Genomic DNA, 280,632 nt, shown 5'->3' on the forward strand with positions numbered 1-280,632 from the left:
AACCAGTGGGGCACTGGAGGCCCCTCCCTCATGGGCCCAGGGACCTTGCCTCCCCCCCACCCCCATTCAGTTATAGCTATGCTTATACACCCCTGCTAACTGAGCAAAGAGGCGCCTTTTAAAAGTGGTGGTTCTCTTTATTTAGCAGCGGGAGAGCAACTGGCCCTATCCAAGCCCAGCACAGCATCCCTCCAGTGACTGTTGCTGGTGTCTGTCTTATGTTGCTTAGACTGTGAGCCCTTTGGGGACAGGCTGCCATTTAAATCTATATATTTAATTCTCCTGGGTACACCTTGGAATGTGCGTCCCGGCACCTGATTGGCTGAGGCGCACCCAGGAGGATTGGTTGCCACAGAAGCAGCAGGCCCGGCCACAGAGGCCAGAGGCGGTGGCATGCCAGGCCTAGGAGGGGGGAAAGAAAGTGGGGGGGGGCAGAAGTGACAGTGGGGAGGAGAGGCAGATGGGCCCAGCACGGGTTGGCCGTGGTCAGGAAGCGGAGACTGGGGCAGAAGGGGGGGGGGAGAGATAACTGCCAGCCCCAAAGTGTGCACAGTTGCTCTGTGTGGGGTTGGCTAGTAATTAATTAATTTCTGTATGTGGAAATTTGGAACTTTGGCTGAAAAGCGGTATATTAATACTCGTCATATTCGTGTGCCCCTGCCCCAGAGACCAAAAAGGGGACAAGATGGGGGCAGTGATTTACCAGAGACAAAGAACAGAAATGTTCAGACTGGGCAGGTTTGGGTGGAATATATAGTCCTATCTCTTGGCTTCATCTGAGTCTGCCCTACGGCCAGCAGAGGGCTGCATACAATCTGCTGAGGTGTGTGGTGGTTGCTCCTCCTTGTGTGCCTTACTTTGGAGGGATGATGCGAGTATCCCAGAACTTACTTTGTCAGCTGCATCCGGCAGCATCCCCTCTCCCACCATTGAGAAGCAACTGGATGCGGGAAGGACCTGCCGCGCTGGTTTGTTTGCAGTTTGAGGTTGTGAAAAAGTGGGGAAGTCATTCAACTTGCCTTCCCCCCACTGATCTTAAAAATGGCAAGGCTATAAGAAAAATGATTTCTGTAATAATTGACAGAAATAATTGTTATTTCTGCACAGAAATAAAACTAGCACTTTTTAAAAGGCAGCAGCAATAATTTAAAACGACAACAAAACCTGTCCAGGTTAATCTGCATGAAAACAAAGGGAAACAATATAGAACAAGCGACTTCACTACAGTGATAAACACACTGCTGGCTGTAGGCCAGGTCTGTTGATAAAGAGCAGGGAGAAATCGCAGCCAGCTGCTGCAGATGCTGATGCAATTCTTGCAAGTCTCTGAGATAAGATTCCTGGCTCACAGAAACACTAGATCACTCTTGTTTGCATTCACTGTGAAAGGCAGAGGCAACGATTTAAACAAGAAAATAAAATAAAAAGAATTATGTGTGGAGATACCTAAGAAAGTTCCTTAAATTCACATCATTTTCTTGGACTTTCAGGTGCCACAAGACAGGCAGAGCACACAAGGGAGAAGAAATGCAATCAGAGCATCTGAGGAAAAGTGAGGCGTCATTACTAGTAAGTATCCAGAGTGAGGATTTACTTAGATAAGTATTCAGAGCCCTCTTTGAGCAAAAACTGGATGTATTTTGCAGTTGCACAAGTGGTGGGACTTGAAATTATCTGTAGAATTCAGCAACTAAATTATATATTTTTTCCCTTAACAACAAAACAAAACATGATGTTAGCATATGGGATGGCTTTAGTTGTTCTGGGGCTTCCAGGTAAGAGACTGTCAGTGGGCTCCCCATGTTCCTACAAGGGTAAAGGTGAGAAGGGCACTCAAATTGAATTCAGAATTGTGAGAGAATCTCTGTTTCCTTCCTTCCTTCAACATTCTCAAGGTTGCAAATATAGTCCTGAACGTGTGTGGCTGTGCCTGGTGAAATACTAGAAGAGAGAGCAGCTTAGGACTTCCTGTTCCCAAGGTTTTCACTCCTTTGAAACAATTCAAGATTCTAGCCCAGAAGGATACATATGTGGCAAGTGAAATGCCAGAAGCTGGAAGCAGGACGGAAGTTTTCCCTTAATAAGGGACTGCGCCTTCAATGCTCCTCCTTGTGTCGAGTAGGAGCAGAATAAATTACAGAAAATGATTATGTTAAACAGGGACAGAATGGTTTATGCAAATGTACTCTATTTGCCTAATTTAAGTAGATCTCAGAATGTATCTTTTCTCAGTGCAGAACACACAGACACAGAAATATACTATAAGGGCCAAAGTAAGAATGTTTTTGGAGCTGACATGCTTATTTTTCACTCTCTAAATAGGAGCCACAGGTAGGGTGACCCAATATGGATCAGGACTGTGGTGCGAGCAAAGGATTAAAGCCACCTTTCCCTACTTTGTGGTCTGTGGCTGACATCCGAATGGTACACTTGCATAAGAATGTTGTGCTTGTGCAAGGAAGTTGCACAGGCGAGTTCTCCCATGTTGGGAGCTTGTGTTCCAGACTAGCACTGGGCTAGCACAAACATGTTTGGACTTGTGCAACAGGTGGTCAAGATGTGGCATGCCTCATATGATTTAAAGGGAACTTTGCTTTCGCACACTAGAGCAATTCTGCTATTCCCATGATGTAACATATGTATTATTTCCACAATCTGCATGATGTAGCACAGCGGCATCTGATGGGCCGCTGTGTGAAACAGGATGCTGGACTAGATGGGCCTTGGGCCTGATCCAGCAGGGCTGTTCTTATGCTCTTTTAATGTGGTCTTCTTGTTCTACCACAACCTTGTTCATTGTGCAAGGGCACCATTGATCAGGATCTCGGCCTGTATTTTCCTCCCCACCCTGCTGTTGATATTTAGAGAATTATAAACAAGCATATCATCTCCAAGAACATGCTTAAAGTCATGTGTCTTGGCTCTAACCCAGCCCTTGTTTTGTCCCTATCACGGAAGAGGAAGACAGAAGCTGAAAGAAAAACTATCATCCAGGAGTGGAAGGAGTTGCGAAGGTTTCTTGAAGAGCAAGAAAAACTCATGCTGAGGAGACTGGAAGAGCTGGATAGAGACATTGTTGCAAGGGAAGATGAGAGGGCTTCAGCAGACTCCCAGAAAACTTTGCCACCCAATAAGGGCAGAAAAGGAGACCGAAGTCGACCTGTGATGGTGAATAATTCCTGTTATTCAGATAATTGGTTTGATGTGTCTGAAGCATGTGTCTGAACACCTTCTGAAGCATGGGTGCTCTTGTGCTAGAGTGCAAGTACTTTTCAGAGCTCACATGCACTCTGGAAGTACTCAGAGTGGAAACACATCACTGAGGATCGACTGATGTGTTCCTGCCCTAATGGAGGGCTTCTGGAGCACAGACTGAGGCAAGTTCTGAAAAGTGTTTGTGCTTTTCCACAAGAGTGCCAGTGCTTTGGAAAGCATGGAGACCAGTGAGAAAGGCTAGTGCTTCATGGACACTGAAGCTAGGAGTGCCCATGTTGTGTTGCTCTGGATGTTAGTCATAGTGCCTGGGAGATCTTTACATTTTCAAGTGTAAACTCTGTAGATATAGAGTGGAAAATGTACTTTCACGAATCCACTTGTTAGAAGGGAGAGATTCTCCCTGTCGCTTGTCTCTTGGTTAGGTAATTTTCACTGGACACCAGTATCAAAGTTTCAAACAAATCTTTATTTCATGCTAGCAAAAGCTTCTGGGTGCCATATTTGAACTGATCAGGTTTATTTGAACTCCAAGAGTAATTAAAATTAGAATCAAATTTATAAATAAAGTAATAAAATATAGTTTACTACCTATTCCTAACCTACAGTCATACCCACCCTTCTCCCACATAATCCCCAAATCACATCCCCAAACTCATCCCTAAATTACACAACTGCCCCCCCTGACCAATCCCAGAGGTCATTTCCCTAAAACATTACACCCTCCAAGCATCCCCCGCTCTGCCTGCTTTTACTTCAACATGCCCTGCTCAAAGTTTTCTACAGTACAGAAAAGGGCAGCTGGAATGTTACAGGAATCTTGAGTTTATGTCTGATAGCCTTTTTCTATCTTTTCTCTTCCAGAGCATTAGAAGGACTGAGAACAGGTATGTTCTGCCCATGTGTCATACTACTGAGTTTGTTTTGGGAACTGACCTAGACTGGCATTCACTGGAGACAGTAGTGGGCCTAGGGTTTACAAAAGTGTTTACATTTAAAGCTGGTGGTATTTGGTAGAGGGTCACTGCAAAATGTTAATTGATTAGCATAATTGGCTAGAATTGTCCATGTGATCAGTGTAGGAAACATGGCTCACACTTTAAATAGACTTTATTTGCCCCTAGAGATGTCAGCACACCGCCAAATGTAATTGACTACATAGAATCACAACATCATCACTCCCTTATGATCCCTAATTGCCTGGGAGCACTCAAGAAGTAGTAAATCAGAGAGAAAAAATTGTGCCAAAGCAGTAGCTGAGAGCTGCAAACAGCATGAATAAAGTAGGATTAAGAATTTTAGGGGGATGTATATTCACCATCCTAATGTGGGGAATTCTCTCTGGTAAGAGATACCCTTCTAATATAGCAGAGTGCACAGAAGCATAACACAGCGGAGTCTGCCCAGGGATGCGTGTATGTTGAGAGCAAAATAACTTGGAGCCAGTTCATAGTTTCAAATCAATATAAGGAGTATTTATTAGTGAACTCCATTCTAGATAGTAAAGTGGAGATATAGGACCTCTAATTTAGCTAGCTAGCGGGATGCACATGGATGCATCTCTGCACACATGGTGCAGGGAGAGAGGAGTTTGTATGTTGCAAGGGAGAAGGAAGAGAAGGAGAAGGAGGAGGAAGAGTAAGTGGCAGGCAAGAAGGAAGGAAGGAAGTTAGTTCCTAAGAGTAGCAATCTACATACCAAAGGGATAGTGTTAGAGCAGTAGAGAAGGGATGACCAATGTCTTGACCTCTCTAGCCCTCTGACTCACTAGTCTGTCCCCCTCTGTCATTGAGACATGAGACAGCACAAAGTCCTTAACTTCCAACACCTAAAACAGAAACTTATGAAAAGCAAAGCAAGCTGAACAGACTTTTGGCTCAGCCCTAACTGGGACCCCTTTTTAGCTTCTTCCTTTCTTCATCAGGAAGCATGGGATATTTCCTATTTCTGAAAGAGGTTTTGTGGAGCTTCAGGAGAGGATAAACCATTTCTCTGAGAAGAGGATTACCCTGCAGGAGGTGCTGCTGGCATTTAAAGGTGTGTTCCGCCTCCAAGAGACTTAATCACTGTTTAAAGTCCATACAGGGTATTCACTGGAGGTAGGAACAATGAAATCACAAGGAAGACTTCTTTGAGATCCATGTTTCCAGCCCATAACCCTGATTGCTTGTTTGTCTTGTTTGCTGTGCCACATTTTTAATATAAACAATTGCATCATGGAAGTGCAGGCCCTGAATGTGAACATGTATTTTGTTTGCACCTGCAATAGATCGGGTTTTGTAGTCTTACAACTGGGTAAACAGATGTTCATAATCTTGTCCCCAAGAGGGACAAAACAGGAATCATGGGACAGATACTAGAAACTAAGTAAGGACTGACTGTCCATGGTATATAGAAACAGCGGGAGCATATATGTATATAGAATGCGTGGGGCCTGGATTCTTATCTTTCCTGCTCTTTTCTTCCAAAGAAATATTGCAGCTGGAGCTGGGGAATGATGCAGGCCCAACTTTCTTATTTGGTAAGACAATGTGAATATTTCTTATTGGTCTAAGCCATGATGATGTAGATGGGTCATGAATGTTAAGTAAGCTCTGTTGTTGTTAATCCCTTAACCTCTGTGGTGAACATGATCCTTAGAGCTAATGAACACTGGTTGAAATCCATTCAGCAAGCGCTGTGTCCTTGCAGCCAGAGGCTTCCTCATCAGTGAAGTGTGCACACAGGGGGAAAGGGGAGCATGTTTTGCTGATTTCTCCTGCCTTCAGGTGCTCTTTGCCTTCCAGAAATATGCTCCTGAGGGCCACGCATACCCTAGCCTACTTGCCAGCTCTTGTATTCCAAGAATCACCAACCCTTTCCCCCAGTTGCCACAAAAGTAATGAAAAAGGGCAGGAACAGGCCAGCAGGTGGTGCTGTGAAAATTGTGCTAAGTTCTTGTTTTTATTTATTTATAATATTTATACCCCCGCCCATCCAGTACACTACTGCTTGGGGAGGCTGTTAGGCATGTGTAAGAAGGTAACACTATTCTAGGAATCAGCATGGAAATCTGCAGCAGTGTGTGTATAGGGAATAAGATTGTGTTTGGAATGTGTGCAAAATCTTTGACTATTGCTGTATGGCAGTGGCCTAAGTTGCCTGGAAAGCCCATTCAAAAATTTTCTCTAGTATCCCTAATTCAATGTTATGTTTTTCTTCTAAAAAAATGTGTGGAGGTGGTATTTTAAATAAAAGAATACACATGTGCAACGAATGCCTGAAGAATCTCCTCTCTTTCCCAGGCAGTCTAGGAGGGACATCATTCTACTCTGGACTTCTCCATTCTTGCAAAAGGCGTGGAGGCAAAATGGCTATGTTCGAGCTAGTTCAGGTAAAGGGATCTGCAAGTGATGGTTGGGGAGGAAGAAGGGATGGTGGTCATGGAATACTGGAGCTGTAGATCTTCCAGGTTAGTTAATCCCAATTGGATGGGCATATCCTCACCTTCCTTATATAGGTGTGTGTATGTGTGTGTTTTGCTCCATGGTGCCAGACCCCAAAGGGCCCTGCATCCACTCAGACCTCCACTTTTTCTTCTTCTTGTTTAATATGTCTCTCAAGTCTGAGATCTGACCCTAGGCCCATTCACATATTATGTTCACCCTCGTACAATGAGTGTACAGTGCACTCAGATACAGATCTGTACACAGGTACAGTCATTCACATGTTATGGCGAACACAGGTACAGAAGAACCCTTCCTGTTTGTACCATGCATTTGAAGGGCCTGTATCCAGGTTCGCTTTTAAAATGAACACAGGTACAATCTTTCACACGTGTATGAGTCTAGAGACATCTGTACACTCATAAAGCATAATTTCTGAATTGGGCTACTGACAATAGCCCTATTCACACATATTGTTTTCTTGTACAATACTTGTACAGTGCACACATACAATGTGTGTACAGTGCACACAGGTACAGCTCTGTACACAGGTACAGTTATTCATATATTATTTTGAACACAAGTACAGCAGTATACTTCCTATCTGTATCCTTTATTTCAGGGGGGCCTGCATCCAGGTTTACTTTTAAAATGAAACATGGGTACAGTCATTCACACACCGACAATGTATGAGTGTACAGACATCTGTTCAGAATGGGGGTTCTTACTGTTTCAGGAGCCTGTGTCCTTTGAGGAGGTGGCTGTATATTTCACTGAGGGGGAGTGGGCTCTCCTGGACCCCCCTCAGAAAGCATTATACAGAGAAGTTATGCAGGAGAATTATGAAAATATGACTTCATTGGGTAAGAGTTAATTTACCTTGTATTTTTACAGTGGAGTGTCTCTCTCTCTTTGTACCTAATTGGCTCCCATCTGGCAATTTAGGCTTCAAATGAATTGCTGTTCTTGGAAAGCCAATGTGGTGTGTAGTGGTTATAATACTGAATTCAGAAAGTGGAGACCCTGATTCAAATCAGCCATGAAGCTTACTTGTTAGAGTCCAGTCATTATCTCCCAGCCAAGCCTATCTTCCAGAGTTGTGGTTCAAAAATGAGGGAGAACCATTATTACCATTCTGAGCTCCTTGGAGGAAGAATTTGCTGAACACATAAAAATACATGTATTCATAGTGCTGTGCCAAATATTTCCCCATAGAAATGTGTAGGGTAAGTGGGGAGCAGAGTTTGGTAGAGATCTTCCCTAATTCTTACCCTTTTCATTAAGCTATTTGCCCGTGTTCACAGCTGCCTTCCCCACTTATCTGTAGCTTCAGCATTACAGGTGAAACTCAGAAAATTAGAATATCGGGCAAAAGTCCATTAATTTCAGTAATGCAAATTAAAAGGTGAAACTGATATATGAGACAGACGCATTACATGCAATGCGAGATAAGTCAAGCCTTAATTTGTTATAATTGTGATGATCATGGCGTACAGCTCATGAAAACCCCAAATCCACAATCCCAGAAAATTAGAATATTACATGGAACCAAGAAGACAAGGATTGTAGAATAGAACAATATCGGACCTCTGAAAAGTATACAGTGTACTGTGCTTGATTGGCCAGCAAACTCGCCTGACCTGACCCTATAGAGAATCTATGGGGCATTGCCAAGAGAAGGATGAGAGACATGAGACCAAACAATGCAGAAGAGCTGAAGGCTGCTAATGAAGCATCCTGGTCTTCCATAATACCTCATCAATGCCACAGGCTGATAGCATCCATGCCACGCCGCATTGAGGCAGTAATTGCTGCAAAAGGGGCCCAAACCAAGTACTGAATACATATGCATGCTTATACTTTTCAGAGGTCCGATATTGTTCTATTCTGATTTGGCTTATGCCAGCATCACATCCTCAATAGTGATTACTTATGTGGTGCTGTAAAAAAGTCTATTTGATCAGATTTGACTTCATGATATTATGATATCACACAAAACTGGGCAGCAAGAGCGCCCAGCTGAGAGAGGATTCCTTAATGCATTGTGCTCCTGGCGCGGTGCATTGAGGGATGCTGGAAGACTTCCTCCAATGGCTTCCTGTTCTGCCACTCACTACAGCACAGCTCATGTGTTGCACAAGTGGCAGAGCTTGTAAACAAAAATAGATCCCATGCGGAGAGGCAGACAGGAGCCTGCCTCCCCGCCAAACCTCTGCCCTGCCAGCATTTTTGGTTGTGTGAATGACCTTAATAGATGCCAGTTCTTTTTTGAGCAAGTTCCATGTTCATGATCTATAGATATATGACACCCAAGAGTATACAAAGCATTTCCAGTGCTGGTGAGGATGTCTGGCGCATGAGTACCATACGTTATGTGTACCAGCTGTGGCCCCCTCGCCCTACTCAGTGCAGCACCTTTTCGAACACATAGGTCCATTTCCAGAAGGACGATCTTGCATGGAAGCCTTGCCAAATCAAGCCACTCCCTCTTATTATTATTTTTTAAAGTGGGAAATTCATTGACATATGAACCTGCCTTACACTGAGCTAGTCCACTGACCCACTTAGGTCAGTAGTGCCTGCACCGACTGGTATCAGATTTTCAGAGTTTCAAGTGGGTCTTTCTCGGAACTCCCTGGGGATGTTGGGGATTGAACCTGGGGTTTTCTGTCTGTCTGTCACTGAGCTGCAGTCCCTCCCCTTAGAAGGTGAGTTTACCCAAACTCAATCTTAACAGCTCATATTGTTATAAAAACCTTCTCCACTCTGATTCCATATTTGCACCAGTTCTTTCCCTCACCAAGTCGGATGGATTCTCCCGGGTAGAGGAACGGGAAGAGACAATCTTCCAGGCTCTACAGTCTCAAGAATCTGAGGAAAGGAACAATTGTGAAGTGACCAGTAAAGGTGAGAGGGAAAGGCATATGAACCAGCACGATCTAATGTGATGTGTCTCTGGGCCTTTCCTAGGGTCCCTCCTGACGCCAGAAAGCTGTGCAACGTGAGGAACGGGCAGGCAAGTTCGAGGAGGGAAGGTTGCCAAGCTGCAAGGCTTGTCAGGAGTGTGAGGAGAGGCTCTCCTTGCAAGGTCTGTGTCGGGGAGTCACCGACGAGCAATGGGCTGCCCCAGGAGGCCAGAAAAACACCCGAGAACAAACCTCCCCGGCGCGGGTGGCAGCCAGCCGTCCCTACACTGTGGGGGAAGACATTGATTATTCCCCCGTCTGTGGAGCGCCCGGCTGGTCCTGGCAGGGAACAAGGGAGATGCCTCCAGACTGCAGTGTGATCTCACAAGGCTGAGGACAGCTCTCGCAAGATTTCAGGAGAAGATGTCGTGAGACCTGCCCCGAATGTCAGGGGCTACATAAAGCAGGACTGGCTGATGTTGAGAGGCCAGTCCAGGAGGAGGGCTCAGGAGGGATAGAGCCCTATGACTCCCCAGGAGACCTGGAGGCAGCAACTCAGGAATAAGGCTGGTGAAGGCCACAAGCCTTAACTCGAATGAGTAATGCTCTCTGGGGGTCAGAAGCTCTGAGGCTGCCCTGGCCCTGCAGCCGACTGAGGAGGGCAGAGCGTGACAGTTTCCAAGGGTCAGGTTGGTCCCAAAGAGCTGCTCCGATGGCAGTGGTGGGGACCATTTTGCTGGCCTGCTCGCAGTAGCGGGGCCAGACCAGCGATGGCCTGTGTCCAGCCACCTTGGCAGCCCCTCTCACCCCACCCCCTTCGTCTGACATTAGATGTGGGGGTTAGCCATGCCCCCACATCTGATGTCAGACACGGGGTGTGTGGTCTGGCTCCCGAATGGGGCCATACGGCCCCATTCGGGAATTAGATTCAGGCCAGTGCTGTGTTCAGTGTGGCCAGGAGCGGCTCTTCTCTGCCTTAAAGGCAGGGAGAGCCTCTCATGGCCACGCTGCGAACACAGTGCTGGCTGTCTAACTCCCAAACGGGGCTAGATCGAGGCCAGAAGCGGCTCTCCCTGCCTTTCAGGTGGGGAAGATCCACTCCTGACCACACTGTAAATGCAGCGATGGCCATTTAGCTCCCGAATGTGGCCCTGCAGCCCCGCTTGGGAGCTAAACCAGCCCCCTCGCATCTGACGTCCGATGTAGGGTGTGTGTCGGGGCTGTGAGGTGTGGCCCCTGAGGGGTGGTGGCCTGGGTTCTTTGAACCTGGTCGCCCAATATTGGCTACGCCCCTGCCTGCTCATGCTTCATCCATCCGCTGCCTGAGATTACTGCCTCACCTTGGGTCATGAAAGGGCTGCCCGAGTGTGGGTTCTCTGATATGGACTACTTTAGGGGAATAAGGCTCAGGGTTGCATACTCTGGATGGTCTTGTTCCTGGGACTCTTGGCTCTTGTGTCCAGGTTTTGACACAACAACAAGCTCCTATAAAAGGGAGTCAGAACCAACGTTCACACTTATTCACAGTGGGTTTTTCCTTCCACCCCTTATTCCCCCAGAGCATGATGGGCACGAGAAGACAAATGAAGAGGATTTACTGCCAGAAAATTCTGAACAAGGTAGACTTCAAGAGATCTCTTTTAGAAGAAGTGAAGCAAAAGAGCTCCAGGATTTTGATAGGGGAGACACTTCTCAGCATCCACGCAGGTCAGAAAGGTTTTTCCTTCCATCCCTTATTCCCCCAGAGCATGATGGGCACAAGAAGACAAATGAAGAGGATTTACTGCCAGAAAATTCTGAACAAGGTAGACTTCAAGAGATCTCTTTTAGAAGAAGTGAAGCAAAAGAGCTCCAGGATTGTGATAGGGGAGACACTTCTCAGCATCCCCGCAGGTCAGAAAGGCAGCAGAAAATTGAACAAAGGACCAGACTGGAGAAACCAGTCCCTTTTCAGGGTGGCTGTCAGGAGATTGGCAAAACCACAGTTCCAAAGAGGATCTGCCAAGGCAGGAAGCAATTGCTGTGCACCAGATGTGGGAAAATATTTAATCAAAGTGTCCTTCTTCTGAAGCATAAGAGAACCCATACAAGAATGAAGCCGTGTCAGTGCTCAGACTGTGGGAAAATCTTCAGCCAGAGGTCCCACCTTAATAAACACAGCAGAACCCACAGGAAAGAGAAACGGTTTGAATGTTTGGACTGTGGGAAAACTTTCCATCGGAGTTCCCACCTTGCTTCCCATCGAGGAATCCACGTGGGACTCAAACCATACAAGTGTACAGATTGTGGGAAGAGCTTCCGTCGGAGACCTGACTTTAGGAGACACCAGAAAATCCACACAGGAGAGAAGCTGCATCAGTGCTTGGATTGTGGAAAAAGTTTTCTTCTGAACTCAAGCCTTATTAAACATGAGAGAATCCATACGGGAGAGAAGCCATATAAATGTTCTGACTGCAGTAAAAGTTTCAGTCAGAGGTCTCATCTTATTGTGCACAAGAGAACCCACACAAAAGACAGGCCATACAAATGTTTGTTCTGTGGACACGGCTTTAGTCAGAAAGTACATCTTACTTCACATCAGAGAAGATGCAAGAAAAACACAGAACATATGGGAAAGAAATCCTATACATGCTCTGACTGTGGCAAAAGCTTTAAACTCAGCTCTGCATGTATGAAACACGAGAAGAGCCACGAAAAACATTTGGATGCTTGGACTGCGGGGAAACGTCCTCTACGAGCTCGCACTTTGCATCACACTGAAAAATCTATGCAGGAGCCAAGCCGTAGCAATGCACAGAGAGTGAGAAAAGCTGCAGTGTGAGGAGGTTTTTTTTTTAGGAAAACATAAGGAAAAACCTCTTGAGATAAAAAGGGCCAAAACAGACATGATGTGGGACAGCTGTCATTGGCTCTCAATATATTTTTACTTGAAAGCATCTACACGGGGTGGAGAAGGCTCAAGACTTGTTAGATCAGTAAAATTATGTGTGTGTGTGTGCGGGGAAGGGTTAAACTCCCCAAGCACTATTACTGGGATCTAGTTTGAGGCGTCCTCTGGTGATTTTAGGTTAAAACAAGTATGGGCCTGCAACAAAATGTTGGAGTTTATCCCTGCTGTGCATCTGTGAGCCAGTGTGGTGTAGTGGTTAGAGTGCTGGACTAGGACTGGGGAGACCTGAGTTTAAATCCCCATTCAGCCGTGAAACTAGCTGGGTGACTCTGGGCCAGTCACTTCTCTCTCAGCCTAACCTACTTCACAGGGTTGTTGTGAGGAGAAACTCAAGTATGTAGTACACCACTCTGGGCTCCTTGGAGGAAGAGCGGGATATAAATGTCAAAATAACAATAATAATAATAATCTGTTAACTGAGTCTGTGCCTGAGCATGGTAAAAGTTTTAGGCACCTTTCCCCCTCAGAAACAGAAGAGGTTGTGACTGTCTTGAGGGAGTACTCTTCAAGCTGAGAAATTTCCTGCTTCCTCCCCCCCGGACCCCTCCTCCCCACCGCCACTGAGTTCCATTAGTTCTGCCCCTGTTAACTGCCCATTGAGTCCACAGACATTCTGGTGGCTGCTGTGTAAGGGCAAATGGGCACAGCCTTCCCTAAAGCTCTCCACCTGCAGCTGCAATGTTACCCACCTAACTATGAGGTTATCCACACACGCAACAGAAACCAGGCTAAGGGAGCCCAACCCGGTTTCTGCTGCACCTGTGACTACAAGGTGGCAAACCCGCCTATGTCGCCTCCCTGTTAAACCAGGTTAGGAGAGAGAGCTCCTAACCTCATTTTTCTGGTCGTGTGTTTGCTCGCAGCCATGGTGTGTACACTCAGGGGTGGAGGGAGGCTCCCAGTAACGCACCACACACTCACGCAGTGCATTATTGGGGCTCCAGGGGGCAGGGTGCCTCATGGCGGTGCTTCCCTGCGCCCCACCTCCAGAGCGCCTGAGTGACGCGCAGACGGCCTACAGAAGAGCCGCCGCTCATCTGGGTGGGCAATCCGCCAGCCCATGGACGGAACACCGATCGTCTGCGGGGAAGGGAAGGTAAACCCTCCTTCCCCACAGTTAGCCCCAAAGCTCTTCTTACTGATCGCGAGAAGAGCTTCAACAAGTTGGCAGGCATCCTATTGAATTCAGTAACTTATGCATCCTCTCTGTCTCTCAAGACTCTACTACTCCAAGACCTGCAGTTTTTGTGGCTATGGTGGGCTCCAGGTTCTGCCCCCTTGATGGACAACATTAGCATAAGAATTCCCTCCCCAATTTTAATATTAAAAAGCCTCCTAGCCAATAACCAGCTTTTTGTTTGTCGTTAAAAGGTGAGCTAGTCCTCCGGGAGCCTCAGCCAATAAGGAAAGAGTCAGCTATGATTGATTTACCTGATCACTAATCAGGAGCAGCTGGAGGCAGGCACAGTTTTTGAATGGGACTAGAAGGAAGCAGGAAGTCCCATTTTTAAGAGAGAGCACATTGCGTTGGTGTTCCCTCTTTTGTGAAACGTGGTTGTGATTTGTGCAAAATGAGGGCACTCAGTCTGCAAGCAAATGGAGTTCAGACGAGGTAGGAGCGCAACCAAGCCCTCAGAAGGCATTGGATTTCTCCTGCATATGCTGGGAGCTTTTCTTTTTTCCTTTCCTTTTTTCCCCCGTTTTAAAATTGCATTAGCACATCTTAGTAACTTTCAGAGATCTAGAAAATGGGTTGGAAAAGTGATGGGATATGATGAACTGACACTCTGGGGACTTCTTTTCATAACAACAAACAACCACTTCCTTCCATCTCTGTGCAGAATGAGTCTTGTTCTGGGCAGCAGACCTATCAAGGCAGTTTGTGCCCACATGCATTCAGAATGCGGCCTTCCTTATTCAACCTGAGTGGGATCTAAAATGAACTGAGCGGACATCCAAAAACTTGTGAGCATGTGCACGTGTGCCTTAGAGGGAACAGTGCTCCCGTCCCTTCTGCCCCCCCAGCCCACAGGCAGCAGCTGTTTTTGAGTTACACTGGGGCAGTTTTGGGGTGGCTGGGTTTTGTTTGTTTGTTTGTTTGTTTGTTTTGGCTTCTTTTCCTCCCCCCCCCTTCAGTTTTTTTGTAAAACTGATGTATCTGTGGGTCAACTTGAATTTGCCGGTACCTCCCTCTCGCTTACAGGGTATGTGTCTGTAAGGACCATAACATTTCCAGTTCTTTCAGAAATAGCTATAAGATTAAAATATTAAGAGTAGGAGCAGCCAATAGGCTAACTCTTGTATAATGTCGTTTGCATACCCTTGCGTGCATGAGTCAATAATAATTTTTTAAAATGTGGGGAGGGTTCAGGTTACTTCCTCACTCACTCATTGCATCAGTGGCGGCTCCCCGGACATAAAGGTTAAGACAGGGCTGCACAACTTCGGCCCTCCTGCAGACGTTGGCTAATACTCCCCTAATCCCTGACTATTGGCCACTGGCTGAGGATAATGGGAACTGTAGTCCAAAAACAGCTGGAAGGCCAAAGTTGTGGAGCCCTGGGTCAAGAGAATGAACTGTGATTCCATTTGCACAAGAATTGGTGCAGGCTGCGTGCACGCTGGACTGACGTATCCTTACACAGTATGTCAACCAAAATAATTTTATCCCACTGTTCCATTTTACAGTGTGAAAGGTGACACACAACATCTAACAGTAAAACAGGAAGCAACCTGTGGCTTCAGGCATTTTATTTCAATCCAGTTCCTTTCTGGTATCAGAGTTGGCCTGGGGGAAAAGGAGTTCAGGCAGCAGACCACAAGGAGGTAAGGTGAGATGGGGAGAAGGTTCTGTGTCCCATGGCCTTGACCTTGCCTTCATATTAATGAACAGGGCTGCCACATGAACAACAAACATGGCTGCTAACTTACCCTGCTGAGGAAAGAGGCACCTTTTAAAGTGATTATCTCCTTAAATTTAGCTGGAGGAGAGCAACTGGCCCTGTCCATCCCCAGCACAGCATCTCTCCAGCGGCTGTTGCTCGACTGTACCTTGTGTTTCTTTTTTAGCTTGTGAGCCCTTTGAGGGACAGGGATTCTCCTCCTCCTTCTCTCCTCCTTCTATGTAAATAGCTTTGAGAATTTTTGTTGTTGTTGAAAAACAGTATATAAATAATAGTAGGAAGGCAGGCTGCCTTACGATGTTACATTTGGCCCTCAGCCTCCACATCTGCAAGACAGGGACGATGATAATGCCAGTCTACTGGATAATGTTAGAGGGTGGTGGTTGTCAAGGTGACTGAGTGAATGTATGTATATAAAAGTGTGACTTTTATGCCCTCATGGCATTTTGTTGCCAGCTGAAAACGTTTGTTTCAAGAGGCCTTTGTCTATGATTTGATTATCCTTGGCTCTCCTTTTAGACTTTATTTGGTAAAAAATTTTCTGCTAGTCTGAAATAATTATTATTCTATTATGTTGGCTAATTTACATAGTTTAATTCTGATTCGAAGAGGCAGGGTACAAGTTTTCTTAATAAACAAAAATATTTGGTTAAGGAAATTGTTACGTCTTCTCTTAAAAACCTATACTTTTTCCAAATGCAGTTTTAATCTATTGGTTCTATCCTTGCCATCAGTGAACTTTTAAGGTCACTGAGTGGCACATGACTTTCCTTGGTCGTTTGGGCATATTTTAAGAATGTAAACCTGTTTGAATAATTCCTAGGTTTTTAATAACATAATCGGAAGAATTTACTGCCTATGTTTTGTGTGTTATTGTGGCCACCCTCCCGCCAAACTCTCCAAAGACTAATCTATACCATTTATTTTGCCAAAGAGCTAGAGTCTGTGGCAGGGGGTGGGGGTGGGAGTCATGGATGTGACATTCAAGAACAACAGTGCCAGTGGACCAGGTGCAAAGGTGGTCCAGAGCCAGAAAAATGCCCATTTACCAAATCGGCTCTGCCTTTTTTTAAAGAAAAGATGACATTTTCTCCAAGTCCTGCAGTTCTGCCAGAGTTGAAGTTTGGTTTCAGCCAGCATCAAGAATACTCATCCAAACAGCACAAATCGGCTTCAATTATTTATTCGACATGTTTCTATACTATTTTTAAAACCAATTTTACACAAAGTGGTTTATAATATCAAAAACGTAGAACACGAAATCCATACAAAAGCAAAATGATAATGGCTAGAATTTTCCTCAGCGCTACGAAAACTGAAGTACCCCTTGTTGGAGATGTAGCTCCTTATGGCATCAACTCTTTGCACTGGCAACCCTATTGACCAATAGTGGCATTAGGGATAGAGACAACCAGTCAGGGCATTCCCTCTCTGACCGTGCTTTCTCTACTCAGATTCCCACTTTGTTAGACTGATAGTCTCAGGTTTAATTCTCTCACCAGAGAGACAGACTTCCTCCTCCTTCCTCCCCCCACTTTCTGTATGTAGCTAGCAATGTGGCAACTCGGTCTTACCTATGTCCCTGATGGATTTCCTAAATAAAGTACTTTATTTGGAACTTTAACTCCATGTCTCCAGACCAGGGGCGTAGCTAGCCCGCCGGCAGCCCGTGTATGGCCGTGGCGGGCGCCCCAATAGCCCCGCCCCCTGCATCTGACATCAGACGCAGGGGATAGCCATGCCCCCCGTGTCTGATGTCAGACTTGGGGGCGTGGTCTGGCTCCCGAACTGAGCCTTGAGGCTCCATTTAGGAGAAGCAGCTTAACTGCCGAAGGGGCCGCGCAGCCCCTTCGGCAGTTAGACAAAGGCTGGTGCTGCATTCGCAGCGCAGCCCAGGAGCGGCTCTTCCCTGCATGGAAGAGCCGCTTCTGGGCTGCATTGCGAATGCAGCACCAGTCTTAGCTCCTGAAGGGGCAGTGTGGCCCGCGAATAGCGGCTCCTGATTGGGCACAGCTTGGGTTCTTTGAACCCGTTCGCCCAATTATAGCTACGCCCCTGCTCCAGACAATATTAATTAGCAGTGCTCCCTTTCCTGTGCACTTCCGCTGTAGCTGGGGCAGCTAAACAAATCTCCTCTCTTGAGCTCCCAAACAGCCCTCTGGAGATGCAAAAAGACTTGAGCCTTATTAGTCTTTCCCTGCACCCCCAGCGGGCACAATTTCCACTGCTCTGCCCGGCCACCAGTTGGGAGTTTCTGACTCCAGGAATCTGTGGGTCACACAGCCCTCGGAGATCTTTGAGTTAAAAACTCCATCAGGGTGCTTTCCAGCAAAATGCCTCCGTTCAGGCAAGTCACATTCGAAACATAAATAGCAGGGGGAGCTGTCTTATGGAAACAAACAACCCCCCCACAACAGCAAATTTTTTACACTGGATATATGACATCCTAGCTCTATATCACCGCGATTAAATTCGAGACAAGGCACTGGAAACGTGAATGGCACCCTCCTGTCCGCGTGGGGATTGCGGTGTCACAACACAGGAAGTGTGGAAGCACACTTCTGAGATCCGATGTGACCCTGTTGCAGGGTCTAATCTGGAAAGTGCCCTGGAGGCAGAAGGGAGCAGCAAATATTGCACCCTTTCTCCCTCCGTGCCCACTCGGGCTGTGGAGAAAAACCTTAGAGCAGTTAAGCTCGAATATTTTTTGCATCTCTGCAGGGCAACTTCCATTTTTGTAGCACTGTGGAGAATTTCAGGCAATAAAGAAGACATCATAAGCAGCAGAATAGAAGTCCACAATACCACACCAGTTATTAAATCAGCCTAAATGTTAAATTAAAAGCTAGACAGAATAAAAACATCTTTTGGCTATTCCAACAGCCCTTAACCATACTTATGCTTCACTCTGTGGCAATGTTTCCCAAGCAGGATTTCTCCAGATACTGCTGAACTGCAACTCCCAGCACCTCCAGCCTGTGGCTGGGGATGCTGGGAGTTGTAGTTCAGCCACATCTGGAGGAACCCTGGTTGGGAAACACTGCTCTAAAGTGCCTATAGCAGGGGTGGGGAACCTTGGCACTCCAGCTGTTTTTGAACTACAACTCCCACCATCCCCAGCCACAATAATTGTGGCTAGGGATGATGGGAGTTGTAGTTCAACAGCTGGAGTGCCAAGGTTCCCCACCCCTGGCCTATAGGGTGCTACGCATTATACAGTCCACTTTTGGTTAGTCTGTTCCTCCAAAGTAGTCCTATATTGGACCATCTTGCCAAACCTGCATTTGATGGCCCACCCAAGATGTGGCAGCTGAAAAGTCTAGCCAGTTAGTTGCCCACTGTTCTTGTCCCTGCCCACAAGTTACTCCACTCAGTTTATTTGCATCAGTCCGTAATAGGGGCTCCTCCTCAGCTTGGGGTGAATCTCCTCCTCTATCACCTTTCTGCCTTCCAGAACCACAGTCTTGCCAGCGGCCTCCACCATCTGCATCTGATGAGGGAACACCACCAGCATTGTATAGTTGTGGTGGCTCATTGCCTACCTCTGGATCTACAGGAGGAAATAGCAAACAATGTTATTACAGGGGAAACTACAGGGGAAATAAAAAGAACAAGCATTATACTAGTTCTAGTAGGTTCCTCCTCTGATCAGACAGACAGACCCTTTCTTCCATTATCAGACGGACAGACCCCAAGGCTTGAAACATGGACCACTTCCCAGGACTGAAATTGACTACTAAATCCATAGCAGATTATGGGTTTTTCATGGACAGAAAATGCAGATCTAATGTAGGTTATTTATAGCATACTCACTCAAAAGTCCACTTGCAGGATGTGCTGGATATATCAGTAATTGAATACATCGCAATATGACATGAATAATGAATTTCTGGCTAGTTATTAACTATCTAGCTGGCATTTTGGAGAAGCACCATGCCTTGTAGAGATGAACTGGGCAGAAATTCTTCAGAGGCACCTCTAGCAACTGATTGGGGTAGCTGCACCTGTTGAATTTCTGCCTGGAGGCATCCTGCCCCAGTTCAAACTCCAGTTGAAATACTAAAACAAATGTGGCTGCATGAAGCCATTTTAAAAAGCCAGTATAACATATAATACTGTAACGTCTTTACAGCTTATATGATATGAAGGTAAGATCGGCACCTTAACTTGCAATTTCCATATTTTCTGGAGCACGAATTTATTTATTTATTTATTTATAAAATCTATATACCACTCAAAATGCAAGTCTCTAGGCGGTTTACAAAAAAAATTAAAAACAGATAAAAAGGTTAAAACATTACAACAATTAAAATTTAAAACGTTAAAACTATTAAAAACACAATTAAAACAATATCTAATTTAAAAACTGGGTAAACAAATGCATCTTGACTGCCTTTTAAAAAGTTGTAAGAGATGGGGAGGCTCTTATTTCAGCAGGAAGTATGTTCCAAAGCCTCGGGGCAGCAACAGAGAAGGCCCGTCCCCGAGTAGCCACCAGACAAGCCGGTGGCAACTGCAGACGGACCTCTCCAGATGATCTCAATGGGCGGTGTGGTTTGTAACGAAGAAGGCGTCCTCTTAAATAAATCTAAAGCATCTTTCATCTTCTACTACTGGACTAACAGTCCCTTCACAAAACATTTATATTGTTTTTTCACTGTATGGCTTGTTTGCTGAAAAGTACAGTTTGAATCCTGAGCAATGCTCTTTCCCTGCTCCAAACATGTATATCTGCTCTCACCTGTGTGAATTCTTTCATGTTGCATAAGATTTGAGCTCTGACTAAAACTCTTTCCACACTCCAAACATTTAAATGGTTTCTCTCCTCTGTGAATTCTTAGATGTACACGAAGGTGTATTCTCTGGCTGAAGCTCTTTCCACACTCCAAACATATATATGGTTTCTCTCCTGTGTGCGTTTTTTGATGTCTCGTAAGAGCTGAGTTCTGACTGAAGCTCTTTCCACACTCCAAACATTTAAATGGCTTTTCTCCTGTGTGAGTTCTTAGATGTACACTAAGGGCCGTTCTCTGGCTGAAGCTCTTTCCACACTCCAAACATTTGAATGGCTTCCATCCAATGTGAATTTTTTGATGTCGTGTAAGATCTAAATTCCGATTAAATCTCAGTCCACACTCCAGACATTTATATAGTTTCTCTCCTGAATGAATTTCTTGATGTTTTCTAAGAACTGAGCTCCGACTAAAGCTCTTTCCACACTCCAAACATTTAAACAGCTTTTCTCCTGTATGGATTCTTTGATGGACAGCAAGGACTGAGCTCCGACTAAAGCTTTTTCCACACTCCAAACATTTAAACGGCTTCTCGCCTGTGTGAATTCTTTGATGGATAGCAAGGACTGAGCTCCTACTAAAGCTCTTTCCACACTCCAAGCATTTAAATGGTTTCTCTCCTGTGTGAATTCTTTGATGATGTATAAGATCTGACCTCTGACTGAAGCTCTTTCCACACTCCAAACATTTATATGGTTTCTCTACTGTGTGCATTCTTTGATGGATAGTAAGGACTGAGCTCCGATTGAAGCTCTTTCCACACTCCAAGCATTTAAATGGCCTCTCTCCTGTGTGAATTATTTGATGTTGTATAAGAACTGAGCTCCGACTAAAGTTCTTTTCACACTCCATACATTTATATGGTTTATCTCCTGTGTGATGTGCTTGATGTTTTTGAAGAGATGATTTCTCACTGAAGCTTTTTCCACACTCCAAGCACTTAAATGGCTTCTCCCCAGTCTTGATTCTCCAATTATGTTTAACACGCAATTTACAACTGAAACTGTTTCCATAGGAGAGGTACTTTCTCTTTTCATTTCCCCGCTTTATTTCTTCTTGAATTGGAGTTTCTTGGCAGACACCAGCATCAAGAGCATAAGATGCTTGTTTTATTTCATTTTCCTTTCTCTCTTGTCCTCCCTGTTTACATCTCAGTCTTTCCATTAATGCTCTGCCTGGTTCTTCCTTATTCTTCCACCAATCACCTGCTGGAATACAGAGAGAAAGAGAATAAAAGAAGCTTAGTATAAATTGCAGAGAGAAACGGAGTCTGAAATCAGGCAATAAACCCAATTAATTGCTATTGCAAGTGACAATATGGATTTCTGAACAAGAGGTAGATCCTGATGCATATTAATGGTGCCCAATGATTGGCATTAAACAAAAGCTGGAATGGTGTAGAGTACTGGACTATAGAAACCTAGTTTTCTCAAATGAGTGGCTTTTCCTGTCATTGTTTCCCAACCAAATCTACTGCACAGTCTTTGTTTCCAAGATAAATGGAATAATTCAATTGTTGCTGCTCAGAACTATTTGTACAAAGGGCAGGATATGAGAGAGATAAGCCAACAAAGCAGACAAAGTAGGGAGAGTCCATAGCAGAGAGAGAGCATGCAGGGGGTCCCAGGCTTAATCCTCAAGGGAACCACGATTTGGAAGTCTTGTGCATTAAGCCAAAGAGAGATACTGCCAGCCTACGAAGATTCAACAGGATCAACAGCAGCTTCAGGTTTTTGCATGGTAAGTAAGTCCTAATACAGAACTGATTTTCCTCAGAATTTGGAAACGTCTCCCCTGCCCCCCTGCAAATTGTCTATCTGTTCCCCATTATGGTTAATCTTTCACAGTGTATGAATTAGCTTATCAAAAGGATGTCAATCAGATCCACTTAACAGCCACAACCACAACCATCCCAGCCTATTTTCAATACCAAAGATCATTCTACTGGGCATAGTTCTTGTCCTCCCACTCATGCAGGGTTAATAAAACCTGATGGTTTAAAAAAATAATAAAATTTAAAAATCAGATTTTTAAAATTTAAATAATTTTTTTAAAATTTAAATCAGATTTTTTAAATTTAGATTGATTTTTAAAAATTGTAAAGAACCTAGGTCAAAGATATCATCATGAATATTAATCATAACTTCTAATTATATTCTATGAACGAGTTAACAGCACAATATGGGGTTGAGAGAAGACAGACTTGATCAGTCCTATTCTACAGGTACTGTACACGCAGCACACACAGTCAAGTCCTCCCCCTGAAAAAAAGGCAAAGATAAAGGAGGTCAATGAATGAATAGTGTTTGGGGGGGATGGAGTAGATCTGAGCAAGGAGGAGAGTCTGGATATAAATGCCCAGTGCATGGAGAGGGGAGGAGGGGAGGGGAAGGGAATAGGAAGTGAAACCAAAAGTGAACAGAACACATTAATGCAGTCCTGAGGAAACATTTTTTGAGTATATCCTCCGTTGTAGAATGGAAACACCTATTGCGGCAGCAGATCATAAAAGAGACCCCATTTGGGAATATTTTTAATGAAGTTCCTGTATCTGTGGGTAAGAAAGGCAAGCATGCAAAATGCAAACAGTGCAACAATGAAATGCAAGGCCTGGTTGCCCAAACGAAACAACATTATGAGAAGTATGTACCTATCTTTTAAAAATGAAACCTACATCTATCTCCAAATATGTATTTTTATTTATTTAAAAGATTTAGTCCCCACCCCTCCAGTACACTACTGCTCAGGGTGGCTCACAACAATAAATATTTTAATATTTTATGTACTAAGGTTATATTAAACAACAAGAATGTACTTTTATAGAAAATGATGGTTTTCTATGAATCAGTCAGGAGTCTTCCCAACTAGCAATTTAAATTGTGATTTAAATAATTAAAATTAAATTATTTTGTGAAGTGACTTAAATCATGATTTAAATCAATTTTATTTAAATCAAATCAACCCTGCGCTCATCTTCATCCAATTAGTTGCAAAGCACTCTTCTGAAATAATGCTGGAAGCTGTCAGATTGTCCCCTGATGATTCCCACACAGCTAGTGGGAGATGGCATACCACTTAACCAGGAATAATCAGTCTGGTGCCAGAAATGCACTGGATGATGCATTTCCCAGCATGGCTTGAAATGAGATTGGGAATGTCAGTCTTGGAGAAGAATCTAGCAGGGCTCAGGCATAGGAAAGAGAAGCACTTTCACAGCACATTTCATATTATTTAAAAGCAAAAAGCAATCCCTGGTATCCAAGTCTAATACCATCACACGCCATTCTGACAAAGGGCCACAGGTTCCCTCACCCAGTGGGGAGACTCCACAATCTTGCCAGGAGGAGAATTAACGAAAAGAAAGCATTGCTGGGTATTGATCCAAAAAGAAGCAGCAGCAGCAAGTTCTGGATAAAGAGGGAACCTTACCGAGAGAGGTCACATTCCAGCTTATCTCTTCCATGATTTCTCTGTGCAGGACTCTTTGGTCTGGATCCAGCAAAGCCCACTCCTCCTCTGTGAAATGCACAGCCACTTCTTCAAAGGAGATGGGACTCTGAAAGAAGAAATCATTTGACTCATAACAAAACATTTCTTCCCCTTGTAAACAAATCTCAGAGGATAAATTAAGGTGAAGCAGCTAAGGCTTGCTCTGAGGGATTAGCATCTTCAAAGTTTCCCAGTAGGCAGCTTTGGAAGAAGCAAAGTGGGAAGAGAGAGATAATTTCAGACTCTGAAAAAGACACCCAAGGTGTTCTCTGTCCAGCTCCCCAATGACCCTCCTCCCCTACCTGATCTGGTTGTATGGAAGCCATTTCTCCACCACCACCACACAGGGGAGGCAACTCTGTCCACATTGGCAAGGTTACTCCACCGCCTACGAGGGAGACAAAGGGGGTCAGAAGATGATTTGCTCTTTACATACATTTTTCAATATCAGTTCCTTGTTGGGAGAAGAAAAAGATCACCTCTCTCCAAAGACTCCTGGACAGAACACCAAGTATTGCTTTCGACATACACACTTGTTAACTTGTTTAATTTAACAGATATAAACATATAAATGTGTTATGTTTTATACAATTGTTTCATATACATGTATATGCTTTATATAAATTTGTTATGTATAAACAGATTTAAACATATAAATGTGTTATGCTTTATACTATTTTTTAATATACATTTATATATGTTTTATATAAATTTGTTACATTTAAACAGATTTAAACATATAAATGTGTTAACTTGTTTAATTTAAAAGATCTTCAAGTTTGTGTGAAACAGACTGGCGAGAAGAGGCTCCCACAGTCAGGGAGTTCCCTCATAGAGGAACACAGAAGCAGCCCACACGTTAGGCATACTGGGAAACCAAGTAGACGTAGGATCCATTAATCCTTACCCAGCGAGGTGGACACTCCGCCACCCTCCTGAGAGATCCTTCTGAATAGCAAACTCTCTCTGGCATCTGATAGAGCCTTCTCTGCCTCAAAGAAAACGGTAGTCACTTCAGCCAACTCACTCTGCATCGGAAACACCAACAAAAATCCCAGGTAGGGAATAAGGAGGAGGGGGTTAGAAAAAGAATGGAACCTGCAAAGGTGGGTTGGGATATATCCGCCTATAAGAGATCCACCTTTGAGAGGAATCTGGGCAATTGTGCAGAATTTATCTTTAGTCACATTATTCCCTATTTCAGTAAATAAGAGAGCCAGTGTGGTGTAGTGGTTAGAGTGCTGGACTAGGACTGGGGAGACCCAGGTTCAAATCCCCATTCAGCCACAATACTTGCTGGGTGACAATGGGCCAGTCACTTCTCTCTCAGCCTAACCTACTTCACAGGGTTGTTGTGAGGAGAAACTTAAGTATGTAGTACACCGCTCTGGGCTCCTTGGAGGAAGAGCGGGATATAAAATGTAAATAATAATAATAATAATAATAATAATAATAATAATTAGCCAACTATTAAATAGCTGTACTTCTTTGCTGTATTCGTTTGTTCTTAATAATTGTCCTGTGATGTTGAGCATTTGCAGAAAGGTAGGATATGCATTTTTAATATTAATAAATAAATAAAACTCATTTAATCTTTTACCAGCATAAAACTCTCTCACCTGCTGTTCTTCCTGCTTCCTGTCCTCTGCCTGGCTTAAGAGGAAAGCTTCTGCCAGGGCCACTGCCTGGGAACTAGTCTCTGGCCCACAATCTCTGACCCAGTTCTTCATCTCCAGGGGTAGGACAGTCAGGAATTGTTCCAGGATCACCAGGTCCAGCACTTGTTTTTTTGTGTGGTGTTCTGGTTTGAGCCACTGATGGCAAAGATTGTGGAGTCGGTTGCAGACCTCTCGGGGCCCCTTGGCCTCCTGGTAGCGGAACTGCCTGAAATGCTGGCGCTGTACATCTGAACTGAGCATGTTCTCATCCGGGATCTTCTGCACAGGTCTTTCCCAGCATTCCTCACTGCTACCCATCATGATGGTATCTGGGTCAGCCAAGCCTTGCATTCTGTCTCTAATTCTGCGCTGCAAAGACAGCAGGGTGAAGTTATTCTTCCACTGGATTCTTTCTCACAAAAGAAATGGCTATAATTGGTTGGGCCATTGAGTTCTGCAAAGCCATCACTTTGTCCTGCAAGTCAAGTCAAATCCAGTCAAGTCAGGGAGGTATTTTACAAAGAAAAAGTGACTGTTTCATTGCTGACAGAGGCTTTTCCCCTTAGGAAAGGTGACAATCATTCAAGAAGAACTAGAGATTGGAGAGGGGTTCCTTTGCCTGCAAGCCACAGAAACAAAGCCTTCCATCTCGTTGAGGGTCACACAATGCAGCACCCCTGAAAGCTTTTCCTCGAGCCCCTCCTCTCCCTCAACAAATTTCCTCATGCAAAGTTCCTGGCCAGATATGCTGCTCCACTCACTTTGCCCCTCTTTATGGACCACCACTGTCTTTTTCCTTAGGGCACTTCAAAGCTATATATGGAAAGAAGCTGTTTTCCAGACAGGGAGGTTTACTGTGTGAGGAAGTGTGATAAATGTCCCACCGCCTCTTTGTTCTGTCAAACAATGTAGGGGAGATTTTAATTGTGGGATATATTATGCTCTATAACCAGACTCTTCAATAAGAATTTTTCATTACTTTTTACCTACCTTCTATATCATGATTCTCTAACTGTTTTTGTCTTGTTTTATGATGCTTTTATTTCAAGTTGGGCTTTTAACCTTCATTTTATACTGTGAGAGCCAGCGTAGTGTAGTGGTTAGAGTGCTTGACTAGGACTGGGGAGACCCGAGTTCAAATCCCCATTTAGCCATGATACTTGCTGGGTGACTCTGGGCCAGTCACTTCTCTCTCAGCCTAACCTACTTCACAGGGTTGTTGTGAGGAGAAACCTAAGTATGTAGTACACTGCTCTGGGCTCCTTGGAGGAAGAGCGGGATATAAAATGTAAGAACAACAACAACAACAACAACAATAAATCTTGTGTTTCAAATTTTGTAAATTTAGTTTTCATTTTTCAATGTGATGACTTCAGTTTTAAGCAATAAAGAACTTGAACACTGTTCTGGACATACAGGGGGCTTTCTTGCTGCAAAAGTGCAAGTTTAATTTCCTTGCTTTCCTCTCCCTGTGCCCACTGCTGTACATCTTCTCTGGAATCACCCATCCATTTCGCTTCCCATTGTCTACATATCTCCTCTTTATTCCCACCTGTTGTGCACATGTATGGTACCTGGAGATCACACAGAAATATGAACTTGATGCCTTTGGGGTTTTTTAAATTTGTGGTGTTTTGGAGTATTTTCAGCAAATGGAGTGTTGCTAAACAGTAGAGAATAAACAACATGTTTTGATATATGGGACAAAGTCCTTTGGGGTTTTTGACTGTGCTTCAGCTTTGGGCAGGTGGTAGCCAAGGTACTTTGCTGGATTTCTGCTCTGCTCTCACATGTATTTAATTTTAAAAAATTAGGAGTATTTGTGCACATCCACCCTTCTGCCTTCCCAGGAAAGCCATTCTTGGAAGGGCGGTATAGAAATTGAATGAATGAATGAATGAAAGAATGAAAGCATACCGCAGAAGTAATATCTCAGCTTTGTGGGGTTTGACTATGCTGGCTTTCTGCTTCATACTTGCTTGGTGGTTTTTTTAAAATTAATTGTGTGGTGGAGCTGTTTCTGCACATGTACCCTCTTGCCTGATTGGGAAAGCATATCCAGCAGTAAAATCTTAGTTTGCAAGTTTAAGAACATTTGGCTTACAAACAAACTTTTGGAATACAACCCATTTGTAAGTTGGGGATTTCCTGTACTCGTAAAAAAATTTTTTTTAAGCAAGTGCAGAGAGAAAACCCAGCAGAGAGGAAATCCAGTAACTTGGCTAATACCTACCTGCCCAAAGATGAAGCACAGTCAAAACCCTTGACCTGCACCCCAAGAAAACAATCAAGAGATGGTATGGCCTACAGAAGGAATACCTAGTGTGTTTGCTGGCTTGTGCAAATGTGTGCTTGCACAAATACTCTCTATAATATATCTATTTAAAAATAGAGGGGAGGAACACAAGGCACATGGGCCCAGGCAAGAATCCAGAGGTAAAGCCCCCCCAATCCACCCCCGCCCGCCCCCCCCCCAATCCAAACACCCACACCACAGCAGTTATGGCTAGTGGGTCTACATGCTACAGGTGTAACTTTTTTTTTTTAATGAAAAAAGTAAACTTAAGGGAAAACACCAGCAAGCTAGCTAGTGATTGGAAGTGGACTGTGGGCAACAGGAAAGAAGACTGCAAAGGTGCTACCAAGTGTAAGATAGAGGGAGCCTGCTGGGCAGAGCTGACACTTCCAAAGGTAACCCCAAGGCAGGTAGCTTTACCTCCAACACAGGCCTAGTTTTTCACATAACTGCTCCTAACTTCTACAATATTCCATGCTGCCATTTTCAGGTACTATCTTTTAAGACTGTTATTTCACATATTGAACGACCAATAGTCAGGAAGAAATATGGGATGGGGCAGCTTACTGTCTTAGAGAGCCAGCGTGGTGTAGTGGTTAGAGTGCTGGACTAGGACCGGGGAGACCTGAGTTCAAATCCCCATTCAGCCATGATACTAGCTGGGTGCCTCTGGGCCAGTCACTTCTCTCTCAGCCTAACCTACCTCACAGGGTTGTTGTGAAAGAGAAACTCAAGTACATAGTACACCGCTCTGGGCTCCTTGGAGGAAGAGCGGGATATAAATGTAAAATAATAATAATAATATTAATAATTAACACCCCAAAACTGTAGCCATAATGGAGGAGGCCTGGAAAACTTCGCTTGAAACTGGTTTCAATCTCCCCAAATTCAAGGGGCCTCCATATTTTCCCAGAGAGGAGGAATTAAGTCTGTTTGGGCTTTGGAGGAGCCCCAGCTGCACAAGCCACCTCCCCATGGGCTAAAATGACAGATGAGTCTCCCCCCCCCCAGCCTGGTTCCTTCTCACCCCCCATTCAAATCCCCTGCTGGGCTGAGCCACTCGGTTCCTCCCACCCACTCCTCACTTGCCTCCTTTGCGTCAGCCACCCTCGACTGAGAGACTCCCCTCCAAGGGGACTCAGACCAGATCCCAGAGGCCACTTTCCCAGGGAAAGGGGCAGGGCAGGAAGAAACCCTCGCCAATCACAATCCCCGTTCCCTATGTTTTTGCCTCTCTAGGCTTCACGTCTCACTTGTTTTAACCCTGAGATTCCATCTCAGTCAGATGCCTGCTGTGCCCGCTGCCGTGTGGGGGGGGGGGGCGGCCTGCTCCGCTCCGCTCCGTCCCCCCCTGGTGGTGAAGAGGGGGAAATAGTGGCAGCGCGTTGCAGGGGATGGGATTGGGAAGGACAGCAGCAGCGGGGGGCATCAGGGCTCTGGGGAGGCCTCCCAGGAGACCACAGACCACCCCGCCCCATGGCTCGTGCCGAAACGTGACTCTGCAAACCAGGTTTAGCAAAGTGAAAAAATTAACAACAGTCTTCAGGTTATATCTTAAAATCCTGCTTTCTAAACGTACAGTGTCTATATGTACCTGTGTGTCTGTCTGAATGAGAGAGAGAGAGAGAGAGAGAGAGAGAGTGAGAGAGAGAGAGAGAGAGATGATTCATATATGGTCTAGAACAGGGATCCTCAAGGTTGGGTCCCCAGATGTTATTGGACTTCAACTCCCATAATCCCCAGCCCCAGTGGCCTTTGGTAGGGGATTATGGGAGTTGAAGTCCAATAACATCTGGGGACCCAACGCTGAGAATCCCTGGTCTAGAATCCTTGTCCACACTCCAGCCACATATAACCTGCTGCTGCGGACGTTTTCTTTTTGCCTCAAGTAGCAAGGGAAGAAATAAAACTGCAAACTCTAGTAATAGCAAGGGGCCTTTTGCCACACAGTTCTTCTTCCTAGTGGATTGTGCAGGGGGACAGTGGTGTTGGCCCTTTAAGAAGTGTGAGGTGGGTCACTTCAGGTGTAGGCATGAACAGGGGTGCAGGAGATGACGGGTGCCAGGCCCTGTCACCATATGTGCAACACCATAGGCCTTAAGGAGAGGAGAGCTGGTCTTGTGGTAGCAAGCATGACTTGTCCCCTTAGCTAAGCAGGGTCTGCCCTGGTTGCATAGGAAAGGGAGACTAGAAGTGTGAGCACTATAATACATTCCCCTCAGGGGATGGAGCTGCTCTGGGAAGAGCAGAAGGTTCCAAGTTCCCTCCCTGGCTTCTCCAAGACAGGGCTGAGAGAGATGCTTGACTGCAACTTTGGAGAAGCCGCTGCCAGTCTGTGTAGACAATACTGAGCTAGATAGACCAATGGTCTGACTCAATATATGGCAGCTTCCGATGTTCCTATGCCTCCTCTCCACCTGCTGTCACCACCCTCTCTCACTTCACTGGGACATGTTGTTGATTTCCCCCTCCTCATCCTCTTTCCCTCTTCATGTCTGAACTTTTCTCATCTGCTTAGTTCTTCCTAAATCGTTCACCCCCTGCCCACCCCCATTATCTGACAGCTGAAGCAAATTCCCAGACAAGCAGTATTATTAAACACTTTAAAAAGAGAGGAGGGGTTCCTTCCACGCCTGGAGTTAAAGTCATTTTGATTTCTTGCATAAACCCCAGACCTATGGATGGTGAGATGTTCCCTGAACAATATTTATTCAATAGGGGGAGGCTCACAAATTATTTTTGCCCTGGGCCCTGCACAAGCTAGGGACAGCCCTATCAGGTAGAAGGGGGTTTACCTTTGGTCTAGGTGGTTGGGGGTGATGGGAGTTGTAGTCTAACAATGTTTGGGAACCCAAGGTTGGAGCAGTCATGTAAACATACCTGCCAACATATCCCTATTTTCCCAGAATGCGAAATAAGGAGAAGTTGGCAGGTATGCATGTAAGCCCATCCACCTGCTAGCTGAAACAGTGCAGTCCAGACAAAAAAATGACTACCTGATCTGCTGTTTGTGATAATTAGGCCTCTTTTCCACACAAGCTAGAAAAATTGAACTTGGCATCTTTATAGCTCAGTTAGAGGGAATAAGTCATAGCTTAGAAGGGGGAGAGGGTTCAACTTCAGAAAACAGTAAATAAAAATCTGGAAAAATATTTTGAATTATCCAAAAAAGATAAGGACTCTTAATTATCAAGGGCCTCATGGAGACAGCAGACACAGCCGAGGGAGCTGCCATCACCCAGCTAACCAGGTTCCAGCTGAAGTGGACCTTTCCTCCTCTAACTGCCACCACAGGTTTACTAAGGACCATCTTATGCTGAGGGGAGAAGATAAAGGACAGACAATGGACCGGGTCTCACGATCTGTGAGACACGGTTTTGGGAAGTGAGCAGGAAGAGCAGGCTAAGTCCGCTCTCCCCGCTCATGAGCGGGGATGGAGCCCTAGGCAGCCAGATCGGCCGCCCACACGATGGACGGCCCCGAGACGGAGCAGGCAGGGGCTGGGGAGCTCAGGGGCTGTGCAGCCCCCAGAAGCCCCACTATGCCCTGCGCAAGTGCGCAGGGCATACTGGGGAGACCCCCGTGCCGGGAGGCTGCTTTTAAGCCTCCCGGCCGGGGGTCTACTCACAAGTAACCGCGGTGTGGAGCTGCGCCGCGGCTACTCACGAGCAGGTAGCCTGGGTTTGTGGAGCGCACGCTCCACAAACCCGGGCTAAGGGGTGGGCTACAGGAGTGGGTTAGCCGCTCCAGAACCACCGGGCTCGGCTGCAAGCTCGGTGGTTCTTACGATCACAAAAACCGGGCTAGGATTTTCCTAGCCCGATTTTTGTGACCGTAAGAATAGCCTCACAGTCTATCTGCTGACATGATCCAAGACGGTAGGATGGAAAGGGCTAGCTCTTTAAAAGTCTTTTGATTGTTCTTCCTTGTAGCTTTGTCCTATAGCTTTGCTTTTGCGTAAACCACTATAGGAGGTTTGCTTAGAAAGCACTATGTATAAATAAATGTTGTGGTAGGTGCAAGCTAAAAATAAACCCAACAAGCCAGGCATGAGCATTAGGCAGCAGTTTTGGGCAAACCCTAGTACCTGGCAGGTCCTAGGCTACTGCCACAATGCCAACACTCCCTGCCCACCCCTTTTATTTATTTATCTATCATATTTATCTTATTTATATACAGCCTTATAATCTATCTATCTATCTATCTATCTATCTATCTATCTATCTATCTAGTGCTTTCCAGACTAGCTGCTCATAAGCAGCAAAATGCCTCCATTCAGGCAAGTCGCCTTTGAAATGTAAACAGCAGGAGGAGCAGTCTCGGGGAAACTAACAACCCGAAAAAACAGCAGCTTTTTCACGCCAGATATACAATGTCCTAGCTCTATATTGCAGCATTTAAATTACAGACAAGGCATTGGAAATGTGGATGGTACCCTGCTGTCCAGGTAGGGACTGCAGTGTCACGACACAGGAAGTGTGGAAGCACACTTCCAAGATATGTCCTGGCCCTGTTGTAGGGTCTAGTCTGGAAAGTGCCCACGTGTAAAGCATCCAAGTTACAATATTAAAACAAAACACTTTGGCAGAATAAAAGCAATTAAAAACAATTCACAGCATAAAACAATTAAAACAATTTCACAGAGCAAAACAATTAAACAGTTTAAAATTAGTTTTAATTAAAAGCCTGAGAAAACAGGTATGTCTTAAGGGTCTTTTAAAAAAGCAATCAGAGATGGAGAAGTTCTTATTTTGATAGAGAGTGCATTCCAAAGCCCAGGCTGAGCGCGCAGCAACTGTAACTGGACCTCCCCAGGGCCTTTCACCAGCAGCAGGCTTTACCGCAGGATTAAGAGGGGCGAATTACTGCAGGTTACAGGGCATATTGGATATTTCGCATTTGCCCCCTAAAATGACGCAAAAAGTGGATTTGTTTACCCTGTACATAAATTGGGCAAAACTCTAATGCACAATGAAAAATCTAAATCTTGTATGGAGTGCTCCCCAATAGCTCGCAGGGACTTCGACGTAAATCTAGATGATATGTGAATGCACACCTGCCCTTCCCATAGTGAAGGGAAGTAGAATTGCCATCTGGGAACTGGCATTGTAGGAAGCTTCCCCACTACTGCACCTGCATGCACAGTGGGGGGTAGAGTGAATGTTGACAATTTGCACTGCTTCCAGAAGTTGTCTGTGTAACCTGAAAATATGTCCCTAAGGGCTGCACAGCCCTCAGGGACATATTTCTGAGAGGCACGTGCAGCATTCAAACACCAGTGCTTTCTTAGTTAGATGTTGACTTAGGCCTGTACAAAGCTTCGGCCAAAGCCAAATACTCCACACAGCCCCTCTAGCACCGAGTGGAAGCAACTGTCCCACTTCTCAGTGTCATTTGCACAGTGCCAGTGAGGTTCCTGTAAGGGAAACAAGGCCCTCTTGATCCCCAGCACCATCTTGGAAGGCGTATACAGAGCACTGGGAAGTGTAGTCCTTCCCAGCACTTTCCACATAGAGTTATACGAGGAAAATGCTGGAAAGAACTACACTTCTCAGGGCTCCGTACATGACTTTACTTGGACTTCAGGGCTCTGTTTCTCTTGAAGTGCACACACCCAAACCCTGGGGAAAACGCAATGCTTCGCAGAGGTCAGTGCTGTGTGACATGGCTCTAACTTTGACCGGTTTTTGCCACTATTGAAAAACAGTGAACATCACTGGCTTACAACCTACAAACAAGACACAAAAGGGATAGGGAAGGAAAGAGAACAAATGAAACTTGTTTTTGAAAATGCCACCTCCATTTGGTGCTACCAAAGCTGGGAAGGACTTTGAAAATATATTTTCCACCACAGTTTTCTTTGCACATTTTCCATACCTCCAAATATGAACTTTCAAGATCCCCCTTAAAAAATAAACCCACATTTTTAAAGGTTCCAATGAAAAGAAGCACGATTGGTAGTACAATTAAAAATATGAAAAACTGTGTTGACTGATGTCAATGGGAATTTAAAAAACAAACAAACTCTTTGAGTCAGTTTGGTTTAATGTGTAATTTTATGCTGGTCTCTGACCGTAATAAAGGCTTATGATATGATATGATATGAGTCAGTTTGGTGCACTGGAAAGTAGCTTTTTGAAAACTGAGCTGTTTCCTGATCCCCAGTAATAAATGACCTTACACTGATGTTTCTTACAGGCAGAATTTTAACATGTCTCTGCTTTCATTTGCTCAGTGCAGAGAAAAGGTAGAGAGTTCTGCGCCAAGACTGATATTCTCCTCACTTTCCAAACTTTTATGGGACTTTCCTCCTGTTGTGTGGATTGGTTTAGGGTGAAGAAAACCAGAAAGCCAACGGTAGCTTTCCCCACAGTCTGAATTTTTTAGTGATTCTTTTCTCTCCTGTATGATAGGTCCTCTGATGCGACATAAGGCTTGACTTGAGATTATATTTTTCTTTGCAGTCTGAACTTTTTCTCCTGTGTGGATTCGTACATGTGATAGAAGGCTTGAGCTGTGATAAAAACTTTTCCCACAGTCCGAGCATTTATATGGCTTCTCTCCTGTGTGGATTCTCTCATGTGCCACCAGATACCATTTCCGGCTGAAACTTTTCCCACAGCCTGAACACTTAAATGGTTTCTCTCCTGTGTGGACTCTCTCATGGACTAAGAGGCTTGAACTCTGACTAAACCTCTTCCCACAATGAGAGCACTTGAATGGCTTCTCACCCGAATGGATTCGTTCATGCGCCAGGAGATTTGAAGTGCGACTAAAACTTTTCCCACACTCCAGGCACTTGTACGGTTTCTCTCCTGTGTGGATTTTCTTGTGCCCTGTAAGGTTTGACCTGTGACGGAAACTTTTTCCGCAGTCTGCACATTTATACGGTTTCTCTCCCATGAGGATTATTTGAGACTGAAGAATATCTGAACCCTTTCTGACAATTCCTCCAATGCCCACACTTTTGCTTTGTTGTTCACCATGCAAGATTCTTTGCTGAGCTTTGGTTGCATCTCTTTCAACATCATCTTCCAGACAACAAAGTGCTCTAGCCACATTCTTTGCTGGGTTGTTCTCCAGTTCTCTCCCTGGTCCCTGATGATTCTCGTATGTTAGTCTCTCCTTATAATACTGGAGAAATTTGCCTCTCCTCAGAGATATTTGTTCTGGCAGCACTTGCTCAGGTCCTTCCTGATGAAAACAACTCCCCTCCTTGCAGACCGGCTTATCATCTGCAAGAAGAAATAGAGAGACAGGACATGAATCATATCTTGCTTTGGATAATCTCTCAATTTCTAAAACAAAAACCACCACCCACAGTGGATTGTGTGAAGGGGGTCAGTCACAATAAGTCTGCTATGCTTGAGATCAGGGTCATTTTCAGGTGACAATAAACTGTGTGATGTGAGAAGTGCATGCAAGTTCTAAGTGAGATCTTGCTCACTCTCCACACACTACTGCGGGCTTCTGTCCTCTTTCCCAGCAGGATCTCACACTATGTTCAGATGGAGAGCAAGGGAGGCATGTGATTTTTGCATTGCCAGTTGTTGGTCAGCTTTTGCTTTCTGGGAATACATGGCAACTGGAGCACACTACCCAGAGTACGGGAAACACCGATATCGGGCAGCAATGATATAGGAAGATGCTGAAAGGCATCATCTCATACTGTGCGGGAGATGGCAATGGTAAACCCCTCCTGAATTCTACCAAAGAAAGCCACAGGGCTCTGTGGTCGCCACAAGTCGACACTGACTCAACAGCACAACTTTACCTTACTCTGATCCTTCAGTCACATTTGCTCGTGTGTGTGTGTGTGTGTGTGTGTGTGTATTCATGCATGCATGCTGGGGAGAAAATGTGGCTAAAGGATCAGTGTAGTGTGCTCCAACATATATACTGGCTGACATGATATGTATGATTTATATATATGGCCTTCTTGTACCTGGTGTTCAGGAGTGTGCGACAGGATGTGAGCATCAGCTTCCACACCTTGTCGCACAACACAAGTCTGGTACACAAGCTTCAGTCTTAACAGAGCTAACCAATGCAACATCCTTGTACTAGCACAACTTGTTTGCATCCTCATAGCATTAGCTTGGATGTCAGGTAATTTTAAAACACACACACACATATATAGGCTGACATGATACACAAGTCCTACAGAGATGGTAGGATTGTGTAGTGCTACCAGTGTTGCCGCAGTTCCTACACCTGCCCCCATTTGTGACAATGGGAGGAAATACGGTAACACCTATAGCAGTACAGTGGCACTCTTGCTTCTGGGTCTGCAGCAGCAGTTCCACAAGTCCTGCCATCTCCATAGGGCTTGCATATCATGCCCACCACCATGTTTTTATGGTACGTTGCTTTGAGCAAGCCTTGGTTTAGAAAAGCAGGATAAACAGGACACAAGTTAATAAGTAAAAGTATCTGAGATTCAGTACTGTGAAGAAAGGAATAAGGAAATGCCATCCAGAATTAGGGAGCATAACATTTTACTTCTGGAGAATCAAACTGTTACGTCGCCGTCGTCATTGTGTCATCAATGTACATGTTGATTTTTAGAGTAAAAAGACAGATAAGTGAAATTGCCTCAGCAAGAATCCAGTACTGTAGGCACAATGGACACTTACCTTGAGAGCTCACAAATTCACCCCTCTGCTGCTTGGTTTCCCTTCCAAGCTGTCTGTTCCAAACATCCAACAGATCCTTGTCTTCTGTGGAAGAATTTGCAGTCTCCTCCGCAGGTGGATCCTGCTCCTGAAACAGCAGGAAGAAAACCATTTGGTGGGGAAGCAATATTATTAAGCAAGCTGAAGTGCATAAGCAATGCCTGGCAAAATCTTGGGGGGCAGGCAGGCAGGCAGGCAGGGGCAGCTAATCAACTAGGATAGGTGATCTGTGATTTGATCACTGTTGGTCCATCCTGGCTGAATGCCAGTCAGTCACAGTGTAGAACTGTGATTGGGAGGTTTTTTGCATTGCACACAGCGTGCTCCACAGGAGTGCACATGGCTTAGGGATCTGGGATTTACTTTGGTTTATTTTGATTGTGTGAACTGGCCCAATGGCACTTCCATGAAGTAATCTAGTCAGAATGTCAGTCAGTATATTTGAGCCCCCACCAGTGTTCCCTCTAACAGGAATTCCCAGATGTTGTTGACTACAACTCCCAGAATCCCCAGCTGCAATGGCGTTTGCTTAGGGATTCTGGGAGTTGTAGTCAACAACATCTGGGAATCCCTGTTAGAGGGAATTCTGCCCCCGACTACTATTGGTGAGGGAAAAGGAGAATGCCATCAAGCCACCTCCTGTGAAGAAGTTCCCCTCCATTCTATAACCAAACTTAACTATAACTAACTATAGTTAACTATAACTAACTATCCTTATCTATAAAACGCTTGGTGTCCGTCCGTGGACGGACACCAAGCGTTTGTCCGTGCCTCCCTGGCCTCTTCTGGGCATGCGCGAAGCACATGGCCAGAACAGAGCCAGGGAGCCAGGACCGCCAGCACCCGGCGGCCATCTTGGGCGGCCAGAAGCGGCCGCCCCGAAGAAGCCGGGTAAGCGGCGGCGGGGGACACTGGCCGAGGCGGCGGCAAAGCCGCCGCCTCGGCCAGAGGAGACGGCGCGGCCAAGGAGGCGGCAGAGCCATGGCCGAGGCCTGGCTGTGCTGCCGCTTACCTGGCTTCTTCGGGGCGGCCGCTTCTGGCCGCCCAGGATGGCCGCCGGACGAGGCGGCGGAGAAGAATGCGGCGGTGGGCCCGGGCAGCGGTGGACCAGGCCGGAGCCGCGGGCGGCGGTGGGTGGAGGGCCCGGCCAGAGCCGCGGGCGGGAGGGGTAATGGCGGCGGTGGTCTGGAGCGCAGAGCTCCCCTAGCGCCCGTTATCCAACGGGCTACAAAGCCACTAGTAACTATATAATATATATAGTTAACTATATATAATAACTATAGTTAACTATAACTATAACTAACTTTTGTACATATCCACAAAATGACTGTGTATTTCCCTCCAATTTATCCTTGCTTTCAGTTTTACTTTCTGCCTCTGTCGTTTTCTTTGTGTCATTTTTAGACTGTAAGCCTACTGGGGCAAAGGCCGGTCTTCTCAGTACTTGTAAAGTGTCATGTACATGAATGTCACAATAATAAATTGCTCAAGTTGCACAATGTATGTAGGCAGCTGAATTTGGATGATAGCCAGTATGGTCTAGTGGTTGCAGTGTGTTGGACTAGGACCGGGGCATCCTGGGTTCAAATCTCCACTCAGTCATGAAACTCACTGGGTGACTCTGGGCCAGTCATTTATCTCTCAGTCTAACCCACATCATTGTTGTGAGGATGAACATAGCCATGTGCACTGCTCTGGGCTCCTTGGCGGAGGAGCAGGATATAAATGTATACACATTAAAAAAAATAGATAGATATCAGATTCTCTCACCTGCTTTTCACATCTGGCGGACTCTTGCTGCCTCAACAGAAATTCCTCTGCCAGGGACACCGCCTGGGCACACGACTCAGGGCCATGTTCCCTGACCCAGCTCTGCATTTTGGGGGGCAGGACAATCAGGAACTGCTCCAGGATCAGCACCTCCAGGATCTGCTCCTTGGTGTGTTTCTCCACTTTCAGCCACTGACGGCAAAGTCCTTGGAGTTGACTCCAAACCCCTCTGGGCCCTTCGGCTTCATGGTAGGTGAAATGCCGGAAGTGCTGGCGCTGTCTCTCCCTCATGAGGGCCTGCCCTTGCAAGATGGCGGCCTTCACCTTCCCGTAGTCTCCCCTGTCTCTGGCCCCCAGACTGCTGAAGGCCTGCTTGGCTTCTCCACTGAGGGCAGGCAGGAGGAGGACCACCCACTTGTCTCTGGGCAACCGACACACTGAGACGACTTGCTCGAAAGAGGTAAGAAATGTATTTGCATCATCCCATGGCATGGGATCCTCGGACATCTGAGGGTTCCCCCATCCTGAGTCAGGGGACTGTGCTGTTGTCAGAAACTCTTGGCATTGAGTTTCCCAGTGATGGGGCAACCCCTCCTCTGGTTCCTGTTTAACACACTTGGGTTGAAAGCCTTTTCCGGTCAGAAACTGCCTGGTACTCTCAGAGCTTTTCATCATATGCAGGCCTTTATTGGCTGCTTCTTCCAGCCTCTTCCACATTCTGGAGCCTTGATGGACTTCACACATTGGCCTCCAAACTGTAAATAACTATTGACAGCTCCTATAGCGAGGGGAGCGGGGGTTGCCTGTCCCCAATTAGCAAGAAGAGCCTAATTGGGGGGAATAAATATAACCAAGAGTCATGCAGAGAAGTTAACCTTTTGCAGAAATTAACAACCAAATAGCAAGTATACAGGTATATGCATAAAGGGCTGACTTCCAGTCTAACACTGTGCTCGTGAACCAGTGATGGACCCACGCAAGAAGGTCACATAGCGGAGTAGTTGCTCAGCATTGCTCAGTCTCTTGCACTCTTGGCCTGCTTGTGCAACAAAGACCGTGGAGAGTTTTGCATCATTCCCTGCAACGTAGGTGAACTAACGAAGAGGTTTCATAGGACAAGGTGCACCACAGCTTCTGCAAGTGCACCCTGATGCACCAGTGCAACATCCTTCGCTCGTGCAACAAGCATTACTTTGGATGTCAGCCATTAATTATAATTTATTTAATATTTCTTTAGTATATTTATATACCGCCCCATACAAAAAGGTCCCTGGGCGGTCCGCACAATATAAAACCAATTAAAACATTAACATAATTAAAACAATTTAACATACAATAAAAACTCTAAAACTGAAGCTTTAAAATGATAAACTAAAAGCCTGACTAAGCAGGTATGTTTTTAGGTCCTTCTTAAAAACACTCAGAGAAGGAGAAACTCTAATTTCGTTAGGAAGCACATTCCAGTATCTCATGGCAACTCTAGCAAAGACCCAGTTTCAAGTTGCCACCAACTGAGCCAGTGGCAACCGCAACGTCGCAGGCTTGCGACGATCTCTAAACTGTGCAGGCGCGCCTCACAGTTGGTTAAAGATGCTGGCCCTAACGGATGAACCGAGCATCGCTCCTGGGGCTCCCCCCACCAGCGGCCACCCCGCGTCCGCGGTAAGAGTTTTAAAAAACCAAACAGTGCAGGTTGGGCAGGGTGGGCCCCCCAAAGGAGATTTCGGGGGGCCTTGCACGCGGAGAGGGGGCCCTTGTGCGTGGGGGGGGTGGCCCGTGGCTGGGTGGTCCGGGCACCCAAATTACCTTGGTGTGCCCCTGCACTCACACAACACTCCTCTGGAACACAGGCTCCCAACTGAGCAGAACTAGATAGTGTAACATGTTTTGCAAGCACAGCTTTCGTCTGGATGTCAGCCATTTTAAAATCCTATGGCTGAACTTCAAGTTCTCACAAGAGAACGTTCAGGTCAAAATTAGCATAAGGGGGACCAAAGGAAAAAGTTGTCTGCCCATCACACAACAGTTGATGGCTTTACCTTCTGGGGGCGGGGGGATGGCAATTTTATTTGAATGCACCACTGAGAGACCTTAAAGCTTAAAGGCCAAGTTGAAGACAGCTCATCCTGGAGAGACTCTAGTTATGTGGTCTCTAAGAGTCCATACCAACTTGACAGCACTTAATCAATCAATCAATCAGCAATTACATGTTGCATAGTTGAATCATGAGGAGAGCTGGTCTTGTGGTAGCAAGCATGACTTGTCCCCTTATTTAAGCAGGGTCCACCCTGCTTGCACAAGAATGGGAGACTTGATGTGTGAGTGTTGTAAGATACTCCCCTCAGGAGACAGAGCCGCTCTGGGAAGAGCATCTAGGTTCAAGGTTCCCTCCCTGGCATCTAGGGCTGAGAGAGACTCCTGCCTGCAACCTTGGAGAAGCCGCTGCCAGTCTGTGAAGACAATACTGAGCTAGATGGACCAATGGTCTGACTCAGTATATGGCAGCTTCCTATGTTCCTATGATGAGTGGAGCTGAGGGCAGGGGTACTGATGTACAGTATAGAATAGAGGAGGGTCAGATAGGAGGGTCAAATGAAAATGATCGAGGTTTATAGCAATGACTGAAACGAACACTGCAGGAAAAGGTCCTCTCTTTTTGTATCCGCTTCTCCCTACCCCACTAAGTGGCAGGAAATTCTACTTACATTAGGATTTGGGCTTGCTTGTATTGAGAAGGAAGCCGACTTCTTTGTCTCCTCTAATCTGATATTCCTGGCTCAGTGGCTCTGTTTAACAAACGGGGCTTTCCTGCGTCTTCTGGCACTGTTCTCTCCTTTGTCAGCAACCTCAGAATGATTCCCCTCTAAACATCTTTTGAACTTCCTTCCTCCCATAGACTTAACATTAAAATCCTAGATATCTATGCGGGTGCAGTGCAGCCCGCTTCTCCCAAGGAAAGGGCAGGGAGGAGGCAGGAAGTGGCTTCATGTGTTTCCGTTGCTCTTCTGCTCCTGCTGGGGCACTCTAGCAAGCAGAGGGACGCTAAGTCCATTTAACTCTTGCAAGAACCTGTTTTTTCAGGGCTTTTGACTGATAGGCAGGGCTGTGCCTGAAATTTCGCACTAGGGCTGTCCCCCTCTCCGCCTTAGCCATGTGCCTTTAAGAGCTGCATAGCAGGCAGAGTTTCAGCAAGTAATGCATGTCCTCATAATGGATTTTCCTTCCATGCAAGGAAATTTTGCATACACTGGGGACCTAGCACAGCAGCTGTTAACACCACTAAAACTCAGCCAGATAAAAACAAGGCAATGCTGCTGGCTTTCCACACCATTATCAGCATTTATATCCCTGTTAGTTTGAAACGTGCCGAGTTGTAAATACCACCCATTACTGGCTGATATCCAAATGAATTCTGCTCTAGCGCAACAAACAAAGTTGCAGATATGCAAGAAGGTCACGTGACTGCATGGCTGCTCATAGTTGCACAACCATTCCCGCTCTTGGTACTCTTGTGTAAGTGGTGTGTTTGTGTAAAAGAATAGTGGGATAGAGGTTGACTTCCAGACTAGTTTGGTGCTAGTGCAATGAGAGACGTGCACACCTAACAGGTTTGCAGAGCTGCGCAACACTGTAGTGCTCTGTGATGTTGCGCAAGCACTAGTGGAAGACCTTATCCAGTACACATACAAGGGGCATATCCACTGACTATGCGGCAGCTATTTTGGTGGTGGTGGGGAATAGAAGACGTAACGTTGGCAGGTCAGTGGGCTGTTACAGGGGAAGGGAAATCAGAAATCTAATAGCTGTTTCCCCTTCCAGCTGCCCTGCCAGCTTGTTGACTTTGGAGAGCAGTGCCAACCATCCACAGAGCCTCACACTGCTCCTTTGTAATGCCAGGTCAGTCCAGAATAAATCAGAACTATGCATGATTTGATTCTGGATGAAGGGGCCGACCTGGTATGTATAACTGAAACTTGGTTGGGGGAGGCTGCTGGCCCAGTCTGGCCCCAGCTTCACCCTCCAGGGTATTCTGTTGAGGAGCAGGTGAGAGGACGTGGGTGGAGTGGTGGAGTGGCTGTGGTCTATAGGAGTAACATCTCCTTTACCAGGATCCCTGTTGAAATGTCAGACAATATCGAATGTGTGTACTTGAGTTTGGGGTCCAGAGATAGACTGGGACTTCTGTTGGTGTACCAACAGAAGACCTGCTGCCAACAGAGTCCCTAACTGTGCTGATGGACTTTGTCTCTGACTTGGCGTTGGTGGTGGGGAACTTCAATGTTCACTTTGGGGCCAATTTATCCAGAGCCCCCTCAGGAGTTCATAGCAGCCATGCCGACTATGGGCCTATCCCAAGTGGTCTCGGGACCTACGTACATTGCTAGTCATACGCTTGATCTGGTCTTTCACTCTGATCACGGAGGAGTTCTGTGGGTGGGGACTCCTGCGATTTCCCCTTTGTCATGGACGGATCACAATCTGTTTAAAGTTGGACTCACAATCACGTCCCACCTCTGCAGGGATGAGGGGCCTATTAGGATGGTCCACCTAGGATGGTTATTGGATCCAGTGGGATTCCAAGAAGCCTTGGAGGGATTTAGTGTTGGCTTTGCCGGTGATCCTGTTGATGCCCTGGTGAAGAACTGGAACAGCAAACTCACCAGGGTGATGGGCATGATTGCTCCTAAGCGTCCTTTCCGACCTGCTTTGAAATTGGCATACAGTTCTTCATGGTATATGGAAGAACTACAGGGTCTGAAGAGGCAAGGTGGATGGCTGGCATGCAAGTGGAGAAAGACTCCACTTTGGAAGACTGCCCAAAGGCTTTGGAATGCACTCCCTGTTGAAATAAAAGCCTCCCCGTCTCTGACAACTTTTAAAAGGTCAGTCAAGACACATCTGTTCACCCAGGCTTTTAATTAGATTTACAGTTTTGATTGTTAACACTTTTAACATGTTTTAATTGGTAAATTGTTTTAATGTTTTGATTTTGTTTTAATGGTATTTTTTATTGTAAACTGCCCAGAGATGTGAGTTTTGGGCAGTATAGAAATTTGTTAAATAAATAAATACATAAAATAAGGTTGCACTACAAGGTTGTATAATCAGTTGTGCAATATGTTGTGCAATGCATTGTGCAACTTCTCAACATCTTCTGTTATCACAAGGACTAGTCTGACAGACATTCCTGTTTCGGTGCAATGGCTCTGCACTATGACCTTGCAACACTAGTCTGGAACACATATAGTTCCCAGGGGCGTAGCAAGGTTGGAGTGGGCCCAGAGACAAGATTTTAAAATGGGCCCCCCCCACTCAAAGTCCAGGGCCTCCGCACACCCCAGGCCCCCAAGGATTTAAGTCTGATATTCCAAAATAAGTATGCTGCCTGCAAATACATTTCACTGAATACACACACGCACACGTCACAATATATAGTGATATACATTGAGTACTATACATTTGTTTTACTTTTAATGCCTAGAACACACTAGAAAGATTAATGATTAAAATGGGCCCCTCGCTGCAGATTAGCCAAGGCGACTTTCAACCATGCAGGGTGAGCCTATGTTTGTTTTCTCAGAATTCTGAACAAATTCAGTCAAGTTTGATTCCAGGAGGTTTTTCACAGGAGGCTTTTAAAGCCCTTTAACACACATCTCCTCTGGAATAGAGGTGCTGCATTCACATGTTGGCCAGATTTACCCTGAAGTCCCTGCAGGTTATTGGGGAGCAGTTCACACACAAGAAAAATAAAATAAAATAAAAGCAGAAGACATGCTTCACAGTTCTCACTCAGACCTTCTGGGTTGCAAAACAACTTGAACATAAGTGCATTTATAAATGAATGAATAAAATAAATATAATACTGTTTCTTCCAGAAGTTTTTGTAATTTTCTGCCATGAAACAAGCCACTTATAGGACTTTTTAGATAGTTTTTTTAAAGCCAGCAAATTTTCCAAGCTGTTTAAAAATAAATATTCAGAGACTTCTCAGTCCTTCCCCCCCATATCAAAGCCCTATGGCAAGCAGATCCCTATATATCCGGGTGGGGGGGTGGGTGGGGAAGGTAACCATAAAAAGGAGTTCACACTCTACCTGGCAGCAGGGGGTCTTCTGCTGCAGAGAACAGTGGAGGCCTCTCTGGCTGCCTCCTCCTTCCTGGCTGGCTTGGGCCCTACTGGAGTTCAGGCTTCACAGAGGCCTACACCAGACCTCCCCGCCCACCCGCCGATCAGCTGAGAGGCGGGAGAAAAGGAGCTCTTTGCAGCTTGTCTGCTGCCTGGATTGCCGGCCAGGAGAACAAGCTGGAGAGACGGCGAACAGGGCAAGTGGCTGAGGGGCCTTGGGGCTGGGCAGGGGGCAATGGGGAGTCACGTGAGGTGCCTCTGGGGGGCCCCTCCAGGCAGTGGGGCCCCCAGACAACTGTCTCCCCTTGCCCGATCGTTGTTACGCGCCTGATAGTTCCAGACTATGATGCATATTTTGGCAAAAAACAAATCCAACTTCACATATACACTGATGGGGTCTGAGCTGTTGGTGACTGGCAAGGAGAGAGAACTTGGGGTCGTGGTGGACAGCTCCTTGAAAGTGTTGGCTCAGTGCACAACAGCTGCGAAAAGGCAAATTCCATGCTAGGGATCATTAGGAAGGTGGATTGAAAATAAAATGCTAACAAATTATGCATGGAGTAGAGAGAGTGAACAAGAAAGAGTAAACATAAGTACATAAGAAGAGCCCTGCTGGATTAGGCTGAAGGCATATCTAGTTCAGCTTCCTGTTTCACACAGTGGCCCACCAGATGCCTCTGAGAAGCCCACAGGCAAGAGGTGAGGGCATACTCTCTCTCTTGTTGTTGATCTCCTGCAACTATTTAGAGGCATCTTGCCTCTGAGGCAAGATCTTGCCTCTGAGGCTGGAGGTGGCCTATAGCCACCAACTAGTAGCCATTGAAGACCTGTCTTCCAAGAATTAGTCCACGCCCCTTTTAAAGCCATCCAAGCTAGTTGTCATCACCACATCCTGTGGCAGAGAATTCCATAGATTAATTATACACTGTATGAAAAAGTACTTCCTTTTGTCGGTTCTAAATTTCCTGGTCTTCAGTTTCATGGGATCTATCTTAAATTTCCTGATCTTCAGTTACTAGTGTTTTGAGAGAAGGAGAAATATTTATCTCTGTCAACTCTCTCTGATTGATTGATTGATGAAGCGCCATCAAGTCGGCGTCGACTCTTAATGACCACATAGATAGATGCTCTCCAGGATGATCTGTCTTCAATTTGTCCTTTAAGGTCTTTAAGGTCACTCTCTCTATTCCATGCATAATTTTATACACCTCTATCATGTCTTCCCGTAGTCGCCCCCTGTCATTTAAGATCTTGGTTGCCCCCTTCTGCACTTTTTCCAGTTCTAAAATGTCCTTCTTAAGATACAGTGACCAGAACTGTACACATTTCAGTACTGTACGCAGTACTCCAAATGTGGCTGCACCATAGATTTGTATAAGGGCATTATAATATTAGCATTTTTATTTTCAGTCCCCTTCCTAATGATCCCTGTCACGGAATTTGCCTTTTTCACAGCTGCCAACCACTGAGTCAACACTTTCAATGAGCTGACCATCATGACCCCAAGATCTGGTGAGTCACTGACAGCTCAGACCTCATCAGTGTATATGCAAGGTTGGGTTTTTTGCCCCAATATACATCACTTTACACTTGCTTACATTGAACGCATTTGCCATTTTGTCACTCACTCAACCAGTTTGAAGACATCTTTTTGGAGCTCCTCACAATCTGTTCTGGATTTCACTACCTCTTTGTTGCTTACCTCAACTTCTGGATCATTTAAGAACAAGTTAAAGAGCTCTGGTCCCAGTACAGCTCCCCGTCCATTTATTCCCACTCTGTTTCCTGTCCTTCAACCAGTTATCGATCCACAAATGAACCTGTCCCCTTATCCCACGACTGCTAAGTTTATTCAAGAGCCTTGGGTGGGGAACTTTGAACTGAGCTTCTCAGGCTTGGAGACTGAAGAACTGGGCCTGAGGCAATGAGAGAGAATGTTCTAAACTGTCTTGAAGAACTAAAAATTAACAAACCCCCAGGGTCAGATGGCATCCATCGAAGAGTTCTGAAGGAACTCAAATGTGAAATTGCTGATCTCCTAGCAAAAATAGGTAACTTGTCCCTACAATCAGGCTCTGTACATGAAAACAAATGTGTCTTTAGATTCTTCCTAAAAGCAATCAGAGATGGAGATGCTTTTATTTTGACAAGGAGCATATTTCAAATATGCCACAGAGAAGGCCTGGTCCCAAGTCACCACCAAACGAGCCGGTAGCAACTGCAACTGGACCTCTCCACAGTGTTTTATGAACTGTGAGCTTTAGTGCAGGAGGTAGTGGTGTCAGATCTCACAATTTTGTATGATCATATTCAAAGTGTAAATAAGGAAACAGACTGGTTATTGCATAATTCGGAGTAAAGCTGAGAACGTTCATATTTCCATTCCTTATGCAGTTTGGCAATGGGTTCTTACATCTTTTCCAAGCAGCGACTGTTCATACAGCATCCTCTTCCTGCCCTCCTCCTGCTCCACTTTCGCCAGTGGAGTTGCAGTGGATCACCTTTAGTCACATAGCAAAGGCTGATGTGCACCAGCTTTTAACCTAACCGTAAAAACATTTTTTCTTGGTGAATTTGCACAAGATCGCCAGCAGGGGGAGAAGTGCACTGTGATTCTTGCATTAGCTTTACCATTCTAGTGACAAACGATGGCTTTTATTAACCAGAAGTAGAATTAACCTGAAGAATCTCCCCGTGGAGACTCAAAACTTCTAAGGGGAATAGATCATGTAAAGTTGTTCATCGGCTGTCAGCTTTGCACAAGAACACGGGGCGGGGGGGGGATCTTTTTTTCAAAGGCTGGTTAAAAAGCAAAGATAAAAGAAAATTAACTAAAATCAAACAGGAATTAACATGAATGGTGGAAGAAACTGAGGAAAGCAGATTATAAAGCAATAACAAATGATATGAAAGGAGTTACCCCTAGTAGCTTTGCTCAAGAACACCGAGAAAAAAAAATTTTTTTAAGGGCTGATTACAAAGGTTGAGAGGAAGAGATTAAAGAAAAATTGAAAGAAGAATGGAAGTCCAAAACACAGCACAACAGACTCATGCAACTAACAGGAATACTTTGTTGTATCAGTAGGGTAGCTCCTTCACATGGCACGTGGAAAAAACAGAGCAACCCAGCAAACTGTTCTCAACACAAGGAAAATCAGCACAGACACCACTGTAAACCTGAAATGTTAAGATAAAATCCAAATACAGGCTGTGGCAGTGCAAATGGTACCTTGCTGTTTCTGTATGCAAGCTAGTGTCAAAACCCTGCTCCAACGAAAACACACAAAGCTTATACATAGTAAAGCAAATGTAAGTTGCTATCCGGAAAGGCCAGATGATCTTAATAGGCGACAGGGCTCTTGACAAAATGGTTATAAATGGTTAAATGGTCAAATTTATAAATGGTTAAAAATGCAAAGTATACTTTGCAAAGCAGCCCCCAGAGCCAACTGTCCAGCTCCTGAAGCTGCCCCCAGCCTCCAAGCTCCTTGCCGCTTCACAGCACCCCCGAGCCAACTGTCAAACTGCTTTCCAGCCGCCTTGCAAAACTCCCTGCTGCTCCGGAACTCTCTCCCCCCGTCAGCCAATCACCTCCTCCCCCTCTGTCAGCCAATCACCTCCTTTCTGCCACGTCCCCATGCATGGCCCGTCTTGGAGAATTAATAATATAGATATAGATGTTCAGGCAGGAATTCCTCTCTTTGATACAACTTTTCCTGAGGGGTGGGGGGAGAAGAGAGATATATTGTTGTCCGATAATATGCCCCCCTCTCCGGTGAAGCGGCAGCAAAGACAGTGTTTCCTCCTCCAAATAATTACAGCAATGTGTGCATATGCCTGAAATAAAAGAGCAATAAACTGTTTCCCACACCACAGATCTATCACCAGGAAGTGGAGCTGATAGCCAAAAATGGGTTGGGTGATTTCCCAAGGACTTCTCTGATAGCTTTAAGGATCAGCTACTCAGTGGCTTCTCTGCCCCTCATCCACTTTGCATGCCTATTCTGATATCAAGAGACTTTCTGTTTAAGAGCAGAGTTAAAATGCTTACAATTGATAACTGAAACCCATAGCCAAAAACGGGATGGATGACTGTGTGAAAATGGGCCACCATGTGAAACAGGATGCAGGACTAGATAGGCATCCTTGGGCCTGATCCAGCAGGGCTGTTCTTATGTTCCTATGTTCTTATGGATTTCTCAAGGACTTCCCTAGCATTTGAATCCCATCTCTGACAATTTTTAGAAAGCATTTGAAAACCCACCTCTTTTTGTATATATGTGTGTGTGTGTGTGTATATATATAGTGTGTGTGTGTGTGTGTAGAGATAGATAGATAGATAGATAGATAGATAGATAGATAGATAGATAGATAGATATAGATATATAGTTTTTGTATATATTTTAACTTCTTTTATGCTATTGTTAACCGTCCAGAGATGAAAGTTTGGGGCAGTGTAAAAATGTGATAGATAAATAAATAAATAAATCCAGGTCCCGTTGCACCAAAAGCGTCTCCCAAAGAATGTGTGATCTCCTCCCTCTGTGAAAGCACAGACTCCCACCATCTTTCCACAGACACCTGGAACCAAAAGGAGATGCATCTTCTTTGAGATTCAAAACCAGGACCTTCAGCTCATGAAACTGCTGCGCTGCCCACTGTGCTAAGAAGGCCATTGCTTAAAAAGAAATTGGCACATTTCCCATGGCAATCCTTCTGAAGCCCCTGTGAAAGACCTTTGGCTCCCTCAAGGGGGAAAGAGAACGTGGGGTGTGTGGGGTGGGTGAGGAGGAGTTGTACTGGCTGGGCAGAAGACAGGCTGAGGAGGTGAAAGTATCAAACACTCATTACTAGTTGACCAGAGACAAGGACAACAACAACACATTCAGAAGAGGACTGGACCAGGCAACAAGACTGCACTCCCATTTCTGGGGGGGGCTGGGGGGGCTGGGGTTACAACTGAGGTTGGGCTAGAGCAGGCCTGCTCAACTTAGGACCCCCAGCTGGTTTTGGCCTACAACTCCCATAATCCCCAGCCACAGTGGCCAATAGCCAGGGATTATGGGAGTTGTAGGCCAACATCTGCAGGAGGGCCGAAGTTAAGTAGGCCTAGGCCAGAGGGATAGAGAGGCAGCCACGTGCTTGAAAGACTGTTTCTAGCAATAGTGCAGGAGGAGCAGGCCAAGCAGGACCCAGTTTCTGTAGTGTAGTGGTTATCATGTTTGCCTCACACATGAAAATTTCACGAATCAAACCTGGGCAGAATCATTCCTTTTCCCAAGTCTAGATTTGCCTCATCTGCTCCCAGGTGTGTGGGTGAATAGTGTCTGTTCAGCTGCATGCTGGAAAGTGCACTCTTGGCCGGAGGGCAGAATGAATAAGCTGAGGCCAGGCCCGGTTTCTGTAGTGTAGTGGTTATCACATTTGCCTCACACGCGAAAGGTCCCCAGTTCGACACCGGGCAGAAACATTCCTTTTGTGGACTCTGGCTTTTCCTGTTCCCAGCTGTAGTGTGTGTGAATGGAGTGTGCTCAATCAGTCTGAGCAGCCAAAGTAGCTTAGCTGGGAAAGTGTTAGACTGAAGATCTAAAGGTCCCTGGTTTGATCCTGGGCTTTGGCTTGTTTGGAGAATCACCTTTTGCCAAGCTGACTACCTCGTGGGAGCTCAAAAGAGAAGGGGCGGCTAGCAGCTCCTTGCAGAACCCTTGGGGGGGAAAGGGCGGCTCCTTCATGCTGGAGTTGAACCCGGCAGCCTAAAGAATGATGCCTTGCAACATGCTCTATAGTCCTCCCCTCTGCCAGCTGTGATATTGAAGGGCAAACTGGGCACTACTGCAACACACACACACACATACACACACGCCCGTGCTGTGTGAGGGTACCACGGCAGAGGGCTGGAAATGAGCTGGCTTGGGCAGCCCTCTGGGAACAGTAGGAGTTTCTGTAGAGTGGTCGCTACAACATTTGCCTTCACACACAAAAGGACCCTGATAGAAATGGGGCAGAAACATGTCCTTTTCTCAGCCCCCAGGACCCAGAGGGAATCTGACCCAAAGAGGGAGCTACTGAGACAAAAAGGCTGCCCTGAAGAAAGAGGAAAAGGGCCACCCACAGGCCGCCTCCCCACTCCAGCAGAAATCAAATAGGTGACCTGAGGTCTTGCGAGGACCAGACAAGGGGGCAAATGCCACTGTGCAAAACCAGTTCGAATTGAATTGGGTTCTATTCAAACTGGCTCGGTTTGACCAGTTCGAGCCTGAAACAGAGCGGCCCTCCAAAGGAGGGGGTGGTCTGAGCACATACCAAACTGGGCCCGGTTCAGATCGAATCAGTTCAGCCAGGTTCAACGGTTCTATATGCTTGTAAAGGGGAATCTGGTAAGGACTCAAACCGAACCACCCGGATAGGTTCCACGCACACCCCTACACTGAGGTACCTTGCAGAATTTCATCCAGAAGCTTCAGCTGGTACAGAATAGGGCAGCAAAGCTAACTGGACTGCCTGTTGAGAATGCATTATACCAGTGCTGCTATACCAATGCCACTGGCTGCCAATTATTTTGGGGGTCAATTCAAAGTGTTGGTGGTGACCTTTAAAGCCCTAAACAGGGCCAGTTTAACTGAAGAGTGCCTTCTCTGAGATGATGCTCCCAGTTTCTTAAGGTCATCTTCCAAGATTCTCCTGTGGGTGCCTACAATGTGTGTGGGGGCAAGGCAAGAAAACTGAAAGCTTAAAGATACAACCTCCCTTGCCCTGAAACCACATGAACTGAACAAACAACCTGAGGACTTTAAAAGAGCAAACAAGACAGTGAGAGGCACCAACATGCCAGCCCTCAAGAGATGTTTCTAGGGTGGCTATGACTGCGTCAATGCTTCCTTGGGCCTCTTGCGGGGATAGAAAGGCAGCTGTGTGCTGAGCAGACTGAGACCAGGCTTGGTTTCTGTAGTGTAGTGGTTATCACGTTTGCCTCACACGTGAAAGGTCCCCAGTTCGAAACTGGGCAGAAACATTCCTTTTGTGGATTCTGGCTTTCTCCCATTTGCTTCCACTTGTGTGTGTGAATGGAGTGTCCTCAGTCAGCTTGGGCAGCCAAAGTAGCTCAGCTGGGAGAGCGTTAGACTGAAGATCTAAAGGTCCCTGGTTCAATCCCGGGCTTTGGCAGAGCATGGTGGAGGTTGTTTGGGGAAGCACTTTTTGCCAGCTTGGCTGCCTTTTGTGGGGCTCAGAAGATTAGAGGTGAATCCTTGCAGCAGCCTTGTGGGGGAAAGGGGGCAATACCTTCAAGCCAGAGCTCCTTTGCTCTGTCTGCTGAGCTATCAAAGGGCCTTACTGTGAGCCCTTAAGAGCTTCATGAGGTCACCACAGCAGCCCATGGCACTGGAAAGGAGCCCTGGGCAGACAGCTGGAGTTTCTGTAGTGTAGTGGCTATCATGTTTGCCTAACACGCAAAAGGTCCTTGGATCGAAACCGGGCAGAAACATTGCTTTTTCTCAGCCCTGGGTGGCCTACCAAAAAGGGTGCCTGCTCTTAAACAAAAAGCCTGCCCTTAAGACAGAAAAAAGACATTCAACAAAGGATGTTAGTTTTCATTATTTATTTATTTATTTGATTTATATACCGCCCTTCTGAAATGGCTCAGGGCGGTTTACAATTAAAACAAGCCTCTAAAACAATAAAAAGCTAAAACAAATTACTGCTCCAAAAGCAAATATTGCAAATACTTACAAAACCCCAAAAGAAGATGGAACCCAGCCTAGAGCTTCTGTTACCTCAGCCTGGACGGACACTAGCGGGCAAAACACTTCCCTGGCTGGGAATCGAATCCAGGTTGCAAAGGTGAGCGAGCCAAATCCTGGCCACTTGGTCACCAGGGTCAAAGCTGGTACAGAAGCCTCTGTAGCCCCAGCCATGGTGAATCACCGGGAAGCTGCAGAGGGCAGCACAGGCAGGGCTGGTACCCACACCTCTGCTCTGGCAAAAAGGATTCTCTGAATGGGAATCAAATCTAGGCTGACCCAGTGAAACTGCCTAATTCTTGCCACTAGGCTACATGGGAAGGGAATCCTAGAACTTTTAGAATTGGAAAGGACTTTGGAGTAGGGATGTGTGCTGGCTGGTTCAATCGCAAACCGGATCGCTGCAAACCAGGGCGGTTTGAGTGGTTAAATTGTGAATCACTTCCAAGCGCTTTGAGCTGGTTCATTAAACTGACCGGCCCAACTGATGAGTAGTGATGTGCACGGACCGGTCCAGAGGCCATTCTGAAGGCCTCCGGACCAGTCCGGACATGGGGGGCGGTTCGGTAGTTCGATGCCGGGATGGCGGGCTCTTTAAGGGCAGCGGGAGGGTGTACTTACCCCTCCTGCCGCTCCCCCCCCCGCAGGTGCATGTATTTTGGTAAGCCTTTGGGGCTTGGTATTTTGGTAAACTTTTGGGGTGCATGTGACGTGCGCCCGCGATGTGCACATGTGCAAAAGGCTTTCTGAAGCCTTTTGCTGACGACCGGGGAAAGGGGCGGCAGGGAGGTACCTGCCACCTCAAAGGCTTACCAAAATATGCGTGCTGGTGGGGGGAAGTGGCGGGAGGGTTAAGTATATCCTCTCCCTGCCCTTAAAGAGCCCCGCACCCCAGTGCCAGACCGCAGCTCCGCGTTTCCGTGCACATCCCTATTGATCAGTTGGACTGAACTGGTTCAAATACTCATGGTTCAGTCCAAATTTGGTTTGAATTCACAACAAACCAGGCCAACCGGTCCATGCACACCCCTATTTGTTGTTGTTGCTGCTGCTGCAATTTCCTAAATGAAGGAAAATGCCAAGAGAGCAAAGGCAAGAGAGCAAAGGGGATTCTGAACAAAATAATGTGACCTCATCGTTTAGTATGGAAGCTGGATCTCCAGCCTGAAAACCACTCCTCCCTTTTTAAGATTTCATCACTCTCAGGAGAAAAAGCAAATTGCTTGAAGCCACAGACAGAGCCCAGGACAGGCCTGGTCGACACCTGAGCCTCCCCTCTGGTAAAAGGATTCCCTGGCTGGGAATCGAACCCGGGCCGCGGCGGTGAGAGCGCCAAATCCTGACCACTAGACCACCAGGGATGGAGGTGATGAAGAAGCCTCTGCCACCTGTTTTTTTGTTGAATTACTTGAAGCCGCAGAGCATGGACAAGCAGGGCCCTGCACTTCCCCGCGGGAGCAAAAGGTTTCCCTGACTGGGAATTGAATGTGGGTTGTGGATGTGACTCTCTGAAGCTGAAGAATTGACTGCGTCTAATCTTTATACTTGAAGGAACTAATTCGAAACACAAAGTTAAGATCTGACAAATGTCAGAAGTGACCAAGTCACCCGAAAGAAGCACTACCAGGCAAGGACACATGAGACCTCTGAGGCATCACAGCCACGTCTGTGGCCATCCTTACACTGTGTGGTGGGACAAAAACTTCCCCCCTAAAGGTACAGCTGCCTTGTGGATTCTCAGAGATGTCAATCCTCTTCCTCCCACACCAGAAGTGAGCCAAATGCTTCCAGATAAACAAATCTCTCCCAAGGAAAGGGCTTCTTCTGCCCTCTGACAAAGGCTTTCCTCACCCTGCTGCTGGAGCCTGTGAGTAAAAGGGGGTGTAGCCCTCTCCAAGGCTCAGGCTGACGGAGGCCATACACACAACCTACCAGGTGGGCAGGCGGAAGGCTTTCCCAACCCTGCCTTCCCCCCATCCCCTGACAATAATCGGTTATGCAGTGGGAGCACGGAGAGAGCGCTCCCACACAATCAGCCCTGCTCCATGCAGTGTGGAGCAGGGCGGATAGATCTGAGGCCGGGACTCGTTGTCCTGGCTTCCGTGAGTCCCACAATGCATTGCGCAACATGCACAATGCATTGGGGCAGGATTTCTTAACCTTGGGCACTCAGATGTTGTTGGACTACAACTCCCATCATCCTCAGCCATGAAGGCCATGTCTGGGGGTGATGGGAGTTGTAGTCCAACAACATCTGGGGGCCCAAGGGTAAGAAACCCTTGCATTGGGGGATTCCCCCAGGAGACGGGTGCTCTAGGTGCCCGTCTCTGTGTCCACGGGGGTGAAATATAGCCCCAGGGAGCACACGAGCAGTTAGGAACATCGGAAGCTGCCATATACTGAGTCAGAGCATTGGTCTATCTTGCTCAGTATTGTCTTCACAGACTGGCAGCGGCTTTTCCAAGGTTGCAGGCAGGAATCTCTCTCAGCCCTATCTTGGAGAAGCCAGGGAGGGAACTTGGAACCTTCTGATGCTCTTCCCAGAGCGGCTTCATCCCCTGAGGGGAAGATCTCACAGTGCTCACACTTCTAGTCTCCCAATCATATGCAACCAGGGTAGACCCTGCATAGCTAAGGGGACAAGTCATGCTTGCTACCACAAGACCAGCTCTCCTCTCCTTTAGTTAGCTTGGGGTAAGGACATGCTCACTCCCTTAACCTCGGCTAACAGCCTGGTTCGAAAGAGGGGCTAAGCACTGCTGTCCTACTGGGATTGGGCCTGAGCCCGGCTGTTCTCACATGCAGCCTAACCTGGGCTGGGCATCCCTAGCCTGGATTAGGCTGCACGTGAGAACATCCTCATTGTGGGACTGATGTGCTGCCTACTGCACTAAGAAGGCTGGTGCCGACATGGGGCTGGTGCCTTCCCACTGTGATCCTCCTTGTGTCCCAACAGAGTTTGAAACACTTTCTGCCCCTAATTGCTATCAAAGCTAAGGAAGTTCTTGCCTGGGTTCCATCTTCGAACAGGGCATCAGGAGGATTGTTATGGGAAAGGCACCACACTCTTTTTTATGCTTGTATTTCATTTTATTTTTACATCAGATTTGTCTTTATATTTTTTAGCTCAATATTTTAATGTGAATTTTTTATAATCTTGTTTTTAAATTTTATTGTGAGCCGCCTTGGGATCTTCTTAATGAAAGGCGGGGTATAAATTTAACAATCAATCAATCAATCAATCAATAAAATCTTCCTTGGTGCCAGTGTGGTAAGCAGTGCATCAGGCACAGAATCTGAAGGTCCTGAGTTCAAACCTCAGAGAAGGCAGTATTCCCCCTTGGCCAGGCTTCAGTGGCAGTGCAAGGCAAGGCTGTGTTTTTGCCGAAGGCAGAGGTGAGGCTTCCCCTGGGGCAGGCTAGGGGCAGGATTCTTCTTACTTTGGGTGTGAAAGGATCTGGGTTCAAAGCCCAGAGAAACCCTTATGAGAAAAGGCTGTATATTTAGTGGGGGGGGGATATCTTGCCCCCACTGCTGCAGTGTGAGGTCTACTGGAAATGTGATATGTCAGGCTTGTGTATGCCCTTCCTTGGTGGTCTAGTGGTCAGGCTTTGGAGCTTTTACCACCGTGGCTCAGGTTCGATTCTCGATCTGGAAATCCTTTTTTGCACAAGAGGAGATGCAGCTTTCCTACACTCTTGCACCTTCAAGCGGTTTGCCAAGAAGCCCGGCAGCAGTGACACATTTGCCAGCTTTGTTGCTGGCGGTCTGGTGGTTGGGATTGGTGGTGCTCTCCTTGCTGTGGCCTGGGTTCAGTTCCCAGGCACTGAAGCTTTTTGCCCCCAGTCCCTTCCTACACCGAGGAAGCAGAAGCTCTCAACTGGGCTCTGTCTTTTGTTTGGGGTAGGAAAGGTAGCTGTGGCTTTCTTGGCACCAGCCTTCTTATAGACAGCACATCTGTTTCTTAATCTGACGCTCTGGAGTCTGAATCTCAGAGAGGGCAGCACACACACCCCACACACCCACACCTGCTTTGGCCACAGACTTCACTGGGAAGATGAGGGGGGAAACCCATGCTTTGTTACAGGGTGCCAGTGGAGCTTTTTCTGGCACATGTTTGTTGACCTGGGGCATTAACAGGTTCAAATAATGGACAAGCCCCTTGGAGAAGGTAGTTGCACCTTTTGTGGGGGAAAGTTTTTGATCAGCCCAAGCTGATTGAACACACTTCATTCACACACACACAAGTGGGAGCAAATGGGACAAAGCCAGAATCCACAAAAGGAATATTTCTGCCCAGTTTCGAACTGGAGACCTTTCACATGTGAGGCGAACATGATAACCACTACACTACAGAAACCAGGCCTGGCCCCAGCCTGTTTGTTCTGCCATCCGGCCAAGAGTGCACTTTCCAGCATGCAGCTGTCTTTCTAGTCCTCCAAGAGGCCTGAGGAAGCCTTGTCCTAGTCATGGCTGCCCTGTCAACATCTGGTGAGGACTGGCTTTTACTGTCTTGTCTGATCCTCTCAGATCCTCAGGTTGCTTGTTAAATTCATGCGGTGGGGGCAGGGGCAAGGAAGTCTGTATCTTTAAGATTTATGTTTTTTGAAACCTGTGCTTGTTAGAGAGAGGAAGGAAACCTTCCTTGGGTTGCAGATTAGGTCAGGCTTTCCCAACCAGTGTGCCACATGGCAGGCTGGCCCAGTGCAGTGCAGTGAGAAGTCTGCTCTATGGGGAGTTCAAACAAAGCCATTTTGGCTCAGCAGAGCAAGGTTAGCTCTAAAAGAATGGGAAGTTCGAACTCCTCACTCATGCAGCAGATATCACTCTGCTGTGTACCCAGCTCAGATATTCAGCTCCATGCACAGGGGTTTAATTCCCTGTGTTTTCAGCTGAATTGCTCCTTTGTGCACTGGGGAGGGGGCTTGGTCCATAAAGGAATGTCTTAGTGCCAAATGTGGTTGGGTTTAAAAAACAACAACCCACCTTTGGAGCGAAGGCAAAGGTCTGAGACAATTGCAGATAGATAGATTGGTTAGATATCGTGCAGAAGCATTACTGCCTCACACAGAAAAGTGTTCCCCAGTTGGTGGTGGTAGTGGTCTAGGCATTCCTCAGTCACAAAATGTTTGGGGAAACACTGGTGAAGGAGCATGATTTTTCAGTTTGGGTGCAAGACAACCAGGGTTGAAATCCCTGACAATCCTTTGCTAGAAGGGCTTCAGGGGAAAGTAATATTCCCACTACAGCATGAAGACTATTGGAAAAATGGCTGTGACAGCCCAGACACCTGCATGCATCTTTCCCTGGTGGACTAGTGGTCAGGATTTGGCGCTTTCACTGCCACGGCTCGGGTTCGATTCCCAGTCAGGGAATCCTTTTGTCAGAGGGGAGTTACTGGTATACAGGCCTCACCTGTACTGTGCTCTGCAGCTTCGAGCACCTTGCCAAGATGCTGGATGGCAGGGGCCCCCATGTCAGCTTCATCCCTGGTGGTTAGGATTTGGCACTTTCACTGCTGTTCCACAGGTCCAGTTCCCAGCCAGGGAAGAATTTGTCCGCTAGTCCTTTGCCACCCAGAAGCAGGGGAAGCTCCTGTCTGGCCTCCATCTTCTGTTGGGGTGTTGTGAGGATTGCGACCGGGAAGTCACGAATATTTTTCTTTTGAGCAGCAATACATTGTAAGGAAATAAATTGTAAAGAAAGCACAAACAAACAAACAAACAAACAAACTCTTCTTAGGAGAATTAGAAATGTCTTTCTGTCTTTTTTGAGGGCAACATTTTTGTCTGTCAGTAGGCTCCGTTTTGGGTCAGCCACACTCTGGGTCCCAGGACCAGGAAAAAAGGCCATGTTTCTGCCCGGTTTTGATCCAGGGACCTTTTGCGTGTTAGGCAAATGTGATAACCACTACACTACAGAAACTTGCTGTCTGTAGAGGATTGCCCAAGCCAACTCATCTGCAGCACTGTGGGCCACTCTTGTGCCCTCATGCAGCTCAGAGGGGGTCGCAGAAGGGAATGGTGTGCCCTTTAATCGCTCGTTTGGCAGAGGGGTGGATGGTAGCATGCACTGGAAGGTGTCCTTAGGCCGCTGGTTCACCAACAGCTCAGAGTTCCCCCTTCCCCCCCCCAAGACCTTTGTAAGGAACTGCAAGGGACCGTTAGATCTTCCGTCTAACACTCTCCCAGCTGGGCTACTTTGGCTGCCCAAGCTGATTGAGCACACTCCATCCAGTCACACCACTGGGAGCAAATGGGACAAAGCCAGAGTCCACAAAAGAAGTGTTTCTGCCCAGTTTCAAACCAGGGACCTTTTGCATGTGAAGTGTGTTGGAAGTGAAGGACTTTGCGCTGTCTCTTGTCTCAAAGACAGTGGAGGACAGACTAGTGAGTCAGAGGGCTAGAGGGTCAAGACATTGGTCATCCCTTCTCTACTGCTCTGATACTATCCCTTTGGAATGTAGATTGCTACTCTTAGGGACACTTCCTTCCTTCCTGCCTTGTCACTTCCTCTTCCCTCTCCCTTCTCTTCCTGTTCCTCCTACCTTGCAACATGCAAGCTCCTCTCCCCTGCACCATGTGTGCAGAGATGAAGAATCCATCTGCATCCAGCTAGCTAGCTAGATTAGAGATCCTAACTCCTCACTTTCCTATCTAGAATGGACTTCCCTAATAAATGCCTTATATATTGATTTGAAACTATGATCTGCCTCCAAGTTACTTTACTCTCAGCATGCACGCATGCCTAACTAAATTATGCTGTGTTGTGCCTCTGTGCACTCTGCTATAATGAAAAATGGTTTCTCCTACCAGAGAGAATTCCCTACAAGGTGAACATGATAACCACTACACTACCGAAACTACACTACACTACAGGCCTGGCCACAACCTTTTCATTTTGCCCTCCAGCCAAGCGTGCACTTTCTGACACAAGGCTACCTCCCTATCTCTCGGGGGGGGGGGGGCAATTCCCATCCCTTCAAAGTTCTCGTGAGGTCAAGTGTCTTGGCGGTTCTCACAGTCTTGTTTAGTCATTTTGAGTCTTCTGTTGCTGGTTTGAGTCCTGGAAGAGGGGAGAGACCTTTTAAGAGGTCTGTTTTCTTGCCTAGTGGAGGCAGGGTGGTCTTTTCTCTCAGCTTTCTGGGGGCTTTTCACACAGCAGGCTTTATTGCGAAGCTCAATAAAGGTTTAGGCATGACAGATACTCTGAAGCAAAAAAGAGGATTTTTTTTTTTTTTTTAGCCTGGACGTAAGTTGGGCTAGGTTCCAATATGGAGAGAAAACCCTGAATCGTTTGTGTAGTGCTTTCTGAAATAGCGCATGGACTTTGGGGTAAATTGTTGATGAACTTCCAGTGCATCAACCTTTTGCACCAACTGTCCTAATGACCACGAGGGGCATTGGGAGTAGAGGCAGTGAGTCAGGGTCTCCCTATCTGTCCCTACTCTATGACCCCTGAACTGACTCTGCAGCACTTCCTGTGCTGAGTCACAATCCTTCCTTTCCTCCTAGAGAGCAGATGGAAACATCTCTCTCTCTCTCTCTCTCTCTCTCTCTCTCCTTACCTATCCACTGTGTAGTCCTTTAGATTAGAGATAGGTCTTTCCTGTCTAAATGTATTTAACCAATAAATATTTAGTGTTTAGTCATACAAGGATCTCCATGTCTTTTCTCTAAATAGCTGCAATATCCAAACCATCCTCTGCTACTTACTCTGTAACTGGAGTGTGTGCTCCTTCCTTAGTGCTCTGCTGTTTTACCTATTGTGGGTAAAAATCAACCACCTCTAACATAAATCTAGCCAATATGTGAATATACACTCGTCCTCCCATAGTAAAGCCTTGCTATAGTCGCTGTCTGAAAAAGCTACCGTACTTGTTTGCATTTCCTTTGTCTCTTAAGAAGACTAAATGGAAAGCCTGTTTGGTTGAACATAAGAAGCCACTTCTTAACAGTAAGAGCAGATCCACAACATTACCAAATAAAGGAAGAAGGATGTGGGGAGAAAGTGGCTGTAACTTTTTGGGGCGGGTTAGTCCCCTCAACACACTGTGAGGACTGTCAGAAAAGGGGTTGAGATGCACACAAAAGAAAGGAAAGAGTGCAGCGTAGAACTACATGGCAGAGCATCAGCTTCAGAATCTGAGTGTTCTGAGCCTCAAAGAAGGCAGCAGCTTGTTTGGTGACTGGCTTGAGTGGCAAGATGAGGAAAGCAATTCACAGAGAAACCAGGTGGCAGAGGCTCCCTCAATGGCCTTGTCCCTGCTGGTCTAGTGGTTTGGGTGCAGTGCTCTCACTGCTGCAGCCTGGGTTCAGTTCCTGACCAGGGATGTATTTTGCCCACTAGCACCCCGCCGCCCCCACACACTCAGGGAGCAGAAGTGCTCGCCTGGGACTTTTACATAAAGCAGACTTTACCATGAGTTTACTGGGAGGCTTTACTGTGAACTTAGAGCTGTCCCCCCCAAATTGATGCAAAACATGGATTTTGTAACCCCAGATATAAATCGGGCTACACTCTAATATGCAGTAAAAAGCCCGAATTGTGTGTGAACTGCTCCCCGATAACTCACAGGAACTTTGGGGTGATCTGGCCGAAATGTGAACATACCCCCTCCATTCCTGAGGAGATGCGAGTTTAAGGGCTTTAAAAATCCCGTGTGAAAAACCTCCTGGGTTCAGTCTTCTATCAGAACATCAGGAGGATTGCCATGGGAAGGGTCCCTGCACCTTTCTTTGCACCAACCTTCTTAGTGCAGTAGGCAACGCAACAGTCTCATAATCTGAAGGTCCTGAGTTCACGCCTCAGAGAAGGCATCAACCTCTTTTGGCCTGGGCTTCAGTAGCAGGGATAGGAAATCTGACACCCTTCCTATGTCAGAGGAAGGAGGTGAGGCTTTTTCCCCTGGGAGAGGATTGTTAGAAGCATCATTCTCGCTGTAGGTATGAGAGTTCAAATTGCAGACAAGCCTTTCCAGGGCTGTATCAGTTTTGGGGTAAACAAATTTTTTCCCCTTGATCACTATCTGAGGACTGCTGGAAATGCAGATTCAACACCGCAGGGGCCTGTGTGCACCCTTCCCTCTTAGCCCAGTGGTCAGGATTCAGAGATCTCACCACTGCGGTTCAGGTTTAGTTCCTAGTCAGGGAATCCTTTTGCCAGAGGGAAGATGTAGGGGGAAGGTGCAGGGGGCAGCCCCCCCCCCCGGCACTGCACTCTGTTGGTTCAAGCAATTCTCCAAGAAGTCAGGGAGCAGAGGTTCCTTCATCAGCTTTGTCCCTGGTGGACTAATGGTCAGGGTTTGATGCTTTGACAGCCACGGCCAAGGTTCAGTTCCTGACCAGGGAAGCTTTCTGCCCACTCGTCAAATATATGTTGCTTAAAATGAAGCTGTTCTCATGACCAGCCAAGACCAGGCTAGGGCAGCTAAGCCTGGACTTGGTTGCCTGTGAGAACTGCGGGAAGCTGTGTGGCTTTCGGTGGTGCCTTGGGTGGCAAACCCACCTAGGGATCCTGCTGGTTAACCAAGGTAACCCGGACTAACTGCTTGTGTGTCAGTGCTGGCTGCACCCAGCTGGTGCTGACACAGGAGTGGGCTTCAGGCGTGTGCACTGTGGGTTTTCCAGGGACCGGCACAACATGTCCCAGTCTCCAAGCCTCTGTGCTGCCAGGGACAGCAGTGGCTTGCCTGGGCACACAATGGGCATGCCCAGTAACTCCTGTAGATTGTCTGCGGGGAAGGTAAGCTGCTGCAGCCTGCCCCAACGCCTGTCCTCAAGCCCACTCAATCTCCTCAATGCACTCATTGTGTGCATGTGCTGACAACCCACACAGAACGAAGAAAATTAAGGGGAAGCCTGCCTCTAAAGGTTTGCTCCATATATTAAAATCATCCAGGAGTCTAAGGGTTGAGAAAAAGCCATGTTTCTGTTCAGTTTTGATCTGGGGATCTTTTGCATGTTAGGCAGATGTGATAGCCACTACACTACAGAAACTCCAGCTGTCTGCCCAGGGCTCATTTCCAGTGCCATGGGCTGCTGTGGTGACCTCATGAAGCTCTTAAGGGCTCACAGTAAGGCCCTTTGATAGCTCAGCAGACAGAGCAAAGGAGCTCTGGCTTGAAGGTATTGCCCCCTTTCCCCCACAAGGCTGCTGCAAGGATTCACCTCTAATCTTCTGAGCCCCACAAAAGGCAGCCAAGCTGGCAAAAAGTGCTTCCCCAAACAACCTCCACCATGCTCTGCCAAAGCCCGGGATTGAACCAGGGACCTTTAGATCTTCAGTCTAACGCTCTCCCAGCTGAGCTACTTTGGCTGCCCAAGTTGATTGAGCACACTCCATTCACATACACACAAGTGGAAGCAAACAGGACAAAGCCTGTTTCCACAAAAGGAATGTTTCTGCCCGGTTTCGAACCGGGGACCTTTCGCGTGTGAGGCGAACGTGATAACCACTACACTACAGAAACCAGGCCTGGCCCCAACTTGTTCATTCTGCCATCCGGCCAAGAGTGCACTTTCCAGCATGCAGTTGCCTTTCTAGTCCTCCAAGAGGCCCGAGGAAGCCTTGTCACTGTCAATATCTGATGAGGGCTGGCTTTTACAGTCTTGTCTGTTTTCTGAAACCTGCGCTTGTTAGAGGGAGGAGGGAAAACTTTCTTTGGATTGCAGATCAGGTCAGGCTTTCCCAACCTGTGTGCTACATGGCAGGCGGTGAGAATTCCGCTCCAAGTATGGGGAGTTCAAACAAAGCCATTTGGGGGCAGGAGAGCAAAGTTAGCTCTACAAGAATGGGAGCTTTAAACTCTTCACTCATGCAGCAGACTTCAGCTCAGATATTCAGCTCCAAGCACAGGTGTTTCATTCCCTATGTTTGCAGCCAAATTTCTCCTTTATGCACTGCGGAGGGGGCTTCTATTTCTTGGACCAGAACAGAGTGAGTGAGAGCCAAATGCGGTTTGTTTTTGAAAAACCCACCTTTGGCGCTAAGGCAAAGGACTGAGTCGGCTGCAAATTGGTAAATAGATGAGTTCAATCTAGTGCAGGGGCTCTTTTGCCACACACACAAAAGGATCCCTCAAATGGTGGGGTGTGTGGGGGGGTCTAGGCATGCCTCAGGCACAAAATGTTTGGGAAAACACTGGTGAACGAGCATGATTTTCACTTTGGGTACAAGACAACGAGAGTTGAAATCTCTGACAATCCACTGCGAGAAGGGCTGTACCTTCAGGGGAAAGTAATGTCCCCATTACAGCAAGAAGTGACAGCCCAGAAACCTGCATGCATCTTTCCCTGGTGGTCTAGTGGTCAGGATTTGGCGCTTTCACCGCCACAGCCCGGGTTCGATTCCCGGTCAGGGAAGATTTTGTCCAGTAGTCCCTTGCCATCCAGAGGCAGGAGGAGCTCTTGCCTGGCTTGTCGGAGTGTTGTGAGGATTGCCAAGGGAAAGTCACTAATATTTTTCTTTGGAGCAGCAATACAATTATAAAGAAAAAAACTGTCAAGAAAGCACACAAACACACGCACACAAAACCCCCAAAATGAACTTTTCTTAGGAGAATCAGAAATATCTTTCTGTCTTTTTTGAGGGCAACATTTTTCTTTCTCAGTCGGCTCCCTTTTGAGTCAGCCACACTCTAGGTCCCAGGACCAGGAAAAAAGGCCATGTTTCTGCCCGGTTTTGATCCAGGGACCTTTTGCGTGTTAGGCAAACGTGATAACCACTACACTACAGAAACTTGCTGTCTGTAGAGGATTGCCCAAGCCAACTCATCTGCAGCACTGTGGGCCACTCTTGTGCCCTCATGCAGCTCAGAGGGGGTCGCAGAAGGGAATGGTGTGCCCTTTAATCGCTCGTTTGGCAGAGGGGTGGGTGGTAGCATGCACTGGAAGGTGTCCTTAGGCCGCTGGTTCACCAACAGCTCAGAGTTCCTCCTTTCCCCCAAGACCTCTGTAAGGAACTGCCAGGGACCGTTAGATCTTCCGTCTAACACTCTCCCAGCTGGGCTGTTTTGGCTTCCCAAGCTGACTGAGCACACTCCATCCAGTCACACCACTGGGAACAAATGGGACAAAGCCAGAGTCCACAAAGGAAGTGTTTCTGCCCGGAAAGTGCAGATAACACTTTCAACAAGCTGTCCACCACAACTCCAAAATAGATCTGCCCAGTTTCAAACCGGGGACCTTTCACATGTGAGGCAAACGTGATAACCACTACACTACAGAAACCAGGTCTGGCCCCAACCTATTCATTCTGCCCTCCTGCCAAGAGTGCACTTTCTGACACAAGGCTACCTCCCTATCTGGGGGGCGGGGGTGGAATTCCCATCCCTTCAAAGTTCTCATGAGGGCAAGCGCCTTGGTGGTTCTCACAATCTTGTTTAGTGCTTTTGAGTGTTCTGGTTGCTGGTTTGAGTCCTACCTGAGGGGAGAAGGAGGCTGTCCCTTTAAGAGGTCTGTTTTCATGCTTGGTGGAGGCAAGGAGTACAGACAGCAGGCTTTACCGAGAAACTTTACTGCATGTTTGGGGCATAATAAATGCTCCGACGCAAAAAGAGGATATTTTAACACTGGACATAAATCGGGCTAGGTTCCAATACGGAGGGAAAACCACAAATCGTGTGTGAAGTGCTCTCTGAAATATCACACAGACTTCCGGTTAAATCTGGTCAATATGTGAATGCACAGTCATCCTCCCCAAGTAAAATCTTGGTATAGGTTGAACATAAGAAGCTGCTTCTTAAAAGTAAGAGCAGATCCACAATATAATCAAATAAAGGAAGGGGGTGGGGAGGGGAGAAAGTGGCTGCACCTTTCAGAGGGAAGATTTAGTCCCGCCCCGCCCCCGCGAAAAGGGGTTGTGATGCCCACAAAAGAAAGGAAAAAGTGCAGCATAAAACTACATGGCAGAGCATCAGCTTCAGAATCTGTCTTGAGCCTAAGCCTCAAAGAAGGCAGCAGCTTGTATTGTCACTGGCTTCAGTGGTAAGATGAGGGCTTCAGTGGTAAGATGAGGAAAGCAATTCACAGAGAAACCAGGTGGAAGAGGCTCCCTCAATGGCCTTGTCCCTGGTGGTCTAGTGGTTTGGGTGCAGTGCTCTCACTGCTGCAGCCTGGGTTCGATTCCTGGCCAGGGATGTATTTTGCCCATTAGTCCCTTCCCACACTCAAGGAGCAGAAGTGCTCGCCAGGGTTCCTTCTTCAATTCCAGAGGAGATGCAAATTTAAGGGCTTTAATAGCCCCATGTGAAAAACCTCCTGGGTTCAGTCTTCTATCAGAACATCAGGAGGATTGCCATGGGAAGGGTCTTTGCACCAGCCTTCTTAGCGCAGTAGGCAGCGCGTCAGTCTCATAATCTGAAGGTCCTGAGTTCGAGCCTCAGAGAAGGCAGCAACCTCTTTTGGCCTGGGCTTCAGTAACAGGAATGGGAAACGCTGTGCTATGACAGAGGAAGGAGGTGAAGCTTTCTCTGTAAGAGGCTTCTTAGGGGCATGAGTCTCACTTTAGGTACAAGAGTTCAAATTGCAGGCTCAAGTTCAAATTGTGGACAAGCCCTTCCGAGAAGGGGGCTGTACCTTCTGGGGTAAGGTCCAGATTCAGTTCCTGGCCAGGGAGGCTTTCTGCCCACTTGTCAAATATATTTTGGTTTCAATGAGGCGGTTCTCACAAGCAGCCAAGACCAGGCTAGGGCAGCTAAGCCTAGGTTTGGCTGCCTGCAAGAACCGCTGGGAGCTGTGTGGCTCCCGGCAGTGCTTTGGCAGCAAACCCGCCTAGGGAGCCCGCCGGATCGCCAAGGTTAAGGGTGCGAGCCCACCCTTAACATGAGCTAACTGCTCATGTGTCAGCACCAGCTGCTCCCAGTGCATTGTGGGATTTCCGGGGTCTGGGATGACACATCCCAGCCTCTGAACCTACATGTTGCCTGGGGCGACTCTTGTAGACCATTTGCGGGGAAGGCAAGCTGCTGCAGCCTTCTTCACTGCCCACCCTCAAGCCCACTCATGGGATTGTGAGAAAGGGTTCATTGGATGCATGTGTGTACAACCCAAGAGCCAGCGTGGTGTAGTGGCTAGAATGCTGGACTAGGACCAGGGAGACCCGAGTTCAAATCCCCATTCAGCCACGATACTAGCTGGGTGACTCTGGGCCAGTCACTTCTCTCTCAGCCTCACCTACTTCACAGGGTTGTTGTGAGGAGAAACCTAAGTATGTAGTACACCGCTCTGGGCTCCTTGGAGGAAGAGCGGGTTACAAAATGTATAAATAAATAAATAAACCCACACAAAATAAAGAAAATTAAGGGGAAGCCTGCCCTCTTAAGGTTTGCTTTACATTTAAAAATCAAGATTAATCATGAGTACACACACCTAACTTGGAGCAAACATGGTGTCTAAGACATCACACTATAGACTCTTGGCAAAGGAAAAACAAATTGAAGACTCCAAACTATAAATGGGGGGGGGGGAATTAAACCCTCACAGAAACCACAAATATTTAAATATTTCAAATATAAACCAGATGTGGCACTGTGAAATTAAAAACCATAGAGAGAACAAACAAGGAAGACCAGTTTTACTTTAAAAGTTGGCTGCAGCCATGGAACTTTGTAGCCCAGAGGAATACCTTCCCATTTAGCATCATCTGTCTATCTACCTGTTTTTAATATATAATGAAAATTAGAATTCATATTTGTCTTATAATATATTTAATTGCAATATTTATAGGCTGCTTTCCCACAATAAACCCTCCAAACCAGAGCACCATTTGTATTAAGATGACCCTCCAACCCAACGAGGAATGTGGCAAAGCCATACCATGCTCTCTAGGCAGGTTACTTCCCCCCGGCGCCATTTGGTGGCCATTAGAGTGTAGCCTAATTTCTATCTGGGGGGGTTAAAAAACCACTTTTTGCATCAGTTTTTTGGGGGGGCAACTTCAAGCTTGCTGTCTGAAAACCCTCCTAGCAGAGCTGAGGACTGTAGAATATACTGAAGCTCTTCTCACGATACGTGAGAACAGCTTCTGTCAGGCTTGCGGGGAGAGTGGGCTTAGCCCGTTCTCCCCGCAGATGAGCAGCCACTCGTAGCTGTGCGGCTGGATCGGCCGCCCACATGGCTGCTGGCTCGGACATGGACCCGGCGTGGGCAGCAGGGATCGAGGGCCGCATGGTCCCTGGGCATCCTGGAAAGACCCCCGAGCCTGGGAGTCTCCCCTTGTGTTGCTGCGGCATGGAGCAGCACCGCAGCAGCACATGAGCAACCAAATGAGGTTAGCGGAGTGCTATTTCCACTAACCTCGTTTAAGGGGAGGGCTACTTTAGGTGGTTTGCTGCCAGGAGCCACACGGCTCTTGTGGCAGCAGACAACTAGGATAAATCAAGCTAGGCTCCCTTAGCCCGATTTCTCCTGGTTGTGTGAATAGCTTCACTGCAAGTCCTTAGTCCGCTGGTTCAACTCTAGCTTGAAGGAGCTGCCCCCTTTGCCCAAGATCTCCACAAGGAGTCACCTTTATCTTTTGAGTCCCCAATAGGCAGCCAGGTGGCAAAAGGTGCTCCCCCAAACAATCCCCCTCTGTCAAAGCCCAGGATCAAACCAGAGACCTTTAGATGTCCAATCTAATGCTTTCCCAAGAGGCTTTACAGACAGGGCTTCTGCTCCGAATCTCCTTCGGGAGAGAGTGTGTGCGTTCACACTCCAGCCAAACTTACCCCGAAGTCCCATCGAGATTCTTGGAACCACTCCACATACAAGTCAGACTTTGTCTTGCAAATTCTAGCTTATCTCGATGTATTTCCGGGTTTTTAAAATATTGGTTTTAAGCTACTTTTTCTGAAAACGCTGGAGCAAACAGGGAGAGGCGCTATCGTAGAATCATTAGCATGATAAGAGGGATGCTCTCTTCAGAAATGCAGATCTATCTCTGTAGGGAGCTCTCTCTCTCTCTCTCTCCCCACCTTCCCATTGGCTAGAAGGAAAACACTGACGCCTGAATGTGGTGGCCTTGTTTCAAATGAAAACCAAAAGCAGAGCGGAGGGGCTGCTTCCCTCAATGAGTGTAGTTCGAGGTGGCTTCGCTCAACATTTACCCCAAAGCCTGAAGCCAAGTGCAAACAACTCCCAGCTGAACTACTTTGGCTGCTTGGGCTGGATGGGTCCATCCATCTGCCCCACCTAGAGTTGCCATGTCCCCCGAAATTCCAAGTTTCACCCAGATTTTAAGCATCTTACCCAGCTTGCTTAGCCCACCCAGATTTCCCCAGATTTCAGCTTTCATTAAAACAACAACCACAACCACCAAGCTCTAGCCCTTGTAGAAGCGGAGTTATGGAGCAGAACATGCAATCACTATTCTGCTCAGAAATTATTTCCCAGCCAATTTACATAATCTGCAAAGTAGGCACCCGGATTTGGAGAGACAGAATGTGGCAACCATAGCCCCACCCTCCATCTGCACAATAGGGAGCAAAGCCAGCCTTTGCAAAAGGAATGTTTCTGCCCAGTTTTGAACTGGGGGCCTTTCACATCGGAGGCAAATTTGATAACCGCAATACTACAGAAACTCCAAATGTCCATAGAGCCCTGCCCAAGCTAGCTTCTTTCCAGAGCTGTGAGCTACCATGGTGCCCTTATGCAGCTACTGCTTAGCTATGACCCTTCCCCAAAAGATAAAGATCTATTTTCTTCCTGATTTAGAGACCAGCTATGAAGATTTAGAAGTGTGGCTATTTGGTCCTAATTTGTCATATTCTTTCAGTGAATTACAGTAACTTCTTTTAGTCTGCTCTGTGTTCCTTAGAGCTAATTAAACATAATCATATCATTTCATTTCAATATGAGCCTCAATTTTACCTCAAATATGTTGGAAACCAGTGACCTTGGCTATCCACGCTAGCATACACTGGTCATCAAGGCAACTGTTTATTTTTAGGCTTGCTGATTCTCCATGGAACCAAATGTAAGCCATTGACCTTTCTCTCCAGAGCCTTCCTTTTATATTGCGGGGTAGGGCATGTTTCAGTGTGGGAAAGAATGTCTCAAATGATTTATTTAGGCCAGGGCCTCGAACCACATTTTAATCCCTGTGTTTGAAGCCAGCCTGCAACTGCTTAGGAAAAGTACAGAAAGGTGGCCAACTTACCATGTGAGAAATATGAGGAAGTTTTCCAGCTTCTTAAGTGCTGCTGAAGGGCAACAAGGACAAAGCAGTGAAGTAGAATCAGGAATATTAATAGTTTAATGGAACAGATATTATGTATAGAGAGGCAAGTGCAGACTGCTTTCCAGTGCTCTTGCTGCTGGCTGTTTGTTAGCCTTGCCTCTATTCCAGGACTGGAATATAAGTAACTAAAGCCCCATTCAAAAGCTGGCCTGGATCAAGGAATGAATAAACCAAACACCCCACAGTGGCCATGGCTGGTTTTTTTTAACTACTCCATGTTTTAATTGGTCTGCTCTTCTTCCATGCCTGGGTACCATGATAAAATACTTTTGTTGCTATAGTGAGGCAGAACTCAGGTTTGCACTGGTCAAGAAATGGTTAATAGGGTCTGTAAGCTGCTGTTGCTAATTGCAAGTTGTAGTCATAAATTCCACTGGTCTGGCTGGGCTGCCAGTGAGAGGCTTCTCTCTGATATCTCCAGCTAGCCAAGCGTGTAAACTAACACTTTCAAGGACACAGCATCTGGCTAAGGAAAGGAGTAAATTAGCTGGAGCAAGATAAAGGGAGGGATGGAATGCCCAATTATATGTAGAAGAAGAAAGGCTTAATTGTAATATGAGCATGATTATAATAATTGTAATATGACGGATAATTGATGCTAACCAATGAAGATTGTGTTTACTGAATGTAATTGAGATGGATATAAAAGCTGGAACCACGATGTAATCTTTATCTCGGGCTTTGGGAATCTATTTCCACCGAGATCTAATTGCCTAGCAATAAATCTGCTTTTTCTCAACTGGTGTCAATCCTTCACTTTAAGCTCGGGCAGAGGGAATTCTGCTACAATAGAGAGCAACAAAACCTATCCCATCATGCACTGCTGCAGTGCTGTGTCAGTGCTTCCGTGCTTCCTGTGTAGAGTGTGTGTTATGGAAGTAGATAGTTCATTCTGTTCTTTCAGACTTCAACGTCTTCTCATACCAACTACAATATTGTTTGTGTAGGTGTCTGAACGTTATAGGCAGTGTTCATAAAAAGCATGTTCCTTGATTCAAATATATTTTGCTTTTCAATATATTTTTGCTTTTTGACTCACATATATCTTGCTTTTGTTTCTGCAAACTATATCTGAGCCAAGGAAACCCCACCCCTCACAAGCTTCACTTTACACTTTAAGATTAGCCATAGGTGCACACCTCACTCAAAGCACCTATCATGATCACATTGGTGACAAACCAATGCAACTTCAAAGACATCACAACACAGTTTCTTGGTGAAAGGGGAAAAAAATAAAGATACCAAAATATCAATTAAACATTTTTAAACCCTCACAGAAATGCAAATATTCAACTATTTCTCAGATAAACCAAATATAGAGAAGACAGGCCTGTCTTAGTTTCAAAGATGACTCTAGCCAGAGAATGATGTGCACCCTTCCCTGGTGGTCTAGTGGTCAGGATTTGGCGCTTTCACCACCACAGCCCGGGTTCGATTCCCGGCCAGGGAAGCTTTTTGCTCACTAGTTACTGTCCCCTGAGGGAAAGAAGCTCCCATCATGGCTCCATCTTCTGTCAAGGCTTTGGGAGGATCGCCACAAGAAAGTAGAGATGTGCACAAAAGCGGAAAACCTGGTTCAGTTAGAGTAGAATTGGACTCGAACTGAGCAAGGTCCAGTCTGGTTCTGTGCACACTAGAGCCGGGCCTGGTCCAGCTTGAGTCTGAACCGGTTTGGGCCTGGCTTGGGGAGAGGAAAAAGGGTTATTTTAACAACAATAGCTGACTTACTGCCATTGCGGGGCTTGGGGGGTTGCTGCCATGGGGGGGTCTGTTGATGTTCCCCTCCCCTCCCCAGAGTCCCCCAGTGGTTTTCAGCGCGTTTAGGGCCGTTTTCAGTCCGTTCCAAGCTTATTTGTGCTGCTGGTGGACGTTTTGGAGACTGTGATGCATGCACACTGGCCATCTACATGGCAGGGTGACTTAGACACACAGATAGCCAGTGTGCATGTGTGATGGCCTCCAAAATGGCCACTGGCAGAGGAAAGAGGCCTGGGTTCAAATCCCAGAGAAGCCATTCTACCTGGTGAGAAGAAGGGGTGTGGTATAATGCATATTTTGGAAAAACCTTTTTTGTAGCCCCATTATTTTCTATTGGGGTGTTGTGCGGATTGCTATGGAAAAACACTAATATTTTCCTTTGGAGCAGCAATACAATTATAATGGAAACAAAAATGTAATCAGACTCTTCGTTGGTTGACATATATGTTCTCTTTTGTTTGAGGACAGCCTTATTGTGTTTCAGTAGTTCTCCTTTTGGGTTGGCTACTCTCAAAGCAGTTCCTAAAGGGTGAGAAAATTCTGTAAAAACGGCAAATTCCATGCTAGGGATCATTAGGAAGGGGATTGAAAATAAAAATGCTAATATTATAATACCCTTATACAAATCTATGGTACAGCCACATTTGGAGTACTGCGTGCAGTTCTGCTCACCATATCTTAAGAAGAACATTGCAAAACTGGAAATGATGCAGAAGAGAACAACCAAGATGACCAAGGGCCTGGAGCACCTTCCTTATGAGGCAAGGCTACAGCATCTGGTTTAGTGTGGAAAAGAGGCGATTATGGGGAGACATGATAGAGGTGTATAAAATTATGCATGGAGTAGAGAGAGTGGACAGATAAATTTTTCTTCCTCTCTCACAACACTAGAACTATTAAACTGATGGCTAGGAAATTTAGATAGATAGATAGATAGATAGATAGATAGATAGATAGATAGATAGATAGATCTTTATTGTCATTGTCCTGTGCAGAACAACAAGATTGAAAAGAATCTACAACCACTACTACAGGACCAAACAAGAATAATCTAAACATATACCCATACGCCCCCCTCCCATCAACCCACTAAAAACCCACTAAAAAACTCTAAAAACTAAATACAAAAAAACCCTCAGAAGCTGTGTTTTGCTGCGTTCAAAGCTGAGACCGCTTTTGGGTAGAAGCTACTTCTCAAGCGGCTGGTCCTGGTCTTTATGACCCTATACCTCCTTCTCAAAGGCAGAAGCTGAAAGAGATCGTTTCCAGGGTGCGTGGGATCCTGCGCTATCTCCACAGCTTTATTATAACACCTAGTGGCATAGATTTGATCTAAGGTAGGAAGAGTACATCCAATTATTTTCTCCGCAGTCTTAACAACCTTGGACATCAGTGTTCTTTCTCTGGCTGTACAACTCCCAAACCACACACAGATCCCATAAGTCAACACACTCTCTATAGCACAGCGATAAAACACCAACAATAGATTACTTGAGAGATTAGTCCTCCGGAGAACTCTCAAGAAGTATAATCTCTGCTGTGCTCTCTTCACCAGATCTTTGGTGTCTGCTCCCCATGTCAGGTCATCTCTCAGCTCCATTCCTAGAAATCTAAACACCGAAACCCGTTCCACACAAATCCCTTCAATAATGAGTGGCTGGAAATCCAGTTTGCATTTCCTGAAATCCACAATGATCTCCTTTGTTTTCTTTAAATTGAGGAATAAGTTATTCTCCCTACACCACTCTGTCAGCCTCTCCACCTCCTTCCTATAGGCCGACTCCCCTTCTCCAGCAGTAATCAGACCAACCACAGTTGTGTCGTCTGCAAACTTAATAATCCTATTGCTGAGGTAATTGGGAACACAATCATATGTGTAAAGCGTGTACAAAAGTGGACTCAACACGCACCCCTGCAGCGTCCCTGTATTTATACTGAGATCCGTCGAGACATGAGAGCCCATCCTGACCCGTTGAGAACGATCTGATAGGAAATTCAGTATCCACCTGCATAAGCACGGTGGAAGCCCCAGGTCCAATAATTTTGGCACCAATCTATATGGGAGAATAGTATTAAATGCAGAGCTAAAGTCTACAAAAAGCAGTCTTGCATAATTCCCTTGTTTCTCCAAATGGGTCAGGACAGTGTGTAAGGCCATAGTCACAGCATCCTCCGTGGATCTCTTCTTCTTATATGCAAATTGATAAGAATCAAATCCATCTGGCAAACAAGCCATAATATGATTCCGCACCAATTTCTCAAAGCATTTCATTATGATGGGTGTAAGCGCCACAGGTCGAAAGTCATTCAGGCTATCTATATTAGATTTTTTTGGCAGAGGTACGATAGTAGAGGATTTCAGACAAGATGGAACAGTGGCTTGGGCCAGAGATCGATTGAAAATCTTCGTAAAAATTTCTGCCAGTTGTTCCGAGCAGTCTCTCAACACCCTACCAGCCACTCCATCAGGGCCCATAGCCTTCCTCACATTTATTTCCTTTAGTACCCGCCTCACTTCCCCCTCTTCCACTTTAACAGCATTTTCCACTCTAACAACATTTTCCTCGGGGAGTAAGAACAGTGACTCCGGCAGCACTCCTGGAACCACTGCCAGTGTCGCCTCAAACCGGGCAAAAAAGGTATTCAGCTCCCCCACCAGGGAGGCACTACTCTCTACAGTTGATGGATTGTTAGATTTATAGCCAATAAGTTGCTGAACCCCCTGCCACATTTGTCTAGTGTCATGGCTGCTCATATAATTCTCAATTTTCCCTTTATACTCAGCTTTTGCCTTCTTAATACCCCTCTTCAAATTCGCCCTTTCTATGCTATACAATGCTCGATCTCCAGTTCTAAAAGAAAAGTTTCTGGCCTTCAACAGCCTCCGAACCTCCCCCGTCACCCAGGGCTTCCTATTTGGATACATCTTCACATACTTTTCCCTGGTGACGTTGGCTGTACAAAATTTAATATAATCCAGGACTGTTGATGTGTGGATCTCCAGATCATGATGGTCAAACACATTCCAATCAGTCTCCTGAAAACAGTCCTGCAGCTGTTGAGAGGCTCCCTCAGGCCACACTATAACAGTACGTGTTGATATTGGGGCTTGCTTTCTGAGAGGTATGTACGCTGGTGTCAAAAGCAGGGACACATGATCTGACCTGCCAAGGTGAGCCAAGGGCTTAACCTCAAATGCCCGTTTAATGTTCGTATACACCTTGTCAAGTGTATTTCCCTCCCTCGTTGCACACTTGATGTGCTGATGAAATTTCGGGAATACTGCCTTCAAATCTGTGTGGTTGAAATCCCCCGCAATAATCTGCACCGCCTCTGGGTATTTGCTCAGTTTACTATTAATGTTCTCATACAAAATACCCATGGCCTCATGTGCGTTTGCAGTTGGTGCCAAATACACCACCGTCAATACAACTGCTGTAAATTCCCGGGGGAGATAAAAAGGTCTACATTTAATCATTAAAAACTCCACATCCGGGAAGCAGTGGCTATCCAACCTAACAGAGTTTGTGCACCATTTGTGATTTACATAGATACACACCCCCCCACCTTGTTTCTTGTTGGAATTCTCTGTTCTATAGCACCGGTATACCGTGTAGCCATGTAATTCAATAGCTGTATTCGGAATATATGAGTGAAGCCATGTCTCTGTGAGCAGCAACAAACAGCAATCTCGGATATCACCTTCAACACGCAGCCTCCATTCATCCAATTTGTTTACTAAGGACCTCACGTTAGAGTAAAAGATACTTGGGAGTGATAATTTATGTCGTTGTTTCCTTAACTTTGTCCTCACTCTCGTTGGACCCCGTCCTCTGCAGCCTCTTTTCTGCTTTCACTCTCTCCATCTCCTCCTCCTCCTCCTCCAACTCTGGTAATTTATGATTTCTGGAATCTTACAAGCCTGCAGACGCTCCCACACAACACAGCTTCCACAGTTCCTCCTTCTACTTCTAAAAAACAACAGTTCCTGATGACTGTAAATCAATCTCCGTCTCCAAGTCAAGGAGCTCTCAGCCGCAGCGTCCGAACGCGCCGCCATCTTGATTGAAAAATGGAGTACTGAATTTAGGACCGACAAAAGGAAGTACTTTTTCACACCGTGCATAATTAATCTATGGAATTCTCTGCCACAGGATGTGGTGATGGCCACTAGCTTGGATTGCTTTAAAAGGGGGTTGGACAAATCCATGGGCTATAGGAAACCTCCAGCCTAAGAGTAAAGATGCCTTTGAATACCAGTTGTAGAGGAGCAACAGCAGGAGAGAGGGCATGCACATACCTCTTGCCTTTGGGCTTCCCAGCAGCATCTGGTGGGCCACTGTGGGAACAGGATACTGGACTAGATAGGCCTTGTGTCTGATCCAGCAGGGCTGTTCTTATGTTCATGTTTCTGCCTAATTTCAATCCAGGGACCTTTTGCCTGTTAGGCAAACTTTATACCATGGTTATACCATGATACCTTGATACTACAGAAACTGACTTTCTGCAGAGGGTTGCCCAAGCTGGCTCATTTCCAGTGCTATGGGCCACCATGGTGGCTTCACGCAGCTTGGAGGGGGTTGCAGAAGGATTCAGTGTTTCCTTTGATGTCTCAACTGGCAGAATTGAGTAGAATAGAATATCCTGGAAAGCATCCTTAGGCTGCTGGTTCAATTCTGGCTTGAAGAAGCTTCCCCCTTTTGCCTAAGGCTTTTGCAAGGAGCTGCTCTTTTTGAGTCCCCAAAAGGCAACTGGCTTGGCAAAAGGTACTCCCCCAAACAGGTATGCAGTCTGGGAGTGCTTCTGGATCTGATCCTCTCCCTGGTGTTGTTGGGCACCCCAACATTAGATCCAGAGGTACCGGCCCAGAAGTATATGGAATTCAGGCCTGTGTCTGATCTCATTTTATATTAAGAGTCCAGTTAAATGCCTGAACTTGAGGTGAACATGATGCCCAGATCTCATGACTGCCTGGTAAATGATTTGTAAAGGCAGGGGTAATCTAGCATTGGTTATCAGTGTTTGTGGAACCCACAAGAGACACAATGGGTCAGGCTTAATTACCAGTCTCACACTGCTGAAATTAACCTGCTGTCCAGTAATCCCCTTACCTCACTGACAGGATGCTTCTGCCTTAGTCAAATGTGTTGATTAACTTGCCTCACACATGTACCCCTTTTTGATGTTACTTTAAATATTCTTTTGTTATAATTACACACTAGATAGAGGTACACAAGAAGTAATTTAATTGCTGTCTCACACAAATAGAACTAACTCTTTCACTAACTCCTGACTTTTAACATTCTTGGGACAAGGCAGGAGAAGATGTAGATTTGTTTTGGGGGATGACGATAGAACAATACTCTGCTAACAGGAGAGACCCTGTTTACCCTGGACTGACCAATATCCTGAGCTAATTTTGATAATTAAAAGACAATAGATGCCTTTTGTGATCCAGAAGACTCAAATGAACATCAAAGGATGGAACCACTATAAGAAGGAGTCTCTGGAAATGGCAGATTGGCAGTCTTTTGCCTACAAGCAATCTTGTGCCTACAAGCAAGATCTGCTCATGAGCAATCCAAGGGTTTGCTGCCCAAGCCGCGGGGCTAGAGGCAGGAACTCATTCCATGGGAGAAGGGACTGTTTGCGACTTCTGTTGTGAAATGAGAAGTCAAGACTTCCCCAGCCATGGTGCTCTGACTCTCAGCCGTGCTCTGAGCAAACTGCATGCTTGATCTAAAAGCTCCTTTCTCCAGCCAAAAGCCTCTCTCTCCTTCAGCTGAAAGATCCACCGTTCTCAAGCCTCTGATCCTGGTAATATACCACCACACAAGCCTTGGATCCCTCCATCCTTTCCCCTTCTTCTCCTTTCCCCTCGTCCCTCTACTAATTCGTGACCTCCCCAAACCATGCCAGCCCTCAGCCTTCCTTACCCCCCCTTTTTCCGTCTATATCTGAATTGTATTAGGCTCTAGGAAGATTTAATACACACACATATGTTAGTTAGGAACACTGGGTGAATATTGGTGCTGGCTAGGGTTGAAATACTGTTAGTAATATTGATAGAATGTTCTGCTTTCTGCTCAGCTAGATTGATGTTATTCTTTTATACTCAATAAAGCCCATTGAATCATTTAGGATTGGTTTGATCTCCTTTCTTCCTTTCTTCCTTGCTCCTAGATCCTACATGATCACTATATAAAAGAACTTGGTCACTTGGTGACACTGATGAGACAGGCCTAATTTTGTATGCTAGCTAATGAGCATATTTAGTACTAGTATTTTTCAGCCCGTTAAATTAACGGGCGCTAGTAGCCTTTCTTTCTTTCTTTCTTTCTTTCTTTCTTTCTTTCTTTCTTTCTTTCCTTCCTTCCTTCTCCCTCCCTCTCGCCCTCCTTTCCTTCCTTCTTTCTTTTTTCTTTCTCTCCCTCCCTCTTTCCTTCCTTCCTTCTCTCTCCCTCTCTCTCCTTTCCTTCCTTCCTTCTCCCTCCCTCCCTTCTTTCTTTCTCTCTTTCCTTCCTTCCTTCTTTCTCTCTCTCTCTCTCTGGGGGAGGCCAAGCCGGGGGAGCGGTCGGGGCACCAAAGCTGGCAATAACCACGTTTCTTTATGGGCTCCATTAAAAACCATATTTTCCACACGGAATGAGTCAGAAAGAGCGAGACCTCCTGTTTTTGCTGCTACATTTTCTCTTTGGTACTGAACCTACCAACCATAGCTGAAATCATTTCTCCATTGATTTCTATGGGCAACTCTACCTTTGGAGCGGGTTAGAACCCCCGGTTTGCGTGCCGAGGGCTCCAGGTTCAGACCTCTGCATCCTCAGTTAGGACTCATGAAGACCCTTATATGAAACTCTGGGGAGCTGCGCTGCCAAGTCACTGCAAAGACAATCTTGAACCGGTAAACCCATACCGAACAGCTTCACGTGTGCTGTTGCTAGGCTAGGTCTCTGACTAAGCTATTCTTGGGGATATTTCTCACAATGTCTCCAGGATTGCTTTCGAGATTGATGCTGAATCTTGGAGTCTCCTGCCAATTCTGGAGGATTGGTAAAAAACTAACCGCCGCGTGGAGATGCTTGTCATGCGAACCCAGAAGTTGCCTTTCAAGACATCGGGATGGGCCACTCTGCAGATTTCTTATCTCTGCATCCTTTCCCGAGCATGGCGAGAGAAACCTAGGAGCCGCTGTTCCCGAGTCTCCTCCTTTCCGCCCTGCTGGTAACCCCCTGTGGTAGCCGCACACTGCGGGCGGGACTCACAGTAGGCACACATTGGGCTTGTGCGCTGGTGACCGGGCAAGGGAGGTGAACCGCCGCCATGGACAGGCCCGAGGAAGAAGAGCCGGGAGCGGAGGAAGATGTGCTGGAGCTGCTTGCCAGGTGGCAACGCAAAGAGAAGTGCGAGCACCAGGGTGAGAGCGCGTGCCGATGTCTGCCCAGGTTGAAGGCTGCCTGCTTGCCTCGGCGGCGGCAGCACCAACAGCAACAGCAAAGCAAAGCATGAACTCGTCTCTTCCTTTTCCGCGGCTGGGCTGGACCTGCCGCCACTGCCTCTCCCTTCCCTGCGGCCGGGCCGGACCCGCCACTGCCGCAGCTCCCCTCCCCGCGGCCGTTCCGGACCCACCGCCGTCGCCTTTCCCTTCCCTGCGGTCGGGCTGGACCCGCCGCCTCGGCTTTCCCCGCAGCAGGGCCGGTCCCGCCGCTGCTGCCTCTGCCCTCCCCGCAGTCCGTCCGTTCTCGTGGCCGCCACCTCGGGCCTTCCTGCGGCTGGGCCGGCCATGCGGCCAACATGGTCGCCTGGTGCCTGCGGCCGCCATTCCCCCTCCCGCCGCCGCCAGACTCCATGCCGCGGCTGGTCTCCATGGCCGGGCAAGGGCCCCCCGCCACCGCTGGCCTTCCCTTTCCGGGTCGGGCCGGCTGCCGCTGCCTGTGGCCTCCACGGCCGGGCCGGAGCCTTCGCCGTCGGCCTCCGTGCCGCCGCCAGCCTCCGTTCTGCCGCTGGTCTCCCCAGCCGGGCCAGGGCCGCCGCTTTCCTCAACATGGCCGCCTGGTGCTGCGGCCGTATCTTCCTCGGACATTCTGGGCATGTGCTTCGCGCATGCCCAGAACAGCCGAGGAAGACACGGGCGCAGAGACATGGGCACAGAGACACGGGCGCACACCCAGGCTCTTTATTATAGAGGATACAAATCAGGCCTGGACCACAACAGTGTCTCAGGTTGAGGCAATGGCCAGAGATGCTTTTTATCAGCTTTGGCTGATATGTCAGCTGCGTCCATTTCTTGAGATGAACAACCTCATAATGGTGGTACATATGCTAGTAGCCTCCAGACTGGATTATTGCAATGCACTCTATGTGGGGCTGCCTTTGTACGTAGTCCAGAAACTACAGTTGGTCCAGTATGCAGCAGCCAGATTGGTTTCTGGGTCATCTAGGAGAGACCATATTACTCCTGTGTTGAAGGAATTGCACTGGTTGCCGATATGTTTTCGGGCAAAATACAAGGTGCTGGTTATTACCTATAAAGCCCTAAACAGCTTAGGCCCTGGGTATTTAAGAGAACACCTCTTCATCATGAGCCCCACTGCCTCTTAGGATCATCTGGAGAGGATCGCCTGTGGCTGCTGCCAACTCGTTTGGCGGCTACTCAGGAAGGAGCCTTCTCCATTGCTGCCCCTGGACTTTGGAATGCGCTCCCTGTTGAAATAAGAGCCTCCCCATCTCTTGCAACTTTTAAAAAGGCACTGAAAACACATTTATTCACCCAGGCTTTTAATTAGATGTATGGTTTTAAAATTTTAATGTTGGCTGTAAATGATTTTAATGTTAATGATTTTAATGGTTAAAATGATTTTAATTGTTGATTTTAATTGTTAATTGATTTTAATTGTTTTTATTTTGATGTAAGCTGCCCTGAGCCAGTTTTGGAAGGGCAGTATATAAATCAAACCAACCAACCAACCAATCATTCTCCCATGCTTTCCCAAAGCCCACAATCAAACCAGGGACCTTTAGATCTTCATTCTAATGCTCTCCCAGCTAAGCTACTTTAGCTGCCCAGGCTGGATAAGCACACGCCATTCATCCATACAATGAGGAGCACACATCGCAAAGCCAGACTCTACACCCCTTCAATAGCCTTGGGCAAGCCCAGGCCCAGGCCTGACTCTCCTGGAAATGTCTCTGGGAGGGCAGGCAGGCACCTCAGTGGCTCTTGCTGTCTTGTGTGATCTTTTCCGTGTCTGTTCTTTGGTTGCCTTTGTTTCTGGTCATCTTTTGGCATTTTACCACCTCAGCCTTCCACACATTTCAAATACACGCACCCCTAGAGCAAAGGTTCTCTCCTCAGCTCCATCCTATTGGGACTTCAGAAGAATTGCCATGATAAATTTGCCCATTACTTTTTAGGTATTGGCCTTTTTAGTACAGTAGGTAGTGCCTTAGTTTCATCATCTGAAGGTTCTGATTTATTATTTATTTTATTTATGTATTTAAAATATTTCTATACCACCCTAAACTGGGCAGTTTACAAATAAAATCATTTAAATCATTAAATCAACTAACAATTAAAATAATTTAAAAGAACATTTAAAACCCAGTATTAAAATTATTTAAAACTATAAATTAAATAAGATTTTAATTGTTAATTGATTTAAAGTGGCAAAGTTCTGTTTTGTGGCATCGAAGCTCTGTAAAGACTGCATTAGTAATTTGAATAGTTTGTGATTTTGTAAACTTTTGAAATTTTTGAATTTTCTTACTAATGCTATTAATTGTTATTGTTTGTTAATCTGGTCTGTGGCCGCAATAAACATACAACTACTATTTAAAACTATAAATCTAATTAAAAGCCTGGGTGAATAAATGTCTCTTCAGTGCCTTTTAAAAAGTTGCCAGAGATGGGGAGGCTCTTATTTCAACAAGGAGCGCATTCCAAAGCCTCCAAAAGATGGGGAGGCTTCAATGGAGAAGGCCCGTTCCTGAGTAGCCGCCAGACGGGTTGATTGAGTCTCAAAGAAGGCAGAATCCCCTTTAGGTTCTGAGTTTCTGTGTAAGGATGGTGGAAGTCTGCAGCTGAGCTTTCACAGAGGGCCAAGATGACACTTTCCTTAGGAGAGGCTTGCGGTTCGCTTTTGGTGTGATGGGACCTGGATTCAAATGCCAGGGAAATCCTTGGGAAATTCACCCTTCCCTTTTTTGGCTATAGACTTAAGTTGTCTATTGTAAAAGGTAAAGGCAAAGTGTTCTGTAGAGTCGGTGTCGACTCCTGGAGACCACAGAGCCCTGTGGTTGTCTTTGGTAGAATACAGGAGGGGTTTACCATTGCCTCCTCCCACGCAGTATGAGATGATGCCTTTCAGCATCTTCCTATATTAATCTGCTCTTAATTGAAAGGGAAGGGAAGAGAATAAACGTAGCTCTCCTCTTAAATTGAAGGTTTTGAAATATTTGAATACACATTCAAGGTGGATGAGGGACAAAGGAGCCACAGGGCAACAGATTCTTTTCTTAGAGGTGCCACTGTTGCTTGACGGAGAGAGGAAAAGGGGTGGGGTGGGGGAAGTAGGAGAAAGCCTTGTGGCATACCAGTTCATCACATGCTCACATTAAGCCCAGGCATGGTTGCCATATGTCTGTAAATGCATGGACAGGTCATAAACATGAGCTCAAACTGGACATGTCCATTAATTACATAAAAACATTTAGGTATCTGTAAAATTACTAAGAAATTTTTCACTGAAAACGTACGTGTCACCAATGGTGTCCCTATGGTTTTGTGGGACACTAAGCAAAAGAGCTATTTGGGGTCCCTTTCATACCTTTTAAGGGATGATTTTTTAAAAAAATCACTTAACTCTGTATATCAGGGCTCTACAACTTTGGCCCTCAGCCGTTTTTGGACTTCAGCTCCCATCATCCCCAGTCATAGTGGCCAATAGTCAGGGATGATGGGTTGTAGTCCAGCATCTGCAGGAGGGGCAAAGTTGTGTAGCTGTGCTATACATGAAGCTGCAGTGGAAGTATGGCTAAATGTATCACAATACATTCATTGTGGTTAATGTTTATTACAACTGGAGAGGAGAATATTACTTAATACAGAATAGAAATGACATGATGCCATCTTGATTTGCTAAAAAAGGAGGAGGAGGGAGGAGGAGGAGGGGGCAAGGTTGGAATTGGTAAACTAATGAGCCCTGGAAGACCCTGTTTTTGTTTCTACAGGTTTATTTATACTTATTAGATTCTTCTAACCATCTCCATGTGAAGTGCTTTGTAAAACTCAACTAAACCCCCACTATTGAACAATTGCTCTACGTGGGCAGATTATTATTATTATTATTATTATTATTATTATTGCATTTATATCCCGCTCTTCCTCCAAGGAGCCCAGAACAGTGTACTACAACTTGTTTCTCTTTCACAACAACCCTGTGAAGTAGGTTAGGCTGAGAAAGAAGTGACTGGCCCAGAGTCACCCAGCTAGTATAATGGCTGAATGGGGATTTGAATTCGGGTCTCCCCGGTCCTAGTCCAGCACTCTAACCACTACACCACGCTGGCTGAGAAGATGTTTCTGCTATGAATAGTTGTTGTTGGTGTGTGTGTGTGTTTTTGAGAAGGTGTGATCTTGGATACGTTTTCCATTCATCATGTTTAATTTTTTGAAATAGTCCTTGGATTATTCTGAAGAAATAAAGAGAGTAATTCTAAGCATGCGCCAAGGGCTGTGGAGCACTGCACATGGAGGGGGTAGGGGTTACTTTGGGGACGGGGCTGCCTGAACCAGGATTAGGAGCCAGGAGGCAAAGGGCATTAAAAAAAAAATTTACCGGGGGCGGGGGCTAAACTCAAAAGGAAACTTCTTCTTTCATGTACAGAGGCATTTTTAACAGATGTTTTGAAAAAATATTTATTTCAGTAAATAAATACCATGATGCATATATTTTAATATGAAACTATTGTTATTAAGGAAACAGCACTAATCTAAAAGTGTCCAGAATTCTGAAAGAATTTTTAATCACAAAATCCCACTAGCAGCCAAGCTTGCAAATTAAGCCTATCTTATTTACTTACACATCTTCTGGGGCCTGTACATTCAGCGGCAGCCGAAGCAGAAAATGCCAGCATGAACTAAGGGACTCTGGGACTTGTAGTTCTTAAGAGGCCCACCTCATAGGAAGGCACACTACTTTTTTACTCTCAGACAAGAAGTCCAAGAGTCAAGAAAAACTCTGGGCAAGTCAGATTTCAAAAACTTTTAACTTATTGTTTTTACAAAGGTTAAAGTTTAAAAAGTTAATAGTTAGAAGGTAAAAACTGAAAGCTGAAAAATTAACTAGTTAATTCCAATGTAAACACATGTAGCCATGGAAATACGTTTTCTCTTGACATCTACTAGAGAAAACACTACTAAGAACCAATATTTCAAGTATAACTACAATAAGATATTTTATCTTCAGAATTTAAAATAAAACACTACCTTTAATGAATGCAAAACAAATTATAAGAAATAAAGTCTAAAAACTTTTCATTAGAGGTCGTTAAAGCCCATGTTATTATTAACTCTTCACCCATTAAGAAATTTACCCCCTCAAATACAGGGTACATATAGGAACTGTTGTACCTTTATGTTGTACCTATGTTCAACATAAAGTGTGAATAACTATACCTGTGTACAGATCTGTTCCTGTGTAGACGGCACACTATGAATGGTTTAAAAAAAATGTTTTATGTTTATTGTTTATTGAATATTATGTTTTATGTTTATTGAATATTAGAAATACACAGTAATGTAACAACAGGATGGTACAACAGGATAAAGAAACATTTGCAATATACAGTTGGTATAGATTTTGTTAAACTAGTATATGTACATATGAATGTTGAACTTTTGGTTCTGTCTAGCAGGGCTCATTTGATGTCCTCATAACAGCTGTCCTTAAGCCCTATTCAGTATCTGCTTCTTTGGAGATGAATCCTGTCAGATTCTGGGGCACATACTAGAGCACAAGCTCAGTTCATGCCAAGCTCTGGGAATACTTCTTTGGTCTCACTATGGTCCCCTCCCTCTCATGCCCTGGAAATGAATGCCCCAAAGACTCTCCTGTGGCAACATTTTGTGATGAGAGATTAGGAGTAGTGGGCATGTTCTCTTACAGGGAAGCTTGCCGACAGATTTTCTCTTCAAGGAACGCTTCTGAAGTACGCACAATTCCCTGCAGCACAGTTGTAAACTATATCTGATTCACACAACTGTAGTTTCACCCCACCCCAGTTTGATCTTTTAGATGGTCCTTTTCTCTCTTGAGTGGGTTTTCTCATGCGACGTGAGGCTGCCTCTCTGACAGAATCTTTTCCCGCAGTCTGTACATTGGTAGGGTTTCTCTCCCGTGTGGATTCGCATGTGGGACATCAGGTTTCCCTTCCGACGAAAGCGTTTCCCACAGTGCGAGCAGGCATACGGATTCTCATCTGTGTGGATCCTCTCATGCATCACCAGGTTGGACTTCTGGGAGAAACTTTTCCCACAGCGCAAGCACTTATAGGGGTCTTCCTCAGTGTGGATTCTCTCATGTGCAATGAGGTCACATTTCCGACTGAAGCTCCTCTCACAGTTGGGACACTGAAAGGGTCTCTCTCCCGTGTGGGTCTTCTCGTGGGTGAGAAGAGTGCCCTTCTCAGAGAAACTTTTCCCACAGTCTGAGCATTTAAAAGGTTTCTCTCCTGTGTGGATTCTCACATGTTTTATGAAGACTGAGCTATGGGTGAAAACTTTCTCACAGTGTGGGCATCTGTGGACATTCTCCCCTGTATGGAGTCTCTCATGTGTTGTCAGGCTTGAGCTGTGATAGTAGGTCTTCCCACAAACTGTGCAAACATATGGTTTGACTCCTGAGTGAATTTTCTCATGCACCTTGAGGCTGGAGCTGTGTGTGAAGCTTCTCCCACAGTCAGAGCACTTGTAGGGTTTCTCTCCCGTATGGGTTCTTTCATGTACCCGGAGGTTGGTTCTTAGGCTGAAGTTTTTCCCACACTCAGAACACTTATGCGCCTTCTTTCCTTTATGCTTTATTCGGCGTTTAAGACAGTCTGAGCCATGCTGGAAGCTTCTTTTGACGTTGGTGCATGTGTCAATTTTTGATTCCTCACAGTCCTGATCCTGGGCTTCTTCCCTATCCAAAGCATAGAAAGCAGCTTCCTCTGTACTTTTCCGTGGATCATTTCCTTTATTGCGCTCCGATGCTTGTTGATTCTCCAGCCTGGATCCCTCCTGGTAATACCGGAGAGTGCTGCTACTCTTTGTTTTCACTCGCTCAGCACATTCCTCAGGAAGGTCTACCTTCTTCTTCTCATGAACTTGCCCATCACCTGCAGAACAAAAGAGAGAATAAGAAGTCACAACATGCTTTGAAGAAGTCTCCACATACGGAAATGAGGAGGGTGAAGATACATAATAGAGATCATGCAAACAAACTGAAGAAGTGCTAACCCTAGCCCTCTTCACCACTTCCTGCTTGAAGTGTATCACAATACATTGAATTGTGTCCAAGCATCTGTCAGCATAATATTTCAGCTGCTTTGATCAAGTGAATAGCTTCGGTATGCTCAGATAGTTCTACGAGCAAACCTGAACGTAACTGGCACACCATTGGTATTATGAACTTCTATCTCCATTATATAAAGGAGAAGTTTAGAAAATCCCATTGGATATACAGGAGGACCTCATTAATCATGGGTCCAGCACGCCACACGCGGTTTCTGCGGCTGGGTAATTAGCACACAACCTCAGTATTTGCGGGTGTGGGGAGGGTTAAACCCACATATCCACAGGTCGGGGGTGGCCAGAAATGACCTCGGAGGCCATTTCTGGCTGGCATTTTGACTGCTGGAGAGATTGGGAGCCATTTTATGGCTCAAAAATGGGGCAAAACCCGTGATTTTCAGCCGATTTTTGGCATAATGGGTGACTCTGAACACAGTAGGGTACTTTGGGGGGTCATTTGGCAAAAACTGTGATTTTAATCTAACCCCCCAATTTCCATCACCCTAATGCCCCATTATTTGCAGATTCGCTACCTCCCCCAGAACGGAATCCCCATGAATAACGGGGTTCTTCTGTACTTCATCTGCAGATACACCCAATGCACAGTCCTCATCTTCAATTATGTCTAAGCAGGCTCTTTCTTTGTCACACAATGCTGCTAAACAGATGGGCTGATACTTTAGCTCCTGCGCATTAACATCTACTGCACTAAGCTTTGAAAGAAGTTTAGCAACCCAAGAGCCACGGTTTAGTCCAGGGCTGCTCAACTTCAGCCCTTCAGCTGTTTTTGGACTACAACTCCCATATTTCCCAGCCACAGTGGTCAATAGCCAGGGATTATGGGAGTTGTAGGCCAACATCTGCAGGAGGGCTGAAGTTGAGCAGCCCTGGTTTAGTCTTTCATTCAGTTTCATCGTCATTGCTTGCTTGAGAGCAGCAGGTTGGTCCTTTTTCTCACACAAACTCTTGTGATGTGTTTTGTTGTTCACGAAGGATTATTTTATTCTTCTTGGGGATCTCGTGTGATGTTGATGTTTCACATGACCGTTGGTTTTTTTGGCCCTTTCCAGCTTAGCGTAGTTGAACAGAAGTCTACAGCTTTAATATTTTGCTGTGCTCCTTCTTAATATTTCTTCTGTACCCCCATCTTCACCTAGTCTCTTTGGATCTAATGTAATGGGCAGCGCATTGATGGAATGAAATTGGGGAATGTTTGATGCAATATTACTGTAACCGTCTGCTTGTACATTGTAAAGTTGATGGTGATTTCAGACCTTCGTTCTAGTCTTTTTGACATAAGCAACATTTCCTACAGTCTGTTTTTCCTGGTGAATCCATTTTATGGCTGGTTTCCTTCATCAGTTGCTTACATGTTTGCTTACTGATGAAACTAAAACTAGCTTCAAAACATAGACAGAGTGTAAACCAAAGGTTGACGGTGGGTAGGGGGGAGAAGAAAATATCATTTACTTGAGGATTGATTGAAATATTTTGAACTAGTGGGCCCGGGCACAGAGCATCTGTGCCTCTAGTGCGGCAGGGCCCACCGCCGCCTGCGCTGCGGCCGGGCCCGCCGCCTTACCTCCGCGGCCGCCGGGCCCGCCGCCTTACCGCTGCGGCCGCCGGGCCCGAGGGTGCCGCCGCCGCGGCCGCCGGGCCCAAGGGTGCTGCTGCCGCTGCCCGGCCCATCGCCGTGGCTGGGCCCAGGAGTGCCGCCGCCGCCGGGCCCAGCCAGGCCCGCCGCCTCGGCTCCGCGGCCGGGCCCGCCTGGCTCCATGGCCATGGCCGCCGCCGCCGTTCTCCTGGGTGCACCAGGACCAATCAGGCGCCCCAGCAGCCCAGCCAATCAGCTGGGCTGCCGGGACGCATTTCTCCTGGGCACACCCAGGAGAAATATATATATAGATACAGTTTTCCTATTCAAGTGTGCAAAACAGAAATGTGTGGTTTTTTAATGTGGCCGTGTTAATATAGCAATGCCACATTTATTTTTAGTCACCATATTGGATTTTCTGGGTGATTCGTGTTTCTTTCTAAAACTATAAACACCTGACAACATTTGTGACAAATCTCAGGTTTGTATCATTATTTGAATGAATCTGATTATAACATATAATATCACCATATTTATTTTTAGCCACCATACTGGATTTTTAGCCACCATAACCATAACTGGATTTCTTGGGTGGCTCACGTTACTTTCTAAAACCATAAACATCTGACAACATTTCTGGCAAATCTCAGGTTTATAGCCTGAGATTTGTAAGCTTTATAAGAAATACCTATTGGGACTTTCTCTCATATAACTCAGTTATAAGATTGAACTCACATACATATATTTGATGATAAGAATTAAATATTTATGGTTTATAGTGGATTTTATTATCTTGTATGTATGGACCATTTGTAAAGGCTTTTAACAGTATAGGGGATTGGTTATTGTCATTTATAGGACATAAGGTATAATATTGGATGTTTTACCATTCATCTCGGATGTCTGATTAAATAAGGTACTTTATTATTTATGGTTTTGATATTAAGATTCTTATTGGGGTTCTTTATGCATCATTACTCTCTAAAACCACAACATTTCTGCAAAACCTCATGCTTGTATCATGATGTGCACAATTCAGTTTATTTTTGCCATTTAGCCACTCCACTATGAGGATGAAGACACCTCAAGCCCTAAGAGCATCCATAAATGCAGACACAACCAATCCTCACCAACAGAACCCACATCTTCCTCCTGCTCCCTCTTGGCTGCCCTGATGAATTCCCCATTCCAAGAGTCAGACGGCACTTGGTTCACCTCGGAGGAATTCACAGCCACCTTCTTCCGAGTCCCCAGCACCTGAAAGGACAGACAGAAAACCATCCAGAGATGGGCAGTCTTACAGTTAGGGGTCAGATCCTGTCCCAGAGTTTAGGCTTTACATGGAAGTTCTCCATACTCCCTTGAGGCACTTCTTCTGAAATTATTCTGTCTTTTCTCACAGTTATGAAGTAAGGTTCATAATATAAATGGTAGAAAGAGAGTTTAGAAACATTCAACATCGCCACCTGCTCTTCAGCAACTAATAGCGCCAAAATAAAGAATACCATTCTTTCCTATCCTGGCTCATAATAATACAAATTATGATATAGAATTAATTAGGGCTTCAATATTTAGCTGACTAATCAATTAGTTTAATCAAGAAAAAAATATTCAATCAATTAAAAAGACACTGGCTGACATTCAGACTAAGTTACATAATAGTACTATACAGGAGTTACGTTAAAGGGCTCCAGATTTCAATAGGACTTTGGTTGAGTAATTTAGTCAGGATTTCAGCCACCATCAATTAATGAGGAAACAACATTCCTCCCCACCAGTAGCAGCCAGTGTCGGTGCTGCCGGGTGGAGGGGGGGGCAAGAGGCACCTTTAAGCATAAATTAGTAGGTGCTTACCTCCACTCTGGCCACACCTGCAAGCTGCTCCAAGCAGCCGCTAATCACTCGGCACTTCCTGCAGTGGGGGATCGGCTCTTCCACTCTCCTGGCTTCTGTGGAGCTGATCCTCCACCGGCAGCCAGGTGAGCCGATCCGCCACTGCAGGGAGCGCTGGTGGTGTGCTGCAGGTGCACCTTGAAGGTGCGGCCAGAGAGGAGGTAAGCACATACTAATTTTTGCTTAAAGGTGCCTCTCGCCGCCCCCTGGTGGTGCCCCTTGCCCCAAATCATTATTTTAATTCAATTAAAGTCAAGTGTGCCGTCAAGTCAGTGTCGACTCCTGGGCGCTTTCCAGACTAGCTCCGTGCAGGCAAGTCGTGAACGTGCACATGACAAGGGGGCGTGGCCTGGGCTGCCGAGAGCCCAAACGAGCTCTCAGCTCGTCATTTCAGGCAGTGTCGGCTGCCTGACAGGACATTTCCCCCTTTCTCTCCCTCTAGAGAGGGAGAGGAAGGGAAAAACGTTCTATCGGGCAGTCGGAGCTGCCTGAAATAATTGGCAAAGAGTTCACCTGGGCTCTCGGCAGCCCGGGCATGGGAGGGGGGAGTTCGCTCTGGGCTCTTCTGGAGCCCAAGCCACGCCCCTGTGCACGTGACATCACATGCACGGGCATTGTCAGTATCTGGCCACCTGGCAGGGAAGTTCAAGGTATCAAACGGAGCTGCAGAAACAAGATACGGCTCGGACACAGTTCTTCCCTATTGGGCTTGGCTGCAAGCTGTCAACACGGTAGTTGACAAACGTTGCTTTCCAGCAGTGAATAGAAAGCTGGTGACGTAATTTATAGTACAAGCCGAGAGCTCCCAGCTGGCAGGAATTCAAGGCTTATCAGCCCTCTGCAAGAGGCGTTTACTCCTCCTGATAGTTTCAAGCTGATTTCTGCGCCTTGCAATACGCCTCTGTTGTGGAGTCAGTGGGGGTTGCTTGATTGGTCCGTCACGGTTTCTGCTGTCTCAGGTTGTTGTGCCTGCTCCGAATCATCAGCTGTATCTGCCTCAGCTGTTTCTTGGAAACTGACAGCCGGGCTCTGCCCCTCAGACACCCCGGCATTGGCTGAAAAGTTGACAGCTTCCCCTTCCTCCTCGCTGTCTGAGACCGAGGGCGTGACAGGCATATTGGAGGGGGCCGCTGAGCGGGGCTGGACGCAGGCCGCCGCTTGGCTGGCTCTGCGCCTGTTCTGGGTGGCAGTATCAAAGCAGTGTGTGTGCCCCAAGCATTCAGAGTAGGGCTTTCCAGATTCAACCTGAGCAGGATATAAAATTAACTGAGCGGACATTCAGAAACTTGTGAGCGCATGCACGCAAGAAGGGAACACTGCTCTCGGGTGGACTGCCTGGCTGCTGGTCTCTGCTGCCAACATCTCCAAAATCTGTTCTTTCATATACATGTTTGGCTTTGGTGATTGGTGACAAAATTCCCAGCCTTGCCTGTGTGTCTCCCAAGGCCCCCCAGCTGCCTAATGTAAGGCACCGGAGGCTTCAAACCATGGGCTCAGGTACCTCACTTGCTGTGCCACTGTGGCAATTTGCAAGGAGAGAAAACTGGTCAGCTACAGTGCCAACTCTGAAGATGGCTGAAGGAAGCATGCCAGTTTTCAGACCAGGGAAGGTCAGGTGACATGAGAAGCCAATTCAGGTTTGAGCAGGCCCTATAAAGCTGCTGATTCTTGTTTGTGTGAATGGCTCGATGACTGCTTCCTGGGTGGTGCCTAGCCCCAGCCCACTGGTGCTGTCTCACAACTGCCTTCACTTTCCCAGAGTGCTCCTTGCTGCTGGAAGCCTGCTAAGATTCTCCACTGATGCCTAGCATGGTTCCAGTTGCCTGTCTCTTCTAGGCCGCTGGTTGGCATCGAACGCTGCTTGATACCCCGTAGGGTGGATGTCACCCTGACATGTCCTGAGGCAGCTCAGGTGTGGATTCCAGCATTGCTGCAGCCTCCCACCTGTGACTATAAACCTAGGATGGAGACTCTCCAAGCGAAAAGTCTGTGATGGTGTCAGAAGGGCATTACCTGAGGGCTTCTTCCTGTCACCTCCTGCACTTTGAAACCTGGGTGGTTCTGCTTTTTCGTTTCCAGGCTTGGGGATGCCATAGACCCTTCCTCTTCAGCCATTTTCTCCTCCTCTCTGGTTCTCAAATCCACCATCCCCTGGCTCAGAATCGTCCAGTCTCTCGCTAAGTCAGTAGAAGAGACTGATCCTATAACTGCTTTCTCTGTATAAGGCAGAGGAAGAGATTCTCCAGTCAAATAACAAGAACATGGCAATATTTCCAGTTAGTGTATTTCCTTCATGCCTCCAGCTCCATCAGCCTCATTCTTCCCAAAGTTCTCTTGCTCCTTAAACAATTCTATTGGTTCTCTCTTGCTGCCCTTTATGGCTGGAACAACTTTCCAGAAGACCTCCATGAGGATCCTTCAAAATCCCTCCTCAAACTCCACCTTTTCTGTGAAGCCTTGGCACCATCCCCTTTGCCCTCATCCCCCACTAAAACTATGCTGCCCAAACACACGTTCTTTCCTTGCCAACCCCCTGTCACTTCCCCTGACTTGAATCTTAGATTGTAAGCTACTCGGGGCAGGGACCTATTCTCTCGTATTACACAAAGCAGCATATCCATTGATGGGACAATATCATTGTAAATAATTATCATAAAAAAACGAATGTCTACCCACATCCCACATGAAGCACTTTTTCACCTGTTGCACACTGTACATCTCCATTTACACTGCAACCAACTCCCCTTGAAGTTACCTTTGAACCAAGTATGTTAGTAACTGACCAGAACACTTTATCTTTTAAAAACATATTTTTATTTATGTCTTAAATGTATGCACTGCTAGGGCTTGCCTGGAGGTTCAAGTATCTCTTTTTGAAACTTATAAATATTAAAAACAAAAGTCTAATCTTACTGTGGAGAGTCTAGTTGCTCTAAATAAACACTTTCAGCAACATTTACTCTCTGGATAAGTAAATATGGCCAGGCAGGTATGACAATAGGTTGTATTAGAAGCACCAAGAAGGTGGAGTTTAGAGGAGGAACAGGAAGTGTATGTAGGTCGTAAGTAAATTTTATTTATGGTCTTGGACCAGCAAAACAAAAAACAGTAAATACAAGAATCTTCAAACTCTCAGCTGACACAAATACAGAACTATTTGCCACTGTTAATGTTGACTCTATACTGTATCTAGTCACTATATCTATATCTAATCACAGGGGCATAGCAAGATTGGAGTGGGCCCAGAGACAAGATTTTAAAATGCCTCCCCTCACTGATGCTCAGCTTATGAAATATAGAAATCTTATGAAGTATAGAAATCTTAAATGAGGCTGAATAGTGGTAACAAAAAGCATAGTAAAATTTATATATATATATATATAGAGAGAGAGAGAGAGAGAGAGAGAGAGAGAGAGAGAGAGAGAGAGAATATTGTAAATATATTATTTATATATAAATTGTGGACAATGCAAGTCATTTAATGGTACTAGAGAAAGAAAGACATGCTGTTCTGGTAGTTCCAGGTCTTAACACTCACATCAGTTTTGGAGGATGAATACAACTGAAGGAAGCCCAGGCGGGTGAGTGGCTGGCAGAGTCAGTCATGTGACTTGCCTCTGGGGGGGTCCCCAAGGCAGTGGGCCCCCAGACCACTGTCTCCCCTTGCCCTATTATAGTTACGCCCCTGTCTAATCACTAATTTCCTATACCCACATTCTTAGATGTTACCAAAATTTGAGGTTATCTCATGGCAGATTCTACAAGCTGCCATGCAAAATTTAGCAGCATTATATGTCAAGACTGAATTCTGGCCAGCCAAAGGATGGCGTACATAAAATTCATCTGTAGGTCTTGGTGTATTCACTAAAATAGGAGATATAAAAGTTTTATGGAGATCATGGTAGAAACAATATAACAAGACATACCCCACTGTTTCAACCAATCCAGTGTACAAGGGCATATTCAATTTACACATGGGATTTTCCTGAAATCTTCCCTCAAGCAGCAATAAAGGGAGGACATTGAACTACACCAAAGTAAACACTCTCCGATGTCTGGCTACAGTAAGTGTAGTAAAATAATCAGGTGGTATATTGTATTTTGGCCTCCTTGGGCTAATAAAATTTGGGGCCAAGAATAAATCATTCTGCCATTCAGTGTCTAGAATGCTTTGCCTGAGGGTCAACCTAGCTTGCTCATATCCCAGCACAGTCCAGGCATCAGGGGAGAAACAGGAAGTGAAGCGGCTGAGTGAATAGTTTGGGAGATTTAGAGAAAGAACATGCAGTGCCTGTATTAGCCGCAGAAGCATTCTATAAATAAAGAGAAATCTTCAGTAGTTTCTTTGAGTCTGAAATATGGTGCAAGAGGACAGTGCTGCATGAAACATGATGAAAGCAGAAAGCACTTAAGGAGGCCCACAAACAGAAGGAAGATCAGGAAGAAAGCCTGTGGAGGTGCAAGACATCAGTGTGTCTGCAGTACACAGAAAGCAACATGGAGGGCTTGAGGCCTCCAAGTTTCCTGGATTTCAGTACAAAGAACAGACGTAGGAGTGGTGGAAGTCAATGCAACACTGCTTCCAGGAAACCCTGGGACATTATAACAACTACTAGAAGTGTCTGATGAATATTTTGACCCACAGAAAAATGAGACTGTGGAGAGAGATCAGTTTTTTACTCAGAATCAGGAGGAAGAAGAAGCGATTGATGCCTATATTAAGAAATACTGGCATCCACCTGCAATTTTGGAGACATAAAAGACTCCTTAGTCAGGGACAAGATTGTATATGGCACAAGGGACTAGGGTTGTGCGAACAGATTCAGATTTGAATCTATTCGACTCAAATCTATGCAATTTGAGTGATTCGAATTTGACTCAAATCACTCCTAAAAACAGTTATTCTATTTGAATTGACCCAATTTGAATTCATATCAATTCAACAACTGTTTTGGCACTTTTAAAAAACCATTCAGGCATCCTGATTGATTTTTTAAAAGAGCCAAAACAGAGTCGTATCGATTTGAATTTACCCTATTTCAAACCGATGTGATTCAGATTCTAATTCAAATTGAATTGCAAAGTTCGATTTGTACACATCCCTACAAGGGACCCTGCGCTGTGGGAAAGATGATTAAGAGAGGCTGCCCAACCCTGGGGAAATGCCACTAGATTGCACAGGCTGCAGAACTATAAATAGATCAAGACTATATCAACAGACTTCTCTGTAGAGCAGCTTCATAGATTTCACTTAAAAGACCCTGGAGAAAAAGAACTAGGCAGATCACCTGCAAACATAACCAGGACAATTCAGTGCTTATATTGTGGGAGATTACATGATAGGCAGAAAAAGAAATGCCCAGCATATGGCTAGGAGTGCAGAGGCTGTGGAGAGAAGAACCACTTTAGAAGTCAGTGCCGCAGCTGCCAATCTACTAAGCAAATAGTCCACACAGTAACAAAGAGAAGAGGATATTACAGATGAGGAACAAATCTTTTCTGTATCTGTGGTAGACTCACAGCCTCATGTATATTGTTTATGCACAACAGGGAAAGAAGAGACAAAACCTCATATTTGCAACTATGATACTACAGCAAAGACTCATAAAATTTCAGGTGGAATGTGGAGCCACTTGTAATGTTCTTTCAGTCACTGTATCAAATAGGATGTATTAATTTAAATATTAATAAATTTAATATTTAAATTTATTAAATTTAATACTAAACTAAATTAGAATGGGAAAATCCACAAGGTGCTGTAAATGTCTGTGTCACAAGACAATGGTGAAGCCTCTAGGCAAGTGCCATCTGTCCATAAGAAATCCACACAACAACAAAAAATAGTGGCTGGAATTTGTAGCAGTTGATAGGGCATACATCTACCCACTCTTGAGCAGTCAGGCAACATAGGACATGAAGCTAATTACAGTGCAAATCATAACATTCTCCTGGTTGCAGAAGAACAGAAACAGGTTGTGGGGCCGCTGCCTAACATTCAGTCAGGCTACAAAGATGTATTTCAGGGCACTGGACTCTTTGAGGGAAGATGGCATCTAGAAAGAGACCCACAGGTGCAATCGGTAAGACTACCTAAATGCAGGATTCCACTGGCTTTGATGGAGACACTGAAGAAAGAATTGTCCCATTTGCAAAAGAGAGCGAGTGAGCGAGGGCATAATTGCACCAGTAGAAACAAGCACAGACTAGATCAGCAGCCTGGTAGTAGTGAAAAAGCCATCAGGTAAACTGAGAATTTGCATTGATCCAAAACCACTCAAAGGAAGCACTTAAAAGAAGTCACTATCCACACCCAACATTTGAGAATGTACAGTACTACTGGACTTATCTAGAGCAAAAGTGTTTACTGTTTATGATGTCAAGAATGGATTTTGGCATTTTTGTCCCTAAGTGTACAATTTATCTATAGTTCAGTATTGTCTATGGCAGGGGTTTCCAATTTCTGTGGACCCAAATTTGAGAACCCAACTCTCACATCCAGAAGGCTATTGTGGCTAGGGATGTAGTCCAAAAACATCTGGGGACCCAGATTTGGCAACCCCTGATCTGCTCTGATCGGCAGTAGCAGCTCTCAAGCATAGACATGGCCAAGTCTCAAGCAAGGTCTCAATTCTTTCCCAGCCCTGCTCAGAGACATTTTAACTCTTAACCAGACAAAGAGTCTTGTAGAACCTTAAAAGACTAACACATTTATTGAATCAAGAACTTTCATGAACTGGAGCCCACTTCTTCTTCATGGACTGTTCTCAATTGGCAGGTATACATACACAGATGGGTACCGAGAAATATCAGTATATTTAGTGGGCCCATATGGCCATGAAATGCAAGAGGTATAGTTTAGACAATTCTATGTTCATAAGATAATCACAATCAGGCTAGATCACATCAGGAGATGGGCAAATGAATAAGTCCCTGATAGTATGGCTGACACTGGACTCTTCCAGATGCTGTTATATTCCAAAATTAGCTCAAATTCCTATGAAAAGCAAAATGGGGAATCCACACTAGGAAGGAGGTTGCATTATATTCTAGTTCCATCTACTGGCAATCTATGGCAATCAGCAAAACAACCATTACTTCATACTCTTTTTATTCTAATTTGAGACAGGACCGTTGTTTCATGGCTGTTTAACTGTTGCCAGGAATCAGTGGTGCTTATAATGCAACCTCCTTCTTCCTAGTGTGGACTCTCCATTTTATTTTTCATAGTAATTTGAGAGGATGTTGGAATATAGCAGTGCCTGGAAGACCCCATTATCAAGTCTGACCCAGCTGCTCTTCTGCTGCCTGTAACCTCTGGGCTTTTCATTCAGCTTGCATGAACTTTTCAGGTATTCTACTACCTCTTCAAGAGAGCAGAACTGTCAGATTTCATACAGCTAGGAAAAAGGGCTTGGATCAGGTTCAGATGCCTCCTCAACTATGAAGCTCCTTGAGTGACCTTGCTGGGGAAGGACCATAGCTCAGAGAAAGGGCATCTGCCCTGCATGGAGAAGGTCCCAAGTTCAAACCTTGGTCTGGAACCCTGGAGAGTCACTGCCAGTCAGAGTAAACAATACTGAGCTAGATGGACCAACAATGAGGGACAGAGGTGTATCTAGGGAAAATAGTGCCTAGGGCAAGCACTGAAATTGCGCCCCATGTCCAACATCCGACACCTATCTTTCAGATAACTTTACCATAATATCAGCTGAAAAATACAAGTCAAGCTCATTAATCTTTTAATATTTCAAAACGTATTTAGCAGTGGACGTAGCCAGACCAAAAAATGCTGGAAAATTACAAATTTCAGTATGCTGGGGCTCATGAAATACCCAAATACTATGTGGAGATGTACTTGGAAAACTAAACAGAAAAGCCTGTTTAATTCTCTACTAAGCATTGTAGCATCACTATTACATAAGTTTTAAAAATAAATGGAGAATTTGGCTTTTCCAAGATACCCTGAAAATAATTAAAGGATATGCAGAGTAAACTGTGTCACTGTTTGGAATATATTCTAGTATTTCAGAAAGACAGTTAAAATGAGAGAAAAAGAGCAAGAAACTTCCAGTGGCCTTAATACTAAGGATTTCACACTGATTCAAAGACAAACTCACCATTAATAGCTATATTATTAAGACATCACACTTAACTCACTTATCACAAGAAGCAAAGTACAGGTGAAACTCGGAAAATTAGAATGTCGTGCAAAAGTCCATTAATTTCAGTAATGCAAATTAAAAGGTGAAACTGATATAGAAGACAAGGATTGAAGAATAGAACAATATCAGACCTCTGAAAAGTATAAGCATGCATATGTATTCAGTACTTGGTTTGGGCCCCTTTTGCAGCAATTACTGCCTCAACGTGGCGTGGCATGGATGCTATCAGCCTGTGGCACTGATGAGGTATTATGGAAGACCACGATGATTCATTAGCGGCCTTCAGCAATTCTGCATTGTTTGGTCTCCTGTCTCTCATCCTTCTCTTGGCAATGCCCCATAGATTCTCTATGGGGTCAGGTCAGGTGAGTTTGCTGGCCAATCAAGCACAGTACATTGTATACTTTTCAGAGGTCCGATATTGTTCTATTCTTCAGTCCTTGTCTTACTGGTTCCATGTAATATTCTAATTTTCTGAGATTGTGGATTTGGGGTTTTCATGAGCTGTACGCCATGATCATCACAATTATAACAAATTAAGGCTTGACTTATCTCGCTTTGCATGTAATGCGTCTGTCTCATATATCAGTTTCACCTTTTAATTTGCATTACTGAAATTAATGGACTTTTGCACGATATTCTAATTTTCCGAGTTTCACCTGTAAGAGCAAATGAATACAATCCTAGCTCATAAGCTTCAGCTCGGTATTCACAAGCCCTGATTCTCTGTACATAGTGCCAAACTGAATAAGTGTACAGTGGCTTATATTATATTAAATTATTATTTTTTACCTGTAGCCCCTTCAGGGGGCTTCCTAAAGGCGGCGGGGGAGGGGTGTCCCCTGCAAAAATTTCCCCTCCCCCCGCTGGCCTCTTAATTCACCGCCGCAGCCCATCCTGGGCTGATTTTCAGGCCTGTTTGAGTCTGCAAAAATTGGCATGGAGGCCATTTTGGAGGCTGCCACACATGCTCAAATGGCCTCTTTGAGGCAGGCCTAGGGCCTTGCTGGGACCATTTGAGCATGTGTGGTGGCCATTTTTTAAATTTTTTTTTTTACAAAAATGGCCACCAAAAACAATATGGCCACCGCACATGCCCAAATGGCCTCTGCAAGGCCTGGCATGGCCTAGGGCAGGCCTGCTCAACTTAGGCCCCCCAACTGTTTTTGGACTACAACTCCCATAATTCTCAGCCACAGCAGCCAATAGCCAGGAATTATGGGAATTGTAGGCCAACATCTGCAGGAGGGCCGAAGTTGAGCAGGCCTGGCCTAGGGCCTCACAGAGGCCATTTGAGCATGTGTGGTGTCCATTTTGTTTTCGGTGAACATGTTTTAAAAAATCATTTTAAAATATGGCGCCCCCCTTCAAGTGGTGCCCGGGGCACGTGCCCTGCCTGCCCCACCCTATATATGCCCCTGATGAGGGACCGCCTGCTCCCAAGGGTTGCTGCCTGCTTGAAGAGGTCATCTGAGGGGACTCTGCTCCGGGTGTCGACAATGAGGGAGGCTCGGCTGTTGTGCACTCGGGACAGGGCCTTCTCTGTTGCTGCCCACAGACTTTGGAATGCTCTCCCAGTGGCCATTTGCTCCTCGGACTCCATCACAGTTTTTAGAAAGCTTGTTAAATCTTGGCTTTTTATCCAGGCTTTTACATGATTGTTTTTATTGCTGCTTCTATGTGTTTTTACCCGTGTATAGTTTTTATGCTTGTATTTTATAGATTTTAAATTTGGTTTGTTTTTATATTTTTAGCTTAATATTTTTATTGTCATTTGATTGTATATTTTTTTAACTTTTGTAAACCGCCTTGAGATTGTTTTTAATGAAAGGCGGTATATAAATTCAACAATAAATAAATAAATAAACAATCTGACTTGGTATAAGGCAGCTTCCTATGTAACCTATGCTTCAATTGTGTGATTGCCAATCTCAGGCAGCTCAGCTACTTAGTGCAGAGCTTCTCAAACTTGGGTCCATGAATGTTGTTGGACTATAACTCATCAATGGCCTATGACCATGGCTGGGGATGATGGGAACTGTAGCCCAACATCTGGGGAGCATCATTTGAGAAGCCTTGCTTTAGTGAATATCTTAATAGGAGACCATGCAGCTGCACCAGAGTCAGAAGCAGAAGGTTTGGTTTCTGCTGGGGTCAAGAGGTTGCAACATTGCAAAAAAGACTGGCTGTACCTACTCACAGAGAAGATTGATTATGTGTTAGCCATTCTGCCCTGGGGCATTCCTTAATCACAATACTAGAACCAGGAGTCATACAATGAAACTGATTGGCAGGAAATTTTGGAGAGACAAAAATAAGTTTTTCTTCGCACAGTGTCAGTCTATGGATTTGGTTGTCACAGCGTATAGTGATGGCCACCTGCTTGAATGGCTCTAAAATGGGGTTAGACAAGTTAATGGAAGACAAATGTATGAATGGCTGCTAGCCTTAATGGCTACATATTAACTCCAGGCTCAAGAGCCACAATTCTGAATACAGTTGTAGGGGAACAAGGATAGAAGAGGGGGCATGCCTTCATCTCCTGTTTGTGGACTTCCCAGAGGCATCTGATAGGCCACTATGGAAAACAGACTAGGGGTATTTCCAGATGGCAATAAACTGCAGCATGTTTCAAGCTTTTGCACAAGTTCCAAGCATGGTCTTACTCCCCATACACACACTGTTGCAGGCTTCCATGCTACTTCCTAGCATAATCTTACCCTTGTAAATGAGCAGGACCTGGAGTCAACAGGACCTCATGCAATTTTCACAGTGCCACCTGTTGGCCACCTCTTGCATCCCAAAAAGAACTCATCCTTTTTCATTACTACTTTTGTGGCAATTGGGGGAAAGGGTGGGCTTGCCTCAGAATACAAGAGCTGGCCAGAAAGTGGCACTGCTAAAATCACATGTGGTCCCTGCCTGGCATGGGTATAGAGATTGTGTTAGGAAGTTGTATGAAAGCTTGCGATAGCATGTGTAGGAGAAATAAGATCACACTTGGGAGCAACAGAAAGAGAGGGCGCATGCCCTCAGCTCTTGCTTTTGGGCTTCCCAGAGGCATTTGGTGAGCCACTGTGTGAAACAGGATGCTCAACTAGAAAGGCTTTGGGACTGATCCAGCAAGGCTGTTCTTATGTAACTTGCAAAAACCTTTGAACATTCTGCAGTGTATTGCCATTTAGAAGGATTCCTGCTAAGTCTTGGACCTAATCCAGCAAGGCTGCTCTTACATTCTTATGCCAAAGTGAACATCCTTCACTACCTTCTTCCTAATGCTGCTGCCACCTGCAGTTATAACGCCTCCATGATGGTTGCTTCCCTGTCTAGAGACCCACCCATCAATAACTGATGACCTTCAATATATGGGCTGATGGATGAATCTCATCACATGTCATGATTGGCTACAGAGGTCTGGTTCAGGCATAGGTTGGTCAGAAGCAAAGGGCCAAAGGCAGGAGGCACAGGCAGGAGTGGGCTGGAGTCAAGAAGTACTCTGAGACAGTCAAGTAGTACAGAGTTCCCAATCTTGGTTCCCCACATGTTTTTGGACTACAACTTTGGCCACTGTGGCAGGGGAAGATGGGGATTGTAGTCCAACACCATGTGGGGTCCCAAGTTTGGGATCCCCTGGTATAAAACACTCACCTGTGGGACGATGTTACACCATCCTCTGTGGTAACGCTCATCCTATTTCCTCTTTAATGCTTTAAAAAAATCTCCTCAACCTTTCCTCCTACCAACTTTCTTTATTTGGAGAATTCTAAAGGTGATAACAAGTGATCCCTACACATATAAGCCAAATTAGCTGATGATTGCTGATGATTGCTGGACCGAAGGATGCTCGCCTCCCCTTTTTCTTACAGTTTTCAACATTGCCGAAATGCGCTGTTGCCTCCCTACCAATTAGGCACATTAAGCACTTTCTAACATTAGAGTTGGTTCTGGGTCGTACAAACAGAGATCTGAGCCAGGGTGGGCAGCAGAAGCAAACAACTGAGTCAGGATCAGGTACTCAGAGAAGGCAGTGTGGCTACTCTTGGTGAAGAATTACCCAGCTTGAGGCAACAGTTACATTAGGCTGAGTCACTCGGTCTGGTTGGACCTGATGAGTAGCAGTACCTTCTCTGGCCATCATCTGGGTGGCACTGCAGAGCAGCAAGGATAACACCAATAATTCCTCCTGCCTGAGAGCCGCCCCATCGGCACAAGGAGTATGGTGGCTGGGCCTGGCTGTGGGTGGCCCCAGTTTGAGACCTCCCCAGGCGCCTTACAAGTGCCGTCTTGTGCATCCTGACATGGTGCATCATGCCTGAGTTGGTAAGGTGCCCGATCACCTTCCCACGGCTAATCTTCCTCCGGCAAAGGAGGCACTCCCCCCACCGGGGATCGTCCGTGAGGCGGAAGTACTTCCACACCTCTGACTTCCAGGGTGCTCCACCTGGCCTCCTCCCAGTGGCAGGGGCTGCAGCACCCGCAGTTGTGGAGGGAATGGAAGGACGGGGTCGCTGCTCAGTCTCCATATTCTTATCTTCTTCCTCCTCCCTGCTCGCCACAACCTGCAGAGAGGAACTGCCACCAAAGCCATGTCTACTGTCCTGGGTAGGGGAGCCCTGAGGTTGAGTAGCTGAGAGAGCAACAGAGGAACTCAGCAGAGACTTATCATAGTGGAGTTCCTCCTCTGCGAAGACATCCTGGAGTATGTCCTGCACAGCTTCTGGAGTGGTAGGGGATAACTCTGAGCAGCCACTTTCCCCCCAAGTCAAGTTTAAATCCACCTCCCGGGCCTGCTGCTTCCCACAGTCCCCCTGAAGAATGCCTTCTGTCATTGTGGGGAAGGAGAAAGACTGGGCAGCAACAGCCTCCTCAGCCTGGGCAGCGGTTGTACCAGCGCTGCTCCCAGCAAAGAGCGTGCACTGCAATATGCTCTTTCCTCCCCTCCCAGGGCCACCGTCAGAGATTAGGCTCTGAATAGGAGTGTGAGGAATGTGTGCTATTATCTAGGGATGTGCACTGAACCATGGAGGCACGGTCTGGCACTGGGGGTTATGTAGCTTTAAGGGTGGGGGGGTAGTACTTACCCCTCCCACCGCTTTTCCCCCTCCAGCGCTCAACTTTTTAGCAAAGTTTTTGGGCGGCAGTGTTCCTCCCTGCCACCCCTGCCCCCGTCGTTGCCCAGCAAAAGGGGAAGTTGAGTGCATGCATGCACCCACCGCCGCACGTGCCCGCCGCCGCCACGCGTGCCACACACGTCACACACGCAACGTGTGATGTGTGCCGCATGCGCGACGGCAGCGATGGGTGCGCGCCTGCCACAACAGGCACATATGTGCACTCAACTTTCCCTTTTGCCAGGCAACGACGGGGGCAGGGGCGGCAAGGAGGAATGCTGCCGCCCCAAAACCTTGCTAAAAAGTCGAGCGTCGGAGGGGGGAAAGCGGTGGGAGGGGTAAGTACTACCCCTCTGCCCTTAAAGCTACATAACCCCTCCCCCACCAGACCGCCCCCAATCCAGACTGGTTCGGAGGCCTCTAACATGGCCCCAGACCGGTCCGGTGCACATCCCTGCTATTATCTGCATAGGAGTGAGAGAAAAGGCATGCTGGGAATGTTTTGTTTTTCACTGTGCCCATACAGTTCTCCTGCAGCAATTGCATGAGGTTGGGGAAGGAGAAGGCGGCAAGGGGGCCAGGGACCCATCTTCACTTCTTGTCCCAGGGCCCACTTCAACCTTGCTAAGCCCCTGATCTGGTTTAACCTTCTACAAGTCCTCCTTAAACAATTCAGTTAATCCTCTGCTTCTGCTTAAGTGGCATTAACAATAACATTTGAAGACTGATTTACATGGCAGCGTGGACTCGATGTGAGTTTGTCTGGGTATACATACAGCCTAATGTCTATTGAGGACAGAACACTCATGATCTAAAAAGAAACACCAAGGAGACACCAGCAACAGCCACTAGAGGGATGATAAACTGTGTTGAATAGTGACAGTTGTTCTCCCCCATATGACTCTTTAAGAGAGTCATGTGCTTATGAGTTTAAAAGGAGCCCCTTTGGCCAGTTAGCAGTGTGCACTGATTTGCTCCATTGAGCAACGACTTGAACGCAGTCTCAAAGGAAGAGCTTTTGTATATCTCCAGCACCCTGCTACAACACCTTACACATGTGAAACAACTTTATCTTAATGCTGTGTTTGTGCAACAGACAAGCTGCACTAGAGCAAGAAGATTGTGCAGCTGCACTAAATCATGGGGATTTTCAGAACTGTGCCCTTGAACAAAGATTTCCTATGAAACAAGCAAGAGATAAAGGCGTGTCCTCTCTCCTGCTGATGCTCCTCTGCAACTGGTATTTGGAGGCATCTTACCTCTGAGGCTGGAGGCACATCGTCCTTGTAACATTAGAATGTCAAGTGCAACATTAGAATGTCAACCATGCTGAGTTAGGCCTTTATAGCTAAGTATTGTCTAGGCCAGGAATTCTCAACGTTGGGTCCCCAGATGTTATTGGACTTCAATTCACATAACTCCCAACCAAAGGCCACTGGAGATTATGAGAGTTGAAGTCCAATAACATCTGGGGACCCAACGCTGAGCATCCCTGGTCTAGGCCATGCTTTGCATGCAGCAAGTCCCAGGTTCAATCTTTGGCAGCATCTGCAGGGAGAACTGGGAAAGACCTCTGTCTGAAACCTTGGAGAGCCACTGCCAGTCAGTGTAAAGATCACTGGCCTAGATGGACCAAGGTCTGACTTGGTATAAGGTAGCTACTTATGTACCTGAGCTCCTTTAACTAGGCATAACCAGCTTTCAGCCTGAGACCTTCTATACAGGAAGTGGCCTTACACCAAATCAAATAATTGGTCCATCTAGCCCAGGATTTTCTACTCAGACTGGTTGTGGCCCTCCCGATCTTGCTTCCTAAGAGCCATTTTTAACCGGTTATGCCAGGGATTGAACCGAGGACTTGTGCATGCAGGTCTGTGCTCTACCACTGAACTAGGGCGCCCTTCAGTCCTGCCCCTTCCCTCCTGAATAGTACATATGGCTTCTGGCATCATTCATAGGGGGCCTCACAGTTACATGGTTTCTCACCTGCGAGGATTCCCTCGTGTGCTGCAGGGCTTGGGCTACAGCAGGAGCACTGACATGGTTTCTTGCTCAGGTGGATTCTCTCATTTGCCACAAGGGTTGGGCATTTGCTGGGGGTTTCCTCTCGGTATGGTAAGACTTGGGGCTTCGTGACAGTGTGGATCATCTGATAGCCTGAGTGCCACCTTGAGCTTCCTCTGAGGTCACCACATGTGTTTTCTCCTTCATTCTGTAGGGTATCTTCCTGGGCTGTGGTACCTTGCCTCTGAGAGCCACTTTCCCAACAGAAAAGAGTTCCGGCCTCACTGTTCCCCAGATCCGTTCTCGGTTCCTCCCTTGATCCTTGCCAAGTCCAAAGTCTTGTTGCCTCCTCATAATACTGGAAGAGGTCACCTCTTTCCCTGGTCTCCTCTTTTGGAGCCACCTGCTCAGAACTTTCTGGATGAAGAGCCTCTATCTTCTTTTCCTGTACCCACCCCTCACCTAGAAAAGCTAACAAGAGTGTCATGCACTCATCTCCCCCTTCCCTATTCTATTTATTATGATTTTTAAAATGGACATTAAACCAAAAACAGAACATCAACATGAGAGGCTATTGGTACAAACTATAAGATAGATGGTCACCCCAGGGGTTCTTAAACTTGGATCCTCAGATGTTGTTAAACTACAACTCCCACCATCCCTGTTGGACATTGTGGCTGGAGATAATGGGAGTTATAGTCCAACATCATCTGGGGACTTAAGTTTGATAACCTCTGGGTTGCCCAATTCAATAAAACAAGAGTCCTAATTTTAAAAGGAAAAACCAAAATGTTCAACTAATTATTTACTAAAATAAATGAGTGCAATAATAATCAAACATGTTTAAATGGATGGACCAAGTGTGAAAAAAATGGCAAATAAATTGCTGGCTTCTGTGATGGAGAAGCAATAAAGACCCTACCATTGAAGGTTTCCTATCACTTGCTTGGGTAACTTCCTAACACCTTCTCCCTAACTTTATTTCACCCTGTTTACTAGCAATGGAGTTGGCTGATACCATCTAAGTAATGATAGACATGATGCCTAGAGCGCCCCTGCTTACAGGGATGCTCTAGCCCAGGATGGACAACCATAGGCCAGATCCAGCCACAGAATGATTTTTTCCATCCCCCGCAAAACCAGAAGCTCTATTTTATTTTATTTTATTTATTCAATTTACATACTGCCCTTCCCAAAGTGGATCAGGGCAGTTTACATTAAAATCAAAAACACACAATAAAACAATTAAAATCAAAAACATTTAAACCAGATTAAAATTAAAACTATATATCATTAAAAGCCTGGCTAAAAAGACGAGTCTTTAAGGCTCTCCTGAAGGCCTCCAAAGAAAATAATTCTCTTATATCCACGGGGAGTGCATTCCACAATCTAGGGGCAACAACTGATAAGGCCTGATCCCAGGTCGCCACCAGATGAACCGGTGACACCTGAAGACAAACCCCTCCGATTATCTTAATGAGCAGTGGGGGTCTTGTAGAGAAAGGCACTCTCTCAGGTAACCCGGAACTAAGAAATGTAGAGCTTTAAAGGCAATAACCAGCACTTTGTACCTTGCCCGGAAAAATATTGGCAGCCAGTGCAACTGTTTAAGAGCAGGCATAATGTGGTCTCTCCAGAATACCTGGAGTCCAAATGGATGTTACCAGATGGTATAGCACCGTTTTCAGGTCCTTCTCCACTAGGAACAGGAGGAGTTGTCAGTTAATCGTGGCTTGTAAATAGCGCTCAGTTTCAACCTGAGATGCCAGGGTGACACCCAGGTCCAAGAGCACTCCCAAACTACAAACCTGTTCTTTCTGGGGGAGTTTAACCTTTCCAGAACAAGAAGTTCTATCCCATCTTGAAGATTACGACCCCCAACAATGAGCACCTCCATCATGCTTGGATTCAGTTTCAGTTTATTACTCCTCATCCAGCCCATTACTGTCTGTAGGGAGGCATTTCAGGGGATAATGCCATTTCCTGATATTGATGTCAAGGAGAAATAGATTTGGGTGTCATCAACATATTGATAACACTCAGCTTCAAATCCCCTGATGACCTCACCCAGCAGTTTCATGTAGATGTTAAAAAGCATTGGTGACAGAATGGAGCCCTGAGGGACTCCATATAGTAGCTCCATTTTTGAAGAGTAACTGTCATCAAGAGCCACCATCTGAAATCTACCTGCGACATGGGATCAGAACCTGTAAACAGTGCCCCCTATCCCCAAATCCCTCACATGATGCAGAAGGATACCATGGTCAATGGTATCGAAAGCCTCTAAGAGATCCAAAAGAATCAGCAGAGTCACCATCCCACTGCCAATTCCCTGGCAAAGGCCATAGCCCTTCCTAAAGCCAGTCTGAAATGCATCTAGATAATCAGTTTCCCTCAAGACTGCTTGAAGTTGGTCAGCCACCACTCTCTCAATCATCTTACCCAACCATGGGAGGCTGGAGACTCACCTAGAATTATCCATCACCAGGGGATCCAGAGTGGGCTTCCTAAGAAGGGGTCTAACCTCTGCCTCCTTCAAACATGGTGGCATCCTGCCCTTCCTCAGTGAGGTATTAATGATATCAACTAGGCCAGCTCCAACCACCTCCCTGCAAGATTAAATCAGCCATATTGGGCAAGGAACCAAAGAACAGGTGGTAGGCCACAACATTTCAAGGAGCTTGTCCACATCCTCAGGAGTCACAAACTGAAACTGATACAATCTAATCTCACCCTGCAGAAATATTGGAGTCCAGATCAGCCTGGATGTGAGAGATTTTATCTGCAAAGAACTCAATGAATATGTCACAGAAAGACATTGTTTCTGGAAACAGATTTGAAACAGAAGGGGCTTGAGTTAAACCCTTAACAATCTGGAACAGCTCTGGTGGATGAGAACTTGCAGACGCAATACACGCAGAATAAAACAGCTTCCATGCGGCATGTATTGCCACAGCATAGACCTTCAAATGGGCTTTATGCTGTGTGTCATCGAAATCAAGATGAGTCCTCCTCCATTAGCGCTCCAGTCATCTACCTTGCCACTTCAGCTCCTGTAGCAATATCATATACCATGAAGCTGATTTTAAAGCAGGTCAGAGAGGATGCTTAGGAGTGATCGTGTCTACTGCCCTGGTAAGCTCCCTGTTCCAGATATCCATCAGGGTGTTGACAGAATCATGTTGACAGAATCATGGCAGAACCAACTCCAAAACCCTCCAAGAGCCTTTGGAATCCTACTGGATCCTTCTCAGGCAGACCATTCTAATAGGTCCGTCCACCACCCTTGCAGGGGTCAGATGTGACTGTGAGACCAACCTTAACCAGGAAGTGGTCCATCCATGACCATGAGAAAACTACAGGAGACTCCACCCATGGAACACCCCCCTGATCCGAGCAGAAGACCAGATCCAGTGTGTGGCTCACAACATGCTTAGGTCCTAGGACTATTGCCCATAGTGGTCATGGCTGCTATGAACTCCTGAGCAGCACTTGACAAACCAGTCCCAGAGTGGACATTGAAATCATCAAGCACAAAAAGCCTGGGCGACTCCAACACCAACTCAGCGACCAGCTCCGTCAGCTCAATTAGGGAGTCTGTTAGGCAGCGGAGCGGACGGTACACCAACAGAATCCCCAGTCTATCCCGAGTCCCCAATCTACGGTACACACACTCTACATAAGTCAATTTTCTCACAGGGATTCTGGTAAGAGAGGTGTTATTCTTAAAACATGAGCATTTTAATCAAGACATTTTAATCTTTCTCTAGTAAAAGGTTTGCTCAGTTTCACTTTTTTGCTGAACTGGCAAGCTTAACAGTGGGTCCCAACCAGGTGAATTTGGCCCAAGCTTCTTTGGAACAGGAAACATGCTAGATTTTATGAGGCAGTGTCAAGGTTGCTGTTTGTGGGGGTGCTGATGCTCTGCATCCCGATCTAGGAGACAGAACTAATGAGGGATCGGTGGCAGCAGCCAGAGTTACAGAGGGAAACTTTGACATGCAACTCCTCACTTAAGTTTTTGTGGGGGGAGAAAAATATATTTTGGGGACTGAAGATATGGATTATTAGGTTGGGTGTGGGCAGGAGGGCGGAGGTGTTCCTCAAATACCAATGCAGGGATCCGCACTCCTGGCAGCAGTCAGAGCATCAACCCTCTCTGCAGTGGAGATATGCTGGGGTGGCTAGGAGGCTGGAGGGGCAAGACCAAGGGACTCTGTGAAATCGGACAGGCTTGTGGAAGCTTTCGTGAGACAGGAGTCCAGCCCCCACAAGACTTGCATAGATTACTAGTGTGGGTACTTTAAAGGCTGGTCAATGATGAGAAGGAACAAGAGGAAGCAGAGGGCTAAAGGGCTCCAAGACAGGGAGAGTAGGAGTGGACAAGCAGGGGGAGGGAGAGGGAGTGGGTGCAAGGTACTTGGAACTCCCTGCCCCGAGTCCTCCTTGCCCTTCTTTTTCTGAGACCATGTCTGGGCAGGAACAGGGTCCCTCTTCCCCACTCTGAGATCCACCCAGTTGCCAAGAATGGTTATTTGTGTGTGGCAATACCGTGATGCTACAAATTTTACAATCTATATATATAATTCTCCTGGGTGTGCCTTGGAATGTGCGTCCCAGCACCCAGCTGATTGGCTGGGCGGCGGATGTGCCTGATTGGCTGAGGCGCACCCAGGATTATTGGTTGCCGCCGCTGCGGCAGGCCCAGCCTTGGAGGCCAGAGGTGGCGGGCCCGGCCCAGCCGCGGCGGCGGCAAGGCCCAGGAGGGGGGAAAGAAAGGGGGGGCAGAAGTGGCAGTGGGGGGGAGAGGTGGCTGGGCCCGGAAGCAGACTGGGGCAGAAGTGGGGGGAGAGGTAACCGCCAGCCCCAAAGAGCACATAGTTGCTCTGTGCGGGGTCGGCTAGTTTGAAATTAAAGCAAAATCAGGGTAACCAGTGATGCAATGCAACATATCCTTACCGGGCAATTTTTTATCTTCCCATTCCTGCTTAGTCTCTGGGCTACAGTCACAAGTATCTGGCAGTGGAACCTCGCCTGCCTCCAACGAACTCACGGCAACTTCCAGCGAAGACTCCAGCACCTGAAACAGCAGCAGAAATCTCACTCCAAGTGGATGACATATCCAGAAATGACAAATCTTGCCTTCCCTACCTAGAGGGCTTTCTTCCACAGTCAGTCATCTACACAAGGGATTCTCAACCTTGGGTCCCCAGATGTTCTTGGACTTCAGCTCCCATAATCCCCAACCCCAATGGCCTTTGGTTGGGGATTATGGGAGTTGATGTCCAACAACATCTGGGGACCCAAGGTTGAGAACCCCTGATCTACACAATCCTTGTCGCTGGCAGATCCAACCCAACGTTGTCCCCGCCACTTCCCAATTAGGAACAAGTTGTAAAAACTAGGCTTGTGCATCAGGTCTATTATGGTTACACCTGCTAACTCAGCAAAGAGGCATAGGAACATAGGAAGCTGCCATATCCTGAGTCAGACCACTGGTCCATCTAGCTCAGTATTGTCTTCACAGACTGGCAGTGGCTTCTCCAAGGTTGCAAGCAGGAATCTCTCTCAGCCCTGTCTTGGAGATGCTGCCAGGGAGGGAACTTGGAACCTTCTGATGATCTTCCCAGAGCGGCTCCATCCCCTGAGGGGAATATCTTGCAGTGCTCACACATCAAGTCTCCCATTCATATGCAACCAGGGCAGACCCTGCTTAGCCAAGGGGATAAGTCATGCTTGCTACCACAAGACCAGCTCTCCTCTTTAAAAGGAGAACTGGTCGTAAAAACCTCTTTAAAAGGCACCTTTTAAAGTGGTGATTCTCTTATATTTAGCAGGGGGAGAGCAACTGGCCCTATCCAGCCCCAGCACAGCATCCCATTCCCTCCAGTGTCTATTGCTGGTATCTGCCTTGTGTTTCTTTTAGATTATGAGCCCTTTGGGGACAGGAGATCATTTTATTTATGTATTCTTATTTGTAAACTGCTTTGCGAACTTTGGTTACATAAATATATAAATATATTTGTGTGATATATATAGTGTGTGTGTGTACACTGCAAGATATTCCCCTCAGGGGATGAAGCTGCTCTGGAAAGAGCAGAAGGTTCCAAGTTCCCTCCCTGGCTTCTCCAAGATAGGGCTGAGAGAGACTCCTCCCTGCAACCTTGGAGAAGCCACTGCCAGTCTGTGAAGACAATACTGAGCTAGATAGACCAATGGTCTGACTCAGTATATGGCAGTTTCCTATGTACCTATATATAAATATTCGTTGTTGTTGTAGTACTAGCTAGGATGGATAAATGGAACCTCCATTTTCAGAGGCAGAAGGGGGATCATTAGGGAGTGTCCTATGGGGCACGGGCCCCCAGTGAATTGCTCAAAGCCCCGAATCTCATCAGCCACCTCCCTGGCCTCTTTCAGAAGGGAAGTGCAGCAGAAGTGCAGCAAGTACCTGCACCGAGCCTGGGAGAGAACTCCTAGCCTCACTTAGCTCTCTGAAGCTTCCACCTTCAAAAGTGCAGTATTATAGTATTAGAGACTTCAAAAACAACATCCCATAATTGATCTTCGGGGAGGTATGATTGAGTTTAATCATCTAAATGGGGGCTGCGGGCCTGGGCCCTGGATCTTTTAAGTACCCAGCAACGCTCCTGAGAGAAAGTATACCACTGGGGGGCAACAGCAGGGAAGGGCTATTGCTTTCAAGCGCTTCCTGTAAACATCTGATTGGCTATTGTGAGAAACAGGATGCTGGACTAGATAGGCCTTGGGCATGATCCAGCTGGGCTCTTCTTATCTTTGGATGGATCTGAGTCCATTTGAAATTCCAGCATCAAATTCTCTTACCCCCTCTTTAAGTCTCATGGCCTCTTTCTGCAGGAAATCTTCTGCCAAGACCACAGCCTGGGTGCAAGTTGCAGGTCCACATCCTTTGACCCAGCCCTGCATTTCCTGAGGCAAGACAGTCAGGAACTGCTCCAGGATCAGCAGCTCCAGAATCTCGTCTTTCGTGTGACTCTCTGCTTTTAGCCACTGGCAGCAAAGTTCCCGGAGTCTACCATAAACTGCTCTCGGACCCTCCACTTCTTGGTAGCAGAACTGCCGGAAGTGCTGGCGCTGCCTCTCCCTCATGAGGGCCTCCCCTTGCAAGATGGCGGCCTTCACCTTCCCGAAGTCTCCCCTGTCTCGGTCACTGAGGCTTCTGAAGGCCTGCCTGGCCTCTCCATTGAGGGCTGGCAGGAGGAGGGCCACCCACTTGTCCTGAGGCCACCGACACGCTGAGGCCACTTGCTCAAAGGAGACTAGAAAAGCCTTGGGGTCAACCCACAGCATGGGCTCCTTGGATGTTGGTGGGTTTGCCCATTCTGAGCCAGAGGTCTGCAGTGTCCTCAGGAACTCCTGCCACTGAGTTTCCCAGAGCTGTTCCAGTCCCTCCTCTGGTTCTTTCTTAATATACTCCAAAGATGCCATAGTCTCTAACTCCCCAATACTCCCTGCATGTACAATTCGTGGACCTTTTCCACCTTCCATCTCTGCCCACAATTTAAAGACATCTGCGTTCTGTTCTCCCTTCACCAGCTGTGGGGCTGTTGCTGCCCTCTCCTTTGCAGATACATTTGCTTCTGTCTTCCAGTTCTCCAACCCACAGTTAAATTTCACCTCCAGGACATTCTCCTCCGGTTAAGTCTGTATTTTCAGCTCTCTACCTCTCCCAGTCAGCCAACATGTCACTTTCTGAATGGCAATGCAGGTTCTCTATCAAAAGAGGAAGTCCCAGTTAGTGAGGTGGCATCTCTCCAATGGGCAGTGCGAGGAGGGGAAGGGACTACACAATTCTACCTCAGACAAAGAACATTCCCAGTATCACAAAACACTCAGAAGAAGAAATTCAACCCCAAGGTAACATGGGTCCAGTTTTGGATGACATCACCCCCACCCATGTGATTAGGATGAGACTTGCTGTTAGTGTGGCAATTGCGATTTCCTCCTGGCAAGTTCCTTTATCATGGGAGAAGAGACTGTCTGAACTGCCATTCTATATGCACTCCCTTTGAAGAAGAAGTATTTGGTGTACCTATACAGGCCATTTGAATGTGCAGCACCCACGCCCCAGTGTGATAAAGGGATGTGATGGGAGGATACTGGGACCTCTACAAAGCATGTCCCTCCCAATGGGCACACTGTCAACGTGTCCCCTTCCTTATCACATGGGTGGGGATGGTGTCTGCCATACCAGCCCATATCCCATTAACCAGGAAAACACAGCGAGGCTCTTCTCGCGATCCGTGAGAACAGCCTCTAGGGGGGTAGTGGGGAGAATGGGCTTAGCCCGCTCTCCCTGCACATGAGCAGGGCGGCAGCCCTGAGCGGCTGGATCAGCCGCCCACACGACTGCTGGCTCCATTATGGAGCCGGTGGGGGCTGGGAGGATCGGGGGCCATGTGGCCCCCGGAAGTTCCAGCATGCCCTGCGTGAGTGCGCAGGGTGTGCTGGAGAGAACCCCGCGCCGGGATTTCAGCCTCCCGGTCAGGGGTCTCCTTGTGAGTAGCCGTGGCGTGGAGCCACGGTGCGGAGCCGTGCCGCAGCTACGCACAATTTTAAAAACCAGGTTTGCAGAGCGCTCACTCCACAAACCCGGTTTAAGGGGAGGGGTACTGTTGCGGGTGACCCACTTAAGAACCACCAGGCTCACAGCCGAGCCTGGTGGTTCACACGATGGGAGAAAATCGGGCTAGCCTCCCGATTTGGGAGGAAAATCAGGCTAGAATCTAGCCGCTAGATGGATTTTCTCCCATCGTGTGAATAGCCTAAGCCCGTTTCTGTCTGTTTTGAGTCTTAATTCTCCTACAGCTTCAACTGCTGAACCCAAAGAAGATTGGATCAATAAGCTCCTAACACAGAGAAGAGCAGATTTAAGTCTTTTTTAAAAAGTGAATTACTATTGAAAAACTATTAATGGACATTGTCTTATCAGCTAAATAAGGGGAGAGTCTGGAGCCCACATGCCTTGCATGAAGAAGGCCTCAAGTTCCATCCCCAGCAAAGGGAGGGCTGAGGAAGCTTCATTTATTAGATTTATGTACCACCTTTTCCCCAAAAACTGGAACTCAAGGAAGTGTACAATATAAACTGGCACATTAAAAATGACAATAAAATGCAATAACCATCATTATTATTTTTAAACACACATTTAAGCAACCAGAACAGAAAATACATACATAAGATCAAAAGTCCAACACCAGACATACTTCAAGTTAAAAAGGCTAAAAGAACATCAGAGTCTTAATGTGTCTGTGAAAGGACAACAAAGCAAACCTCAAGGGGCAGGGAATTCCAACAATCCCAATAACAAAACTTTGGAGAGCCAATGACAATAAATATCAAGTTAAATGGACCAGCTTCCTATCTAAAAGCCAGCTTCCTATGTAAAGGCGGGTTCACACATAATAGTGGCACCTGAATTTCCACCAGTTGCCAGAACCCTGCCCCAAGCGCATGCTTCCAGCATGAGCTGCTAATTCTATGCCAGTTGTGTCATCCAGACCCAAAATGTCGGCTTGTTCTGCATCACTTCCCTCCGGCAACCCAACACCTGTAACTTAGATTTGAAGTTGGTTACAGATGTCAGGTTGCCGAAGGGAAGTGCTGCAGGACAAGGTGGGTTGGGACATTTCTGGGTCTGGGCGACACAATTGGTGCAAAAGTAGTTGCTCTCGCTCTCTGGGAACCAGCAGTTGGTATAACGTCCGGTGCTGCCATTATACATGAACCCATCCATATACTACTGATAAAGTAGAAGTTGTGCCCTGGAGTCGGTGTCGACTTGGAAGCAGGCGGTCCCTCAAATATCCTGGGCCCAAACCATTAAGGGCTTTAAAGGTCAAAACCAGCACCTTGAATCGGACCCAAAAATGAACCGGCAGCCAGTGCAGCTCTTTCAAAATGGGGGTGATGTGTTCCCAACAGGCAGCTCCGGATAAAACCCTCGCTGCCGTGTTTTGCACTAGCTGCAGTTTCCGGATATTCTTCAAGGGCAGCCCCACATAGAGCGCATTACAGTAATCCAGCCGTGACGTGACTAAGGCATGGGTAACCGTGGCCAGATCTGCCTTCTCGAGAAAGGGACGCAGCTGGTGCACTAGCCGAAGCCGTGCAAAGGCACCCCTGGCCACCGCCTTTGCGGTATTAATTTATAGCCTACAAGTGAATTTTGGCCCGTTGAATAACGGGCGCTAGTAACGGCGCTCCTGGACCCCCGCCGCCATTCCCCCTCCCTCCGCCGTTCCCCCCCTACCTTTAAGGGCCAAATCGGCCCAGGCATTTGCCCCCGCCAGGCCGGGGAGACGGAGACCGGGGGCGGAGCGGAGGCCATGTAACCTTAAAAAAAATTTACTCCCGCGGCCGCCGCCGCCGACCACCCACCCTCCCTCCCTCCCTCCCACCCAGCTGCCGAGTCCCCCTTACCCTGGCCGACTGCTGTCGGCCGAAGACAGCCCTTAATTTAAGAGGCCGAGAGGAGCTCGCAAGCAGAGCTCCTCTCTGTGCAAAGCCTCTTGCCGAACTGCCGCTTTGGGCGCAAGGGACTCAAGCGCCCAAAGCGGCAGTTCGGCAAGAGGCTTTGCACAGAGAGGAGCTCTGCTTGCGAGCTCCTCTCGGCCTCTTAAATTAAGGGCTGTCTTCGGCCGACAGCAGTCGGCCAGGGTAAGGGGGACTCGGCAGCTGGGAGGGAGGGTGGGCGGTCGGCGGCGGCGGCCGTGGGAGTAAATTTTTTGTTAAGGTTACATGGCCTCCGCTCCGCCCCCGGCCTCCATCTATTTTGGCCGAGGCGGCGGCTCTGCCGCCGCCTTGGTCACTTTCCCGCCGCCTCCTCTCCAGCTTCTTCGGGGCGGCCGCTTCTGGCCGCCCAAGATGGCTGCCGGGTGCCGGCGAGCGTGTCTCCCTTGCCCTGTTCTGCGCCTGCGCTTTGCGCAGGCGCAGAACAGGCCAGGGAGGCATGAACACACGCCTTGGTGTCCGTCCACGGACGGACACCAAGGCTTTTATTAGAGAGGATTGAAAAACTTAACAGTCCTCTTTCTTTTTCATTCTCTCCCTCAACCCTAACTGCCCAGAGAAGGGAGTTTTGGGGCGGTATACAAATTTGAAAACAGACTGCCTGGGAAGGTCCACTTCTGCCTTTGAAACGTGTCAGGCCAGCACTTTTTTCAAATCACAGTTCCAAGGCTGTGATTCCCTCAGTGTTCAGAGTAAACATGCCTAGGATCGTGTGTTCAGAATTGAGAACACGTTTCAGAGGATGAAGAAATTGGGGGGCGGGGCTGGGGGGGCAGCATGTTTGAAAAGGCAAATTGGTTCCTTTCCCCTTCCCTTCCCTTCCCCATACCCCCCCAAATCTGGCAATGTTTGGTTCAGTCTCTCTCCCTTTTTTTGCAAGCAGGGACTCCCTGCCTTTCCTGTGATTGTGTTCTCTCTCCATCGGGCTGCAGGGGCCTCTCCTCTCTTCAGAACTCTCTTGTTTACTCACCTCTCCCAGCACAGCTTAGCAATGATGGCAGTGCAGGGTTCCACCCCCCCCAACCCCGCCCCCAGATGGAAGGAGGGGCAGTGAGTGCTCTGATCAAGCCCCAGCAGCACATCCTCCCTTAACAGTTCCCAGTCTCTCTAGGATGCAGAATTGAACTCAGTGGGTTTAACCTCTGCAGGCACCTCACTGTTGCCTTTACTGTGCGCAGGGACCAGGTGGGAGGGCAGGCTTGATTTCACCATTATGGAGAAGCCCTTCTGGCTTTTCTGTTCTACACTCCGGTGTCACTTTTCTTTCAAAAAGACAGTGCCTGCTCAAACTGGCATCTCTGAACATGTGCAACCTACTTCCTAAGGGGAACTGGTCTGTGTGTTGTTGTTTTTAAAAGAGGACCAACCAAGTATCTCTGAAGATGTACAGTGTACCTTTTCTTTCTTAAAGGGAACCAGCTTCTTCTTTAAAAAAAAACACACAAAGCCAACCAAATACACGCAGAGCATGAGCAGAGCACCTCTGAAGGGAACTTTATTCTTTAACATGCCTCACTTTTTCTGCTGCCTGGGAGTTTTTCACACCCAGATTTTAGTCCGCATCTCAACCGAACCAGCTCAAGGTCAAGCTGGCTCACATTCAAACTGGCCCGGCTCGAGGGCTCACTCTCAAGCCGGACCGGGCCCAGTTCAGCTTGAAGTTGGGCTGAACCCGCCCATCTGGTCTGGGGCCAGTTCGGGGTTGTTGTTGTCGTTTGGGGGCGCGGGGTGAGATGGCAGACTTACTGCCATTGCCAGGCTCCTGGGAGTGCTGTTTTCGGCCCATGGGTCTCTCTGTGGTGGCGGCAGCCATTTTGGAGGCTGCCGTGCATGGCCATTGACCGAGGGGCATGACCCAGCCCTCGCAGATGGCCACGAGGCATACAAGGCAGCCTCAAAAATGGTCACTGCCAAGAGGCCTGAAAATGGCTCTTAACTGGCTACAAATGACTGGGGGAGGCCGGCAGGGGGGTGGGGGACATCAGGAGACACCCCCCCCACGGCCATGACTGCACCCCTTGGAGCCTGGCACTGGTGGTAAGTCCGTCATTCCTCCCCCCGCCCCCACCCGAAGCCAGGCTCAAACCAGTTTGGACTAGAGCTGCACTGGGCCCGGCTCTAGTGTGCCCAGAAAACATGTGCATTTGGCAGTTTTTGTTAACTCTCTACTTTCTAGAAGTTGCAGCTAAGAGTATGCTATTGTAAGCCGCTTTAGGCTGCAGCAGCTTTCCCAGACAACAGGTTTGGGTTTACTGTAAGGCTTTACTGTAAACTTACTGCGGGTTTACTGTAAGGCTTTCCTGCGAAATTGCCCCCAAAAAGCTATGTTAAAAGTGGGTTTTTTTAACCCCCAGATATAAATTGGGCTACACTCTAATGCATCATGAAAAACCCAAATTGGGGGTCTCTTCCAGCCACTCTGCCCTCCAGGTTTCATGACCCTTCAGCAGCCCCGCCTTGAGGGACGGGGTGGGGGTGGGAGAGGAGTTGCAGTCATCTATTGTTGAGTCCATTCCCCTTTCCAGATGCCCAGTTAGGTAATATCAGAACTTCGAGTGTTTGTCCCTGAGGGTTGGCCTACGAGCTAGGAAGGGATTCCATTGGTGTACTGATTATCACCCCACTGCATCTCAGTCCTTCTGCCTGAGCTGTTGGGGGATGGTCTTGGAGGTGGCATTGGGTTCCCCTAGGCTTATCATCTTGGGGGGGTACATTGTCCATGCTGAGGCTCAGGACTTCATCATCAGGAGGTCTGGACTGAAGTGTCATCAATATGCAGGTGACACTCTACTCTACCTTTCTTTGGCATCGGATCCTAGGGAATCAGTGAATGTACTGAACCGGGAGCTGGATACAGTGATGGGCTGGATTTGTGTGGGCTGGTTGGGGTTGTATTCCCCTTGAAAGAGCAAGGGCACAGCCTGTGTTGCTGGACTCGGTGTTGCTGGACTCGGTTCTGCTTTTGGATGCTCAGGTGGAAATGGTGGCCAGGGGTGCCTTTGCACAGCTTCGGCTAGTACTCCAGCTGTGTCCCTTTCTCAAATAGGCAGGTCTGGCCATGGTCACCCATGCCTTAGTCATGTCGCAGCTGAATTACTGTAACATGCTTTACATGGGGCTGCCCTTGAATATTTGGAAACTTCAGTTGGTGCAGAATGCAGCTGCTAGGGTTTTATCCGGAACTGCTCACTCAGAGCATACTGTTTTGAAAGAGCTGTACTGGCTGCCAATTTGTTTCCGGATCCAGTTCAAGGTGCTGCTTATGACCTTTAAAGCCCTTAACGGTTTCGGTCCTGGAGCTTATTGATCCAATCTTATTTGGGTTCAGCAGTTGAAGCTGTTCTCTTCACTTCTCTTCTCCATGTGAAAATTCTCTTCATATGGGTGAACATGTGAAGTACCAAAAGACTGGAGATGAGCAAATGTCACCCCCATGATCTAAATTTGGGGGGGGGAGGAGTTGAGTAACTACAGACTAGTCAGCCTGACCTCAATATTATATTATTATTATTATTATTATTATTATTATTATTTCAATTTCTATACCACCCTTCCAAAAATGGCTTATCAATACCTGATAAGGGGAACGTGCTGAGAGCATATCCACCAGACATCTTCCCTCAAATACTAGTTTAAATAAGGATTTGGGTTGCATGTAGGGTGGCAGTTCAGACAAGCCACACACAGACACACCCCACATGAGAAAAGAATGCACTGGGAGGGCATCTGGCTGTCTGGGAAAGATGTCGGGATGGGCATGCTGTCAAACATATTCCCCCCTTTTAATCACATGGACCAAACTGGGGAGGAAAACTATCCCAATCAGACTTATGTGAATGGAGGTATATGTACAGAGGAATATTCTATTATGTGAAATGTCATTTGCAGTGCTTAAATTACAGAGGGGGTCTTTTCTAATGGCTCCCTTAGCTTATGTTTTTAGAACGCCACAGAAGGGGACATAACTTAGCTAAGGCTGGGGGTGGGGGGGTCAAGAGGAGGTGGGCTTTCTGGATTTCATGAAAGACCCCCTTCTTTCTTCTCTCTGCCACCCATTAATTCAAGCACTGCCTCCCTGCAATCTGCAGTAGTACAGCCCAGACGAAGGTATCCCACTTCAGTGGGAACTGGGTTTAAAGAACGGCAGGGTACCCTAGAAAGTAATTTGGGCAACTTCACACATAATGCAGCAACTAAGTATGGGAGAGGCACCAGTCGCTGCTGGGGATGTGCTCGTGCTACTGCCAGTTTCATGATGTCTGAAGCCACCAATGTCAGATGAATGTCGGGCCATTACTGATCTCAGCCCGACACTGAAAACCAACTTGGCTTGATGAAGTTGGGCTAAAGTCAGTAAATGACATTCTCTGCCCAACATTTGTGGTTTCAGATGTCACAAGAACAGAGGCAGCAGCAGGAGCATGTACCTGGTGGCAACCAGTGGCTCTCCTGTACTTAGTTGCCACATTCCATGTGAAGCTGCCCTTTGAAAACCAGCAACTGAGCAAATCTTTAAGTCAAAAACAGCAAACTGCTTGCTTCCTTAACTTAACTGAATGTACTAGAATGCAAGTTAGCCCTTTGAGACTGAACCTTATTTATTAAACACATATATAAAACATACATTAAAATATGAGGAAATCAATTTCATCTATTCTATATTTGGAATCTCACATCACATCCTTCCATGACATTCAGGATAAAATGAGGGGTGATCAGGAGTTGTAAGTGCTTTTCAGCTACTGCCACAACCGTTGCTTGCTGGTGGGAGGGAGGCCAAAAAGCAGATTGCAGCTTCATTATCCACACTGTTCAGAATGTAATGTCTGAATGGAACCTCATTTGTGGAGGCTTCCACCCAACACTTTCCTCACATCCTCTTAAATAAGGATGTGATTAATAACTTGAGGCACATACCCCACACAAACTCAGTCTTAATGTTAAAGTTTCTCTGTTATGCAAACATTCACACTTAAGACAATTTCGTATTCAGACAAAACCATATCCTGTTCCCAAGTATTTAGACGCCTGTATGGATACACTGACAAGATAGAAAAAGCACTGAAGCTTTTGAACTTTGGTGCTGGAGAAGACTTTTGAGGATACCATGGACAGCCAGGAAAACAAACAAATGGATCATAGAACAAATCAATCCAGAATTTTCACTCGAGGCACAAATGACCAGGCTCAAACTATCATACTTCGGACACATTATGCAAACATCTAGCTCCCTTGAGAAGTCCATAATGCTGGGAAAAGTTGAAAGAAAGAAGAGGACGACCAGCAGCAAGGTGGATGGACTTGATCATGACAGCAATGAATGCACCACTGAGAGACCTTAAAGGCCAAGTTGAAGACAGATCATCCTGGAGAGAATCTAGCTATGTGGTCGCTAAGAGCTGACACCAACTTGACGGCACTCAATCAATCAATCGATACACTGAAGAGCTAGAAAATCAGTTACCCAGTTCTACTCTTCCTCAGTGTCGATTTTTCAATCATTCTTTGCCCTGTTCAGCCATTATGTTATATGTGCGTACAAGTGTCTGTACACATGTACATGTTTTTGTGTGAACTTTTAAAAAGTGATCCTGCATACAGGCCCCCTCAAACGCAGGGTATAGATATGAAGTGTATTACTGAACATACATGTGAATAACTGTATGTGTGCACAGATCTGCACATGCATACACTATACTCAGATTGTACATGTGTTGAACATAATGAGTGAATAGAGCTCCCTGTTCCTCTTGCATACTCTATGGGCTGAGCTATTCCAGAAGCCTTGTCCACAGTCAAATGTGACTTCTCTGATGGTCAGAATCTTATGGCCTATGCTTTTTTCCAAAATCTTAACACACACACACCCTCTAGTTGCAGATCTGCTCTACTGTCAGAAGGAATGAGTCTCAACTGAACCCTTTCCCACACACCCATCTGGTTCCTCTTCTGTGTTATGTGGTTTCTTTTCTGTCAAGTTCCCAGCATCGCTGAAGCCTTCCCCACAATCAGCACTTATACTTGATTTCTCTCCTGGGTTCATTTCCTGATAAGCAATAACATTTGAGCCACCAGAGGCGGTCTTTGGGCACCTAGGGCGCTTGTGTGAGTTTGCTGCAGCATGAACTCTTTCATGGGTCATAAGACCAGACTTCTGACAGAACCTTCTTCCACACTGCATGCACTTATATGGTTTCTCGCCCGTGTGAATTCTCTCATGTGTAATAAGATTGGAGCCATCAGTGAAACTTTTATGACACGTTGAACATTGATATGGTTTCTCTCCAGTGTGGATCCTTTCATGGACCCGAAGATCTGCAGAAGTCCGAAAATTCTTCCCACATTCTGAACATTTATATGGCTTCTGTCCCAAGTGAATTTTTTCATGTGTTGTAAGGGTTCCTTTTTGACGAAAACTTTTGCCACAGATCAAACACTTATAGGGTTTCTCTCCAATGTGAATTTTTTCATGTGTTGTAAGGGTTCCCTTTTGCCGGAAACTTTTCTCACAATATGTGCATCTGTATGGTTTCTCTCCAGTGTGAATTCTCTCGTGCGCAATAAGGTTGGAGCCACTGGTAAAACTTTTCTGGCACATGGAACACTGAAATGGTACCTCCCCAGTATGAATTCCCTCATGGGTCTTCAGCTGGGCAGATTTACGGAAACTCATCCCACACTGGGAACACTTATATGGCTTCTCTCCAGTGTGAATTCTCTCGTGCACCCTGAAGTTGGAGCTCCATCTGAAACTTTTCCCACAGTGACAAAGATGGACTTTGTGGTGGACTTTGTTTTCTTCCTGATCAAAATCCCCTTTGACAACAGGAACAGTTTCATCTGTGCTCTTCCCTGGTGTGGATCTCCACTCGTTCTCTGGTTCTTGCTGACTCCCAACTCCTATCCCCTCTTTGCAATACTGGGAGGTGTCAGCTCTTTCCAGAAATGTGCCTTCTGGTGCCTCTTGTTCAGAGCCACTCAGATGACGGTTATCCTGCCCATCACCTGAGGGAATAATCAAAGTTGTAAATTCTGCTCTGAGTAACTTTTCTAAGCAGAGACCCATCCTCAGAGCCCTTCCCTGCAAGCTGAACTCAGCTATTTCAGACAAGGTTTTCCCAATGAACTAGAACCCTAAATTAAAATCTCTTAGGCCCTCTTCCCAACCAATGTTGCATTTGTGTAGTGAACAAAGTTGCACTAGTGTAAGAAGATTTAAGGGAGGAGAGCTGGTCTTGTGGTAGCAAGCATTAATTGTCCCCTTTGCCAAGCAGGTTTGCATTTGAATGGGAGACATGTGTGAGCACTGTAAGATATTCCCCTTAAGGGATGGGACCACACTGCAAAGAGCATCTGCATCAACGATGCTGACCATACAAATGGCTGCCATGCATACATGGAGACCATGTGTGTGCCAGCATCGTGCGCAGGCTGATGGAGGAGAGCACCGGCGGCACATGGGCACAGCTGGGGGGAAGGTCGCTGGGATTACTGCAATGGCGGCGACAACTGGAGGAGGAGAAGGGATGGACTGCTCTCCTCCATGTTAAAGGGGCTGGGTAAGCCCTCGGTTTTAAAGGGATTGTGCTGCGATTCGGAAGCTGAATCGCATTTTAAGCACAACCCTACTAAAATGACAAAAATATTCTAAGAATTAGTCATCCAGATGCAACAAATCCTTACCTAATGTACTTGCCTCTTCATCTGGCTCTTGCTTGGCCTCTCTGCAGAGCATCCTGTCTGGTGGTGGAAACTGTGGACATAAGAAGAGCACCGCCAGATCAAAGCAAGGGTCCATCTCACCCATCTCATCCTGCTTCCCCTTCCAACAGTGGGACAAGCAGCGGTATTGCTTCCTCCATTTTAACCTGGGCTTGAAGGCCATAGCCCTGCTCTGCTGCTGCTCCATCCATGGTACTTAGTAGTATAATACTGAGATTAACACGGGGCATCCCAGCTCTGGTTCCCTAGCCAACCAACAATGAAACCTCTAATTAAGCACAGGCCTCAGCAGATGCCCAACAATGCCAGCCCCCAAGTCAGGACTGATTAGAAAGAGCAGATTCCTAAAACGTTGGAACTCTCTGTTGGGATAAGAGACCTCAGCTTCAGTTTCCCACTCAGCCATGAAGCTCATTGGATGATGAACCTTGCTAACTGAGCAAAGACGCACCATTCAAAGTGATGATTCCCTTATATGTAGCAGGGGGAGGGCAACTGGCCCTGTTTAGTCCCAGCACAGCATCCCTCCAGTGGCTGTTGCTGGTGTCTGCCTTATGTTTCTTCTTAGAATTTAGCCCTTTGGGGATGGAGAACCATTTTCTCATTCTTTTTTGTGTGTAAACTGCTTTGAGAACATTTTGGGTGAAAAGTATAATAATAATAATAATAATAATAATAATAATAATAATAATAATAATAATAATAATAATAGGCAAGTCACTCTCTCTCAACCTTGTTTATTTATTTTATTTTATTTTAACATTTTATATCCCGCTCCTCCTCCAAGGAGCCCAGAGTGGTGTACTACATTCTTAGATTTCTCCTCACAACAACCCTGTGAAGTAGATTAGGCTGAGAGAGAAGTGACTGGCCCAGAGTCACCCAGCTAGTTTCATGGGTGAATGGGGATCTGAACTCGGGTCTCCCCGGTCCTAGTCCAGCATAGTTAGCACGGTTCTGAAGAAATAACTTGGAACCATACTTCATAACTGTAAAGAAAACTTTACTTAAAATAAGAAAAACTTAGTTAGGTTACATGTCTGTTTGGATGGGGAGAGAGAAGTCTGTGTCTCTGTGCCTTCCTGACACAAAGCTAGTATTCAGCTTATTTATATGCATATGAACCACACACACATAAACACTTCCCTTCCGGAGTCAACCCTTTACTTTCTGGCTAGGAATAATCCAACTACCACTGCAATTCCAACAAGCCTAACCTACCTCACAGGGTTGTTGTGAGGACAAACTGGGGTAACTCACATATGGGCCACCCTGACCTCTATGGCCAAAAGATGGGATACAAATGTGACTCATTTCAAGTTATTTTCCCAGGGCAACATTTGTCCATCACCAAGCTGCTTGCAAAAAGCTAAAAAAGAAAGAAAGAAAGCCTGGGTTAAAACATCAGCAGTAACGAAGCCTCCTGTCCACTGGCTCCCTTCAGACAACATAGCAGTGCTGGATTTCCCACAAATCAAGGTATGCAAAAGTTGTGGGGTGGGGAGAGGGTAGGGTTGTCAGAATCTGACATCAGTCCCTAATGAAAGAGGAAACTGGGTCCATTTGGCCTACCAGTTCAAATGCTCTCACCTCTCCTTCCAGTTTCATAGCACTGTGTTTCAAGAGAAAATCTTCTGCCAAGACCACGGCCTGAGAGCAGGTTTCTGGGCCACCATTCCTGACCCAGCTCTGCATTTCCTGGGGCAGGACAGTCAGGAACTGCTCCAGGATCAGCAGCTCCAGAATCTCGTCTTTCGTGTGACTCTCTGCTTTTAACCACTGGCAGCAAAGTTCCCGGAGTCTACCATAAACCGCTCTCGGACCCTCCACTTCTTGGTAGCAGAACTGCCGGAAGTGCTGGCGCTGCCTCTCCCTCATGAGGGCCTCCCCTTGCAAGATGGCGGCCTTCACCTTCCCAAAGTCTCCCCTGTCGTGGGCACTGAGGCTGCTGAAGGACTGCTTGGCCTCTCCATTGAGGGCTGGCAGGAGGAGGGCCACCCACTTGTCCCGAGGCCACCGACACGCTGAGGCCACTTGCTCAAAGGAGGCCAGGAAAGCCTTGGTGTCATCCCATGGTGTGGGCTCCTCAGGCAATCCTGAATGAAGGGTCTGCAGGGTCCTCAGGAACTCCTGCCACTGGGCTTCCCAGAGCTCTTGCAGCCCTTCCTCTGGTTCCTTTTTAATATTTTCTAGAGATGTCACAGTCTGTAACTCCCCAATACTCCCTACATGTAAAACCTGTGGAGCTTTTGCTGCCTCCAGATCTGTCCACAATTTGAAGGTGGGCATAGTTTGCTCTCCCTTCTCAAGCTCTGGGGCCATTGCTGTCCCCTCCTCCACAGACATGTTCACCTCCACGCTCAAGGTCTCCATCACACAGTTCAAGTGCCCAGAAGACCACACAGTTTCTGGGGGATGCTTTCTTTGTGTTCAGTGACTTATTCAGCCTTTGTACTGTATCTCTTGCTGAAGTCCTCAGAAAAACCCAGCAGGAGGCAGAGGGATTCCCAGTTAAGCAAGCCAGGATTCTCCTGAGAGAAAGCAAGAAAATATATGGAACAGGTTATTAGAAGGGAACATAAGAACATAAGAGCAGCCCTGCTGGATCAGGCCCAAGGATGCCCATCTAGTCCAGCATCCTGTTTCACACAGTGGCCCACCAGATGCTGCTGGAAGCCACAGGCAGACGTTGAGGGCATGCCCTGCTGTTACTTCCCTGCAACTGGTACTCAGAGGCATCCTGCCTGAGGCTAGAGGTGGCCCATAGCCCTCCGACTCAATCAAAGCAGCCATTAGTCTTGCCATCAAAAGTGTTTGGAGCTTCCTGATGTGCTACCTTTCCAGGTACGGGGAGCTTTAGATGTGTTACAGATTTCCTACATTATATAATACAGTTTCAGTAGACAGCTCCCTGCTTCTAAACTGAATACATATATAATGTACCTTCAAAGCAGATCACATAAATTATTTCAGGAACTCTTACAACAGTCCTTTAAGGCAGACTAGCATTATTAAACCCAGATTACAGGAGGAAAGAGTGAGGAACTAAGGCTGAGAGAATAGTGATTTACTCCCCTTTCTCTATCCCATCCCATGGCTAGTAAATATCATAGTATGAGGTACCCTATTCAGACATGATGTTGTACAAGTGTTCAGATATCTATACACATGTATATGTTTTCTGTGTGAATGACTGAACCTGCATTCATTTTAAAAGTATTAAAAACATTTTTTGAGGCTGGTTTGAGTTCAACTTCAATCAAGTTCGGTCGAACCAGGTCAGTTAGAATCAAACCTAGTTTGATTTGAACAGGTTCTGCACACCTCTTCAGGAGAGCATTAAAGACCCATCTTTTTAGCCTTGCTTTTAATGATATTTCGTTTTAATGTTAATTTTAATCTGCTTTTAAATGTTTTTTGAAATTTTTTAATTGGTATGTAATTTTTGCCCAGCCACCTAATGGCGCAGCAGGGAAGCAACCTGCCTATTGAGCAGGAGGCTTTAGATCAAATCCCTGTTGGTGTGTTTCCCAGAATATGGGAAACTCCTATATCGGGCAGCACCAATATAGGCAGGTGCTGAAAGGCATAATCTCATGAAAACCACATGACTCTGTGGTCGCCAGGAGTCAACACCAACTCGCTGGCACAACCTTTCCTATGCATTTTTTATTTTAGTGTAAACCGCTCTGAGCCATTTTAGGAAGGGAGGTATATACATTGAATGAATGAAAGACAGACAACTTGGGTCCAGGCCCCCTGAAATGCATGGTACAGATAGGAAGTGGACTGTTGTCCATCTATTTGTAATGTATCTGTACACAGCTACAGTTATTCACATGTTATGTCGTTCAATATAATATGTGAATAACCATACCTGTGCATAGATTTGTACCTGTGTACACTGTACACTCATTGTGCAAGTGCTGAACATGTGTTAATAGGGCTAGGGTCTTCTCCAGGTGTTAAAAAAATTGCAACTGGTATACAATTTGTCAGAAAGAGACTGGTATAAGACCTAAGGGGGATTTTTAAAGTCTTTTAAAAATAGTATTAACATATCCTCTTATATCTCTCTGTTCGATTAACTGCTAACAATACCTAAAAGGAAAATGAACTGCAATTTTGATAGCAATGCAATTAATGCAATTGATTAGCAATGCAATCAATAAAAATTAGCAATGCAATCAATAAAGATAGAAATGTGAGACTATTTCAATTTATTGTGCAAGTATAATAAAATGCTGGCTTTTAAAGATATATATTTCTATGTATATTACAATTTTTTTTAAAGTGTAAAGAATATAAAAAGCAGGATATAACTTAAGAGACAAACAACCGACATGTTGACTTATCTTGTGCTTGTGCAATGAACAAAGTTGTGCCAGTGCAAGAAGATCATGTTTAATCACACCTTTGGTGCCCTCTTCAAAGGCATAATGACACAGACCTGGCAGGACTGCCGTTCAGTGACTGTGCAAATGTGTGGTATGAAGACCCTAATTTCAGTTCCTGGTGTGTCTAGGAAACTCCAGGTAATGTTAGGAAAGACCGCTGCCTGAAAAACTGAAGAACTGCTGCCAGTCAGTGTAGAGCAGGGATTCTCAACATTGGGTCCTTGGATGTTATTGGACTTCAACTCCCATAATCCCCAACCAAAGGACACTGGGGCTGGGGATTATGGGAGTTGAAGTCCAATAACATCGGGGTGGGGGGGAAGGCAAAGTTGAGAATCCCTGGTGCAGAGGGCTGCTCAACTTCGGCCCGCCTGAGAAGTTGGCCTACAACTCCCACAATCCCTGGCTATTGACCACTGTGGCTGGGGATTATGGGAGTTGTAGTCCAAAAACAGCTGGAGAGCCTAAGTTGAGCAGGCCTTGTAGACAATACTGAGCTAGCTGGATCAGTGGTCTGACTCAGCAGAAGGCATCTTCATGTATTTATATATTTTATTGGAACAAAAAAGCCCACAACCACCTGATTTCATCAATTTTTAACCTCAGCTTGATACAGAAATCAGCTCATGACCAGCCCCTATTAAAGGTACAGAGATCTGTTCAAGAGCTAGCAGCCTTAAATGTATACAACTGAGAAAGATGTCAGCTTCTTACTAGCTTTCCCCTTAATATGAATTGTCCTGTTTGGGCTACAGCAGGGATCCCAGGTTTCGATCCCCCAGATGTTGTTGGGCTACAATTCCCATCATCCCCTTTGGTCACTGTGTGGCTGGGGTGATGGGAGTTGTAGTTCAACATCTGGGGACCCAAGGCTGACAACGCCAGGACGAGAATTGCTTTCGAAAGCAGCACGCTGCCTTCACATCCCACCCCTGGCACAGTTTGGCAATGGCAATCCTGTTTCCCCCAGTCCAACCAACCAACCACTGCCTCGCCTGCAGTCTCGTTCGGTTTCCATCTTCCATTCCCTCTTTAAAATACCCCTTTAACTCACCTCTCTGCAGGCTCGATGCTGCAGTGCCCCTTAGCCTGAGAATGTGATGCAGTGCTGCCCACTCTTTCCTCCCAGCGCTAAAGAAATACTGTGAATTCAAAAGCCAATTCAGAAGAAGATGCAGGGGGGCGGGGCGACAGGAAGTAGATTTTATCATCTGTTTACTGCAAAGAGATAGTTTTAAAAGCAAGAGCTACAAACAGCCATCATTTCAGGGTCCCATTAGAATTCGCCATCTGCACGGCAAGAGGGGTGGAAGCACAAAGGAATGAATATATAAATATTTAAATACTTGGGGCGGGGGTAGTAAGAGCTCTCTCCCTTTTGCTGAGGAGCCTTGAAATAATCGTGCCTCCTGTGTCACTCACTCTCCGGGCCGCAACGCTCTCCTCCTCTCTGGAGGAGCGGTGCGAGCCACTCTGCCAAAGTAGTTTTTAAAGGCTTCATAGCAACCAAAGGTGTCTGTACACGCATGCATGTGTTTGTGTGAATGACACCTGTATTTATTTTTAAAGTGAACCTGGATACACGTCCTTCAAATGCATGGTACAGTCAGAGAGGAAGTGTACTTCTGTACCTGAGTTGTGAATGTGTACAGATCTGTACTTGTGTATACTATACACTCATTGAATGAGTGTTGAACATAACGTGTGAATGGACCTATAGAGAAGATAAAATTTCAGCTGGTGAAACTCCTCTCATTTCATCTCCATCATCAGCTGAATTCTGGCTGATTGTCTAGTGGCTTTTGGATTTATTTTGGGTAGAAAGCAAGATTATTTCAAAGCACTGCAGTAAATAAAACAGAGCCTCTAATCCTGCCTGTTTAATTAAAAAAACAACATTATTCCCTATGTATTATTTCCATCCACTCTTCTATTAACTGCAATTGAGAATCGGAAATCTTGCTGTAGAATTATGAAAACCTTTGCAGTTTGCTGATCACCACTTTCCTCACATTTCCAAGCCTCTCTAGGACTCCGAACAGAACTCAGTGGATTTAACCTCTGCTGCTATCATCTTTTGACTGTGGTCTCTTCTTTTATTATTATTATTATTATTTATTTATTTATTATTATTATTATTATTATTATTACATTTATACCCGCTCTTCCTCCAAGGAGCCCATAGTGGTGAACTACATACTTAAGTTTCTCCTCCCAACAACCCTGTTGGGTTAGGCTGAGAGAGAAGTGACTGGCCCAGAGTCACCCAGCTAGTATCATGGCTGAATGGGGATTTGAACTCAGGTCTCCCCGTCCTAGTCCAGCACTCTAACCACTACACTATGCTGGCTCTTCCGGCACTATTGCCACTGTATTCCCAGCATTGGAACAAGTTTGCTTGTAGCATACTATGCTCCAGCCGGAAACTGACTGACATTTGTTCTAAGGGTAAGCACTGTTCGGGATCCCATATGCGTTTGATCACTCCAGACTTGATGACAGTTAAATCTATTAACAGACCAACATGGAAAAAGATTGTTTAAGCCAAGTTCCCAGCTGAACTATAACTCTTATTCCCAAGACACAATAACCAAACACTGGGGGATGATGGGATTTGTAGTTCAAATCCTGAGGATGATGGGAATTGTAGTTCAGCATCTAGGGCAGGGATTCTCAAAATTGGGTCCCCAGATGTTATTGGACTTCAGCTCCCATGATCCCCAACCAAAGGCCACTGGAGCTGAGGATTATGGGAGTTGAAGTCCAATAACATCTGAGGACCCAACACTGACAATCCCTGATCTAGGGAAACAAAGTTGGGAACCTCTGGTTTAGGCATTTAAAAGCTCTCTGTGTTATTTGATCTATGATGGCCCATTCACACATGCAATTCACCACAAGATGTCGTAATCGTGAGATGTATGTGTGAACCACCACAAAGGTATGATTACTGTTCCATCTATACATTCCCAAGGCATTCTTCACCTCGCTGAGATGCATCATAAGTGTCCTCACCGGATACTTTTGCTGTCATGATTTATGCATTTATTACACTCATCATGCCCTCTCTCTGAGGAATTCAGCACGTTAATGGTCCTGCTCCTCTGCCCCTGCCTTTTAAAAAAATCCTCACAAGAACTTGTGAAAGACTTACTGGCCTAAAGACAGTCAAGTCTTTATAAGGATTTGAACCCAGGTCTCTCACATGCTGCTTCAGGGAGCAGCTCACATGGAGATGGGGGGAAAGTGCCTTTGAGGGTTTTCCACAGCCAAGCCAAGCCCTGATCCGTGACATCACACAGGCTAAAATGGCTCCCTGGTTCCCAAGAAATATGGCTTTTTAAAAATGTCCAACTGGATACAAAACATGCAGTTCCAAAATAAGGCAACAAACAAACAAACCATGCAGTTCGAAAAGAACATTTGTGCAGTTCAAAAATGCAAGTTATACAAAAGTTGGAATATGTAAATGATCTAAATTAGATGATGTAAAAAGTGACTGATAACAATGAGAAAAGTCAAGTGAGTAGTCCAGGCTCCTCTAGGACCCAGACTGAACATATAACCATATAATATTATTATTATTCACTTTATTTTTCTATTTTTCACTTTTTGAGTACCTTTTCATTGAAAAGTGGTATAAAAATAATAGTAGTAAGTACCCATTTCTCTTCCTGCTGCCAAAGACACTTCCTGCAGACTCCTCTCTTACTTCCTAAGTACAGAGTCTTCGCCAATGAATAAAACACTCTTCTGCAACTATGCTGTCAAATTCCCAGTCCTGAAGATTTCCTCCCACTCTGTGTAGACTTCTAAGAGTCATGGAATGTGACTCTAGGCAGTAAAGAATGTGTGCACAGACAAGGAAAATGCACAGGGGTGTGTTGTAGCAGTGCATGATGCAGTCGTGAATTACACTCACATACCATTGTGCAGTTTTGAATTTTCCTTTAAAAAAGCCCTCCAGATAGGTTACTGAAATGTTATTTTCCAAAATATGTTATTTTGGAAAAATATGTTATTTTTAAAAATTAATTAATTAATTAATTAATTAATTAATTAATTTTAATAAAAATATTTTAATAAAAATATGTTATTTTTCCAAAAAATGTTATTTTCCAAAATAACATAAGAACAGCCCTGCTGGATCAGGCCCAAGGATGCCCATCTAGTCCAGCATCCTGTTTCACACAGTGGCCCACCAGATGCTGCTGGAACCCACAGGCAGGAGGTGAGGGCATGCCCTCTCTCCTGCTGTCACTCCCCTGCAACTGGTATTCAGAGGCATCCTGCCTTTGAGGCTGGAGGTGGCTTATAGCCCTCTGACTAGTAGCCAATGATAGACCTCTCCTCCATGAAGTTATCCAAACCCCTCTTAAAGCCTTCCGGGTTGTTGGCTGTCACCACATCTTGTGGCAGAGAATTCCATAAGCTGATTATGTGTTGTGTGAAAAAGTGCTTCCATTTGTTGGTCCCAGATTTCCTGGCAATCAATTTCATGGGATGAAACCTCTGGTTCTAGTGTTATGTGAGAGGGAGAAGAATTTCTCTCTATCCTCTTTCTCCACATCATTTTATTTCACACTAATGGCATACCAACATGTCACCATCTCTTATACTACCGCTGTGATCTAAAGAGTTTCTAACACATTCATTCCGAAAAGAGTTCTATGACTACTCCTGAATTACCTGCCAGTTTTTAAGGAGAAAGGAAAGCTCAGAAGCCCTTTGGTCCACATTCCTAACATCCTTCTGTGATAGAAATGGATTAACAGGAGGCAGCTGTGCATTTTAAACCCCACCATAGCAATGTAATTAAGAAAAATATTTTTTTGTTTATTTAAAGTAACAAATATGGCAAAACTGGTCGACCCCTGATAAAAAGATATAAGGAACATCTGGCAGACATACAGCATAGAGACAGAACAAAACCATGGGCAGTGCAAGTTAAAGAACGACATCAAGGCAGAGTAGTGAATACAAAGATGTTCACCTTGGCTCTGGAGACAGATCTGAGGAAACGAAAAATCAGAGAAGCCATAGAGAGAGAGCAGTTGCATCCAACTATGTTAAAGAGGAAATGAGGGAAGCAATGAAATTCATTGGTTATTAAGTGTATGAACTTCATCATGCTTTTGTGTTCTTTGCCCTCCTTCCATGGTGTTCCCTAACCCCCGCCCCCTTTGTGATTTTGGGAACTGTACAGGATCAGTTGATTGCCTTCAGTTCTTTAGTTGAATCATGGTGTGGAGTTATATTTAAGAACAAAACTCAGCCACCTTTGTATAGCACTGAGGATGATGTCTTACCTTGAAACGTCTGCTATTTTGTTACATCTGTGGTTTCGTTTTTAAGTTTTAAACTTTTGAATGTTTTTAAACATTTAACTTTTATTGCGCATTAAAGAAGGTCACTGAAAAAGCTTTGCCGTGTGGAAATGAGTATTTCATCGCCCTTATACCGTCTTATTTAACATACTTATCTCCCATCCCTATATAACTCAGTTTATAATAGCAAAACAAAACAGATGAAACAGAAACAGTATGAATTTTAAAAAACAAAACAATAAAGCAGATAAAACACTAAACAGTATAAATTTAATAGATCAATTAAAACAGACCCAATATTTCTACTTTTATTTACTTTATTGGTCCCTCTTTCCATTAGAAGCAAGCAGATCCCAAATGTCACACCAAGGAGCAAAACATTCTGGGTAACTTGGAACAGCAAGAAAATCTCAGCTGTCTCAAATGCCAAGCCCTTGCCAGCTGTGCATTTGCTGATGTCGTACGCCCGGATCCCCAGATGTTGTAGGACTACAACTCCCATCATCCCCAGATGCAATGGCCAAAAGGCATTGTAGCTGGGGATGATAGGATTTGTAGTCCAAAAACATATGGGGACCCAGGCTTGGGAACCTTTGTAGTAGGCTATCAAAAACAATTTGGATATGCCCTTTAGCCTCAATACAAATAGGCTTTATCAAGGTCCCTATGTAAACAGGCAGATTCCTCTCCTTTTCACGGGCCACAGCATCTAAAACATTCTATTGGGAAGGAAGAGACCCCACCAGCAGCTTAAAGAAGAGCAGCAGCTGCCAGAGAGGACACAGACAGCTATTCTACCAGGCAGTGTAGGAAAGGTATGCAACAGTGCAAATGGTTGAAGAGGAAAAGAGCAAGGGATAAGCAAATGCAGGAAGCCATGGGTATACAAACTCCTCTTGGCAATCAATACAGAACAATACACAGGCCTGGTTCGCACAATTGTTCAAATCCAGGTTTAATGTGGGTTACTGACATTGGCATGATTATGTGAACCCAGGCCAAGATGGTTTATGACCCAAGATTAATCTGAGATTTTCACCATGGGCATGGGTTCACAAAGTCATGCTAACATTGATAACCCATATTCAACCTAGATTCAAATGACTGTATGAACCAGGCCCCATAATTCATTATTAAGAGGATAATGTGTGAATTGGCCTTAGTAAGCAGAGGATTCCAGCCCACATTTCCACTCCTGGCTACTCTACTCCTCTCTCCCAGCTAGACTTGTAAAAGAATATTCTCCTGCATTATTTAGCATAGGAGAGCATATTTCAGAGAATTATTCTACCCATTCTATTAAATGTATCGGATAATATTCTTTTACAAGTCTACTCCTAGTCAAGGCTGACCTTTGTGTGTGGATGAACTGGATGGTTGCCTACCTGAAGAGGGTGCCAAGCTGAATTTGGTGGTTCACTGTGTGCTGAGTGTACAGCCTGTGAGAGTTCAGCTGGATCCCAGAACTGGAGAAGGAGAGCACTGGCAGCAACGCAGCAAATGACTCAGAGGTAGCTCTGGGCTCTTTTTCATGGGCATTGCAGGGACAGTGGGGTCAGCAATAGGGCCTCTCACACGGCTAGATTTTGCAATCCTGCACAAGCAGCAGGACTTGACGACACTGATAAATCTAACAATCCGGGGAACCCAAAGGTCACTCCTCACTCAGGGCACGGTTTGTTCTAGGGCTGGCCCTGCTCCTAGCTAGCCTTTAGTTCAGGCCCGCTCAACTTTAGCCCCCCAGCTGTTTTGGGACTACAACTCCCATAATCCCCAGACACCGTGGTCAATAGCCAGGGATTATGGGAGTTGTAGGCCAAGATCTGCAGGAGGGCCGAAGTTGAACAGGCCTGCTTTGCTTTAGTTCAATTAGCCCCACCAAACCTTTCTTCTAGTCTTTGTTTGCATCTCTTCTGCAAAATGTTCCCGCTTTAGCAGGCTTTCTCAGACGAAAACCTCTGCCACTGTATGCATTTAGAAGCTTCAAGGCTGTGTAGAATGACGGGAGTTCTACACCCTCTTTGCAAGTTCCCCTCCCACGTTCCATGAATCCTCAAAGGGGAGAGGAGAGCCAATCAGCTACTCATGCCTCCAATACCTGCTGGCCACAGGACCTGGCTTAATGCAGGGTTCCTCGGACTGACTTAGAACTCTTCTAGATGACTTGGAGTAACTCTCCCCACGTTCCACACTGCTCCCTGCAGACAAGCACGTGAGCCGGGGGAAGCCCAGCAACGTGGCCATCAGCTGTGTTGAAGCAGGGAACGTGGCTGGGGTGCAGCCTTCTGCTCCCCACCTCCCATGCATTCAGAGATCCCAGCAGAGTAGCACCCTAAGCCCTTTTTAAGATATTTGTGTTGTCCGAGTGTGGAGCTGTCTGTGCACTCGTACATGTTTTTGTGTGAATGACTGCACCTGGGCTCATTCAAAAAGTGAACCTGGATACAGGCCTCCTGAAATGCAAGATACAGAAAGGAAGTGCACCGCTGTACCGGTGTTCAACATAACATGTGAATTACTGCACCTGAGTAGAGATCTGTACCTGTGTACACAGTATACTCGTCGTATGAGTGATGAACTTGTGAACAGACCCTACTCAGACATTAAGTTGAACCCTTGCACATAACATGTGAACTACTGTACTGGCGTACAGAGCTATACCTGTGCGCACTGTATACTTGTTATACGAGTATTCAACTTGATGGCTGAATAGGGTCTATTCACATGTTATGTCCAATGCTCATACAACAAATATACTATGTACATAGGTACAGTTATTCACACATTTTGTTGGACACAAGTGCTGCAGTACATTTCCCATCTGCATTTCAGGAGGCCTGTACCCAGGCTCACTTTTGAAATGAACACAGATAGTCATTCATACAAAAACATCTAGGAGTGTACAGACATCTCTACCCTCGATACAACATAGCGTCTGAATAAGGCTTAACTTGAGAAGTTACTTGAAAATCAGTTATCCAGCTCTACACTTCCTCAGTGTCAATTCCTCCATAGGTCTGCTATGGGTTTAGCTATCCCAGAAGCTTTTTCCACAGTCAGAGCACTTGATGTGACCTCTCCGCTGATCAGAGTCCAAAGCCTTTTGACCTAAGGTTTTTCTCAAGTCTCAGCACAAGACTTCCCACCAGTGTAAATACAGTGTCAGAAGAAACACGTTCCAACTGAGCCCCTTCTCGCATAGTCATCTGGCCGCTTGGCTATGTTATATGGTTCCTCTCCTGTCATGTTCCCTACTTCGCTGAAGTTTCCCCCACAATCAGTGCTTGCATATGATTTTTCTCCATTGTTCTTTTCTAGATGCGCAGTAAGGTTAGAGTTACCAGTGAAATCTTTTGGACACCCTGAGCGCTTGTGTGAGTTTGCTCCAGTATGAAGCCGTTCATGTTTCACAAGGGTTGAACTGTGAGAGAACTCTTTCCCACATTGCATGCATTTATATGGTTTCTCTCCAGTGTGAATTCTCTCATGCGCAATAAGATTGGAGCAATCGTTGAAACATTTCTGGCACACTGGGCATTGATATGGCTTCTCTCCAGTGTGGATTCTCTCATGCGCAATAAGATTAGAGCAGTCACTGAAACATTTATAGCACACTAAGCACTGATATGGTTTTTCTCCAGTATGAATTCTTTCATGCTTCATCAGGGCTGAGCTTTGACAGAATTTTTTCCCACAGTGTGAGCACTGATAGGGTTTCTCTCCAGTGTGAATCCTCTCATGTGCAATGAGATTGGAGCCGTCGCTGAAACATTTCTGGCACACAGAACACTGATATGGTTTCTCTCCAGTGTGGATTCTTTCGTGAATTCTAAGTTTGGCAGAACGACAAAAGGTTTTCCCACATTTCAAACACTGGTAAGGTTTCTCCCCAGTGTGAATTTTCTCATGTGCAATGAGGGTGGAACTCTTTGCAAAACTTTTCTGACACATGGAGCATTGATACAGTTTCTCTTCTGTGTGTATTTTCTCATGGGCAATGAAGTTGGAGCTGCTTGTGAAATTTTGCTGACACACTGAGCAACAATATAGTTTCTCTCTGGTGTGAATCCTTTCATGGGCTGTAAGATCCCCAGAAGTCTGGAAAATTTTCCTACATTCTGAACACTCATATGGCGTCTCACCAGTGTGAATTTTCTCATGGGCCTCAAGTTTAGCAGAACTACAGAAATTTTCTGCACATAGCAAACATTTATAAGGTTTCTCTCCAATGTGAATTTTCTCATGTGCTAAGTGTTCCCTTCTGACAGAAACTTTCCCCACGTTTCAAGCATTTATAAGGCTTCTCTCCAGTATGGATTATCTCATGGGCAATAAGGTTGGAGCCACTATTAAAACTTTTCTGACACCTGGTGTGTTGAAATGGTTTTTCTCCAGTGTGAATTCTCTCATGCACTCTAAGGTTTGAGTGGCTTCTGAAGCTTTTTCCACAGTGACAAAGGTGGAGTTTGTAGCAGACCCTATTGTCTTTTTGATCAAAATCACCTTTGTCAACAGGAAGAGTTTCATCCATGCTTTCCCTTGGTTCAGTTCTCCACTTATTCTCTGGTCCCTGCTGACTCCTAAACATTATTTCCTCTTCACAATACTGGAATGTGTCACCTCTTTCCACCAATATATCTTCTAGTGGTCTTTGCTCAGACCCACCCTGATGGCGATTAGGCCCATCACCTGTGGGGATAAACAGAGTTGTAGGTCCTGCTCTGAGTAACTTTCTAAATAAACAGTTATGGAAAGATGGAGCTCAGAAGCAAGGGAGCTCTTCTGAGCATGTATAATCTGCCTTTTCCTTGACAAGCGTACAGGCATCTGAACATAGGCACAACATAATGTCTCAATGGGACTAAAGAATGAAAAAATTGGGAATCAACAATTTTCGGAACCCACATTCAGTTAGTTATGAAAGAAGGTTGTTCAGACAATCATTGTAGCCCTATTAATAAGTTATGTTTAATGCATGTACAATCCATACACAGTGTATCGATCTGTATGCACGTACGGTTATTCACACGTTGCGTTCAACACATCTACAGTAGTGCACTTCCTATCTGTACCCTGCACTTGAAAGAGCCTGTACCCAAGTTCAGTTTTTATTATTATTATTTATTATTACATTTATATCCCGCTCTTCCTCCAAGGAGCCCAGAGCAGTGTACTACATACTTAGGTTTCTCCTCACAACAACCCTGTGAAGTAGGTTAGGCTGAGAGAGAAGTGACTGGCCCAGAGTCACCCAGCTAGTTTCATGGCTGAATGGGGATTTGAACTCAGGTCTCCCTGGTCCTAGTCCAGCACTCTAACCACTACACCACGCTGGCTCAGTTTTGAAATGAACGCATGTACAGCCGTTCACACAAACACATGTACACAACCCAATTCATATGTTATATTCAATACTCACACAAGTGTAGAGTGCATACAGGTACAGCTCTGTACACAGGTACAGTTATTCACACATGCGGTACAGGAGTACACGTCCTATCTGTCCCACGCATTTGAGGGTCTGCACCCAGGTACACTTTTAAAATGAACGCAAGCACAATCATTCACACAATGATTCATACATTCACGCCACATCAGCAGCCCTCCCTCATGATCTGAGGGGCAGGGGAGAAAGCCTCAAAAGCCTTACATCCCCTGCAGAGTGGCATCTGGTGGGCCACTGTGTGAAACAGGATGTTGGACTAAATAGGCCTTGGGCCTGATCCAGCAGGGCTGTTCTTATGTTTAATGGGTTTGGCTTTCTTAGCCCGGCTTTGGCTGATCGTTGGAACAGCCTCAATGTCTGAATAGGGCATAGGTTGTCACTGTATTTTACAATTTGGAATTGAAATAAGTAATATCACAATGTCCAGCAACTCAGACACAAAATATCCTTACCAAGGGAGTTTTCATCTGCTTCCCATTCTTGTTTGGCCTCTATGCAAAGCTCAGACATCTCTGGCAGTGGAACTTCATCCTTCTCAGAAGAACTCACAGTCTCTTGCTGTGAAGAGACAAGAACCTGAAACAGCAGTCAAAATCCCTTTGAAAGTGGGCAGTGATTCCAGACACCATGAATTTCTCTATTCGAAGGGCATATTCCTAAAACCAGTAACCTTCCCAACACATTTTTCTCCACAGTGACTTCAATGGCAATGCCACCATCACACAATTCTAGACAAGCTATAAAAGCCTAGATGGACCTACGCCTAAAACTGACCCTTTTCATTCAATGTAAGCCCCATTTGATACAATCTATATTCAGTGTACACAGGAGCATATCTGTATGCAGGTACAGTTATTCACGTGTTATGTTGAACGCAGGTACAGCTGTCCACTTCCTATTTGTATCCTTGTAGCGGATTAAAGCCTTTGTCTCAGAGCAGCCCACATGGCGGGGGGGGGGGGAATGCTGAATCATCCCTGGTGAGCTGCCTAGCTGGGCTTCTCATAAAACTAATCTACATTTTCGGTAAAATTAAAATGTTGCCACCACCACCCCTCTTATTGACAGAGCTTGAACCTTCCTGGGCTTGGGGTGGAATCCCAGGGAAAACTCTCTTTATTTTGCTATCGGATAAGTACAAAAACCTTCCATGTGTAGACCTACATATGATGAGAAAACTGATAGCTGCTGAGCGCTTGAGGACGCTTTTGCACCAGAGAAATCCCCTTTCCACCCGAGTTAAAAACCAACTCTCAGAGGCTCGTAAAAAGGCTTGTAAAAAGAAAAGAAAAAAGTTTTATTCAGTTACTACAGACTGCTTCCGTCTGAGGCTTTGAGGTTTTAAATACACTCAAAAATACTTAGGTTACAAAAATAGATTTTCTTAGGCTTCAGTTTCAGTTTGCATTTAGGCACTCTTAAAGGTTTACAAAGTCTTTTGCAATGCCTTAGGTGGGTTGAACATAGGCTAGTGTATCTTATTTTAATTACATTGCAGTTAAACAATAATAAAACAGTATCAGGAATATGCAAAGCACACACAGAAAGAAATATAAGTTGCTAATGCAAAATCTGCAATAATGCAAATAATGCAAAATTTTGCTAATGCAAAATCTGGCTAACAAAACTGTTAGTTCTTTAAGGACTTCTGATGGATGCCATCTGGTCCTAGTGATTTTTTAATTTTTAATTTCCCCCAACAGTTTATAATGTCATCTCTCATCACTTCTGACTCAGTTTAGCCTCTGTCCCTGAGAATCTTGGTTCAGGCACAGGTACACGCTCAATATCTTCTGCCAGAACTCATTTGCAAGAAATCAAATGCAAGAACTCACTTCTCTGCAATCTGCATTTCCTCCTTAATAATCCCTTTCACTCCCTTATCATCTATCGGTCCAACTGCCTCCCTGGCAGATTTCCTGCTTATGATGTGTTTAAAGATGTTTTTGTTATTCCCCTTAATGCTTTTAGCTAAATGTTCCTCAAACTCTCTTTTCGCCTCCCTTATTGTCTCCTTGCATTTCTTCTGCCAGAGTTTATGTTCCTTCCTGTTCTCTTCATTTGGGCAGGACTTCAAATTTCTGAAGGAAGCCTTTTCCCCCTTTATGGCTTCCTTGACGTTACTTGTTATCCATGCTGGCATCCTCCTGGACTTAGTGGCACCTTTCCTCCTTTGTCATATACATTCTAACTGGGCTTCTATTATTGTGGTTTTAAATAAACTGGGTAATTTTCCCTTTCAGTTTTCTTTTCACCAAACTTCTCATTCTAGAGAAGTTTCCTCTTCTGAAATTCCAAGTGTCAGTGTTAGACTTCCTTGGCAATTCACTCGTTCCATGTACGCTGAATTTGATCACATTATGGTCACTGTTCCCTAAAGGGTCCATGACACTGACATCTCACACCAGGTCCTGGGTGACACTCAGGATTAAGTCCAAAGTCACCTTCTCTTTATTGGTTCCATGATCAACTGTCCTAGGGCACAGTCATTCAGTGCATCTAGAAATTTGGCCTCTTTGTCATTACCTGAATGTGAATTTACCCAGTCTATGTGTGGGTAAATGAAGTCACCAATGATTACAGCTCTGTCTCTTTGATGACTCCCTGAGTTCCTTCTGCAGCTCCCAGTCACTGTCACCATTTTGGTCAGGAGTGCGATAGCACATCCCTAGTAACACACTTCCTTTCAGGCATTGTATTGTCACCCACAGAGTTTCTTTAGAGAACTCCAGTCCTCCTAGGTTGGATTCTATCGCTTCTTTAACATACAGTGCTACTCCACCTCCAAGGCGCCCTTCTCTGTCCTTTCTATAGAGTTTATATCCAAGGATAACCATGTCCCACTGGTTCTCACTGTTTCACCATGTTTCCGTTATGACCACTATATCTATATCTATATTTCCACTATATCTATATATCTATAGCACTCCAGCTCACCCATCTTGGCTTGGAGGCTTTTGGCATTGGCATACAGGCACCTGTACGCTAGATCTCTTACCTGGTGTGTGCTATCTTTCTTTTGGCCATTTGATCTCTTTGACCAGCTAGCACATCATTCTGTCTGCTCTTTATCTGGTTCTACTCTGTCCCCTTTTAGTTTATCTGAATCATTTACACCCACGCACCTTAAGGGATGGCATCTGCCAAACCGGATACTGCCCAGCACCTGTCAGCTATCTCTTAGGTGTCATTTTAAAAGCTGCTCTGTGACCTTTTTAATTTTAAACACCAGCAGTCTGGTTCCATCTTGGTTCAAGTGGAGCCCATCCTTTTTGTACAGGCTTCACTTGCCCCCAAATGTATCCCAGTGCCTAAGAAATCTGAACTCCTCCTCCTGGCATCACCATTTCATCCATGCACTGAGACCCCTCAGCTCCACCTGTCTCACTGGCTCTGCACGTGGAACAGGTAGCATTTCGGAGAATCTATTTCATTTCAGAATCATTTGTGAGAATCTGCCCAAATCTATTTCTCCCTCTTAAGGTCATCAGGAAATGGCATAACTTCCCTAAATGCCTGCCTGGAGGCAGTCATGGGCTGGATGAGGGATAACAAACTGAAGTTGAATCCAAATAAGATGGAGGTACTAATTGTGGGGGGTCAGGACCCGAGAGATGGTTTAGATCTGCCTGCTCTTGATGGGGTTATACTTCCCCTGAGAGAGCAGGTACATCGCTTGGGAGTGCTTCTGGATCCCAAACTCTCTCTGGTTTCTCAGGTTAAGGCAGTAGCCAGGAGCACATTTTATCAGCTTTGGCTGTCAGCTACACCCATTTCTGGAGGTAAATGACCTTAAAACAGTAGTAGATAAGCTGGTAACCTCCTGGCTTGACTACCGTAATGCATTCTATGGGGGCTGATGTAGTCTGGAAACTACAACTAGTACAGAAGGCGGCAGCCAGGTTGGTCTCTGAGACAACCCAAAGGGACCACATAACACCAATTTTGAAAGAACTGCACTGGCTGCCAATATGTTTCTAAGCAAAATACAAAGTGCTGGTAATTACCTCTAAAGCCCTGAATGCCTTAGGTTGTCATGAACCCAAAGACCACCTTCTTTGTCATGAACATTGCTGCCTATTAAGATCATCTGGGGAGGTCCAGTTACAGTTGCCACAAGCTTGTCAGGGCTGGGCCTTCTCTGTGGCTGCCCCAGGGCTCTGGAATACAATCCCTGTCAAATTAAGAGCTTCTCCATCTCTGATTACTTTCTAAAAGACCCTTAAGGCACACCTGTTTTCTCAGGCTTTTAATTAAAACTAATTTGAAACTGTTCCATTGTTTTACTCTGCGAAATTGTTTTAACAATTCCATGAATTGTTTTTAATTGTTTTTATTCTGTGAAACTGTTTTGTTTATTTTTTTAAAATGTTGTAATAGATTATGTACATTGCCTAGAGAGAGAGATATCAGGCAGTATATAAATATGATAAATAAATAAATATAAATAATCTCACCTCCTCTTCTTTTCTCGTGGTGTTTTCGTGCTTCAAGAGGAAATTCTCTGCCAGGGCCACTGCTTCAGTGCAGGTCTCTGGACTGCCATTCCTGACCCAGCTCTGCATTTCCTCAGGCAGGACAGTCAGGAATTGTTCCAAGATTAGTACCTCCAGAATCTCCTCTTTGGTGTGACTCTCCACTCTCAGCCACTGCCGGCAGAGTTCTTGGAGCTGACTGTAAATGCCCCTTGGCCCCTCCAAGTCCTGATAAAGCAGCTGCCGGAAGTGCTGGCGCCGTCTCTCCCTCATGAGGGCCTCCCCTTGCAAGATGGCGGCCTTCACCTTCCCATAGTCACCCCTGTCATGGGCACTGAGGCTGCTGAAGGCCTGCTCAGCTTCTCTGCTGAGGGCTGGCAGAAGGAGGGCCATCCACTTGTCCCAAGGCCACCGACACACTAAGGCTACTTGCTCAAAGGAGATTAGGAAAGCCTTTGCCTCATCCCATGGCATGGGCTCCCTCAGTGTTGGTGGATTTGCCCATTCTGACTCAGGGGCCTGCAGTGTCCTCAGGAACTCCTGCCACCGGGCTTCCCAGTGTTGTTCCAGCCCCTCCTCTGGTTCTTTCTTAATATGCTCCGGAGATGCCATAGTCTCTAACTCCCCAATACTCCCTGCACGTACAATATTTGGGGCACCTGCAGTCTGCTCCCCCTTCATCAGCTGTGGGGCTGTTGCTGCCCTCTCCTTTGTATTTGCTTCTGTCCTCCAGTTCTTCAACAGTTAAATTTCACCTTTATGATGGTCTCCTCTGGTTAGGTCTGCATTGTAGACTCTGCCTCTCACAATCAGCCACTGTGTCTCTTTCTGAATGACAACGCAGGTTCTCTAGAAAAAGAGGAAACCCCATGTTAGTGAGCCGATTTGTGGGCAATTTAGGGGAAGGTAGCACACAAATAGGATGAGATGTGGATAGGGAAGGAGATTCTTCCTCAGACACAGAAATCAATGTTTTCAAAATCACAAACTATCCCAAAAGAATCCATCCCCAAGTAACATTGCCAACTGAAAACATTGCCAGGAAACATTGGTCTGGCAGTTTTTGTTTGTTTGAGGGGGGGGTAATAGTTGCCAGAAAACCAGGGGGGGGCATTTTGTCAGATTTATGCCCCCACGCCGCATGCAATTTGCTTTGCTCTGTACACCTAAGAGAAACAAACAATGTATACCTGCCAAATGTCCCTATTTTCCCATTCAGGTGAGTGGGAAAATAGGGAGATGATGGCAGGGATGGGCTTCACTCCATTCAAGTATTACAATGATCCATCTTAAAAGATGGCCATCCTGCTAGCCACTTTGGCTTACCTTCAGGAAGGGAAATCAGGATGCCCGTAACAAATGAAGAGGAAATGAACAAAATATTCTTCAGCAAACCACCACAACCTCTGAAAATATAGCATGAAGCCAAACCAAATTCTGTACCAAGAAAGGTCAACTTCTTAGGTGCGTAGAAATTACTCAAATTAAGCCAATTGGTCCACACTGCAAAATGTATTTGGCTGTTTCTATACATAAGAAGAGCAAATAATTTCGCATCAACCGAAAGCCCTATTCTCCTCGACTGCCTGCATTCGTGCTTGCCCACCCCACTGCACCACCCCACACCACTGGCTTTGAAGATTTCGCCATATGTTGATCTCTTTCTAAGCCTCACATGGGCTAGAAATGTACTTTTCTTTTTAAATGAAAGCTGAGATTCTCAGGAAATGGAATTCTATGTCCAATACCAAATTCTGGCAATCTTAGAAGCTCAAAATAAACACATGATACGTGTGGCCTGGACATCCAAAGCTGTGCTCACACACACACTTTGTAGAAAGGGAGTCATACTGAACTCAACTTTCAGAGAGGAACCTATGTTTGCTGTTTTTGCTGCAACAGACATAAAAGTACCATAGCACCTCAAACACCAACATTTATTGTATCAAGCATGAACTGTTCCCTTTGCTAAGCAGGGTCTTCCCTGGTTTGCATTTGAATGGGAGACATGTGAGCACTGTAAGATATTCCCCTCAAAGGATGGGGCCGCTCTGGGAAGAGCATCTGCATGCTTGCATGTAGAAGGTTCCAAGTTCCCTCCCTGACATCTCCAAGATAGGGCTCCTGCCTGCAACCTTTGAGAAGCCACTGCCAGTCTGTGTAGATAATATTGAACTAGATGGACCAATGGTCTGACTCGGTATAAGGCAGCTTCCTATAGCTTGCTTCATCTGATGCTTCTGCCAAAGTGGGTACTAGGCCACAAAATCTTATGCCTCAATAATATTTTAGTATTTAAACTGCTCCGAGACTCTTTGCTGTTTCCACTGAACTTGGCGGGTGTTATTACATAGCAAACCTGCGTAAGCTTGTCAGCTTGAAAAAGAAAACATGTTTGCAGGAATAAGGCTGGAAAAGCAAATTGGCTGCTTTCCCCCACTTTTTCTCCCTATAATCTCTGCTTTGCCATCCTTGCTTCCATGTCTCTCCCATGTTTGCAATCACGGGTTCCCCGCTTTCCCTATAATTGCACTCATCTCACCTTCACCTCACCTCTCTGCAAACTTAACACTGCACCAGCCCCCCTAGGCCTGAGGACCGGTTGCACAGTGCACTGTCTGCACTCGTTTTTGCCAAAGGTAAAGGGAAAACCATGCAAAGTCCGTTTTCCCATTGCAGAGGGCTTGCTACGCATTTTATTCCAACCAGTTCAGCTCCTCCTCCGGTACACTCCTTCCCCAACCTCTCTAGGCAAGAGCTCTAAACTTGGTGGATTAAACCAGTGCAAGCAACTCTCCAGTGCCTGCAGTGTGCTTGCAATTTTGCTAGTGTGTGAGTCATAGACACAAGCTAGACTCACAGTGAGGGCTTCTAAATTAGATAACTATAGGAAGCTGTCTTATACCGAGTCAGACCTTTGGTCCATCTAGCTCAGGATAGTCTACACTGATTGACAGCAGCTTTCTACAGTTTCAGGCAGGAGTCTTTCCCAGTCCTACTTGGAGATGCCAGGAACTGAACCTGGAACCTTCTACATGCAAAGCAGATGCTCTTCCACTGAGCTAAGGTCCCTGGGATTCATTTAGAATGCCACATTCCAGTAGGTCTGGCTGCTGCAGTGGCTGACACCAAGTGAGACTACTCAAATAAACCCCTCTAACCCTCCATCATCTTAAGACTGCAGACTTTGTGGATCTTACATCATACTAACCCAGCTTTATTTATTTTTTCCCCACCTCCTTTTTGCTTTGCTCAAGATCTAGGCTGAGGAAGTGTTCTGGAGATCTTAAACGCTTGTTTTATTTTAAATAATGATATTTTATCCCACTCTTCTTCCACAGAACTCAGGTCCCACCACCAAATTAATTGTCCTACCTCCATCATAGGCACACTGGTTTTTAAATCTTTTAAACTTTACAGTTTTCATAGGAAACAAGGCCTGAGTAAGAAAGAACATGAACACCTGTCTTTGCTGTTACCTTTTGCTTTTTCGAGGGTGGGTACTTGCTGCTGCCCAGCTGCCACATGGCGGGGGCGGGGAAGCAAAAATGCTATCAAGAAAACCCAGAAAAGCTCGTCTTCAAAAAAATGACCTTTTTTACTCTTGCATTTTCCTATCTCTGTGGTCGGAAGGAGGAAAGTAATCCAGAGCGGAGAGGCAGAGATGTCGCAACCTGCGTCGTCCCACGTGTTTCCTCTCTAGGAAGAGCAGGGAGTTCTATTCAATGTGACTTTGTCAAGCCCATCCGTCAAAAGAGGCTTGCTTAAGCTTGGCACTACAGGGGAAGGCTGTGCCTGGATCTGCCCATGGAAATTTTCACACAAGGAAATCAATCAGTTTTATTTGTTTTCGCTCTCTAACACCTACCTTCGTAGCCAACTGCAAAATGTGCAAAAGCCACGCCTTCCTATTGGCTGCCCCAATCGATACAAACGACATCTCTGCTCTGCACAGCCACACCCCCAATAGAGGCACACCTCCCCCCCTTGAATTTTGAGGATTGTCTAGGAATCACACCTCTATTGTTTTAACCCTTGATGGTTTTCGAACGTGTTTGGCTTAGACAACGCAGCAATGGGGGAAAGCAAAGCACGCCCAGAAAACCTACCAGGAAGAGAGGCCAGATAAGGCAGGCTGTTCCGAAGCAACCCATCTCCAGAAAAAAAGGACCCAGAAACTTTTCTGCAAAATGCTGCCTCTCTCTCTCCTTTTAAAGGGCTGTTTGGCGTTTTCATTTTTTGAGAAAAATCTCTTTATAGCGCAGGGTTTGTTTTTTTCTTAATTAACTACTCTTATGGTTCAATAGATTGCATGCTTTCTCATTTCCTCGCGTCTGCTCTTTGCAATATTCCTAGATTTACTTCACTTAGTGATCTATTTTTGCAGATATACAGACACAAATTGATATCTCCCCATCTTCCTGTCATCTATATCTTGTTAATGCAACTCCTGTTTTTGCTTATAGATTTTGACTGATTGTAGGTTCCATTGAGCAATTGTGGGGCGTGCAAATAATCTAAGATTTGAAGGCTGTGTGATAGCTTCCCCTACACACACAAGCACACTCTTTGAAAAATCAACATTACTGTAAGTTTTGTGTATGACTTTGTTCACCATCCTGGCTTATACTGTTTTCATCTGATGGTAGGGCACTTTGAGCAATGTTGGGGCATGCAAACAAGGAGCAAGTAATCTAAGATTTGAGGGCCCTGCAGTAGCTTCCCTGCCACTTTTAAAAGTGAACATTTTTATAGACTTTTCCTATGCCTCTCGTCACCATGGAGAACCTGGAGGCGATCGTCCTTGTGATTTTGGCCACTCATAACCTGGTCCGACTGCACTTGCACCGCGGGGGCATTGCTGCCCGTGCCCGGCGAACCATGAGGCGGGCCATGGCAAACCATATTTCCCTGCTGCACCAGCTGCTGCCGGACATTTGCCCTGACAGTGAGACCAGGCTGATGGTGGAAGAGCTCAACGCTGGGCCCCATCGCTTCTGGTCTCGCCAGATCAGCCAGGACTGGTGGGAGCGGGTTGTGCTGGAGACCTGGGACCCCAACCAGTGGCTCCAGAACTTCCGCATGACCAAAGACACTTTCTTGGAGCTCTGCGAGGAGCTGCGGCCTGAGCTTCAGCGCCAGACTACCACCATGAGAGCCCCGCTCAGTGTGGAGAAGCGGGTGGGCATCGCCCTCTGGAAGCTGGCCACCACTGAGTGCTACCGGTCGGTGGCCAACCATTTCGGGGTCGGGCGTTCCACTGTCGGAGAAGTCTTCATTGAGGTGTGCCTGGCTATTGAAAAGCTTCTCTTCAAGAAGGTGGTGGCTCTCAAAGACCCCCAAGAGGTACTTGTGTGGTGGTGTTTTTGAGCATTTCTTTCTCCTTTGGTAGATAAATGGCCATCTGGTGAGCTAGTGTTGTATAGCAATTAGACAAGGGGTTCCCAACCTTGGGTCCACAGAAGAGAGGAGAGCTGGTCTTGTAGTAGCAAGCATGACTTGTCCCTTTAGCTAAGCAGGGTCTGCCCTGGTTGCATATGAATGGGAGACTTGATGTGTGAGCACTGTAAGATATTCCTCTCAGGGGGTGGAGCCGCTCTGGGAAGAGCAAAAGGTTTCAAGTGCTCTCCCTGGCATCTCTAAGATAGGGCTGAGAGAAATTCCTGCCTGCAACCTTGGAGAAGCCATTGCCAGTCTGTGAAGACAATACTGAGCTAGATAGACCAATGGTCTATCTATATCTAGATAGACCAATGGTCTGACTCAGTATATGGCAGCTTCCTATGTTCCTGTGTAAGTTGTTGGACTTCAGTTCCTATCATTGCCTTTGGCCATTGTAGCTGATGATGATAGAAGTTGTAGTAGTTCAACAACATTTAGGAACCCCTGAATTGGACCTAGTCCATGGTAGATCTGGGTTCCAATTTCTACTTGGCAATGAATCAATTACCTTCTTATTGGCTTTTAGAAATGATTGGATGGATTTGTGGAGGACAAGTCTATCGATGGCAACTAATCGTGATGGCTATATGCTACCTCCAGGTTCAGAGGCTTGCTGGATTTATATTATATCCTGCCTCTCCGTGCTGCTCAGGATGGCTCATAGAAAATAGTAAATCACAATAAAGAGCCATTAAAAATTAGAATAAAGCAATATATATAGAAGTAGACAGGCAGCGGATCAGTATTAAATTGGGCATCTGGTGGGCCACTGAGGGAAAAGAAGCTGGCCTAGATAGGCTTTGGGCCTGATCTAGCAGGCTCTTTTTATATTCTCATGACCTTCAGCCATTGTGGCTGTGGATGATGGAAATTGTAGTCCAACACTATCTGAGGACTCAAGGTTTGGAACTCCTGGGCACTTTCCAGATTACACCCTGCAACAGGGCCACATCATATATCTCTGAAGTGTGCTTCCACACTTCCTGCATTGTGATACCACAGTCCCTACGTTGACAGCAGGGTGCCGTTCAGATTTCCAACGCCTCGTTTCTAATTTAATTGCTGCGATAGGTATAAGAAAGTTGCTGTTTTTTCGGGTTGTTGGTTTCCACAAGACTGCTCTCCCTGCTGTTTACGTTTTGAATGTGATTTGCCTGAACGGGAGCATTTTCTTGCTTTTAGGCAGCTAATATGGAAAGTGCCCTGGCCTAGAACTCGGGTCCCACAAGTGCCAGAAAGACCGATTAGGCCCAGCTATTCCCTCCTGCACCAGGAGAGGACACCTCAGAATGCTCCTAACAAACCCTGTGACCTCACTTTTCAGGGAAAGATGAGTGAGGGGGGAAACAAATGGTCTGTCAGCAACTTATATCCCAAGATGGCCAACCTGTGGCTCTATAGCTGTTAGACTATAGCTCTCATTATCCCCAGCTGCAATGTCCAATAGCCAGGGATTATGGGAGCTGTAGTCCAACAGCAGCTGGAGGGCCTCAGATTGGCCCACCTTGCTCTATAGCAGTATTTTGCAGATTTGAGACTTCTAGGAGCTACATTAAAAAAAAAAAATAGAGCCTTTGGAGCTACCAGCTAGAAACGGCAGCTTGTGGATGCAGAGCCGCTCTCAAAATGGTGATTTGGGGAGGTGGAACCATTTGAAAAATTGCAGCTTGTAGAGAGGTTTACATCAACAGAATAATTGATTTTAACATAAACCCCCCTGAATTCCTCAAGAATTGTGTTGGGAGGACAGCAGGGCATGAGAAAGGATGCTTTGTTGAGGAAGAAAAACTGGAGATAAATAATGAGAGGGAAAGTAAAAACCCTGAGCATCCGAAGAAAGAGAAATTAAATATAGCGCAACCAGGCCAGCCAATCAGATTTACAGTATTGGCTGGAAGGGAAAAGAAGGAGAAGCAAACCCAGACAGTTGCTTCATGTAAGCCCAGGAGCTTCTGAGCTACTTAAGACCCATCCCTGTTGGACTGCAATGCCTTTCAACCTTGGCCACAATGGCCAATTGCTAAGGAAGATGGGAGTTATAGTTCAACACAGCTTATGGGCCTCCGGTTGGCCAACCCTGAGATATGCCATCTTCTCTCTGGGGAACCCCAGAGTTCCTAGGACCACAGTTGGGAAACTGTTGTTTCAGAACAGGGCTGTACAGTCCTCCAGCTGCTGTTGGGCAACAGCTCCCATCACCTCTGACAATTGGTCACTGTGTCTGGGGATGCTTCTATTCTATTCTAGCTTCTATTCTAGACAATGCCAAACCACAGGAAATCAGTGATTCTAATGTCTTAATCCTGTCATTTTGGAGGTAATCCATCAACAGCTGTTGGACTGAAGTTGTGCACTTATTTATTTATTTAAAATATTTATACCCTGCTCCTCTAGTACACTACTGCGTGGAGTGGCTCGCAACATTCATAAAACAGTTACAATGTAAAATGAGACTAGTAAAATTAACCAAATTAATTTAAACAAATTAAAAATCTAAGCTAAAACCACAATCAGAATTACAGTTTTTAAAATTTCAAATTAAAAGTTATTTAAAAAGCTAAAAACTAAGAATTATAAAAACTAAATAACCTACCAGATATAAGCAACAGGTGAAACATTAAATAGCCTCTTTAAAAAGATGTGTTTTTAGTTATTTTTTAAAAACACTAAGGGAGGGAGCATGGCAAAGCTCTTTAGGGAGGGTGTTCCAAAGCCAAGGGGCCATAACCGAAAAGGCCCTGTCCAGTGGTCCCTCTAATTTTTTTCATCTCTGTGTGGAATGAGTTTTGTTCTGGATGGCAGTATCAAGGCACTGTGTGTGCACATGCATTCAGAGTGGGGCCTTCCTAATTAAACCTGAGCGGGATCTAAAATTAACTGAGCGGACATCAGAAAACCTGTGAGCGTGCACACCTTAGAGGGAACAGTGGCCCTGTCTCTAGTTCCCGCCAACCGGCTCTCTGTTCGCGGCGGGGCCATGAGCAAGGCCTGAGACGAGCGGAGGGCCCTGGCAGGTTCACATGGGCAAATACAGTCTGACAGGTACCCCGGCCCCAAGCCGTGTAAAGCGTCTATTCTAGACAATGCCAACCACAGGAAATCAGTGTTTCTGATGTCTTAATCCTATCATTTTGAAGGTCATGGCGGGATTTGCAGAAATGGGCTTTCCCAGCTGTGTGGGTGTCATGGACAGGACTCACATCCCTATCATCTGTACTGTTCGAAAGGGCACCAGTGTCAGCCAGAAGGGATTCTTTCCCATGTCGATGCAAGGCACGGTGGACCATAAGGGCCGCTTCATTGATATTGAACTCAGCTGGTGTGGAAAAGACAAGGACACCTCCTTCTTCCGAAACTTGGCCCTGTGTGAAGCAATGGACCAAGGGTCCTTCGTGCCTGGGAACCCTACAATGGCTATTGGCGATGTCGAGATCCCCTCACTGATCTTGGGGGATGCAACCTATCCTCTGAAGAAGTGGCTCATGAAGCCCTTTACTGGCAACCTCACCCCTCGCAAGGAACGCTTCAACTCCCACCTGAGTGACTGCAAGGTAGTGGCTGAACATGCCTTTGGGCGGTTGAAGGGACGGTGGAGGTGCCTGGCCACCCGCTTGGAGGTTGCAGAAGAGAACATTATCCCTGTTGTGGTGGGCTCTGTTGTGCTTCACAACATATGTGAAAATCGTGGGCATGCTTTGGTCAACGGGCCTTGGTCTCAGGATGGAGTTTGGGACCAGGCCCCCGAGGGACACCTGAAATTCCCAACATCCCCAGAGGATGCACGGGATGGGAGCCTGGTGCGGGAGGCCCTGGCGAGCTACTTTATGAACAGTTCCTAACTCATTATAATGATTAAAATGAGAACCCTGTCGTTTCAAATGCCAGTCTGGGTGAATTCAGATGACCTGGGGGCGCTGCCACAGAAAGAGCTCATGATTTGCAGTATCCACTTACGATGTGAAGGTGAATTTATGCTGGTTTGAGAACTTTATCGCTGAATTAAATTTTATAAATCAATAAAATCAATCATTGCACCGCTCTTCCACAACCCTGCAATTCTGATTGGTTGCTGACCACTGAAGCATGGTTACATTTTCCTCATAGTGTGGCCTGTAGAATTATTGGATTGACAATTATTGTCCCAGGCAGCCCTGTTTCTGTTCTAAATACTTTACTTGTGATGGAGCTGAAGAGAAGCCTATTTGTTCTCCCTCTCCACAGTGTCTGTCACTATCCAGTAATCTTGTCAATTGACCTTTGTCTGGCTCCGTTTTGGGGCTAACTCCCAGATCCCCCACCCCCCCAGTGGTCAAGGCCTGATATAAACAAGGCAGAATACAATGTAGAAAATGAAAGCTCTACATTTTAAAAAGTTTGTTCAATGTGCAAAATAAATATACACACAAGACTAAAACAACCTAGTGTTGCAAAAGGAATTTGATACTTTACATAGAGCAGAAATTGATATTGTTTTGTCCATGTGTCAGTTTTTCAGAATGGTTACTTGAAGAGTGAAGATCTTTAGAAGATGAAGATTTCCTTCATTTCTTTACTCTAATGTCTCATGTTAGATTTGAGCATCAAATTATTCATTGGAAGATGCACATGATATAAATTGATTGTGGAATGTGCTCCCTGCTGAGATACGATCCTCCCCATCTCTGGCAATTTTCAAAAAACACCTGAAAACCCATCCTTTTGCCCAAGTTTTCTCAGCTTCCTAAATTTTTTAGGTTTTAATCTCTGGTTTATTTTTAAATTGTTAAATTGTTTTAAGTTTTTGTATATGTTTTAATTTGTTTTATGCTATTGTTAACCGCCCGGAGATGAAAGATTGGGGCGGTGTACAAATTTGATTAATAATAATAATAATGTACTCAACAAAACTTAATAATCACAGCAAATCATAACACATAGCTTCCAGTGCTTCAGTTGCAAGTTTATATCAATTCAAGGTTTCATTGGTAATTATAATTCTGTTTAACCCTCATCTAGATTTGGGGGTATAGTTCCATGCCCAACCATGTAAAACAAACTACTGCACTCCCAGCTATGCTCTTGTGGTCAAACTCTTACCTGGACTCTGGCACATGATATATCCACAAGTATGGATCCTCACCAGTTATGATATTTGTTATTAATAAAAACACAACACAGGGTTGAAAACTTCCCCTAAATGAATGGGCTTCCTTTGGTGGGGTGATTTCTATCCCATTCCCATGTTAAGTTTAATGGGAGACAAACCACCCCTGAAGTGAATAGAATCCTATAGTAGGGTGATTTCTATCCCACGCCCATTTTTAGCCATTTGGAATGAGGGATAACATCCTGTTTCTTTTTAGAAACTTCAGTTTTGTTTCCCCAGATGATGATAATGTCTCAAAACTGGTCTGAGGCACTTACTTCTGTTCTATGCTCCTAAGTTAGGGCAGATGACATCAGCTCTTCCCACAATGTCAGATCTAGTGTTTGGGACAAGTGAAGCATTCAGAAGCATCTGACCTCACAGAAGTAGGGATTTTAGCCAGCAGAACAAAGCAAAAAGGATCACAACAGCAGCAACCATAGCATGTCAGCTTCAGTAAGCCCGGCATCAGTACATCTCTGATCTTTTCCTATTTCTCCTAGTGGGATACAGCCCCAAATGGGGGTGGGATAAAAGGTTGGAGCTTTGTTCCAGGTGGAGAGGACAAGAAGATGTAGAGGTAGGATATGTGGCACTGAACAGTCTGCTGAACCTCACTCACCTGCCAGTGAAAGTACCAAGATAATGGGTTACGTGACAAGAAGAAATGGCAAAAGGTAATCTACAGCCAATCTGACACTTGCCTACTGCACAGTGATGTATGGTCTGGGTCCTCCAGTGAGAGGCCAGACCAAGAGAAGTTTAGCCTAGCAGGAGGAGGCAGTGAGTGAAGCAACTCCCTCCCCTGCAGTGTGTGTGTGTGTGTGTGTGTGTGTGTGTGTGTGAGAGAGAGAGAGAGAGAGAGAGAGAGAGCGAGAGCGCAAGCACATCATCACAAACCCTGAGGAAGGAATCCAAATACTGCCGGAAGAGCCAATGCCAATCAGAGTAGACAATGCTGCTCTAGATCAGGGATTCTCAACGTTGGATCCCCAGATGTTATTGGACTCCCATAATTCCCAACCAAAGGCCACTGGGGCTGGGGATTATGGGAGTTGAAGTCTAATAACATCTGGGGACCCAACGTTGATAAGCCCTGCTCTAGATGGACTAACAGTGTGACTCAGTAGGCAGTCGCTTCCTATGTTCTGATGGAAGCACCTTCACCTAACAGAACTGAAAGCACATCTTGGCCTGCTAGTCCTGGCTGATGTGCTTCATGCCAGTCATGAAGTGCTGCAGGGATTTTGGGCAAGTACATTTTGGGCCCTCCTGTTTTTGTGCCACGATGCAGCTGAGCTGACGTGATCTGAGGACATCACAAGTAATTTAAGACTGGATGACAAAGCCACATGACGGGAGAGAGGAGTGATTGCCAAGCTGGCCATCAGAGAAATTTGGGACTTGTTTGTGCAGGAGCTGCCACACAGCTTCGTTCCTGGGTCTGAAAAGCAGTTGATGAGCCAAAGAAGTACAGTTTAAAAATATGATGTGATGCAAAAACACTGACAGGGAATGTTTACCATGGGAAGCAAGCTAGAGTACTTTAACAAAGACAAGTAGGCTGCAAGTTGTGCAGCTATGGAACAATGCTTGGGGTCATGTGTAGAAGAGTGATCCAAATGAGCATCCCTCTCACATGATAGGACATGCCAAGAGCCCGCATCCACCAGCACATCCACCAGTGGACAGGGCAGGTGCATTCTTGCCACAGACCTAATGTTCTTGTGTATGCAGGGCAATGTATGCAGTGCCCCATCTTTCATCTTTGACATACCCCAAAAATCGCTGGGCATTTTCTAGGACTCGTTTCAGTGCCCTCCCTTCGGCATTACTGGAAGGTCGATTTCAGGGTATTCCTATTTCACAGCAATCATGCCCTTGTGGCACTGGTGAGAGCGAAACAATATTTCATATTCTTTTGCACTGTTGTTTCTGTCAAGGTTTGAGATTGGATTGGATTTTACCATTATTAGTGAAATTCCCAGGACATTTGGATGGTTTTTGTGTTACATTTCTTTTAGAGGATAGGGATTCCTATGTTACCTATAAAGCAGCTAAATTTTTAGCATCGTTTTTTAGCATATAATCGAAATAAATTTTGATTTTAGCATATGCTTGTCTAGTTAACGATATGAGTAACAATGATATAATCAACTACAGTCAGAGATGTATGTATGATTTGTATAAATGATTTTGTTCTGTCTTGTTGGTCACTGATGATAAAAAAGATTGACATGACTCACATATGCAGGGCAATGTTCATCTGAACCTGCCTTCAGATAATTGTGGTGAGAGATAACTTTCCCCCAGCTGGTAGAGGCTCTCCTGAGCAAGGGGTTGACATGTGTAGGCACTTTGAGATACGACAAGCCAGACATACCACCCCCAGAGATGCAACCAGATTCACAGAGGGAAGTACTTGGATTGACAGAAGGTGTTGGTTTTGTGATGTGTACCTAGCAAGTGTTTGCCCAGGACAGCTGACAAGAAACCTAGCAAAAGATGTGATGACTGTGAGTGACTGGCCTGTAAATGCACTTCACCAGCTCCCAGATTGCCTTTAGGTCAGTCACGGTGCGTCCTTTTAGCTGAAATGCTGAGAACGGAGAGACTGAAGTGTGGAGATCCTCATTAGTGTGGGGTTTGAAATGTTCATTTAAAAAAATTATTTTATTTTGCCAACAGCTCACATTCTCAGTGAGTTGTTGTGCAGTCACACAGGGCACCATGCTTGGAATGTTGTGCTCACTGCTGCATTCTCCTGGAGCAAAATGTTAAATCATTGTGGGTTCTGTGGCCTGAAAAAGTTGGGGGCATCCAATGTAATCAGTGGGACTACTTGGGAGTATGAAGTTCTACTCCTGTATACAAAATCATGATTCCAGATGAAGGGTAAGTAGGAGATGCCTGGAGGCAGGCGGCTTTTAATTTACATCAAAAGAAGGATAAAGGAAGTGCTAAGTAATTACAAATTGTAGTAATTTGTTCAGCTTTTCTCACAGCTGCCTAACTTCCTGTAGTAATGCAATCCTATATGGTACTCCGTTGGTTTTAATGAGACTCCCCCACTCACAGGTGTGTATAGGATTGCACCCTTAACTGAAAAGCTCAGTGCATTTGATGTTGTTGTTTGGTTCTATTGTGGCTGTTAACTTGGTGTAGTTTTCATGTATTTTCCGTTTATATATTATTGGGGTTTTTAAATTGCTGTAAGCAACCATGAATTCTCCTCCCCACCCCTGCTCCTGTTCTTTTCCAGCTTCTGTACAGGACGTGGGAAAGAACTGAAAATTTGCTAAGAGGCTGCATTTCCTTCAACATAGAAGAGATCGTATTATACATTTCAAGAGTGCTTTAATAGGTGCTCATAATCACCAGTCTGGCTGCCGCATTCTGTATTAATTGTAGTTTTTGAACTATGTACAAAGGCAGCCCCACGTAGAGTGCATTACAGTAGTCAAGCCTAGAGGTTACCAGCATATGTACCACTGTTTTAAGGTCACTAGTGTCCAAGAATGGACATATCTGGCGTATCAGCCAAAGGTGATTAAAAGCACTCCTGGCCACAGCCTCAACCTGAGAGACCAGGCAGAGTTTGGGATCCAGGAGCACTCCCAGACTACGAACTTGATCTTTTAGGGGGAGTGTAACCCTATCCAGAACTGGCAGATCTAAACCATCTCTCAGATCCCGACCCCCCTACAGACAGTACCTCCGTCTTGTTTGGATTCAACTTCAGTCTGTTATCCCTCATCCAGCCCATGACTGCCTCCAGGCAGGCACTTAGGGGGGTCATGCCATTTCCTGATAAAGTTGGTATCGGGGCGGAGCTATCATTGGGCGAACGGGTTCAAAGAACCCGGGCCTTGCTCAATCAGGAGCCGCCATTCGCGGTCCTGACGCCCCCACATCTGACATCAGATGCGGGGGCGGTAGTTTAGCTCCCAAGTGGGGGCCGTGCGGCCCCTTCGGGAGCTAAACAAAGGCTGGTGCTGCGTTTGCAGCGCCAGCCAGGAGGAGCGGCTCTTCCCTGCAAAGGCAGGGAAGAGCTGCTCCTAGTTGAGTGCTGTGAACGCAGCGCCAGCCTAAGTAGTTCCTGAAGGGGCCGTGCAGCCCCTTCAGGAGCTAAAAGACTGGTGCTGCCTTTGCAACACAGCCCAGGAGTGGCTCTTCCCTGGGAGAGCCGCTCCTGGGCTGTGCTGCGAAAGCAGCACCAGCCTTTATTTAACTGCCGAAGGGCCGTGCGGCCCCTTCGGCAGTTAAAGTCTAACTGAAGGTCTTTCAGCCAAATGGAGCCTCCAGGCTCCATTCAGCCAGACCACGTCCCCACGACTGACGTCTGACGTCAGACGCGGGGGTCCAGCGTCTGACGTCAGACGCGGGGGCGAGGTCAGCGGGGCCGCGTGGTGGCGGCTGTACACAGGCCGCCAGCGGTCCCGCTACGCTCCTGGTTGGTATAGAGAAATCAATCTGGGTGTCATCAGTATATTGATAGCATCCCAGACCAAACTTCCTGACGATCTCTCCCAGCGGTTTCATGTAGATGTTTAAAAGCACTGGAGACAGTATGGAGTCTTGTGGAACCCCACACTTTAGCTCTCACTTTTCAGAGCAATAGTCTCCAAGCGACACCATCTGGAATCTGCCAGAGAGGTAGGGGAGTGGAACCACCCAATCCCACCTCCTTCAGGCAACCCAGCAGGATATCATGGACAATGATGAGCCCCTGGTGGCGCAGTGGTAAAACTGTCGCCCTGTAACCAGAAGGTTACAAATTCGATCCTGATCAGGGGCTCAAGGTTGACTCAGCCTTCCATCCTTCCGAGGTCGGTAAAATGAGTACCCAGAATGTTGGGGGCAATATGCTAAATCATTGTAAACCGCTTAGAGAGCTCCGGCTATAGAGCGGTATATAAATGTAAGTGCAAATGGTATTGAAAGCTGCGGAGAGATCCAAAAGGATCAGCACTGTAACACTCCCTCTGTGGATCGCCAATTGGAGATCATCTATCAGGCCAACCAAGGCAGTCTGAACCTCATAGCTTACCCGAAAGCCAGTCTGGGAAGGATTGAAATAATTGGTGTCATTGCTGCTGCCCAATATAGTACCAGAGGGGATTCAAACTGGCAACCTTCTGCTTGTTAGTCAAGCATTTCCCCTTGGTGACTATATTCACCAGACCCTCTGTGATAATATGACTGTCAGATGAAATAAGCCAAGTTGGGCAAAGGTCAAGAGAGCAGGTGGTGGGGCATACAGTCCGAAGCAGTTTGTCCACATCTTCAGAAGCATATGCCAAATATTGACTAGTTATTATGGTGAAGAAGAACTTTTCATTATATTATATTATATTATATTATATTAATTTAATTTCTATACCGCCCTTCCAAAAATGGCTCAGGGTGGTTTACACAGAGAAATAACCAACAAATAAGATGGATCCCTGTCCGCAAAGGGCTCACAATCTAAAAAGAAACATAAGATAGACACCAGCAACAGTCACTGCAGGTACTGTGCTGGTGGTGGAGAGGACCAGTTACTCTCCCCCTGCTAAATAAAGAGCATCACCACATTAAAAGGTGCCTCTTTGCCAAGTTAGCAGGGGTTTACACACCAAGTTGCTTCCCCCCACCCCACAATGTGGTCATCAAGAACAAATTTGAAGAAATATCCTAGTAAGATGATAGGGTTGAACTGCAACAGCTTTTTATATATGCGCAAAATTAGCATAGTCCTAGATAGTGCAGAGTAAGTTTTTGGTCGAATCCACCGACGTTTATTACGCGCGTTCCGTAAGAAGCTGAAGAAGGGTCGCTATGAAGGGGTTAAAGTAACAGAGCCTTGAAGCCTAGAGCGGCCCAGACATGTGGCAAGGGAAGCTGGAAAGGCAAAGGTTTCTTCCTGTCCTTGGTGATCCTCCCAGCCCTCCTCGGCTGGGCTGCAGTATTTTGTATTAGGTAGGCTGGTAGTAGTTGCAGATTCCTGTGCAGTCTGTAATGTAACGGACGCAGAAAAGCAGGTGAGTTAATAAGGTATTGGGGGAAAGGGGAGATTCTACAGAAGTGGCTATGATTTTAATCCAAAAGGTTGGCCCTTTATTCTGAGTGTTGGTAGCCGCAGGAAGGTTTCCCAGGACAGGTTGGACAGAACGACGGAGACATTCCCTTGACTTGAACCAACTGCTGTTAACATTGCAAGCTTTCGACTCCAGTGCTGCTTGCTTGCTTGCTGTGCTTCCTCCCCTGCTTTAATTGATGTGTAACTCAGTATTGTCCCGTTTTATATAGGCTGTACATTATATGTAAGTGTACAGTACTGGAAACTATATAGCTTGACAAGAAAGAGACATAATCTGCAAGCCTTTGGGTTACACGGATGTCTTCTCACAACTGAATAGGGGCACGTGCACCATAGGAAGTGGGTTTAGGATTTTGGGGTAGGAGTGGGGGGGACAACTGCCTTAACCTACCTTTTAAAATAGCCTTTAACAGAGGTTTGATCTGCAAAAAAATCAGTTAGTGGAGGTTTTTGTGACCTGGAGCTAAATATTAATTGTATGCTAATCATTGTACTGTAAGGCATTTTTTAAAGTTCATAGCAGCAGGGGCTGCAGCCTGAAATGGTTCAGGCCAAACACACTTTTACTGCCCCACTGAGGACTAGGTCAACGTTAGTTACATAATACATCCTGACTCACCAGGTAAAATGAGTCCAATAAACATTCAGTCCTTACTAGAAAAGTAGGAGACAAATAGATGGGGAAAGAACCAATGTCTAGATTATAGCTCAGTAGATCCTGACAACATTTTATGTCCTGCAGTGTCTGTTAAAATATCTCAAGGTGCCCAGGAAACCTAATTAAAATGTATAATAAATCTAGAAATAGGCAATAAGAATTGCAGCAGTGGGTTTAAAAAAATTATAGGCATATAAAAATCTGTATTTAACTGAACATGTGAAGCTGCCATATGCTGAGTTGGATCGCTGATCTGCTTAATTCAGCGTTGTCTGCTTGGATGGTTTCAGGTGTGGGTCTGCTCTTGACAGACTTCTCACCAGAGGTCATAGGAACATAGGAAGCTGCCATATACCGAGTCAGACCATTGGTCCATCTAGCTCAGTATTGTCTGCACAGACTGGCAGCAGCTTCTCCAAGGTTGCAGGCAGAAATCTCTCTCAGCCCTACCTTGGAGATGCCAGGGAAGGAACTTGGAACCTTCTGCATGCAAGCATGTTGGTGTTCTTCCCAAAGCCACCTTGGGATTGTTTTAATGAAAGGCAGTATATAAATTTAAAAATAAAAAATAAAGCGGCCCCATCTTACAGTGCTCACATGTCTCCCATTCAAATGGAAACCAGGGTGAACCCTGCTTAGCAAAGGGGACAATTCATGCTTGCTACCACAAGACCAGTTCCCCTCTCATAGACTGGTTGACATCATCACAACTTGGATCATCACAACTAAGGGAGGGAACTTGGAACCCTTCTGCAGTGTTTACGTTTACAGATCTGTATGCATATATGGTAATTTGCATGTTACGTTCAACACATGTTCATTTCACACGTTATGTACAGCAGTAGGCTTCCTACCTATACCCTGCATTTGAGGGAGCCCATACCCTGGTTCACTTTTAACATGAATGCATGTGCAGCCATTCACAAAAAGAGATGTGCATGTGTGCACTTGCATGCATATAGAATGTAATGTCTGAATAGGGCTCTGGTGGAATGTTCATTACAGGAGATAGTTCTGGGAGGGGAGGAGTCAAAATGTCAACAGGTCCCAGTTGGGCTGATGGAAGGGTCTTACCTCTCCCTCTGATGCAGCCAGGTGGAATAGGCACCAGTGCGGGTATTTCTGGGAGAGAACATGGCCTTCATAAAAGGATTTCAAAAGTTGAGTTTTCACTTCTATAGCTTGACTCTCTTATTCTCATGTTGTCTCCATTTTGTCTTTGGCAGTGGAAGGTGGCTCTGTCAGGTCAAAGAGCTGTCAGCCCTTCTGGTTTGATGAAAGGCCTTGTAGCTTCACTGTGTTGCACAGGCCTTGTTGCTGTGCTGATGGAACTTATCGGGTATAACAACAGAGCTGGGGCGTCCCTTAAGAGCTGGCACTGAGAGAGAGGGAAAGAGCAGGACAAAACTGGCCCCTGTAGGAGGGAACAGTTGTGGCACAATGGCCACCCGGACTTTGCTAAAGCAGGGGATAGAGCCAGAAATTAAAATGGAGGAGCAGGATTCAGCCGGCCTTGAACCAGGAGATGGCATGGAGGGAGTAGTTCTTTCCAAACCTGGAAAAGCCAGGGAGTTTCTGTCTCGGGAGGCTTCACAACATGTGAAACAGGAACCCGATGAGGGACCCTCCAGAAACTGGGATGCCCAGTTGCAAGAATTCCTGAAGACGCTGCAGTCTCCTCATTCAGGAGGGAGAAACCCACCACAGAATGATCCTAAAAGATCTCAGATGTCTTCCAAGAGACTGGCAGATGCCACCAAGTGGCCCAGAGGATTGTGGGTTTCCCAACCCGAGCCACTCCTCATAGGGGAAGACCAACAGGAACAGAAAAGCCATATGGATGCCCTGCAGAATGGGATGGGAACAGGCGGTGTTCGGGCTGGAGATACTGTGGGGATAGAGGTGCAGCGCCAGCTCTTTAGGAAGTTTTGCTATCAAGAGACTGATGGACCGCGAGAGATCTTCAGGCAGCTCCAGGAACTTTGCCACCAATGGCTGAAGCCAGAGACGCACACAAAGGAGCAGATTTTGGACCTGCTGATCCTGGAGCAGTTCCTGGCCATCCTGCCACTGGAAATGAGGAGCTGGCTCAGGGAACATGGTCCAGAGACCTGTGCCCAGGCAGTGACCCTGGCAGAGGATTTCCTTGTGAGGCAGCAAGAGCCCAAAGGATGGGAACAGCAGGTGAGAGTGTTTAAACTGGTCACTCTGCAGCACTGCATGTACTGTTTTGTCCCAAAAAGTTGTGCATATATCTGCATTCTTCTGAAATTTTCATGGGCAAACATTTTCAGTGTAGAAAAGGACATTTGGGGGCCCCAAATGTTCTCCAAAAAAACCATTCCCCCCAAACCCTCCCCCTTTAATAGGGAGAGCCTTTCCATGAGGTGAGGTGAGGCAGTCGTCTCAGGCAGCAGATTATTGGGATGCCATCATGGTGGCAAGATGCCTTCCTCCCCCCCCACCCCTTTGAAAGAGGGGGAGGAGGAGATGCACAAAGTGGATTGGCATTTGGTGCTCTGCCTCAAGTGCACAGAGGTCTTGAACCACCAATGCCTTTTTTGCACCATTTCACCCTTGTTTGTTCTCCCTCTTGGCACCAATTTTTAAAAAGACGGTGGTCGTTCTCCCTGGTTACATGATCCAGCCAATCGGGAATCGCACAGCCAGCATTATAATTGCATGGAACCAATCAGACTTAGCTGCTTGATGACACCATGAAGCCCAATCAGAGTGAGGACACAGCCATACTTTGCATGGCCTGGTTTCTTTTTGGTGCCAAATGTAGATTTTTTAAATTTGTCCCAACTTTTATCTCTTCTGAGTGTTCTAGATTTTGGTGTTTTAGTCAAAGCCATTGTTGGTGCTGCTGATTGTTTAATCTTGTGCTGATTTTTCTTTTATATGTGTAATCCTTATATGTAGCCCTGAATACATTTATTTCCTTTCTGGGGTAACTAGTCCTTGTAATAATAAGTTGCCTTTATCATCCAGCCTCTCAGCGCACACTTTGCCAGCATCTAGACTTAGAATCATAGAGGTACAGGGTCTTGCAGGCAATCTAGTCCACCCCCCTGCCTAACTTACTTACTTACTTACTTATTTATTTATTGTTAAATTTATATACAGCCTTTCATTAAAACAATCCCAAGGCCGTTTACAGCAAAATTTAAAAACAAGATTGTAAAACAGACACAATTAAAATATTAAGCTAAAAATATAAAACAACTCTGATTAAAAATTTAAAACACAAGCATAAAAGCAATACAAAGAACAAAGAGCAGCAGCAGAGACAATAATAAAAAAGCCTGGGTAAAAAGCCATGATTTAACATGGTTTCTAAAAGCTATGATGGAAACTGAGGAGCAAATAGCCACCGGGAGAGCATTCCAGAGTCTGGGGGCAGCAACAGAGAAAGCCCTGTCCCGTGTGCATGGCAACCGAGCCTCCCTCATTGTTGGCACCCAGAGCAGAGCCCTCTCAGGTGACCTCATCAAGCGGGCAGCAACCCTTGGGAGCATATGGCTATCCAGCCTGTGCCTGAAGACCACCTGCAAGGAAGAGCCTCCCCTCCCTTAGGTAACTGTTCCCATTGCGAAACTGCTCTTCCCATAAAGAGGTTTTCTGCTCTCCTATAACTTAGGAACATAGGAAGATGCCTTATATCGAGTCAGACCATTGGTCCACCTAGCTCAGTATTGTCTGCACAGACTGGCAGCAGCTTCTCCAAGGTTGCAGGCAGGAGTCTCTCTCAGCCCTATCTTGGAGATGCCAGGGAGGGAACTTGGAACCTTGATGCTCTTCCCAGAGTGGCTCCATCCCCTAAGGGGAATATCTTACAGTGCTCACACATAAAATCTCTCATTTACATGCAACCAGGGCAGGCCCTGTTCATCAAAGGAGACAAGTCATGCTTGCTACCACAAGCCTAGCTCTAGTCCCATTAGATCTAGTCCTGCTCTCTGGGGCAGCAGAAAGTAAGTCTATGTCCTCTTCTCTGTGGCATCCCTTCAAGTATATTTGAAAAGCACTAACATGCCCCCGCTAAGTCTTCTCTTCTCCAGGCAGCTTCGTATATTCACATTCTGTGCCGCAACGAAGCCAGAGTATGTGTAACTGAAATGATCTTGAACCCTTCCCCTGTGTTTGATTTCTAGACTGTAAGCTTCTCTGAACAGAGACCTGTCCTGCCTGTAAAGCATCAAGCACAGTGATATAAATAAATAACAATTTGGGATGGATTTTTTGCTTCCCCATCTCCCCTTCAGGTCACAGGGATGTCGGAAGAGGAGTTTGCAAACCCTTCTGAGGCAAATTGGACTCCGCCAAACACCGTGAAGACACAGCTTCTTGCAGAAGCCAAGCAGGAGGGTGACGGGAGCGCAGATTTGCTGGGTAAGGCCAGCCAGGGTGAGCCGTGACCATTGTGAACCTGGAAGCAGCTTTGGTTTTGGCTGTCTTGCTCTCCTGCTTCTAAAATGATGGTTCGTCTTCCCAAATCTTTATCAAGCCCCATAGGTTTGTGGATCTTCCTAGAAATTATATATTCTCTGAAACTGCCCTCAGATGGGAAAACCTGGCTGTTCCCTGCCTAGCAGTCATGGACAGTATGGTGCAGGTTAGGTTTGGGCATTTAATTGACCAAACATTGTCAAATGATGTTCATAGTCTGGGAGCATAGTGTATTTTTTTTAAAGGTTCATGGCAAAGTTACTGACAAGTTTATGCAGATTGCTGTGTTTGATTCAAAAACCTCTCTAGGGGAAGACTTTCCAAGGTGTCATTCTCATATGTGTGGCATACCTCTGTGATGATATTATCTAGATGGCTGCCATCTCATAAGTAATCAACAACACCAACAACAAATATTTATATTCCAAAGCGGTTTACATAGAGAAATAATAAATAAATAAGATGGATCCCTGTCCCCAAAGGGCTTACAATCTAAAATAAATTTAAAATAGTCACCAGCAACAGTCACTGGAGGTACTGTGCTGGGGGTGGAGAGGGCCAGTTACTCTCCCCCTGTACATAAAGAGAATCACCACGTTAAAAAGGTGCCTCTTTGCCCAGTTAGCAAGGGTGAAATAAACCTCATTATTTCAGTTACTGGGCCAATTTTGTTCAAGTTTTATAAAAGTACACAAATTTTTATAAACTTTGCCACAAAAATACACATCATCCTTGCCTATCAGGTGTTTTTCTGACTTTTTGTTTTAGATGAACTGTTACTTTCTTCCATAACACAACTATATGTATAGGCAGATATTGGGGAGGATTGGTGGTCCTGAAATAGCGAGCATGAATTGTCCCTTGGGTTAATCGGGGTCCACCCTGATTCCAGTTTGGATGTGGAATATAAGTGCTGTCTGCTGCAATGCTGTCTGCTGCTGATGGGATCTGAGCTGTCGGTGACTGACCAGGAGAGGGATCTTGAGGTCATGGTGGACAGCTTGTTGAAAGTGTCGACTCAATGTGCGGCAGCTGTGAAAAAGGCCAGTTCCATGCTAGGGATCATTAGGAAGGGGATTGAAAATAAAACTGCTAATAATGTCCTTATACAAAACGATGGTGTGGCCACACCTGGAGTTCTGCGTACAATTCTGGTCACCACATCTACAAAAGGACATTTTTGAACTGGGGAAGGTACAGAAGAGGGCAACCAAGATGATCAGGGGCCTAGAGCACCTTTCTTATGAGGCAAGACTACAACACCTGGGCCTTTTTAGTTCAGAAAAAAAGATGACTGCGGGGAGACATGATAGAGGTCTATAAAATTATGCATGGAGTAGAGAAAGTGGATAGAGAGAAAATCTTCTCCCTCTCACATAACACTAGAACCAGGGGTCATCCCATGAAATTGATTGCCAGGAAATTTAGGACCAGCAAATGGAAGTACTTTTTCACACAATGCATAATCAACTTGTGGAATTCCCTGCCTCAAGATGCGGTGACAGCCAACAACCTGGATGGCTTTAAGAGGGGTTTGGGGTTTAACTTCATGGAGGAGAGGTCTACCAATGGCTACTAGTCAGAGGGCTATAGGCCACCTCCAGCCTCAAAGGCAGGATGCCTCTGAATACCAGTTGCGGAGGAGTAACAGCAGGAGGGAGGGCATGCCCTCAACTCCTGCCTGTGGCTGCCAGCAGCATCTGGTGGGCCACTATGTGAAACAGGATGCTGGACTAGATGGCCCTTGGGCCCGATCCAGCAGGGCTGTTCTTATGTTCAGTATTCCCCTTAGTGGGGTGGGGTCATAGCCCAGGGTTAGAGCATCTGTTTGTGTGCCCCAGGTTCATTCCCTGGCATCTCCAGCTAGGGCTGGGAGAGACTTCTGCCTAGAACCTTGGGAAGATGCTGCCAATCAGTGTAGACAGTACTGGGCTAGATGGACCAAAGGTCTGACTCAGTATAAGGCAGATTTCTATGCTCCTATGAAATTAGATCCTGGAATCACCCCCGCCCCACTGGGGGATGAGGCAGACAGTTCAGTGCATGAGCCCTAAACTTTATTTTATTTTATTTTTATTATTTATTGTTAAATTTATACCCCACCTTTCATCAAGAAAATCCCGAGGCGGCTCACAATAAAATTTAACAAGAAGGTTATAAAAAAGACACATTACAACCTTGAGCTAAAAAATTATATAAACAAATCTGATTTAAAAAATAATTAAAACACAAGCATAAAAACAGTACAAAATACAAGAAGCAGAAGCAGAGACAATCATATAAAAGCCTTGGTGAAAAGCCACAATTTGACATGCTTTCTAAAAACTGATGGAGACTGAGGAGCGGATACCCACCGGGAGAGCAGCTATAAAGCCCTAAACAGCCTGAGCCCTGGGTATTTAAGAGGACCTCTTCTTTGCTATGAGCCCTACTGCCCATATGAGATCAGCAGGAGAGGTTGGTCTGCAGTTGCCACTGGCTCGTCTGGTGGCTACTCAGGGGCGGGCCTTCTCCACTGCTGCCCCAAGGCTTTGGAACGTGCTCCTTGCTGAAATAAGAACCTCCCCATCTCTTACAACTTTTAAAAAGGCAGTCAAGACACATTTGTTCACCCAGGCTTTTCATTAGATACTGTTTTAATAGTTTGATAGTTTTTAATAGTTTGGACATTGTTTTAAATTTCACATTATTGTAATGTGTTAACCTTTTTATTTGCTGTTTGTATTGTTTTGTTGTAAACCGCCCTGAGACTTGCGTTTTGGGCGGTATACAAATATTTTAAATAAATGAGATTGCATGGGAAGACTCTGATCCCATACTGCCAGGACCCTCACCCCAGTAGAACAGGGGGAACCTGCACTGGCAGAGAGCAGGTTCCCCCTGTTACAGGCCTGCCTTGGTCCTCAGGAGGACCTACTAGTCTGAGGACCTGCTAGTTTGTCTCGCTCTTGGATTCCTGCCTGGGTAAACATCCTGGCTTAGCCTAAAGCTGGATAGGAGATGGGTAAGGAGGAGGAAATGGTGCTTGCAAGGTTTATTCTAATGTACAACTGGACACATTTTGCTCAGTGGTGTGGTTTTCAGTGAAGACTAAGTTTTTGTGCAGTTGGGAATATGGGGTTAAGGAACAGAGTTGTAGAAATAGATGAGAAAAAAATGTCTCAGTCTGCAGCTGTAGTTTGGGGAGGAAGATAATCTCATCCATTCTTTGCAAGGCACCTTCTTTTTCCTTCCTTCTCTCATTTTCCTATTCTCCCTCCCCTCCCCTCTCTCACTCATGTTATCTGTTCATTCTCATTTTCCCTTCCCTGTTATGTATTTCTTTTTCTTTTTCAATTAGAAAAAGTTTGAAGGTGCTCACAGATTAGGGGTGGGAGGGCTGCTCTGGCTTCTTGTGCAGTTGTGGGGGGAAAGATAAGAAACAGAGCAATCATTTTTACTGTTGAGATTTAAATGGCATAAATGTGGGAGTAAAGGCTCTCACAATGAGTGTGTTCCTTCTGCTTATTTTCTTTGCTGCCAGCTCATATGGAGACAGTGAAAGAAAGTCTGCAATTTGCTCCTTGATACATGGGGACTTTCTCTTTCCAGTACCTCTAATGGGAACATAGGAAGCTGCCATATACTGAGTCAGACCATTGGTCTATCTAGCTCAGTATTGTCTTCACAGACTGGCAGCGGCATCTCCAAGGTTGCAGCCAGGAGTCTGTCTCAGCCCTACCTTGGAGATGCCAAGGAGGGGATTTGGAACCTTCTGCTCTTCCCAGAGCAGCTCCATCCATCCCCTGAGGGGAATCTCTTACAGTGCTCACACTTCTAGTCTCCCTTTCATATGTGACCAGGGCAGACCCTGCTTAGCTAAGGGGACAAGTCATGCTTGCTACTACAAGACCAGCTCTCCTCTCGATGTACCTTTTTAACAGTGTTGGGTGGGAACATAGGAAGTTGCCTTTTACCAAGTCAGACCATTGGTCCATCCAGCTCAAAGTGGTCTACACTGATGGGCAGCAGCTCTTCAAGATTTCAGACAGGAGTATTTCCCAGCCCTGCCTGGAGATACCAGAAAGTGAAACCAGGGCCGTCTGCATGCAAGCAGATGCTCTAACTCTGAGCTATGGCCCCATCCCGTACTGGGAATCTCTCACAGCAGACAGTGCTCATGTTTAGTTACCCATCCAAATGCAAACCAGGGCAGACCCTGCTTAGTAAATGGGACAATTCCTGCTCGCTACCACAAGACCAGCTTTCCTCCCCAGTTCCTGTTTCTAGTTCCCTAACTGTAGAGCAACATCTGACTCATGTCTGGATTCTCCCCCTTTCTTCCAGCAGGTGATGGATGGCTGAGTGAAAATGAAAGTGAGGAGCAGAAGCCCTTAGTGGAAAACTCGGAGCAAATGGGGCCACTTAGGGCACCCCCGGAAACAGCTAAAGAGAGTGATTTTCTGCATCCAGGAGAAGCTGATGGGAACCGCTGTGCGGCAGAGAGGCAGAATGGAAACAATAAAGATACAGGAGGGGATCCATTTGTTCTTTCTAAAATGGTGCACAAAAGAGATGATGCCAGCACTCAACAGGATGAGAATCAGGTGAAATATGATGAGTGCGGGGAAAGTGTTGGTCGAAGTTTGCACCTTACGCATGAGAGCACCCATGCAGAAGAGAATCCATATAAGTGCTGGCACTGTGGCCAAAGCTTCAGTAGCAGCTCAGACCTTGTGACACACGAGAGAACCCATGTGGGTGAAAAACTATATAAATGTTCTCACTGCGGAGAAAGCGAGAGAACCCACACTGGGCAGAAGCCACATAAATGCTCGCACTGTGGGAATACCTTTGGCTGGAACTCGCAAGAGGGGATCCACACAGGGGAGAAACCATACACATGCTCTGAGTGTGGGAAAAGTTGCAGTCAGCGATCAGACCTCCTGAAACACCAGAGAACCCATACAGGTGAGAAACCTTATAAGTGCTCAGTGTGTGGGAAGAACTTCCGAAACAGCTCAGGGCTTAAAGTGCACCAGAGAATCCACACAGGTGAGAAACCGTATAAATGCTCACACTGTGGCAAATGTTTCAGTTGGAGCTCGCATTTTATATCGCACGTGAGAATCCACACAGCAGTGTGTTCCTACTGTGGGAAAAGCTTCAGCCAAAAATCGGACCTTGTTGAACATGAGAGATCCCACACGGCAGAGGAGGCATTTGCATGTTTTGCCTGTGGGAAGAACTTTGACCTCAGTTCAGAACTGGTCACTCATGTCCGAACCCACAAAGAGAAGCCATTTGAATGCTCAGTCTGTGGGAGAACCTTCCGGAACAGCTTGCAACGCATTGCCCACCAGAAAGTCCATACAGGGGAGAAGCAGCATAAATGTTCCCACTGTGGGAAATGCTTTAGCCAGAGACAAAGCTTGATTATTCACGAGAGAATCCATACTGGCGAAAAACCACATAAATGCTTAGTGTGTGGGAAAAACTTCCGAAATGTCCCAAATCTTAAATCACATGAAAGGATCCACACAGGAGAGAAACCATATAAATGCTCCCACTGTGACAAAAGCTTCCGGTGGAGTTCCCACCTTGTGTTGCACGAGAGAATTCATACAGGAGAGAAACCCTACAGATGCTCGGATTGTGGGAGAAACTTTGATAGGAGATCAAATCTTCTTGCCCACATGAGAATCCACACAGGGCAGAAGCCATATAACTGTTCAGATTGCGGGAAAAGCTTCACCTCAAGCTCCGTTCTTCTCCGACATCAGAAAATCCATGCTGGAGAGGAAGTTTGTACATGTTCAAGATGTGGGAAGACTTTCAGGCAACGGTTGGACAAAAGAGACCATACAGGAGAGAAGATGTCAGAATGTTCCACATGCATGAGAAGCCAGCTGTGGTCGGATCTTCTCTCGCACGCAAGAACCCGTGCCGAGGAAAAGCCATTTGAATGTTCGGTCTGTGGGAAAACCTTTAGGAACAGCTCTCATCTCATTACACATCAGAGTGTCCACACAGGAGTTCAACCAAATCAGTGTTCAGACTGTGGGCGAAACTTCGTGAGGCGGCCCAATCTCCTTGCTCCAAGTGACCATGCGGGCCAAAAACCATATAAGTGTTCAGAATGCGAGAGTAGTCTCAGCTAGAATTTGGTTCTTGCAAAACTCCAGAAAAATAGCAACCATGTTTGCTCATGTTCATGCTTTGTTATCTGTTTCCTTGCCTTACCCTTCCTTTTGAAAGTCAGCTGTAAGCTCCTTGGGGCAGAGAACCTGCCTTTTCTTTAAGGTGCTCTGAAATGTGTCATATACACTGATGGCTCTAAATAAATAAGAAGAGAAATCATACATATCTTTAGAGTAGTGAGGACAGCTTGACTGAGAGGCAGCTAGTTTTGACACTGGGAGGATTAACCCTTAAGAGGTTATTTTAAAATGTGGTTTTATTTTTTATTGGTAGTCACAAGAACAGAAGTAGCAAAGATAAATGCCAGTTGCAGGGCAGCAACAGCAGGAGAGAGGGCATGCCCTCGCCTCTTGCCTGTGGGCTCCTCAGAGGCATTTAGTGGGCCGCTGTGTGAAACAGGATGCTGCACTAGATAGGCCTTCGGCCTGATCCAGCAGGGCTGTTCTTATGTTCTAAAGCAGGCTTCCCCAAACTGCGGCCCTCCAGATGTTGCTGAACTACAACTCCCAGCATCCCTAGACACAATATTTTGTGGCTGGGTATGCTGGAAGTTGTAGTTCAGCAACATCTGGAGGGCCGCAGTTTGGGGAAGCCTGTTCTAAAGAGATGAAACAAAGCAACTCCCCAGATCCTTTTTGGTTCTTCAGGATGTAGGATGTTAAACTATGGAATTTGCTGCAGCTGGATGTGGTGATAGCTACCAACCTAGATGGTTTTAAAGGGGGATTGGACAAATTTATGGAGGATAGGGCTATCAGTGGCTACTAGCTTTGGCTACTAGCCCTAACAAACTTAGCTTGTCCTTTCCCCTGCTTGTTTTCTTGTTGCTTTATCTATTTATATATTTGCTTGCTCGCTGACTTCTTCAGAAAAGAAAGCAACATAGTTTGCTTCCTCCTCTGCTCTGAGCCTTTTCTTGTCAAAAGCTGCTTTCAAAATGAGCCACTTCAGGAATGTGAACCCTCCCACAAGCTGTATGACTCACCTGCAGCCAATCCCCACTCACCAAGGCTCTCCACATGAGCAGTGTGGAGAGCCATAAGGGCTTTGGCGAGGAGAGCGGGTCAATCCCGCTCCCCCTGCACACGAGCATCCCCCTAGCCCCACTGGGCAGCTGGATCAGCCGCTCACATGATTACCAGCTCCATCACAGAGCTGGTTTGGGGCAGTGGGGATCGGGGGCCGTCTGGCCCCCAGAAGTCCCAGAATGCCCCGCACAAGTGCGCGGGGCATCCTGGGGAGACCCCCAAGGCCAGGAGGCTGCTTGTAACCCCCCAGTTGGGGGTCTCCTCGTGAGTCACCACGCCGCGGCACCTCGCAATCAAAAGAATGGGTATAGCAGAGCGCTGGCTCTGCTAACCTCATTTTAGGGGAGGGGTCCTTTGGAGGGCTAGCAGCCGGGAGCCGCCTGCACACGACCTCCCCAGAGCCTCCCCTAGGCTCCCTTAGCCTGGTTTGGGGAGGTTGTGAGAATAGCCTCACTGCCACTCTAGGCACAACTGGAAAACGGCCCTGTCAAGAAACAAACCTCTAGCCACCCAGAACCCAAACCCTAGAAAGGACTAGCCCTTCACAAACGTAGCTTGACCTTTGCCGCCCCCCCCCCCCATTTTCTTGTTTGTTTGTTTTATATATTTGCTTGCTTGCTGACTTCTTCAGCAAAGAGAGCAGGATAGTTCGCTGCCTTCTCTGATCTGAGCCTTGTCTTGACAAGAGCTGCTTTCAAAATGAGCCACTTTCCCAACTCCAGCTGGAGATTCTGGGGACTGAGCCTGGGGCCTCCTGCATGCTTAGCAGATGCTCGACCCCTGAGATGCAGCCTCGTCCCTTGTGTCTGCTTTCTGTTATTGAAATGGATGGGCCTGAAACACTTAGTTTGGGCTGGTTTGTGTTGTGTATATTTATGATCTTTTGGTGGCAGGGTGGGTTTAAGGAGATTTCTAAGACTGACTTTTGGACAGAAAGTTCAGAAGCCCTTTTCAGAAGCCATTTTCTTTTCTGCACAAGTGTGAACTGCTGGATAGTTCTTTCCCCTGTTTGTGGACAGGCCAACTCACAAAAGTGGAAGTGCCCTATTTGGGGTTTTTTGAAATCATAAAATCCAATTGTGGGATTTGCATTTATTATTATTAAGTGTTGGAATTAATGTGCCTATTTTTTTCTTTTGTTATTCAGTAAAGTTTAGTTTTAAAATCTAATAATATTGTCAGTTCATCATCTGCTTCACATTTTCTGACTCTAACCCTCAGAACATCAAATGCCTTAAAAGGGATTCGACTGGGGTTTCTCAACCTCGGGTCTTCAGCTGATGTTGGACAGCTGATTGGATGTTGATTGGACAGCTGATTGGATGTTGGACAATCTTCAGCTGATGTTGGACAGCTCCCATCATCCTAAGTCACAGGGGAGTTGTAGTCCAGCAACATTTGAAGATCTAACGTTAAGGACCCCTGGCTTATGGCAAAGCCATTGTGGCTGGGGATGATGGGAGTTGTAGTCCAACAATAGCTGGTGATTCAAGCAGTGTTCCCTCGACTTTTTTTCATCTGTGTGCAGAATGAGCTTTGTTCTGTGCAGCAGTATCAAAGCAGTGTGCGCACACATGAATTCAGGATGGAGCCGTCCTGATTCAACCTGAGCACGGGATCTAAAATTAATTGAGTGGACATAAAAAAACTTGTGAGTGTGCACATGTGCGCATGCCTTAGAGGGTCATCTCCTGACTTCCTCCCACACACACGTGGTCATTTTGCCTCCCCAAATGGGTTTAGGATTCAGGAAATAGCAATTTCCTGGTCAACCCCATTTAAAAATAAAATGAAGAGTGAAGTTTTATTCATTTTATTCAAATTCCAAGATCACAGTGCAACAAGGCTGAGAAGCCAGGATTAGACAATTCACAGAAAAGAAGACTATTACTATCCATTAGCCATATTTATGTATTCATTTAAAATATTTCTACCTTGCCCCTCCAGTATACTGCTGCACAAGGCATCTAAATTTACAAGAAAAACAAGAAAATGCAATAAAAGTCGAACAGTGAAAACAAACAGCAGCCAAAATTTAAAACTGCACTACAATGATTAAAATTGATTAAAACCCAGAAAACAAATTGAAACCAGATTTCAACTGCCTCTTGGAATATTATTATTATTATTATTATTATTATTTAATAATATAATAATAATAATAATAATTCGATTTCTATACCGCCCTTCCAAAAATGGCTCAGGGGGGTTTACACAGAGAAATAATAAATAAGTGAGATGGCTCCCTGTCCCCAAAGAGCTCACAGTCTAGAAAAAACACAAGATAGACACCAGCAACAGTCACTGGAGGAGGTACTGTGCTGGGGGTGGATAGGGCCAGTTACTCTCCCCCTGTACATAAAGAGAATCACCACGTTAAAAAGGTGCCTCTTTGTCCAGTTAGCAGGGGAAATATGAGGGTTTTCAAACACTCTTTTAAAAACTCATCAGGGAGGGAGATTGGTGAAGCTTCTCTGGGACAGCATTCCAAATAACTCTTTTGAAACGCCCCTGTTTCTGGTCCCAGGAGGATACCTCTGAATATCATATGCTGGGAACAATGGGAGAAGATTGCTGTCCTCATGCTCTCTGCATCTGGGCTTCCCAGAAACATCTGGTTAGCCACACGAGGGGGAAAGAATGCTGGACTCCACAGCATTCTGTTCTGATCCATCCAGCAGGACTCCTCTTAGGTTCTTATGAAAACAAAAGGAACTAGCTCAGAGATGTTGTTGTTATTATTTACATTTTATACCCCGCTCTTCCTCCAAGGAGCCCAGAGCAGTGTACTACATACTTAAGGTTCTCCTCACAACAACTCTGTGGAGTAGGTTAGGCTGAGAGAGAAGCGACTGGCTCAGTCACCCAGCAAGTCTCATGGCTGAATGGGGATTTGAACTCGGGTCTCCCCGGTCCTAGTTCAGCACTCTAACCACTACACCACGCTTATAAAAACATCTCTTGGCTTAAGGAATCCCCTGCAGGTATCTAATATTATTTTAAAGGTCATGGAGTTCATTGGGATTTTATTTTTATTTTTTGCACAAAGGAGAAATATTACATAAGAAATTGCCTTATACCAAGCAAGACCATTGATCCATCTAGTTCAATATTGTCTTCACTGACTGGCATTGGCTCTCCAAGGTTTCAGGCAGGAGTCTCTCCCAGTCCAACCTGGAGATGCCAGAGACTGAACCTTCTGCATGCAAAGTGCATGCTCTTCCACTGAACTATGGCCCTTCCCTAGTAATTGTGGCCTAGCAGGTTTACAAAGACCTGCACTAAGGTAGGTCTAGGGCAGCACTTCTATTTGGTTATGCAAGGCATCTGCTCCCTCTCTGCCCCTATCCATGACTTCCTGTACCACCTAGCTTTCCTTATATGAACCTGCCTTATACCAAATCAGTGGCTATTGGTCCATCTAACTCAGTTTTGACTGCACTGACTGGCAGCAGCTTTCCAGGATTATCAGGCAGCAGTCTTTTCCAACTTTGCTTGAGGATACAAGGACTGAATCTGGACCTTGTGCATGTAAAACAGGTGCTCTGCCACTGACCTATGGTATCTCCCCAAACCAAGTATGTGAGCACCCCCACAGGTCTAAAGTGGTACAGTCCATTTTACCAACTCAGGACTCTGTCACCTCATAGAACTATTGGCAGCTGCTTTCTACTGAGTCAGACCATTGGCCCATCTAGCTCAGTGCTGTCTACACTGACTGGCAGCAGCTCTCCAAGGTTTCGGGCAGGAGTCTTTCCCAGCCCTATCTGGAGATGCTGCCAGGGATTAAACCTGGGGCTTTCTGCATACAAAGCAGAAGCTTTGCCACTGAGCTATGCCCACCTCTCTAACAACTCCAATTACCCAGGGGCATGGTGGGTTCTCCCTCACTGGAGATTTTCAAGCAGAAACTGGACTTTTCCACACAACGTAAAATCAACCTATGGAATTCTCTGCCACAAGATGTCTTAGAAGGGGCCTAGACAAATTCATGGAGGACAGGTCTATCAAGGGCAACTAGTTGGTGGCTGTAGGCCACCTTCAGCCTCAGAGGCAAGATGCCTCTAAATACTAGTTTCAGGAGAGTAACAGCAAGACAGAGGGCACACTCTCACCTCTTGCCTCTGGGCTTCTCCAAGGCATCTGGTGGGCCACTGTGTGAAGCAGGATGCTGGACTAGATTGGCCTTGGGCCTGACCCAGCAGTGCTGTTCTTATGTTCTTAACCATCTGTTGAGACAAATTGGTAAGCTGGCGATGCAATACACATATTTAAAAAGACTCCCAAGTATTTCTTTAAGACCTTCAAATTTATTGCATAAAAACAGATGATAAAACCTTGTTTAAAATATTGTTTAAAGCATAATAAAAACAGACGTTTCGGCTTCCGACACCAGCCTCAGTGTTGTTCCTACTTCTGTGGATCACCCGCTTATATGGTTCACAGTTTTAATTACACACACTCTGGCAGTAATTTCAAACAATGAATAAGGTTAACAGGTGGGCCATCTGTTAAGAATGCTCTAGCACTGGATATCCTGCATCAAGCAGGGAGTTAGATTATATGGCCAACAAGCTCCCTATGATTCTATGAGTTAAATGCACTTGGGCTTAATTTTACAGTAGGGAATGGGTTGCAAGAGACAGTAGTTACAAGAAAACACTGAAGAAGATAATGGCTGACATACACTGCAGGGATGCACCTGTGCAGCACGACAGCAAGGTGCCCACTTAGAGAGCAGAGTTCCCAACTAACTGCACTGGTGCAGGAGCAATTTTTGATGCCCTCCCCTTCTCCAGGAAGCCCTCTGTGCCACCTGAAAATATGTTCCTGAAGGTAACCTTCAGAGACATATATATTCTTGGGTGGCACAAAGGGCTTCTTGGGAAAGGGGAGGATCGGGGCGTAGCCACCATTGGGCAACCAGGTTCAAAGAACCTGGGCCACTGTCCCTCAGGGGCCGCGCCTCACGGCTCCGACACACACACCCCGCATCTGATGTCAGCATGGCCCCGTTTGGGAGCTGACCACGTGGGTGTGTGGCTAACCCCTGCGTCTGATGTCAGACATAGGGGGCGGGGCGATCGGGGCCACGGCAGTGGCTGGACACGGGCCGCTGCTGGTCTGGCTCCACTACTGGGGAGGATGTCAAAATTTCTGCTTCCTCACTGCACTTAAACATGATTCACACACATTATGTTCAACACTTCAATAGGGGATTCACACGTTATGATCAACACTTTTACGAGTATACAGTGTACATAGGCGCTGTTAATCTTGAACACAGGTACAGCACAACACTTCCTACTCGTGCCATGCATTTGTACTCCGGCTCGCTTCTAAAACGAATGCAGGAACAGTCATTAACACAAAAACATGTACAAGTATACAGATATCTGTACACTCATACAACATAAGGTTGCAAGTTCGATCCTGACCAGGGGCTCAAGGTTGACTCAGTCTTCCATCCTTCCGAGGTCGGTAAAATGAGTACCCAGAATGTTGGGGGCAATATGCTAAAAATCATTGTAAACCGCTTAGAGAGCTTCGGCGATAGAGCGGTATATAAATGTAAGTGCTATTGCTATTGCTATTGCTATAATGTCGTGGAGAGGAATTTAGCCAGGAGGTTCTGTTGGGCAGCTCTCTCACTGCCCTGGAGTGTCCTTACTCTGTGTCAGACAATATATGTTGTGGGGAGGGGAAACTGTGGAGAGGGAGACCACAATGTATCAAGCATTTCCCCCCTTAGACAAGCTGTGTTAGTTTTTGCGGCAAAATCAACAAAACATCTTGGTTTTGGAGGAGTATGTGTGTGTGTATGGACAACACACACACAAACATACATATACACACATATGTGTGTATACGCACAGATCTTCCCATTCCTACTGCACCTTTGTCAGCATCTATATGATTCTCCTTTCTGCTTGTAGTTGCTTTTTAATACAATGATGATTCAAGGGTTAAATAAATAGAGCTCTGGTAGGTTCCCAGAGAGGCACACGAATTTGAGAAGGGCAGATGTGAAGGGCTCTTGCTTTGTGTCCCTCCTCCTCTGCTTTGCTTTCTAGGCTCTCTAGCTGCCTTTCGGAGTGCCCACCCTTAGGGACAACTGGAGGGTCCTCTATACATTCCCGGGGGCTGCCATGCCAAGACCTCAAGGAGAGCGTAAGTTAAAAGCAAGGCCTGAGAAACTGCAAGAGAAGCAGGACATCCGTGGCTGGAGAGTGGGAAGAAACGGGGCTGCTGATAAAGAGAATTGGGGGGCGGGGGCGGGAGAGACCGGTTCAGCGTTGTCGCTACTCCAGTTGCCAGCTTCTGAACTCACCTCTGTGCCTGTGTCTTTCACTGTAGCCTACATAAACACCAGCAAGAGATCATGTTTCTCTTGTGCTGTAGAAACTGCTGACTTCTGCAGCTCAAGCTGCTATTAAAGGCACAAGAGCAAGCCCAGGTCAATTAATTTGATCAGTTGGTATCTCCAATCTCTGTAATTGATTTGGGTTTTTTGGTGGTGGGTTTTTTGTGGGTTTTTTTAAAAAAGAAAATGCTATACAAATGTTTTTATCAGACCAGCCGACCTCTGTGCATACCACCACTGGCTATTCTGAAATCCCAATGTATGTATCCCATGGTTATTTGCTGGCAACCTTCCCTCCTCCTCACTCCTCCACCCTGTGCCACCTTCAAAGCTGGCAAGGGTCAGTTTTGAAAGGGGTGTGTGTGTGGCCCCCACCAGGGTCATTTTGACAAAGTAGTATTTGGGCACCTCTTGCCTCAGGCGCTGTGATCACTTGGGCCACTGTTGATGGCCAGGGCTTATTTCCTAACTGCACTTACTGGCACTGACCAGAATGTTTTCTATTCCATTTGCAGAGCAAGGAAACAAGCCAGGAATAAAAATGGAACAGCAGGATCCCGGAGAAGCAGAGCCAGAGGAGAGTCTGGAGAGGGGCCTCCGTATCATACAGGTTGAAGTGAGGGAAGAGCTTCCGGCCAGAGGAAGAGTCACACATGAAATTAAACAAGAGCCGGGTGAAGGCCCACAGCAGTACTGGGAAGCCCCACAGCAGGAGTTCCCAACAAATGCACTGTTGCCCCAGTCAGAATGGAAAAACTCACCGTCACCTCAGTCCCAATCCGAGGAAACGCCGAAGGGTTTTACATTTTCCTTCAAGGGTTTAGCTGACACCAGGAGAGGGTTTCAGAGAGAGTGGGGGACACAAACCCTACAGGGCCTTAATAGAGAAGCCCTCCAAACTGACAGGAGTCAGGACCTTTCTAGGAACGATGGGGAAGAGACCATTCTGGCTGAGGAGGACCCTGTCAGCTTGGAGATACGGCGCCGGCGCTTCAGGCGGTTCTGCTACTGGGAGGCTGAGGGGCCCAGAGAAGTCTTCAGCCGAATCCGGGAGCTCTGCCTTCAGTGGCTGGAGCCAGAGAGACACACGAAGGAGCAGATCCTAGAGCTGCTGATCCTGGAGCAGTTCTTGATGATCCTGCCAGAGGAAATGCAGAGCTGGGTTGGTGAACGTGGACCCGAAACCGGCAATCAGGCCGTGTCTCTGGCAGAGGACTTTATGCTGATGCTGAAGGAGTCTGAGAATTGCAAGGAGCAGGTGAGAGTCAGGTGGCCACACTTGCCAGAGAAGATTCCTGGACACAACTCCTGGGAGGCAGGGGTGCAAATTTTAAAACCCTATTTTTTGACTGGGATTGGAAGGTGTGATTGGCAGTGGAGCTTGGTGATGGTTTTGCGCATTTCCCCCTATAGTGTTTTTTGCACAGCAGAGGGTTAGGAGCATTTAATAATAAAAGATAGATGTTGCTCCTTGCATTTCTTCCTGCAAGTATCTTCCAAACAGGAGATACTTCCTGTTGCCCAAGATGGGTCCTCACAAAAGACTGGAGGTGCTGCACCAGGCAACAAGTGTTGTAGAGAGAAGGGGGACCTCAAAATATCATTAGTAAAAGGAGACGCTCTCTGTCCATGTACTTGACAGCTGAACACAGAGTCCTCACTAACTCTAGAGATAAGAACATAAGAAAAGCCCTGCTGGATCAGGCCCAAGGCCTATCTAGTCCAGCATCCGGTTTCACACAGTGGCCCACCATAAGATGCCTCTGGGAAGCCCACTGGCAAGAGCTGAGGGCATGCCCTCTCTCCTACTGTTACTCCCCTGCAACTGGTATTTAGAGGCTATCTATCTATCTATCTATCTATCTATCTATCTATCTATCTATCTATCTATCTAAATTTGTGCACTGCCCTAAACTTTAGTCTCTTGCCTCGAGGCTGGAGGTGGCCTATAGCCCTCAGACTAGTGTCTATTGATAGACTGTCTGGCTGTCACCACATCTTGCAGCAGAGAATTCCATAGATTGATTCTACGTTGTATGAAAAAGTACTTCCTTTTGTCAGTCCAATCAGATTTTGGCAATCTGTTTCATGGGATGACCCCTGGTTCTAGCGTTATGAGACAGGGCAAAATTTCTCTCTCTATCCACTTGCTCCACACCATGCATGATTTCCCCCTATAGAGCCAAAAAAGAGGGGAAGGGGCATACTGAGCCACAGAGAGAGAGCTACCCTAGCCGGTCGGCAGCACTGGTGCCAGAGAAAGGGTAAGAAGATGGGGCTTTAACATTGACACTATGTAGCTACAATGCCTGGAGAGAAGCATGGTACCAGCAAAATGGGTAAAATTCATTAAAGCAATCTTTCCGCTCTAATTCCTGGACATTTTGTATCCAAGATGACACTTTTCCTACATCCTGGAGAGGGTGTACAATTTCTGCACTGTCCAGGCCAATCCTGGACATGTGGCAACCCTAGGTAAGAGAACATTTTATACCAACAATCAAACCAGCTCAAAGAATGGCTTCCTCTCGTGAAAAGGAATGTGGACAGTGGGTTGGTCACACCGGAAGTGGGGTATAGGTCAGCGGTAGAACTATGGAGGGTGGAATACCAGGATTGGGGTAGAAGGGGCTCCAAAATCTCCACCTCCAACTTATTGTACTGCCAGCTGTTTGAAGATTATATTGGTAGTGGTGCTCCTTTGGGTGGCATTTTGAGAGGTGGAGAAGGGGGACACAGAAATGGAGTATTACCAGCCTCAGTGCTCTTCTCAACAGCTGACAGCCACCATCTTTTTTTTTAACCTACAATTCCCTTCAGAACATCACCGTTTGATGATGGAAGCACAGTTGCAAGAGGAAAAGGTTGCAGCTGCCACCTACTGAGAAGAGCCATGTTGCTGGTAAAACCACACTTTTGCTCCCATATTCCTCCATGCCCGCAAATCATCTCATTGTCCCCCTCCCAGTTTGACTGCTTATGAGTGGGGTGGCAAACTTGGAGGGGTCATTTTGGCTCAGTTCTAAATTTTGAAAATGAGAAAGGAGAATCATGGGAGGAGAGCTGGTCTTGCAGTAGCAAGCATGACTTGTCCCCTTTGCTAAGCAGGGTCCACCCTGGTTGCATATGAATGGGAGGCTACATGGGTAAGCACTGTAAGATATTCCCCTTAGGGGATGGAGCCACTCTGGGAAGAGCATCTGCATGCTTGCATGCAGAAGGTCCCAAGGTCCCTCCCTGGTATCTCCAAGATAGGGAGACCTTGGATCTCAGTATTGTCTACACAGACTGGCAGCAGCTTCTCCAAGGCTGCAGGCACAGGCAGGAGTCTCTCTCAGCCCTATCTTGGAGATGCCAGGGAAAGGACTTGGAACCTTCTGCATGAAAGCAGGCAGAGCGACCCCTTCCCCTAAGTGCTCACGCATGTAGTCTCCCACTCAAATGCAAACCGGAGTGGACCCTCCTTAGCAAAGGGGACAATTCATGATTGCAACCACAAGACCAGCTCTCCTCCCATAGCCCAGTTCTCCTCACACAGACTACAGACAGTAGGTATCCGTAGTAAAAATTGATCCAGCCCTGGTGGAGCCTGTGTGTTTGTGTGCCTCTTATTATTTGCTTCTGACGCAAGAATGTCAAAGCTTGGCCCTCACCTAAGCTATTGCTGACTTTTGTGTCAGGCACCAAGGACACTGGGGAGATATCCAGCCAACTCTGTAAAGATGCAGCTTTCAACAGAGGGCAAAGGAGAGAGTACCTTTCCAGGTAAGGATGTATGTGTCTGCATGCTGCTGCTATCAAGGGTGTTCGTAGTGCTGTGGGCACTTTTGCTTCCTTCTAGCTGAAGTTCAGGGTGTGTCTCAGCGCCAGGTTTGAGATCTGGGGAATGTGAGCTGTGAACAGGAAAGTCCCCACTTCCTAGCTCACCACAGCTGGATCTGCATAATATGCAGCAAAGCTGGGAATGGGGCTGTAACTCCATGGTAGGGTCTCTGCCTGCATTGCATGCGGAAGATCCCAAGCCCACTCCTTGGCTTCTCCAGATAGGGCTGAGAAGGACTCCTGCCTGAAACCCTGGAGAGTCACTGCCAATGACTGTAGGTTGTACTGAGCTAGAAGGGCCAATGGTCTAAATGGTATAAACCATCCTATGAGGTGATGATCCTGAGTTGGTAAAATGGACTATACCACTTTAGGCCTGTGGAGATGGAATCATTACTTTTGAATGCTCCTCTGTGCAAAAAGCCCTCCCTGTGATTAGAAAATGTAGCACTGCACCGAGCAGGCTGAATTGGAATAGTTCTCTCTGATGAGCAGTTTGTTTTTTCTAACATGTGGGCATGGCTCAGGAAACCCCCTAGTCTGTCTATTCATTCATTCATTCATTCATTCATTCAATTTTTTATACTGCCCTTCCAAAATTAGCTCAGGGAGGTTTACAAATAAAACAAAGACTGTTAAAATCAATCAAAAATTAAAAATATAAAATACCATAAAACAATTAAACAATTTAAAAAACCCTGAAAAAAAGGCACATTAAAAACCCTTAACAACAAATTTGTCTGTGATAAGTGAAAAATGATGCTTGACGAGTGGAAAAAAAAAATCCTGACAAGTAATGCACCAATGTAACTCGACAAATAAAACATTTATCTGGCTGGTATACAGAGCCAAACATTTCTTGATCCCCTGCATGGGAGAGTATCAAAAATGGCTTTCTTCACATTCTTTCTGCATTCTGAAAACCTCCACCTGCAGTTAAGTAGTACAGTCCACATTATCACCACAGAATCCGACCACCTTATTCTGTTGCATGCAGGGCTGTCCTTAGGGCATGGTGATTGCCTGGGCCCTGCTCTTGTTGCTGCCATTAAAATTAACTGGAATGGGCCTGTTCCAGTGCACTGGCTGGTTTGCCCCAGGCCCTGCCCACTGCCAGGGATCTCTAAGAATGCCCCTGGTTGCATGGAACATAGGAAGCTGCCTTTTACTGAGTCAGACCATTGGTCTATCTAGCTCAGTATTGTCTTCACAGACTGGCAGTAGCTTCTCCAGGGTTGCAGGCACGAATCTCTCTCAGCCCTATCTTGGAGAAGCCAGGGAGGGAACTTGGAACCTTCTGTTCTTCCCAGAGCGACTCCATCCCCTGAGGGGATTATCTTACAGTGGTCACACTTCTAGTCTCCCTTTCATATGCAGCCAGGGTAGACCCTGCTTAGCTATGGGGACAAGTCATGCTTGCTGCCACAAGACCAGCTCTCCTCAGTTATGCATTCTGAAGTGGTACAGTCCCAGGAGGGGTTGCCTTTTCTGTACATGTAGATTGGCTCTTAGTGTCCTGCATGGTGTCTTGGTTCTGTTTTCCCCTCTTGGCATGAAGCATGACTGACCTAAAGATAGGGGCAGTCCAAGACAGTTTGCGCCTGAGGTAAAATAGAATATGACACTTCCCCACCCCCCCGTATCTGTGGGCGGAGGTTCAACATTCTCAGACCATGGCTTCTGAGGCTGCAGCAGTGACATCTGAGCATTCTCAGACTATGCCACCTGGACTGACCGTGGCAGGGGCCTTTCTAGCTCCTGGGGGGGAGTGCAAAGAAGAGGCATGGGCCAGTGGGGCAAGGAGTGGGAAATAAATAATATGCCCCACTGGGGTGAGGAAAGGTGGTGGCAGTAGATGGCAGGGAAGCCCTATGGCACAGGCCTGCTCAACCTTGCCCCCGCCCCCGTCGCTGTTTCTGGACTACAACTTCCATATTTCCCAGACAAGGTGGCCAATAGCCAGGAATTATGGGTGTTGTAGGCCAACATCTACAGGAGGACTGAAGATGAAGAGCCCTGCTGTGGCTCCTGGCACTTGCCACTTCCTGCACCCATGCTGGAGGAGACTGTCTTACCCTGCCCCATGGGAACACCATCCACTTAATGGTTCTCAATTGTATTCTAGCTGGTGATTGGCAGATCAGTGTAAAAGAGGAAGCGGGTCTTCAGCTGGAAGGTCCTGAGTCTGTGGGCACCCCTGGAGCATCATGGGAAAGAGCTGATGGGAAACGTTTCCAGGTCCTTGAAATGGGAAAGACGTCCGGACGTTTGCAGGAACAAAATCGCCAGGAAAGCCATGCATGGGAGGCGACTGAACAAGTTTTCCTTTCTGAGGAAGCTGATAAAGGTTTATGCAAAAGGACCTTCCAAGAGGGGATGTGCAGGCGTAAGAGAAAGAAGGCTGATAGTGGGAAAAGCCTCCGCCAGAGTTTTGGCCTCGAGAATCAGAGACTGCAAGCTGGAGAAAAGACATGTAAATCCTCAGAGTGGGGGAAGAGCTTGAAGCTGAGGTGGCACCTTAACAGGCATGAAAGGACAAATGCAGGAGGGAAACCCTCCATATGGTCAGACTTTGGGAAAAGGTTTCCTCAGCCTTATGATGTGGCTAGACCTCAGGAAATCCATGCAAAGGCAAACCAGCATGTATGCTCAGAGTGTGGGAGAACCTTCAGCAGGCAATCCCACCTCCTCATCCATCAGCGAATGCACACAGGAGAAAAACCGTACACATGCTCAGAGTGCGGGAAAAGCTTCAGCTACAGCTCCGTGCTTACAGAACATGAAAGAATCCACACTGGGGAGAAGCCCTACGAATGCTCAGACTGCGGGCAAAGCTTCAGCCGCAGGTCATACCTTATCCAACACAAGAGAACCCACACAGGCATAAAACCCTATGAATGCACAGAGTGCCGGAAATGTTTCACTCGTCGCAGCGGCCTTCTCCGACATCAGAAGCTCCATGCGGCAAAGAAGCTGTGATGAAGCCATGCTCTGTTGCTATGCCTTAGAAATGGATCGCTGAATGTTGACAACCATTGGAGGATTTCATAGTGTTTTTCAAATAAGCATTCATTGCAGGTTGTGTATGGTGTTTTTTTTACAAAAATGTTTTCAATATGAATATAAGAATTGCATTGTTGGATTAGGTCACAGGTCTGTTTAGTCCATTGATCATTGAGGTTGGATGCAGAAATGTCACCTGGTTCAGAAGGCAGCTACAAGGCTCTGGTTGGAACTAATTTTCTGAAGCATGTGACTTGCTTTTTGCTCCCACTCTGTTTCTGGGCTCAATTCCGACTGCTGGCTACAACTTTTTAAAGTTTAGGGGTTCTCCGCCTTGGTTCCCTAGATGTTGTTGGACTACAACTCCCATCATCCCTAGCCACAAGAGCCTTTGATTGGGGATGATGGGAGTTGTAGTCCAATAACATCTAGGAACCCAAGGTTGAGGACCCCTGCCATAAAGTATTTGAGACCAGGATATTTAAAGGACTGTCTCCTCTCACATGAATCTGCCCACCTGCTTAGGTCAACTTCAGAAGTTTGGTCTTCTTGTGTGGGCCCATCACCATCTGAAGCATGGATTGGTGGAGGATTTTCTCTGTTGCCGCACCAGAATTCCCTGCCCTGGGAGGTTCATCTGGCTTTGGCTCTGCTTCCATTTAGATATCATCTGAAGACCTTCCTGATTTTGAAAGGCTTTTGGTCTAGCCATTAATGTTTTGACCTGGCTGCCTCAGTGTTTTGTGTTGTTTTTCTCTGTTGTTTGCCTCCATCTTGTTTTTTCTTGTCAATTTGAATAGTTTTGAAATGTGATGTGAGTTACCTTAGGACATTTTTTGGGAAACATGGAAAAACAAGGTAAAAATGCATTTATAAATAATGCTGGTTTCCCCCTAAACCTTTAACAGTTGTGTTGAATGTTGTTAACAGTTGTGAAGGACTTTGCTTCAGTGTAAGTAAGTGTAAAGTGATGCACAGTTAGAGTGTTGGACCAGAACTGGGGAGATCTGAGTTCAAATCCCCATTCAGTCACAAAACGCACTGGGTAACTCTGGGCCAGACACTTCTCTTCCTGCCAAACCTACCTCACAGGGTTGTTGTGAGGATAAACATTATTATTTTTACATTGCTCTGGGCTTCTTGAAAGAAGAGCAGAATATAAATATAAAACAACAACAACCCAACCAACTTCACATAGTCACAGATGGCGTCTGAGCTGTCTTGGACTGACCAGGAGAGGGAACTTGGCAGCTTTGTGGTGGACAGCTCATTGAAAATGTCAACTCAGTGTGTGGCAGCTGTGAAAAAGGCCAATTCCATGCTAGGAATAATTAGGAAGGTGACTGAAAATAAGACTGCTAATATTATAATGCCATTATACAGATCTATAGTGCGGCCACATTTGGAGTACTGTGTATAGTTCTGTTTGCCGTATCTCAAAAAGGATATTACAGAACTAGAAAAAGTGCGGAACAGAACAACACACACACACGTACTTAACAAGTGTTAACTCGCAAAGAAATCCAGAAACAAGGGGGAGTTCTAAAAAAGAAAAGAAAAATGGAGAAATTGACTCATTTCTATGAAGTAGGTTTATTAATCTTGGGCCCCCAGATGTTGTTGGACTACAACTCCCATCACCCCCAGACATGGCCTTTGTGGCTGAGGATGATGGGAGTTGTAGTCCAACAACATCTGGGGGCCCAAAGTTAAGAAAACCTGAAGTAGAACATAAATGGCCAAACTAGAATAATTTTTCAGCATCTGATACCCATTTTCACATTGTGTGGATACTATTCTCATACAGTTCCTTGCCCCCTTCCAAGAATTATAATGTTTTATTAGAGGATGGGGCCATATTTCAGTAGTAGAGCATCTTCTTTGCGTTTAGAAGATCTTAGGTTCAATCCCTGCCGTCTCCAGGTAGGGCTGGGAAATCCCCCACTTAAAATCATGGAGAGCTGCTGCCCATCAGAGTAGACAGTACTGTACTAGATGGAATAATGGCAGCTTCCTACCTAAGGGCTGGGTCCATAGCTCAGTAAAGGTAAAGTGTGCTGTCAAGTCAATTCCGGCTCCTGGCACCCACAGAGCCCTGTGGTTTTCTTCGGTATAACACAGGAGAGGTTTACCATTGCCTCCTCCCGCGCAGTATGAGATGATGCCTTTCAGCCTCTTCCTATATCGCTGCTACCTTATATAGTACCAGCAGGGATTCGAACCGGCAACCTTCTGCTTGTTAGTCAAGCATTTCCCTGCTGCACCACTTAAGGTGGCCTAAAGGTAATGTGTGCCGTCAAGTCGATTTCAATTCCTGGCACCCATATAGCCCTGTGGTTTTCTTTGGTAGAATACAGGAGGGGTTTACCATTGTCTCCTCCCATCCGTGCACTATGAGATTATGCCTTTCAGCATCTTCCTGTATCGCTGCTGCCTGATATAGTACCAGCAGGGATTCGAACCGGCAACCTTCTGCTTGTTAGTCAAGCATTTCCCCACTGCGCCAGACTCAAACCTGAACAGACCAGCATTCCAACTCGTTGTGAAAGAATGTATTACTTCCAAATCATGCAAATAATTCACATGTAAGGAGACAGGAGATTTCAGACGGTTGATGGTTCAAATGGAGATGGAGATACAAATAATGGGAGATACGATCTTGCAGATGGAGATGACACCCCTGCAAGGCAAGTTCTCATGATGAACATGTTTTGAGGGCATCCTTGGAATACTTTAAATCAAGAACCACACTCAGGCCATATGAGTGTGAACCCTCCTGTATGTCCTGCTGGTCCCATCTCACGTTCCTGTCCCTTGGCCCCAGCTTCTTCTGGCCTTCCCTCCTCCTCCTCCTGGGACGCCTCTCACCTACACTCCTCCTTGGCACTGGCAGTTGCTCACTTCACCTCTAGCTCAACTGTTTGTGCTTCACTATATATATATATATAGTCTGCTTTCAATTAAAAATCCACCCAAACATACTGTTTAGTGTTGCCAGATTTGACTGAAGCTATTCCCGGAGATGATTTCCCTTAATATTTTTCACAAAACCAAAGCACCGAAATCTCCAGGAATGCTTTCAAGAGTCACCTGGTGATTAACCTCAGTCCTGGTGACTCCAGGCCAATCCTGGAGGGGTGACAACCCCCTCAATAGCATATGAATGTGTCCACAGGGCCGGGGACAGCACCCGGAGAGAGCCCACCAACCCTGCTTCCTCTTTCCAGTCGGCATGTGCACTGTAATGGTTCCCTGACCCAAAGGAGCTCACCATCTAAAAGGAAACCCAAGGGAGGCACTAGCAACAGGCACTGGGAGGGATGCTGTGCTGGGCTGAAGAGGGACAGCTGGCTCTGCCCCGCTAAGTATAAGAGAGCCACCACTTTGACAGGCTTCCTCCCCACCCACCCTGCCTGCCCAGGTAGCAGGAGTTAATAGCACAGGATTCAGCTTCTTACAGAGGAAGCTGCCTTATTCCGAGTCCACCTGCATGGGTCCATCTGGCTGTGCATTATCAGCACGGACTAGCAGCAGCTCTTGTTTGCAGACAAGAGTCTTTCCAAGGTGGAGCTAGAGATGTTGCTGGGGATCAAATCTGGAGCACGTGCCCTAATGCTGAGCTATGGCTATGAAGGCAGACTATGCATTCCTCTAGCCCAGGACTGTCTACTCTGGCTGGCAGCAGCTCCCCAGGGTCTGCAGAAGAGGTCTGTCCCAGCCCTGCCTGGGCACTTTCCAGATCAGACTCCGCAACGGGGTCACGGCATATCTCAGAAGTGTGCTTCTACTCTGCGTTGTGACACCGCAGTCCCTATGTGGACAGCAGGGTGCCGTTCACATTGCCAATGCTTTGTCTCGAATTTAATTGCTGCGATATACAGCTAGAATGTCATATATCTGGTGTGGGAAAGTTGCTGGTTTTTTTCGGGTTGTTAGTTGCTGCAAGACTGCTCCTCTTGCTGTTTACATTTTCAATGCGACTTGCCTGAAAAGAGGCATTTTGCTGCTGTTCCAGCAGCTAGTCTGGAAAGCGCCCTGGAGATGCTGCTAGGGATCAATGGGTCAGAACCACCGGTTTAAATTAATCATTGGGGAAGGGGCCAGGCTGTAACACAGCAGCCAAGCACATGCTTCTGCATGCAGATGGTTTAGTCCCTGGCATCTATATTAGTTACTGTGCGGGGCGGGGGGCAGGGCTAGGGGGCCGCGGCGGCCGCACACAAGCCACTGCCAGCCTCCCTACGCTGTTGGCTGAAGCTGCTACCTTGAGAAGCTGCTGCCAGTCTTGTTAGACGAAACCTACTCAACTTTGCCCCCCCACCCCCAGCTGTTTTTGGACAACTCCCATAATCCCCAGCCACAATGGCCAATAGCCAGGGTTTATGGGAGTTGTAGGCTAACATCTGCAGGAGGGACGAAGCTGAGCAGCCCTGGTGTAGACAATGCTGAGCTAGATGGACCAATGGTCTGACTTAGTATAAGGCAGCTTCCTGTGTTCCTAATGGCTCAATGAAGTTGGCTGCTTGAGACCAGATGGCCCTGGTCAGAGCCCACTGACACGTCCCTCTTCCCCCTCGACCCCAGCCTTCTGTCCCCTCACCTTCATTAATATTTTTAATAATTATTTTTAATGTAATAATTAATGTGCCTATAACTGAGCTTGGCCCCTGCACACCAAGTCACAGTTGGTTCCGGCCCACTGGGGCATTTGAGTGTTGTGTGTGTGTGTGTGTGTGTGTGTGTGTGAGAGAGAGAGAGAGAGAGAGAGAGAGAGAGAGAGAGAGAGAGAGAGAGAGAGAGAGAGAGAGAGAGAGCTGTGTATATATGAGAGAGAGAATGGAGCTCAAATCTATATGTCTGTTTGGAGGCACCACATTAAAAGGTCGGTGGCTCTTTTTGCTCAGTTAACAGGTTAACAGTCCTATCTGGGCTGCCTGGCCCTGAAAGCTTTCATCCTGGAAGAGGGTGCTAGCTACGAAGGGCTCCAAGGGGTTAAACCAACAGATCTCGGATTCCTAGAGAGGCAAAGAAGAAATTGGAGAACAGTACTTGCAAAGGCTGAAGTTCCTTTCCTGTCCCGCCCCCTCCTTTTGCTGGCAAAGTGTCTACTTGGGTTTCTCGGTCTTTGAGCCGCTTGCGGGGATGGTGCAGATATGGCCAGGGTAAGTGCTGTCGCGCACACTAGAGAAGCAAGGAGGGGGGTATTAAAACAAGGAGGGAACACAGGAAGCTGCCTTATACCAGCTAAGACCATTGGTCCGACTAGCTCAGTTGACTGGCAGCTGTTCTCCAAGGTTTTAGGCAGGCGTCTTTCCCAGCCTTACTTAGAGATCCTGCCTGAATTGAAATGATTGGATTTGGGACCTTCTGCGTGCAGAGGAGATGCTCTTCCAATGAGCTATGGCCTCATCCCCTATCAAAAGGATCTGCTTAAAATAAAATAGGGAGGTGTCCCAGGCCAGGACATTATGTACTGTGTGCATATGGGTTCAGTACATGGGTTTGTGTGAATGACCTTATATATGTTTGTTATGCAAGTGAAGCTGGGTACAGGTTCCCTCCAGGGGTGTCATGGAGGGGGGACACGCAGGGAAGGGGTGCCTGTACCGCTCAGCTTCTCTGGCTTTTGGGGTGGGCCATGGGGGCTGTCATGGAGAGCACCTGCACTTCTGAATGTGCAGTTCCATTGCTGGTCCCCTCACAGGGTACTAACTGAAAGTGCACTACAATATGTGGGTTGAACTACAACGTGTGAATAATTGTATGTCTGTACTGTACACATTATGTTCAACACACTTCTCAGGTTAGATGCTACTGGGCTAGATCGGCTACATTGGTTGGATTCTGTATAAGGCAGCTTTTATACATGTATGTATGTGGGAGGGTGAAAAGCTAGTGAAAAGCTGGAGATTATGGGGATTGTAGTCAACAACATCTGAGAATCCCCGTTACAGGGAACACTGCTCTCCAGGCATTTGGGCTGACTAACTGATGCCACAGTCATACCATTTTTAAATTTCTCTTTCTTTGGGTGCTCAGGGTTGCTTTTACTTGCCCTCCTATTCATTTATCTTGAGTTTCTTCCCCTACAAAGTAGCCTCTCTTGCTCCTATAGCAAAATTCACCTGAAATGGGGGGTGGGGGGGCTGGGATTTGATGTCAAACACTCTAATAACGCTGGTGTAGATTTTTTTCATGAACTGCCATTTTGTTCCACCTCCCCAAGCTGCTATTTTGAGAGACTGGCTCTGCCTCCCCAAGCTGCTGTTTCATGCTGATAGCTCCCAAAACTCTGGCCAAAAAAATAAAAAGAAAAGGGGGGGGGACTAGTTCCTAAAAGCCTTAACTCTGCCTACCCCTGTTTTAGGGAGAGCATGCGCAAAGGGTAGAATCTTTCAGGCTAAAAGAAGCAGAAGTGCTTTTATGTGGTCATAAAATGTTAGAGCTGGAAGGCACCTTGGAGATCCTCTAGTCCAACCCCCTGCTCTGTGCAGGAAACTACTACAGCATCCATCACAGATGGGCCATCCAGCCTCTGTCTGAAAACCTCTAGAGAAGGAGAGCCCACCACTGCATGAGGCAGACTGTTCCACTATCAGACAGCTCTTACAGTTAGAAAATGCTTTCTAACGGGCAGAGCTACTATTGTGCGAACAGGTTCAAAGAACCTGGGCCACCAATGAAAAAGGCTGCCAAAGCCTGCAGGGCTGTGTGGCTTAGGCTCCAAAAGAGCCCTGAGTGAACTCTCCATGCCTGGGCTCTGGAGAGCCCCAAGCGAGCTCTTCCTGTCCTTTTCAGGCAGGAAGTGCTGCCTGCCTGCTGCCTTGACAGCAAGCTCTCCCTCCAGCGAGGGAGAGAAAAGGAAATACATGCTGTCAGGCAGCAAGCGCTGCCTGAAATGACAAGGGCAGAACTTGCTTGGGCTATCCGAAGCCCGGGCTACGCCCCCTTCATGCATGACATCACATCCCCATGGCCGTGGCTCGGATTCTGGAGAGCCTGAATGAGCTATCCCCCTGTCATTTCAGGCAGCGCTTGCTGCCTGACAGCATGTATTTCCCTTTCTCTCCCTCGCTGGACATGCATGTGACATCATGCGCATGGGATATTGCTAAAGGAGCCGCCTGGTGGGGCCAGACCCAGGCTGCCGTTCAGCTAGCCCCGTGCCTGCTTTCTAATGACTAGCTTAAATCTGCTTCCTTGTAATTACAACCCATTGGTTATAACAGCGCCCTCAGGAGCAACACAGAACAAGTCCACTCCTTCCACATGACAACCCTTCAGATATTTGAAGACTACTATTGTATCTCTCCTTCATCTTCTCTTCTCCAGGCTAAATTAATCCAACACCTTCAACTTTTCCTCATAGGACTTGGCTTCCAGACTGGGACATCTAGGTTGTTCTCCTCTGAACCCATTTCAGTCCATCAATGTCCCTCTTAAAACACATGGCCCAGAACTGGATGTTATTCTGATCAGCAAATAATAGAGTAGAAAGATTACTTGTGATCTGGACACCATTTATTTATTTAGCATGTTTGTATACCTCTCAATACATATGCCTTAGGGTGGTTTACATATGAAAACAAACACAATCCTCAGTGCTTCTGTTAAGGCAGCCCACGACTGCCTTGGCTTTTTCTGCAGCTGCATCACAGTGCTGGCTCATGTTGAACTTGTTGCTCAGTAAGATACTTAGGTCCATCTCACATGTACTGCTGCCAAACCAGGTTCAGTTTGGACTTCTTATCTCTTGGTTTCATTTGCAGCACTGCCAGGCATAAAAATGGAAAAAGAAAACCCAGCACAATGGGAACCAGGGGAGAGATCTGAGGGTGAAGGAAGAATTCCTCATGTTGTCCATTCTGGGACCATGGGGGAGATTTGCACAGGTGCAGCCCCACAACCGGTTAAGCAGGAGGCAGAGGAGGGCCTGCAGCAGGGCTGGGAGGCCCAATGGCAGGAGTTTCTCAAGACAATGGAGTCTCCACACTCAGAATGGAGGCACACACCACGAACCATGCCTGGACCTCAAGAGGACACAAAAGTTTTTCAACCCACCTTCCATGGTACAGCTGATGCTAGCCAATGGCCTCGAGGAGAGCAAGTAACTCAGATTGTGCCCGGCCACAATGGGGAAGTGCCTGAGGCCTACAAAAGCCTGGACTATTCTGGGAAAATTAAGGAGGAGATCTTGGAGGAGGAGGACTCAATCAGCTTGGAGACCCGGCGCCAGCACTTCAGAAGGTTCTGCTACCAAGAAGCCAAGGGCCCTCGAGAAGTATTCAGGCAGCTCCAGGAACTGTGCCATCGGTGGCTGAAGCCAGAGAAACACACCAAAGAGCGGATTCTGGAGTTGCTGATCCTGGAGCAGTTCCTGACCATCCTGCCCCAGGAGATGCAGAGCTGGGTCAGGGAACATGGCCCAGAGACAAGCAACCAGGCAGTGACTCTGGCAGGGGATTTTCTGCTGAGGATGCAGGAATCTGAGGCACAGGAAGAAAAGGTGAGTGGGTTTCGTCGTTGCTGTTTCTTAAAGGCAGAGATACTAAATGTCTCTGGTGCATTATTTCTTGTGTCTCCGAGATTATATTAAAACACAAGAAAGATACCTAGACTAGTCACTTTGGGGAAGGGCCATAGCTCTGTGGAGAGCACCTGCTGTGCCTGCAGGTCCCGAGTTCAATCCCCAGCATCTCCAGAGAGGGCTGCGAAATACTATCTAAAATCCTGGAGAACTGCTGCCAGTCAGAGTGGACAATACTGAGCAAAATGGACCACGGATTTGATGTGGTATAAGGCAGCTTCAGAAACGTTCATATATATTATGTCTGGGCTGTACTGTTTCAGGCTACATGATGGACTGCTCCTCCAATACAAAATTTTTAAAAAGCATAGCTAGCATGGCCGGGCAAAGCCTGGCTAGATTCCTCTTCTCTTTGATGCACCAATTTTCTGTATGGAGATTTTTGGTTTGGTTTTGCTTTTGTGTAAGAGAGAATTACTCAACATAAAAGTCCAAACTTGCAGTCAGAAATCATACCACCTATACACAGGTATACCACCTGAGTGAAGCTGAGGTATTGACTGACATCAAGAGTTAGCCCTATTCAGACATTTTGTTGTATGAATGTACATATGTCTGTACACTCATGCATGTGTGGGTGTGAATGACTGTACCTCATTCATTTGGAAAGTAAACCTGGGTACAGAGCCCTCAAATGCATGGTACAGGTAGGAGGTATAGTGCTCTACCTGGGTTCAACATAAAATGTGAAGAACTGTACCTATGTACACTGTATGTTCATTGTATGAGTGTTGAACATATCAGTCATTATGTGAATGTGTTGGTCACTGATTGCATGGTACAGGTAGGAGGTATATTGCTCTACCTGGGTTCAACATAAAATGTGAAGAACTGTACCTATGTACACTGTACATTGTATGAGTGTTGAACATATCAGTCATTATGTGAATGTGTTGGTCACTGATTGCACACAGTGGCAGCAGAAGACTTGTCATATCTGTGTCTTTCATCCCCATTTCTGAATTTGTTCCCTGTCCATTTCAGATGCTAAGGCCTTTGGAGAAGGTATTTGTGAATTCCTCTGGGGCTCAGCAGGAACCACCAAGCACTACGAATGTATCCCACTTTGTGCAGGCTGTACGGAATGGTAAGAAGGAGAACAGCTGCTATGTCAGGAGGCAATTCTGTGACCCCTTAAAGAGTAACAGACACATTGTGGCATCCTGGGCCATGTTGTCAAAAGGAGGCCCCAGCCTACAGACGTTCATGCCACTATAGATCAGGGCTGCAACCTATTAATTAAATAATCAACCTGTTAATTAAGCCATTAAAAACTGACTCAAAAGGTATCCTTGATTAATCAGGCAACACTTTAAAAAGGTTTTTTTTAAGGTTAATTCTTTTTAATATGAGTGCTTATACACACTGCAGATGGCAAGTATAGTTTTAGAAGAGGCCTTCCTCCTTTACTCCCACAAAGGAGGGTGGTGCAGGTACAACTATACCTCATTATCTGCAGGGGTTCCATTCCGGCATATGACTGCGGGTAACGAAACCACAGATAATGAGGCATTGAGTCTATGGGATCATGGGGGTTAGGTTCCCAGACTAAAAAAAACAATCAAACCCCAAAAGTGCCCCCAAATGCAAAAACTGGCCAAATAGAGTGCCGTACTGTGCTCTGCGGACCTTTGGAAGTCCAAGGATACCCCTGCCCTCCAAAAGTCCCAGGAATTCCATGAAAAATCACATTTGGGTGTTGTTGTTTTAAAATAGATGAACCATAAAATGGCTCTCCTCCACAAAATGGCAGCTGAAAATGACCTCGAAGGTCATTTCTAATCATCCCTGACCCATGGATATGCGGAATTAACCCCTTTTCTGCCACTCCCCATGCACACGTATGCTGAGGTCAGGTGTTAATTAACCAGCCGCAGATACGCAAAATTGTGGATGTTGTTTCCATGTATAGAGAGAGGTCCACCTGTATATTTTGCAGTAGGTACCATCTTAGAAGAGGCATTGCCCCTCCACTCCCACAAAGGAAAAAGGGTGCAAGCATAAGGAGAGTCAGATTCTGCATACACGCACATGTTTTTGGTTCAAATTGAAAGTGAACCTGGATATAGACCCCTTGAAATGAATTCAACATAACCTGTAAATCTTTGTACCTGCGTACCCTGTACACTTGCATGAGTGTTGAACATAACGTGTGTAGGGCATGAGTTTGGACATGTTGTATCAATTGGGATAATGATGTAAGACTGCTTTCTGTAACTCATGGCACATGATTGTTTATTCTAACAGGCGACAGAAAAGAGAATAGTCATCTTCAGCCAGAAATGCCTGAGCAAGTAGAGCTCAATGAGACAGCACTGGAAAACTCCAGTAGGAATGTTCTTCAGATTCCTGACATGGAAGAAACACCTGGAAGTGAATGCTATGGAAGCCATCCAGAAAGGACAGAGGAGAAAGCCTTTATTAGCAGAGAAGGAGAAAAGCCATATAAATGCTTGGACTGTGGGAAGACCTTTCATTGGAAAGCAAATCTTACGACACACGAGAAAACCCATACTGGACAGAAACCCTATTCCTGCTCTGTTTGTGGGAAAAGCTTCTACGAGAGGTCGTATCTGAATAAACACGAGAGAATCCACACAGGAGAGAGACCATATGCATGCTCAGCCTGTGGGAAAAGCTTCAATCGGAGGGGCAACCTTATGAGGCATGAGCGAACACACACAGGGGAGAAACTGTCCGAATGCTTAGAGTGTGGGAAGAGACTTAGTCAGAAGTCATGCCTTCGGGCGCATCAGAGAATCCACACAGGAGAAAAACCATATGAGTGCTCCAGGTGTGGGAAAAGCTTTCGATACCGCACTGCCCTCTGTAGACACCAGAAAATCCATGAGAAAGAGACCATAAGGAATTTTAAGAGTAAGAGAAAACTCTAGGGCAGTGTCCTTCTTTGCAAGGGTCAGGAGCCAGTGGTAGCTCCCATCAGTCCTAAATGCGGCTCTCTGACGAATTGTTTATTAGACAATTATGTGCACAGCTTCATCCAAGCCAAATACTCTAAGCAGCTCTCCTGATGCTGTACAGAGGCAACCAGACCCACCGCACAGTGCTGCACTTTCCCCAAAGCTAATGAGGTTCCCTTAAGGTAGAAAGAGCCCTCTTGAGTCCCCAGTGCCATCTTGGAAGGTGCACATGGAGCGCTGGGTAGTGTAGTCCTTCCCAACGCTCTCCTCATACAGCTCTATGGAGGAAATGCTGGGGAAGACTACATTTCCCACCAGGATGTGCACACCTCCTCTGAGGTGGCTTGGCAGGGCTCCGTTTCTCTTGAAGGTGCTGGAAAAAGCAGAGCACTCGCAGAGATCAGCACAGTGGAAAACGGCTCTCCCACTGAATATTTTTTGGCTCCTGCTTGAAAAGTAGTGAAGATCACTGCTCTAGAGGGCCGTTTGGTATTCGTAAGAATAAGAAAGCTTTCCAAAACCCAAAGCACTTTGAAAAGCAATCGATTTTGCCTCTTTGAAATGTATTATTGCATTCATTCCTCTGTTCTTCTGGTTTCAGGCATCAGGACTCTGTCAGTTTAGCCCTGAGAGTATCTTGCATAAAGAAATCAGGAAGCTGAACCACTAAAAATGTGGCTTCAGTTCTGGTTCATCACTATGTCTGACTGTCCCACTTATCAAAGGAAAGAAGGCTTATAAGACTACCATATCTGTGTCGGTGTCTCCTCTGAAACCTTTTGTGTTTACAGTTTGATATAAACCAAATTTACAGCATTATGTGATAACTATTTCGCTTGAGAATAAGTGTTTGTTCTTTTTTAAATGGTTTGTTTTTGAATTTATAAAAGTTTTTACAAACAAAAGACATACAACTGGATTTTTAAAAACTAGGAAAACAAAAGCCTGAATCTCATAATTGCAAGTTGGGTGGCTAATTATTGAACTACTTATTTTGAACAAGTTACCACTTTGGGAATCAGTGACAGTTGTGCTTCAAGGTAAGCAAGAGATGTTAGGCTGTGGTTCAGTCCTGATTCACTGAAGAAGAAGAAATCTCTGAACCGGTTTTGGGGTTCAGGTTTGGTTCAGCTCTCTCAAAGAAATGGGCAAAAAGATTATTTTCTAGCAGCAAGAGGGTCTGTTGCCTTTCATTTGCTCCCTGTGGGCATCTGATTGAGTGGCTGCTATGGATCAGAATGCTGTACTAGACAGACCTTTGGTCTGATCCAACGGAACTTTTCTTCTGTTCACTTGGAAAAACATTTATTTAGGAGGAAATAATTCCAATTTGCTTGCAAATACATGAATTTATTACACACCTGATCCCCCCCCCCCGCAAAAAAAAATCCATTTCAGCTTTAGCTTCTGTATCTAACCCTGCTGGGGTTTCCATTCCGTCAGCCTGGTCTTCTGTTGAGAGTGTTGCCCATAGGAACGGGGCCTACTTCAGAATGTTCCAGAAGCCAACACAAATGTTTTCTTTGGCCTTAGCTACAGTGGGGCTGAATTCAATATTTCCCACCTGGGACTGTGAGAAAGGTATGCTCTGGAAAGCATTGTTTCTGAGGTGCTGCAAAAACGTTTCCATAGAGCTTGGTGGTGGCCATTTTACAGTAAGTCATCCCTTGATTATTACTATGACTACTACAATATTTATATACCACTCGTCAACCAAAGTTCTCAAAGCGGTTCACATAGAAAAATAAATACGTAAAGAAGATGGTCCCCTGTCCCCAAAGGACTCACAAGCTAAAAAGAAACATAAGGCCTGGCAGATACCAGAAGCCACCACTGGAGGGATGCTGCACTGGTGTTGGATAGGGTCAGTTGCTCTCCCCCTGCTATCCTCTATAATAAAGAGCTTGAGTGTGATCCCGTGCCGCCCATGTCTTTCTCGGCAGTTCTGGGCATGCGCAGAGTGCATGCCCAGAGCCGCCGAGAAAGATACGGCCGCCCAGACACGGGCGGCCATGTTGGCCAAATCGGCCCAAACAATTGCCGCCTGCCCGCCCACCTGCCCTCCCAGCTGCCCGAGTCCCCCTCACCCGCCCCCCCATGATTAAGGGCCAAATCAGCGCAAACAATTGCCGGTGACCACCCGCCTGCCCTCCCAGCTGCCCGAGTCCTCACCCCGTTAGGCCCGCGTCAGTCGGGCGATCTTAGACCATATTCTGAGAAGGAGAGAGGAGCTCGCAACAGGCGTCCTTTGCGCCCAAAGCGCCAGTTTGGGCAGAGGCTTTGCAGAGAGAGGAGCTCTGTTTGCGAGCAAATCTCTCCTTCTCAGAATATGGTCTAAGATCGCCCAACTGACACGGGCCAGGGTTGAGGAGGACTCGGGCAGCTGGGAGGGCGGATGGGCGGTTGGCGGCGGCGGCAATTGTTTGGCCCGAATTGGCCCTTAATCATGGGGGGGGGGGCGGGTGAGGAGGACTCGGGCAGCTGGGAGGGCAGCCGGTCGCCGTCGTCGGCGGCAATTGTTTGGGCCGATTTGGCCCTTAATCAGGTGGGGAGGGGCGGAGGAAGAAGGCATAAAGTGGGGGGGGGAACTAGCGCCCGTTATTATAACGGGCTGAAACATACTAGTAATATAAGAGAATCACCACTTTGTGTTCTTCAGGAGGATGATAAAAAGTGAAATTCTGTTTCTTAATTTCCTGGCAGTCAGTGAACAGGATTGCCACCCAAGCCTTTTTACAAGCCAGTGCTTCTTATAATCAATCATAGAATTTTAAAGTTGGAAGGGACCGTGGAGATCCCCTAGCCCAACCCCCTGCTCAGAGGAGGAATTTGCTACAGCATCCATCACAGATGGGCCACCCAGACTGTCTGAAAAGCTCCAGTGAAGAAGAGCCTACCACTGCATGAGGCAGACAGTCCTACTGCCAAACAACTCTGAGTTGGGAAATGCCTCTTAATATTTAACCTGGAAATACCTTCTTGCCATTGGTTATTCTTTTGCCCTTAGGAGCAAGTCCGCTCCGCCTTCTAGGCAACAGCCCTTCAGCTATTTGAAGCCAGCTATCCTATCCCCGCTTAGTCTTTTCTTCTCCAAGCTAAACATACCTAGCTCAGTGGCTGCCCGTGAATGCGCCTCCGGGGTGGGGGGGGTGGGAGGCAGCTTTCAGAGTAAAGTAATTCGGAACTCACCTCCGCTGCGGCAACACCTGGACGCTATTCGGAACTGCAATGTGCTGCCCAGCAGCCCCTACGGCGGGGAAGCACCTCCGTCACTCACCTGGCCGCTGGCGGGGGCCCGGCTCAGAGGAAGCCAGGTGAGTGGCGGAGGTGCTTCCCCGCTGTAGGGGCTGCTGGGTGGCACATTGCAGCTCCGAATAGCGTCCAGGTGCTGCCACGGTGGAGGTGAGTCCCAAATTACTTTACTCATAGCTGCCTCCTGCCGCCCCCCGGAGGTGCGTTCACAGGCTGCCACTGACCTAGCTCCTTCATAGAAATCGAATAAATAAAAAATTAAATAAAATAGGGCTTGGTTTCCAGAACACTCACCATCTTATTTGCCCTCCTCTGAACTTGTTCCAGTTGATCAATGTGCTCCTTTATCAATTTATCCAAATGTGCTCTTACCAATGCAGAATAGAAATATATTTTATTTTATATAGCTGATGTTATCTTATGTTTCTTTTTAGAATGTGAGCCCTTTGGGGAAAGGGTTCCATCTTTTTTGTTAGTTCTCTGTGTAAACTGTCCTGAGCCATTTTTGGAAGGGCGGTATAGGAATTGAATTATTATTATTATTATTATTATTATTATTATTATTATTATTATTAATATTCTGCGACAATATCTATAACAATTAACAATAAAATTCAGCCATCCCAGGTCCTTGGTAAGGACTCGATGTCTGGATAAAACAAACCAGTCAATAACACCTGTCTGACTGTGTAAACAAGAAATAATAATAATATATTGACTGACATTCTGAGCAGCATCCCTTGTGTATTTTAACACAATGTACAGAAAACTCTTGTGCAACAGCGTGCATGTTGCATTCAGATGTGCATAGGACAGTGCATAGAATGACAATCATATTTTATGTTCTATTTGGAGAGCCAGGATAGTGTTGCAGTTAGAGTGTCAAGATTAGAAGCGAGGAGATCAATAGTCAAATCTCCACTTTGCCACAAAACTCACTGGAGGGAAGTGGCCTCGGCCCAGTCACTTTTTCTCAGTCTCACCTACCACACGGGGTTTTCTTGTGAAGATAACATTACCCTAAGTTCCTTGGAGGAAGAATGGAATAGAAATGCAGCTGACAATAATATTATGTAGGCGAGATGCAGCCAAAATGAAGCACTTTCAAGTTCATTCACTCGGATGGGAGTGATTTAAGCATCTGTTTAATTCATCCTTTGAAACCAGTGGGTCTTAAAAGTGGTTAACTTGGCTGGATCATGCCTAAATATGGGCGTGTTTTCTCCTTGGCATAGAGACAAACTGATGGGCTTCACCCGGGGTGGCCCTTTCTTGAGGAAAGGTGAGGCAGTTGCCTCAGGCAACAGATAACTGAGGTGGACACCAGAAGGGCAGCAAGATGTCTGCTATCACCATCTCAACCAATCTGATTCTTGCAAGCTTTGGAAAGAGCACTTCTCCTCCCACTCCTCGCAAAGTTTGCAAGAAGCACAAGGAGAGAAGAAGAGGCGGCTAACAAACTTCCACCTTCCCTGCCTCCCATGCACTTTTGAAGCTTGCAAGGATTTGTTCTGAAAGGGGGCATGGAGCAAGGTTGCATTTTGCACAGTTGTCAGTTTGAATCCCCACTGGTATGTTTCCCAGACAATGGGAAACAGCTCTATCAGGCAGCAGCGATATAGGAAGATGCTGAAAGGCATCATCTCATACTGCACGGATGGGAAGAGGCAATGGTCAACCCCTCCTGTATTCTACCAGAGACAACCACATGGCTCTGTGGTCGCCAGGAGTCAACACCGACTCCACGGCACACTTTACTCAGGTGCTGCAATCCCTTGGGCAGCCCCCTGGCTTCACCTGCTAAATGTCAGTGTATTCTAAAGCTATTAGAGACTCTAGAATAGATGTACCTAAAGAAAAGGCAACAGCCCTATAACAAGTCATTCAACTCCAGATCAGGCTCCCAGTCTGACAGCTCCTCACCCAAAAATTAATGCTTTCTGGTTAAGAAGCTGTATGTAATATATTTAAATTATTATTTAATTTTAGAGTATTTTTATTCTCAAGGCAATGCCCAAATTAAATCAAAATAGAAAGCATCATACAATGGTTATGATCAAAAGGTGTTGGGGGGAGGATGTAAGACAGCAAAAGGACTTAAAATCAGATAAAAACAAACAATAATCTGATCATGGAACAGTGAAATTCCATTAAGGCAGCAAGAGGAAGCATTGCAATCCACTAAAGGCACAAAGAGAATTGTTTTCAGCTAATGCCTGAAACCTAGCCAAGTATAGTGCCAGGTACATCTCTAGAGTGCCAACCAGGGGCCACTGCAGAGAAGCCATGTCTCCAGTTGCCATCTACCTCACCTCTTGGGATGGGGGCACCTGGAGAAGGGCCTGTAAAGGAGATCTTCATGACTATCCAGATTCCAATGGGAGAGAGTGCTTCAGTGGGTACCCAAAGGTGTGAACCTTTTATGAGTGCTGAAAAAAAGTGCTTCTTCTGGCTCAGATGGACTGCTCCCTCCTGCAGTCACAAAGAAAATCTGCGGGCGCTGCGCTACTGTTACCCAGTAAGACATCATCAGAGAATATGAATGTATGGACACAGACAAAAGCAGGAATTAAGCCCCTCACTGTAGCCACACCATCATGAACCTGTGGATGGGAGTCATTGCATGATTCCACTCCTCCCTTCTGCACATTCCCCCCAGATAGATCACATGAACAGGGCTAACATCATCACAGATCACACATGTCCCCTGTGTTACATTGCAGGCACAAGACTATGCTAAACATCACTTGCCTAGCCTGCTGCCCTAATCCTCTGAGCAAAGTTGCTCTGTGTGTGTGTATGTGTTCGTTCATTTGCCATCATTTCCCATGCTATGGAGCTTTTCATTTCCCATCATTCTTTCACCATCTTGAAAACATGCCTAGTTATTCCAGAGTGAAAAGAAAACCTTACTTATACTTCAACATTATGATAACCCCTGACCTGCCAATAGCTTAGAGTAGACGATCTCTTTGCCTGCTTTTGTAAACTTGCCACCCGCGAGTTGCAATTCTATTTCGGTTGCTCCGACGGGAGGCTCAAGGGGTTAAATGTACAGAGCTCATTGTTTCCTAGAGAGACCCAGCAACAAGCAAGCTGAATGCGAGGACAGCTGCAAAGAGAGAGGGCTCCTTCCTGCTTCCTGTCCCCAAACCCCCATCCATCGCAGGAGTCTGAGTTTTGGAATTCCCTCCCCCACAGTGCCTGGGAACAACTTCGCGGGTGCCGCGGATTGCCAGTGGGTTGCAATGGAAAGACTGCAGAGAGAAGGTGAGTTACAGCACGGAAGTGATTCCCGGGTTCATCACGGGATGGAGAGAAACCGCGAGAGAGGACAGAAATGCATCCATGCTGGGAGGGAGAGCAAGGTTGCCAAAGAGGGGGACTCTAAAGTCCCCCTTCACGTCAGGGGGGTTTCTGTGCAGCCGATTTCAGCAGTATGGCCCGTCACCTTCATGTCACTAGGCTCAGGAGCAAAGCAACGTGTGATGGGGAAAGCCAAAGAAAAACTCATTCTCAAGTCAGGATGCAACCCGCTGGGGATTTTCAGAAACTCCTGAGATCAACACAGCCCTGCCAGATCAAACCAAAGGGACATAAAGCCCGGTGTCCTTTTTCTTACAGTGGACAACCAGATGGGAAGCCCACAAGCAGGACATGCAGGCAAATTGCCCTCTGGTATTCCCAGAACATAGTCTAAACCGGGGCACATGATACCGCCACCTTGCTGAAGCTAAGCAGGACTTGGTGTGGTCAGTGCCTGGATGGGAGACCCTTTTGGAGGGATGAGGCTGTAGCTCGACCGTAGGGCATCTGCTTTGCATGCAGAAAGTCCCAAGTTCAATCCTTGTCATCTCTGCTTGACAAAATTATCAAACTTAGTGACAGACATTGTGGGGTAAATGGGCCCCCTTTATCCCCATTACAAATGAACATGCTTAGAACAGAAGTTTTCTGTTCTACTTCTAAATATCCTAGCCTAGGTGCCATGATTAAGTTTATAGGCATCATGGCTCCCTGGTGCCTGGGAGTTGTCAAACTCTGGTATAAGGCCTGCCATTTCATTTATCTTTTTTGCGCTGGCCCTCTTGCCGTGAGTTAGCATTCTATAACCAGGCGTAGTTTATCTTGGAATGGTATTAATAAACCATTACGCATATTCTTGTTCCTCAGTCTGGAACATTGAAATATTCTCTATTAAGTCCAGGTTGAAGTGGCTGGGAAATATTTAACAAGTTCAAGATCCATCAGTATTTTGGAAGATGCGGATGCTAGAGTTGTTGGTTTCAACAGAGCACTGTTGGCCTCACTTGTCCAAGGCTCTTTTTTGCTAGAAGGAAAGCTATAATTATTTCAGTCCTGACAGGCAAACAATTTGGGGCAAATTTTGATTCTTCTTTATCCCCAAAATGTTCTGATGAATTATGAATAGAGGGAGAACACAAAAAACTGCCTTCTGCTGAGAGATCATTAGTCCTTCTAACTCAGGGCTGCACAACTTCAGCCCTCCATCTGTTGTTGATTAGAGCACACATCATCCTCAGCCACAGTGGGCAGTAGTTAGGGATGATGGGAGTTGTAGTCCAACAACAGCTGAAGGGCCAAAGTTCTGCAGCTCTCATCTAGCTCAAGTGCTGTCTACCCTAACTGGCAGCACAACTCTCCAGAGTTTCAGATAAGGCTCTTTCCTGGGCTTGTCTGGATACCAAGAATTGAACCTGGAACCTACCATATTTTATTTATTTATTTATTTATTTCCATTTTATATCCCGCTCTTTCTCCAAAGAGCCCAGAGCGGTGTACTACATACTTAAGTTTCTCCTCACAACAACCCTGTGAAGCAGGTTAGGCTGAGAGAGAAGTGACTTGCCCAGAATCACCCAGCAAGTATCATGGCTGAATGAGGATTTGAACTCGGGTCTCCCTGGTACTAGTCCAGCACACTAACCACTACACCACCCCATCCCCATGATCCTTTTTAAGGGAGAAAATTCTTAGCTTTATAGACAAATAATGAACATTCAAAAACTATTAAAAATCCTAACATGGATCCCGCCCCCTTCAGTTCTAGTACTACAACAACAAATATTATATATGGCTTTTCAACACAAGTCCCCAAAGTGATTTAGATAGATAGATAAATAGATAGACAGATATAATTAAAATGACTCCCTGTCTCCAAAGGGCTCACAGTCTAAAAAATAAATATGACACCAGCAACAGCCCCTGGAGGGATGATGTGCTGGGGATGAATAGGGCCAGTTGCTCTCCCCCTGCTCAATAAAGAGAATCGCCACTTTAAAAAGGTACCTCTCTGCTCAGTTTGCTTTCTGAAGCCCTTACTCTCTAGCCTTGTGTCTAGCCCCTTTCCAGACACAAGGAATCAGGCTTGCTTTTTATGATTGTGGCCTTAAGAAGCAGAGGCCAAAAAAATGAGGTCGCCATCTTGTTTATAATGCTGCATGTCGTTCACAGGGCAAAAGGCAATAAAAATGGAAAAGCGGGACTCTGATGGACTTGACAAGAGGAAAAAATCGGAGACAGGAGGAAGAGACTCTTCTGTTTTCCAGACTGGGACTGTTCGGGAGCTTCTGTCTGGGATGGCTTCAAAGCCAATTAAACAGGAACCAGAGGAAGAGTTGCAGCAGCGCTGGGAAGCCCAGTGGCAGGAGTTCCTGAGGACAATGCAGGCCCCCTGCTCAGGATGGAAGCACACACAGCTTCCTCAGCCTGTGTCCAGAGAGAGTCCTAAGGCATTTCAGGCCTCCTTCAAGGGAATAGCCGATGCAAGCTGGTGGCCTAGTGGAGAGTGTTTGACCCAAACTCCGCCAGGCCTGACTAGAGAAGCCCTTGAGGCCTACAAACACAGCCTGGATTCATCTGTGAAGGTGAAGGAAGAGATTCTGGACGAGGACCCTGTCAGCATAGAGATGCGACGCCAGCACTTCCGGCATTTCTGCTACTGGGAGGCCAAGAGGCCCCAGGACGTTTGCAGGCAGCTCCAGGAGCTTTGCCGTCGGTGGCTGAAGCCAGAGATGCACACCAAGGAGCAGATTCTGGAGTTGGTAACCCTGGAGCAGTTCTTGACAGTCCTGCCCCAAGAAATGCAGACCTGGGTCAGGGAAGGGGGCCCACAGAGCTGTGCCCATGCTGTGGCATTGGCTGAGGATTTCTTGCTAAGGCTGGAAGAGGCTGAGAAAAGAGAGGGGCAGGTGAGTGCACTTTAGTTTGACAACTCCTAGAGACCACGACAAGGCATTTTGAATTTGATTTAGTAAACGTGTAAGTTGTCCTTCACTACAAGAAAACAATAAGGATCTTTAAAGGAACATATACCGTAACATTTGTTCTAAAGAAAGAAAAAGCCATTTATAACACATCAATAACATGCAACAGAGCCACGAAAACACAAGTAAGACCAAGACAAGTATAGACAAGTAAAACATGCTGGATTGCTAAGTAAACAGTCTTCACCTGGTGTCAGAAAGTCATCAAAGAGAGAGCTAGGCAAGCTCTCCTGGAGAGTGAATTCCATATTCTGCAGTCTCAAGTAACTTGTTTTTGGACTACAACTCCCATCATCCCCTGCCTTTGGCCATTGTGGCTGGAGATGATGAGAGCTGTAGTCCAAAAAAAGTAGTAGTTACCTAACACTGATATACAGGGTACGATGACCAAGGAAGGCCACCTACTGGCACAGAGGCCACCTAAAGGTTCAGCGGGGAAGTAACTTGCCTAAGGAGCAGGAGGCTGTTACTTCAAATCCCCACTGGTACGTTTCCCAGACTATGGGAAACACCTATATTGGGCAGCAGGCAATAAAGGAAGATGCTGAAAGGCATCATCTCATACTGTGAGGGAAACGGCAATGGTAACCCCCTCCTGTATTCTGCCAAAGAAAACCACAGGTCTCTGTGGTTGCCAGAGGTATGGCTCTGTGGTTGACACCGACTCGACGGCACAACTTCATGACCAAGGAATCAGGGGCGTAACTACTATTAGGCAAGGGGAGGCGGCTGCCTGGGGGCCCCCACGCCTCGAGGGACCCCCCAGAGGCAAGTCACATGTGAAGTGTGTGTGTGTGTGTGTATCAGTGAGGGGCCCATTTTAAAATTTTGTCTCTGGGCCCACTCCAGCCTCGTTACGGCCCTGCAAGGAATGTTTCTTTCCCAGTCATCACTCACCTAACTTCACGTGACTCAAATTGAACATAATGTTTGGTTAAGCTCACGTGACAGAGTTGGGAACTTCCATGTATGGAGGCAGTATATCTCCCGAGTGCCAGATACTGGAGAGGGGCAGGCCACTCCTTTCATACTCTGCTTGTGGGTTCTTAGAGGCTCTGGCTATTGAGTGTTGGACTGCACAGATAGTTGGTGTGGCGCCTGCATGGCAGCCATACGTATCTCTCATGACATTCGGCCTAGATTCCCGCTTCACTGCTTCTTTGAGGACTGCTGTGCTGATCATGAGTACAATGGGGTGGTGGGGTGGTGGCAGGGGCAAGCATTTACCCTCTCAGACCCGTTTCTGTGCCCTGAATCCTGTCCCCTCCTCAGTTTCAGGTGCTGGAACCTTTCGAGGAGGTGATTATTAATTCTCCCAAGACAGAACAGGATCTGTCAGACACTGAGGAGATGCAGCTCCCCACGGGGGCTGAGGAGGAGGGTGATGGGGAGGTCAGCCTGTTTGGTAAGTGTTGATGAAATTAAGTGAGGCAGGGCTTATATTTTGTTTACTTCTTTTTCTAGAGCACCATCCATGTAAAGGGTGCTTTACAAAGAACATAGGAATGCAGCTTCCTCTGTACCTATGATTTGAGGATGGGGCCATAACTCAGTGGGGGAGCCTCTGCTTTGCATGCAAAAGGTCCCAGGTGCCATCCCTGGCAGCATTTCCAGGTTGGACTGGGAAAGACTCCTGCCTGAAAGTTTAGAGAGTCACGGCCAGTCAGTGTAGACAGTACTGAGCTAGATAGACCAAGGATCTAGCTCTACATAAGGCAGCTTCCTTGTGGAACTCTCTGCCACAGGATGTGGTGACAGCCAACAACCTGGATGGCTTTAAGAGGGGTTTTGATAACATCATGGAGGAGAGGTCTATCATTGGCTACTAGTCGGAGGGCTGTGGGCCACCTCCAGTCTCAAAGGCAGGATGGCTCTGAGAATCAGTTGCAGGGGAGTTATGGCAGGAGAGAGCATGCCCTCAACTCCTGCTGTAGGCTTCCAGCAGCATCTGGTGGGCCACTGTGAGAAACAGGATGCTGGACTAGATGGGCATCCTTGGGCCTGATCCAGCAGGGCTGTTCTTATGTTCTTATGTTCAAGGGAGACAACAAAGCAAGAGCAGGGAAAGGGAGGCGGGGTGTACAGGGGAAGACGATGCAATTGTCTCAGTTACATGTACTTAAGCTCTGTTACAGGAGGGGACAAGAATGAAGGTATTGTGCCAAAGGAAGAGAGGAGGCATCATGCAAGTGTTCTGGAAGGCAGCTGCAAACATTTAAGTGAATCTGTATGCCACCCTGCAATTCAGGATCCCCAGGGTGGTGTCGCGTTCATAGAGGCTGTCTTTGTGCGCGGCTGGGCTGGAAGCAGCCTGTGCTTGCACACGAGCACATAGCTAGGGATAAGGGAACGCTCGCTCCCTTAACCTCGGCTAACAGCCAGGGTTAAAGGCTGGGCTAGGCAGTGCTGTCCCATCAGGATTGGGCCCAAACCCGGCGGTTCTCACACACAGCCTAACCCGGGCTGGGCATCCCCAGCCTGGGTTAGGCTGCGTGTGAGAATAGCCTCATAGAATCCTAGAATGTTAAGTGTTGGAAGGGAACTTTGAGGCCTTCAGTAAGGAAGCTGAACAAATCTGGCTGTCCAGTCTCTATCTGGAAAGGAGACCGACCACTGTACGAAGCTTTCAACAAAGCTTTCAGAAAGCTTTTGACAAAGTTCCTAATCAAAGTCTCTTGAGAAAACTTAGCAGTCATGACTAAAGGGACAGGTTCATGTGTGGATTGCTAACTGGTTGAAGGACAGGAAAGAGAGGGTAGGTATAAATGGAGAGTTCTCTAAATGGAGGGAAGTAAGAAGTGGGACCCCCCAGGTATCTGTACTGGGACTAGTGCTTTTTAAATTTATTCATAAATGATCTAGAAGTTGGGGTAAGCAGAGTGGTGGCCAAGTTTGCAAGTGACACCAAACTATTAGACTCTTCATTGTCTGAATGTGGCAAAATCCCACAACTGCAGTTCTTTTGCCACCTTCAAACCAAGGACTGAACCCTCATTTTGAAGTTTGGTAGCTTGCTGGAACCAGAGCTCTGCTAACCCCATTGTGTTGTTCAGATGCAGTGACCTGGGGCTTGTGCTTAAACTCCTCCTGCAAGCATGTAACCTCTTACATGCGCAGGCAGGGTGAGACGGCTGTTCATCAGGAGAGGTCAGGGAACTGACAGAATTTACCTCCCTTCTTCTCTGCACCCTCTCCGTCCTCCCAGATGCTCTTAGTGTGCCTTCTTCTAATATATGCTCCCAAGAGCTCCAGAAATCTCCCCTCTCACGAGAGATCTCTGGTCCTTAGGGATAGGTGGAACAAGTCAAGCACTCAGGTAGAAGGCACGGGTGGAATAGGACAGCAGTCAGGCTGCCACAAGCTGGTTCTTCAGAAGGTCTGGGGTTGCGAAAACAAACCTCCTCAGCCGAGACAGGAATGCACAGGCAGGGTGAGACGGCTGTTGTTAATCAGGGAACTGACAGAATCTACCTCCCTTCCTCTCTTCACCCTCTCCAACCTCCTAGATTGGTTGCCAGGCAAATGACGTACTCAGCAGAAGAGAAAGGCGGGGGGCGGGGGGGGGATTGCAGATGAAGGCAATGGATCTGCAGTTGCCGGAACATCTGTGGTATGATTCTTGGCTTCTGGGGTTAACCTGGGGTAAGCCTACCTTCTGTTTCCCTGGTCGTCCAAATGGGCCCAGATTGTGAGGAGCTCCAAATGGATCTCTCTGAACTGGGGGAGTGGGCAACAAAATGGCAAATGTGGTTCAATGTTAACAAGTGTAAAGTGTTGCATACTTGCGGCGGGGGGTGGTGGGGAGGGGCAACTTCACATATATGCTAATGGGTTCTGAGCTGACGGTGACTGACCAAGAGAGGGATCTTGGGGTCATGGTAGGCAGCTCATTGAAAGTGTCGACTCAATGTGCAGAAGCTGTGGAAAAGGCCAATTCCATGCTTGGAATCATTAGGAAGGGGATTGAAAATACAAATGCTAATATTATAATGCCCTTATACAAAACTATGGTGCAGTCACATTTTATTAATAGGCAGCAGGGTTGGTGACAGACGTTGTGGAGGATAAATGGGCTTCTCTTTATCTCCTTAACATGTAACATATCAGAAACACGGCTGCCTGGGACAAAGATTTTATTAAAGAACTTTGCCTCTGAATATCCTAATCTAGATGCCATGGCTTCCTGGCACCTGTGCTTTGTCAAGGCCTCCTCTGTCATGACTCCCTCTTCGTCATCTTCTTTCTAGACCCAAAAGCCCTGAATTCTGTTGTCTCTTGTCATGAATTTCTCCTTTGTTCCTGCAGGCAATGAGCAAATGAGAGCGAACAAGGAGGCAGAACTTCAGCCAGAGAGTTCTGAGCAAGTAGAAACCAATGGGCTACCTGGAGAACGAGCCAGAGGGAAACTTACCCAGGATTCTCTGCTTCTTCTGGGGAATAAGAATAAGGAACAGAATCTTCAGCTAGAGAGACTCCAGACAAGTAAAGGCAGTAAAAGCTCCTTGGGGAGAACCAGAAACACATTTTCCCCAGGACTTAAGGTGGATGAAGCACTCAGAAGTCAGCAGAGGTTGAACCAGCACCAGGAAAGCCCTCTAAGAAAGACATCAAGAAAAGCCATTGACTCTGAGGAGAAAAGTGAGGAGAGCATAAACAAAAGCCCCTCCAAAGAGAGAATCCCTATGCATGCGCCTAAAAAAACAGCCGTGGAGCATGGGAAAAGCTTGGGTCAGAGTGTTGACCTCATTCAGCCTGCAAAGACACAATCGTATGAATGCTCATACTGTGGGAAGAGGTGGCCTTGCCAATCTCAGCTGCGCAGACACGTGAAAATCCACACGGGAGAGAGACCACACAAATGCACAGACTGTGGCAAGAGTTTCAGTACCAGCTCCAATCTTAGCCAGCATAAAAGGGTCCACACAGGGGAGAGGCCGTACAGTTGCAAGGACTGCGGGAAGAGCTACAGGCGCAGGGCATCTCTGGTTCAGCACGAGAGGGAAACCTGCCGGAAAGGGAGCCATTTGAATGCTCCAGCCGTGGGGTACGTTGTGCTGGGAAACTGCACTTTGCTGTGTATGAAAAAATCGACCCAGGGCGGGAGGAACCGCACCATTGCTCCCAAGGGGGGAGAAGCTCCTTTGACAACACAGCCCCTAAATCTTTTAACAGCCTACACACAGGAGACCAGCCACGCCAGCGATTAAACTGTGGGGAAAGTTTTCAGCTGTACATGAAGCCTCATTTGGCAAGAGAGAACTTGGACAGTAGAGAGCAATACTGAAAGCACGGTAAAAGGTTAATTCAGGACTCAGGAGTCACAAGAGCAAGAATCCATGCAAGAGCAACACCATGGAAGAACAAGGACTGTGGAAACACCTTGCCAATATCTTATTCTGCAGAGGTTATAGAACAGACCTAAAAAAAAAACACCTGTGACCTGCCAATCTGTTCAACCTACTAGCCATATATGGTGGCCCTATTTTTGCAGTCCTAAACAGGTCACTGTGCGTGAACAGGCCGGTGGGCACATTTAACTTAGGGGAAAAGATCACAGGCTAAGCCAACCTGACTTAGAATGTGACAGTCAGGAGTGGATTCAGAAATTCATTCAGCCTGTGGTAACTCCTGCAGTCCAAGATAAAACCTGAGTCATGGGAGATTTGATCTCGGGACAGGAGCTATATCGTCCTTCATCATTTCGGAGAACCTTCAGCCTTTGCGTTCACCTTTATAAAAACTAGGAAACAAACCTGGAAAGAAAACTGTAAAGGTCCCACTGACAGGAACAACTAGATCCTAAATTTTATTTTCATGAAATAACATAAAATTATTTTTAATTTTATGATGTTTATGTTTTTATCAATTGCGGGGGGGATTGATTGTAAAAAGAATAAGTTTGGGAGAACTTTGAGATAAAAACGTACAGCCTCACAAAAATAGCTCTGCAATGGTACTGCTGAAATTTCAGCTGGGAGAGAAATTGGAAGCTGGAGGTCATGCTATGCTTTAGCCATTAGCAGGAAGTCCATCCTACCAATTGACCAGCTATACTAACATTGGATCAAAACACTTCAGTGGCCTCTCAGAGCATCTAAGTAACAGATAATTTGCTGTAGTTGCTGGAAAATCTTCTGTAGGGCAACATCTCCACCCTTCTACTCTGTGCTAGCAAAAGAGTGGTGAACATAACTGGCTGGGGAAAGGGTCTCCAGGCTCCATGTACTTCTTGCAAAAGAATTAGCTGTACACTGTGTGGGTTTATTTCTTAAACAAATCTTTCTCCCTGCATTCCAGGAAGTCATGTTCCTTTTTAAGAAAATGTATTGATTTGATAATGGGCTGTGTCAACAGATTTCTAGTTTTCTGTCTTCAAGGGACTGTTTTGCATGGTGGTTTGTATGATGCAGAACATTCTGGGTGCATCCTAGAGTGCCTGTCAAGCCTCATTGTCACCTTACAAACAGAGGCCTGGTTCCCACTGAGTGGGTAAACATGTGTCTAGGCCAGGGTTGTACTTTGGCCTTCCAGCTGTTTGTTTGTTTATCATATTTTTCGACTACTACTACTACGGATATTTATATACTGCCCTTCAACCAAAGTTCTCAAAGCGGTTTACATAGAAAAATAAATAATACACCAAGAAGATGGCTCCTGTCCCCAAAGGGCTCACAATCTAAAAAGAAACATAAGGTTGACACCAGAAACAGCCACTGGAGGGATGCTGTGCTGGGGTTGGATAGGGCCATTGCTCTCCCCTGCTAAATATAGAGCATCACCACTTATAGATATATAAATATAGAGAATCACCACAGGACTTTATAGGTAATAACCAACACTTTGTATTTTGCCCAGAAACATATTTGCAGCCAGTGCCGTTCTTTTAAAATCGGTCTTTTGTGATCCCTTCATGTTGTCCCGGAGACCAATCTGGCTGCCGCATTCTGTACCAATTGTAGATTCCGGACTATGTACAAAAGCAGCTCCATGTGGTATGCATGACAGTAGTCAAGCCTGGAGGTTACCAGCATATGTACCATTGTTTTAAGGTCATTTACTTCCAGAAATGGATGTAGCTGATCAGCCGAAGCTGATAAAAGGTGCTCCTGGAGAAACCAGGGAGAGCTTTGGCTCCAGGAGCACTCGCAAGCTGTTGTTGGCCTGTCCCAACAACAGCGGGAGAGCCGAAGTTGTGCAACCCTGGTCTAGGAAGTATCAGTTCAAGCTGAGTTGGGGAATCCCACAATTAAATCCCCCTCTGTGACAAGAAAAACCCAAGTTGTCCTTCTAAGAACTAATCAGCCTACTTTCCTTTCACTGTCTCTACAACTAGACTACATTTGGTTCAAATCGAGGTCCACAAGTTAGATCTCTTGCACCTCAAATCTTCATGTGTCCTCCATCATGGATCAGGGTGGATGACATCATTACAAACTACACCATTGGGGCATCTCTATCTGTCTATACAGCTGTAGCAAATTTGGTTCAAATCAGTTAGACTGTCCACAAGTTAGTGCACTAGCACCTCAAAAGCTTACTTGTCAAAAGCGTACTTGTCTTGAATTGGGTTGGATGACATCATCACAGTTTACGCCGTTGAAGTGTCCCTATGTGTCCCTACAGCTGTAGCAAATTTGGTTCAAATCGGTTAAGTGGTTCACGAGTTAGCCCACTTCCACCTCCAAAGTTTACATGTCCGCCATCTTGAATCAATGTGGGTGACATCATCACAAACTATGCTATTGAGGTGTCCCTAGTGTCACTCACTGCAACTGTAGCTAATTTGTTTTAAATTGGTTAGACAGTCCACAAATTAGCCTGCTTGCACCTCAGATGTTTACATGGCCACCATCTTTAATTTGAGTGAATGACCTGATCACAGGCCATACCATTAGGGCATCCTTATGTGTCCCTACAGCTGGCTCAAATTTGGTTCAGATCGGTTAGGTGGTTCACAAGTTAGCCACTTGTGCCTCAAAAATTTATGCGTCCGCCATCTTGGATTGGGCTGGATGACATCATCACAAACTACACTGTTGAGGTATCCCTATGTGTCCTTACAACTGTACCCGATTTGGTTCATATTGGTCCGGCGTTGCAAAGTTGATGGGCAGGGACACAAACACACACAGAGAATGCCAAGTGATCTCAAAAGCCTACTGGAAAATAGGCTAAAAGAAAGTCTGTACATAGAAAACCACCATGTCAGTGGAGGGGAAGCAAGGCCCACCCTTCTCCCTGATGTCCTGTTTTCCATATTATGCAGGGAGGTTTGAGTGTGGAGGAAAGAGTTGTATGGCAGAGTCTGAACTTCAGAGGCCCAGGCTATCACAGCAGCAGACCCCACAGGGAAGGGTCCTCTTTGGAGCATCACTTCCTGTGAGGGAGAGGGCAAGCCATTGCAACCTGCTCACTCTTTTCCTCATGATGGTGGAGTGCAGCTGAGCATATGCTGAGGAGGAGCCATAGCTGCTGCCACTGCATGGTCACTTGCCCTTAGTTGTGCTGAGCCTCTTGGAAGTGTGGGTGCAGTGTCATTGGGCCACACCTCAGAACGAACCCAGAGAGTAAGCTGGCTCTGGCCTAGTCCTGGAGCACTGTTGAGGAAGGGGGCACCCCCTTGCCCTGGGGTCACCAGGTTTAACCCTTTCCTCCACTGAACAGTGACTTACACATAACCCGAGCTGCAAGACTAAGCAAAAAGTGAGGTAATTGCTCCTGTGCCCTTTTAAACCCCGCCATCACGGCTTGTGAAGGCAGGGAGCTCCATTGCTACTGAGGAGTGCATCCTCACACTCCTGTTGCTTATCCTATTGGGAATAATGGTAGCAGTGGGCATACGAGGAGGCACTCCTTTGTGAGGGAGCCTCCTTGCCTTTGGAAGTCATTCCAGTGGGGTTTAAAGGGGTGCACAAGCAGTGACCTCGCTCGTTCCTCAGACAGGTGGCTTGCTGTGCAATATATAAGCCAGTGCCCCTTTTAAAAGTGCATCTGTTTTCTACCGTGGGAAATTACTGCCATTATTTTGTAGGGATGTGCCCGGACCGGTTCGGAGGCCATGCTGGAGGCCTCCGAACCAGTCCGGTTCCGAGCCGGTCTGGCGGTCCAGCATGGAGGGGGCTTGTAGCTTTAAGGGCGGGGGTGGTACTCCCCCCCCCGCCGCTCTTCCCCCTCCGGCGCTGTGATTTTAGATGAAGATTCTGGAGCGGCGGCATTCCTTCCTGCCGCCCCTGCCCCCGTCGTTAGCCTGCAAGTGCTATAGTAAGGATCATGCATGCGCCCGTTGACGTGAGATGTCATCGGAGCATGCGCGGCGGCGGGTGCACACGCGCAGGAGAACAGGCACATGCGTGATCCTTACTATAGCACTTGCAGGCTAGTGACGGGGGCAGGGGCGGCAGGGAGGAACGCCGCCGCTCCAGAATCTTCATCTAAAATCACAGCGCCGGAGGGGGAAGAGCGGCGGGGAGGGGAGAGAAGTACCACCCCCCCTGGCCCTTAAAGCTACAACCACCACCCCCCGTGCCTGTCCGAACAGGTTTGGAGCCATGCACATCCCTATTATTTTGGGGTATTTTTGGTGTCAAGAGTTCTGCCCTTTGGGGCAATGTTTCAGTGAGGGACAAAACAGAAGGCCCAGCCTCCACCTACAGGGACGCCATGAGCCCTGTTTACATGTTGTGCTCCACACATGTAGAGTTATTCATTATGTTCAACATACACACATACAGTTGCATTCAATGCGTGCACAGTAACACACTTCCCATCTATCTTACCGTGGCTTTGCGGGGGCCTGTAACCAAGGTTCACGCATCTCTACAGTCATTCGCACAAACATGCACATGCATACTGACACTTGTACATACATAACACATAATGTCTGAATAGGGTTATGGTGCATGTAAAATGTGTTTCTGTACAACAGAGGGGCCCATTAGGCCCCACCCACACCCCCTTAGGGCCCCAGCAAAGTACAGGCTTTCCCTTCACATATCCCTTATAATCAGAGTTGTATGGCTAGTATGTTTTTTTTTTTTAATGGACTTTATGAGGTAGAGTACATGAATAGGAACCTTATATGGCTTCCTGTGAGGAAGCAGAGGCAAGAAATTGAGCCTTTTAGGCAATTCTCCCCTTCATAATTGATGAATTAATAATTAATTCAGGCTAACACACATAATTAAGCCCTGCATGTTTCCTTGCCAAATTTTAATAGACTCTGGAGAAGGGAACCTGGATAAATCCCACAGCAGAGGCAAATGTTTAAAGCCACACACACCCTGGAGTCCTCATCCTGACTTGGGTTGAGTGGGTGCTTGTGACTGCCATTTAAATTAAACACACACAATGATGTGGTGTTTGGACACAAAATCTACTCAACAGGCTCAGTCCCTGCATGCAAAACACAAGCCCTCCAAAAATGACTGTATGTAGCTGCCAAATGGTTGTTCCCTTTGGCAATGATTAGTTGCCAAAGTCAATTAGTCCCTCTTGCCTAGAATGCTTGCCTAGAATGGTCCTGAATGGCTAGCAACAGCTCAGGCAGAAGCCCCCTGTCCTGGTGGTGCCTGAGATGCCCTTTTCAGCACAGACCTTTTAGTGCAGCCCTAAACACAGGGCCTTCTGCATGGACAATCTGTATTCCACCACTGAGCAATAGGGCCTGAGTTCTTCACACTGCTGGATGTCATAGGTGCACAGTCAATTTCTAATGGTGTCCTCAAGGAGCACAAGGCCAGGAGGGTAAACTTGGAAACTTCCCTCTGTTAAGTGAAGATTAAAGCCTAGACCTTGGGGGAAAACAAGGCTGGTGGAAGACACCCATGGGCAAGGGGACACCCATGGACACTTGAAAAAGATAAATTCAATGCTAGAGATCATTAGGAAGGTGATTGAAAACAACATTGATAAAACTATAATGCCATTTTACAAATCTATGATACAGCCACATTTGGAATCCTGGGGGACATTCTGTGCACATTTGGAATCCTGGGGGACATTCCATGCAACGGTACACCAGTGCTAGGGACCTGCCAGAGCTGGCTAAAACATGAAAGGCAGCACCAATATTTCACAACAGGGCAGCTGCACAATGATTTATAACAGCATCTGGGAAGTAGCACAGCTCAACTTCCAGCATTTCCAATTATATTTCCTAGATGCCTTTGTGCGGCTTCCTAGCATCCGTTTTGCATCTCCCAATACCCTCATGAGCATTTCCAGCCAACCCTGCAGCCTCCAGTTCGGGTGAAAAGCCTCCCTGTCCCTGGATACGGTAGGTACTGAACAGCGAGGGATTCTGTGGGAGTAGGGATGTGCGTAGAACTGGCAGGGGGTGGTTTGAAGGTGGGGGGCATACCTTTAAGGGCGGGCAGGGTGCCCTTAACCCTCCCACTGCATTTTCCCCACCGGCGCTCTATTTAGAAATTTTCAGTCAGGGTGGAAGCATACCTCCATGCCGCCCTGGTGTCCTCCTTGGCCGGAAGTAAAAAGACGTACCCAACGCGCCTGCACACTGCTCTCACTCACATGCACATTGGGCCTCCGGTTCTGGTGAAAAGCGTTCTGAATGGTACGCCGAGTACTTCCTTTTACTTCCGGCTGAGGACACCAGGGCGGTAGAGAAGTACACTGCCGCCCAAACAGAGACTTTCTAAACGGAAAGTCGATGGGGGAAACACAGCGAGCGGGGTCAGTGCACCCTCCCCTGCCCTTAAAAATATGTCCCTCCGCCTTCGAACCTGTGGAACCGCCGGTCGTTCGAACCGGTTCTGTGCACATCCCTATGTGGGAGTGCCCCTATCCCACAACAACAGGGGTTTCCACAGATTAATCCAAACTGGATGTTTGGACTACAAATTACACATGATCTAATTTTTAAATTACTTTTAGAAATTCTCCTTGTTTAAGCCAGCATTCAGCAGTGAAACGCAGGGCACAGTGAACCAAGGAAGCAATAAAAGAATGCAACGGAAGGAAACCTCTCATCCAAAGTTAAGGCTCCCTCTCTCCCACGTTGCAAAGAGGAGAGGGTAATGTTTTAAAGAGTACCAAAAATGGTAGTAGGTTCAAGAGAAAGAATACATCCTGCACCATGCAATACACTATGGAATTCAGTACCACAGGGAGTTATGAGGGCTGCTAGCTGCGAGTAGCAATGGCACTAAATTTGTATTCTCTGGTATGCAAGTATGACACCTGATCACTCATAATGCTCACCTCAAATCAGGGCTTTTAAAAGAGTTTAAAAATAATAATAATTGGAGTTCTAAAAGACCATTCATGCAGTTTAAAAATTCAAGTAATGCCAAAGTGCGATCATGTTAGATGATGTAAAAAGTGATGGATAACAATGAGAAAAATAAAGTGAGTAGTCCAGGCTCCTCTAGGACAGGGATTCTCATTCTTGGGTCCCCATTTGTTATTGGACTTCAACTCGCATAATCCCCAACCAAAGGCCACCGGGGCTGAGGATTATGGGAGTTGAAGTCCAATAACATCTGGGGACCCAACGTTGAGAATCCCTGCTCTAGGAGACAGATCCTGATCAAGCGCCCCCATTTCTCTTTCCCCTGCCAAAGACTCCACTGCTACCTCCCACAGAATCTTCCCCAATGACTATAACATTCTTCAGCAATTGTGCTGTCAAATTCCCGGCGCTGAGGGATTTCCCCCAATCTGTGTAGGCTTCTGAGCATTATGGAATAGGACTCTAGGCAAAAAAGTAGAAAAATATACAGATGTGTAATAGTGGCATATGCTACACATGTGAATTATAGTTGCATACCATTGTGTAGATCTGAATTTTCCTTTTAAAAAGTCCCGTCTCCAAAGCAAGGTGATCATTATAGCCCCAAATCTTCTTCTGCACCTCAGAACTTATTTTTTACATTCCTGCCAACATCCATTCTCAAACACCCTCCCCTTTCCCAGCTGTCCGCTTATGGTTAGCTGCTCCAGTGGTGGGGGAATGGAGGGAGGTCTTTCTTCACTTGTTGCTATAGCTGTGAGCTAGGCACCAAGAGTGCTGGGAAATGTAGTTTTCTCAGAACTATTCACAACTGCCAGAACATAGTTTATTGTCAGGCACCAGAGAGGGGAAAGGAGAGACTTCCCTTGTATTGATTGCCACGGCCATCAGAGCAGCAAGCCAGGAGGAGAGCTTATGAAGGCTCAGAGAGTTGATCTGTTTCACACGGCCAATGGTATCATCAGGTACATGGCAGAGTCTGATTTTAAAACAAAATAAGTATGCCTCTTTCGTCTGATCCAGCAAAGCATCTCTCATGTTCTTGGATTACAATTTTTGATACAGCAGTAGTAAATGTTCTGTCCCAGTCTAATTATTTAGAGGTTCTTTTAATCAATTTCCCAGTCATTAGCAGCACTACCGGACTGACCACAGGAATTAACACCCTTTCCCCCATGACTTCTGAGGTTTCATGTGGCCATGGCCATGCAGTTTCAAGTAGCTCAAGGGACTAGAAACCTGAGGGTTTAAAAAAAAAGAAAAATATGAGATTATCTGGATCCCCATTCCTGCAACTGCATGGCCTCACTGCTGAAGCACAAAACACACACAGCCCTGCCTCAGGCTCTTTCCACCTCTTATACTTTATTTATTTTATTAAGACAAAAATCCAAACCATCAGCTTTGGGTTTTCATATTGTCTGATAAAACTTAGGAATCCAACTTAGGATGATGAATTTCTTGTGGGGGTTCAATGTCCAGAACCAGATCATTGTGCTATGTTTTTTCATAGTCCTAACAGCTACAGGAAAACCCCAGTAGCTGTGGGGATTCCATTCTCCACTACAACCATGGATAACAGAACTGTGGATGTCGAGTCATTAAGTCAATGGAATTCAGGGGGTTAAGTTCCCGGAGGCTGTGGAAACGATGAAAGAGTGCCCTAAAAATGGGGGTGGGGGGAAATGTCTTACCATGCTCCACAGGTCTCCAGGTGTTCAGCAACATCCCCCAAAAGTCCCAAATCTGGAGTTTTTTGGTGAAAAATCAATTTAAAAAATACAAGCCACAGAATTGCTCTTCTCCTCAAAATGGCAGCCACAAACGACCTTGGAAGTCATTTCCGGCCACCCCAAACCTGCAGATACATGGAATTAACTCCCTGTAAACTGGTCTCACCCCCCGCCCCCACGTGTATGCTGAGGCTGGATGTCAATTACCCGACCGTGGATACATTAAATCATGGATGTTCAATCTGCGAATGGTGAAATTCTCCTCTATTGATAGAAAGCTTTCCCCTACACTTCAACTACAGGAAAGGTTAAGTAAATGATTTGTCTTCCTCTCACATGTGGGTCCGTGCATGCCTCATAAGATATACTCTGTGATAGAAGCTTTTCCCACACTCTGGGCACTGATGTTGCTTTTCACCATTGTGGATGCTCTGATGTCGACAAAGATCAGAGCTCTGACGGAAGGATTTGCCACACTCGAAGCAGTGGTACGGCTTTTCTTCTGTATGGGTTTTCTTGTGTGAATTGAGGTGCCCTTGCTGATAAAAGCTCTTCCCACAGGCTGAGCATTCGTATGGTTTTTCTCCCGTGTGGGTCCTCTCATGTCTGATGAGGTATGCTCTCTGATAAAAGCTTTCCCCACACTCTGGGCATTTGTGTGGCTTTTCACCACTGTGGATGCTCTGGTGTCTACGAAGATCCGAGCTCTGGCGGAAAGACTTCCCACACTCAAAGCAGTGGAATGGTTTCTCTTCCGTGTGGGTTTTCTTGTGCGCATTAAGGTGTGCCTGCTGATAGAAGCTCTTCCCACAGTCCAAGCACTCATACGGTTTCTCTCCTGTGTGAGTTCTTTCATGCCTGATGAGGTATGCTCTCTGATAAAAGCTTTCCCCACACTCTGCACATTTATGTGGCTTTTCACCTTTGTGGATTTTCTGATGCCTAGAGAGGTCATTGCTTTGACGGAAGCTTTTCCCACAGTCCGAGCATTCGTAGGGCTTCTCTCCCGTGTGGGTCCTCTCGTGAGAAATCAGGTGGGACCGCTGGCTGAAGCTTTTCCCACAATGTGAGCATCGGTATGGCTTCTCTCCTGTGTGAAGTCTCTTATGTTTACACAGCACCCCCCGGCGATTGAAAGATTTCCCACAGTATATGCACTTATGGGGCTTCTCTCCCGTGTGGGTTCTCTCGTGTTCCTTAAGGCTTCCAGTCCCAGTGAAGCACTTCCCACAGTAGGAGCATCGATATGGTTTCTCTCCTGTGTGGACCCTCTGATGGCTGCAAAGTCCGGTCCTCCGGTTGAAGGACTTCCCACAGTCCAAGCATTTGTATGGTTTCTCACCTGTATGGGTTCTTTCATGGACTCGAAGATATGGTTTCTGATGGAAGCCTCTTCCACAATCTGAGCATTTATATGGCTTCTCAACAGTTCCCAGTGTCTGATTGTTAAGGGTGACTGAGATTTGACTGAAGTTTCTCATACAGTCAGTGTCAGCCTTTGTCTGCTTATGCTGGTGGATTCCCTCATGGATGACACTTTCGTTGAAGTCTACTTGGCTTTCTCCAGGAAGAAAGGCTTCCTTTAGTTTCATTCCTGGATGGCTTCTTATGTGGTTTTGGGATTCCTGTTGACTTCCACACGTCTCTTCCACATCAGGAAACAGGAATATGTCCCCTTCAGGTCTTCCCAAGGACACCCCATGGAATTCCAATTGCTTAGGTCTTTCCCATTGAAGGTTCTTCTGCCCAGCTTCTTTGTCCTCTCCATCAGTCACTGAAACAGAGAAAGAAAGGGAGACATGGTGTAATTATATCAGAACTTTGGGACTCATTGCCACAAGGTGGCAAGGAGAGCTGGTCTTGTGGAAGCAAGCATAAATTGTCTCCTTTGCTAAGCAGGGTCCACCCTGATTTGCAATTGAATGGGAGACTACATGAGAGTACTGTAAGATATTGCCCTTAGGGGATCGGGCTGCTCTGGGAAGAACACCTGTATGCTTGCATGCAGAAGGTTCCCAGTTCCCTCCCTGGCATCTCCAAGATAGGGCTGAAAGAAACTCCTACCTGCAACCTTGGAGAAGCTGCTGTCAGTCTGGGTAGACAATACTGAGCTAGATGGACCATGGTCTGACTCAGTAGAAGGCAGCTTCCTATGTCCCTATGGTACACTTAATCCAATAGCATGTGGAAGCTGTTGCCAGAAGATGTGGCGCTGACCACTAGCAAAGAGATGAGTTATGTTATCAGGAGAGCCAGGGGACACAACTCTTGTTGTGGGCCGTGTGAGGAAGAGAAAAAAGAGCATCCAGCCAGCAAATGAAGCATGGGCTGGGAGCAGGCAAGGGGCTGCACATCCCCTCTACCCGGCGTACACCCTCTTCCTAGTGCTGAAGCAGATGCAGGGGGCATGAACAATGTGCACACAGGCGAGGATGGGGGGAGCCTGTCCCTGAGCCACCAGCAAGCCGCATAATCAACTTGTGGAATTCAACTTGTGGAATTATCAACTTGTGGAATTCTCTGCCACAAGATGTGGTGACAGCCAAGAACCTGGATGGCTTTAAGAAGGGTTTGGACAACTTCAGCGAGGAGAAGTCTATCAATGGCTACTAGTCAGAGGGCTATAGGCCACCTCCAGCCTCAAAGGCAGGATGCCTCTGAATACCAGTTGCAGGGGAGTAACAGCAGGAGAGAGGGCATGCCCTCAACTCCTGCTGTAGGCTTCCAGCGGCATCTGGTGGGCCACTGTGTGAAACAGGATGCTGGACTAGATGGGCATCCTTGGACCTGATCCAGCAGGGCTGCTCTTATGCTCTTATCCAGCAAGGCTCTTCTTATGTTCTTTGCACTTAAAGCTGACCCTTTGCCCAATTAGCAGGTAATCCACAACTACTTGTACAGCTACCTCAGAATACAAACGCACTTCACATATAACCTCCTGCCATGGCTCATTTCCCCAGCAGACTTACTGAATAAGCTGGCCTCTCCATCACCCTCCTGTCTGGCATCTAGGGCAAGCTCCATCTTCACTGGATCCTGCTCCACATCAGGGCAATTAGCAGTCGCCTCTTCCAAGGCCCCAGGCACCTGAAAGAAACAGGGGATATCAGTTAGGACACAGCAATACAAAATTTATTTACTTATTCAGTTTATCTACCACCCTTCCTAAAGTGCCTCAGGGCAGTTGACATTAAAATTAAAAACCAACAAACAATAAAACAGTTACAATCAGAAAATGTTTAAACCAGATTAAAATTAAAAGTAGCTATCATTAAAAGCCAGACTAAAAAGATGGATTCTAACACCATTTCTTCACCAATACTTATCCCATGAGGAGCCCTTCCAATGGAAGCAGTGAAGTAGGAAAGGAGACAAGGCTTCATATCTCTTTAGGGTTGTCCCCTTTCCTGTCACAGCTGCTCCATGTGGAGGAATTTACCCTTTTTTTCCTCCTTTCCCTGAAGGCCTGGAATGGCATGAGTGCTCCTGGGATTTGTAGTCTTTTCTGAGGCTGCAACCACTGTTGTAGCCCCAGAAAAAACTACAGATCCCAGGACTCCCAGGGAAGGAAAAAATAGTCAGTCAACCCACAGAAGATTGCTGCCTGCTCCCTCACAGCGAGGTCGGAGGAAATCAGCCTGCCTCCTGCCCCTGCCTGTAAGTAGATTTAGAGATGAGAGGGTGATATGGCGGTGTACTGAGTCAGCCTAATTAGCTCATCTATCCTCAAACACCACCTATGCTCAGACATGTGCAGTCAGAGTCTCCAATTCCAACACAAATGCACTACCTCTTCCACTGCATTGTGGGGGGCGGGTACTTCTGTGCTTTTTCCAGGGTAGCGGGGATGGGGGGTGCTTTTGGAATAGATATATAGATAAGATTCCCAGCAGCTTTGATATTCACCTCCTCATTTTTCCCAACTGGGAATAAAGCCCATGGGATGTTTTCTGATGGAACCTGATATAACAACCACTAAGCATGTCTAGATCTGGGTCTGGCCAGTGCCTAGATAGGAGACTACCTAGGAATTCCTTCAGCTCCAAGATGGCCAAAAAGAAGGATATAAAGATAAATATATATTAGGTAAATGTGGTTCAGCCACCTAATGGCGCAATGCGTAAGTAACTTGCCTAGGGAGCAAGAGGTTGCTGGTTCGAATCCCCACTGGTCTGTTTCCCAGACTACGGGAAACTCCTATATCGGGCAGCAGCGATATAGGAAGATGCTGAAAGGCATCATCACATACTGCGCGGGAGGAGGTAATGGTAAACCTCCCCTGTATTTTACCAAAGACAGCCACAGGGTTCTGTGGTCGCCAGGAGTCAACTCGACGGCACAACTTTAAATGTGGTTCAGCAGGCCTGCCTCTTTTCCATTGGAAGTCACCACTACATCCTCTGGGGAGATATATATAGTTTATTGAAGGTTTTCAAAAGTTTTACAATTACATTCCCCCTTTCCCCTCCCCATCCCTTACCCAACCCACAGATGCTGTTCTCAGCATGTATACTCAAGAATTTAAATACATATTTTTAAAAGAAAAAAGGAAAGGGGGAAAGCATAAAAAGCAATAGAGGGGGAAAGGATATTTGTGCTGTGTTCACACTGGTGCTGGCTTTGAACTGATGTACTCTGCATGGCTATAATTTCACGGCTATGCCAGATTGTTAAGAGTTTGTCATCTTTCTGTTGCTTAGCATATAATTTTTTTCCCATGAGCAGCTAACTTGCAAAAGATCATGTACCCAGCCATCAATATTTGGGGCTGCCCTTGAATTTGGGTTTTGCAGAATTTGGGTTTTACATTTGGGTTTTACATTTGCCTACCAATGTTGCCTTAGCAAGCCATTTCTTTTGTCCCTCTCCGGACATTTTCTAAGACCAGTAAACTCACCTGGTTCTCTCTTCCCTCAACCCCTTGAAGTCCCAGCAGGAAATCCTCTGCCAGAGCCACCGCCTGTGCACAGGTCTTGGGGTCCCCTTCCCTCACCCAGCTCTGCATTTCCTGTGGCAGGATGGTCAGGAACTGCTCCAGGATCAGCAAATCCAGGATCTGTTCCTTGGTGCGTCTCTCCGGATTCAGCCACTGACGACAAAGTTCTTGGAGCTGTTGGCAAGCATGGCGGGGTCCTTTGATCTCCCAGTAGCAGAACTGCCGGAAATGCTGGCGACGCAGCTCCAGGCTGCCAAATTCATCATCCAGAAACTCTTCCTTCACTGTCACAGCTGAATCCAGGCTGCTTCCATGGACCTTGAGGACTTCTTTGGTAAAGCCTGGCAGGGTTTGGTTCACACATTCTCTTCTAGGCCTCTGGCTGGCATCAGCTACTCCCTTGAAAGAGGCCTGAAATGTCTTAGGGCCCTCCACTGACTGGGGCAGGGGCAGCTGTGGGTGTCTCCATCCCAAGTAAGGGGCTTGCATTGTCCTCAGGAACTCCTGCCACTGGATTTCCCAATGCTGCTGCTGCTGTAGCTCTTCCTCTGGTTCCTGCTTAATCCACTGTGGAGCTGTTCCAGTCAGAAACTCCCTTTTGTTCTCAGTCTGGAAAACACAAGGTTCTCCAGCCTCCAATTTATCTCCCTTTTCAGACTCTTCTGGGTCCTGCTTTTCCATTTTCATTCTTCCTTGCACTGCAAATATAACTGAATGGCAGTAAGTGAAAAGTGGGGAAATATGGAACAAAACCAACCTACAGTCAGACTGTGGCCTAATATTCAACCTCTCTCCTGAGTGCAAGAAATGACTAACCTAAATATGTGTTGACAGACAAGCTAATAGAAAAATTATGTGAGCTAGTAACTTTGGAGGACTTGTTTGCAAAACTGCATTATAAATATAATAAAAACAAATTAATTCTTAGAAAGCAATATAAACCTAAGAGCCTTGCTGGATTGGGCCCAAAGGCTATTTAATCCAGCATCCTGTTTTCTGTAGTGGCCCACCAGATGCCTCTGGGAAGCCCACAGGCAAAAGATGAAGGCCTGCCCTCTCGCTGCTGTTGCTCCCCTGCAACTGTTATTAATCCTGACTGGTGCTCAGGACCTGGTATGAGATGTCAGAGTTGTAGAACCATTGGGGAGCAGTGACCATAGTGTGATCCAATTCAGCTTATATGCAAGTAGAGCATTGCCAAGGAAGTAGAACACAGATGCATTGGACTTCTGAAGAAACTTCTCAAAAATGAGGGGATGGGTAAAAAGGAAGCTGAAAGAGAAAGTCAGGAGGGTCAAATCACTCCAGAAGGCATGGAACCTATTTAAAACCGTAATAACAGAAGCTCAGTTGGAATGTATACCAAGGAGGAGGAAAGGTACCAGCACGGCTAACAAGTAGAATCAGGGAAGCTGTAAAAAGGAAGAAGACTTCCTTCAGAAAATGGAAGTCCTGCCCAAATGAAGAGAACAGGAAGGAACATAAACTCTGGCAACAGAAATGTAAGGAGACAATAAAGGATGCGAAAGAGAGCTTGAGAAGCATATAGCTAGAAGTGTCAAGGGGAATAACAAACACTTCCTTAAATACATCAGAAGCAGAAAACCTGCCAGAGAGATGGTAGGACCCTTAGATGATGAGGGCATAAAAGGGATTATTAAGGAGGATAATGTAGTGTTTTGGATTAATCCATTCCTTGATCCGGGCCAGACTTTGAATGAGGCTTTAGTTCCAGTCCTGGAGTAGAGGCAGGGCTAACAAACAGCCAGCAGCAAGAGCACTGAAGACAGACTGCACTTGCCTCTCTGTATATATAATATCTATTTCATTAAACTATTTTCCTGATTCAGCTCCTCTGCCTTGTAGGGTAGGGATGTGCACGAACCGGTTCGGAGGTCCTTTTTCAGAGCAGAGCTGGTCTTGTGGAAGCAAGCATGACTTGTCCCCTTAGCTAAGCAGGGTCTGCCCTGGTTGCATATGAATGGGAGACTAGTAGTGTGCACACTGTAAGATATTCCCCTCAGGGGATGGAGTCGCTCTGGGAAGAGCAGAAGGTTCCAAGTTCCCTCCCTGGCATCTCCAAGATAGGGCTGAGAGAGATTCCTGCCTGCAACCCTGGAGAAGCCGCTGCCAGTCTGTATATGTCAGCAATCTGGCTACCCAGAAGGGAAGTCCAGAAAGATAGTCCACAATACAAACTGGGCTGCAGAAATGAAACACAGCTCAGAATAGTTCTCTATTTCTCACAGTCTGGGAAACATACCAGTGAGGATTTGAACCAGCAACCTCTTGCTCACTAACGAGGCAAGTTACTTCCATGCTGTGCCCCAAAAAGCCCTGTGCACCATCAGCACGCACATGGCAGCCATGCATGCTGACCACACAAATGGTGCCCACACATGCGTGGATGCCATGTGCATGCTGATGGCACATCGGGCTTTTGGGGACCAGTGCCACCCCAGCATGAAGCTGGAAGGGGGGGCAGAGAGCAGTAAGCACCTACACTCCTTTTCCTTAAAATCCCCTTTTTATTTCCCTAAAAGTGCTTGAACTGTGCTTCGAACCACAGTTCGGGCACATCCCTATTTCATGGGATGACTCCAGGTTCTAGTGTTGTGAGAGAGGGATCAAAAATTCACTGTCCACTCTTCACTCCATCCATAATGTGCTCAAACTGCAGTTCGGGCAAATCCTTATCATGAAACTGAAGACCACTGAATTTAGGACCAACAAAAGGAAGTTCTTTTTAATTAATCTATGGAATTATCTGCCATGGCTTGTGGTGATGGCCACTAGCTTGGATGGCTTTAAAAGGGGTTTAGACAAATTCATAGAGAACAGGTCTATCAATGATGTTTCCTCATCAAAGACTCCTGAAGAAACTTAGCAGTCTTGGGATAAGGGGACAAGTACATGCGTGGATTGCTAACTGGTTGAAAGTCAGGAAACAGAGGGTAGGGATAAATGGAGAGTTTTCACAATGGAGGGAAATAAGAAGTGGGGTCCCCCAGGGATCTGTACTCGGACAGCTGCTTTTTAATTTATTCATAAATGATCTAGAAATAGGGGTAAGCAGCGAGATGGCCAAATTTGCAGGTGATACCAAATTCTTTCAGGTAGTGACATCCAAAACGGATTGTGAGGAGCTCCAAAATGATCGCTCCAAACTGGGTGAGTGGGCAACAAAATGCCAAATATGGTTCATTGTTGGCAAGTGTCAAGTGATGCACATTGGGACAAAAAACTCCAACTTCAAGTATACACTGATGTGATCTGAGCTGTCGGTGACTGACCAGGAGAGGGATCTTAGGGTCATCATGGTAAACAGCTCGTTGAAAATGTCAACTCAATGTGCAGCAGCTGTGAAAAAGGCCAATTCCATGCTAGGGATCATTAGGAAGGGGATTGAAAATAAAACTGCTAATATTATAATACCCTTATTCAAAACTATGGTGCAGCCACACCTGGAGTACTGCGTACAATTCTGGTCACCACATCTAAAAAAGGATATTGTAGAACTGGGAAAGGTGCAGAATTGGGCAACCAAGATGATCAGGGGCCTAGAGCACATTTCTTAAGAGGCAAGGCTACAACACCTGGGGTTACTTAGTTTAGAAAAAAGACGACTGCAGGGAGACATGATAGAGGTCTTTACAATCATGCATGGAGTGGAGAAAGTGGATAGAGAGGAATTCTTCTCCTTCTCACATAACACTAGAACCAGAGGTCATCCCATGAAATGGATTGCCAGGAAATCTAGGACCAACAAACAAAAGTACTTTTTCACACAAAGCATAATCAACTTATGGAATTCTCTACCACAAGATGTGGTGACAGCCAACAACCTGGATGGCTTTAAGAGGGGTTTGGATAACTGCATGGAGGAGAGGTCTATCAATGGCTACTAGTCAGAGGGCTGTGGGCCACCTCTAGCCTCAAAGGCGGGATGTCTCTGAGTACCAGTTGCAGGGGAGTAACAGCAGGAGAGAGGGCATGCCCTCAACTCCTGCCTGTAGGCTTCCAGCGGCATCTGGTGGGCCACTGTGTGAAACAGGATGCTGGACTACCTAGGCCTTTGGCCTGATCCAGCAGGGCTGTTCTTATGTTCTTATTCAGAGGCATCCTGCCTCTGAGGCCTGGAGGCAGCCTATAGCCGTCAACACAAGTAGCCATTGATAGACACCATCCTCCATAAATGTGTCTGAGCCTCACTTAAAGCCATTAAAGCTGGTGGCCATCATCATCAGAATCTTCCATAGAATAATTGTGTGCTGTGTGAAAATGCACTCTCTCTTTTTTGGTTCAAAATTTCCTGGCAATTAGTTTCATGGGATGTCCCCTAGTTTTAGTGTTGTAAGAAAGAGAGAAACACTTCTCTCTGTCAACACTCTCTACACCATGCATAATTTTATAAACCTGTATTATGCCTCTCCTTAGTCACCTTTTTTCTAAACTAAAAATCCCGAGATGCTGTAGCCTTGCCTCATAAGCAAGGTGCTCCAGACCCCTAAGCATCTATCTTTGTTGCCCTATTTTACACCCTTTCTAGTTCTACAATTTCCTTTTTGAGATGATGTGACCAGAACTATACACAGTATCCCAAATCTGGTCACACTATAGATTTGTATAAAGCTATTATAATATTAGCATTTTTCAATCCCCTTCCTAAGGACCCCTAGCATGGAATTTGCCTTTTTCACAGCTGAGTCAACATTTTCATCTCACAACCCCAAGATCCCTCTCCTGCTCAGTCACTGGCAGCTTGAACCTCATCAGTGAAGTTAGGATTCCCAAACTACCACCACCACCACCCCACAAATAATGGTCATAGGAAGAGGCACCAGAAAAGTTAATTCAAACCTATCAGGATTTTAGGTTACTTCTGCTTGAAATCTTGGAAAGCTGCTGCCAGTCAGTGTTTGCAGACAATACTGAGCTAGGTGGACTAGTGGTCCGACGTGGTATAAGGCTGCTTCCTATAAGGGTTGTGCACCAACCAGTTTGTCGGTCCTTTTGCTGAACCAGTTCAGAGGTCTGGCAGCTTGGTAGCGGGGGAGGGTTGACATTTAAGGAGTGGGGAGGGTGCTCATCCCCTACATCGTGTTTCCCTCATCGGTTCTGTTGTGAAAACCGCTGGTGCGGGCCAGCAGCATACCTCCTTGCCACCCCGGCCAGCATCAGACCGGAAGTGGCTGGTGCACACATCACGCACTGGCCACTTCTGCTCCGATGTTGGCCAGGGTGGTGAGATATGCTGCCGCCCAACAACAGCAGTTTTCACGACAGTGCCGGTGGGGGAAACGCGGCGGGGGGTACTCTCCCCGCTCCTTAAAGGTAACCCCCCTCCACCGCCAAACCCAGTCCATGCATATATCTACTTCCTATGTTTAGTCCACAGCATCTCTAGCCAAAAGGATTCTTAGGCAGCATGTCAGGGAAAGAGGACCAACACTGGGCTCAGTGCAGCAATAGCATGATTCTATATAAAGCAGGCTGCGTATATTCATGCCACTCTGCTTCTATTTGGAATTCAGGCACGTAGCTGGCGCTCATGCGTCCATTATCTGTGAGGCAGGCTTGACTTTCTCTTTTTCTCCTTGGCAAGCAGATGTCCAACTGGTAAAGCTCCCTGTGGCATAAGATTACACCAGAGTGGCCAACCTCAGGTTCTGCAGCTGTTGTTAGACTACAATTCCCATCACTCCCAGCTGTAATAAATTGTGGTTGGAGGTGATGGGAGTTTTAGTCCAACAACAGCTGCGGAGCCTCAGCTACCTGTGGGCTACACTAAGTGGAGGCTGCACCAGTTGGCTTTCTGCCTGTTAAGCAAGTGACAGGCAGAAGAGCAACAGCGAGGAGGGGGCAGGTAGTCATCCTGTTGGGGAAAGGAGAGTCTATGTGCAACACAACTGGTTGCTTCCCTCGCTCTTTTCATAGTTTCCAGTCTTCCGTGCTGTTTTCCTCCTTCCCCAGCATCTCGGTCTCTCCTTGCTTTGACTCACCTGATCCTTGCAGCTTTTGCATAGCATACCTTGGGAAGCTACCGCCTCCAATCACTCCCAACCTGGCAAATCTAAAAAGGAATTTCTTGGAAAGGAGGAGAGAGGGGAGGAGGGAGGGAGGCGGGATAAGAAGCAGGAAGGAGGACCATCTACTCAAACGCTTAGGTCTCTCTAGGAACGAATACTCTGTACAATTAACCCTTTGAGCCACCTATAGGGGGAAAAAGAAAAAAGTTTACCCCTGCTAACTTGGCAAAGAGGCACCTTTTAACGTGGTGATTCTCTTTTATTTAGCAAGAGGAGAGTAACTGGCCCTACCCACCCCCAGCACAGTACCTCCAGTGACTGTTGCTGGTGTCTATCTTGTGTTTCTTTTTAGACTGTTGAGTCCTTTGGGGACAGGGATCCATCTTATTTATTTGTTATTTCTCTGTGTAATTTGTTATTTCTCTGTGTTATTTTCCCTGAGCCATTTTTGGAAGGGTGGTATAGAAATCGAATAAATATTTTTTTTAAAAGGCAGGAGACTACGGCCACTGAGTCAGTAAATCTGTGTCTGGAGTCTGGACGGAACTGTTTCTCAGACTGCTGTGGGAGGAAATTCCGAGGAAGTGTTCCAGCCTAGTCTTCTCCCCGACATGCTAGTTTTCTATGCTAATTTTCTACGTGCAGAACATTTTTTCTCTGGAAGAGCATTTAACCCTGTGAGTCCCTACTTGTAGTCTGAAGTGATCCAGCCAGACCAGGGGCATAGCTAGGGGAAAGGGGGGCCTGGGTTCACTGCTCTCTTCTGTGGCCCCTCGGAATGAGGGAGATAATGAAGAAAACAGGGAGGGTGGATCTGGGGGCCCTGGGTTCTTTGGACCCATTCACCCCATTATAGCTACATAGCCAGACCCACATTTTTGCCACCTCAGTGATGCCAAGAACGGTCATTGGTCACTTCTCAACAATCCCAGACTCAGTCATTATTAGTTAATGTAGTAATTGCCTTGTTGAGTCAGACCAAAGGACCATGTAGTCTGGCACTTTTGTCTTCAACGGTGGCCCAACCAGATGATCGTGGGAAACTCAGGAATGCCTTGTCATAAAGCCAGCCAGACCATTGTTTATATCCCCAGTATCGGGTGATCAGTGGGGATCACCCTGGAACATTTGGAACATTTTGGAATGGTAGACCCACGTGGGCCATTTTTTTGCTTCAGCAATCCTATCTATTTTTATATCTTTTGAGTTTGTCCATTTGCACAAAAGGTATTAGACATTTGATAAAGTATCAGAACAAATTGTTATATGGAGAATTCATCCTATCTATGTTCTTTAAATGTATTGACCACTGTTTGTATTTGCAGTTGTTTGTAGTATCAATACAGATCCCTTTCTGTATGTTTGTTGTTTGCATTTTGGTTTTTGAATGAGGTTCCAGTTTGTGGTTTACCTTTGACAGACATCAGTGTAGTAAACCAATGCCTTGTTGGCCACATTTTAGAAACTCTGAACTACTGTATTTTCCTGAATCGAAGACGACTCTGAATTGAAGATAACTCTCATTTTTAAAAAGGTTTTAAAAGGTTATACCTATATTTACCCAGAAGGCAGAGAATTCTCAGTTTAAGATCTCTCAATTTCCAGCTACAAATAATTTTGGGGGGAAATCTAGATTCAAATAAATATAGTATGTAAGGAAACCTTGTGTTTCTCATTGCAATGATGTTAAGAGAATGGTTATTTCACTGTAAAGACAGGAATTCTCATTCTGATACTGTGACCATCTAAAGAAATATATAAAAGTTGCACACTCTTGCGTCCCTTAATTAAAGCTACTGATTTGATGGGAGATAAATAAAGCACATTATCTGATGAGTCCTATATTCTTGCCAGAATAGGACTAATTTCCAATGGGAAAGATGAACCTGCTTGCTCTTGCTTAGTTTTTCAAACCTAGCCTTTATGTTTAAGACTGCCAAACTAATTTCAGACTCCAGCTTTATTTTCAATTGGTATTTGGTCTTTATCTATTACTAGCTGACCCTGCACAGAGCATCTATGCAGTTGTGCACTGAGCCTGTGGCATTTCCCCACAGCTTGCTCGCCCGCCCTCCCCCCCAACAGCTAGCTCACTCTCCCCTCTGTAGCTCGCCCAACCACCCGCCCTCCCCCCCCCCCGCAGCTCACTCGCTCGTTCGCTATCCGCCCGTCCGCCCGCTGCTAATTGCTGATGTGATTAGTTTCTTCTGTGTAGGCTGTTAAGAGATCTAAGGACTGTGCTGCCAAGGTAGCTTCTGCTTTTTTGGGAGCAATGTTGCGATTCCTCCCGCCCTGTATTGGTTTTTTCATACACAGCAAACTGCAGTTTCCCAAGACAACATCTCCCACGCTGGGAGTGTTTAAATGGCTCCTGCTCTTCTGGCAGGTTTCTTGCTCATGCTGAATTAGGGATGCCCTGCGCCTGTAACTCTTCTTGCAGTCCTTGCAACTGTATGGCCTCTCTCCTGTGTGGACCCTTTTGTGCTGGCTAAGGTTAGAGCTGGTGCTGAAGCTCTTGCCACTGTCTGTGCATTTGTGCAGTCTCTCTCCCCCTGCCCCCATGTGGATTTTCTCATGTCTGAGAAGGTGCGAGTGGCAAGACTATTCCCCCCACAGTGTGAGCACTAGGATCTCTTCTGCTTTGGGAATCTCATCTGTCTGACTGTTTTCACTGTGACTGAATCTCTTGGTGCACTTTGAAGACTGGCCGCTGGCATAGATTTCTGGCTGAGGGCTGTATCCTGAGCAAACTGTGAGGGATATCCTGGAGCCTGGGAAGCCATTATATGGTTTCTCTTTCATGTGGATTCTCACCTGCTTTGTCAGATGAGATCCCCAAATGAAGCTTTTCCCAAACTCGGAAAAAGCTTTTCCCAAACTCGAAAAACTAGAATATCATGCAAAAGTCCATTAATTTCAGTAATGCAAATTAAAAGGTGAAACTGATATATGAGATAGACGCATTACATGCAAAGCGAGATAAGTCAAGCCTTAATTTGTTATAATTGTGATGATCATGGCATACAGCTCATGAGAACCCCAAATCCACAATCCCAGAAAATTAGAATATTACATGAAACCAATAAAACAAGGATTGTAAATAGAACAATATCGGACCTCTGAAAAGTATAAGCATGCATATGTATTCAGTACTTGGTTTGGGCCCCTTTTGCAGCAATTACTGCCTCAATGCGGTGTGGCACGGATGCTATCAGCCTGTGGCACTGCTGAGGTGTTATGGAAGACCAGGATGCTTCAATAGCGGCCTTATGTTCCTAAGTACTTCCTTTTGTTGGTCCTAAATTTCCCAACGTTCAGTTTCATGACCCCTTGTTCTATTGTTGAGAGGGAGAAAAATCTCTCTCCACACTCTCTACTCCATTCATAATTTTATACATCTCTATCATGTCTCCCCCGTAGTTGCCTTCTTTCCAAACCAAAGAGCCCCAGATTCTGTAGCCTTGCCTAAGGAAGGTGCTCCAGGCCCCTTACCATCTTGCTTGCTCTTCTGAACCTTTTCAGTAACCAGAATTTTACATAGTACTCCAAATGTGGCCGCACCATAGGTTTGCATGAGGGCATTATAGGAACATAGGAAACTGCCATATACTGAGTCAGACCATTGTTCTATCTAGCTCAGTATTGTCTTCACAGACTGGCAGCAGCTTCTCCAAGGTTGCAGGCAGGAATCTCTCTCAGCCCTATCTTGGAGAAGCCAGGGAGGGAACTTGAAACCTTCTGCTCTTCCCAGAGCGGCTCCATCCCCTGAGGGGAATATCTTGCAGTGCTCACACATTAAGTCTCTCTTTCATATGCAACCAGGGCGGACCCTGCTTAGCTATGGGGACAAGTCATGCTTGCTACCACAAGACCAGCTCTCCTCTTCTGTTATGATACTAGTATTCTTATTTTCGGTCCCCTTTCTAATGATGCTTAGCATGGAATTTGCCTTTTTCACTGCTGTTGAGCACCAAGTCAGAACTTTCAACAAGCTGTCCACCATGACCCCAAGATTTATCTCCTGGTTAGTCACTTACAGCTCAGATCCCCTCAGTGTACATGTACTGATAAGCTGGGGTTTTTTTTTGCCTCAGTACCAATATTAATCACTTTACACTTGCTTACATTGAACCACATTTGCCATTTTGTTGCCCACTCAGCAGTTTGGAGAGCTTCTCACAATCTGTTTTGGCTTTCACTACCCTGAATAGTTTGGTGTCGTCTGCAAATCTGGCCACTTGGCTGTTCACCCCAACTTCCAGATCATTTATGAACAAATTAAAAAGCACTTGTCCCAGTACAGATCCCTGGGGGGCCCCACTTCTGACTTCCCTCTATTGTGAAAGGCAACATCTCTGCAAGGTGCAGGTGAATAGACTGTGACTCTCTGAGCCATCTTGTTTTTCTGCTGAGTCACCTTTTGTGTGATCATGGGATTCCCCTGAGAAACCCTTGGAGTCAACGGTGCCACCATCGGTTTTAAAACTTAGCCCAAGGAAGTGTTATATTAGCACAAGTTCTGATAATGAGAAGTTTCCACTAATTTCCCTTCTCACAAACACACACATGCACACTTTTTCTTTTTTGAAGCAAGCATCCCACCCCCATCTCACAATATAAACATTTATGGGATATATCATTAGGTTGCAATCGTATGCACACAAAAGTTACCTGAGAGTAAGCCCCCATGAGTTCATTAAGGCTTTACCTGGGAACTGTATAGAATGCTTGCAATCAGAGCTAATATGATTGAATTCATGATTTAAATCACTTAAGAACTCAGTTTTAATTATTTAAATCATGTCAAGAAGATTCTATTTAATCATCATTTTCTAGTAACATTACATTCTTGTTTTCTAATACAACTTTAATACATATTAAGAGATGTAGATTTCATTTTTAGAAGTCCCCTTCCTAATGATGCTTAGCATAGTAGATACATGCTACTCATAATGCTGTTCCATTCGGGAACCAGGCCCTGCATTTCTTTATTGCACGGTTTGCATTTTTGCACATATGCCTGTCTTACCCACAGATACAGGAACTTCATTAAAATATTCCCAAATGGAGTCTCTTTTACAGCATGCTGCCATGATAGGCATTTCCCTTCTAAAGTGGAGAATACACTTGGAAAAGGTTTCCTCCATGTTCCTGCTTATTGATCAGATCTATACCATCTCCTCAAATCCGCTAGTCGTTCCTTGGCCTTCTTTAGCCCGATTCAGACATTATGCTGTACAAGTGTACACATGTGGGTGTGAATGCCTGTACCTGGGTTCATTTTTAAACTGGTTTAAAACACTAGTTCATTCTTCACTCATATTGTGAAGAATAGGATTTAATCAATCAGAATATGATTGATCAGGTCTGTTATCTCTCAACCCCATATACTGCTATTAACAAGTTCACAGTGAAGACCCTCTTTGGATCTTCCAGGGGAGTGGGAAGTGGAACTTTGCCCACACAGCTGGGATACTATTACAGAGGATACCCCTCTTCGAATCTGGGCGTCTAGGTATACATGTGAAGTCATATCAGTGTGAGATTCTTCAGAACTGACTGAGAACCCATAGCAGGATTCAACAACGGAAAAGTGTCTCTGTAGATGGACCTGATTTCATATCCAACTGTTCAGCAACCCCCTGTGGATCAGCAAATTGGTTTTTTTGAGACATTTCTGTAGGATTATCACCAGATGCTATGGGATGGGTTTCTAAAGTAGCAGCAGCGGGTGGCTCTTGGGCCCTACACTTATTCATCCTGCCTCCTCATTGTGTGGTTGATGGCCCTCGTTGTGGGTTAATTTCATTCACAAAATTGGAGATCATATCAGGAGTCCTATCAAGAGTGCCTGCAAACCATTTTTCAATGTCTGCTCTACACTCTGCGATAATTCTAAGCCGGCGTCTGTATTCTGCTTCTGAGCTGACCATAAACTCCATTAAATCTGAAAGAGCCATGAGTTGATGTGTATAGCTTCTCAGCATGTCATAATCAACCCTCCAACGATGTGAGGCGGGGTTTGTTTCATCAGCCTCAGCCATTTGCCAGGATCTTTTGTCAGTGACCACGTCAGGTATGGTGGTGCATCAGCACTGCCTGGCTCCTCAACAGCGAGCTCTAAAAACAAGAATATAATGGAGTTAGAAAAGTATAAATCAGCCCACCACACAAGGTTGCTGCATCCTCTGACACTTCCCCAAAATTGGTCTCATGGATCAAGCTACCATGCATCACGTTGTCTACGCAGATCAAACTAACAGGCTTGGCATTATATACACCATGCTCTCAGGTACTGAATGAGCCAAACTGATCTCTCTCTCACTTGTACTCCCTCTTTTAAGGGAAAAAGAGGGAGCCTTACCTATAGAGGCCACCACTGCAAAGTTCTCCTCCATGACTTCCCTGTGCAGGGCTCTTTGGTCCAGATCTGGCACAGCCCACTCCTCCTCTGTGAAATGCACACCCACCTCCCAAAAGGTCTACCACTTGGGGCAGCTCACAACATTAATAAAATTGATACAATGTAAAATAAGCTAAATAAAGTTAACCAAATTAAGCTAAACAGGTTGAAAGACCAGGCTAAAACCACAAATAAAATTACAATTTTAAAAACAAGTTTCACATTAAACGTTATTTTAAAAGCTAAACACTGAGAACTATTAAAAAAAGAACCTACCAGATACAAGCAGTAGAAGAAACATTAAAAAGTCTCTATAAAAATATGTGATTTTAATTGTTAAAAAAACCAAACACACTAAGTTTTTATTTGGAATACTTTAAAACTATTGCTCTGCGTGAACTCACCACCATGGCATTGCTTTGTGTTGTGCTTTTATCTAAGTGGAGCTACAGTCTAAGTAGATTCAAATGTGGAAAAATTATATTAATAACAATTTAAATTCATCTTTAAAACATGGGTTTTCAACGGTTGCCAGCACACATACCACACACACTTAGAAATCTATGTTCTACACATCAGTGAGCATCAATGAAAGTAAAACTAATGTTTTGCTTGAGAATGTATATAGCATATTTGTCTGTAAATCTTATTGTGATATTCCCCTTCCCTTTATGTTGTAAGTGTGATACTTCAACTGAGTTTTGGTCAGTATACCCTGCTCCAGATTACAAGCTGGTGAAGCAGGTCAAGTAATATAGGTGGATTATGTTATCCAGTATTAGAAAAGAAAGAAGAGAAACCTGCCTCCCAAAACACACACACAGGCCAACATTCAGAGCAAACAAGCAAATTTGTGCTAGCTTAAGAAGTTAAACTTAGTTGCACTTAAAACACACACACACCTGTATTTTCACAAGAGCACTCTTGCATAAACGTTCCCATTAAAACAGATGTGGCATACCACATTTGTGCAAATTTTGCTCACACACAAGCATTGTTCCATTCAATAGAACAGCATGAATCTAGAGAACAAGATCCAGACTTAGAATTAGATAGAACGGTTTTCAGATGCTCTGATGCCAACCAGGGGTACAGTTTAATGAGTCTGCTTTAAAAACTAGAACGTCTTGGAGAACTGCTGTTCACTTGACTACAGAAATAGATGCCGTGTAAAACCCTTAAGAACCTGGCAATGGAACAAGTTGTCCTGGATGACTCTGGAATCTCTTTTGGATGTTTTCAAATACATGATATGAAGCCCTTCATCTAGCCATGGTACAAAAGCTACAAGAACCAAGTGCAGATACTTCAGGCACAGAATATCCTGTTTTAGGGCAAGAATTGGAAGAGAAGCACTGGTCTAACTTCCAAGTCAAATTATACATACGGAATTGAGTGTGTGGGTAGCTTTAGGAAGGGATCACACATTTTTCCACCTAGGGCATGTTTTAGCTGAAATGCTGAGAAAGGCCTAATAACTAGCTTTTGAACATAGGTCAGCTGGAATTATTATATGCCTTTTTCTGACACCACATTCACTGGAGAAAGTAATGAATGGGTAGCACAAAGGCAAAGTTACATAATGAAGAACATGAATCCATGCAGAGGTGTAATGTATTAAGTATCTGATATATGTAGAGTATCAGACACAGTAGTGTATGGACTTCAGAAGGCACATTACTCATGAGTTTTTATAACTACAGCCCGATATTTAAGGTTTGTTATCCAAGACCATGGGTAGATGGTGTCTACACCTGAAAAGCAGAGCAGCAATATAATAAATCCGTCATTACAATATGGTTGCTAATTGCTCAACGTAAAGTAATATTTTCCATTAAAATAACTAAGTTATTTCCCCAAGGTGCAGGCAAAGGAAAGGAAAGATTGTGCCATCAAGTCGGTGTCAACTCCTGGCAACCACAGAGCCATGTGGTTTTTTTGGTAGAATACAGGAGTGGTTTACCATTGCCTTCCTCTCATGCAGTATGAGATGATACCGTTGCCGTTGTCACTGAAGTGAGCATCCACCTCCAGCACCTTCCCATATCGCTGCTGTCCAATATAGGTGACTACAAATATGTATTTACTAGGCACAGTCTGGGAAGCACACCAGCGGGGATTTGAACAAACAACCTCTTGCTCCCTAGGCAAGCTGCTTCTCTGCTGTGCCATGGCAGCTGGTGCAGGTGCTACTCGAAAATAAAACATGGCCACTCAGCAGTTTGGGAAAACTTTAAAAACCCACATGCCTAAAATTTAAACTAGCAGAAAAATGCAGGCCTGAAATTTAAGCTGTGTGAATGAATGAATGAATGAATGAATATACACACACAGCTTGAATATGTTTGTGTATGTGTGAGTGATTTATTTATTTATTTATTTATTTATTTAAACAAACACAGGGTTGGGGAAGTTCTCTTTAGCTGAGCATTAAACCCCCCAGACTTTATATCCCAACACTTTCATTGACAAGCTAGCTGTGTGTAGTACTGTCATGGATTCCTCACCAACTGCAGACCACCACCACAAATTTTCCAGTACCAATATATACTATTTGTTGGTAAATAAATATGCTACTTATCAGTGTAAGTGAAGATACCAAATATAATTGGTGAAGATACCCAAATCAACACCCATGCTGAGGAGCAGTGCTGAGTACGTTTTCATCATCACTAAATTTGACATTTGACCCTATAAAACTGGGGCTAGGGATTACGGCTATTATGCTTGAGTCTTGTCATGGTCACCACTAACATTCTGAGATAAGTACACAAACTGCAACACCAAAATGACTCTTTTTGATTTAGAATACTAGAGCAGCCTGGAAAAGAGCAGGGGCAGGGAGAATTCATGGAGGCTTAAAGCAAATTTTTAAAACCACCACCACCACAAAAAACAAAATAATATCTATAGAAAAGAAATGAAGGCTATACTAAGTGGGAGATAATAATAGCAGCAATAGAACAAAAAATACACTGAGCTTTACAGTTAAGGCGGCAATCCTATACACACTTATTTGGGAGAAAATCTAATTGATACCAATGGTACTTACTTCTGAGTAGTCATGCATAGAATGGATTGCCTTAAAAAGCCAAAAATCTTAAGGATGCAAACTACAAAAGGAACAATTTTAAATTAATTCAGGGGATATTTTTAAATAACTAAGAATATTTATGTATTTATTCATTTGTTCAATTTATTCCAAAAATGGCTCAGGGCAGTTTACAAATAAAACAAAAACAATTAAAATCAATCAACAATTAAAAGTTATAAGATACCATAAAACAGTTTGAAAACCCTGAAAAACCAGTACATTTAAAAACCCTTTAAAACAATTTTAAAACCCTGGAAGGCCAGGCCAAACAGAGAGGTCTTAAGGGCTCTCCTAAAAACCAATAAAGAGTTCTCAAATTACGGAGGGGGGCCTTGCTACTGACAGAGCCAGACGGTGGCTGCAGCTGCTTCCTGCAGAAAGAAGTCTTTCTATGCTGGAGGTCCACAAGGCTTCAGTACCCTGGCCCACTTTTATGCTAATGAAGGTCTCTTCCGCAACTTGATAGGATTAAGTGGTGAACTCGGCACCCTCTTAGCTTTTAGGGACCCCACCTTTCCTGTAGATAAGGTAGACAGAGGCTATTTATTTCTTCAAATAAATTTCCTTGAATTTGAGAAGTCTCCGCTTTGCACTTCGAGAAGGATGAAAGGGCATTGCAACTGCATGGGGAGATGGTGTCTGTTCTAAACTGAGCAGGGAGGAGGGAAGGCTAGGGTAGCTAATTAACTGAGGTGCATTTTTATAGAGGCGTGTTGTTGTCTTAGGAGGGAATGGGGTAGACCATCCAAAACAGTTACTGACAGAAATTGGCTGGGGAATGGCGGTAAATATTCTATTGGAGCATTAAAGCATGACTTAACAGCCCTGGAATACCTATATGCATGACAGGAATACACCAGAGCATGTGCAGAGTTAAGTATACTTTCCTCACTGTTATGTAATCACAGTCAGGATCAATTGAAGAAATCCTACTGACTCGTTCTCCAAGAAGCTAAGAGTGAAGAAATGTTTGTTTTTTTAAAATGCTCCAGATTTCCTGTCAGGTGGTTTTGTCATCTGAGCCTGTGTTCTAGTGTGATAAGACTGAAAACCATCTCTTTCTGTTCTTCTGGTTGGCCTTTTCTGTACATGTTCTGGTTCTACACATCACTTTTTAAATGGGGTGGACAGAATTTTAAACACTATTTGAAATGTGGCCAAACCATGCATTTATATACATGTATTACGATGCAACCTGACCTTTCCAACCCATTTCATCCTCCTCCTCTTGTGCATATGAGGAGGAGGAGAGAGCCCTTGTGCCCCTTGCCCTCTTAGGTGCATTCGGGTAGCACTAAACAATTTAGTGTCATGTCTGAACTGGGACTCAAGAGTGTTACTATATCATGTAACAACAACCTTGTAAAGTAGGACAGAACAAATAGTAGTAACAGTTGAATAATTGTATACAGCTTTTACTAAGTATACAAGTTGGGAAAAGGGAAAAAGGGCTATGATTCAATTTCCCCCCTTTGCCTTTATGTGGAAAAATATTTCAGATTCTTAAGACCTTAGTCTTGTAGCCGGCCTAAATGTCTTGGGAGTGGAGAAGGTTATATGGCAATAGCCAAGGCTGCCCGCCTATCCGCTCTGCAGAGCATCAGCCATGCCATTCTACATTCTGTACATCCCTCTCTCTCTCTCTTGCATGTCAGGAATAAGGTTACACTAATGAATTGGAGAAGAGAACCATTTACTGACAGTCATTTCCCAATATTTAAATACATATAAATAAAAGACAGTACCCACCTCTGTTCATACCTATGAATAAATCATCCATCTTTAACCAAAAACAATAGGCAAAATCAAAGAGGGCCAGTGCAATAGCATCATGTCATTACGTGGACAGAAACATTAGGGGAGCAAACTTTTCTCTGCCATCCCTAAATCCAATTTAAGGGCAACATCAAGAAGAGAATGAAAATACAGCACAAGCTAGAAAAACCTGGGACACTCCATGGAAACCATTTGTTAGAGGCAAAATGCACACTGAGTTTAGCAGGTTAAAAATTCATTGTAAAGTTTATTGCAGAGGTCCACTTAATTTTATTCACTAATACACTTAGCCTTGCTAGCAAGCAAAAAATGGGGTGGGGGAAGAACTGGGCAAGTATTAGAGAGTCTCATAGTACGCAATTAATTTTAACAATCTAGATTCACTAATACACTTAGCTTCAACAAAAAGCAACCAAAAATAAATAAATAGAAGTTGGGGTATGTTAGTCCAATATAAGCTTAAAGACACAGCATATACATTATTTATATATGGTTACAAGCATAAAGCAGTCAGGAAATATTATAAAGAGAACCAGTGGAGTAGAGAACCATTTTCTCATGTATTTTGCTACGTAAACCATTTTGAGAACTTTGTTCCTTTAAAAAAGGCAATATATAAATATTTCAATAATATAAGGCAAAGACATAAGGAAAACACACCAACACACCAAATTAAGGCTATAAGCAGTGTAGTATCTTCAAAAACAAGCACATAATTAACCAAAAGGCAGGAAAAAACAGAAACAGATCACTTGAGCATTTTTCTTCCCTCTTATTATTTCTACGGTTTTTAATACTTTTTGTAGTGACTAATTTCCTCACAAGGTGATTTACTATTGGGGTGGGGGAGGGTTTATTACAAGTTGGTATGAGAATAGTTTTGCCTTACACTTGGCACCCCAAAATGTTGTGGTTTTTTTTTTTAATTTTAATTTTAGAACTCTCACACACTCACACAAAGTAGATAGGGAAGAAAGTGTGTTTGTGCGCTTGCAGGGGGGCGGGATCTCTCTCACATTCTTTCTCACACACACACATATACAGAAACGTAAGTTTTGGGCGGCATAACAAGTGTTAAATAAATAAAATATAAGCACTATGCAGTAGTTCCAAAATGGGGTGGGAGGTAGGGGGGTGAGGAAGAAACAGACGGGCTTTCAAATGCACATAAGTTCATATATAGGGAAGAAAGAGAGAAACACAGAGATTTAAGCGAAGGGGACAAATTTCTCACGCACATACACACAGAGACCAGATAAATTTTTAAATGTTTACTTGCTTTGAGACGGAGCTCAGCTTTCCCTCCTGGCGGGCTTGCTCTGCTATGTGTTCAAAACATCAAGGGGAGGAGGAAGGAACTCCAGGAGAGCCAATTAGGTGGCTGCAGCTGGTGCCACAAGGAGACACAGGCCGGCAGGCAAGCAAGAGGAATCATGATTAACCCTTCCCTCCCCCTGTTTCTGCTAACGGCGCCGGTGGCGGCAGCAGGCAGGGGAGAAACCTCACTTTGGCAGAGAGAGAGAGAGAGAGCTGCCAGTCTTTGTGATGCGGGGGAGTGGGGAGAGGAGAAGTACTGGGGAGAAACAGGTCGGCCCAGGCGGTGGAGGGAGAATTTTTGTGTGTGGAGAACATTTCGGATCAGCAAATGGAAGTACTTTTTCACACAATGCATAATCAACTTGTGGAATTCTCTGCCACAAGATGTGGTGACAACCAACAACCTGGATGGCTTTAAGAGGGGTTTGGATAACTTAATGGAGGAGAGGTCTATCAATGGCTACTAGTTCGAGGGCTATAGGCCACTGATGCCTCTGAGTCCCAGTTGCAGGGGAGTAAGGAGAGAGGGCATGCCCTCAACTCCTGCCTGTGGCTTCCAGTGGCATCTTGTGGGCCACTGTGTAAAACAGGATGCTGGACTAGATGGGCCTACTTGGGCCTGATCCAGCAGAGGGCTGTTCTTATGTTATGTTCTTATGTTGTCCTGGCATGGACAAGGGGCGGGCGCGGGCGGGGGAAAGGGATAGGTCCTGTGGTTGTGCACAAGGCCCCATTGCCCCTGGAGGGGCGGGGCGCGGGAGCAGGGAAGTGCTGAGTTCTGCCCACGTCTCCTTGACTGCCTTGCTACCAGCCGAGGCTAAGAGGGGTTAAATGCACCGAGCTAGCTCTCCCTTCTAGACAGGCTCCGAAGTTAGCGGACGGAGGCCACTTTCCCGCCCCGCCTCCTTTCCTAAGAAAATTGCCTTTCTCCCTTTGCAGAAATCGGGCAGAATCTGTGCAGACTTTTGCAGGGCGCGTGCAATGCAGCGAGCCGGTGAGTGAAAGCAAGCGGGGAGGGCTGATGGTTGCGAGGGAGGGGGAAATAAAGACGGCGGAAGGAACTCCTTGGCTAGAGAGAGGAGGAGCGGCCCTCCTGCAAAAAGAGAGCGACCTCAGAGTGCAGGGCAGCTGAAAAGGAAGGTCTGTGTAGCTTATTCCCGCCAGGTCGGTTCTCTGTTTTATCAAGGCCAGCTAAAGGGGTTGTGGTGTCCTTGGCCAATCCCCCCCCCCGCTTTTATATAGTTTTTATTTTTTTAAAAAACTCACAAACTTATATGTCTTTATTGGTTACTTCATTCAGTACATTTTACTAAAATAACTTCACAAACAACATTATAACATAAACAGAAGTTAAACATGAGGCTACTCATTCATATTCCCCCCTCAAAATCTCGCTTTCCGTGCCTTAGCAGGTGCAAGTCTTTGGATTATTTCATCCAGATATAGATCCTTGGCAACAGCATGTTGAGTTGATAAGGTTGCCAACTTATCTAGCCTATCTTGATACTGAAGTTACCTGGCAATGCTTCCATGTGGCTGTAGCTATGCTTGGAAGAAGGGCTTAGTACAGAGGCCCTTTCACATGGGAATGGAACCCTATGCTGTACTTGTGCACAGCTATCTGTGAGCAAGTTTTTGTGTAAATGTTTTGTGTAAACCGCCCTGAGCCATTTTGGGGAGGAAATTGAATAAATAATAATAATAAATGACTGTACATGTGTTCGCTTTAAAAGTGAATCTGAGTACATTTGTGTCTGAATAAAAGAAGTTTTACACTCTAGCCTTGATGCAGTGATAGTAGTGCAATATTGTGCCTCATGCAATAGGTGAAAGGGAGGAAAGTTGCTATGGTGAAATCACACACACACACACACAACTCTCTATATACACATAGACACCCCTCTCCCCCTATATACAAATATACACACACCCCTCTCCACAAAAATATATACACAGACACATGCAACTCTCTCTATACAAACACACCTCTATTTTTAATGTATATACACATGCATCTCTTTCTATATATATGATCCAGCTCAGTATAAGGCAGCTTCTTATGTTCCTAAGCCAGGGAGAATGGTAATAAATGGTTGGAATAGCAAGAGCAGCACACTATTTCCATGTGTACGGCTGGAAACTGCGATTGGTGTGGTGGAGTGTTGCAGCCAGGTTGCTTTAGGTGGCTAACCTTTCCCAGTTTGGCTTCCTGAGGTGGCTCCATTGAAGAAGAGCATTATATTCATTGACTAGAAGTGGAGTCTGCAGGAAACGTCTGGCAGCGCGGAGACAAATAGGGACTTTTGGTCAGGGTCTGGGTTCCATAGGAGCCTGGTCAGGGACGTGTGACCTTAGCTAGGGGAGAGGAGGCCCGTGTTCAGCACTCTCTCTGGCCGCCCCGCAGTGTGAGGGAGATAATGCAGAAAATAGGGAGGGGTAGAGCTGGAGGGCCCTCAGGAGCTGGGGGCCCGTGTTCTTTGAAACCTTTCTTACTGCACTTTTCTCATGGCGCAACGGGGAGATGACTTGAACAGTGAGCCAGAGGTTGCCAGTTCGAAACCCCGCTGGAAACACCTATATTGGGCAGCAGCGATATAGGAAGATGCTGAAAGGCATCATCTCATACTGCGTGGGAGATGGCAATGGTAAACCCCTCCTGTATTCTACCAAAGACAACCACAGGGCTCTGTGGTCACCAGGAGTTGACACCGACTCAACGGCACACTTTACTTTATCAGTTATTTTTACGTCGTTTAACATAATCCAACTTTTGCATGACTTATAGCAATGGCAAATATCCTTTCCACCCGCTGCTTTCTACATTGTTCCTTTCTCTGAGATTATCATCTAGGGGTTAAATCAACAGTTTGGAATCCTAGAGGGTCCCAAGAGCAGTAAATCCAGCTGGCCACCTTCCTGTTCCGCCTCCCCCCCCCCTTTCAGTGGTGGGAATTTGCTTTTTTGGAGTGCTCAGGAGTCTTTGCTGATGCTGAGGGAACTTGCTGCCCATTTCTTGAAGGAGATCAATGCCGAAACAGTATGGAGCTGCAGGTGAGTCAAAGCAGTAAGAAGGGAGAGAAGACCTGGCTTCAGGAGAAAGAACAACCCACCGTGACCTAATCCAGAGGAGCAGCTCAGTTAGCCTGTAGCAGGCAGACAAAGAAGACCTTTGTGACACCTATGAAGCTGCTCTCTCCTTAATCGAATCCTTGGCTCCATCTAGCTCCTTGTTTTCTACACGGATTGGCAGCTGCTCTCCAGAGTTTCAGACAGGTGTCTTTCCCAGTCCTATCTGGAGATGCTACCAAGAGCTGGACCTTGGACCTTTTGCATGCAAAACATGTGCTCCCTCTGATGAACATAGGATGCTGCTCTATACTGAGTCAGACCCTTGGTCCATGAAGCTCAGTATTGTCTACACTAACTGGCAGCAGCTGCCCATGGTTCCAGAAAGGAGTCTTTCCCTGTCCTACTGGGAGCTACCTGGGACTGAAATGAGGATATTCTTCGTGGAAAGAAGATGCTCTTCCACCGAGCTATGGTCCTCCCTGCCTCCCACCCCCCAATAATATAAGGAGGAGTCACATGGGAAGCTGCTCGGCATTGAGCCATCTAGCTCGATATTGCCTACGCTGACCCGGCAAGCAGCACTCCAGGTCTTTCCCAGCCCTACCTGGAGATGCCAGAGACTGAATGTAGGACTTTCTGCATGCAGTGCAGAGTCTGCAACACTGAACAATAGATGCTCCTGATGAACTTGTCAAGCTGCCTGACACTGAGTCAGACCCTTGGTCCAGCTAGCTCAGTTTGTTGACACTGACTGGCAGCAGCTCTCAAGGGATTTTCCCTTGCCCAGCCTTTACTTGGAGCTGGTAAGGAGTGAACCCAGGACCTTCTGCATCTGCATGCAAAGCAATGCTTGCAAGCAGCTGCTTCTCCTCTGAACTACAGCCCCATCCCCATAAAGCAGTGAAAGGATTGAATAGTCCCTTGATGGTGGCATAACAAGCTTTTCTAGGCAACAGCCTATTGTATAGGAAACAGGTAAGGTAGATGCTGGTAATGATAGTTAAGATTTGCATAGAGCTTTGCACCCACAGTCATCCTCATGACAGACTCTATATGGTACTGCCTCCCCCCCACCGCCCCCGCCCCCGCCCCCAGCTAACTGGCCAAACAGGCACCTTTTAAAGTGGCAGCTGTCCTATATTTAGCTGTCCCACCTCCAGCCACAGAGGCACAATGCCTCTGAATACCAATTGGAGGAGAGCAACAGCAGGAAAGAGGGCATGCCCTCAGCTCCTGCCTGTGGGCTTTTCAGGGGCAGCTGGTGGGCCACTGTGTGAAATAGGATGCTGGACTGGGTAGGCCTTGGGCCTGATCCAGCAGGGCTGTTCTTATGTCAGTCACAGGCTCCAGGCCATTTGGGGCTTTGAAGGTTAAATCCAGCATTTCATCTATTAATTTTATTGTCCCTGATAACTAACCTTCAGGGGGAGGGGAGGGAAGGAAGGAGTGTTTAATGCACCTGGGCTGCTTCTGAGCATGTGTTTGCTCCACCCACCTCCAGGTACCAAAGCCTAATGCCTGGTGGGAGCCTCTTGGCGTGGGCTGAAGGATAAGAGCAAAATCGCCCTCCTCCCATGGCTCTCAGCCTGTGGCACTGTTTTTTTTTTCTCTTATAAACCTGGTGGTAGGTCTCAGAATGGCCATGCAAATGGAAATAAAACCTTCACTTCTTAGGCCCAGCATTCTATTTTAAATTATTATTATTTAACAGAATACAATGGTGCGTAGGTTGGAAATAACAAACTCTACTCCCAATATACTGGAATATATTAACCAACCTTCAAGCATATTTAGTTATTTTAGGAATGTATATCCCATCCTATATTTAGTTGTTTTAGGAGTGTATATTTCTTTTCTTCTTTTTGTAATATTTTTTTAATTACAGAAAAGAAAAAAGAAAAAGAGAGAAAGATATACAAATGCAGCAATTAGCATCTCATGTATAATTTGTATATCAACTTAAGTTTCAGCTTTTTACCCACTCAACGCCCTGTCTTACCTGAGCTCATTCTGGTTTAATCTATTAAACTCCAATTAAAAGTATCTAAGTGAAATATTTAAGTAAAGTATCTAAGTAAATAATTAGGACGAATTTATTTGCAAAAAGAATCCAAATCTCGGCTGAGGTATTCGACCCTGTAACAAACTGTAACGCATAAATGATTCCCAAGTAAAATTAAATTTGTCATCTGATATATCCTTTATTTATGAAGTAATCCTTGCCATTGATGCATATTCCCAGAGTTTAAGTTGCCACTCTTCTAACGTTGGAACTGAGTGTGTTTTCCAGTAGGAAGCATACAGAATCCTAGCAGCAATTATCATATATAAAGACAGCTCCATATATTCTGCAGGTATAGGAGTGTATATTTCATCCTTCCCACTTGAGCAGCTAATAAACCAATCAAGGAAAACAACAAACAGATTAAAAAGCATTAAAACAACCAAGCTTTAATACAAGGCAGTGGCATGAGACAGAACACTCTCTGGCTGATTTAAACAGCATATTTAAAAGGCTTTGTGGAATAGAAACAACTGTTGACCACACAGTGTCCCACGGGTGTTATGAGCACATTAGGAACTGCTGTGTGCTCATAAAACTGTGCATGATGCAGTTGCTCAAGAGTGCTCTTGTGCAAATGCATGAAATTGTGCCAATGGAGTTGCATGGTGGATGGCCATTGGAAATAATGGCCATCCATCATGCAGCTCCCAAGTTCTCTTGCACAACTGCATCAAACACAGTTTTACAAGCATGCAGCAGTTCAGTGCTGACAACACCGCAGGATCCTGTGCAGCGTGTCGGCCACTGTTCCTTTCCCTGATGAAGAGTCTTGTGAAATTCAACTTTCTCCCACCTGCCCTTCAAACATCATTTAGTCTTTATTTAGCTTCCTTTGCGTTGTTTGTTCTGAGAACTTTCAGTCTGATCCTGTCATGTTCAGTGGGAATAACTCCAGTGCAAGGTTTGCAGACTTAAGCTTTGTCCTAGGTAAGTGTGCTCACAGCACTGCAGCCTGAGCACACTTATGAGTAAATGTGAGTGAGATTGCACTGTTAGCTAGGATTTGAGCATTGATGAAGGGTTCACTTTGTACTTGATAGCTGATCTTCTTTTTGATCTTTTTATTAAAAATATCCGCCATGAAGAAGAGTTTTATGTGATTCAAATGTTTCCACTTACATGTCATATATTAGTTGGCCATAATATTTAAACACATCATTAAGAGTGTTGGGGGTAGGAGGCTATGTTTTACAGTGGTTCCGCTCCTACCTCTTGGACGGATTCCAGATGGTGTCGATTGGAGACTGTTGCTTCTCGAAATCTGGATTTAAGTATGGTGTCCCCCAAGGCTCCATACTTTCTCCAATGCTCTTTAACATCTCCATGGAACTGCTGGGAGAGATCATCAGGGGGATTTGGAGCGGGGTGTTATCAGTATGCTGATGACACCCAGATCTACTTCTCCATGTCAGCTTCTTCAGGAGATGGCATAACTTCCCTAAATGCTTGCCTGGAAGCAGTAATAGGCTGGATGAGGGAGAATAAACTGAAACGGAATCCAGTTGACAGTGCTACTTATTGTGCGGGATCAGAACTCTAGAGACTATTTTGATCTACCTGTTCCAGATTGGACTCCATTTTGGGGTCACACTTCCCCAAAAGGAACAGGTTCGCAGTCTGGGAGTACCTCTGGATCCACACCTCTTCCTGGTATCTCAGGCTGAGGTGGTGGCCAGAGGGGCTTTCTATCAGCTTTTGCTGATTCGCCAGCTGCGTCTGTTTCTTGAGATGAACAACCTCAAAAGAATGGTACATATGTTGGTAACCTCCAGACTTGACTTCTGCAACACGCTCTATGTGGGGCTGCCTTTGTACGTAGTCTGGAAGCTTCAGTTGGTACAGAATGAGGTGGCCAGGTTGGTCTCTGGGTCATCTCGGAGAGACCACATCACTCCTTTGTTGATAGAGTTACACTGGCTGCCAATAGGTTTCCGGGCAAAATACAAAGTGCTAGTCATAACTTATAAAGCCCTAAATGGCTTAGGCCCTGGGTATCTAAGAGAACGTCTTCTTCATTATGAGCCCCACCACCCATTGAGGTCGTCCGGAGAGATCCGTCTCCAGTTGCCGCCAGCTCGGCTGGTGGCCACACGGGGACGGGCTTTCTCTGTTGCTGCCCCGAGACTGTGGAATGCGCTCCCTACTCAGATAAGATCCTCCCCATCTCTGAAATTTTTTAGAAAGCATTTAAAAGCCCACCTCTTCACCCAAACTTTTTCAGTTCCTTAAAATTTTAAGGTTTTAATTTGTGGATTATTTTTATGTTGTTAAATTGTTTGAAGTTTTTATAAATATTTTAACTTGTTTTATGCTGTTGTTAACCACCCAGAGACGAAGGTTTGGGGCGGTGTACAAATGTGATAGATAGATTAATAAATAATACAGGCCATCCTTTTGCTTGCTTTTTTCTTCTTGTTCTGAGCAAGTTAGAAAACCAATATTTTATTTAATTATGGTTCAATATGGCTTCAGGGAAGTCATTTATGCAATTTAATTACAGCTTTTGCAGTATCAAGGACTGGACCGAAAAAACTGGGACATGGAGATTATTCTTCCTGTGGTCTCCCTAATCCAGATTTGATAAACATATTGAAACATGTTTAGGGGTGGGTGGGTTGTTGAATATTGTTGTACCCTTCTTCTTTTTTTACTACTTATAGGCTCAATATTCATATTTCTGTCATTGTTATTTGAATATGCTTGAGCCCTAAATTTCCTATCATTGTTGAAAAATGATTTTTAAAAAAAATTATGTCCTTTGCTCCAGGTAACCAAGTACAGAACAACAAAGAAGAAAACTATCAACTAGAAAGGTGTGAGCAAGCAAACTCTGATAGATTAGCATCCACAAAAGACAAAAGAAGATGTCCTGGGGCAGAAGAGATGCCAGGAAATTTGCAGGGCCAAGAGGAACATCCCGAGAAGGCGACAGAAGAAGCTCTTCTTCCCAAAGAAGGTGATAGCAGCTTAAATGAAAGTACCTTCCAAGAGGAACTTCTCGGGAGTAAGGGAGACAGCACAGGTGCTGACTGTGGGGAGGCCAGTGACGTGCCAGCAGAGGGAAACCCATATCAAGGCTCACATTATTGGGAAACATTTTCCCAGAGACTCCACTTCATTGCACATGAGAAAATCTACACTGGAGATAAACCATACAAATGCGCTGATTGTGGGAAAAGATTTAGCAATAGTTATGCTTTTGTCGATCATATAAGGGTGCATACAGCAGAGAAACCATATATGCTTTCTGACTGCAGCCAAAGCTTCAATTTGAAATCCAAACTTACTGCCCACGAGAGAATCCACACAGCAGAAAACCCGTATGGATGCTCCGAATGCGGGAAGATCTTCAGTAATAAGTCCCACCTGGTGACGCACGCAAGGACCCACACTGGAGAGAAACCATATCAATGCACCGACTGTGGGAAGAGCTTTAGCCAAAAAGGAAACCTTGTTTCTCATATGCGGAGTCACACTGGGGAGAAGCCCTACAAATGCTCCCAGTGCGGCAAAGGTTTTTCTCACGGCACTTCTCTGATGATGCACGTGAGAACCCACACAGGAGAAAAGCCATACAGGTGCTCTGTCTGTGGCAAAAGCTTTGTTAATAAGGGAAACCTGGTCTCGCATGTGCGAACCCACACAGGAGAAAAACCGTATGAATGCACCGATTGTGGGAAGAGCTTTAGCACCAGCTTTCAGTTGATAGAACATAAGCGCCTACACACAGGGGAGAAACCATATACATGCTTTGACTGTGGCCAAAGATTCAATTCAAAATCCAACCTTACTACACATAAGAGAACCCACACTGGGGAGAAACCTTACGAATGTTCCGAGTGTGGGAAAAGCTTCAATACTAGCTCTCTGCTTGCCAGTCATAAGTGGGTTCATACTGGAGAAAAACCATACAAATGCTCAGGCTGTGGGAAAAGCTTCTGTCAGAAAGGGACCCTTGTTTCACACATGAGAATCCACACCGGGGAGAAACCGTATCAGTGCTCTGAGTGCGACAAAAGCTTCATTGATAAAAAGTCCCTTGTTAAACACAAAAGAACCCACACAGGGGAGAAAGCCTTTGAATGACTGGATGGGGGACAAAGTTTCAGGTACAGCCCAGTGCTTGCATAGTGCATCAGAATGTACATAGGAAATCTTTGGGCTGTGAGAAAAGATGCCATTCTCACAACACGTTCTTTGTACACAGAAGATTCACACAGGGATGCAAATTGTAAAGATAGTTGGATTATATGCAAGGACAGAAGCCTATTACACTGTTGGAAATGGGAAAATCTTGGATTGGAGCTTTGATGGTTGAGGACTGCATAGTGCTTATGTCTAGAAAGATCCACACCATAGTCAGAGAGGTCATTCATACAATCGAAAACTGTGTTCTCTTCAGGTTTGGGAGCTGTGTGTGCTCCCAATTTTTGGTTGTGTGGAAGCAAGGTAGGAGGAAAACCTGGGTAGAAGTGATTGTGTGGAAGCAAAGTAGGAGGAAAAGCTACCCAGGTTTTCCTCTGCCTTGTCTTTGGACCAGATGTTCCATGCCAGCTTCTAGCACACTAGTGGTCAGAATATTTGATGAAGCCCAAACTAGATTTTACACGAAAGGTGCACCCAGTGTCAAAACAGCGGCTATACACTCCCCTGTCTATTAGGACTTGCCCATCTTCTGAAGTGCCACCTTTCTACAGGTGGCAGCAGAATCATGCGGCAAGTATGGTTGCCATGAAACACCTGTTCTTGAAGCATGCATGGGAGCCCGACGTCCAGTGTCGGGAGGACTATGCCAACATTGGGTATATCATCGGAACCCTCCAATGGCTGCATATTCTACCCTACTTATGTTTTTGAACTCAACATCTGTAACCTACATATGAAGCTCCTCATGATAAGGATCAAGGAAAGCCAGAATATGATGATGACACCACACAAGGCATGTCCCATTACATGTAAGAGGAGAGGAGACAGGAGCTAGCTGTTTCATTGCTGTTTCCAGCATCGTTCAAGATGATGATGTCTCGTTTTTCATCCGAAAGGTGCTTTGATTCATTCATCTTTTTCTTTTTTTAAAGACAATGTTGGAAACATCGGGTGAGTCAGAGGCATGAACGGTTCTGAAATGTAATGACGACAGGCCTTTGAAATGTTTCTTCAGCAGCTTTTGCGCATGGTTGGTGCCCAAGATTGGGAAGGCGTCTCTTCAACAGAACATTGCTCATACTTAAGAATCCTCTCTAATAAAACGCTTGGTGTCCGTCCGTGGACGGCCACCAAGCGTGTGTTCGTGCCTCCCTGCCCTGTTCTGCGCCTGCGCAAAGCGCAGGCCCAGAACAGGGCAAGGGAGACACGACCGCCAGCACCCGGCGGACATCTTGGACAGCCACAAGCGGCCGCCCTGAAGAAGCCGGAGAAGCGCCAGCGGGGAAAACTGGCCGAGGCGGCGGCAGAGCCGCCACCTCGCCCAGAAGAGACAGCAACCAAGCTGGGGAGACGGGGGACAGAATGGAGGCCAACGGAGGCCGGCGGGACAGAGCCGACCGTGAAGGGCCCGGGCCGGCCGCGGAGGATGGCAGCGGCGCCTCCAGAGACCGCCCGGCCGGTGATTGAGGGGGGAAGAGGCGGCAGGGGAAGCCTGTCCTCCTGCCACCCGCTCACCCGCCCTCCCAGCTTTCCAAAATCCCCTTCCCCGCTCCTCCCCCCAATTGATTACGGGCCAAAAGGGCCCATGAGAAGGCCGTCGCCCCCGCCTATCGCCCACCTGCCCACCCAGCTGCCCGAGCCCACCTTACCCACTCCAGCCCGCGATAGTCGGGCGAAGAAAAAAAAAATTATTTGCACAGTGGAAGTGAGGAGCTCAGAAACAGAGCTCTCTGTGCTATGCTGCTGCCCAAACTGCCGCTATGGACGAAAGGGCGCAACGTCCTTTGTGTCCATAGCGGCAGTTTGGGCAGCAGCATAGCACAGAGAGGAGCTCTGTTTCTGAGCTCCTCACTTCCACTGTGCAAATAATTTTTTTTTTCTTCGCCCGACTATCGCGGGCTGGAGTGGGTAAGGTGTGCTCGGGCAGCTGGGTGGGCAGGTGGGCGATAGGCGGGGGCGACGGCCTTCTCATGGGCCCTTTTGGCCCGTAATCAATTGGGGGGAGGAGCGGGGAAGGGGATTTTGGAAAGCTGGGAGGGCGGGTGAGCGGGAGGCAGGAGGACAGAGGGAGGAGGGGAAAATGAAAAAAAAAAAACAGAGAGAGCGAGAGAGACAAGCAGAAAGGTGGAAGAAAAAGAAAAAAAAAAACACTTAAAGGCAGGAGAGAAAACTAGCGCCCGTTATCATAACGGGCTTAAAAATACTAGTATGAAATATTTTTCTACCTTTTTTTGCTCACTCTCGATTTTCAAAAATAACTTTAGAACCCACTGCATTACAATGGAGTGGAATAATTTAGACTGTAGCATTCCCCCCCCCCCCAAAAAAAACACAAACCCAAACGTTCGACATACCTTGCTTTTAACATACTTATCATTCCCGAGTGAGTGTGACTGGCTAGAAATTTAAAATGCATTGGTGCATAGAATTTAAATGTACTGTCTGCATATGGATTAAACTAGATTTGATGTTAAAATAGCCTTTATTCCTCATTACAATCTACATTTCAAGAGAATGTGTCCTAACAGCTATCTGTTTTCCAGGTGCAGACAAATTGGGAATTCTTGCTGCTATCTCACTTGATGGTTCTGGAGGACCACTCAGTGGGGTGCAGAAGATCTGGGCTCAGGATCACCCACATTTGAGTGAAGGGATGTTTGGTTTGTGTTGTTTATTTTTACCCTGCCCTCCAGAGGTCAAGGCTCTTAGAGCGGCTTCCATAAAACCAATCAATAGCAAATTGTCACCACAATTAAGAGAGGAGAGCTGGTCTTGTGGTAGCAAGCATGACTTGTCCCCTTAGCTAAGCAGGGTCCACCCTGGTTGCATATGAAAGGGAGACTAGGTGTGAGCACTATAAGATATTCCCCTCAGGGGATGGAGCAGCTCTGGGAAGAGCATCTAGGTTCCAAGTTCCCTCCCTGGCAGCATCTCCAAGATAGGGCTGAGAGAGATTCCTGCCTGCAACTTTGGAGAAGCCGCTGCCAGCCTGTGAAGACAAAAAACTGAGCTAGATAGACCCATGGTCTGACTCAGTATATGGCAGCTTCCTATGTTCCTATAATGTGAGTTGGGAGGGGCCAGTTCCAGCTGACACAGGTAGATGGAAGTTATCTTCTACTAAGTCAGACTATTGGTCCATTTAACTCCGTATTGTCTCCTCTGGTTGAGAATAGTTTTGCAGGGTTTCAGGCTGAGATCTTGTCCAGTCCTATCTCCACCTTGAAAAGCAGTGGAGGTGGTGATGGTGACTCTGCGCCTCTGGTTTTTCCTTCTCTTCCTCTTCACTGGCTGTTATTATTATCACAAATATGTAGATTGAATTTCCCCATTAAGGACATGGAGACTTAGCAAGTTGGCTGAGCCGGTTGCCATCAGCTAATATAAAGAAGAAATAGCACTTTTATGCATGCACTGGACGGTCCCCCAGCCCTCAGGAGTGGTGGGGAGTGATGCAAATGGGGTGCAGAATGAAAGGGGAGCCCCATGTGCTTCTGCTCATATGGCGTAGGGCTGTGCATCAGACGCCCCAATGCCAATGAATCGAAGGCACACTCCACCACCCTGGCTGCAACCTGGAAGTGGCAGTTCCCAGCATGGGCATTTCCGTGCAGTTCCTCAAGGCATGGTGTGTGTGTGTGGGGGGGGGGGTATTCTCCTGTAAAGAAAGTATGGGGAGATGCCTAGAAGGGGCATGGAGACGTCCGGGAAGTTAGGGTTCCACCATGGAGGAAGTGCTGGGAGGAACTTTTCTTCCCAGATGTCCCCTCCCCTTCCTGCCTCCCCCCTTGTGCTTCTGTTTCCAGTAGGAAAGCCCGTCCACCCCCATCCTGTTCTGTGCCAGAAATGTGAGCGATGCTCGCCTAGGAAGTGGCTGCCTCCGCACAACCACGTGGGGGATTTGGTGTGGGTGGGTGCTGCAAATTCATCTGCATTGGGGCATCTGATACACAGTACGAATATACAGGGATATTTACGAGTTGAGCAAGTCCAAGCAAACTCTGGGATTTCCCATCACTCCAGGAAAAAGGTTGCTCCCTCCTTAGGGAAGGACCAAAGCAAAAGAGCAGCAATAAGTGTGTGGGTCGAATTTTAAAACCATCCTTTCTGTCTAGTCAGACCATGGGCTTATCTAGCCCAGCTGTCCACTTGGAGGGGCAGTGGCTGCCCAAGGATATGTGGCCTCTTTGCCAGCGCCTGCTACTGCAGATCCTTTTATTAATTATTATTTATTATTATTATTATTATTTCGATTTCTATACCGCCCTTCCAAAAATAGCTCAGGGTGGTTTACACAGAGAAATAATAAATAAATAAGATGGCTTTTAAGGGATCGGATACACATTCTAGAAAGCCTCAGTCAAAGCGCTTTGTGGTGCCACAAGTGTAGGCAGTCATGATCTGTCAGGATGAGCCAATCTTCAAAGTGCACAGCCAAGAAGCTGCATGAGGATTTAAAAGGATATTTATAAAGCCGCAAGCGGGCTATAGCTCTGACTCCTAAGTTCCACGAGGTCACTCCTTCTACCAAAAGCATGAGATAGATCAGGTTTCAAAATAAACTAGCCGATCCCACACAGAGCATCTGTGTGATATTTGGGGCCAGCCAGCTTTTTCGTGCGCACGCCACCCACCTCCAAACGCCAGCGGGGTTTCCATTTGGCCGTTTTCTTGGGGCCACGCCACCACTTTATCTCGTCCACTGCTGCTTTTTCTCCCCTTCGTCCTCTGGGTGGCGGGGCTTTGCTCACGGCCCTTTTTGCTGCCTCCTTCCTTTCCCCTTTCTCCCTGGCAGCAGGGGCGTGACTTGCCACATCCCCACGCATCTCCCTGGTCCGTCTACAGGAATTAATTATATAGAAGATAGATACTATCTTTTTAAAAGATGTATGCGCTTATATTTCTGGCCCATCTGTCAGCTCTGGAAAAGCTCCCAGCAAATGCTGAAGAAATTCAATGCCTTTTGAGGATTTGGTTGGGCTCCTACATTTCCTGAACTCCATTTGCTTACAGACTGAGGGCCCCCATTTTGCACAAACTATGACCATGTTTCACAGAAGATGGAACATCACTGCAGTGTGCTTTCCCTGATAAAAAGGGGTTTCTCCGCTTCCTTCCAGCCCTGATCCTTGCCTGCCTCCATGTGCTCCTGATTAGTGGTCAGGTAAATCAATCATAGCCCACCTTGTGACAATAAACAAAAAGCTGATTATTGGCTAGGAGCAGTGTTCCTTCTAAGGCACGCACATGCTCACACTTTTCTTTTTTTAAAACGTCCATTCAGTTAATTCTAGATCCCATTCAAGTTGAATCAGAAGGCCCGACTGCCTGGATACTGCCTCCCAGAACAAAACTCATTCCATGTGCACGCACACACACGCACACAAGGGTTCACTGGCTAAAAGTCTTTTTAATATTAAAATTGGAATTCTTATGCTAAGGTTGTCCATCAGGGGCACAGAGCCTGGATTCCCACCACAGCCACACAAACTGCAGGTCCTGGAGCAGTATAGTCTTGAGAGAGAGGTTGCATATGCTACTGAATTCAGAATGCTGCCTGCAACTTCTAGTTAGGTGGGGAACATGTCAGCTGCAGGTGGAAATCTTGGGGGAGGGGCTGTTTCGACTTTGCCCCTACACCACAGGAACCGGTATAGAACAGGCGACAGAGTATTTTACATTACTCTCCCCAGTAATGCTAGCAAGAACACTAGTTCGGTCTTCACTCATCTTGTGACGAATAGGATTGAATCAATCAGAATAGGATGGATCAGGTCTGTTATCTCTCAACCCCATATACTGCTGTTAACAAGTTCACAGTGAAGTGCATGGAGTGCAGAATGCATGGAGTTTACTCAAAACTTCTATTACCCACACATAGACTAGGTTAAATTCACAGTCAGGTCATGACAAAAAGGTCAAGTTTCTAGATACCCTGAATGACTGTGCCCTAGAACAGTTGGTCTTGGAACCAACCAAAGAGAAGGTGACCTTGGACTTAATTCTGAGTGGCACTCAGTACCTGGTGCGTGATGTCAGTGCCATCGACCCTTTAGGGAACAGTGACCACAGTGCCATCAAATTCAGCATACATACGGAAAAAGAATCACCAAGGAAGTCTAACACAGACATTTTGAATTTCAGAAGAGGAAACTTCTCTAAAATGAGGAGTATGGTGAAAAGAAAGCAGAAAGGGAAAATCAGGAGAGTCACTTCGCTCCAGAGTGCATGGCGTTTACTCAAAACCATAACACTAGAAGCCCAGTTAGATTGTATACCCAAAAGGAGGAAAGGTACCACTAAATTCAGGAGGATGCCAGCATGGCTAACAGGTAATGTCAAGGAAGCCATAAAAGGGAAGAAGACTTCCTTCTGAAACTGGAAGACCTGTCCAAATGAAGAGAACAGAAAGGAACACAAACTCTGGCAAAAGAAAAGTAAAGTGACAATAAGGGAGGCAAAAAGAGAGTTTGGGGAAATTTTAGCTAAAAGTATCAAGGGAAATAAATAACAAAAACTTCTTTAAATACATCAGATGCATTAAACCCACCAGGGAGGCGGTTGGACCATTAGACAATGAGGGAATGAAAGGGATTATAAAGGAGGATATGGAGGTTGCAGATAAGCTCAATGAGTTCTTTGCGTCTGTCTTCACGGCAGAGGATACTGAGCATATACCTGTTCTTAAAACAGGCTTTTTGGGGATGGAGGCTAAAGAACTGAGTCAGATAGAAGTGACAAGAGATGATGTTCTAAACTGTTAGGAAAAACTGAAAACTAACAAATCACCAGGGCCGGATGGCATCCATCCAAGAGTCCTCAAAGAATTCAAATGTGAAATTGCTGACTTCCTTGCAAAAATATATAACTTGTGCCTGCAGTCGGGCTCTGTACCGAAAGACTGTAAAGTAGCAAATGTAACACCGATTTTCAAAAAGGGATCCAGGGGCAATCTGGGAAATTACAGGCCACTTAATGTCCATTCCAGGCAAATTGTTAGAAAGCATTCTGAAGGATAAAATTGTAAAGCACATAGAAGAACAGGCCCTGCTGGGAGTGAACCAGCATGGCTTCCGCAAAGGGAAATCTTGCCTCACCAACCTTTTGGATTTCTTTGAGAGTGTCAACAAGTGTGTGGATCAAGGTAATCCAGTTGACATAGTATACCTGGACTTCCAAAAAGCTTTTGATGAAGTTCCTCATCAAAGACTCCTGAGGAAACTTAGCAGTCATGGGATAAGGGGACAAGTACATGTGTGGATTGCTAACTGGTTGAAGGACAGGAAACAGAGGGTAAGTATCAATGGAGAGTTTTCACAATGGAGGGAAGTAAGAAGTGGGGTCCCCCAGGGATCTGTACTGGGACTGGTGCTTTTTAATTTATTCATACATGATATTAGAAGCAGGGGTAAGCAGCGAAGTGGCCAAATTTGCAGATGATACCAAACGCTTTCGGGTAGTGAAATCCAAAAGTGATTGTGAGGAGCTCGAAAAGGATCTCTCCAAACTTGGTGAGTGGGCGACAAAGTGGCAAATGTGGTTCAATGTTGGCAAGTGTAAAGTGATGCACATTGGGATGAAAAACCCCAACATCAAGTATATGCTGATGGGATCTGAGTTGTTGGTGACGGACCAGGAGACAGATCTTGGGGTTGTGGTGGACAGCTCATTGAAAGTGTTGACTCAATGTGCGGCAGCTGTGAAAAAGGCCAATTCCATGCTAGGGATCATTAGGAAGGGGATTGAAAATAAAATGGCTAATATTATAATGCCCTTATACAGAACTATTGTGAGGCCACACCTGGAATACTGTGTACAGTTCTGGTCACCACATCTTAAAAAGGACATTGTAGAACTGAAAAAGGTGCGGAAGAGGGCAACCAAGATGATCAGGGGTCTAGAGCACTTTTCTTAAGAGGCAAGGCTACAACACCTGGGCCTATTTAGTTTAGAAAAAAGACAACTGCGGGGAGACATGATAGAGGTCTATAAAATCATGCATGGTGTGGAGAAAGTGGAGAGAGAGAGAGATTCTTCTCCCTCTCACGTAACACTAGAACCAGGGGTCATCCCATGAAATTGATTGCCAGGATATCTAGGTCAAACAAATGGAAGTACTTTTTCACACAACGCATAATCAACCTGTGGAATTCTCTGCCATGAGATGATGTGACAGCCAACAACCTGGATGGCTTTAAAAAGGCTTTGGATAACTTCATGGAGGAGAGGTCTATCAACGGCTACTAGTCAGAGGGCTATAGGCCACCTCCAGACTCAAAGGCAGGATGCCTCTGCTCTGAGTACCAGTTGCGGGGAAGTAACAGCAGGAGAGAGGGCATGCCCTCAACTCCTGCCTGTGGGCTTCTCAGAGGCATCTGGTGGGCCACTGTGTGAAACAGGATGCTGGACTAGATGGGCCTTGGGCCCGATCCAGCAGGGCTGTTCTTACGTCCAAGCTGTTTGGACGTGCCCCAAAACCTCATGCACGCTATTTACACTGTATGTCATCAATCAGTATGATTTTTTAATGATATGAAATGTTCAGGAGGCCCCACACACGCTGATTTGCCCCCAGCCCCGCACCCCACTAGGGACGGCACTGTGTGTACTTTTATTTATTTATTTAATACATTTATATACCGCCCAAAATGTAAGTTCTTTACAGTTTACAGAACAATAAAAGATTAAATCATTTCAACAATTAAAATTAAAAAGTTTATATTCTTAAAACACAATTAAAACAGTATCTAATTAAAAGCCTTGATGAACAAATGTATCTTGACTGTCCTTTTGAAAGTTGTAAGAGATGGGGAGGCTCTTATTTCAGCAGGAAGTGTCTTCCAAAGCCTCGGGGCAGCAATGGAGAAGGTCCGTCCCCGAGTAGCCACCAGACGAGCCAGTGGCAACTACAGACAAACCTCTCCAGATGATCTCAATGTGGGGTGTGGTTCATAGTGAAGAAGATGTTCTCTTAAATACCCAGGGCCCAAGCTGTTTAGGGCTTTATTGGTTACTAGTGATTTTAAGCCCGTTAAATTAACGGGCGCTAGTAGACCTTTGGGGCCAGCTTTCTCCGCCTCCTGTGGCTGGACGGCATCCTCCTCCTCCCAGCCGGGCCCTCCGCCTCCTCTGGCTGAGAGTGGGGGTTCTTTTCTGAGAGTTGTGTTCTTTCTGCTCTGTGTGCCCTCATTTATTTTATTACTGTTTGTGTTGGTTTCCGGGTGTTTTGGCGGGCGGGGCATATTGTGCTTAGTGCAAACCTTTGTCTGTGTGTGTGTGTGTGTGTGTGTGTGCGCATTGCAACCTTTTCTTTATTTTCGGGCTGGTTCTCCCTCGCCCGGTCCGGAACCACCCTCGATGTTTCTCCCCTCCCTATGGGCCCCGGTCCTCGCTTCTGCTCCTCCTTCTGCCCTCCCCGGTCCCTGCTTCTGCTCCTGCGGCCGTTTCTCCCTCAGCTGGCCGCCGCCTCTGCCCTCCCCGGTCCTCGCTTCTGCTCCTCCTTCTGCCCTCCCCGGTCCCCGCCTCTGCTCCTGCGGCCGTTTCTCCCTCAGCTGGCCGCCGCCTCTGCCCTCCCCGGTCCTCGCTTCTGCTCCTCCTTCTGCCCTCCCCGGTCCCCGCTTCTGCTCAACATGGCCGCCTGGTGCCTGCGGCCGTATCTTCCTCAGACGTTCTGGGCCTGCGCCCCAGGATAACCAAAACCTTGTACTCTACCTGGAAACTTACCGGCAGCCAGTGTAGGTGTTTTAAGATAGGAGTGATATGGTCTCTCGGAGATGACCCAGAGACCAATCTGGCCACCACATTTTGGACTAACTGCAGTTTCCGGACTACGTACAAAGGCAGCCCCACATAGTGCACATTGCAGTAATCAAGTCTGGAGGTGACCAGCAGATGTACTACTGTTTTGAGGTCGTTTATCTCAAGAAATGGATGCAGCTGGTGTATCAGCAGAAGCTGATAAAAGGCACCTGTGGCCACTGCCTCAACCTGGGACACCAGGGAGAGTTTTGTGTCCAGAAGCACCCCCCGACTGCATACCTGTTCCTTCTGGGGCAGTGTGACCCCATCCAGAACAGGCAGATCAAAATCATCTCCCGAGTTCCGACCTTGCACAATAAGTACCTCCGTCTTATCTGGATTCAGTCTCAGCTTGTTACCTCTCATCCAGCTCATCACTGCCTCCAGGCAGGCATTTAGGGAGGTTATGCCTGCTCCTGATGACGTTGACATGGAGAAATAGATTTGGGGGCCATCAGCAACACCCTGCACCAAATCTCCTGATGATCTCTCCCAGCAGTTTCATGTAGATGTTAAACAACATCGGAGACAATACGGAGCCCTGAGGGACACCATACCGAAGTTCAGTTTTTGAAGAACAACAGTCCCCGAGAGACACCATCAGGAATCTGCCCGAGAGATAGGAGTGGAACCACTGCAAAGCAGTGCCTCCCACCCCCAAACCCCTCAGACGCTCCAGAAGGATACTATGGTCAATAGAAAGCCACCGAGAAGTCCAAAGGGACCAACAGAGTCACACTTCCTCTGTCAATTGCCAATTGGAGATCATCCATCAGGCCGACCAAGGCAGTCTCCACCCCATAGCCCACCCGAGAGCCAGTCTGCAACAGGTTTAGATAATCAGTTTCATCCAAGACTGCCTGGAGTTGAAAGGCCACCACCCTCTCAATTACCTTGCCCAGCCACGGAAGGTTGGAGACAAGCCTAAAGTTGCTCAGCTCTGAGGAATCCAGGGCAAGCTTCTTCAGAAGTGGTCTAATAATTGCCTCCTTAAGACAAGAAGACATCCTGCCCTCCCTCAGAGAAGCATTTATTATCTCTACCAGGCCTTGTACAACAACCTCCCTGACAGATAGTATTAGCCACAACGGGCAAGGGTCAAGAGAACAGGTGGTAGGCCGCATTGCTCCAAGCAGCTTGTCTACATCCTCACGAGTCACAAACTGAAACTGATCCAGCCTAACCACATAAGAGGAGTTGCTGGACACCTCCGATTCAGACACTGCAGTAATTGTGGAGTTTGAATCCAAGTCGACCTGAATATGAGAGATTTTATCCACAAAGAAATCATTAAACACATCACAGCGGGTAATAGATGGTTCCAAATTCTGATTCAAGGGAGGAGGGGCACTCACTAGCCCTCTCACAATCCTGAACAACTCCACTGGAAGTGAACTTGCGGATGCAATACGGGTCAAAAAGAATTGCTTCTTTGCTGCCCGTATTTCCAGAGCATAGATCTTCAAATGTGCTCTGTGTTGTAATCTGTCAGATTCGAGTCAAGTCTTCTTCCACTTCTGCTCCGGTTGTCTACCTCGCCGTTTCAGCCCCCGTAGTTCTTCCGTATGCCAAGGGGCCAATTTTGAAGCGGGTTACGAGGACGCTTAGGTTCAATCATGTCTACTGCCCTGGTGAGCTTGCTGTTCCAGTTCTCCACCAGGGCATCAACAGGATCACCAGCAGAGTCAACACTAAATCCCTCCAAGGCTTCTTGGAACCCTACTGGATCCAATAACCTTCTCAGGCGGAACATTCTAATGGGCCCCTTGCCCCTGCGAAGGTGGAGTATGACTGTGAGTCCAACCTTAACCAGATGGTGGTCCATCCATGACAATGGGGAAATCACAGGAATCCCCACCCATGGAACACCACCCTGCTCAGAGTGAAAGACCAGATCAAGCGTGTGACCTACAATGTGCGTCAGTCCAGAGACTACTTAGGAAAGGCCCATAGTTGTCATGGCTGCTATGAACTCCTGAGCCGCCCCAGACAAATTGGTCCCATAATGGACAGTGAAGCCCCCAGCACCACAAGCCTGGGAGATTCCAACACCAAATCCGAGACCAAGTCCGTCAGCTCAGTTAGGGACTCCACTGGGCAGCGGGGCAATCGGTACACCAAGAGAAATCCCAGTCTATCCCTGGTCCCCAAACTTAGGTACACACATTCAATATGGTCAGACACTTCCACAGGGATCGTGGTCAGGGAAAGGTTATTCTTATAGACCACAGCCACTCCTCCTCCCCACCCACATCCCCACACCCGCTCCTCAACAGAATACCCTGGAGGGAGAAGCTGGGACCAAACTGGGCCACCAGCCTCCCCCAACCAAGTCTCTGTAATAACTACCAGGTCTGCCCCTTCATCCAGAATCAAATCATGGATAGTTTCCGACTTATTCTGGACAGACCTGGGATTACAGAGGAGCAAGGTGAGAGTCTGTGGGAGGTTGGCACTGCTCCCCAAGGTCAAAGAGCTGGCAGGGCAGCCGGAAAGTGAAACAGCTAATAGATTTCTGACTTTCCTTCCCCTGTAACAACCCACCGACCTGCCAACTTTACTTCCTCTATTCCCCACCACCACCCGAATAGCCATCCCATAGTCAGTAGACACACTCTCTGTCTCCCCATTCCCAGACAAACCAAGACACATCTGAAACACCCAGGATCCAAAAACAACAACAGAAGCCAAAGAATATCACCAGGCCCTCGCCCTCGTTGCCCCCTGAGGTGGCTCCCACAAGGGGGTGACCCCTTTTGGTGTTGCCCCCTGCTGCCACAGTGTAGCAGTCCTTTTATAAGCCCAGAAAAATGGCTACTCTGAGCAGCTGACCCTCAGGAACTGCTGACTCACCCCCTCCGGCCCTGATCCCACACAGACTTACCTGCAGGGCAGCCACAGCCCCACAAGCTAGGGGGCACCCAGGTTGGCAAGGTGACAACAGCAGACAGTAACCACTCAGGCTCTCACCACTGGGCAGCCACTGTCTCTGGGAAGCAGATGTTACAGCCTCCTCCTCCCTACAAGGCTTCTGGAAACTGTAATACCTGGAGAAGCATTCAGTCATGTGGACCCCCGCACCACCAATCTTCCCTGACGAGTTGACTACCTCAGTGAGAACCTAGTCCAAGGGAGAAAGCAAAGCATTTGGGTGAGAGGAAAGAGCGAACGCCTAGGAAGGCTTAGACATCTTTTCAAAATCAAGCAGTGCTTGGTGACTGTGCCCAGCCTGCCACTTGTACTCTGCATTGCATCACAGGCAGAAATTTTAACGGGTGCAGCTTGCCCTGGCATGGACAAGGGGCTAGAGCTAGGTGTCCTGTGTGTGCGGCTGTGCACAAGGCCCCATTGCTCCTGGGGGATACAGGCGGGACTCAGCTCAGCAGAGGAGGAGACGGGAGAGGTAAAGGGCTGAGACGTGTCCACGCCCCCTTGGCTGCCTTGCTAGCAGCCGAGGCTGAGGGGGTTAAATGCACCGAGGTCTCCTTTCTAGACCGGCTCCGAAACGGGAGGGCGGAGACTCCCCTCCCGCCCCGCCTCCAGTCCCAAGAAAATTGCCTTTTGCCTTTGCTGAAATCGGGGAGAAATCTGTGCAGAGTTGCAGGGCTCGTGTGCAATGCAGCGACCCGGTGAGTGAAAGCAAGCGGGGAGGGCTGCGGGCGGGGGAGGGAGAAAACAAAGACGGCGGGAAGAACTCCCTGGCCAGGGAGAGGAGGAGCAGCAGCAGCAGCAGCAGCAGCAGCTCTCCTGCAAAGTTAGGAGAGAGCGACCCCAGAGTGCAGGGCAGGTGAAGAGGAAGATCTGTGCAGCGTATTCCCGCCAGGGTCGGCTCTCTGTTTCATCAGGACACAGCTGAAGAGGTTGTGGTGTCCTTGGCCAATTTTGCTCCCACCCCCGACCATTTTATATAGCCCCCCCCCTTTTTTGGTTAAAAACCATAAATTAGTATAGGTCTTTATTGGTTACTTCATTCAGTACATTTTACTAAAATAACTTCACAAACAACATTATAACATAAATAGAAGTACCCAGACTGTTGGGGGCAATATGCTAAATCATTGTAAACCGCTTAGAGAGCTCCGGCTATAGAGCGGTATATAAATGTAAGTGCTATTGCTATTGCTGAACATGGGCTACTCTTTCATATCCCCCCCCCCAAAAAAAATCTCACTTTCTGTCCCTTAGCAGCTGCAAGTCTTTGGATTATTTCATCCAGATCTAGATCCTTGGCAATTGCATGTTCAGTTGAGAAGGTTGCCAACCCATCTAACTTATCTTAATGCTGAAGTTACCTGGCAATGCTTCCATGTGGTTGTGGCTATGCTTGGAAGAAGGGCTTAGTACAGAGGCCCTTTCACATGGGAATGGGACCTCTATGCTGTACTTGTGCACAGCTGTCTGTGAGCACATGCACATGTTTTTGTGTAAATTTTTTGTGTAAACCGCCCTGAGCCATTTTGGGAAGGAAATTGAATAAATAATAATTGACTGTACATGTATTCGCTTTAAAAGTGAATCTGAGAACATCTGTGTCTGAATAAAAGAAGTTTTACACTCTAGCCTTGATGCAGTGATAGTAGTGCAATATTGTGCCTCTTGCATTAGGTGAAAGGGAGGAAAGTTGCTATGGTGAAATCACACACACACACACACAACTCTATACACAGACACACACACCGCTCTCTCTCCCTCTCCCCTCATATACAAATATACACACATGCCTCTCCACAAAAATATATACACAGGAACATGCAACTCTCTCTATACACCTCTCTTCTCTCTCTCTCTCTCTCTCTCTCTCTCTCTCTCCATACACACACACACACACATGCATCTTTATATATATGGTCTGATGCAGTATAAGGCAGCTCCTTATGTTCCTAAGACAGGAAGAATGGTAATAAATGGTTGGAATAGCAAGAGCAGCACACTATATCCATGTAGAAGGCCAGTACCGAGACTGTTGTGTGATTGTGATTCAGGTATGAGAATCTTCAGGTGTTTCTTTGGTATTCGTTCATTCATTGCAACGCACTCTACATGGGGCTGCCCTCTTAGGAAACGGCTGGAAATTGCGATCAGTGTGGAACACTGCAGCCAGGTTGCTGTGGGTGGCTAACCTTTCCCAGTTTGGCTTCCTGAGGTGGCTCCGTTGAAGAGGAGCATTATATTCATTGACTAGAAGTGGTGTCTGCAGGAAACCTCTGGCAGCGGGGAGACAAATAGGGACTTTTGGTCAGGGTCTGGGTTCTAGAGGAGCCTGGTCTACTTACTGCACTTTTCTCATGGTGCAACGGGGAAATGACTTGAATAGTGAGCCAGAGGTTGCCAGAGGAAATTGTGCCAATGGAGTTGCATGGTGGATGGCAATTAGAAATAATGGCCATCCATCATGCAGCTCCCAAGTTCTCTTGCACAACTGCATCAAACACAGTTTTACAAGCATGCAGCAGTTCAGTGCTCACAACACCGCAGGATCCTGTGCAGCGTGTCGGCCACTGTTCATTTCCCTGATGAAGAGTCCTGTGAATTTCAACCTTCTCTCACCTGCCCTTCAAACATTATGTAGTCTTTGATCATCTTCCTTTGCGTCATTTGTTCTGAGAACTTTAGTCTGATCCTGTGCATTTTCAGTGGTACTCCAGTGCAAGGTTTGCAGACTTAAGCTTTGTCCTAGTAAGTGTGCACAGCACTGCAACCTAACTGAGCACACCTTTGAGTAAATATGTGTGAGATTGCACTGTTAGCTAGGATTTGAGCATCTATATTCTTATTTCTCTTAGCCGGCATGCGTGTCCTTAGGAATTTGGCAGCGGAACTCTCGCGTTGCGAGAGTTCCGGCCAGGCTTGGGCGAGCCGCGAGAGTTCAGGGGAAACAAAAAATGGCGGCGGCGGGGCAGCGCAAAACGGCCAGAGGAGGTGGTGGTGGGACGGTCTGGCCTGGCCAGGCCGTCCTGGGTGAGGAGGAGGAGGTGGCCAGCTGGCTGCTGGGAGGCGAAGGCGGCGGGATAGTCTGGCCTAGCCGTCCCTGTAAAGGAAGAGGAGGCGGCCTCAGCTGGCTGCTGGGAGGTGGTGGCGGGGCGGCCTGGCCTGGCCAGACTGTCCCAAGCAAGGAGGGGGCAGCGGGGGTAAGAAGGCGGCGGCCTCAGCTGGCCGCTCAGCTGCCAGATGACGAGGCAGTGGCCACCGCGACCCAAGGGCAGCCTGTCACTGTTGCGAGAGGGGTAAAGAGCGGGGGGAGGGGCAGGAGGGAGGGGGAAAGAGAGAGTGGGACAAGATAAGGGCGGACAGTTGGCCCCAAAGAGCGCACAGATGCTCTGTGCGGGTCGGCTAGTTGATGAAGGTTTCACTTTGTACTTGATAGCTGATCTTCTTTTTGATCTAGAAGCAGTTCGTTTTTCTTTTTAGATATATAAAAAAATCCGCCATGAAGAAGAGTTTTATGTGATTCAAAAGTTTCCACTTACATGTCAAATATTAGTTGGCCACAATACAGGCCATCCTTTTGCTTGCTTATTTCTTCTTCTCCTGAGCAAGTTAGTAAACCAATATTTTATTTATTTATGGTTCAATATGGCTTCAGGGAAGTCATTTATGCAATTTAATTACAGCTTTTGCAGTATTCAGGACAGGACAGAATCAACTGGTACTTGGAGATTCTTCTTGCTGTGGTTTCCCTAATCCAGATTTGATAAATAAATTAAACATGTTTAGGGGCGGGTGGGTTGTTGAATGTTGTTTTACCCTTTTAAAAAACTACTTATAGGCTCAATATTCATATTTCTGTCATTGTTATTGGAATATGCTTGAGTCCTATATTTCCTACCATTGTTAACAAATGATTAAAAAAAAAAAATTCTGTCCTTTGCTCCAGGTGACCAACTACAGAAATACAAAGAAGAAAACCATGAGCTAGAAAGGTGTGAGCAAGTGAACTCTGATAGATTAGCATCCACAAAAGACAAAGGAAGATTTTTTCCATGTCCTGGAATGGAAGAGATGCCAGGAAATCTGCAGGGCCAAGAGGAACATCCCAAAAAGGCAACAGAAGCTCTTTTTCCCAAAGAAGGTGATAGCAGCTTAAATGAAAGTACCTTTCAAGAAGAACTTATTGGGAGGAAGAGAGAAAGCACAGGTGCTGACTGTGGGGAGGCCAATGACGTGCCAGCAGAGGGAAATCCATATCAATGCTCACATTGTTGGGAAACATTTCCCCATAGACTGCACTTAGTCGCACATGAGAAAATCCACACTCTAGATAAACCATACAAATGTGCTGATTGTTGGAAAAGCTTTAGCAATAGCTATGAGTTTATTGATCATATAAGGGTGCATACAGCAGAGAAATCATATGCGTGTTCCGAATGCGGCCAAAGCTTCCATTTGAAATCCAAGTTTACTGCCCATAAGAGAATCCACACAGCAGAAATCCCCTATGGATGCTCCGAATGTGGGAAGAACTTCAGTAAAAAGTCCCACCTGGTGACGCACGCAAGGACCCACACCGGAGAGAAACCATATGAATGCACTGACTGTGGGAAGCGCTTTAGCCAGAAAGGAAACCTTGTTTCTCATATGCGGAGTCACACTGGGGAGAAGCCCTACAAATGCTCCCAGTGCGGCAAAAGCTTTTCTCAGTGTACTTCACTGATGAAGCATGTGAGAACTCACACAGGAGAAAAGCCATACAGATGCTCTGTCTGTGACAAAAGCTTTCTTAATAAGGGAAACCTGGTCTTGCATGTGCGAATCCACACAGGAGAAAAACCGTACAAATGCACCGATTGTGGGAAGAGCTATAGTACCAGCTTTCCGTTGATAGAACATAAGCGCCTACACACAGGGGAGAAACCATATACATGCTCTGACTGCAGCCAAAGCTTCAATTCGAAATCCAACCTTACTACACATAAGAGAACCCACACTGGGGAGAAACCTTACGAATGTTCCGAGTGTGGGAAAAGCTTCAATACGAGCTCTCTGCTTGCCAGTCATAAGAGGGTTCATACTGGAGAAAAACCATACAAATGCTCAGGCTGTGGGAAAAGCTACGCTGATCGAAAGTCCTTTGTTAAACACAAAAGAACCCACACAGGGAAGAAAGCCTTTGAATGATTGGATAGGGGACACAGTTTCGGGTACAGCCCAATGCTTACGTAGTGCATCAGAATGTGCATAGGAAATCTTTGGGCTATGAGAAAAGATGCCATCCTCACAATACGTTCTTGGCACACAGCAGAAGATTCATACAGGGATGCAAATTGTAAAGATGGATTTTAGGCAAGGATGAGAAGCCTATTGGAAATTAGAAAAACTTGGATTGGAGCTTTGATGGTTGAGGACTGCATAGTGCTCAAGTCTAGAAAATCCACACCACAGTCAGAGAGGTCATTCACACAATCGAAAACTGTTCTCTTCAGGTTTGGGAGCTGTGTGTGCTCCCAATTTATGGTTGTGTAGAAGCAAAGTAGGAGGAAAACCTGGAAAGGAAAAGCTACCCAGGTTTTCCTCTGCCTTGCTTCCACACAATCACTTCTGCCCAGGTTTTTCTCTTACCTTGCTTCCACACAACCAAAAATTAGGAGCACACACAGCTCCCAAATCTGAAGAGAACACATTTTTTGATTGTGGAAATGACCTCAGAGTTTTGAAATAGCTTCTCTTGGGACCAGATGTTCCATGCTAGCTTCTAGCACACTAGAGGTCAGAAAATTTGATGAAGCCCAAACTAGATTTTACACAAAAGGTGCACCCAGTGTCAAAACAGCAGCTAGACACTGTCTATTAGGACTTGTCCATCTTCTGAAGTGCCTCCTTTCTACAGCTGGCATCACATGTAATGCAGCAAGTATGGTTGCTGTGAACCACCAGTTCCTGAAGCATGCACAGGAGCCCGACTTCCAGTGTCAGGAGGACTATGCCAACATTGGATATGTCATCTGAACCCTCCAATGGCTGCATGTTCTACTCTACTTATGTTTTTGAACTCAACATCTGTAACCTACATATGAAGTCGGTTACTGATGTTGGGTTTGGGACAGTAAGTAGGGTAGAATATGCAAACACTGGCAGGTTTGGATGACATGTCTAGTGTCGACATAGTCCTTCCAAAACCGGAAGTTGGGCTCCCGCACATGCTCCAGGAGCCAGTGGTTGGTGGCAGCCATACCTGCCACATTACAGTGACACCACTCATTGTATCCTCACCACCCCTCTCCACATTGGGGGCTGCTCATGATGAGAATCTGAGAAATCCAGAATATGATGATGACACCACACAAGGCATGTCCCATTACATGTAAGAGGAGATGAGACAGGAGTTAGCTGTTTCACTGCTGTTGATGATGACGTTCGTTTTTCATCCGAAGGTTGCTTTGGTTCATTCGTGTGTGTTTTTCTTTTAAAGACCATGTTAGAAACAATGGGTGAGTCACCGTCATGAATGGTTCTGAAATGTAACGATGACAGGCATTTGAAATGTATCTCAGTAGCTTATGCATGTGGCTGGTGCCCAAGATTGGGAAGGCATTTCTTCAACAGAACATAGCTAACACTTAAGAATATGAAATATTTTTCTACCTTGTTTGCTTACTCTTGATTTTCAAAAATAATTTTAGAATCCACTTCATTACAATGGAGTGGAATAATTTAGGTTGTAGCATGTTTTCCCCTTACCCCCCCCCCAAAAAAACCCACCTTTGACATACCTTGCTTTTTACATACTTATCATTCCTGAGTGAGTGGGACTGGCTAAAATTTAAAATGCATTGGTGCATAGAATTTAAATGTAGTGTCTGTATATGGATTAAAATGTAGATTTGATATTAAAATAGCCTGTATTCCGCATTACAATCTACATTTCAAGAGAATGTGTCCTAACAGCTATATCTTTTCCAGGGAAAATTGGGAATTCTTGCTGCTATCTCACTTGATGGTTCTGGAGGACCACTCAGTGGGGTGCAGAAGATCTGGGCTCAGGATCACCCACATTTGAGTGAAGGGATCTTTGGTTTTCGTTATTTATTCTTACCCTTCTCTCCAGTCAATGCTCTTAGAGCGGCTTATATAAAATGAAGCAGTAGCAAATTGTTGCCGCAATTAGAAGAGGAGAGCTGGTCTTGTGGTAGCAAGCTTGACTTGTCCCCTTAGCTAAGCAGGGTCTGCTCTGGTTGCATGTGAAGAGGAGATTTGATGTGTGAGCGCTGTAGGATATTCCCCTTAGGGGATGGAGCTGCTCTGGGAAGAGCAGAAGGTCCCAGGTTCCCTCCCTGGCAGCATCTCCAAGATAGGACAAGATTTTTTTTTAATAGGACAAGATTTTTTTATTGAACCAACAAACTACCAAAGCATACAGTACATTTCCAAAGCACAATTATATACAAAGTGGTTGTTTGTACATGATATACCTACAAAGATTTACACACAAGGATTTGGAAACCCACAAGGTTATGAGGTATATGCAGGTAGTACTGTAACTCAGGGGTGGGGGATTACAAGGCACATCAGGTAATCGGCGGGGGGGGGGGGGTTTACGTCCAATGTCCATTTCCCAGAATTTGTCCCATTGCTGTTTAGAAGAGATACTCTTGTCTTTTTGCACATAACCATACAAACTTTTCCAGAAGAGATTTACTGTCTCATCTGCGTGAACCTCTTGGTCGTGTCTTCCATCCCTATTCCTATGCAGGAGCATTGCATAAATGACATACAGATTTACTAACCTGATTACGAGAAGGGGAACATTCCAATTCCCTGGTATGAGGGCACCTGTTCCATCCCGTTTCCTTGAAGGTTTCTTTCTGGGACCTCGAAAAGAGGTTCTATCGCTCAAACCCGAGGTTAGTTCTTCCCAAGTCTGTTTTTCCAAATCAGGCCACTCTAACAGCTTGCTTACTCCCTGCCACACTCTTTTAAGAAATGTGAGTGGGTTTCCCTGAATATTTTGCCTAGCTCACTAGCTTTCTGTTTGCAGGTGATTTTAGGACACTCTTGCTCGTCCTCTGGGAGCCATGGCTTAGCCGCATTAAGTGGTAGTACTTGGTGGTATAAGCGCCACCTTGTTTCCCATAAACGGAAAGGGACTTTTTTCTCCTTAAAGAGAGTGATAGGGTGATCGGGTTGCAACAAGTACTGTGATGTGCGGTGTTTGTCGCGTTTACGTTCTAAATCCGGTTTTTAAAAACCCACTTCTAGAATCTCTCCATAAATTGTTTTCCTTAGCTGCTTAACTGAGGAGGATCCTTTAAATAGATCCGGTTCAACCTTCCATTTTTAAAGTGTGAATAGCAAATCTCTCAAGTAGTCTGGGTGTTCTCTTTTTAATACTTGTGTGATATTACCATTGAAAGATCCTTTCCCCCACCATGCTATACCCCATGCTGACTTGCGCCAATGCAGAGCGAAAAGCAAGACCCAGGTTTTTTGCAGGAGGTTGGACATATTATGGACATTCACAAAAATCCAGTTTCCAAAATTGTAGGACATGAATTCAGTTACAAAATAGGGTTGCAGGGCAGGTAGGGCTAGGCCTCCCCGCTCAACCTCCTTAAATGCTACCACACGGGCCAAAGGGAAGGATGCTGTGTGCCATACTAGACGGAAGATCTGGCTTTCAACTCTCCGAAGGAGATCGAGCGGGGGAGGATAGACTACCGCCAGGTTATGCACTGGGGTTATCAGGTAAGTCCGGATATAAACCGCTTTCTGGTACATGGTGATTTTAAGCATTACTTTTTCTTCCCAATCTGTCCAATTCCCCCCCCCCAGACCTTTTCCTTAATCCCATATTCAATCCCCAAAATGTTTACTGTATCTACCCACTTCAGTTTGGACTCTGGGGTTCCTTCGCTTTTACATTGAGAGATGGGTAGGCACGAGAGTTGCTTGCGTCCGGGGTCCATTTTAACAAACACTTTTGTCAGCATTTAATTCTGAGCCCAAGATCTTGCCATATTCCCAGAAGAGGTCTAGTATTACAGAGATTTCATTTTCATCCGATAACAGTAATGTAACATCATCGGCATGAGTTACAAATTTTACCCTAAACTCAGAATGCGGTTCTGAGTGGACAGGTGGTTCGGCTATCCCATCACTCTCCCTCCTCCTCCCTCCCGGGAAGATCTCACAGGGCGAAGGGACAGAGACCAAGAGTCCTTGCAGATGGGGTTCTCTCTGAATCCTGATCAGGATCGGATCCAGGGCAAAAAACATAAAGTAATGGGCTCAGTGGGCATCCTTGGCGGACACCCGAATGCAAAATGATCGGGTCGCCCCGCCATCCATTAATCTGTGGTGTCACCTTTGCATTCGTATAGAGCAGCTGTATCCAAGTAACGAAGAGGGGTGGTATACCTTTAGCTTTCAACAATGTCCACAGATAATTGTGGTTCACTTTGTCAAAGGCCTTAACTTGATCCAATAAGAGGAAGTGACCTTTCCAACTTTCATTCTGTATAGAGTAAAAAAGTTCTCTCAGCAGACACAATGAGTGTGTCATCTTTCTTCCCGAGATAGCACTTGTCTGCAAGCTGTGGACCAATTTAGGGGCCACTTTCGCCAATCTATTATTTAGGATTTTGGCAATGATTCTGTAATCGATATTTGTGAGGGTTATCGGTTTCCAGTTTTGTGGTAACATGGTGTCACCTTTCTTGGGGGGGAGGGGGAATTAAGAGGCCGTCCCCAAAGGACCTATTTAAACACTCATTGTCTAGGACAAAATTAAATAATTTTACTAAAACTGGTAGTAGCTGGTCTGCGTAAATCTTATAGAAAGGCCATGTCAGACCATCAGGCCCCGGGGCTGATGTGTTCTTTCCCGCTGAGATAACTGCTCTGACCTCTTCTATCGTTACAGGATGGGTCAAAGAGCTTTTTCCCCCCTCAGTGAGGGAATAGCCGAGACCATATTCATTCAGACTGCAGAACCTATCTAGATAGGATTGAACGTCCTTTACAGAAATATCCTTCAATGCGTACAAGTTTGTATAAAACTGGGCCATGATCTTTAACATATCGTGGGGGTTGGTCATTAGTGGGCTACTTCCATCCGATCGCAGGCCTTGGAATGTCAAACTAGATGTATGCATCTTGTCCTTTGCCCACTCCCCTTTTTCAACTACAGACCCTTTGAAGCGATACCGCTTATTTTCTAAACGCCTGTGCCGCAGCTCATTTTGAAATGTCCTGATTGTCTCTTTGTCGCGGCGGCATGATTCCACGTCGAAGGCTTCTCCCCTGTTCATCTTCTCAACAATCCTCAGATGTTGGGTGATCACTTTCTAATAATTTTTGACCCCTATCTTATATGTCCGGCTGGTCACTGCCCTAGTACGGCAGCCCATCCTCTTTTTAAGTGTCTCCCAGGCTCCCAAAAGATCATCTTCTGCTTCTAATAGCAGAGGGATCTGTCGCCTCAGTTCTGATAAAAGGACACCTTTGAGATATTCACCACTTAACATTTTTGGGCGTAATCGCCACAAGGGCTTACCATGTGGAATTACCTCAGAGAGATTACAAATAAATCCCACAGCCGCATGGTCTGACCATGGGGTAAGTACTAGTTTACACCTGTAGACTTCAAAAGAAGGGGGAGCCCAGAGTCTATCTAGCCGGCTAGCTGATCTCGGGTGATAATATGTAAGTTTGACTCTGGTTTTAAATTTATGTCTATACTGCGATTTAAAGTTCTCTTCGTGACGGATTGGGGGGAAATCCAAATCATTATATACCCCCAAGGCCTTATCATCTAAACCCAGAGTCTCACTCAGAAACCGTTGGAGAGCTTTTTCCTCATTCGTTAGAGAGGGACTTGAGGGGGAGACTGAGAGGCCTCCCGAAAAGGCTTTCCTGTTGCTCAGTTGGGCTCTGTTATTAAAATCCCCCGCGATCAGGAGGTGGCGCTTGGTGTCACATATATCTTTTAGTTTAGCCCAAAGAGCCTTCCTAAGGTGTGATTGTACCGGGGCATATATGGCGCAGAGTCTAAAGGCTCGGTCAAGCCTTAGAGTGGTTGTCGAGCTTGGGTCACCCCTGACAGTAAAATCTACATACATTAGTCTGCCCTGATCAATTTCCAATACCCTCTCGATTTTGAGATCAGGTCTGTCTTTGAACAATATCGCTACCCCTGCATTGCCGCTCCCATCATAGGACCAGAAGGATGGGCCCACTGTCCATTGCTGTTGTGCTGAAAAGCGATGGCTCTCATTTTCAAAATGGGTCTCTTGCAGAACACAGATGTGATAGTTCCATTTTGTTAAAAAGTGTAGGATCTCTTGCCTACGATTTGGTGACCTTAATCCATTAACATTCCATGTAAGTATATTATAGGAATTGGTCCGACAACCCATGATAGGAGGGTGTTATGTGTAAGGCATGGACCCATTCAGACAAAGAGTCGCTGTTCATGTAGAAGCGAGGCAATAGAATGGTAGGCATTTGTTCCTCAGGTCTAAGATCGTGTCAAGTATTGTTCAAAGGGGCTTATTGGGTTAATTCAACCCTTACCTCCATGTCTTCCATGATAACAGTATTACCTCCTACCCCTTCCATGTTTACTTCACGTGAAAGTGTAGACCTACTTTGAGGCAGATGGGCCCTGGGGAGGGTTGGTAACGGGGAGGGGGCTTGGGGTTCAGAGACAGGAGGCAAGGCAGGGTGGTTTGGGATGAGAATAGGCCAATTTTTGCTCCCAGGTTCCTGGGAGGCCTCTAAGGGATGTTCTTTTTCTACATTTTCGTCCCAGCTCTTTTTAGGATCTGTCCCTTCTTCCACTAACATATTCTCTTCTGTCATGATACAATCATCAGTAACACCATTTTTGTCCAAGGTAGTTACTTCGTGTCCCTGTTGGGGGTCCTCTAGGATGCTTTTAATTTCTTCAATTTCCTCCTGTATGTTTCTTGTCCTTGCAAGCTGATAGCTGTAACTCGAGTCTATCGACTTAAGTTCTGCGGTATCTTCACTAATCTGGCCTAGATCTAGGTCCAATTTTTCCACGTTGGGGTCTTTCTCCCCTGAAGTTTGGGTTGATGGGTCTTTTGTTTGTACGGCTTGGCATAGGGCTGACTTTTCCTCTTCATGTTGTTTTAGAATGCTCTTGTATTCTTTCTTTAGGTTCCATATTTCTGCTGCTTTGTCTTATTCCACCCTCAACTCTTCCTCCAGGTCGGTTACAGTTTTGGATGTATTTAGTCCAGTTTTCTTTGGGGCCCTTGAGTGCTTCGAGGATATCCGTTTGTTTTTTGCGGGCTTTCTGAGTTGTCTCTGTACTTTGATTGAATCATCTACCTGTTGGGCAGCTGCTGAGTCTGAAGGAGGGATCAATTCATCATTGGCATCTGGAACCTCTGCCATGGTTGCTAGCACCTTGAATCTATTCTGTTGGGTTAGACCCAACCCCGTGTCCTTGGGGTGTCTATTTAGATTGGTTGATCCATTTCTTTCATCCTCCCATTGCTTTTTTTGTTTGGTTTTCTTAGAAGATGCCTGCATCCATGGGGACGAAAAATGGTCTTGCGTCTCCCTAGTTGCACCCTGCAAGCTTGTGTGATCAGCCAGTGGGAAAGGATGCGTGTCCATCTCTTCTCCCGCCCCAGGGTGATCCTGTTGTTGTTGTTGTCTTTCTTGTCTTTCAGGTGGTCCTTCTGTTTGTTTTTGTGCTCTCCGTTTCCCTGATTCAGCAACTTTCGCCGCTTTCATTGCCCTTTCTCTATTACTTTTATTGTAATGTGCTTCAGGGCCTACTTCCATGACCTACTTCCATGCATAGGTTGCAGCGAATGCTTTTATAGCAACTCATAGTACTGTGGCCTCTTACTCCGCATTTGGAGCAGAGTAATGTGTTGCATTCCCTGAGAATGTGATCATAGGCCCCACAGTGGTAGCATGCTGGCGGTTGTCCGCTGTAACGGAGACTTGCTCTGTCGGAGCCCATGAAGAAATATTTTGGAAGGTGCTGTATTGTCCCCGTTACGGGGTCTGTACGTAGTGCTACTATGCACTGATATTCGCCAGTCCAAATTCCATAACTGTCCTTCCTTTCATGCGGGCCCATTAGGACATTAGCGTGCCTCCCCAACCACATAGCCACATCTTCTGCTGGCACTGTTGTGGTCCGAAGGGTTATCGTAAGGACCCTAGTATCTGCTTTAAATAGAGGTATTAATTGAAAACCAGCAAGATCAGGATAGAGGTCGTCTGTCTTCTTGCAGCTGGACCAGAAACTGTGATACGCTGCCTGGTTTTTCAAGCAAACATCTATTTCGTTAGACCCCACCAGTTGGATGACAGCCCATAACTGTGATGTCGGGAAAACCATAGCTTCCAGTATTAACCTTTTGATGACATAGTCTCTGGTCGCCTTCTGTTCATCAGTTCCTAAATAGCGGAACCGGATTACAAACTGTTTCTTCGGGTCGTCATCTTCGAATAGAGAGCTGGGATGGCTGCTAGTATCTCATCCTCTATTTCGAACTGAGCTAAGATGTCAGCCCGTCTGTCCGCGGCTACTCCAGTTGTGGTTTTCCCCTGCCTTGGTATATCATTCTTTTTGCCTCTGTTAGAGTTGATCACAGAAGCAAAGGATCAAGTTCTTCCCGAGGCTGCTTTTGATGTATCTGGTGGCTCTTGCATGCTAGTTTGTGGAGTTGACTTTCCTGTTGTGGTCCCCCTCTTGGATTGTAAGGTTTCGGGAATGGCTTTTGGAGTCTGCAAGTTCACTCCTGGGTTTCCCTGTGTGTTCCATGTGTTTTTTTTCTGTAGTAACTTTAGTTTTGGGTTTTAATGCCCTCTGTTCCCTAGTCTCAGGTTCTCTTGGTTCAGGTGTCAGTCTTCCTATTCTTGATCCCTCTAGGGTGACGGGCCACTCAGGTTCACCTTGGTCTTCTCCCTTTGAGGTTGCTTGCTGAGAAGGTGTTGCTTGACTTTCAGTACTTGGGAGTAAGCAACTTGATGTCCCCTCCATCACTAAGGCTTCTTCTAGACGAGGTTTTTTTGCTGCTACCCCTTTTGATTTATCACCATGCTCACCACACTCTTTCTTGTTCTGTGGTGGCACTAATTCCTGGGTTGCTTGTGCTAGTTGCCGCTTCTCCTTCTTCATCTTCCTTCTCTGTTTCAGAATGGTAGTTAGTGAGAAAAGCCAGTCTATCCACTGGTCTACAGGGATGGGTGGGCCTTCACCCTCAGTTTCCTCTGATAATGGGGACAATTGTGATGTAGCATCTTTTCCATTTATTTTTGTTTGCCATGACCGGATGAGTTCTTGTATGTTTTTAAGTAATACAGACTCATTTAGCCAAAGGGGAAATCTTAATGGTTTCAGGAGCTTTCTGCTCTGCCCCTTGTGCTTGACAGTCATTATCCTTTCTAGGATCATCAGGCTGGTTGACACTGCAGTTGCGACCTTTGAACTGGAAATGGACATGGCGTCCTTTCCAAGTAGAAATTGAAAAATAATATCGTGGTCTTTATCTCGGCGTTCCCATTGTGCAAACGCACCCCTTTTCTCCCATGTTGCTGAGGAAATTTTGGATCTTGGTACTGCCATATGGGCTATGAAGAAGGCCCAAAATTCAAATATGTCCAATGGTTTTATATCAGTTCTTAGTAGGAAGGTGGAGACCTCCTTAATGTCCTTTTTCAGAAGTTCTTGCCATTGATTGGGCGTGTAACAGCACCCTTGTTCTAGCACTTCAATAGCATCTGATTCTAAAATTTTGTCATTTATCTCAGGATTCAACTTATCACCCCCATCTGTTTGATAAGGCTGTATCGATGATTGAGGACCACTTGCGTCATCTTCAGAGACTTCCCCTTCACTCCCCACCCCTGAGCTTGAAGAAGACTCCAAATCTGAGTCCAAGGCGCTTTCCTCACTTTCTGCTACATTAACTGAGTAACTGTGGGCAATATCGCCCTCTTCTGGCATAGCTGCAGAGGGTGCAGGAGTTATTATACTGGCTTTGAGGAGAGTGGGGAAAAGTACTTGTTCTACTCCCACAGAGTGAAGAAATTGTGATATCTCTAATACAGAGCATCTGGTATCTCTTTGGTCTTCAAAGTCTTCTACATGAAAATTAGATGACCACCATGGGCTTTTTAAGAGGGATCTATCTCTGCACTCTGTTTCAAAAAGCTCCATACTTTGGTTCTCCAGCAAAGGCATTGAACGCATCATAAAAATTTCTTTTTTACTCTCTTCTACTGTTAGTTCTGTTAATCTTTGCTCTGTTAAACCTTGCTCCCCCAAGGTTGCTAAATCTCCAAGGGCTGTTGTAATTACTTCAGGAGTGGGTGAGATTACATCAGACAAAGCAGCCTGTGACTCAGCAAATTCAGTAGAGGGCTGCCTTAGTTTTGCTTTTGCTTCTGCCTCGATTGAATGAGTTGTTGGCAATGAGGAAAACAAGGGTACATTTCCCTCTACTTTTGGGGGGTCTAGAGTTGTAGATCCATTCACCCCATGATGATCACATTGTGCTCCTGGCTGTTGGGGATCTATCGGTTCCTCCCCTAAGCTCCTAGGATTTAAATTGTCCTTCTGGTTTGACTGGCAAGAGACTGTCCCCAGTAAATCTAGTTCCATTGTACTCACAGGCTGCAGCTTTTCTTCCAGTCTCCCGGGCCCCGCGCTGGAGGATCCCAAAATT

The 280,632-nt window shown here is 46.1% G+C and overlaps 15 protein-coding genes, 1 long non-coding RNA gene and 15 other non-coding genes across 51 annotated transcripts; 16 read left to right on the top strand and 15 right to left on the bottom strand.

Moving 5' to 3' along the window:
* The first annotated feature begins 951 nt into the window (after positions 1-951).
* On the top strand, positions 952-13,542 carry LOC128343057 (zinc finger protein 684-like). The gene is made up of 10 exons (XM_053291508.1): positions 952-968; positions 1,491-1,569; positions 2,959-3,168; positions 4,078-4,100; positions 5,138-5,250; positions 5,684-5,734; positions 6,498-6,586; positions 7,375-7,501; positions 9,426-9,545; positions 11,104-13,542. Exons 2-10 carry the CDS (start codon positions 1,528-1,530, stop codon positions 12,363-12,365), a joined length of 2,037 nt encoding a protein of 678 aa, XP_053147483.1. The 5' UTR covers positions 952-968; positions 1,491-1,527; the 3' UTR covers positions 12,366-13,542.
* LOC128343035 (zinc finger protein 271-like) lies at positions 10,747-170,612 on the top strand. Of its 4 annotated transcripts, none has more exons than XM_053291387.1 (5): positions 10,747-10,757; positions 158,689-158,750; positions 160,694-161,651; positions 163,736-163,862; positions 168,246-170,612. In XM_053291387.1, exons 3-5 carry the CDS (start codon positions 160,908-160,910, stop codon positions 170,057-170,059), a joined length of 2,685 nt encoding a protein of 894 aa, XP_053147362.1. In that variant the 5' UTR covers positions 10,747-10,757; positions 158,689-158,750; positions 160,694-160,907; the 3' UTR covers positions 170,060-170,612. The 4 variants fall into 4 exon arrangements, with proteins under 4 accessions (XP_053147362.1, XP_053147364.1, XP_053147363.1 ...); XM_053291389.1 differs by having other exon boundaries at positions 168,249-170,612; XM_053291388.1 differs by lacking the exon at positions 10,747-10,757 and having other exon boundaries at positions 158,613-158,750.
* Positions 18,544-28,842, bottom strand: LOC128343046 (zinc finger protein 436-like). 3 transcript variants are annotated; one of them, XM_053291431.1, is made up of 7 exons: positions 28,723-28,842; positions 25,299-25,812; positions 24,587-24,707; positions 23,982-24,067; positions 23,620-23,746; positions 20,139-21,398; positions 18,544-18,947 (listed from the first exon to the last, which is right to left on the bottom strand). In XM_053291431.1, exons 2-7 carry the CDS (start codon positions 25,686-25,688, stop codon positions 18,652-18,654), a joined length of 2,280 nt encoding a protein of 759 aa, XP_053147406.1. In that variant the 5' UTR covers positions 25,689-25,812; positions 28,723-28,842; the 3' UTR covers positions 18,544-18,651. The 3 variants fall into 3 exon arrangements, with proteins under 3 accessions (XP_053147406.1, XP_053147407.1, XP_053147405.1); XM_053291432.1 differs by lacking the exon at positions 28,723-28,842 and adding an exon at positions 28,201-28,319 and having other exon boundaries at positions 20,139-21,395; XM_053291430.1 differs by lacking the exon at positions 28,723-28,842 and adding an exon at positions 28,201-28,319.
* On the bottom strand, positions 32,287-44,290 carry LOC128343064 (zinc finger and SCAN domain-containing protein 31-like). 2 transcript variants are annotated; one of them, XM_053291539.1, is made up of 4 exons: positions 44,176-44,290; positions 38,079-38,905; positions 36,270-36,396; positions 32,287-34,868 (listed from the first exon to the last, which is right to left on the bottom strand). In XM_053291539.1, the coding sequence occupies exons 2-4, from the start codon at positions 38,820-38,822 to the stop codon at positions 33,865-33,867; spliced, it is 1,875 nt and encodes a 624-aa protein (XP_053147514.1). In that variant the 5' UTR covers positions 38,823-38,905; positions 44,176-44,290; the 3' UTR covers positions 32,287-33,864. The 2 variants fall into 2 exon arrangements, with proteins under 2 accessions (XP_053147514.1, XP_053147513.1); XM_053291538.1 differs by lacking the exon at positions 44,176-44,290 and adding an exon at positions 40,784-41,063.
* TRNAV-CAC (transfer RNA valine (anticodon CAC)) lies at positions 49,605-49,677 on the top strand. The gene has a single exon. It is a non-coding gene; the product is annotated as a tRNA-Val (tRNA).
* TRNAF-GAA (transfer RNA phenylalanine (anticodon GAA)) lies at positions 49,755-49,827 on the top strand. The gene has a single exon. It is a non-coding gene; the product is annotated as a tRNA-Phe (tRNA).
* Positions 51,147-51,219, top strand: TRNAV-CAC (transfer RNA valine (anticodon CAC)). Its single transcript has one exon. It is a non-coding gene; the product is annotated as a tRNA-Val (tRNA).
* Positions 51,299-51,371, top strand: TRNAF-GAA (transfer RNA phenylalanine (anticodon GAA)). Its single transcript has one exon. It is a non-coding gene; the product is annotated as a tRNA-Phe (tRNA).
* TRNAV-AAC (transfer RNA valine (anticodon AAC)) lies at positions 51,618-51,690 on the top strand. Its single transcript has one exon. It is a non-coding gene; the product is annotated as a tRNA-Val (tRNA).
* TRNAE-CUC (transfer RNA glutamic acid (anticodon CUC)) lies at positions 53,236-53,307 on the bottom strand. Its single transcript has one exon. It is a non-coding gene; the product is annotated as a tRNA-Glu (tRNA).
* Positions 56,234-56,306, bottom strand: TRNAV-CAC (transfer RNA valine (anticodon CAC)). The gene has a single exon. It is a non-coding gene; the product is annotated as a tRNA-Val (tRNA).
* On the bottom strand, positions 57,799-57,871 carry TRNAV-AAC (transfer RNA valine (anticodon AAC)). Its single transcript has one exon. It is a non-coding gene; the product is annotated as a tRNA-Val (tRNA).
* TRNAF-GAA (transfer RNA phenylalanine (anticodon GAA)) lies at positions 62,191-62,263 on the bottom strand. Its single transcript has one exon. It is a non-coding gene; the product is annotated as a tRNA-Phe (tRNA).
* On the bottom strand, positions 62,345-62,417 carry TRNAV-CAC (transfer RNA valine (anticodon CAC)). The gene has a single exon. It is a non-coding gene; the product is annotated as a tRNA-Val (tRNA).
* Positions 63,238-63,309, top strand: TRNAE-UUC (transfer RNA glutamic acid (anticodon UUC)). Its single transcript has one exon. It is a non-coding gene; the product is annotated as a tRNA-Glu (tRNA).
* TRNAV-AAC (transfer RNA valine (anticodon AAC)) lies at positions 63,614-63,686 on the bottom strand. The gene has a single exon. It is a non-coding gene; the product is annotated as a tRNA-Val (tRNA).
* On the top strand, positions 65,266-65,338 carry TRNAM-CAU (transfer RNA methionine (anticodon CAU)). Its single transcript has one exon. It is a non-coding gene; the product is annotated as a tRNA-Met (tRNA).
* On the top strand, positions 70,545-70,616 carry TRNAE-UUC (transfer RNA glutamic acid (anticodon UUC)). Its single transcript has one exon. It is a non-coding gene; the product is annotated as a tRNA-Glu (tRNA).
* LOC128343048 (zinc finger protein ZFP2-like) lies at positions 83,645-115,834 on the bottom strand. Of its 5 annotated transcripts, none has more exons than XM_053291441.1 (6): positions 115,764-115,834; positions 111,086-111,994; positions 109,199-109,319; positions 90,976-91,178; positions 88,200-88,326; positions 83,645-85,300 (listed from the first exon to the last, which is right to left on the bottom strand). In XM_053291441.1, exons 2-6 carry the CDS (start codon positions 111,767-111,769, stop codon positions 84,216-84,218), a joined length of 2,220 nt encoding a protein of 739 aa, XP_053147416.1. In that variant the 5' UTR covers positions 111,770-111,994; positions 115,764-115,834; the 3' UTR covers positions 83,645-84,215. The 5 variants fall into 5 exon arrangements, with proteins under 5 accessions (XP_053147416.1, XP_053147415.1, XP_053147417.1 ...); XM_053291440.1 differs by lacking the exon at positions 115,764-115,834 and adding an exon at positions 115,392-115,531; XM_053291442.1 differs by lacking the exon at positions 115,764-115,834 and adding an exon at positions 114,534-114,659.
* Positions 119,376-128,124, bottom strand: LOC128343060 (zinc finger and SCAN domain-containing protein 31-like). Its single transcript, XM_053291523.1, has 4 exons — positions 127,967-128,124; positions 124,106-125,046; positions 122,477-122,546; positions 119,376-121,798 (listed from the first exon to the last, which is right to left on the bottom strand). Exons 2-4 carry the CDS (start codon positions 124,886-124,888, stop codon positions 120,687-120,689), a joined length of 1,965 nt encoding a protein of 654 aa, XP_053147498.1. The 5' UTR covers positions 124,889-125,046; positions 127,967-128,124; the 3' UTR covers positions 119,376-120,686.
* Positions 131,728-136,190, bottom strand: LOC128343125 (gastrula zinc finger protein XlCGF71.1-like). The gene has a single exon (XM_053291676.1). The coding sequence runs from the start codon at positions 136,188-136,190 to the stop codon at positions 135,402-135,404; it is 789 nt and encodes a 262-aa protein (XP_053147651.1). The 3' UTR covers positions 131,728-135,401.
* LOC128343111 (zinc finger protein 24-like) lies at positions 136,475-146,122 on the bottom strand. 5 transcript variants are annotated; one of them, XM_053291644.1, is made up of 4 exons: positions 146,029-146,122; positions 142,143-143,009; positions 138,138-138,261; positions 136,475-136,928 (listed from the first exon to the last, which is right to left on the bottom strand). In XM_053291644.1, exons 2-4 carry the CDS (start codon positions 142,839-142,841, stop codon positions 136,480-136,482), a joined length of 1,272 nt encoding a protein of 423 aa, XP_053147619.1. In that variant the 5' UTR covers positions 142,842-143,009; positions 146,029-146,122; the 3' UTR covers positions 136,475-136,479. The 5 variants fall into 5 exon arrangements, with proteins under 5 accessions (XP_053147619.1, XP_053147618.1, XP_053147617.1 ...); XM_053291643.1 differs by lacking the exon at positions 146,029-146,122 and adding an exon at positions 145,640-146,020; XM_053291642.1 differs by lacking the exon at positions 146,029-146,122 and adding an exon at positions 144,714-144,893.
* Positions 146,125-151,980, top strand: LOC128343109 (uncharacterized). The gene is made up of 2 exons (XM_053291633.1): positions 146,125-147,506; positions 150,740-151,980. The coding sequence occupies exons 1-2, from the start codon at positions 146,925-146,927 to the stop codon at positions 151,439-151,441; spliced, it is 1,284 nt and encodes a 427-aa protein (XP_053147608.1). The 5' UTR covers positions 146,125-146,924; the 3' UTR covers positions 151,442-151,980.
* Positions 170,613-177,143: 6,531 nt separating the features above from the next.
* On the top strand, positions 177,144-185,440 carry LOC128343078 (zinc finger protein 397-like). Its single transcript, XM_053291577.1, has 4 exons — positions 177,144-177,298; positions 178,007-178,749; positions 181,172-181,256; positions 183,439-185,440. Exons 1-4 carry the CDS (start codon positions 177,277-177,279, stop codon positions 184,290-184,292), a joined length of 1,704 nt encoding a protein of 567 aa, XP_053147552.1. The 5' UTR covers positions 177,144-177,276; the 3' UTR covers positions 184,293-185,440.
* Positions 185,441-189,152: 3,712 nt separating this feature from the next.
* On the top strand, positions 189,153-196,731 carry LOC128343092 (zinc finger and SCAN domain-containing protein 23-like). The gene is made up of 4 exons (XM_053291602.1): positions 189,153-189,478; positions 192,086-192,822; positions 193,888-193,990; positions 195,151-196,731. Exons 2-4 carry the CDS (start codon positions 192,103-192,105, stop codon positions 195,795-195,797), a joined length of 1,470 nt encoding a protein of 489 aa, XP_053147577.1. The 5' UTR covers positions 189,153-189,478; positions 192,086-192,102; the 3' UTR covers positions 195,798-196,731.
* A 2,446-nt stretch (positions 196,732-199,177) lies between these two features.
* On the top strand, positions 199,178-211,208 carry LOC128343071 (zinc finger and SCAN domain-containing protein 16-like). Its single transcript, XM_053291553.1, has 5 exons — positions 199,178-199,226; positions 202,278-202,346; positions 204,552-205,288; positions 206,636-206,768; positions 209,669-211,208. The coding sequence occupies exons 2-5, from the start codon at positions 202,325-202,327 to the stop codon at positions 210,568-210,570; spliced, it is 1,794 nt and encodes a 597-aa protein (XP_053147528.1). The 5' UTR covers positions 199,178-199,226; positions 202,278-202,324; the 3' UTR covers positions 210,571-211,208.
* Positions 211,209-218,958: 7,750 nt separating this feature from the next.
* Positions 218,959-230,425, bottom strand: LOC128343041 (zinc finger protein ZFP2-like). 2 transcript variants are annotated; one of them, XM_053291405.1, is made up of 4 exons: positions 230,285-230,425; positions 224,244-224,992; positions 222,316-222,433; positions 218,959-221,120 (listed from the first exon to the last, which is right to left on the bottom strand). In XM_053291405.1, the coding sequence occupies exons 1-4, from the start codon at positions 230,304-230,306 to the stop codon at positions 219,679-219,681; spliced, it is 2,331 nt and encodes a 776-aa protein (XP_053147380.1). In that variant the 5' UTR covers positions 230,307-230,425; the 3' UTR covers positions 218,959-219,678. The 2 variants fall into 2 exon arrangements, with proteins under 2 accessions (XP_053147380.1, XP_053147381.1); XM_053291406.1 differs by having other exon boundaries at positions 224,244-224,980; positions 230,285-230,423.
* A 4,669-nt stretch (positions 230,426-235,094) lies between these two features.
* Positions 235,095-243,546, bottom strand: LOC128343146 (uncharacterized). The gene is made up of 2 exons (XR_008315354.1): positions 242,860-243,546; positions 235,095-236,431 (listed from the first exon to the last, which is right to left on the bottom strand). It is a non-coding gene; the product is annotated as an uncharacterized LOC128343146 (long non-coding RNA).
* On the bottom strand, positions 238,156-238,286 carry LOC128348421 (small nucleolar RNA SNORA13). Its single transcript, XR_008318144.1, has one exon. It is a non-coding gene; the product is annotated as a small nucleolar RNA SNORA13 (small nucleolar RNA).
* LOC128343090 (zinc finger protein OZF-like) lies at positions 243,007-253,674 on the top strand. Of its 5 annotated transcripts, none has more exons than XM_053291598.1 (3): positions 243,007-243,171; positions 243,841-243,895; positions 250,803-253,674. In XM_053291598.1, the coding sequence occupies exons 1-3, from the start codon at positions 243,130-243,132 to the stop codon at positions 252,119-252,121; spliced, it is 1,416 nt and encodes a 471-aa protein (XP_053147573.1). In that variant the 5' UTR covers positions 243,007-243,129; the 3' UTR covers positions 252,122-253,674. The 5 variants fall into 5 exon arrangements, with proteins under 5 accessions (XP_053147573.1, XP_053147572.1, XP_053147574.1 ...); XM_053291597.1 differs by having other exon boundaries at positions 243,007-243,231; positions 250,803-253,673; XM_053291599.1 differs by having other exon boundaries at positions 243,058-243,235.
* An 11,812-nt stretch (positions 253,675-265,486) lies between these two features.
* Positions 265,487-271,401, top strand: LOC128343112 (gastrula zinc finger protein XlCGF8.2DB-like). 2 transcript variants are annotated; one of them, XM_053291645.1, is made up of 2 exons: positions 265,487-265,608; positions 268,854-271,401. In XM_053291645.1, exons 1-2 carry the CDS (start codon positions 265,596-265,598, stop codon positions 270,092-270,094), a joined length of 1,254 nt encoding a protein of 417 aa, XP_053147620.1. In that variant the 5' UTR covers positions 265,487-265,595; the 3' UTR covers positions 270,095-271,401. The 2 variants fall into 2 exon arrangements, with proteins under 2 accessions (XP_053147620.1, XP_053147621.1); XM_053291646.1 differs by lacking the exon at positions 265,487-265,608 and adding an exon at positions 265,738-265,839.
* The last annotated feature ends 9,231 nt before the right edge of the window (positions 271,402-280,632 follow it).

This window comes from Hemicordylus capensis, chromosome 2, assembly GCF_027244095.1.
Source record: "Hemicordylus capensis ecotype Gifberg chromosome 2, rHemCap1.1.pri, whole genome shotgun sequence".
Taxonomy (NCBI): Eukaryota; Metazoa; Chordata; class Lepidosauria; order Squamata; family Cordylidae; genus Hemicordylus; species Hemicordylus capensis.

Excerpts from the sequence above, each read along its gene's own strand:
- LOC128343111 (XM_053291644.1), bottom strand. The coding sequence starts at position 142,841 with ATGAAGGGGGAGCAGACTGCAGGTGCCCCAAATATTGTACGTGCAGGG. Across the intron at positions 138,262-142,142 it reads CCACGAGAAAAGAAGAGGAG|GTTCTTGTCTCTTCACAGCA; the intron begins GTGAGATTATTT and ends CTGCTGTTTCAG. Across the intron at positions 136,929-138,137 it reads AGCAGATGAAAACTCCCTTG|GTGATGGGCCTAATCGCCAT; the intron begins GTAAGGATATTT and ends TTATCCCCACAG.
- LOC128343071 (XM_053291553.1), top strand. The coding sequence starts at position 202,325 with ATGGAAAGACTGCAGAGAGAAG. Across the intron at positions 202,347-204,551 it reads GGAAAGACTGCAGAGAGAAG|GGCAAAAGGCAATAAAAATG; the intron begins GTGAGTTACAGC and ends TGTCGTTCACAG. Across the intron at positions 205,289-206,635 it reads CTGAGAAAAGAGAGGGGCAG|TTTCAGGTGCTGGAACCTTT; the intron begins GTGAGTGCACTT and ends TCCCCTCCTCAG.
- LOC128343125 (XM_053291676.1), bottom strand. The coding sequence starts at position 136,190 with ATGTGTCAGAAAAGTTTTGCAAAGAGTTCCACCCTCATTGCACATGAG.
- LOC128343092 (XM_053291602.1), top strand. The coding sequence starts at position 192,103 with ATGGAAAAAGAAAACCCAGCACAATGGGAACCAGGGGAGAGATCTGAG. Across the intron at positions 192,823-193,887 it reads CTGAGGCACAGGAAGAAAAG|ATGCTAAGGCCTTTGGAGAA; the intron begins GTGAGTGGGTTT and ends TGTCCATTTCAG. Across the intron at positions 193,991-195,150 it reads TGTGCAGGCTGTACGGAATG|GCGACAGAAAAGAGAATAGT; the intron begins GTAAGAAGGAGA and ends TTATTCTAACAG.
- LOC128343064 (XM_053291539.1), bottom strand. The coding sequence starts at position 38,822 with ATGTGTGAAGTCCATCAAGGCTCCAGAATGTGGAAGAGGCTGGAAGAA. Across the intron at positions 36,397-38,078 it reads CCGCCAGATGTGAAAAGCAG|GAGCAGGATCCACCTGCGGA; the intron begins GTGAGAGAATCT and ends CTGCTGTTTCAG. Across the intron at positions 34,869-36,269 it reads TGAATTTGTGAGCTCTCAAG|ATGATAAGCCGGTCTGCAAG; the intron begins GTAAGTGTCCAT and ends TTCTTCTTGCAG.
- LOC128343048 (XM_053291441.1), bottom strand. The coding sequence starts at position 111,769 with ATGGAAGGTGGAAAAGGTCCACGAATTGTACATGCAGGGAGTATTGGG. Across the intron at positions 91,179-109,198 it reads GGAAGATAAAAAATTGCCCG|AGAAAGCAGTTATAGGATCA; the intron begins GTAAGGATATGT and ends TGCCTTATACAG. Across the intron at positions 85,301-88,199 it reads GGAAGATGTGGGTTCTGTTG|GTGATGGGCAAGTTCATGAG; the intron begins GTGAGGATTGGT and ends TTTGTTCTGCAG.
- LOC128343090 (XM_053291597.1), top strand. The coding sequence starts at position 243,130 with ATGCGGGGGAGTGGGGAGAGGAGAAGTACTGGGGAGAAACAGGTCGGC. Across the intron at positions 243,232-243,840 it reads AACATTTCGGATCAGCAAAT|AAATCGGGCAGAATCTGTGC; the intron begins GGAAGTACTTTT and ends CTCCCTTTGCAG. Across the intron at positions 243,896-250,802 it reads GCGTGCAATGCAGCGAGCCG|GTAACCAAGTACAGAACAAC; the intron begins GTGAGTGAAAGC and ends CCTTTGCTCCAG.
- LOC128343035 (XM_053291387.1), top strand. The coding sequence starts at position 160,908 with ATGGCCACCCGGACTTTGCTAAAGCAGGGGATAGAGCCAGAAATTAAA. Across the intron at positions 161,652-163,735 it reads CCAAAGGATGGGAACAGCAG|GTCACAGGGATGTCGGAAGA; the intron begins GTGAGAGTGTTT and ends TCTCCCCTTCAG. Across the intron at positions 163,863-168,245 it reads CGGGAGCGCAGATTTGCTGG|CAGGTGATGGATGGCTGAGT; the intron begins GTAAGGCCAGCC and ends CCTTTCTTCCAG.
- LOC128343041 (XM_053291405.1), bottom strand. The coding sequence starts at position 230,306 with ATGCAAAAGCTGCAAGGATCAG. Across the intron at positions 222,434-224,243 it reads TTGAGGGAAGAGAGAACCAG|GTGCCTGGGGCCTTGGAAGA; the intron begins GTGAGTTTACTG and ends TGTTTCTTTCAG. Across the intron at positions 221,121-222,315 it reads TGGAGAGGCCAGCTTATTCA|TGACTGATGGAGAGGACAAA; the intron begins GTAAGTCTGCTG and ends TCTCTGTTTCAG.
- LOC128343109 (XM_053291633.1), top strand. The coding sequence starts at position 146,925 with ATGCCTCTCGTCACCATGGAGAACCTGGAGGCGATCGTCCTTGTGATT. Across the intron at positions 147,507-150,739 it reads CTCTCAAAGACCCCCAAGAG|GTCATGGCGGGATTTGCAGA; the intron begins GTACTTGTGTGG and ends ATCATTTTGAAG.
- LOC128343060 (XM_053291523.1), bottom strand. The coding sequence starts at position 124,888 with ATGGAGACCTTGAGCGTGGAGGTGAACATGTCTGTGGAGGAGGGGACA. Across the intron at positions 122,547-124,105 it reads CTATGAAACTGGAAGGAGAG|TTTCCACCACCAGACAGGAT; the intron begins GTGAGAGCATTT and ends TTATGTCCACAG. Across the intron at positions 121,799-122,476 it reads TGAAGAGGCAAGTACATTAG|GTGATGGGCAGGATAACCGT; the intron begins GTAAGGATTTGT and ends TTATTCCCTCAG.
- LOC128343046 (XM_053291431.1), bottom strand. The coding sequence starts at position 25,688 with ATGCAAGGCTTGGCTGACCCAGATACCATCATGATGGGTAGCAGTGAG. Across the intron at positions 24,708-25,298 it reads GGAAGCAGGAAGAACAGCAG|AGTGAGTTGGCTGAAGTGAC; the intron begins GTGAGAGAGTTT and ends TTTCCGATGCAG. Across the intron at positions 21,399-23,619 it reads CTGGAATGTGACCTCTCTCG|CAGGTGATTGGTGGAAGAAT; the intron begins GTAAGGTTCCCT and ends TCTGTATTCCAG.
- LOC128343078 (XM_053291577.1), top strand. The coding sequence starts at position 177,277 with ATGCCAAGACCTCAAGGAGAGC. Across the intron at positions 177,299-178,006 it reads GCCAAGACCTCAAGGAGAGC|AGCAAGGAAACAAGCCAGGA; the intron begins GTAAGTTAAAAG and ends TTCCATTTGCAG. Across the intron at positions 181,257-183,438 it reads AGGAGAGAGTACCTTTCCAG|CTGGTGATTGGCAGATCAGT; the intron begins GTAAGGATGTAT and ends ATTGTATTCTAG.
- LOC128343057 (XM_053291508.1), top strand. The coding sequence starts at position 1,528 with ATGCAATCAGAGCATCTGAGGAAAAGTGAGGCGTCATTACTA. Across the intron at positions 3,169-4,077 it reads ACCGAAGTCGACCTGTGATG|AGCATTAGAAGGACTGAGAA; the intron begins GTGAATAATTCC and ends TTTCTCTTCCAG. Across the intron at positions 5,735-6,497 it reads AGGCCCAACTTTCTTATTTG|GCAGTCTAGGAGGGACATCA; the intron begins GTAAGACAATGT and ends TCTCTTTCCCAG.